Genomic DNA, 278999 nt, shown 5'->3' on the forward strand with positions numbered 1-278999 from the left:
AATCACTCCATTCCAGGGAGGGCAGGTGATGAATCTTTCTCTACAGAGGGTAATCGTCATCATCATCATCATCCTTAATAACAACAGCCCTTTTCAATTCGGTCAGGGGTTCCTTTAGAGACTTTTTGACCTTTATGAAGAAGGTCTCCCCACACAGATGTAAGGCTACGTCTACACTAGGAGCTAGGGATGGAATTTCCCTGCTCCCGTACACAGATTGTGGGACCTCGATGAAAGCTCGCGTGACCATCCTTCTTCCTTAAACTCTGTCCTTAGACTGAGAGGGACACATTCAAACCTGTGTTCAGGCCCTGTGCTGCACTCCTGTATTTCTCACGGAGGCACAAACACACAGAGGTATTTCCTTACCTTCATACAGGCAGGAGAGGGTGGCTATCCTTCAACAAAAAAACTTCAAAAACAGACTCCAACGAGAGACTGCTGAATTGGAATTAATTTGCAAATTGGATACAATTAATTTAGGCTTGAATAGAGACTGGGAATGGATGAGTCATTACACAAAGTAAAACTATTTCCCCATGTTATTTCTCCCCCCCACCCCACCCCCCACTGTTCCTCTGATATTCTTGTTAACTGCTGGAAATGGCCTACCTTGCTTGTCACCATGAAAGGTTTTCCTCCTCCCCCCCCCCCCTGCTGCTGGTGATGGCTCATCTTAAGTTATCACTCTCCTTACAGTGTGTATGATAAACCCATTGTTTCATGTTCTCTGTGTGTGTGTATATAAATCTCTCCTCTGTTTTTTCCACCAAATGCATCCGATGAAGTGAGCTGTAGCTCACGAAAGCTAATGCTCAAATAAATTTGTTAGTCTCTAAGGTGCCACAAGTACTCTTCATCTTCATTCACTGTTTCAGACAACAAATCGCAGTAATGGCGGATAGTATTTCCTAGACATACAATGAATACAATGGCTCTCATTACTTTTCAAATCCTTTGCTGAAAACTGCTAAAGATGCAGCCATTCCCCCAAGACACCCTAGGGAAATTCAATACATTCCTTACATCTGTTCACAAAGCATATTAGAGAAAGCATCAGATGGCCAGAAGTTACTGAGATACTGATTTCCAAAGGAGATTGAATTCACATCATGCTGATTTCCCTGAGGCCCAGCCAAAGAGTTGTTGTAGGCGGGGGAAGTTGGTGCAGTCGATACAGCTAAGTTGCTCCCTTCATCTTGGAATACATGTTAATTTACACACACACAAACACACTCCGTTTTGGGATTCTGGTGCTGTCGGAGGGAACAGAGCAGCAGTCTAGAAAAGGGCTCTGAAGGAAACCTTTAGAAAAGATCAAGTGAATTTGCTCTGCTTACCAGTGAATAGGGATCCTGAATGTCTTATTGTTGTCTGTGAGCTTTCCAGATACTGTAAGGCCTGGAACAGGAATTTGGGGATGTAGCTCTCGTTGTTCTGCATCTAGAAAGAAAGAAGGAAGACATGCACAATATACAAATGACATGTTCTTCCAACATGTCATTGGCCAGGAAAGCCAAAGCATATAGCCAGGGCATGGCAACCGCCAATGTGAACCCATACACCATAGCAGCACCTCTCTGAAGTTACTATTGTGTTCTCCTGAACCTCAGCTTTCAGTTTAAAAGACAAAAGTTTGGAAGTCTGAGTGTTGTGGAGAAAAATTTCAAAAATGTGAATGGATTGTAACTCCTGCAGAAATGAACCAGCAGAGAGCCTGAAATGGAGTCCTGTAACCCGACCGAAGTGGATGGGGACTCAGGGTGTGGGGTTAGAAAGGTGTCCCTCAAGTCCCCTTCACCACTCTGAAGGCACAAGGAATTCACCTACCAAGCAGTTCCAGACAGACTTTAAGAGCTGTGAGGAGCCATCCCAGGCCATGCTGCGGAACAGCATCTTCAAATGAGCCCACCTGAGAAACACTGCGCAGCGGAAGAGTGTCAGTTTAAATCGCTGCAAGAGAAGGTGAAACCAAGAGGGTTCTCACTGAGAGAGGGATAGTCTGGGGGACATCAAACCTTCCCCGTCCCTTGTTCTCCTGCTTGTGGAGATTCCTGTAATTTGTTCTACACAGGAGTGTGCTGAGGAGAGGAAACGGAGACTTGGCTGGAGAGAGCCAGAGCCGTCCTGTCCTTTGGATGGTTTGGGGCGGTTGCTGAGGGCCCCGTACTTTGGGGGGCCCCACACTTCAGGGGGACGCAGGACCTGGGCCGTGCCGGGGCCAGCAGCAGTACTCCCGGCCCCGCTACGCTATGCCCCACCTCTTTCCCAGAAGAAGGCTTTTCTTCCAAATTGTGCTGTGTGCTGTGAGGATGGATGAGGCACTAGGCTCCAGCATGGAGTGAAGCAGGGAGGACTTTACTTGGCAAGGGGCTCTGGCGATGAATGGAGTGGGGGCCCCAGGGGATTCTGGCTCTTTGCTCTTAAGGAAATAATGACCGTGGCACTTACCAGAGTCATAATCTCATCCTGGTCTTCAAGATGCTGCAGCAGCAGGAGCAAGCAGTTGATGATTTCCTGCTGCACGATGGGCTTGTCGGGGTCCTGCACCCTGCTCACCACGTTGCCAAGCAGTAAAATGGCAGCTGAGCGCACACTGCCCTTCTCCTGGCAATGACACACAGGGCGTGGGGATGCCCGGTTAAAGCTAGGCAGTATCAGAGCATAACGTGACAGAGTCATAATCCACAAGCTGCTCCAGTTCCCTCTGTGTGAACTGACTTGGTTGGCGGGAGCAGGGAGGCCACCAGGCCAGTGCCATAGACATCTTGTGCAGGGCCTGAGACACTGTGCAGGACAGTGCAGCCCCAGGGTGTCCAAGAGGCAGTTTCTGTCTGGAGAGCACAGAATCCTAGAACCTGAAACGATTAGGGGAGAGGGAGGGAAGGCTTCTGGAGACTGGTCTGGGGAAGGGGAGAAGCAGCTGCTGGAGCCTTGCAGGGATGCGCTGCCACAAAACACAGCATTTCTTTTGCTTCGGTGCCCCTGAGAGCTGGGCCATTCCCGACCCACCTCTTTCTTGCTTAGAATCTCCACCACTTGGGGGGCCTGTGTTCTCCAGATAGCTGGTCATCTGCCCAGTGCCAGGCCCCCTCTCCCCCAGGCCAGGCTGCAGCAGGGGCTGGCAACATGGCACTGAGGCTGAGCTTTGGCGAGAAGAGCTCTGACAGGGAGATGGCTCAGCAGGAGAGTCCCCAATCATGGCGGGGGCACTCCTTGGAGGCTCCATGGCAGGCCTGAGGAGTGGGAGGAAGGGGATGGGGAGAGAGAGACGAGGGCATCAGAGACAGGTGGAGGCGGGGAATGTGCTTCTTCTGGGGTTCCAAGCCTTAAGTCATCAATGAAGGGGCGAAGGCTGACTGCAATGTCCTGAGAGATGGAGCCAAGCCCATCTCTTGGAGGAGGTAGATGATGTCTGCAGCTTTATGCATGGCCTCCATGATATGTCCTCCATCCCGGTCACAAAACATGGCCACAATTGCTGGCAGCTGGGCCTGTAACAATTGCACCTGCAGGAATGAAGAAGGCAGCTCATTACTATCCTAGGTGACATCCTGGAGCACATGCTGGACCACTCCCACCTATGCGAAACCATGGATGGCACAGCTGTCCAACGGGGCAGAAAGTCATTCTCCTGTCACTCTGTGCCAGCTGCTCTCTGAAACCTTTATCTTTGCTCACCCTGCCTCCCCGATTGCATCACATCTGTAATCAGGGCTTAGCTCACGGGAGCAGGGAGCACGTCATGCCTTGATTTGCTCAGTAAAGCACCTCCGACATTTGAGTGCTGTGTTTTGAACAACAAGGCTTGTGTGTGGATCTCACTCTCCTTTCTGAGCTATTTGATAGACATCGGCTTCCTCGGTCCCCTGGACAATCCACGGTTCTCACCTTTTCTGGCTGGAAGACAATACTGCCAAGGCCTCGCAGACTGAGCCTCCATATGATGGGATTTGCGCCTTTGGTCCATTCCATAAGCTGTGCCTGGAGGTCTAATTTTGTCAGGATTGTGTCAATGTAAGGACTCTGGAGAAACTGGAAAGAGCCAAATCAACATCAGGTTGAGGTGCAGAGGTCTTACTGTGGGGTCTGTTCCCTGGACAGTCATCTTTACCAAATTGCCACTTATTCCTATACAAAGTCTCTGGTGTGCAGGGAGCCAGTTGCTGCTGTTTCAGTTGGTTCATTCCCCAAAGTTAGACTAATGCACAAGTCACAAATAAGCCCCCAGGGAAAGGGGAATCTCCAGGCCTCATTGAGTGCCATGTAGAGAACCCTGGGGCAGAAAAAAAGCAGAACCCCAGGAAAAAGTGAGGAGAGAAGCATGGCCTTGGGGCACTAGAGAAACATCGCCTCTTGTCCCATAACCCCATCTAGGCACATCCAGCAAGGAGCAATCTCACCCTGTCTCTCCCTCCCTCTCTTTGCCATGCCCCACAACCATCCATGTGTGAAGAGGAGCCAGCTGGCGGTAAGGCTACTAAGCTGCTGACAATGTAACCCAGAGTTGACTGGCCTGAGCTGCTCTCCAGAAAGCCCACTTGTGCCTGCCAACTAATGAATCTCACCTCAGTTCAGAAAGCCATGGCGATATTTCTCTGCTCTTCCTCCTCCTCACTCTGGACAATGGTGATTGCCTCTCTGAAACCTGCAGGGAGCTGAGGGTTCTCAAACTCGATCATGGCTCTGGAACATGGAACAGAAAGTCCCTTGTGATTATCAAGGGGGAGAGAGAGTTCCCCTCTAGTTGCTGGGCTGAGCTGGCAGCCTGGAACAGGGAATATTTCACATGGAATTCCCAAGAGAGACCCAATGAAGAGGAAACTTTGGGCTCCTACCTTGCAATCAGGCCAACACCCTGTGAGTAGTAATATTGGGAGGCTATCATATCCCAACCCCGCTGAAACTGGATGCTGGCAAATTCCTTCCAGTAGCCGGGCATGGAGAAAAGAGTCTTCACAGCCTCCGCTGAGGTGCTAAAGACAAAAAAAAACAACCACAGTGTCAAGTAACGAGATCAGTCCCAAGCATGGCAAATCTGCACAAGTCCTGAGACACACAGCATGGTCAGCAGTAGCTAGCCTCCCCAAGGATAGATCCAGTGTGATACCCTGTCTACACTGCAGTTTCATTGAGTTTGTAACCAGTTCGTGACACTGGAGCGTCTTAAGATGGTTGGTGTCATCACTCACTATGGTTAAATACAGGTTTCAGAGTAGCAGCCGTGTTAGTCTGTATTTGCAAAAAGAAAAGGAGTACTTGTGGCACCTTAGAGACTAACAAATTTAGCTGTATAGAGTGGAAATCTAATGCTCAAATAAATTTGTTAGTCTCTAAGGTGCCACAAGTACTCCTTTTCTTTATAGTTAAATACTTGATACAGCATCTACAACCTATCCTCAAGGACGACCCATCACTCTCACAGATCTTGGGAGACAGGCCAGTCCTTGCTTATAGACAGCCCCCCAACCTGAAGCAAATACTCACTAGCAACGACACACCACACAACAAAAACACTAACCCAGGAACCTATCCTTGCTACAAAGCCAATTGCCAACTGTGTCCATATATCTATTCAGGGGACACTATTATAGGGCCTAATCACATCAGCCACACTATCAGAGGCTTGTTCACCCTCACAGCTACCAATGTGATATATGCCATCATGTGCCAGCAATGCCCCTCTGCCATGTACATTGGCCAAACTGGACAGTCTCTACGTAAAAGAATAAATGGACACAAATCAGCATCAAGAATTATAACAGTCAAAAACCAGTCTAAGAACATTTCAATCTCTCTGGTCACACGATTACAGAACTAAAAGTGGCAATTCTTCAACAAAAAAATTGGAATTAATTTGCAAACTGGACACCATTAACTTAGGTTTGAATAAAGACTGGGAGTGGAAGTGTCATTATGCAAAATAAAACTATTTCCCCATGTTTATTTCCCTCCTCCTTCCCCCCACCACCCCACTGTTCCTCAGACGTTCTTGTCAACTGCTGGAAATGGCCCACGTTGATTATCACTACAAAAGGTTTTTTTTCTCTCCAGCTGGTAATAACTCACCTTACCTGATCACTCTCATTACGGTGTGTATGGTAACACCCATTGTTTCATGTTCACTGTGTATATAAAATGTCCCCACTGTATTTTCCACTGAATGCATCCAATGAAGTGAGCTGTAGCTCATGAAAGCTTATGCTCAAATAAGTTTGTTAGTCTCTAAGGTGCCACAAGTACTCCTTTTCTTTTTGCTGATACTTTACTGTGATAGGTTACAGGACTCAAGCGGGCATGTGGAGCCAGATCCTTAGTCGGTGTAATCGAGCAAAGCTATATCACTTTATGCCACCTGAGGTGTCTTCTGGCGCTCTGTTTTTCTCGTGGAGATGGAAGCCCCTAACTGTGCCCACAGAACCAGATGAACTGGTCCTTCTTCCTCCTGTCTGCCTGTGACACTGACATCCCACGGCCCCTGGTCCCATGTGCTGCCGGTGTGGCTCTGTCCATGTTCGGGGACAGAGGCCCACAGATTTGCTCAGCAGGCACTGATAAAAGCACTGACACTTTAGCGGGTGGCACATGTGGATGGATGCACAAACATGACTGCTGCCTGAGTGTGTGGGGAAAGCAGCTGGCCTGTGGACGGGGTTAGATGAGCAAGTGTGACTCACAAGAACGCACGGCTCTCAACCCTTTTCCCTCAAGAGAGACCTGCGCCGAACTGAGCCTGGGCTAACTACAGCACCCAAACAACTGATGGCCATGAACAGACCCCATGTGTTTAGCAGAACAACTCTGTTCTTCCTTTTCCTTTCAGTCATTACCTTAGGGGGCTGAGGCAGCTGGATCCTTCCTCGGAGCTGGATGTCTGCCTGGCCATGTAGGTTCCTGGCAAGTGCAGATCCATCACATACTGTACTTTCCTGACGCAGAAGATGAGCATCTGGGGATACATTTCCAGGATGGCTTCTCGGTATCCCCATAGGAAAAGGACCTCATAAATGGTCTTCATTGCCTGGAGGGGGGAAAGAATTTCACTCAACTATCCCAATCTGCCACCTGCCCCCATTGCCATTCGCTATTGTCCTTTTGTCATGTGTCATTTCCTCTCCAGCGCATTACAAAACAATATTGGCTTCTGAGAGGGGTGGAGGCATTTGGAGGCTCCTGAACCTTCACCCATTCCTGGAATTGAAGCAGGATGGAAATATCAGAAGAATCTGGATGATGTTATTCCCCACTATTTCTCTTAATGGTGCAGAACCTGTGCTTTGGCTTTCCAGCCGTGACTGGAAGGGCTGAAACCATCCTGAGGAGATCTGTTCTCATAGGCCCAGTGTTTCTGGCCCAGTCAAAAGTACTGAACTTCTCATGATCCCATGCTGGGAAGATTTCTAGCCACAGTTTACAGAGCCAGAAACCTGGACACTTCCAAGAGACACCCGAACTGCACCTGCTCATTAAAGGGCCATCTAGAGCAGAAGACAACTGAGCCAGCATACCAGCAGATAAACCACTTAAGATCTGTAACTTTGACCTGGGGGAAACTTTATTGACACCTCTTTGGTTTGATTGGAAGTGGCCAGGACAAACTAAGGCCTGGTCTACACTACAGAGTTAAGTCAACGCAAGGCCGCTCACCCTGCATCACCCTAACTATGGAATTTCCTTCCCGTTGTCAGAACTGCCCCTTGGTGCCAAATTCATAACTCCATCCCCACAAGCGGCAGAGAGCCAAGGTCAATGCAGTTAGGTCGATGCAGTGTCAGTGTAGACAGAGTGTTGCTTACGTAAACTGGCTTTCAGGAGCCTTCCCACAATGCCCCACTCTGACCATACAATCAAGACAAGCGCTTCTGGTGAGGACATGCACTGCCAACACAAGCAGCAAAGTGCGGACACACACCAGGGCTGGAATTGCTGTGGCGGCTGTCTGCTGAGTTAAGTTAGGTCGGCTACATTGTGTAGTGTAGCCATGGCCTGAAGCTAAGAAGGGGTGAAACTCCCACACACACACAGATGCACCATCATCCCTGTGGTGGTGGGTTCACAAGGTGACATCTCAAATCTCACTTACAGCCAGAGACACATTGCCTCTCTTCTCCTCCTGGCATCTCTGCTGGAGCTTCTCCAGCAGTTGCTGCAGCACCTCCCTGGTGAACTGTGGTTCTTCACCCAAGGCCTTCCACAATTCAATGGCACATCTGCAAATTCCGAAACACAAGTCAGACCTTTCCTGCTTGGCCATCTCTTGCCCTCCCCAGGGAGAGGCTTGGACTATCAGAGGAGACACCCATTGGTGCAGGGAGGCTAAGGCTGGGCAAGTCCCTTCAGAGAACGTTATATTTATTCCTTTCCCCTAATGGGTTATTGTTCCTAAAGCTAACACCACTGTTTCCAAGACACTCAAACACTCAAATAAATATTAAAACCAACACTGTATTCTTCTGGTAACTGAATTGGGTAAGAATTCAATTTCTTTCATGCTGCTCTTCAGTTTGCTCTTCAGTGTGAAACAAATTTGTCTATGGTCAGTGCAGAACTGCATTGCAGAAGGAGGAAAGATGGACTTTTGACCTCTGGCTAGGGTCCAGTTGGGTTTCACGGCCCCTAGGCACATGGGGATTGTGTTACAAACCCCTCAGCTGGCTGACTCTTCAAAGCGATCAGCAATAACCAGCAGGACTGAGACGTAACAATCTATTGAGATGAAAAGGGGCACTCACCCCTCTCAGAGCTGTTCATGGTGGCTCTCTGCTCGCTGCACTGCATTTAGGCTCTGGTCATGGCGGGGATGTTTTTTTGTTTATTTTATTTTGCATCAATAAGGCCTGGAAATTTCTTTCTTAAGAGATTTACCTCTGCCACACAGCTCCATAAGGATGAGTGCATTTTGTCACCAATTGCTCAGCCCTGGAATAACTGGGGGGTCTGACGACAGGTAACAATCCTGCACTGGTCTCCAGGGGATAGACAGATGGACCTCATGGGCCTTTTCCATCTCTGCCTTCTCTCCTGCAGTAAGGAGTAGCCAGACCCCATGAGCCAGGTAGTTGAGTGAGCCCCAAAGTCATGTATTGGCCCTGTCCTGAATCTGAGAAGTGGGGTGACCCATAGAAATCAGGACAATGCTGGAATTCTCCAGAAAAGTGGCAGGTCTCCACCCCGCGGAGGGCAGGAGGAGGGGTTGGTTCCTCAGGGGCTGGGCCTGGCCATCTCCTCTGAGGAAGCATGGACAGCTCTCTGCACAGCAGGGAACTCCCTCCAACTGTGTGAGCCCCATGGACCCTTCCCAGCCTGTGGCCCGTCAGTAGGAGCAGGAAGAGAACGACTGGACTGAGGGGATAACAGAGCAGCTCCCTACCTGTGCGATGAGAGAGTGTGAGCCACACAGGTTAGAACCACATCCTGGGGGTGGGAGCGAGCCAGCAAGGCCATGGCCCTGAGCACTGCTTTTCTGGCTCTGGGATCACAGCTGTTGTCAAGCCAGATTAAGATCCCTCCCATGACATCTCCAACCTGGAAGAATGCCAGAAAGTTGAGGGATGGATTTATCAATGAGGTGCCTCCTCCCAGGGAAGCCCTCCTGGCAGCCCTGCAAGCCGCCTCTGACCTCGGTTGCCCATCTTGGCTCCTCCCTAATCTCAAGAAAGAGGCATTGACAAGTCCAGGAACCCCAGTCTTCCTGAGGTCTGGGTTAGCACTTTCAAGATCAGAAACACACACAAAACCTTAGAGTGGGCACAGCCCAAACTCCCCTGATATCCCAGGGCCTTTCCTGCCATAGCAAACGGCTCTCAGCCCTGCTCTCAAGGGCTTCCCTCCAGAAGCCATTCCTCCATCTCTGCAACTTCCTTTTTGCTCTTTCTTGCACAATCAGTTCGTCCAGACCAGAGGTTCTCAACCTAGTTTCCATTGAGGGGCACATCCAATCCTACCTGTTTGGCCCTGAGAATGTCCCATGGGGCGCAGCTCTGTGCTGATTGGGCCACAGGTTGAGAGCCATGCAGGATCTGACAACACCCACCCTGGAGAGATTTAGAGCTACAGAGGAAGAGCTGAGGACCATTGTATCTCTACACAGAGACAAGATGGAGAGAGTAAGAGACGCTTGCAGTGGGGCAGGGGGATGCTGTGCAGAGAGGGGGATGGGAGAAGTTCCTCTCCTCAGAAACCATTCCTGGGACACTGGCTTGGTATTGGAAGATTGGCTCAGCCCCTTTCCATTCAATCTTGATTTTGATGCTTTGATCGTGAGCTTTGCTCCAGACCCAGACCCAGCTGGTTCTACTGATGTATCCCAGAGCCCATCCCAGAGATGGCAGGCAAGGCTAGTTGGGTGGGGCTAGCCAGCTCCAGGCCCCAGCCCTAAGGAGAACCTCTATACTGTGGGATTTAAAAAGCTGCCGTAACAAATCTTGAAGCCGGCTCTCTAACCTCGGCTTCATGCTATGGCACTAAGAAGAGCAGTGTAGACATGACAGGTTTCAGAGCAGCAGTCGTGTTAGTCTGTATTCGCAAAAAGAAAAGGAGTACTTGTGGCACCTTAGAGACTAACAAATTTATTTGAGCATAAGCTTTCGTGAGCTACAGCTCACTTCATCGGACGCATTTGATGGAAAATTTTTTTTTTCCACCAAATGCATCCGATGAAGTGAGCTGTAGCTCACGAAAGCTTATGCTCAAATAAATTTGTTAGTCTCTAAGGTGCCACAAGTACTCCTTTTCTTAGTGTAGACATGGTTACTTGGGCTGGAGCCCAGGCTCTGAAGCCCCCTTCCTCCCCAGGCTTCAGAGATCAAGTTCCAGCCAAAGCCCAGAAGAGTCTGCATTGCTGTTTTGGCCCCACACTGCCAGCCCTAGGAGCCCAAGTCCATAGGGCCAGGCTTTAAGGCTCCTGCTGCAGAGTTTGCAACACAGGTAGACAGACCCTAAAGGGACAAGCCACCCCCTAGGGCTCTTCCATGAGGAATTGATCATTGCTCTTTCCTCTGTCGAACAAGGAGCAGGAGCTACAATGTGGGTGGCTGGATTCTGTTGACCTGTTCTGCTAGCAGGAGTTAGAGCCCTGCACAAATCAATCTGCTGATTGAGGGGCCATTTGTTAACTTCCCGCTGGGACCTGTTAGAAACAAGGAACTCGGCCAGAGACAGGGATGACCTGCAGGAAACCCTAGGAACAGGCAGGATGGGGACGAAGTTCAGGCTGAGGATTCTGTTCATTGATTAGTCTCACAGTTTCCAGGAAAGCCAAAGCCCAGGAAGGGAATAAGTCTGCACTTATGCGCCACATGCAGGCGGTCTTTGGAGAAGGGCTTGAATGTCACCTATTTCCAGGCCGAGCGATTAAAGGCAATGTTGAAAGGACTGTAGGGAATGTGAACCCTGATTCCTTTCTTGAGAAGCTGCGCAGGCTTGGGCAATTCAAGGAGCTCTCTGGGCTTCAGATTCCCCAGGTGTCAAATGGGTAGAATTCCTATTGCCCAGGAGGTCGGTGGAGCGTCATTAATCAGGTGGAGTAAATGACGCTGAGAGCCTCCTACCCAGGGGATGTAGAAATGAAGTCTTCCAGAAACCTCCCTAGGCCAATCTAATTCACGGGGGAGGCACTCAGATCCAGTGGGGATGGGCAACAGGATCAAAGCTTGGGAGAGAGAGAGAGAGAAAAGTGCCAATCCAAATTCTTCCTGATCCTTCATCTGGAAAAACAAGGCCTTGCGGCATGTCTGAGGAAACCATGCCTGCTCCTGGAGCCTAATGTGGAGGCCCATCGGCAGACTATGTAGGTGCTGCCTTGCCAGGGCTGGGGCTGTCACACACCTTCAGTGCGGCTGGCAGTCCTCAGGGAAGTGTCAGAGCTCCAGCAGGCAGAGAACACTTTAAAAACCTGATGCTGTGGATACCCGCGGCCAAGCAATGAATGGAAAGGGGCTGAGCCAACCTTCAAATACCATGCCAGTGTCCCAGAAATGGTTTCCTTCTCCCATCCCCCTCTCTGTGCAGCATCCCCCTGCCGCACTGCGGGCATCTCTTACTCTCTCCATCTTGTCTCCATAGAGAGATACGATGGCCCTCAGCTCTTCCTCTGCAGCTCTAAGTCTCTCCAGGGTGGGTGTTGTCAGACCCTGCATGGCTGTCATCAGCAGGGCGTGGAGCGGTGCTGTGGAAGGCTGCTCCCCGCGGGTCTGCAATGAACAGGGACAAAGCCTCTTGGGACTGAGGATTTCCCTAGGGCAGCTGCCCTGGAACTGTCTGTCCCCGGGGGAGTCTGGCAGTGCCACAGGAGCCTGGAGACTCCGGCTGAGCCCTTTTCTTAACAAGCCTCCACAGGTGCCAAGGTTTCCTTGGCCTTTCATCGCTCTCTGGCCCCCTCTCCTGAGAAGAGACGGGAGCCTCTTGGGCAGTGCTGGGACCCCAAAGGCCACCCCATTTCCGTCCTCACCAGCCCCTCCTCCCAGGACACCTCAATGTCCTGCAAAGCCCCTTCGAGTTGCTCCTTGAGTGTATCCGAGGGGTCACTGGAGAACCTGCCCCATGTCCCATCCCGCCCCGAGCACCTGAGGAGTTTGGCTCAGCAACTCTGGCAGCCCACAGTGTCTGCGAGGAAAGGAGTGAGAATAGGGCCCAAATGGAAACGCCCTCTTCCTTTCCCATCCCACAGCGTGTGGCACTGCCACAAAACAGGCAGGAATTGCCGGCAGGACAGAAAGTAACGTAGACTGAAGGAGCAAGTTTGCCTGGCTGAGGAGAATCCCAAACCATTGGCCTCTGGGGCCAGACCCTGTGGGTCAGAACTCACTGGGCACAATGTTACTCCAAGGGGGCTGGTTCCAGGGTCACCTAAACCCAGGATGGGGTGCTGGAGGCCTTTGCCCTGGTGTCTCAGGGCACCCCCTGAGTATTACTGCAGCTGGCCTGCATGGCGCTGGATTAGCACCGTCTCTCCTGGATGCCAGCAGCTGAGGACGCAGTAGAGCACACCGGCGTGGCACCCTCACACACATACTCTAGCCCCCCGGCGTGTCAGAAGCTCCCAGAATTGCAGACTTTTGTATGCGCCGCAGGGTGCTCTGTCACTAACAGCCAATGTTACAAAGGTGTCTAGATGCCTTTGTAACTCAGACAGAGCCCAGATGTTGGCAGGCAGGATCGAACCTGGGACCTCTGGAGCTTAGTTCAGGAGCCTCTACTACATGAGCTAAAAGCCAAGAGGCTGTTAGCTAAGGCTATAGAGCAGACTCCTTTTCTCTCTTTCTCAAACTGGTCCTGGTGCCACGAGATGGGACAGAACACCACAGCCAGGAGATATGTGGGTTACCCCTACAAGTGCAGGGTTGGGCCTCATATGATTTTCAGCAGTGCCTGTGTGCCATGGACAGTGCATCAGAATCAGGCTCCTGAGTCAGGCACTTCTGCCAATCCCACAAAACACCTCTGGACTTCTTTAGGTGCCTAAACCCTTTTGTCAAACTAGGCCTCGTTCAAGCAACCCAGAGAAACTCGTAAAGACTGGCTGGAGTTGATCACACTTGACGAGTGTTTCTTTTCAGCCCCCTGAGCAAGGGACAGGTAGTTCTGGAAGGTTTCAGAGTAGCAGCCGTGTTAGTCTGTATTCGCAAAAAGAAAAGGAGTACTTGTGGCACCTTAGAGACTAACAAATTTATTAGTCTAATAAATTTGTTAGTCTCTAAGGTGCCACAAGTACTCCTTTTCTTTTTGTAGTTCTGGAAGAGATACCGGTTCCGGGAGATATTCATACACACAGCATCGGATGATTTCCATGAGCACAGCCACACAGAGTCATTACCATCATCATATGGGAGCTGCTTGTTAATGAGGGGCTGGAAGTGCGCTCTTCTTCCTGCTCTTCTGGGCTCCCCTTTTCCCACTTCCCCTTCGACTCAGATGGCTCCTTCTTTGTCCCTGGAGCAGAAAGAAACATTCTTAACATTTTGCTTTTCCATGTCTTCTCCCTGGTTTACAGAGGATGGAAGTTGGCCACAGAGCCCTGAAGCAAATTGTGCAGTGTCTGACTGAAAGTTGTTGGCAGAGCTCAGCAGAGAACTCCGCTCTCATGACTCTTAGCTGGGGGCTTTTACCACCTGAGGCTTCCTCTTACCTAGGGGACAGTTTCTTTTCGATAGTGTAGTCTACTCTTCCCCTGCACTTGCACACCTTCCCTGTCAGTGATGGGCAACAGGCCTCATTTTGCATTGAACCCCCCAAGAAGTAATGACTGAGCTCTGGTACGGTTCCCAGCTGTGACCTGCTGAGACGTCTGGAGCATTTTACTGATGAAATGGACCCAATCCAGGTGAAAAGAAATGATTTCCTACAACATCGAGCCTCTCTGTTCTCCTTACAACCTGGAGCAATGTTAGTACTCCCCACCCACCGTGCCAGATCCCCAGAGGGGGGTGACCTGACATTGTCAGCTCTCCTCACCTCAGCGATGGACCTCTGCCACCCTCTCCAAGAGGATCGAGCACTAAATGGATTCCAGAGTCTGAGGTACCCATCACTGTCCCAGGAGACGGCCCTGATGTTGAAGGCTTGTAGAGTAACTGGTGTGAGTATTCCTCACATGCTCCTCGTGAACCATGTGGATTGAATCTTCACCTGTAAGATCCACTTCGACTTTGTCTGTAGTCTCCTGCAGCTTCTCCTCCTTTGCCTCCACCTGGGTCTCAGCTGCTTTCTTCTTCAGGGACAAGTGCATCCACCTTCTTGGAGAGGAAGCTGTTTTCTCCTCATTGCTCACTGCCATTGAGTTGTGGGATTGGCAACAGACACAGAGTATTTTCATGCCTGACAGGATGGTCCATGAGCATTTTCTTCTCTGGGGCTTCTCTGGCAAGGCCTGTTCTTGCTCTCTGAGGCCAGAGCATGCCTCAATGGCTGCAGGTTGAATGAGCACTTTGTGCACCTGGATCTCTCTGTGCTCCCTAGAGGTGAGTCTTTTTCTGTCATTCTCTAAAGGAAGGGAATTAGTTTGCCCAGGATGCCCAGATCCAAGAGAGTGGTCTTTTGAAGCCATCTGCTCCTCTAATAGCCAGGACTGGTTCATACAACCAAGAACATAAGCAACACAAGACCGCCCATACTGGGTCAAACCAAAGGTCCATTTAACCCAATATTCTGTCTTCTGACTGTAGCCAGTGCTGAGTATCCCAGAAGGAATGAACAGGGAATCATCAAGTGATCCATTCCTATTGCTCATTCCTGGCACGTGGCAAACAGAGGCTAGGGACACAATCTCTACCCATTCTAGCTAATAGCCATTCATGGACTTCTCCTGCATGAATTTATCTAGCTCATTTTTGAACTCTGTTATAGTCTTGGCCTTCACAACATCCTCCGGCAAAGAGTTCCCCAGGTTAACTGTGCGTTGTGTGGAAAAAATACTCCCTTTGGTTTGATTGAAACCTACTGCTTATTAACAGAGATGTCAAAGGGGGCACTAGGATGTGAACCAAGGACTACAGTCCTAGAACCTGATCTACAGTCAAACACTCTGCTGCTGAGCTCTACCCCCATGATTAGACCTGGCTGAAGGTGAAGACACATGGGACCATGGTGAAAGAGGAATTCTTCTGGGGAAGTTCTAGGGTGTGTATTATGCAGGAGCTCAGACTAGATGGTCAGGGCTGGCCTTAGGGCCTTTGAAACTATGACTTTATGAACCTAAAGCTGGCTTTAACTGCTAGAGTGAAGGTTGCTGCTCCTGTCCAAGAGGAGATGCTTTGTCTGTAGTTTCCTTATGGAGAGGCACCAGGATCCTTGTTCCCCCTTCCTCATAACCTTTCTTGGACAGAGCACATCACAGGTTCTCCCCTTTTGTTCTCCAACAGGAAACCTCCATCCATCGTATCTGTAATTCTTCCCATCCTAGCACAGTGGCTGGCTACATTTCCTAGCCTGACTCTCACCCCATGGATCTCACGCCTCCTCTGCCAATGGACAGACATGGAAACAGCAAAGGTCAATTTCTATGTTCTTTGGTCATTGCCTGGGCCTAGCTGCAAAAATGCTTCATTGTTAACCCCACTCCTTTGTGCACAGAATGTTGGGACTCTGGGAAGAGATAGGGCCAAGCTGAAAACCAATAAACCTCTGTTCCCAGAGAACCCAGGAAAAGGAAGAAAAGATTGTCATCTAGAAGGTTTGAGGGTCTGGAAGGATGAATTAGCAGTTGCAGATATGTTGACTTATTCTCAACTATTTGAAAATCTGGAATGTATTAGCATGGGGAAAATAATCAGTAAACTTTAAATGAAGAATTTCCCATATTATTTAGAACATCCAGTCAGAAGTTAGGCCACCAAAACAATGACAAAGAAATCACACCGAGACCCATGACAAACGTAGACGACAGTTTATTTAAACCCCTTTCCTGGAAAGGAATTGCAGGGGGGAATTGACACATCTATTTTCTATATGCCAAGGGGTAGAGTAGAATTTGTAGAGAGTTGAGAGAGATCTATCTCCATGAGATACTCTCTGAGAGAACTACCAAGATGACAGCCAGGGGATGGGAGTGGAGCTGTATCACTTTCAATATCTTAAGATTAATTTATTCTGCATTATTTGAGCTCATTTATGTGTATTTCAATCATGTAAATTCTGAGATCGATATTGTCTCAATACACATACCTTTGGCAGTTATTACATGAGACAAACGTTTTACATTCACAATTTGAAGGCAAAGAGTGCATTGGGGCAACTCCAAGGGAAATACTATTTATGGAGATATCAATCAAAATTCTACACGAGTTTTGTTATCTTCCCTTTCAGTTATATCCATGGAAATTCACCCCTACTAGTCTGCTGAAAGATAAAATCATCTAAATCTGCCTCCAAAGATCCTGAAAGGTTGAAGCAGAAGGAGAACTGAGAGATGCCCACATTCAAATCAAAACAGAACGTTGAGACCTGACTGTTGCAACACAAGTCCCCACCCGTCCCGAGGAGAAGGAGGCACCAATCTGTCATGTGCGATCTAATGAGCAGGGAAAGAATCTGGGAATTACCTTCTGTAAAAACTCATCCTTTTTCTCCTCGAACACCTGTGGAAATAGCTGATTCAAGAAGTTGTTGACAGACGGATCGTCCGCGTCTCTCAGCAGCTCCTTGGTTCACCAGCCGTTGTCAACCAAGCCAGTTGGCAGACTGAAGGCAGGGCAAGAATGCTGACACCAAACACTCTTTGCTGTTGGCTCCATGACATCACAATCAGCTTATGCATAAACACACCCAGACCCCCACCCAGAGAGACACGCACCCAGAAAAAGTTAGTAACATGAACGACACTGAGAGACTCACCCATATCTCTAGGAATTTTGATTTGGGAGAGGGGATCATAGGTGCCAACTGCATGGGTGCTCCGGGACTGGAGCACCCAGGAGGAAAAATTAGTTGGTGCTTAGCACCCACTGGCAGTCAAGCTCTGCCCTCCCCGCAGTGCGTCTCGCCCGCCGGCAGCCCCACTGAGCACCACCTCCCCCTCCCTCCCAGCACTTCCTGCCACCGCAAAACAGCTGTTTCATGGAATTCAGGATGCTCCAGGAGGGTAGAGGTGGAGTGGGGACATGGCATACTTGGGGAAGGAGATGGGGAAGAGGCGGGATGGGGATTTGGGGGAAGCAGTGGGATATAAGCGGGGCAGGGTGGAGCAGGGGCAGAAAGAGGGGGAGGGTTTAGAGGAAGGGGTTGATTTGGGGGTGGGGCGGGGCAGAGCAGGAGCGGGAAAAGGTGGGGTGGTGCTTGGGGGAAGGGGTGGAGTGGGGGTGGGGCCTGGGGCAGAGTGGGAGTTAAGTACCCACTGGCCAGAGGGGAAGTCGGTGCCTACTGAAGGGATGGACAAAGGACTGATAGGATCATAGAATATCAGGGTTCGAAGAGACCTCAGGAGGCATCTATTCCAACCCCCTGCTCATGGCAGGACCAACACCAACTAAATCATCCCAGCCAGGGCTTCGTCAAGATGGGCCTTAAAAACTTCTAAGGATGGAGATTCCACTGCCTCCCTAGGTAACTCCTTCCAGTGCTTCACCAACCTCTTAGTGAACCTAGATCTCTCCCATTGCAACTTGAGACCATTGCTCCTTGTTCTGTCTTCTGCCACCACTGAGAACAGCCTAACTCCATCCTCTTTGGAATCTCCCTTCAGGTATTTGAAGGCTGCTATCAAATCCCCCCTCACTCTCCTCTTCAGCAGACTAAATAAGCCCAGTTCCCTCAGCCTTTCCTCATACATCATGTGCTCCAGCCCCCTAATCATTTTTGTTGCCCTCTGCTGGACTCTCTCCAATTTGTCCACATCCTTTCTATAGTGGGGGGCCCAAAACGGGAGGCAATACTCCAGATTTGGCCTCACCAGTGCCAAATAGAGGAGAATAATCACTTCCCTCGATCCACTGGCAATGCTCCTACTAATGCAGCCCAAAATTACATTAGCCTTCTTGGCAACAAGGGCACGCTGCTGACTCATATCCAGCTTCTCATCCACTGTAATCCCCAGGTCCCTTTCTGCAGAATTGCCACTTAGCCAGTTAGTCCCCTGCATGGGATTCTTCTGCAGGACTCTCCACTTGTCCTTGTTGAACCTCATCAGATTTCTTTTGGCCCAATCCTCTAATTTGTCTAGTTCACTCTGGACCCTATCCCTACCCTACAGCGTATCTACCTCTGCCCCAGCTTAGTGTCATCTGCGAACTTGCTGAGGGTGCAATCCATCCCATCATCCAGATCATTAATGAAGATGGTGAATAAAACTGGCCCCAGGAGTGACCCATGGGGAAGCGGGGGAGGGGGTGGAGGAGAGGAGGCACACGGTGAGTGGCAGGGACCCCAGAGAGTGGGGGTGCAGTGGAGGAGAGGGGGAACTCAGCCAGGCAGTGGTGAGCGGTGTGGGCTGGGAGAAGGGACGAAGCAGATACAGGAAGAGATGGAGCACAGGTGGGGCACTGGGGCCCAGGCATCCGGGGCCTGGTTGTCATCGGCAGTGCCAGGGAGGCTTAGCTTCCCCGCCTATTATACCCACCGCCTGTGCGTCCACTGAGGGATCTCCAGACTGTCAATGTTGTCCAGAGCTTGCCTTCCCTGACAGGGCTGACCAACCAGCGCTTGTAACTAGACCACTCACAGCCTCCCCGCGGGGAGCATATGGACACAAACAGGCTGGAGACAAGTTATCGCAGAAATCATTGGAGACTCGGGGAGCATCTTCAGCTGATGCAGGTGACACACCCCACAGGAGCTGAATTTCTGACTCGAGTCTAAGTAGTTCAGTGTGGATGCGGCAGCACAGTTGGGAGGCTCTGTTTGCTGTGACGGATCCACCGGGTGTCAATTTAGTGGGGGTCTAGTGAAGACCCACTAAATTGACAGCAGAGCACTCTCCAGTCGACTTTGGGACTATGCCGGGAGCGACAGGAGGAAGGGATATCGACCGAAGAGCGTCTCCTGTGGACCCAGCTCAGTGTAGACACAGCAGTAAGTCGACCTAAGCTACGTCAAATCCAGCGATGTTATTCATGCAGCTGTAGCAGTGTAACTTAGGATGACTTTTGCAGTCGGATAGACCCAGTCTGAGGCCTGAGTTTCCACTGCAGTCTGGATGCTCAAACACCGGCTTGGCAACACCAGTCAGCAAGCCCAGGTCACATTGAGACACACTCAGTGTGCAGTTTGGACAGACCCTCAGACAGCCCCAGTACTATCAAATGAGGAAATCCTTCCTGTGTTTCGACTTGCTTCTAGAAGACATTGGAGCTCACCGAGCTTCATTGACAAACGCAGCACTCCAGCCCCTGAGCTCTCGGGCTCCCTGTTGAAAGAAAAGCTTAATGAATGACAAAGGTCAGAGAGAGGTGCTCGTCTTTGGCCAAGGGCAGGGAGTCCCACCCTCAAAGATAGAATATTTCTCTCTTTGTCTCTCTGTGTTGGGGCAGGAGCGATAATACGCCCTACTGCATTTGCTATTTCAGAGAGTAGTTTCTGACTGTCTTCTCAAACACAGGGTGTGAAACAGGCCTCAAACCTAACTGAGTGGAAACAAGAACTATGCAGCTAGGCTGAGCCAGCTGAGAATTGAGATGTGCCCCTGTGCTAGAGTGATGGAATGACCTTTGAGGGGACTGGGACCTTGACTGACCACTTTTTAACTTGCACTCTATCAGCATCTTTCCTCTGAGTGGTTTCAGAGCAGCAGCCGTGTTAGTCTGTATTTGTACAAAAGAAAAGGAGTACTTGTGGCACCTTAGACACTAACAAATTTATTTGAACATAGGCTTTCGTGAGCTTCAGCTCACTTCATCTGATACATTCCTCTGAGTGCCGTCACTGTAGTTTCAATACTTCAACACCGGACTCCCTGCCAGCTCTGGGCCCGACAAGCTTTCCTTGTGATTGGATTCTGTACAGCAGGGGTGCAGGGAAGCAACAGGTGCATATAATTCCTTGGTGATGTTTTCCTTGCAAGATGTGTGTGTGTGAGTCTTTGTGTGTAGGAAGCAATGAGTGTGGCACTCTCACTGAACCGACAGATGGCAATGGTGATCAGAGTGAGACAGCAGAAGTATAAAGGGGCAACGATGGGCATAATGATTATGATTGTGTTGTGTTTCATTCCTTAGATCTGGTGCCACCATCTTTCTCTTTAGGTTTGTAGTTTACCAAGGGTAAAACTAACCATCTGTTCAGATACAAGGGCGTGTTTCTGTTCATTCCTGCTAGCTACACATGGGTTTGATGTTGCCGCTTTCAATCCTCCGGCTCTGCTGGGATAAGGAACAATTCCGACCATCACTGAACTAAAGGAGGGAGATGATTTTCTGACAGGGAGGAACGCCTCCTCCTAAAGGTGTTTGGCAGGCAGCCCTCCTTCCCAGATCTGTCCCGACAACACCCAGTTGAAAAGGGACCCTCCTCAGCCCTCCTCATCCCGGTGAAAATGAGCAAGTGAGTGAGCGTGGGAGAGAGTGAGCGACAGAGGGGAGGGAGATGGCGTGAGCGGGCCGGGACCTCGGCGAAAGGGCGGCACAAGGGCGTTCAGTTTTGTTGGGTGCGAAAGTTGGCAACCCCAGATCCAGGGGAAAAAACTCCAACCTCCAAAGAGACTGGGTGGGGGCAGGACATCAGCTTGGAGGGGAGGGGTGGGTGGGGCAGTGACATCACAAAGGCCTTTTTCATGACCTCAGCCCATTGGGCAAAGGTGGTGGGGAGGGGGTGACCTCACAGAGAGACCCCGACATCAGCTGGGCAGGGCAGAGGTGCAGGGCCAGGGCAGTCTCTGAGACCCCCCCGGCTTTGCTGCCGCACGTCTCCTTCCAGGTCTTTCCTCGAGGACAGGGAGAGAATTAGGATTCACGTCTGTGAGCGTGAGGAGGAGCCTCTGTGGAGTTTTCTCCTTTCCTACCACTGATTGTGCCAGAAAACGAATTTTCCTTTGACAAGGTAAGAGGCTCAGAGAGGTTTGGAACCTGTTCGGTTTGATCCACCTGCTGCAGGGAGAATTCTCGGCACAGAAAACACTGGCTTAAGGGGACAGAATTTGATTCCCTACCTAGGACTTTGACACTTGGAATCACTGGGGACCTTGGGGTTTATCCTTTTTGGTTTCCCTTTTCCTCTTTCCTCCCTCCTTTCTCCTCTTCCCTTGCTTCTTTTTTCACTTTTCCTGGCTTCCCCTCTGATGGTGACCTGGGGCATCCTTTGAGACATCTGGTGAGACCTCTCAGCCTCCCACCCATCAGCGTCTCAATGCTGATTGGCTGAGCAGGGGGCTATCGACAGCAAGGAGACTCAGGTCCTTTTTTTGTCTCTTTTCAAATCAGGCAAATAAGTCACAACCAATCCAGTGTATGGGATTAATCTTGCTGCTTCTCTCCATTAATTGTCTCTTAGCAGTTCATGATTTCCTCTCACGTTCTAGGTCTTCTAAAATACTTGCTGAATAATTCCTATGAACAACTGTTGGTCTGTTGGTCTGTAGGTCACCTGAGAGCACTTTATTCTGATTGGTCAATGTATGAAATTCAAGATGTGACAGATAGGTTGAAAGTCAGGAGCAGTGTTTCCTCTAATTTGTTATGTCCACGTAGGGAATGGACTTTGTTATGTGCACCAATATGGAGGTGAGGTGTGACCCCTCACCTCTCTGTTGGTGTAGATTCCAAAATTCATTCTGCACAAGGACGGTGTGTGGCAGGGGTGAGGCTGAAGGGTTCAGAGTATGGGAGGGGGCTCAGGGTTAGGGCAGAGGGTTGGGGTGCAAGGGTGTGAGGTGTCTGGCTGGGGGTGGGGGCTCTGGGGTGAGGCTGGGGATGAGGGGTTTAGGGTGCAGGTTGCCCCACGGAGAGAGGACTCCCCCCAGCCCTCTCTCACCACAACAGCTCAGGGGCCAGATTAGAGGCACCTCTCTCCTGGCCGCAGCAACTCCAGTGGGGCTGGGTTGGGACTGGAGGAGGGGACAGGATTTATTTTTCCTAAGTCAAAAGGCGGAAGGGAAGGAGTTATGCTTCATTTTTTACCTCAGAAATTTAGTTCCCATGTAATCTCCAAGATGCTATGGAAATAAGACACCGTGTCATGTGGTGAGCTCACAAGAGCAGAGGGTGTGAGAACTACAGCAAGTGAGAGGGCAAGGGATGTATAGTCAGATTGTTTCAAATGCTGCATTCATTGGGTGACATTGAACAGCAACGCTTAGCTAACATCATGGAGAAATGAATTCTCTGCTAAAGATTCAACATGCCCCTTTGGCCAACTCTAACCCTTCCCTGAAGGGAGTGTGCTCAGAACAACCCCTCCCCACCCCAACACACACAAGCCCACAGCTGAGTGCCCAGCACAAAGCAAGGGAGGGGCTTGCTTGGCTTGTTTTAGATTTTACTTTACAAAAGTTTTTTTCAAAAGCATTTCCTGCCCCTGTTCCCCATGGGAAGGAAGCAGATGGTTGTGGGGAAGGGAACCTCAACGTGGTGGAGCTGGGAATTTGGGGAGAGACAGAGGGAGGGGAATGGGTGAGGGGTTGAAGGGGCAGTTGTGGAGGAGGGAGGCTAAAGGTGGTCAGATGGGGCAGCTGGGTGAGGGGTTCGGCGGGAAGGCTGAAGGAGGGCAATTGGGTGTGTGTGTGGGGGGGAGACTGAAAGGGCAACTGGGGAGGAACCTGGGAGGCAGGGGGAAGGTTGAGGGGGGCGATGAGGGGAGGGGGACCGGGGCAGTTGGGGGAGGCTGAAGGGAGTGATGGGAGGCTGAAGAGGTGATGGGGTGGAGGGGGCCAGGGGCAGAGAGACAGTTGGGGGGGGCTGCTCATCCCCACAGGAGGGGAGGAGGAAGAGGAGCAGCCCTTGTATCAGAAGCTGCTTCTTTATTAGAACTTGCTACTTCACTGTTCCTGAGCAGGGTCCTGGATTAAAGGTTCAACAGGGAACTAGATAGATTCATGGCAGCTGGGTCCATTGATGGCGATTAGGCAGGATGGGCAGGGATGGTGTCCCTAACCTCTGTTTGTCAGAAGCTGGGAATGGGGCGACAAGGGATGGATCACGGCATGATTCCTGACTGTTCATTCCCTCTGGGGCACCTGGCACTGGCCACTGTCAGCAGACGGATACTGGGCTAGATGGACCTTTTGTCTGACCCTGTCTGGCCGTTCTTATGGTCTAATGTTCTTATCACATGGTCAGTGACATCTGCAAGTTGCTTCCCTCACTTGCCACCAGAATCTGCTCCCTGCAACCAAAGGCAGGGAAAATCCCCCTGAAGGGGGGAAATTGGAGGGGAGGGATGGGCAGAGGGACAAAACTGGGACAGGATCAGGGGTTCAGATGAGGGCTGCTCTGTCAGGTAGGTGCAGAAGGGAAAACCCCCAGATTGAGGGAGGCAGAAGGGATAAAAGTTACCACAGATGGGGTGAGCCATCAGCAGCAGTTCCAAAACAGGGTGTGGTGGATGGTAGAAGGACTTATGTTCCTCACTGGATGATCCATCTCAGCACCCCATTCCCAGGGCTGTGGTGTTAAAGGCCCCGTGTGGCCCAATGCCCAGATACCGCAGCTCTTCTCTAGCTGAAATGGTGGACTGAGCTGCCACAGGAAACTTGATTCAGGGAAATAGTTTACACCCTCCCCCAAAACTCCTCATCATAAAGCAAACCGATACTTTTATAAGTGTTGACCCAGTTTCAAAGAATTCCTGGCCAGTTTCTATCTCTATAAATTTGTCATATCTGCTGTTCTGATTGCCTGAATTGGTCTCCCTGTCCTGAAATCCCCTGGATTTCTGTAGTTCCGCATCTTTTCATTATTGATTTTTTAACAATGTTATTTTGAAGACACTGTCCAATAGTTCTGGAATCCACCTGAGAGGTCGGAATTAGGAAACCCTGGTGATCCAATCCCCCTGGCCCAAGCTCCTTCATTATTTAGCCTCAGGGAACCAACTTCAAAAGGAGCACTGGAGAGAGCCCCACCACAGCAGAGTGGTTCACACACTGACCTGAAACACGGGGGACCCTGGTTCAATCCTTTCTCCTTTGCAGACCAGCTCGTGCTCAGGCCTCCCTGAACCATGGATTGAGCACAAAGATTAGAATCATCCCAGACCTGCAACACTATGCGGTCCCACCAGTCTGTGTTTGTTTCTCAAACCCAGAATCGGCGTTCCACCGCATGAACCTGCCCCATTAGCACCATGATGCCCATATTGCCAGAGCCCGTGCTTTGAGAGAAGTCTATGTTCATGTCCTCATCACTCTTGTCACCACGCTGACATTGCCTATTCGCCTGGTTTCGCTTTGCCAGGTTCTGGTGCTGCATATACTGCTGGACAATGTGCGTGGTGTTTAATGTGCTCCTAATTGCCAAGGTGATCTGAGCGGGCTCCATGCTTGCTGTGGTATGGCATCTGCACAGAAAAAAGGCGCGGAACAATTGTCCGCTGTTGACCGGACGGAGGGAGGGGCGACTGACAACATGGCTTACAGGGTAGTCTTACAGGGAATTAAAATCAACAAAGGGGTGGCTTTGTGAGAAACAGAATGGCCCCCTCAAGGATAGAACTCAAAACTGGGTTTAGCAGGCCGTTGATTTCACGGAGGGAGGGAGGAGAAAGTGAATAGAAAACAAATCTGGTCCATTTCTTGTTTTGATCCACTTCATCTATCTTTATACATCTTGCTGGCAGCAGACTGTGCAGTATGACTGCTAGCCATCGTCACCTCCTAGGTGCTCGGCAGAAGTCGATGCAGTATGACTGCTAGCCATCATCTTCTGCTGGCTGCTAATTAGGACTCAATCGCCATGAGACAAAACTTAAAAGGGAAATGATGTGGCTGAGTCACTCCCAAGTTTGCCCAGGCACCCCGACCTCATCGAGGTCAGTTAAAAGAGCACCCTGGACTACGTCGATGACAGCTACCAGTCATACTGCACTGTCTGCTGCTAAAAGGCAATAAACTGCTGCTGTGTAGCAATGCAGTACCACGTCTGCCCGCACCCAGGAGACATACGGTGATGGTTATCTGAGCAGGCTCCATGCTTGCCGTGGTATGGCGTCTGCACAGGTAACTCAAGAAAAAAGGCGCAAAATGATTGTCTGCCCTTGCTTTCATGGACAGAGGGAGGGAAGGGGGGCCTGATGATATGTACCCAGAACCACCCGCGACAATGTTTTAGCCCCATCAGGCATTGGGATTTCTACCCAGAATTCAAATGGGTGGTGGAGACTGCCGGAACTGTGGGATAGCTACTCACAGTGCAATGCTCCAGAAGTCGATGGTTGCCTCGGTACTGTGGACACACTCTGCCGACTGCATGCACTTAGAGCATTTGTGTGGGGACACACACAATCGACTGTATAAAAACGCTTTCTACAAAACTGACTTCTATAAATTCAACCTAATTTCATAGTGTAGACTAAAGTGGGAATTGACAAGTATAAAGCTGGGGAGTTTTGCCATAAGACTCTGGGTTCAGTCCTGCAAAGCCTCGGAGCATCGGATTGCAACTGACGGAGCCCAGCTCCTCGCTTGTGTTCAATCTAACTGGCCATTAGATTGACAAGAGCTACAACAAATTGGTAACTGTAAGACCATCCGCAGGATGGGTGTGTGTGTGTGATTAAATGCATATGCTAACAGTTGTATTTTCAATAAATGTGGCGTATTGCCTTTTCCCCTGAAAATATCCCATGTGCTTCTCATAAGCATAACACGCTCCCCCAAGGTATAGAGTCACAAACACATCCCATGACTCTGCCCCCAACAACTGGAACTAGGACATGAATGTGGAAGAGACAAGAAGAATTGTGTTAATAGTTTATTTACAATAACTGGAAAGCAGGAAAGTAAAAGGAGCTGAGAAGAAGCTTTCATAAGCACAACATATGACAAGGAGACCCACAGATTTTGAGAACAGTTTTCATAATGGCACTAAAGTAACACAAATGGCCAGGAATAAACCCAGGGAATTAGTGAATTACCATCTCACTTGAATAAATCCCTCTGACCCGCTCACTGTCCCGTTCCTTCTCCTTTTTCTTTGTTGTTGGTCCAGGAGTAGCTTTTTTTTCCCTGCTCGAGAGCATGATTGGCTGTCGGTTGCCCCATCCTTTTCTGGGAGCATGTGCAGAGAACTAAAAAAGCTTTCAAAGACTGGGCTCTTTCCGTTTTGATTTTCCTTCCACTTTCTGTCGGCCTGTGTCCTTGCTGCATTTTTGCTGCTGCTTCCAGGTGGTTGGTTGTAGGTACATGGAGTCTGTGGTGTCCTGGTTTGGGTGGATTATTGGAGGAGGGGGAGGACTAGTCTATGGCAACAGCCTGAGATTTGCCTTGCCTGCCTGGCTTGCTCATTTGTCTTCACTTTTGGTTTTAGATTTTTTTTTTCCACTATCATAAGTTCATCACTTCACCACGTAACTGTCCGGAGCCTGGCTCGGAGCTGGAGGCAGGAGAAGAGAGACAAGAGTGAGATTTCAGCATCTTCAGGTAGGGACCATGGCTCCAGGAGGCCCCAACAAATGCTATGGGGTTTTTAATTCATAGCTGTTGGTCAGTCTTGGGAAAACCCTGGTGCACCAGTGGGGGAGGGTGTCTGACGGGGGTTCGTGGGGTGGCAGGGAGGTGGCACAACTGGGAGGTGGAGGGATCTGCGAGCTGTGGGAGGGTAGGGGATGGGCTGGTGCTATGGGAGGAGGAGAGGGGGGTTGTTGGCAGGGGGCGATTGGGTTGTAGGGGTGGGAACCGGGTCTGGGAGGGATGTCGGAGAGGGAGAGGCTATAGGGGACTTGGATCAGGGAATTGGGTCAATGGCATGGCTGTGGCTGTTGGGTTGGGAGGTAGTGAGGGGCAGCACCATGGCCACCCCCAGGGGGACATAGCATGGCTGTGGGGAGTTGTGGGGCAGGGGGTGGCACAGCTGGGTGGGGCAGCTGCACCATAGCTTGGGGTGAGGAGGACAGTCGGTGGCAGATTGTGGAGTGGCATGGCCACATTGGGGCCTGGGGGCTCGTGGGGAGGGGCAGTGGGGTGGCAGCAGGCCATGGCTGTTGGTCGGTCATGGGACATCTCAGGTGGGGTGCACCAGCAGGGGACGGGGGGGATCTGTCACCCACTAGGCGTAAGTTGTGGCATTGACTGATCTAGTGACATTTTGTATCTTGTATATTTTGTATCCGAGTCCCGCCCCCGGCAGAGCCCCCCGGGGAGAGAAGGGGAGACCTGCCCCCCCAGGGAACTGCTCCCGGTGCAGCCTGTGCGGAGCGGGGGGGCCCAGGCTGCTCCCAGCTGGGAGGCTGCGAGTCCCTGCCTTGGGCAGAGGGAAGCTGCTGCAGCTCCCTGGGTTTGGGGGGCAGCGACATGTGGGGACGGGGAGGGACATAAGAGGGGCAGGGGGCTTTGAGCAGTTCTGCCCAGCCCTGAGCTCCTGAGAGCCCTCGGCCCCACCCTGCTCTTCCTCCCCCCCCCACCACAGCCTCAGCTCCCGGCGCCCCTGGCCAATGCTCCAGGCAGCGGGGCTATGAACCCGCCCAGACCCGGGGCTCTGTGCGGCGCAGCCCAGTGGTGCAGCCACCGGTGCTCCAGGCAGCGCGGTAAGCGGGCAGGGAGCGGGGGAGGGGATGGGATCAAGGGCAGGGGAGTTTGGGGGGTGTTCAGAGGCTGGGGGGTGGACAGGGGTCGGGGCAGTCAGAGGACAGGGAGAAGGGGTGGTTGGATAGGGCAGGGATCCTGGGGGGCAGGCAGGAAGGGGAAGGGGTTGGATGGGGCAGCAGGGGGCAGTTAGGGGTGGAGGGGATCTGGGTGCAGTTAGGGGACAGTGAGCAGGGGGCGTGGATGGGGCAATGGTCCCAGGGGGCCCCTCAGGGAACAGAGAGGTTGGATGGGGCAGGAGGCCCAGGGCGGCCATCAGGGGGCGAAAAGTGGGGCGGGGGGTGGGGGTCGAATTGGGGCGGGTGCCGGGCCATGCCTTGCTGTTTGGAGAGGCACAGCCTCCCCTAACCGGCCCTCCATACAATTTCTGAAACCCGATCCGGCCCTCAGGCAAAAAGTTTGCCTGCCCCTGGCTTAGGGCCTGATTTCTGCAAAGACCCATTGGGAGTGTGTGAACATTCCCCCATTTCTGAAACTGGAAACAACCCCCTGAACAGGGCTGGGAAAACAGAGCAGAGCACTGGAGCCTGAACCCCCTAGTCAGAGACTGCAATGAAATCATCTCAGGCATTGGCATCCTGACAGCAGGATTATCTGACTATGCCGACTCTCTCCTCAGGCCCTACACAACCAGCACCCCTAGCCAATGCCTGAGATGATGGGGCATCCAGGATTTCCAGGTTTATGGATCTTGGGTAGCAGATAGAATACCCCTGTTCAGGGTTCTAGGGGTGTGTCTGTGCGGTTTTGTTCTTGTGCTTTTTCAGGGAGTTTCTTGAGCAGATGGTGTAGTTTCTTTTGGTAACCCTGAATGGGTTGAAGTGTGGCCTTAGGGTCAATTCCCTGCCCCCCACAGCATCAGTTTCCTCCGGACTACCAAGGGAAGTGGTGCTTCCTCCATCCCTTGATGAGATGCCTTTCTAGAGTCTGCTTTGGTCCCAAACTCGCTACTGCGCCATACAGGAGGCCTGTGATGTGTAGGGGGGGCCAGATGAGATGATCTAACAGTCTCTTCTGGCCTTCAAGAGTCCAAATCTCTGCAAAACCGAGTGTGGCACATTGAGCAGCCTCTGATAGTTCCATGTGTCGCCTGCTTGAACCCTTGCACTAACACTGAGTGTGTGGGGGTGACCCAGGGGGAGCAGCAGGGCAGGGCTGGGTGTGGCAGTGACATCACAAGGGCCTTTTGCAGCACTCAGCTGATTGGCCAAAGGAGGGGGGGAGGCGGTGACCTCACAGAGAGTCCATGACAAGGCCAGGGAGGGCAGGCTGCAGGGCAGGGGGATCTCAGGGACCCCCGTGGCTTTGCTGCAGGGAGTCTCCTTCTTGAGGTGTCTCCTTGAGGACTGAGAGAGAATTCAGGGTCACGTGTGTGAGCGCAAGGTGGAGCCTCTCTGGAGTTTTCTCCTTTCCCACTGCTAATTGAGCGAGACGACAGACATCCCTGTGGAGAAGGTCAGAGCCCCAGAGAGGTTTGGTACCTAGGCAGCCTGATCCACCTGGTGCTGGCCAAATTCTAGGCACGGAAAACACTAGGTTAAGGTGGGACAATTTCCCCCCACCTAGCCCTTTGTCCCTGAGAGTCATTGGGGTTTGTCTTTTTTGGTTTTCCTTTTCCTCCTTCCCTTCCTCCACTGACGAGGAGGGGGCTGCTCTCTAGCCCTCATGGCGGGAGGCCTCCCAAAGAGATGGGACAGGAAGCGTCCTCAGAGTGATCCTCACTGGTGACCTGAGCCATCCCTGGCCCATCTGGGGAACCCTCAGCCCACCGCCAGGGTCTCAATGGTGATTGGCTGAGCAGGGGGTCTAGTGGTAGGGAGGAGATTCAGGACTTTGTTGTTCTCTTTAAAGGCCCAGCAAATAAGCCAAAACCAATCATCTGCTTGGTGAATCGTTCTTCTTCTTGCTGCTGATTGTCTCTGAGCCGTTCCTGGTTCTCTCTGATGTGTTAGTGCTTCCAAAACACTTGCTGAATAATCACTGTGAATGGTTGTTGGTCTGTAGCTCATTCCAGGTCACTTTATTCTGATCATTCAGTGTATGAAACTCCAGACTGATGGTTAGTTTGAAAGTCAGGACACCTGGGTCCTGTTCCCAACTCTATCCTGACAGGTTGTGTGATGTAAGACAAGGCCCTTCGCCTTTCTCAGCCTTCATTTCTCCCTCTGTCAGTTCGGGAGAACAATCCTCTCATACCAGCCTCCTGATGGGCGGGGGGGCTGGGGAGCAGTGGGGACTTGTTTGAGAGTGTCACTCGTAGCAGTGTATGGTAGGAGGTGTCCTGTCGGCTTGAGTCATTACAGGTTATGATGTAGTGCAGCAGAACCCTGTTTTCCCAACCTGGCATTATGCAGCTTTCCATGTGAACCGAACCAACCATGCACACCGGTCCAGAAGCTGGCGATTTCTCCTTTGGCCGCTAAATTAGCACAATGGTGGTTAGTCTCCCCAAAAAGAACGCCATGGGTTTGGGGTACGCTCATTTATTAGGATTACTCTTCTCCATGGGGGAAGGTGAATTCTGTAATTCTATCAATGTACTGCTTGTGTCACTTGTGTTTTCCTATGGAGCGCTACTCCTTCCTTCTGCAAGTTCCCTCCCAATGGAGCTATCCTGCAGGACCTACGTTTCTCAGGGCTGGGGCCTTCCAGTCCCCAAATATGATGAACATGAACACACACACACACACACATAAACATAGCATGTCTGAGAGGACTGGGGAATCAGCACTCACAAGCTGATCCCTTATGTGTCCCTGGACTCAGTAGGCTGGATTGAACAGCAATTTAAAGTTGTTACCCTCATATGTCCTTGGTCTCAGGGGGCTAGACTAAGCAATACCTTAATCTGCCACCCTCCTATGTCCCCAGGTTCAGCACATCCCTATCCTCACCTTCACACCACAACCATTCTGCTAGTAACCCACTTGATGAGCAAACCCCACAGGATTTTTGGGTGCTGCAGGGATCTTTAGCTTTGGTACAAGAAGCGTTGGTGCAGCGTGAATGGAGAAGCCAAAAACGCCCATGGGGGAGGGTGGGGAGAGCAATCAGCTTAACCATGAAAGTTATTTATTTCCAGGTAGTAACCTTACAAGGGGAGCCAAAAAAACAAAACCATTCCAATATTAAATCTTACTTAAATTTGATTTACAAAAGTTAGGGCTAGCAAACTATAACTGATCACATAAGGCAAGGTCAGGAGGCTATACCTAGAGAGAGACAGAGACACAGAAAGAGACAGATGGAGCTCAGCACTCCTTAAAGCTGGAATCGATCAGGGTTCCCAGGTGGCATTGGTAGCTGAGGGACCAAAGCGCTGGAGCCAGGCAGAGCCCCCAGCACAATCAGTCAGGAAAAGATAATGAGGAGTACTTGTGGCACCTTAGAGCCTAACAAATGTATTTGAGCATAAGTTTTCATGGGCTAAAGTCCACTTCATCAGATGCATGCAGTGGAAAATACTGGAAGATATATATATAGAGAGAGAGAGAACACAAGGAAACGGGGGTTGCCATACCAATTCTTAATGAGACCAATCGAATAGGTGGGCTATTAGTAGCAGGAGAAAAAAAACTTTTGTTGTGATAATCAGGCTAATCTGGGGGGGAGGACTAAAACTGCAGGGCAGAGAGACCAATAAGTGTTAGGGGGTCCCGATCCAGTCTCCCAGCTTCTAGCCACCCCTCCCACCAAGGCTGCCATTGCTGGGAGCCCCCTCCATCTGCAACTTGAACTAGTAACAATTGTAAATAAAACTTGTACAGCTGTGTGCCTTAGTGGAAAAAGTTACACACAGGCACATCAAATACATTATGAAAGAAAACGTGCAAAAGAAAACACAGTGGATAAAACCAGCTAACAAAAGCCTGAGCAGCCAAAACACCAGCCAGCTGTTGCTCCCACTAAGAGGGAACTGTTACAATATCTCATCCTTCACATTTCTTATAGGAACTACCAGGGCCTGATGAAATTGGGGCAGATTTAAAACTGTTAAAACATTTTAAAAAAAAACATCCACGACATTATTACTTTTTATTTACAGCATCATTATTCATACTAGCCTGGCTTGACCTTCTCTGCCAGAAGAGAGGCAGACAGACTAGGATCAGGACCACCAGCTGTGCCCCCAAAAGACTGGGCTCTGGGCCAAACCTCCAAATATATGAGACCCACATCCTTCCCCAGAACAACCCCCCAAACTGGACCAGACCCTCATCCCTCCCCAGAATGACCATCCATGACCTGGACAGCGCACCCAGCTCAGCCAGGAGGGAGAACTCTTGAAACTTTCTTTGGGTTTTCATCTACCTGTTCTTCTACTTAATTGTTGGGGGCTCAAAATATCTCACCATGGGAAGTGAAGACGCAGGCACTGGATTCTACCTCTCAGCAGCCAACATCACACACCCAGACTGTTGCCTATGGTATTGTGGCATGCTAGAAGTGCCATTTCCAAGTGGTTCAAATTTACAGCTAGATTTGGCTGTTGGTTTCTGGCCCAAAATTCTGAGGCCTGACAATTTCAGCAATGGCCAAATGTGGCTTGTTGCTGTAAGGGTCCAATTCTCACTTCGGGTGCCAGAGGGCCTGGCTGTAGCTCCCAGACAAGCCCTCCCTCAGGGTGTGTTTGCTGCTGTACCTTCTCATTTCCAGGCTCCTTCTGCTTCGGTGTGTGGCTGGTCATTTGTCTTTGGAAACTCCTGTGGAATGCGGCTTTCCTTAGAGTTCCCAAAGGATTTGTTGGACTTGGGCGTGTGTCTCCTTTAGGATGCAAGAGATCCCGCCTTCAAATTTTGACCAAGTCCTTGCTAAGGCTCCGTTTGCAGCTGACTTTGGAGGTTTTTTTCACCTGTGTTTTTCTCCAACATCCTGCAGAGGAAGAGCTGCATTAGGGTCTGAATGTGGTTTGTTGGTCCAAGTGTAGGATTCTCACTCTGGGCGGGAGAGAGTGTGGAGAAGACCTTGGAAAGGTGAAGTCAGGGGCAGTACTTTTTCAGGTGCCTGTTTTTGTGGGAGTTTGTTTAATTTTGTTTTTTGCTGAAATTGAGAGAAATGTTGTTCGCTTTTCAGCCTGAACGCTTGTTCTGTCCAGCAGCCCAAAGTGCAAGCCTTGTTTCACCTGTTTAATGTTGGACAGTGACAGAGTCACATTAGCACCTTTGACTCTTTTGGAGCCCCTTGATTCTATTTAAATTACCACAAAAGTTCCCACCCCCCTGTGTGAGTAGCATGTGGCACTGAGCATCTTTTTTCCTTTCTCCCCTCTAGGATGTCAGAAGCACCATAGACAGGTGCATGGCTCCTTCCCCTTCACATGTCATTATTCTGGGTACAGGCTGAGACAAAACAACTATCCCAGGGCACAACTGCAAAGTGGTGAAGGTGACTCATGGGGTCAGAATCTCCTTTGGTTTATTACAAACCTGGGGTTCCTACATTTCCTACAAAATGAAAACTATTTTCTAAATCGCTTCTCTGCTAAGGCTGCATCAACACTCCCCCTTGTGTCGGTAGAACGTGTGTCGCTTAGGGGTGTGAATAAGCCACCCCCCCCGAGTGACACAAGTTACAGCGACCTAAGTGCCGGTGTGGACAGTGCTATGTCGCTGGGAGAGTTTCTCCTGCCAACCTGGCTACGGCTGCTCACTGCGGGTAGAGAGCTCCCTCCCGTCGGCTTCCAGCAGCTACACTAGAGAGCTTCCAGCGGGACAAATGCATTGGTGCTGCGGTGCCACTGTAAGCTCCCCAGTGCAGCCACAGCCTTAGGGCAGGGACGATGCCCCGGTTCTCTGGGGATACAGTACAGGCCTGTCACCTCCAGGGCACTGGGGTTCTCTTCTGCCCAGGGCAGGAGGGAACAGAAGTCAGTATGACGTGATGACCATTCAGAGACTGGTAAGGAATGAGCTGGTTTGAGGGAAGTTGATCTTAATCCAGTTGCAAGTGGGCAGATGTCCACAGAACAAAGACCAGCAGGAACCTTGGAATCTATTGGTCAAAGCATGGAGGCCGAGGAGTGAATTGCCCACAGGGACTGAACTCCTATCTGGTCCCCAGAGCTGGTCTCAGGAAATCAGGGCTGAAGCACATTGATGGGACACCTCAGGGAAGCTTTCCCAGCCATTGCTGGAGCTGGAACTATTCTGTGGCTGGATACACAGAAATTCATTCTCCCGACCCCTCAATTCAGCATTACTCACTGGGAAGAAATTCAGAGTAAAATACAACAATAAAGTAGGTTTCAGAGTAGCAGCCGTGTTAGTCTGTATTCGCAAAAAGAAAAGGAGGACTTGTGGCACCTTAGAGACTAACAAATTTATTAGAGCATAAGCTTTCGTGAGCTACAGCTCACTTCATCGGATGCATTTGGTGGAAAAAACAGAGGAGAGATTTATATACACACACACAGAGAACATGAAACAATGGGTTTATCATACACACTGTAAGTAAATAATGATACAATAAAGTAAATAATGATCAATGGGAAAAAAACTGTTTCTTTCTAGATGTGAAAAAGGGAAGTTCTAGCAACTGGAGGACACGTCTGCTGACCTGGAAATCAGACTTGGTTATTGGTGCCAACAAACCAGTGCTCTAAAGGAGACTCTGAGGAAAATCAAAGGCACCGAGAAGGGAGCTAGGTGGGGAAACTGAGACCTGCATCTGGGACTTTCAGAAGTGACAGGTTCTGACCAACTAGTTGCAATAGATGCTAACATAAAATTGAAACAAATGAGAGTGAACCAATAAATCATCAATCCTGACTCAGGGGAAGAGGCTGGGGGATTTTCCAAGGCAACAACAACAAACGGTTCATAATCTGTAGTCATTTGAATGTGGTTCATTTTACCACTAACAAATTTCTCTGAAGTGAGGAGAAATCCAGGATCCAGGTGAAGGGAGCTGGGTCCCATTCTCCAGTCTGATAGTCCAGTCATGGCTTAGTCATGTTTCTAAGTAGAGAAAAGAGTCCAATAATAAAAACAGTTTAATAAAAGCAAGAAAGTCCGAACATTGGTGGCTAGAGCAGGGAGCAGGGAGCTAGTGGATTCTAACTCATTGCGTGACCTTGGCCAGTTTAATTCTATCTCCATGTCCCTATCTTTACAGTGCGGAGAGCAATAATTACAGAACCCACAGGAGGGGATTGATTTGATGCTTAACCACATGGCTAAGCAACGAGACACACAAATTCCCCCAGGTTTGCTGTTTGAATTCTGTCTTTCAGATGACTTCAGGCCTGGGCATTGAGATTGGTTCCCAGTTTCTCTGGCCTTGGGGCATTGCTGGGCTCACAGCTATGATGGGCGAGTGGTTCTGGTGTTGGGCTAGAAATCCCATAGGGTTTCCCTGCACAGGTTCAAATCCTGCTCACAGCGACGCCTGTGTTCTAGCCACACTTGCTAACCAGGGCAATACATCTCTACAGACCCTGAGATGCTCTCAATATACTCTCCACCCCAAGTAAACCCTGTTCTGCTCCTTGCATAGAGGTGCCTGGGGTGGTGCCTCATGCCGTGTCCCTGAGGTGCGAGGCAAACTCTCAGCTCCCGAAGCCTCTGCCTCTCACCTAGTGCCCCATGGCTCAGTCCCATCCCTGGGAGCTGCTCCTCTCTAGAGTGTGGAAGGAGCTGAGCACGGGCAGCTTGTATAAGAGGCCAGGGGAGGCTGAGGTGCTGGGGGTGTGGTGCGGGTCACCCCTCTGGAGGCACGTGGGCCCATTGTCACCTTTCAAGCGCTGGAAGCGAAGCCTCACAGATGTGGGGGCACCACCTATACTCTGCCTCTTCCCATTCCCCACTGCACCTCTTCCTGCCCTGTCTCCTTCCCCAGGACCTGTTGCCCCCTGCTCACCTAAGGCAGAAAAAAGGGATGGGGGCCTGGCCCCGTGGCCCCCCTGGCATCCCCCCCTTATGGGAATGGGGCAGAGAGGAGCAAGCAGGGGGTGAGTGGAGTCTTGGGGGAAGAGAGAGAGAGGAGTGGGGGACAGGTAGGAGGGGGAGGGGGCGGAGAGGAGTGAAGAGTTGGGGGGGCCTCGGGGGATTGGTCAGTAAGAACCAGAGTGAGGGAGGGGCCTCAGGGGAAGACAATGACATGGGGCGGGGTCTTGGTGGCAGGGCCATGATCTAAGCACTGGGGGACCCCCAACTTCTAGAGAGCTTCTGGCACCTGTGTGTGAACCTCCCCAAACAGAGTCACATGTGCCCCCTGTGCCGCCGAGTATATTAAATGCTTCCAGAGCCCTGGATGGAACAAGCCCTGGGCACCTAATTGTCAGAAGTGCTGGAGGCCAGCAGCTCCCACGGACTGCAGTTAGAGCTGTGGGTGCTCAGAGCCTTTGGAAAACAGACCCTGGGTGTGCGGAGGGGTCACTAGACACCAGGATGGGTCTGATTCTTGTTTGCACTAAGACGACATAAACCTTTACCTTCACGGTAGTGTAAAGGGGCTGGAGAGGGGCATAAAGCCCTCTAGACACGGCCAGAGACAGGGAAAGCGTCATCAGTGCAGAAGAGAATCAGGCCCAGAGTAATACAAGGTGTGCAGAGAATATTCTGGATTCTGTTAATTACACTTCGTCCTTGCTAGAAATTCTTCCTGTATTTTCTCCATTTCACTCCCTGACTCTTTTCAGAGTAGCAGCCGTGTTAGTCTGTATTCGCAAAAAGAAAAGGAGTACTTGTGGCACCTTAGAGACTAACAAATTTATTAGAGCATAAGCTTTCGTCAGCTACAGCTCACTTCATCGGATGCATCCGATGAAGTGAGCTGTAGCTCACGAAAGCTTATGCTCTAATAAATTTGTTAGTCTCTAAGGTGCCACAAGTACTCCTTTTCTTTTTACCCTGACTCTGTATCTCTGCCCCTTTCCCACTGTTTGTTCCTCAGAATTAGCAGGATCTGTTAATTAATAGCAGCACAGGAGCCTGAAACCTCAGCTCTCTCTCCCCCTCTCCTTGCGCTAGACTTGCTGCCAGCTGAACTGGAGAAAGAACGGGAAACGTCTCTGGTAGAGGGTGTGACAAAGACACACGGAAAGGGTGAGTTTTCACAGGGATTTCCTCAAGTGAGGAGAAACTTGGGGTCCCAATTTGAACTCAGAAAACCCTTCAGGGATCAAACAAACCAGAGGCCCAGTTCACCCAGATCTTGGCTCCACGTAGGAGTGAGCAGGGGGCTGCTGTGACACACCCGACTGACTGGCCCTGCCCAGGGGAGCCTGTGCTGGGTACACGCGGACTGTAGCTGAGGAGGGGGCAGACAGGCGCCCCCCACGACTGACACTGAGGGAGGAGGGGGCAGCTGGACAGACCTGCAGTAACCACCCGGATTGTGAGGTTTGCTCCACTCCTGTCTCCAGTGATGCTGTTACTCCCTGAGCCTGCTGAGCCCTGTGACCCTTCCCAGCCACACCTGTGGGAGCAGAAAACACCGAGAGACAAGGTGGGGGAGGTCATATCGTTTACTGGACCAACTTCTGCTGGGGAGAGAGACAAGGGCCTGAGGACGAGCTCTGTGGAGCTTGAAGGCTTGTCTCTCTCCAGCAGAAGTTGGCCCCCACCTTCTCTCTCTAATCTCCTGGGACCGACCCTGCAAACAGAAAACACGGAGCCAGTTCAGTGCTTCCCAGCTGCGCTGCTCTTCTGATTAAGGCACCAAGAGCCTCTATGTAACACGGACATTGCATTTATCCAAACAGTGCCTAGCACAGCCGGGGGGAAGGGCTTTAAGCTGCTGCCAGCTGCAGCCCCTTCTGTGCAGGGTTGCCAGAAAACTGCCCAACGCAAAGACAATTGTGTCTGCAGGCCAGACCCCTCCATCCCAGAATGGAGGTGCCCTTTGGTCTCTCAGCCCAGTGCTCTCACAGCAGCTCCAGTCACCAGGTCCCCTCTTGGCACAGGGAGGGTGGGACAGAAGTTCCTAACCAGTAACACTCCCTGCCCTGGTCCCTGTGCACTTGGGTGGAAGCCTGGTAGCCAGTGGCCCCACCTGATGCGACTCAGAGTCTAGGCTGTAGTCTATAGGGCTAACCTGCTTTCTTGCCTATATATCTTTTCTTATGGATTTCTTATTGCCTTATGGTCTGATTATTTGTTTTATTATAATAGGTTATAAGAGGTTTATATTAAAGTCATTTGATTGTAACTCCACAAGGGACTTACAGGCCATATGCTGTATGTTGAGCTAAGTCAGCATACATATGTCTGGACCTTTCACCCAGATAGATGGTGATGAGCTAAAGCATAAGGTCCACATCTGATGTGTTAAAGCAGGCTGGCAGAGGAGCTTTCCTAAGTTCATACCCTTTTAAACTTAACAGGTACACCACAACTTGGAAAAACCCGCAATAACCGGTTCGGACAGAAATAACAAATGTGACACCTAACCACAAAACGGCCAAGGTGACGAATTGACGTATATGATAATAAGCTGAGATCAATAATATACTAACCTATAGGGAAAAGGCACTCCAACATTAGTAAAGTGAGGAAATGCAAATAAGGAAAAGGGGAAAAATCCCCTACCAAATATGCATCAAACATAATGGCGTCAGCATAACACATTATAAAAGTGGCATCCCAGCCTAGGGGCAGCGGGAGAAGGAGATGTAGTCTTTGGGAGGGGCCAGAATGATGCCACTGGTGATGATGGGGAAGGTGATGGTGATGAGGAAGATGATGGTTAACACTTCAGATTGTTCTACAAGGGATGGTGGGAGCATATGGAAGTGCAGATGTACATTCTCTATCTATCTTGTTAAATTGGGGTGTTTGTGACTGTGCTAAATGTATTAATAAACTATATTAAATATAAAAGAGTTCCTATAGTGTGAGTGTTATAACTGTGCACATCAGGGTTCCCAACTATAGAATAAGTTAAATAATACAGGGTCTGATTTTGGGAGAAGAACCTGTCAATCCTTGAAGTGATAACTGGGGATTCTTAAGTAATCTATATAATTAATACACAATGCAAAGATCAGGCAACAACAGGCAGGAAAGTCCCATTCTAGGCCAATAGTGGCTCAGAAAGTCAAGGGGGGAGAGATTGCACACTAGAGACAGCAGAGGAGAGGCGGTTCGGAGAGGGGAAGCAGCTGGAGAGCACCTGTGAGTGCAGAGTGCCAGCCTGCCAGATGCAGCTCATAGGTGCCCAAACAGCCCAATGCAACCTGGTCCCCTGGTCAAACAGTCAGGACTCTGAACCCTGCAGTCTGAGTTCAAATCTCCATGGATTTCTTGGAATTATAGAAGCCTGTGACAAAGCCCTTGAGCTCAATATGCCCAGCTCCCCTGTCTCCAGTTCTACAAGCATGAGTCTTTTAATAGATTCATAGATATTAAGGACAGAAGGGACAGTTATGATCATCTAGTCTGACCTCCTGCACAATGCAAGTCACCGAAACTCACCCACCCACTCTTGCAATAAATCTCTCACCTATGTCTGAGCTATTGAAGTCCTCAAATCATGGTTTAAAGACTTCAAGGTGCAGAGAATCCTCCAGCAAGTGACCTGTGCCCCATGCTGCAGAGGAAGGTGAAAAACCCCCAGGACCTCTTCCAATCTGCCCTGGAGGAAAATTCCTTTCTGACCCCAAATATGGCGATCAGCTGAACCCTGAGCACATAGGCAAGATTCACCAGCCAGATACCCATGAAAGAATTCTCTGTAGTAACTCAGTTCCCACCCTATTTAACATCCCATCACAGGCCATTGGGCCTATTTACCATGAATAGTTAAAGATCAATTAATTGCCAAAATCATGTTATCCCATCATACCTTCTCCTCCATAAACTTATCGAGTTTAATCTTGAAGCCAGATAGGTCTTTTGCCCCCACTGCTTCCCTTGGAAGGCTGTTCCAGAACTTCACTCCTCTGATGGTTAGAAACCTTCATCTAATTTCAAGTCTAAACTTCCTGATGGCCAGTTTATATCCATTTGGTCTTGTGTCCACATTGGTACTGAGCATAAATAATTCCTCTCCCTCCCTGGTATTTATCCCTCCGATATATTTAGAGAAAGCAATCATATCTCCCCTCAGCCTTCTTTTGGTTAGGCTAAACAAGCCAAGCTCCTTGAGTCTCCTTTCATAAGACAGGTTTTCCATTCCTCGGATCATCCTAGTAGCCCTTCTCTGTACCTGCTCCAGTTTGAATTCATTCTTCTTAAACATGGGATACCAGAACGGCACACAGTATTCCCAAGACCGAATTAGTTTTTTCATGGCCATATCACATTGGCGGCTCATAGTCATCCTGTGATCAACTAATACTCCGAGGTCCTTCTCCTCCTCCGTTACTTCTAATTGATAACTAAAATTCTTATAACTAAAATTCTTGTTATTAATCCCTAAATGCATGACCTTACACTTCTCACTATTAAATTTCATCCTATTACTCCAGTTTACAAGGTCATCCAGATCCTTCTGTATGATATCCCAGTCCTTCTCTAAGTTGGCAATATCTTCCACCTTTGTATCATCCGCAAACTTTATTAGCACACTCCCGCTTTTTGTGCTGAGGTCAGTAATAAAAAGATTAAATAAGACTAGTCCCAAAACCGATTCCTGAGGAACTCCACTGGTAACATCCTTCCAGCCTGACAGTTCACCTTTCAGTATGACCTGCTGTAGTCTCCCTTTTAACCAATTTCTTATCCACCTTTCAATTTTCGTATTGATCCCCATCTTTTCCAATTTAAATAATAATTCCCAATGTGGCACCATATCAAACGCCTTACTGAAATCTAGGTAAATTAGATCCACTGCGTTTCCTTTGTCTAAAAAATCTGTTACTTTCTCAAAGGAGATCAGGTTGGTTTGGCACAATCTACCTTTTGTACCATGTTGTATTTTGTCCAATTTACCATTGACCTCAATGTCCTTAACTACTTTCTCTTCAAAATTTTTTCCAAGATCTTGCATACTACAGATGTCAAACTAACAGGCCTGTAGATACCTGGATCACTTTTTTTCCCTGTCTTAAAATTAGGCACTATGTTAGCAATTCTCCAGTCATATGGTACAACCCCTGAGTTTACAGATTCATTAAAAATTCTTGCTAATGGGCTTGCAATTTCATGTGCTAATTCCTTTAATATTCTTGGGTGAATATTATCTGGGCCCCCCGATTTAGTCTCATTAAGCTGTTCGAGTTTCGCCTCTACCTCAGATATGGTAATATCTACCTCCATATCCTCATTCCCATTTGTCATGCTACCATTATCCCTAAGATCCTCATTAGCCTCATTAAAGACTGAGGCAAAGTATTGGTTTAAATATTGGGCCATGCCTAGATTATCCTTAAACTTCTCTCCATCCTCAGTGTTTAGCGGCCCCACTTCTTCTTTCTCTGTTTTCTTATTATTTATATGGCTATCGAACCTTTTACTATTGGTTTTAATTCCCTTTGCAAGGTCTTTACTTGACTTTACTTGACTTTTAGCCTTTCTCACTTTATCCCTACATGTTCTGACCTCAATAAGTTTCAGAGTAGCAGCTGTGGTAGTCTGTATCTGCAAAAAGAAGAGGAGGACTTGTGGCACCTTAGAGATTAACAAATTTATTTGAGCATAGGCTTTCGTGAGCTACAGCTCACTTCATCAGATGCATTCAGTGGAAAATACAGTGGGGAGATTTATATACACAGAGAACATGAAACAATGGGTGTTACCATACACATTGTAATGAGAGTGATCAGGTAAGGTGAGCTATTACCAGCAGGAGAGCCGGGGGGAAAAAACCTTTTGTAGTGATAATCAAGATTGGCCATTTCCAGCAGTTGACAAGAACGTGTGAGGAACAGTGGGGGGAGAGGGGGAGGAGGAAGAGAGGAAGAAACATGGGGAAATAGTTTTACTTTGTGTAATAACCCATCCACTCCCAGTCTTTATTCAAGCCTAAGTTAATTGTATCCAGTTTACAAATTAATTCCAATTCAGCCGTCTCTCATTGGAGTCTGTTTTTGAAGTTTTTTTGTTGAAAAATTGCCACTTTTAGGTCTGTAATCAAGAGACCAGAGAGATTGAAGTGTTCTCCGACTGGTTTTTGAATGTTATAATTCTTGACGTCTGATTTGTATCCATTTATTCTTTTACGTAGAGACTGTCCAGTTTGGCCAATGTACATGACAGAGGGGCATTGCTGGCACATATGGCATATATCACGTTGGTAGATGTGCAGGTGAACGAGCCTCTGATAGAGTGGCTGATGTGATTAGGCCCTATGATGGTGTCCCCTGAATAGATATGTGGACAAAGTTGGCAACGGGCTTTGTTGCAAGAATAGGTTCCTGGATTAGTGTTTTTATTGTGTGGTGTGTGGTTGCTGGTGAGTATTTGTTTCAGGTTGGGGGGCTGTCTGTAAGCAAGGACTGGCCTGTCTCCCAAGATCTGTGAGAGTGTTGGGTCATCTTTCAAGATAGGTTGCAGATCCTTGATGATGCGTTGGAGAGGTTTTAGTTGAGGGCTGAAGGTGATGGGTAGTGGTTTTCTGTTATTGTCTTTGTTGGGCCTGTCCTGTAGTAGGTAACTTCTGGGTACTCTTCTGGCTCTCTCAATCTGTTTCTTCACTTCAGCAGGTGGGTATTGTAGTTGTAAGAACGCTTGATAGAGATCTTGTAGGTGTTTGTCTCTGTCTGAGGGGTTGGAGCAAATGTGGTTATATCGTAGAGCTTGGCTGTAAACAATGGATCGTGTGGTGTGGTCTGGGTGAAAGCTGGAGGCATGTATGTAGGCATAGTGGTCAGTAGGTTTCCGGGATAGGGTGGTGTTTATGTTACCATCGCTTATTAGCACCGTAGTGTCCAGGAAGTGGATCTCTTGTGTGGATTAGTCGAGGCTGAGGTTGATGGTGAGATGGAAATTGTTGAAATCATGGTGGAATTTCTCAAGGGCTTCTTTTCCATGGGTCCAGATGATGAAGATGTCATCAATGTAGCGCAAGTAGAGTAGGGGCATTAGGAGACGAGAGCTGAGGAAGCGTTGTTCTAAGTCAGCCATAAAAATGTTGGCATATTGTGGGTCCATGCGTGTACCCATAGCAGTGCCGCTGATTTGAAGGTATACATTGTCCCCAAATGTGAAACAGTTATGGGTGAGAACAAAGTCACAAAGTTCAGCCACCAGGTTTGCCCTGACATTATTGGGGATACTGTTCCTGACGGCTTGTAGTCCATCTTTGTGTGGAATGTTGGTGTAGAGGCTTCTACATCCATACTGGCTAGGATGGTGATTTCAGGAAGATCACCGATGGATTGTAGTTTCCTCCGGAAGTCAGTGGTGTCTCGAAGATAGCTGGGAGTGCTGGTAGCATAGGGCCTGAGGAGGGAGTCTACATAGCCAGACAATCCTGCTGTCAGGGTGCCAATGCCTGAGATGATGGGGCATCCAGGATTTCCAGGTTTATGGATCTTGGGTAGCAGATAGAATACCCCTGGTCGAGGTTCCAGGGGTGTGTCTGTGCGGTTTTGTTCTTGTGCTTTTTCAGGGAGTTTCTTGAGCAAATGGTGTAGTTTCTTTTGGTAACCCTCACTGGGATCAGAAGGTAATGACTTGTAGAAAGTGGTGTTGGAGAGCTGCCTAGCAGCCTCTTGTTCATTTTCAGACCTATTCATGATGACGACAGCACCTCCTTTGTCAGCCTTTTTGATTATGATGTCAGAGTTGTTTCTGAGGCTGTGGATGGCACTGTGTTCTGCATGGCTGAGGTTATGGGGCAAGTGATGCCGCTTTTCCACAACTTCAGCTCGTTCACGTCAGCGGAAGCACTCTATCTAGAAGTCCAATCTGTTGTTTTGACCTTCAGGAGAAGTCCACCCAGAATCCTTCTTTTTGTAGTGTTGGTAGGAAGGTCTCTGTGGGTGAGTATATTGTTCAGAGGTGTGCTGGAAATATTCCTTGAGTCAGAGATGTTGAAAATAGGATTCTAGGTCATCACAGAACTGTATCTTGTTCGTGGGGGTGGAGGGGCAGAAGGAGAGGCCCTGAGATAGGACAGATTCTTCTGCTGGGCTAAGAGTATAGTTGGATAGATTAACAATATTGCTGGGTGGGTTAAGGGAACCACTGTTATGGCCCCTTGTGGCATGTAGTACTTTAGATAGTTTAGTGTCCTTTTTCTTTTGTAGAGAAGCAAAGTGTGTGTTGTAAATGGCTTGTCTAGTTTTTGTAAAGTCCAGCCACAAGGAAGTTTATGTGGAAGGTTGTTTTTTTATGAGAGGATCCAGTTTTGAGATCTCATTCTTAATCTTTCCATGTTTGCTGTAGAGGATGTTGATCAGGTGGTTCCACAGATTCTTTGAGAGCATGTGGCACAAGCTGTCAGCATAGTCTGTGTGGTATGTAGATTGTAATGGACTTTTTACCTTCAGTCCTGTTAATAGTCATAATCTTGTCAGACCTGTGTTGCCCTTCTCTAGGAACAGGAAGAATCCCACTGAAGATCACCTGAGCCTCGATTTCCTTAAGCGTCTTCCCCAGCCTGGCACAGTGTCCCTTGATACGTTCCAGTGAGAATCTACCAGTATCATTTTTTCCCACACAAAGAATGATCAGGGGATTCTTTCCCGCTCCCTTTAGGATCCTCTTCAACCTCAGGTCCACTTCCCGTATCTTAGCACCCGGAAGACAGCACACCCTTCTATTCTCTGGATCAGCTCTGGTTACCGGCCTGTCCATTCTTCTCAGTAAGGAGTCCCCAATCATGTAGACCTGCCTTTTCCTGGTAATGGTGCGATTCTCCAGTCTATCCCCTGTTCCCTCTGGCTGCAAGTTCTTTCCATTCCTATTCTCCCTTGTAATCCTCTTCAACCCATCCTGTATCCTCCTGGGGCTCATATTTGGTGTAGTCTCCATTGACTCTTCCCCTTTTCCTATAGAACTAGCCACTCTTCTCTTCTTCCTTGCCCTTCCACCTTCAGTGACCACCTGCTGTGCCCCTTCTTCATTTTCCAACTCTGCAAACCTGTTCTTGAGCTCTACTTCTCCTTCACTAGCCCGTCTTTTCCTCTGCCTGCTTCTTTTAGTCACATGCTTCCACTGACCACTTTCCTCACCCAGCAATCTCCCCTCAGAGTTCTTCGATCTTGCTTCCATCTGCAAGTCTGAGCTTTTCCCTTCAGCTGCCTCAGGTCTTTGCTTCACAATCTGCTCGAACCCCCTTCTAAACTCAACCAGACTTTCCACCTGCATCTCCAATCCGCGGATCTTTTCTTCCATCAGCTCTATCAGGCGACATTTCATGCAGACGAAACTCTTTCCAGGTCCCCCCTCCAGGATCATGTACATACCACAGCTTCCACATCCCGTCATCCTCATTGTGTCTTCCACTACTTGGGTCACTCCCACTGCTGCCTCTGTATCTGTCATCGCCTTCCCACCTAAATCCTGTTAATCTGGGAAACACAAACCACACCAAAACACCACCACCCGCAGTAAGAATAAACCCCCAACGAGCCCCGCAATACAAACTCCCCTTTCAAACTCCCCTGTTTACAGCTCTGTTTGCTGGCTTCTGTGCCGCTGCCTGGCTGGCTGCCTCCCTCTCTTTATAGGACCCCAGTCAGAGAAGCCCCGCCCCCAACCAGGGCTCAGCTTCTCTCCCAGCACACTGCCCCTACCAGCCTCTACACATACACATAATACAAATACAAAACCAAATACAAATACCTTCTCCTCCAACAGAACTCCCCCTCCAGGGGAGGAAGCATGGGGGACTGGGGTGCAGCGGACTGTAGAGGTGCAGAGATTTAGGGGCAGAGGAGGAAGAATCCTGCGGATAGGCAGTGGCTGTGGAGAAAAAGACGAAGGGTTGGTGGGACTTTTTTTTTTTGCCTCTCTTTAGCCTGCCTGCTTGCTTGCTCTTGTGGGAGAAGGGTAGATGCTTTCAACTAGCTCAGTTGGTAGAGCATCAGGCTCTTAATCTGAGGGTCCAGGATTCAAGCCCCTGATGGGCTCTCAGCTTTCCAGTTGCCTTGTGCATGCAGAGCCAAAAGATTCCTGACGGTGTCTAGAGCAGCATAGATTCCCAGAAGCAGTAGCAATTTCCTGGAGAAGCCCCTTTCTCCTGTGGAGTCCTTAGGGATCAGGAAAGAGGCTCCCATCCACAGGAGCAGGCCCAGAAAACAGAGTCTTCAGCTGCAAGGAAGCCCTGGGGGCCAGGTGCCGAGACAGTCAAGGGGAGCAGAGACAACAAAAGAGAGGGAGGGAGCAGCTGCAGAGAAGCAAAGAGGGCGAGAGGTCCTGATATTGTGGCACATTTTCCTGGCTTATACACGACCCCGGTGGAATGGGCTAGCAATAGGATGGGAGTCCTCACTCCCACTCCCTTTACCCAGGGGCCTGCCTGACCTCAAGGACTCTCCTTCTACTCTTGTGTGTGGCAAAGTCCTCATAACCCTGGTAAGGCTGGGCTCAGGATGTCTGGGGGGCTCGACCTCCAATCTTCTTGTGGTCACTTAGAACAGGGACTAGGGTGTCCTCACTCTGGGGCTCTCTCTGCTCTGGCCGCTTCCCTACCCAATGGAGCAGCTGCATTTGCACCTGGATCTAACCCTCTAACCAGGATCCTAGATGATTTCAGCTACTACTGGTTGCGATGGGAATCAAGACAGCACTAGTCAAAGGTGAGGGGCTGAGAGCATCTCCAGACGGTTCTCTGCATTTCACAAGCAGGGACAGATTAAGGTCGTGAGAGGGTCTAAGGCTAATTGGAGAGAAGGATCTAAGTATGAATTATATGTAGCAGGAAAAATTATGTAGTCATCAAATGGAGTGCAGTTCAGTTGAGGGCGAGTCCCTCAATCAGGCTATACCAAGCACGGTTCTGCTGCCCTTGACTAATAAAACCAGGATAACAACTCTGCCCTGCACCCCAATAACAAAGTGACTTGTGATCCAACCCCAGCCAAAAGTGACCATTTAGGCAAAGCAGCCCCATTGTGCTGAGCACCGAGGCAGGGTGGGTGTGTCCATGCAAATAAGGTCAGCTCCTGGAGTCCTGTTTCCCAGCTCACACTAGGGGTGTCAAGGGAGAGCTCCTTCGCATCCTGCTTGCATTAAGAATGCCCTAGTTCAGTTGAGGGTCTAAACAGCACCAGGGAGGTATGAGTCCCGGCTCAGGTCAGGCCTGCCGACAGGGGGGTGGGGCAAAGGGGGCAATTGCCCAGGGGCCTGGGCCATTTCAAAGGGCCCTGAGGGGGGGCACCCTGCCTCACAGGAGAGAGTCACATGCCTCCTAGCTGCAGAGGCAGCCGGTGCCCCTCCCCACAAGGTTGCTCTGTCCTGCTGCTCCTGGCTGGGCCTCTCCTGCTAGGTGTGCAGAGCAGGGGGTGGGGGGACCAGAGAGCAAGTGTGAAATTTCAGGACAGAGGGTGGGGAGTAATAGGCATCTATATAAGAAAAAGCCCCAAATATCAGGACTGTCCCTATAACGTTGAGACATCTGGTCACCCTACTGGGGGGTGCTGATATCAGGGTGTCCCCCTGCCCCTGGACCCATCTCCGCAGAGCAGAGGAGAGGGGACACAGCCTGGCACCGGAGAACTCAGTGGCGGAGCTGCTCCATTCTCCTCTGAATGGAGTATGTGTGACTGGGTGCCTTTCTTAAAGAGACAGTGCACTGTTTCTGAGATTGCCCCAGCAGCCAGCTCACAGTCTCTCTCTCTCTCTCTCACACACACACACACACACTCTTTCCTGTCTCTATGTCACACATGCACACACACACACACACACTGTCCTCTCTCTCTCTGTGTCAGTCACACTCTCTCACACAAACACTGTCCTGTCTGGTTTCAGAGTAGCAGCTGTGTTAGTCTGTATTCACAAAAAGAAAAGGAGGACTTGTGGTACCTTAGAGACTAACAAATTTATTTGAGCATAAGCTTTCATGAGCTACAGCTCACTTCATCGGATGCATCCTGTCTGTCACACTCTCTCTCTCACCCACACACTGTCCTGCTACTCTATCTCTCTCTCTCTCTCTCTCTCACACACACACACAAACACACTGTCCTGTCTCTGTGTCACATTCACCTCCCAACACATACTGGTATTATTGTTGTTGTTACTTCTTGGTACTACCTGCAATGTGCATATAGTCTCTGTAATTTTATTCTTTCAAAGGTTTGAAATTTTAATTTTACTGTTTTGACTGGTTGACGCATTTCATAATTTTTTTCTCTTACACTTAAATTTACTTCTTTGAGTAATGAGTGCTAAAATGCCCAACCTGTCCTGGCTGGAGTAATTAGCCCTATGGTAACTTGTTGAATATATATATGACATCGAGGTTTTTGGTTTTACTGGGGTGCACATCTGCACATTTCTCGGGGCACAGAACACGCCTTGCACACATGGATGAAAAAAGTACGAGGGAACATGCCAGCAGCACGGGCGCAATGCGGCCCAAATGTCAGGTGGATCCACTTCGTAGGGGGCCCATTGTCTATTCTGCCCTGGGGCCCACAATTGCTGTCCCGGGCCTGGCTTGGGTACATGTCCTCACGCTGACACCGCTGAAGCCAGCACACTACCAATAGCAATGAGGCCGCAGCAGTGAGGGGGCAGCTTGGACTAGCTGCTGGAGGGGAAGCAGCCCCAGTGCCCCATGGAAGGGGAATCCAAGCAGTGCAGAGGGGCTGCAGCCAGCTCTCCAGTGCACAGGCTGGGGGAGGGGCTGACTTTAGGGTGGACAGGCCATGGTGTGCTGGAGCCCTATGTCCTGGCCCCCGGGGGGGGGGGTGTCACCTCCCCACCCCCCTGCACTTCACCTGCAGAGAACCCGGTTACTGGGGTGCAGTGAATGGTGCTGGCGGCGACTGACGGAGTCACTGGGGGGGTTAGATCCAAAGGCCTTTTAAGTGGCTGCGAATCTTTCCACTGATTTCAGGGAGCATCAGATCAGCTCGTGGGACCTTCCCGTGCCTTGGGGTCCAGCCTGCCAAAGAAGTTTGTTAACACTCAGGTTGTCGGTGTCTCTGGGGAACTGGCTGGTGAAGGTTTCTCAGTCATTTTAACATACAAATGACTAAGATCTATTGGAGTTTTAATGATCATTAAACCCCCAGAGACCAGCCAATCCTCATCTTCACTGAAACGAGCGGTGAGTATCTAAGGGACACAGCTCTGAGTCCCTGTCCCTTTGCGTCGGCTCATAGTAACCAGGCTGGGAAACAGGGAAATTCTTAGGGCCCAATCCTGGCAGCTGCTGAGCACCCCCAGTTCAGAATGAAGTCAGGGCTCAGCCCTGCTCTGGCCATTCTGGGAATTGTCTCCCTGGAATCAGTAGCTACAAATGCCACAGACCGAGGCCATCCTGTGCCTGGCCATTCCCCACTGCCCTTCGCTTCCAGCTGCCTGGCGTTTCTCCCCAGGTCTCAGTCTTTGACAGAGCTGCTGCTTTGCAATCGTAACCAGGATCCACATTTTCCTAAACACCCCAGGCACGGCCAGGGGTTTCCTCAGGAAACGGGGGACAAAACATCTTTTTGCTTCTTATATTTCCAGAAAGAAAAGCAGTACTTGTGGCACATTAGAGACTAACAAATTTAATAGAGCATAAGCTTTCGTGAGCTACAGCTCACTTCATCGGATGCATTTGGTGGAAAAAACAGAGGAGAGATTTATATACACACACAGAGAACATGAAACAATAGGTTTATCATACACACTGTAAGGAGAGTGATCACTTAAGATAAGCCATCACCAGCAGCAGAGGGGGGGAAAGGAGGAAAACCTTTCATGGTGATAAGCAAGGTAGGCTAATTCCAGCAGTTAACAAGAATATCGGAGGAACAGGGAGGGGTGGGGTGGGGGGGGACTGTAGCTCACGAAAGTTTATGCTCTAATAAATTTGTTAGTCTCTAAGGTGCCACAAGTACTCCTTTTCTTTTTGCGAATACAGACTAACACGGCTGCTACTCTGAAACATGGGGAAATAGTTTTACTTTGTGTAATGACTCATCCATTCCCAGTCTCCACTGGATACAATTAACTTAGGCTTGAACAGAGACTGGGAATGGATGAGTCATTACACAAAGTAAAACTATTTCCCCATGTTTCAGAGTAGCAGCCGTGTTAGTCTGTATTCGCAAAAAGAAAAGGAGTACTTGTGGCACCTTAGAGACTAACAAATTTATTAGAGCATAAGCTTTCGTGAGCTACAGCTCACTTCATCGGATGCATTTGGTGGAAAAAACAGAGGAGAGATTTATATACACACACACAGAGAACATGAAACAATGGGTTTATCATACACACTGTAAGGAGAGTGATCACTTTATTCAGGGGATACCATCATAGGGCCTAATCACATCAGCCACACTATCAGAGGCTCGTTCACCTGCGCATCTACCAATGTGATATATGCCATCATGTGCCAGCAATGCCCCTCTGCCATGTACATTGGCCAAACTGGACAGTCTCTACGTAAAAGAATGAATGGACACAAATCAGACGTCAAGAATTATAACATTCAAAAACCAGTTGGAGAACACTTCAATCTCTCTGGTCACTCGATCACAGACCTAAGAGTGGCTATCCTTCAACAAAAAAGCTTCAAAACCAGACTCCAACGAGAGACTGCTGAATTGGAATTAATTTGCAAACTGGATACAATTAACTTAGGCTTGAATAGAGACTGGGAATGGATGAGTCAATACACAAAGTAAAACTATTTCCCCATGGTATTTCTCCCCCCCACCCCACCCCCCACTGTTCCTCTGATATTCTTGTTAACTGCTGGAATTAGCCTACCTTGCTTGTCACCATGGAAGGTTTTCCTCCTTCCCCCCCCTGCTGTTGGTGATGGCTTATCTTAAGTGATCACTCTCCTTACAGTGTGTATGATAAACCCATTGTTTCATGTTCTCTGTGTGTGTGTATATAAATCTCTCCTCTGTTTTTTCCACCAAATGCATCCGATGAAGGGAGCTGTAGCTCACGAAAGCTTATGCTCTAATAAATGTGTTAGTCTCTAAGGTGCCACAAGTACTCCTTTTCTTTTTATTAATTTTTAGGGACCTTGTGGATTCCCACCTTCTGCACTTGAAGTGTCAGAGTGGGGAATCAGCCTTGACAGCATCCCAGATGGGGAAGTTTTCCATTAGCCTGGCTCCCCAGACCAGGAGAGACCGGCCCAGGGCAGTATCCAAAGCCCAGTGATATGAACACCCACAAAAAGAAAAGGAGTACTTGTGGCATCTTAGAGACTAACAAATTTATTTGAGCATAAGCTTTCGGAAGCTACAGCTCACTTCATTGGATGTATGCAGTAGATCCCATGAAGTGAGCTGTAACTCACAAAAGCTTATGCTCAAATAAATTTGTTAGTCTCTAAGGTGCCACAAGTACTCCTTTTCTTTTTGTGGATACAGATTAACAGGGCTGCTACTCTGAAACCTGTCTAAGGCCCACAGTGAGTGCACTGCAGCAAGGGGCAAACTTCACAGGCCCTAGAGCTTTGGTACCTCCTCTCCCCGCAAGAGGAGGAGACTAACCAAAAATAGTTCCCAGAAATGATGTAAACAGCTGAGTGACTTGCAAGAGCAAAGAAAATAAAGCGGTTAGGTCATCGTCTGCCTGTGCGTAGATCAGGGGGCTGGAGCCAGGACTCCTGGGTTCTCTGCCTTGCTCCGGGAGAGAAGTGGGCTCTAGTGGGTAGATCGGGGGCTGGAGCCAGGACTCCTGGGTTCTCTGCCTTGCTCCGGGAGAGAAGTGGGCTCTAGTGGGTAGATCGGGGGCTGGAGCCAGGACTCCTGGGTTCTCTGCCTTGCTCCGGGAGAGAAGTGGGGTCTAGTGGGTAGATCGGGGGCTGGAGCCAGGACTCCTGGGTTCTCTGCCTTGCTCCGGGAGAGAAGTGGGGTCTAGTGGGTAGATCGGGGGCTGGAGCCAGGACTCCTGGGTTCTCTCCCTTGCTCCGGGAGAGAAGTGGGGTCTAGTGGGTAGATCGGGGGCTGGAGCCAGGACTCCTGGGTTCTCTGCCTTGCTCCGGGAGAGAAGTGGGCTCTAGTGGGTAGATCGGGGGCTGGAGCCAGGACTCCTGGGTTCTCTGCCTTGCTCCGGGAGAGAAGTGGGCTCTAGTGGGTAGATCGGGGGCTGGAGCCAGGACTCCTGGGTTCTCTGCCTTGCTCCGGGAGAGAAGTGGGCTCTAGTGGGTAGATCGGGGGGTTCTCTCCCTATATTTGCGGCTTCCATGGCAAGTCACTGGCCTCTCTTGGGGCTCTCTCCCCGGCCGCAGACGGGGCAGGGGCGCTGTGGCGGGGCCGGGGTTACTGGGGTCACTGCCCGCCCAGGGAGCGCGGCGGAGGGTTTAATTCATTCCATCCACACAGGGGTTCAAGTCCCGGGTCCGGCCCCGGAAGGCGCCGCGGGGGAGTCTTCGGCCGGGGGCTGCGGGGGTCGGACGAGAGGAGCTCACGGTGGCGGGGGCGGCGGGGACAATGGGGGGCTGGGAGCGCCCGGCCCGGCCCGAGCTGTGACCCCCCCTCACGCCGACCGCCCCAGCTCCAGCCCCGGGCGGGGACCGGCAGCCTCAGCGCACAGGGACCCGCGGGCTCCGTGAAGGCGGGGCCGGGCCGGGCCGGGCGGAGCGAATCGCTGCCCCAGGCGCTGCAGCCCCGGCCGCGCCCCCGCTCAGACTGTCCTGCCCCGCCGCGTTCTGCCCAGCGACCGGTGACGGAGAGCGGGCCTGTGCGTCGCTATTGGCGGGATGTTCCCTCCCTCCAGCCAATCCCTGCCGCGGGGCCGAGCCCTGCGGCGCTGCTGGCGATGGCCCTGGCGCTGCGCCTGCTGCTGCTGGGGGCTGCGGCTCTGCACGGGGGCTGCTCCCGTGAGTGTCGGGGGGAGACCCCCGGGCCGGCCGGGCGCTGCGGGGGGGGAGGTGGGTGTCGGGGGGGGGGCAGCCGGGCGGGGGGCGTACGGGGAGCTGGGTGTCGGGGGGGGGGGCAGCCGGGCGGGGGGGGGGTACGGGGAGCTGGGTGTCGGGGGGGGCAGCCGGGCCGGGGGGGTACGGTGAGCTGGGTGTCGGGGGGGGGAAGCCGGGCGGGGGGGGTACGGGGAGCTGGGTGTCGGGGGGGGGCAGCCGGGCGGGGGGGTACGGGGTGCTGGGTGTCGGGGGGGGAAGCCGGGCGGGGGGGGTACGGGGAGCTGGGTGTCGGGGGGGGAAGCCGGGCGGGGGGCGTACGGGGAGCTGGGTGTCGGGGGGGGGGGCAGCCGGGCGGGGGGGGTACGGGGAGCTGGGTGTCGGGGGGGGCAGCCGGGCCGGGGGGGGTACGGGGAGCTGGGTGTCGGGGGGGGAAGCCGGGCGGGGGGGGTACGGGGAGCTGGGTGTCGGGGGGGGGAAGCCGGGCGGGGGGGTACGGGGAGCTGGGTGTCGGGGGGGGGAAGCCGGGCGGGGGGGGTACGGGGAGCTGGGTGTCGGGGGGGGGCAGCCGGGCGGGGGGGGGGTACGGGGAGCTGGGTGTCGGGGGGGGCAGCCGGGGGGGGGGTACGGGGAGCTGGGTGTCGGGGGGGGCAGCCGGGCGGGGGGGGGTACGGGGAGCTGGGTGTCGGGGGGGGCAGCCGGGCCGGGGGGGTACGGTGAGCTGGGTGTCGGGGGGGGAAGCGGGGGGGGGGGTACGTGGAGCTGGGTGTCGGGGGGGGCAGCCGGGCGGGGGGGTACGGGGTGCTGGGTGTCGGGGGGGGAAGCCGGGCGGGGGGGTACGGGGAGCTGGGTGTCGGGGGGGGGAAGCCGGGCGGGGGGCGTACGGGGAGCTGGGTGTCGGGGGGGGGGCGCCGGGGGGGGGGGTACGGGGAGCTGGGTGTGGGGGGGAAGCCGGGCGGGGGGGGTACGGGGAGCTGGGGTCGGGGGGGAAGCGGGCGGGGGGGGTACGGGGAGCTGGGTGTCGGGGGGGGAAGCGGGCGGGGGGGTACGGGGAGCTGGGTGTCGGGGGGGGAAGCCGGGCGGGGGGGTACGGGGAGCTGGGTGTCGGGGGGGGAAGCCGGGCGGGGGGGTACGGGGAGCTGGGTGTCGGGGGGGGAAGCCGGGCGGGGGGGTACGGGGAGCTGGGTGTCGGGGGGGGAAGGGGGGGGGCGTACGGGGAGCTGGGTGTCGGGGGGGGGCAGCCGGGGGGGGGGTACGGGGAGCTGGGTGTCGGGGGGGGAAGCCGGGCGGGGGGTACGGGGAGCTGGGTGTCGGGGGGGAAGCCGGGCGGGGGGCGTACGGGGAGCTGGGTGTCGGGGGGGGGCAGCCGGGCGGGGGGGGTACGGGGAGCTGGGTGTCGGGGGGGGCAGCCGGGCCGGGGGGGGTACGGCGAGCTGGGTGTCGGGGGGGGAAGCCGGGCGGGGGGGGTACGGGGAGCTGGGTGTCGGGGGGGGCAGCCGGGCGGGGGGGGGCGGTGTGGGGGGGGGGGGGGGGGTACGGGAGCTGGGTGTCGGGGGGGGAAGCCGGGCGGGGGGGGTACGGGGAGCTGGGTGTCGGGGGGGGGGCGGCCAGGCCGGGCGGTGCGGGGGGGGGGAGCTGGGTGTCGGGGGGGCAGCTGGGCCGGGGGGGGTACGGGGAGCTGGGTGTGGGGGGGGAAGCGGGCGGGGGGGGTACGGGGAACTGGGTGTCGGGGGGGGGAAGCCGGGCGGGGGGGAGCTGGGTGTCGGGGGGGCGGCAGCTGGGCCGGGGGGGGTACGGGGAGCTGGGTGTCGGGGGGGGGGAAGCCGGGCGGGGGGGGGTACGGGGAGCTGGGTGTCGGGGGGTGGCAGCCGGGCCGGGGGGGGTACGGGGACCTGGGGGTCGGGGGGGGGAAGCCGGGGGGGGGGAGCTGGGTGTCGGGGGGCGGCAGAGGGCCGGGGGGGGTACGGCGAGCTGGGTGTCGGGGGGCGGCAGCCGGGCCGGGGGGGGTACGGGGAGCTGGGGGGCAGCCAGGCCGGGAGGTGCCGGGGGGGGCAGTTCTGGGCTCTGCGTTCAGAGGTGTCGGGAGACACCCCCGTCCCCGCCCGCGCTCTCCTGCCGGCACTGAGCGGTCACTGACACCAACAGTGACGTTGCTATAGTGACCGGGGGGGTCCTGGCCCCCTTGTGCCAGGCGCTGCCTGGGGGCCGTGGGGACAATGTGCAGTGGGGGGCTGAGAGCCCCGACCCGAACTGTGACCCCGGCATCTAACACCAACCGCCCCGAGCCAGGGGGTGCGGCACCGCTAGGACCAGCACCCATAGGTGCTGCACACGCTGACAAGCCCGTCGCAGCCCTGTGAGGCTCCCAGGCTGCAGGGAATCCCCGGTGCCAGGCTCTGCCCAGGCTGGGTCATTGCCAGCGTTTCCAGGCAGGGTGGGGGTTTCAGACACGATTCCTATGTGCAGAGATCAGGCTCAGGGTTAGTGGAGGGAGTAAATTAGCCCCCCAGATAGACCAGGGTGAAATGAAGGAAAAAGGCTTCTTGGATCTCTCTGACCTTTAATGGCTCCCAGACCGTTCTTCACGCTGGGTTTAACCCCAGTGCCTGAAACTCCTGAGTATGGCTTGTCCTTGACTAACTTGTGTCAGCACCAGTCTAGTCACACCCACAGTCAGCAATGGCAATGGGTCATATCTGTAGTGGAAGCACATTAGCCGTCTGCGGCCGGGGAGAGAGGCCCCAAGAGAGGCCAGTGACTTGCCATGGAAGCCGCAAATATAGGGAGAGAACCCAGGAGTCCTGGCTCCAGCCCCCGATCTACCCACTAGACCCCACTTCTCTCCCGGAGCAAGGGAAAGAACCCAGGAGTCCTGGCTCCAGCCCCCTGATCTACGCACAGGCAGACGATGACCTAACTGCTTTATTTTCTCTGCTCTTGCAAGTCACTCAGCTGTTTACATCATTTCTGGGAACTATTTTTGGTTAGTCTCCTCCTCTTGCGGGGAGAGGAGGTACCAAAGCTCTAGGGCCTGTGAAGTTTGCCCCTTGCTGCAGTGCACTCACTGTGGGCCTTAGACAGGTTTCAGAGTAGCAGCCCTGTTAATCTGTATCCACAAAAAGAAAAGGAGTACTTGTGGCACCTTAGAGACTAACAAATTTATTTGAGCATAAGCTTTTGTGAGTTACAGCCCACTTCATGGGATCTACTGCATGCATCCAATGAAGTGAGCTGTAGCTTCCGAAAGCTTATGCTCAAATAAATTTGTTAGTCTCTAAGATGCCACAAGTACTCCTTTTCTTTTTGTGGGTGTTCATATCACTGGGCTTTGGATACTGCCCTGGGCCGGTCTCTCCTGGTCTGGGGAGCCAGGCTAATGGAAAACTTCCCCATCTGGGATGCTGTCAAGGCTGATTCCCCACTCTGACACTTCAAGTGCAGAAGGTGGGAATCCACAAGGTCCCTAAAAATTAATAAAAAGAAAAGGAGTACTTGTGGCACCTTAGAGACTAACACATTTATTAGAGCATAAGCTTTCGTGAGCTACAGCTCACTTCATCGGATGCATTTGGTGGAAAAAACAGAGGAGAGATTTATATACACACACACAGAGAACATGAAACAATGGGTTTATCATACACACTGTAAGGAGAGTGATCACTTAAGATAAGCCATCACCAGCAGCAGGGGGGGGAAAGGAGGAAAACCTTTCATGGTGACAAGCAAGGTAGGCTAATTCCAGCAGTTAACAAGAATATCAGAGGAACAGTGGGGGGTGGGGTGGGGGGGAGAAATACCAGGGGGAAATAGTTTTACTTTGTGTAATGACTCATCCATTCCCAGTCTCTATTCAAGCCTAAGTTAATTGTATCCAGTTTGCAAATTAATTCCAATTCAGCAGTCTCTCGTTGGAGTCTGGTTTTGAAGCTTTTTTGTTGAAGGATAGCCACTCTTAGGTCTGTGATCGAGTGACCAGAGAGGTTGAAGTGTTCTCCAACTGGTTTTTGAATGTTATAATTCTTGACGTCTGATTTGTGTCCATTTATTCTTTTACGTAGAGACTGTCCAGTTTGGCCAATGTACATGGCAGAGGGGCATTGCTGGCACATGATGGCATATATCACATTGGTAGATGCGCAGGTGAACGAGCCTCTGATAGTGTGGCTGATGTGATTAGGCCCTATGATGGTGTCCCCTGAATAGATATGTGGACAGAGTTGGCAACAGGCTTTGTTGCAAGGATAGGTTCCTGGGTTAGTGGTTCTGTTGTGTGGTGTGTGGTTGCTGGTGAGTATTTGTTTCAGATTGGGGGGCTGTCTGTAAGCAAGGACTGGCCTGTCTCCCAAGATCTGAGAGAGCGATGGCTCGTCCTTCAGGATAGGTTGTAGGTTCTTGATGATGCGTTGGAGAGGTTTTAGTTGGGGGCTGAAGGTGATGGCTAGTGGCGTTCTGTTGTTTTCTTTGTTGGGCCTGTCCTGTAGGAGGTGACTTCTGGGTACTCTTCTGGCTCTGTCAATCTGTTTCTTCACTTCAGCATGTGGGTATTGTAGTTGTAAGAATGCATGATAGAGATCTTGTAGGTGTTTTGTCTCTGTCTGAGGGGTTGGAGCAAATGCATTTATATCATAGAGCTTGGCTGTAGATAATGTCATCCTAAGGAGTAGATGTTAACCCCCCTCTATCTCTTGCTATGTCTTGGCACCTCAGGGCGGGTTGAGAGTTTGGAGCCCCTGGAAATGTGAATTAATCGGGTCTTAGTTTGGGCATGAGTTCCCTTTGCAGAGCAGAAAACAGCTGCTGCATATGTGCTGTTAGGATCTCCTGTAACTGCTTGATAAAAAGTTTCCGGATCCCAATAGGGTGGGGTCAGGAGAGGGGAAGTCACATCCTGCTTTTCCAGGCATGGATTTGAATCTTGTTTCCCATGAGGCAGCAGCTCAGACCCTGGGGAGCTCAGCAGCCCGTATTGAGTTGGGTGAGGCTGCGGGGTGGGGTTAGGGTATGTTTGAAGTGGTTTAAGGTGCATTGGTGCCCTTGTGTCACCTCAGTAACAGGCTTGGTTTGACCTAAACAGGGTTAGACCCCAGAGCAGCCTGGCCCTACAGGGTCGAGTCATGTTAGGAGCCAGGAACGAAAGCAGAGAAGTGGGGGTTGTATGTATCGGGTTATCCCTGAAACAACAAGACAGGAGGCTGTCATGTCAGGAGGTCACCCCACAACTGGTTTAACTCCAGTGGTGCAGAGCTTTGGCCTGGAGCCTGCAGGGCTGGGTGTGTGTCCGTGGGCAGAGGAGGACGTTGATGAGGATCAGAGAGGGTCTGGGCCAAGCTCACATTGTCACTGGCTGGTTTGGCTTTTTTAATGTGTTACATCCAGCACCAGCTCCCATGGATGCCTGGCTGGGCCTTAGTTGAAAGAAAAATCCTCTGTTCCCATTACATAACAGGTGCCCTGACAAGGGGGAAATAGGGTGTCCATTTCTGTTGCTTCCTAAGGGATAGCAAAGACCCGAAAAAAAACGCTCCTTGTTTTATTCTAAGTATCACCTGCCCTGTTTTGCTGGAGGTCTGCTTGGAGCAGCAGAGACCTGGGGTAGGAATTCTGAGTCCTCAAATGAAGAGCCACGGGGTGTACAATATTTACCAAGGACAGCTTTTCTTTCTTCTGATCAACAGGTGTTTGGTTAGGTAGGGCCTTTTCTACCCTTCAAACTTGCTCTGGTTTAATTAAACTAGTGTAGATAAATCAGTGCAAACCTCTTTGTGGATCCTCTTATTTTGGCATTACCATGGTCTTTTTTAGTTTAGCTTAAACTGATTCCCAGCAACTGAACCTGAACTGAAAAAAGCTTTTATTACATCAGAATGAGTGTCCACGTGGGGCTTTGTACCAGTTTAACTGAATCAGTTATGTTTAGTTATGCTGGTGCAACTCTCCGTCTGGACAAGGGCTAACTGACTTAAGGTAAACAGAAAAAAAGTCATTCTTTGAGCTGTCTAGTGTAGACTTAGTCGAAGTGCTGTCTTGGGAGCAGTCCCGCAGCTGCACTTTGATCTGACAGTGTGGTCACCCACGAGCGCTGTGGAGAGAGCTCTCCTAGCGCTCCTGGTAAACCAGGTTGACAAGGGGAATAGCTCCGAGCGCTGGGAGCCTGTCTACAGTGGCGCTTTACAGTGCTCTAACTTGCTGCGCTCCGGGGTTTGTGTGTGATTTTTCACATCCTTGAGCCAGCAAGTTAGAGTGCTGTGAATTGCCAGTGTAGACAAGCCCTTAAACTGGAAAAGGAGTGTCCACAGAGCCTTTTTCACTGGTTTAACTAAATGGGTTTAACTCGCACCTTAACTTAAACTGGTGTGAATTTGTGGGTAGAGAAGGCCAAGATGTTAACAATGAAGTTTAAACAGTTGGAATAAACTTTTTAGGGCTGGTTTACAAGCAGTGTTTATACCATTTTTACACCATTGGAAACCAGCATAGCTAAACCAGTTCAGCCACTTAGGCTGTGTCTGCAGTGCTATCCTTACAGCGGCACAGCTGTGCTGCGTAGGGCACTCAGGGCCTGGCTACGCTTGCAGATGTAGAGCGCTGGGAGTTAAACCTGCCCTTGGAGAGTGCAGCAGGGGAAACACTGCCGTGTGTTTGCACTGGTGTGGCCACATTCGCAGCTCTTGTAGTGCCACAAAGAGCAGTGCATTGTGGTAGCTATCCCAATGTGCAAGTGGCTGCAACGTGCTTTTCAAATGGGGGAGTGGTGGTGGGGTGACAGGAAGTGTGTGGTGTGTAGGTGTTTTGGGGGGCTGAGAGCATGTCAGTAAGTTCAGACAGAAGCAGATCACCCCCCCCCCCCACCTCTCTCTCACCCACTCACAACAGCAGCATTCCACAGTAATGGTTGCTTTGTCCGGGGCAGATAAGCAGCTGGCTGTCGAGAAAGGGAGCCTTGAAAGGGGATATCCACATGCCTGCAGCTGATTTAAAACAATGACAAGAGAGACCACTTGACTTCACAGGTTTCAGAGTAGCAGCCGTGTTAGTCTGTATTCTCAAAAAGAAAAGGAGTACTTGTGGCACCTTAGAGACTAACAAATTTATTAGAGCATAAGCTTTCGTGAGCTACAGCTCACTTCATCGGATGCATCCGATGAAGTGAGCTGTAGCTCACGAAAGCTTATGCTCTAATAAATTTGTTAGTCTCTAAGGTGCCACAAGTACTCCTTTCCACTTGACTTCAGGGGTTTATGGGACATTTCTGGAGGCAAATCACAGTACAGTAATGCAGCACCTCATTCACACTGATGTCTGGGCTTTTCAACCAGGGTGCAGCAAGCGTTATGCTTCTCTTGGAGGTGGATTACCAGGAGAGCTCTAGCTGCAGAGTCCTGGCACTCTACCTGCCTTGCCAGTGTGGACACATTAGGAGTTAGTGCGCCCGTGGCAGCTTTAAAGCGCTCTAACTCGCAAGTGTAGCCAAGCCCTAGGTGTAGCCACTCTTTGTTGGCAGGAAAGAGCTCTCCCGCTGACAAAATAAAACCACCCCCAATGAGGGGCAGTAGCTTTGTTGTTGAGAGAGCGTCTCCCTCCTACAAAGCGCTGTCCATACCAGTGCTTTTCATCGGTAAAACTTTTGTTGGTTGGGGTGTGGTTTTTGGTTTTTTTTTTCCCCACACCCTGAGCAACAAACGTTTTACTGACAAAAGTGCAGTGTAGACATAGCCTTAGTGTGGACACAGTTGTACTCAAGGCTTAAATTGTCATAGGAGTATTTCCCGGAGCCCCCCAGGCCTCTCCCACATTAAACAGCATCAGGCTGGAGTCAAGGTTTGAAAATATTTACCGGAGCTCCGCTCCTGCTGAATGTAAGCACTGGTTATACGGATACAGATTATTCCTCTGCATTTACTATTGTAAAGCATGGCTGTACCGATAGCACTGCATTTGCCGTAGGGATTTTAATTATTTTGATGAACTAAAACTCTTTTGGTATGGAACTGCTTTAACTATTTGGGTGAAAAGAAACAAACAACCAAATTCAGTAGTTAAAGCAGAAGAAAAACTGTGTTGAGCTGGCCTCGGCGTAGGGTTGCCAACCCTCCAGGATTGTCCTGGTGTCTCCAGGAATTAAAGGTTAATCTGCAATTAAAGATAGTGTCCCGTGATGAAACCTTCAGGAATGTGTCCAACCAGAACTGACCATTACGATGAGTGTAATGTGTTCGGGGCAGGGACTGTCCCTTGCTCTGTCTGCACAGCCCCAGCATGGTTAAAATTGGACTGTTCTACCATGACATGAAATAATAATTCCTTCCCCTCATGTTCTCGGGTTACATGCCCGCCCCTCAAGTTCTCCAGCTCATTGTCGAGTCTTTCACGAAAAACAGGACCAGCAAGATGGGCATTTCTAGTGGGAAAAGCAAGCCAAATTAAAAAGTAAAGCTCCCTGCTATCCTTGTCCTCAGCATTATTTATTATTGTTTTATGGCGACACCCAAGTCCTGGACCCTGCCTTGCCAGGTGCTGTATAGATACAAAACAAAATATGGTTCCATCGGAGTATAAGGCAGATGGGGGATTATGAGGAGACCGCACTGGCCAGAGTCACAGGCTGTGGTTTCAGAGCACCAGTGGTCTAATGGTTATCCAGGTTTTTAAGCATCCTGCCCAAGGAGAGTGTTGAGGTGGGTGTGGAGGATAATGAGCTAGTTTTGCAGACATTTACCAGGAGCTCCTCTGAGGCATGAGGGGTAGCATGGGACATAGCACAAAGGGGCTTGTGTGAAAGTTTAATAAGTGGGTGATGGAGGCAGGGATCATGTGGCGTTGAGAGCCGACATTTTGGTAGCAAATGAGAGATGACAGGTCGGGTGGGGATAGGCTGCAAAGGGCCTCACAGCTGAAAATAGGCAGCTTCTATTTGATGAGAAGGAGGAGCCAGTGGAGGGTGGCAAACAGAGAAGTGACATGGTCAGATCAACGAACTAGGAAATGATCTTTTCAGCATCTTCTGAAGGGATCTGAGTGGGCTAAGTCTGCATTTGTCAAGGCCAGAGAAAAGGATGCTGTAGCAGTCGAGACACGAGATGCTGAGAGCCGGGGCGAGAGCTTTAGCTGTGGGGGTGGATAGGAAAGGCAGTGTCTTAGAGATGCTCTGCAGAAAGAGTCAGCAAGATTTAAACATAACCTGGAAGTGAGGACCTAGAGAGAGCTCCAAGTCAAAGACGACACCCAGGTTACAGTCCTGAGTGGCAGGCGGGATGGTGGCGTTGTCCACAGTGACTGACAAAGGAGGTAGAAGGGAGGTCTTGGGGGGAGATTGGGAATTCTGTTTTAACCACATTGAGCTTGAGCTGATAACGAGACAGCCACAAGGGGATAGCTCAGTGGCTTGAGCATTGGCCTGCTAAACACAGGGTTGTGAGTTCAATCCTTGAGGGGGCCATTTAGGGATCCAGGGCAAAAATTGGGGATTGGTCCTGCTTTGAGCAGGGGGTTGGACTAGATACCTCCTGAGGTCCCTTCCCACCCTGATATTCTATGAATATCTAGATGTCAGAGAGAGAGGCCTAGATTGTAGTTTGGGCAGAAAGAGATGGATCTGGAGTGTATAGGTAGATCTGTGTCATCAGCATGGAGATGGTAGTTGAATTTGTGTTTGCAGATGACTTTGCCCAGAGATAAGATATAGAGGGAGAAGAGAAGGGGACCAAGGACAGAGCCCTGGGGGAACAGAACCCCCTAGAAAGCTGGAGGGGGGGGATGAGGAAGATCCTCTGACTGACATGGTGAAGGAGTGATTGGAGAGGTCAGAGGAGACCCAGGAGAAGACAGAGATAAAGAAGCCAAGGGGAACAAGATATCAAGAGGAGTGTGGTGAATGGTGTCAGAGGCAGTTGACAAGCCAAAGAGGGTGAGGTTGGAGCACTGATTTTGAGTCTTAGCTAGGAAGAGTCATTAGAGACTTTGGCAGGAGCGATTTCCCTGGAGTGCAAGGGGTGGAATCCAGGGTAGGGAGGGTCTAGGAGGGAATGGAGGACAGGAACTCCAGACAGTGATTGCAGAGGCACATTCAGTGAGCTGAGAGATGAAAGGGAGAAGGGGCTGTAGCTGGAGAGGCAAACAGAGTCAAGGATCTTTACGATGGAAGATGCTGAAGTGTGTTCCTATTGTGAGGGGGAAAGAGCCAGAGGAGAGTGAGAGGTTAAAGAGAAGAGTAAGGAAGGGAGGAGAGTGGGTGTGAGGGAGATCAGGAGATGGGATGGGGTCTGTGTGGTGAGTGGAGGGGTTAGGAGGAGAGCAGATGAAAAATGCCTGCATCTGCGAGGGAGAGGGAGGTAGGAATTGAAGGAAGGGAAGGAGAGGGGAGGAGGACTGTCATGTTTCATTGTCATGGATCCACATGACCGGTGCTGTCAAACATAAGAACAGCCACACTGGGTCAAACCAAAGGTCAGTCTAGCCCAGTATCCTGTCTTCCGACGGTAGCCAATGCCAGGTGCCCCAGAGAGAATGAACAGAGCATGTAATCATCAAATGATCCATCCCCTGTCGCCCATAGGGACACCATTTCTGCCCATCCTGGCTAATAGCCATCAATGGACCTATCCTCCATGAATTTATCTAGTTCTCTTTTCAACCCTTTAAACCCTGTTTAAACCCTTTGCCTTCACGACATCTTCTGCCAAAGAGTTCCACAGGTTAACTGTGCGTTGTGTGAAGAAATACTTCCTTTTGTTTGTTTTAAATCTAATGCCTATTAATTTCATTTGATGACCCGTAGTTCCTATGTTATGAGAACTAAGTGTTATTTACTCCTTATTTACTTTCTCCACGCCAATCATGATTTTATAGACCTCTGTCATATCCTCCCTTAGTGATCTCTTTTCCAAGCTGAAAAGTTCCAGTCTTATTAATCTCTCCTCATACAGAAGCTGTTCCATGCCCCTTGTTAGTTTTGTTGCCCTTTTCCAATTCCAATATATCTTTTTTGAGATGGGGTCACCACATCTGCATGCAGTATTCAAGATGAGGGCATCCCGTGGATTTATATAGAAGCAATATGATATTTTCCATCCTCTTATCTATCCCTTTCTTAATGATTTGGTTTTCTGACTGTTGCTGCACATTGAGTGGATGTTTTCAGAGAACTATCCACAATAACTCCCAAGATCTTTCTTGAGTGGTAACAGGTAATTTAGACCCTATCATTTCATATGTATAGTTGGGATTATATTTTCCAATGTGCATTACTTTGCAATTCTCAACATTGAATTTGATCTGCCATTTTGTTGTCCAGTCACCCAGTTTTGAGAGATCCTTTTGTTGCTCTTCACAGTCTGCCTTGGACTTAACTTTCTTGCGTAGTTTTGTATCATCTGAAAATTTTGCCACCTCACTGTTTACCTCTTTTTCCAGATCATTTATGAATACGTTGAATTGGACTGGTCCCACTACAGATCCCTGGCGGACACCACTATTTCCCTCTCTCCATTCTGAAAACTGGCCATTTATTTCTGCCCTTTGTTTCCTATCTTTTAAGCAGTTATCGGTCGGTGAGAGAGGACCTTCCCTCTTATCCCATGACAGCTTACTTTGCTTAAGAACCTTTGCTGAGGGACCTTGTCAAAGGCTTTCTAAAAATCCAAGTACACTATATCCACTGGATCCCCCTTGTCCACATGCTTGTTGACCCCCTCAATGAATTCTAGTAGATTGGTGAGGCATGATTTTCCCTTACAAAAATCATGCTGACTCTTCCCCCAACAAATTATGTTCATCTATGCGTTTGACAATTTTGTTCTTTACTGTAGTTTCAACCAATTTGCCTGGTACTGAAGTCAAGTTTACTGGCCTGTAATTACTGTGATCACCTCTGGAGCCCTTTTTTAAAATTGGTGTCATGTTAGCTATTCTCCAGTCATCTGGTACATAAGCTGATTTAAATGATAGGTTACAGACTACAGTTAGTAGTTCTGCAATTTCACATTTGAGTTCTTTCAGAACTCTTGGGTGAATACCATCTGGTCCTGGTGATTTATTGCTGTTTAGTTTATCAGTTTGTTCCAAAACCATCTGTAATGATACCTCAATCTGGGACAGTTCCTCAGATCTGTCACCTAAAAAGAATGGCTCAAGTTTGGGAATCTCTCTCTCATCCTCAGCCATGACGACTGATGGAAAGAATTCATTTAGTTTCTCCGCAATGGCCTTATCGTCATTGAGTGCTCCTTTAGCATCTCGATCGTCCAGTGGCCCCACTGGTTGATTAGCTGGCTTCCTGCTTCTGATGTACTAAAAAAATTTTTTTTTTGCTATTACTTTTGGAGTCTTTGGCAAGCTGTTCTTCAAATTCTTTTTTAGCCGCCTTAATTATATTTTTACACTTTAATTTGCCAGAGTTTATGGTCCTTTCTATTTTCCTCACTAGGATTTAACTTTCACTTTTTAAAGGATGCCTTTTTGCCTCTCATTTCTTCTTTTTCTATGTTTAGTCATGGCGGCACTATTTGGTTCTCTTGCTATGTTTTTTAATTAATTTTGAGTATACATTTAAATTGAGCCTCTATTATGGTGTCTTTAAAAAGTTTCTGTGCAGCTTGCAGGGATTTCACTTTTGGCGCTGTCTCTTTTAATTTTTGTTTAACTAACACAGCTTTGGAACAGTTCCTGGGGTGACCCGTTCAGTGTGTCAATCCCCTTAGGGTCACACACTCTCACTGGGGTAAGCTGCTTGGCTTCATCGCCTCCTGGAACTGAACTTTGGAGCCTTCAGCACCCTGCTTCATGCCATGAGCTCCCCTCAGGGAGAGCACCTGAACTGGACACCTGGGGAAGGTTCCCTCCAACTTCCTGACTCTGGAGTGACTCTCAGCCAGTGCTGTAAAAACAGGAGAGTTTATTAGGTGACTAGAGCACAGTGTAGAACATCCTTAGTTAACATAGAGAACAGAAAGTGACAGCAAAGTCCATCTGGGTCTGTCCAGGACCAAGAGCTCTCTTTAGTTCCAATCCAGAACTTCTCCTCCCTCCAAAAGCCCACACTTAGCCCTGAGGGGCCCCCTCCTTAGTCCTTTGTCCTTGTTCCTGGCAAACATTGTCACCTGGCCTCAGTCCTCAGCCTTTTGTTTTCCAGCTGACCCTGGAAATGGGGAGCAGAGGGTCAGATAAGCCATCACCTTAGAAGCTGAAGTTACCGAGGAGGAGTGTGGGAGGCTGGAAGGGAGAGCCGTGGTTGGGACCAGAGAGGGCTGCCAAGGGGAGGAGCTGGGTGGATGGCAGATGACAGCAGCCTGGAGGGGAGAGCAGAGAAATTAGGTGCAGGGCTGGGCAAAAGCAGAGATGGAGAGGGAGGGGCTGGAAGCAGCAGGAACAGGAGAGAAGCCTCTGTCCCACCATGGTCTGATCCCAGGCGAGTGGGAGGGGAGAGGCCACTGCAGGGCAGTTTCAGAGGGAGGGAGCCCAGCCTCTGAGAGGCAGGAGCGGGATCAGACTCTGCTCCATGCTGTCCCTGTTGCTCCCGGGCTAGATCCATAAAGGGGCTAAGGTGCCTAAATCCTGGAATCAGACCACTGGGATTCACAGAATCCCCCCTCAGCTGCTGCGGAGCCCGGTAGGTCCCTGAACTCACTTGGCACCTACATTTGTGCATTAACAGTTCCCTCAGGATCTGTGTTCCTGCGCCCTGCAGCCTCCTGCTAGGCGCTTGGATGCCTGAGCCCCAGAGTGATGCATGGGCCTAGAGATGACGGGTGTCCTCTGCTCTCGTCTGGGGGCCCGATGCAGTGGGTGTGCTCAGGCTGCTTGCTGGATCGAACCCACACATGAGCTCACACAACAGTGTGGGAGGAGCCCAGTGGTTTGGACAGGTTTCAGAGTAGCAGCCGTGTTAGTCTGTATTCGCAAAAAGAAAAGGAGTACCCGTGGCAACTTAGAGACTAACAAATTTATTAGAGCATAAGCTTTCGTGAGCTACAGCTCACTTCATCGGATGCATTTGGTGGAAAAAACAGAGGAGAGATTTATATACACACACACAGAGAACATGAAACAATGGGTTTATCATACACACTGTAAGGAGAGTGATCACTTAAGATAAGCCATCACCAGCAGCAGGGGGGGGAAAGGAGGAAAACCTTCCATGGTGACAAGCAGGTAGGCTAATTCCAGCAGTTAACAAGAATATCAGCCTAGGGTGTGGGAAACTCCTGGTTCCAGGCCCCCTCTGCCTGCTGGGGAGACTGGATTTGAGCAGTCCTCTTACTAACATTCAGTGGGGGAATTTTCGTTGCTAGCTCCCAGTACCAAAAGGGGGAGGGTCGATGGGGAATCAGGACCCTGAGACTGACAGTCCCCAGGGGCAATGGGGAGAGGCCAATGCTCCAGGTCAGCCTAATTGACAGGGCGGGCAGGCTAATCAAGGAGTCAGGAGGCCGGGGTCCCGTCCTCCCTGTGAGCTGGAATTGCCTGGGTCAGATGGAGTGGGGCCGAGCAAAGGAGAGAGCAGGGGCCCAAGCTGAGCTGGGGAACAGAGCCAGCCAGAGGGGCAGAAAAGCAGGTCAGAGCTGGGAGTAGAGTCACAGAAACAGCCCCCAGAGCAGACCTGTCCTGGGGGGAGAGCTGCAGCCACAGAGCCAGAGACACAGCCCAGGGAGAGCAGATCCTGTGCTGGGAGCAGGGCTGCAGCCACAGAGCCAGAGGGGCCAAAGAAGCAGCCCAGGGGGCTGGAGGCAGAGCAGCAGCATCAGTGCTGAGGCAGAGTGGAGCTGGAGCTAGAACAGTGGGGCTGGGGCTGGAGCTGGAACCACATATGGTGAGCAACTGGGGCCAGCCAACGGGGGACCCTGGGCAAAGGGGCCCAGCACAGAAAGGCACCCCCAGCCAAGGATAGTTGCAGGCCAGAGGGGGAGGGGGATCTTAACCCGACAGGGGGCTGATGCTGGGAAGAAGGGTCCCACCACCCAAAGTCCGGAGATGTGTGGCCACCACCAGAGTAAGTGTCCAACCTGCAGCATCCCTGCAGCACAGCCAGGGCCTGAGAAGGAGACCTGGGACTTACAAGGAACAGACTGTGAGGTTCCCTGATGTTCCAGAGGCACTGTGATATTCCCTGCCACAGAGCAGGGTGGTGTTTTTCTTTAACCTTTCCCATTTTTCCTTAGTCTTTTTTAAATTAATTGTTGATTAAACAACTTATATTTGCTTTAAATTGTATGTAATGATCAGTGGGTCAGAGAAGTGCCCAGTGCAGAGAGAGTACCCCAGAGTGGGGACACCCTAACCCCTGTCCTAGGTGACCACAGAAGGGTTGGGGGGTCAAGCCCCCCAGGAATCCTGGGCCCAGCCTTGTTGGGGTTACGAGGGCTCTGCCAGACAGGAGAGTGGAAGGGGAGTCCTCAAGGGCAGGGAGGCTTCTGGGTAAAGGAAGTGGGAGCGAGGACTCGGATCCTTTTGCTAGCCCACTTCACTGGGGTAGTGCAGAAGCCAGGAAAGTTCCCCTCAATAGCGGGACCATTCCCCCGCTTACAATTACTCTGGTGAGTGAGGGCTCCAGAGGGGCTGTGTGAGTGAGTGAGGGTCCGCTGAGAGTCTGCCAGGTCTGAGACTAAATAACCCCTGAGACACTGAGAAACTGACAGGACCAAACAAGCCACCAGCCTGCATCAGCCTGATTCCCCAGGTCCCAAACCCCAGACATGTGTAGCTCCCCTGAGCTGTGTCTGATGTCAGTGGGATGCTCACTGGAGTGAAGGGATCGGGTTCAGTGGCTGCAGCCCCTCCCCACCCCCTGCTTTGGCCCTGATCCTATCTGTGGGGTGAACCCGACTGTAGGGACAGGTGATCAGTCTGTGAGCTCCATGGGGTAGTGCCCATGCAGTGACTGGCACAACAGGGGGCCAGGTCCCAACAGGGGCCTAGGGTGCAGCCACAGCGTTAATAAGTTAAGTCCAAAGCAGACTGCAAAGAGTTACAAATGGATCTCGCAAAACTGGGTGACTGGTCAACAAAATCGCAGATGAAATTCAGTGTGGATAAATGCAAAGTAATACACACTGGAAAACATAGTCCCAGCTACACATCAAATGATGAGATCTAAATTAGTTGTTACCATTCAAGAAAGAGATCTCGGAGTCATAGGGGATAGTTCTCTGAAAACATCCACTCAACGTGCAGCGGCAGTCAAAAAAGTGAACAGAATGTTGGGAATCATTAGGAAAGGGATAGATAATAAGACAGAAAATATCATATTGCCTATCTATAAATCCATGGTACGCCCACACCTTGAATACTGCATGCAGATGTGGTTGCCCTGTTACCCGGGGTTCTTTCAACCCAAAGCTCTTGGTAACTTTTACTCTGTGCGAGGTGGTGTCAGGAAATAAATCACGGGAGACACAGCCGTCCAACTAATAGATGGCTGGTACAAACAGGACAACACAAGAGTGCTTTCGCTTAAAGCTAAACGTTACTTAGTCTCAAGCACTTACACACATCTGTAACAGGTTAGTAAAACACCCCCAACCCTGGATAATTACCGAAGCTGAGTGTGGCTCTTGAGTGGCATAGCGGCAGCCCATCTGTTAGTGGGGAACACAAGATGCATCCAGAGGGAGAGTCCAGTCCTGAAGAGTCCCACCACCTCAAACTTTTCCCCCTTATTTATACATTAGTAATAGAATGACATGTCCCTTAAAGAAAACTTTTTAAGCAAGCAGTTCCAATGGCAAGCAAGAGGCTCCTTCTGATTATCGATTAACCAGGTGTGGGTTTTTCCAGATTTGCAGCCTTGAGGCCCATTCCTGGGGCACATCCTGCTCTTCTAAGTTGCATGTATCAGCAACTTGAACACAACTCTTATCAGGAAGCTGCCCTCTCTGTGGCACCCAAAAAACCCCCTCCCCTCCTCCTTGGTTAAGCTAAGCCTGCTGACTTGGCTAATTTACAGCCTATTGACTTGGCTGCTTTTAGCAATAAGCCATAGTGGTTTCAGGCACTTTACTGGTTTGCCAAAGTCTCCCTATGCAGCTGCATCTCAAAAAAGATGTATTGGAATTGGAAATGGTTCAGAAAAGGGCAACAAAAATGATTAGGGGTAAGGAACGGCTGCCGTATGGGGAGAGGTTAATAAAACTAACTTTTCAGCTTAGAAAAGAGACAACTAATGGGGGGATATGATAAAGGTATATAAAATCATGACTAAAGCTATGTTTTTTTCACAGAGGCTACAGAAGTCATGGAATTCATGACTTCCAGCAAATCTCCGTGACTGCAGACCGCAATGGCCAGGAGCTGCGAGCTCTTAGCCAGGATGGGCAGGGATGGTGTCCCTAATCTGTGTTTGCCAGAGGCTGGGAATGGGTGACAGGGTGTTCATTTGATGTTCATTCCCTCTGAAGCACCTGGCACTGACCACTGTTGGAAGGCAGGATGCTGGGCTAGGCAGACCTTTGATCTGATTCAGTATGGCCATTCTTATGTTCTTAATAAATTATAGTAAATTGTGTAAACAGCCGGGGCCCTGGCTCCCACCTGCAGCTTGGATACTTCCCCCTGCCCCCCAACCCCTCCAGCTTCAGCTTCTGCCCCCCAGTCCTTCTCCTACTCCACACTCCCCCATAACATCCCCCTCCTGCTCCTCACCCCATCCCTCTAGCCCTGCCCTTTCTCCTGGGTCCCCTTTGCTGCTTCTCACTCCCCTTCAGCCCCCATACCCCCAATACACTTTCCCCATCTGCTCCCCTACTCCTCACACACGCTCCAGCCCCCTGTACTTCCCTTGCCCCTCTCCAGCCCTGACTGCCCCCCCTTCACCTCTTACCCCGACCCCTCTTTCTTCCTGGACAGGCTGTTGTGTGGGCCCTTCCCCAGGTCTCCCTCCCATAGGAGCATTCCTGAGGCCTGGTGCTACTTCTCTCATATTGTCAGGAGCTTCGTGGCAAGGTTGGGTCAGATCTGACCTCCCGCCCAAATCTTCCCCTCCCTTAGGCCTGCACTCCACGCGCATATACAACACAGTGGTGTCGGAGCCTGGCCCAGGGCTCCCCTGGTACAGCGCTGTCGGCTATGTGGATGATCAGCTCTTCGTGGACTACACCAGCGAGAAGCGGAGGGTGGAGCCCCACACAGCGTGGATGGCGCGTAATGTGGACCCACAGCACTGGGATGAGCAGACTTGGCGTGCACGGCGCTGGCAAGCCTGGTTCAATGCGAGTCTGAACACCCTGCGTGAGCTCTACAACCACAACAAGGGTGAGTGCATGGCAAGGCCTGGCCCACGGACACAGAGAGGGGCGTGTTGATGTAAGCAGATGGAAGGGACACAAGGATCCACATCGGGGATGGTGGTGTCAGTGTGAACGGGGGGAGGGGATGGAAGGGCCCAGAGGGGCATTTTCTCACAGGAGTCAGTGTGAACATGGGAGCGGGGGGCTGCAGGATGCAGGTTTTCACGTGAAAGACTTTTTTGACACCCTCCAGAAGGAGACTGTCATGCTGTTCCCTCCCCAAATGCAGCTGTTTCGGAGGACCCCCCACCCTTCATGTGTGGTCATTTCCCAGGCAGAGCAACAGAGGTGCAAAGGCCAGAAGGTCCCATCAGACACTAGTCTGGCCTTCTGATCACCCAGGCCAGAGAATCGTACCCAGCGATTCCTGCACGGAGGGGTTTGTTCCTCCCGGCTACGATAGTGACGATGTCAGACCCTAGAGCTAGAACAGGGCTCTGAGATGTCTTGGCTCAATGCCCAGACACCGCGTAATGGGGAATCCCAATATCGACAGCCCCAAGTGTTTAAACATCACAAGTCAGGCCCATAAAATGCTGAGTTTGGCTTATCTTAAGTGTCATGAGTATTTTGGGAATAATATTGGAGATTCTGCTGCAAATCCTACTTCGACGCCTCAGCGTGGCACAGCGGCAACCCTGGCTGTTCGACAGCAATGGTAGTGGAGTGCATTCTCCGGCAGGTCTAACCATGCTGTCAAGGTGTCGGACTGTCGGCCCAGCGAGGGGGTTGCTTCCTCTGTGGAGGGACGTATAATCCCTCTTTCTGAGGCTGTAAACTAGCTAAATAGGAAAGGTTAATGCGCCACTGACAACCCAGCCAGCGGGTGGCTGAAAACAATGGCTAAATCAACATGGAAAACCAAGTCTCAGTTCTCTGCACATTCCTCGATCCCCACTCCGGAGGCAGTGAGGCATTTGAACAATGAGAGGCTGCAAAGAATCTCAGATGCTAGGTCATCAAAGGGAAACTGGATTTCCTAACAAGGAGATATGGACTAGCATGGCAAGGGATGGCCAGAGCGAGAGAAGATTGGAAGAAGTGTTGTGATCGGCTCAGTCTGAACTGATGAAGGACTGACAGTCTACCAGTCTATGCACTGGAGATTATTTTTATTTGCTTTCTGGTTTGAACCTTTATGGGACAAATTTTCAGGGTTTTCACTGCTGTTCTTATTACTTTAAAAAAAGAGCTAAGACTCCCCTAATCCCAGGAGCTCGGGCTTTAACAAAACCACCCGCTATCATGAGACACACAGTAAAGTCATACGAGCAGGCAGAGCTGCATTCACCCAGCCCTGGGGAGAAGCTGCTCACTGCTGAGCCTCCTTCATTGTTCATTTTGTCTTTTTTCCAGAGCGAGTTTAGCTAAGGTCAGATTCCTCTTCACTCCTCAGGAGGAGGGTCTGACATTGACTTGGGCTGGAGAGTTAGAGAATCAGCCCCTGTAACGTGCAGAAACTCCAGGGCTGCCTTACTCCTGGCAGCAGAAATCGCAGCACATGTCATAGACGATGAGGGTTGGAAGAGATCTCATGAGATCATCTAGTCCAACCCCCTGCTCATGGCAGGACCAGCACCCACTAAATCATTCTGGCCAGGGCTTCATCAAGCCGGGCCTTCAGTACCTCTAAGTATGGAGATTCCACCACCTCCCTAGGTAACCCATTCCAGTGCTTCAACACCCTCCTAGTGAAATAGTTTTTCCTAATTGTTAGGGGGCTTATTCCTTCACCCACTTACTTCTTTGGTCCTTCTCGCATGAACAGAGAGCAACAATACCCGAAGTCCAAAGGTGCAAACAATTTGATGTTTATTGGGGTGAACTTCCAGCAAGCATGATTCCAGTTTCCTTCCTTAGTGTCCCCCTTCCCAGCTCTGACACCACAGAGCCTTACACCTGTGTCCCTGTTCCCATTCCTGCCCTTAACCACATGATTCCAATCCCCCCCCATTCCCTGTTCCCATTTTCCTCTTTTGTAAAACATGATTCCAATTTCCCCACCCCCATTCCCGTTCCCATTTCCCCCACCCACTCACTCACTCCCTGATTGACTGAAGACTATATAGTAAAACTTGAGTTCTGCTTAGCTATACCTTAACTAATCATTTTCCTGAAATTTAACTAACCAATCCTAACATATCGTAACATGATTATTTAACTAAATTATATCCCACCACCTTAATTAGTTTACACTCAGCAAAATTAATTATACAGCAGACAGAAACAATCACAGAACCAGACAGAGATTATACAGACAAACAATGGGGAAATGGGGACAACAGTGATAGAATAAACACAGAAATGAGGATTTCACATCCCAGCTATTGATACGCGAGTTCTTGCCAGATAGGAAGCTACCAAACTAAGTTTCCTTTTACATCTTCTAGGCTCTTCCCTTTCTCTGGAGGTGATAGGATACAATCCTGTCCTGATAATGCCTAACAGTCCCATAGCACCTTATTTCAATGTGACTAGGTTGGAATGGGAGGAGGTGACCGGTCACTTCCCAGCTTATGGCTGCCTCTGCTGCTTAGCCAAAGGCCTCAGCCTAAGCACAGGGCCTCAGACTGTCGCGGGGAGAGGAGGCCCTTACACCGGCAGACAGTGATTTTGATTCTCTCTTTTATACTTCTAACGAACCAAGCGACAAGAATAGACCTAAATTCTTAGAGAATAGGCCTTTACAGACAGGCCTGAATATCTATATCCTAACACTAATATCCAACCTAGACCACCTCCACTGCATCTTGAGACCATTGCTCCCAGTTGGAGTGCCCAGAGTCAGGCAGGTTCTCCTGCACACTCTCGATATGTGTAAAGAGCTGTTCTTCCTGCTCAGTCCCCGATGTGGGGGGCTGTAGCCACCTGGCCAGGCCCCTGATTCTGCTGTCTCAGTTAGCATGGTGATGATCCATAAGCGTTCAGTGCCTGGCACTGCTGAACTGTCCCTGGCTTGTGGGGGTCTCTCTGATGGACTTCCTGCCCCCAGCCCTGCTCTGCCCTTCCTGACAGGATTTTCACTCACCAGTCCCCTGATTCCCCTGTGTCAATGGTACTAGCCTGTGACTGGTCCTCACCCAGGAGTGTCCCCAGCCCCTCCTAGTACCCTCCCCCCAATATCTCCTGGCTCCCAGCACTGAGACAGCAGCAATGAGAACTAATTCCCATCCTGCCCTGGACACCTGGGTTCCTGGGGGCCCTGCCCCAAGACTAAGCAATAGGGTGGAGGGTTGCCAAGTGTCTCCCCCCCAGCCTGCCCCCTCTGTAGCTAGTTTAACCCTCTCCTGACTAGTCTTACCCATTGGTACCCTGCTGCTGAGCTTGTCCAGCCTGACCTGGTCACACGGACACTGGCCTCCCTAGTGCTAGAGAGGGGCTCCACTCACCTGCCCCTAACCCTGTGCTGGTGAGCTGCTGTTCTGTCCCCCCGCCCTCTCCCCAATCACTGTCCCGACTGCCCTCCTCCCCTCATTTACCCCCTCCCCCTCACAGTCCCAGGGCTGTTGGCTCTTGGGACACCGGTCTCGAGTCGTGCATCTTGGCAGAGTTAATGTCGACTCCTGACGATTCAGGGCTTCTGAGTGCGCTGGAGCTGCTGCTGATCAGGCTTCCCCCACCAATGGGGTGCAGCTGGGCCCCCTGCAGGATCCCTGCTGTCTGTGTGGAGGATGCTGGGGCAGATGGAGCAGTCCTCACAGTCATCAGGCTCCTTCTCCTCCCCAAGCCCAAAGGAAAAGCAGAGCAGCTCCGGGGAGTTAAGCCCTGGCACAGGATCCTTCAGCATGGTCTGGGTCAGAGTCTGCTGCTGCCGATTCTTCAGGGAGGGGCAGCTCTGAGAGAAGGAAGCACGAATCCAGGTCTGGCAGGTGCAGGAGCCCTCAGTGTCCCCTGGGAGGAGGGACAGCTCTCTGATTCCAGCTGGGATCCTTCGAATCCACGTGAAGAGGGCAGTTCCGGGATTAGAGCGACCGCCCAAGGAAACATCTAAGACAGACAAAGAGGAGCCAGATCAGAATAGCAGTGACCCCGCTCAGCATAGAATCATAGAAGATAAGGGTTGGAAGAGACCTCAGGAGGGCATCTAGTCCAACCCCCTGCTCAAAGCAGGACCAACACCAACTTTGTCAAGCCAGGCCTTAAAATGATGGAGACTTCACCACCTCCCTAGGTAACCCATTCCAGCGCTTTACCACCCTTCTAGTGAAACAGTGTTTCCTAAAATCCAACCTAAACCTCCCCCACTGCAACTGAAAACCATTGCTCTTTGTTCTGTAATCTGCAACCACTGAGAACAACCTAACTCCATCCTCTTTGGGTAGTTGAAGGCTGCTATCAAATCCCCCATCACTCTTTTCTGCAGACTAAATAAGCCCAGTTCCCTCAGCCTCTCCTTGTAAGTCATGTGCTCCAGCCCCCTAATCATTTTCATTGCCCTCCACTGGACTCTCTTCAATTTGTCCACATCCTTTCTGTAGTGGCGGGACAAAAACTGGACGCAATACTCCAGACGTGGCCTCACCAGTGCCGAATAGAGGGGAATAATCACATCCCTCGATCTGCTGGCAATGCTCCTACTAATGCAGCCCAATATGCCGTTGGCCTTCTGGGCAACAAGGGCACACTGCTGACTCATATCCAGCTTCTCATCCAATATAATCACCAGGTCCCTTTCTGCTGAATTGCAACTTAACCAGTTGGTCCCCAGCCTGTAGCGTTGCATGGGATTCTTCCTTCCTAAGTGCAGGACTCTGCACTTGTCCTTGTTGAACCTCATCAGATTTCTTTTGGCCCAATCCTCTAATTTGTCTAGGTCACTCTGGACCCTATCTCTACTCTCCAGCATATATACCTCTCCCCCCATTTTAGTATCATCTGAGAACTTGCTAAGGGTGCAATCCACCCCATCGTCCAGATCATTAATAAAGATGTTGAACTAAATCAACCCCAGGACCGACCCCTGGGGCACTCTGCTTGATACTGGCTGCCAACTAGACATCGAGCCGTTGATCACTACTCATTGAGCCCAACAATCTAGCCAGCTTTCTATCCACCTCATGGTCCATTCATCCAGCCCATACCTCTTTAACTTGCTGGAAAGTATACTATGGAAGATCGTATGAAAAGCTTTGCTAAAGTCAACATGTATCACGTCCACCACTTTCCCCATATCCACAGAGCCAGTTATCTCATCATAGAAGGCAATCAGGTTGGTAAGGCATGACTTGCCCTTGGTGAATCCATGTTGACTGTTCCTGATCACCTTCCTCTCCTCCAAGTACTTCAGAATGGATTCCTTGAGGACCTGCTCCTTGATTTTGCCAGGGACTGAAGTGAGGCTGTAGTTTCCTGGGTTCTCCTCCTTCCCTTTTTAAAATATGGGCACTATATTTACCATTTTCCAATCATCCGGGACCTCCCCTGATCATCACGATTTTTCAAAGATAATGGCAAATGACTCTGCAATCACATCAGCCAATTCCCTCAGAACCCATGGATGCATTAGATTTGGACCCATGGACTTGTGCATGTCCAGCTTTTCTAAATAGTCCTAACTTGTTCTCTCACTACAGACAGCTGCTCAGCTCCTCCCCATACTGTGTTGCCCAGGATAGCAGTCTGGGAGCTGACCGTATCTGTGAAGACCGAGGCAAAAAAAGCATTGAGTATTTCAACTTTTTCCACGTCATCTGTCACTAGGTTGCCTCCCCCATTCAGTAAGGGTCCCACACTTTCCCTGACCACCTTCTTGTTGCTAACATACCTGTAAAAACCCATCTTGTTACCCTTCACATCCCTTGCTAGCTGCAACTCCAATTGTGTTTTGGCCTTCCTGATTATACCCCTGCATGCCCGAGCAATATATTTATACTCCTCCTTAGTGATCTGTCCAAGTTTCCCCTTCTTGTAAGCTTCCTTTTTGTGTTTAAACTCACTGAAGATTTCTCTAAGCCAAGCTACTCGCCTGCCATATTTGCTATTGTTTTTGTACATCAGGATGGTTTGTTCCTGTGCCCTCAATGAGGCTTCTTTAAAATTCAGCCAGCTCTCCTGGCCTCCTTTCCCCCTCATATTAGCCTCCCGGGGATCCTGCCCATCAGTTCCCTGAGGGAGTCAAAATCTGCTTTTCTCAAGTCCAGGGTACATAATTTGCTATTCTCCTTTCTTCCTTTAGTGAGGATCCTGAACTCAACCATCTCATGGTCACTGCTGCCTAGGTTGCCACCCACTTCTACTCCCCCTACCAATTCTTCCCTGTTTGTGAGCAGCAGGTCAAGAGGAGCACAGCCCTTAATCAGTTCCTCCAGGACTTGTTCCAGGAAGTTGTCCCCAACACTCTCCAAAAACTTCCTGGATTGTCTGTGCACTGCTGAATTGCTCTCCCAACAGATGTCAGGGTGATTGAAGTCCCCCATTAGAACCAGGGCCTGTGATCTGGAAACTTCAGTTAGTTGTCCGAAGAAAGCCTCGTTTACCTCATCCTTCCATTACATTATCCTTGTTGCTCTCACCTCTAAACTTAACCCAAAGACTCTCAACAGGCTTTTCTCCAGTTTCATACTGGAGCTCTGAGCAATCATACCGCTCTCTTACATACAATGCAGCTCCTCCACCTTTCCTCCCATGCCTGTCTTTCCTGAACAGTTTATACCCATCCGTGACAGTGCTCCAGTCATGTGAACTTCCCCACCAAGTTTCTGTTATTCCAATCATGTCATAGTTCCTAGACTGTGCCACGACTTCCAATTCTTCCTGCTCGTTTCCCAGGTTTCTTGCTAGTAAGATAACTAGCCGATTGCCCCACTTTCTCAGTATGTATCCGGAGGCTTCCCCTCTTGCACCCTTCTCCTTGTGTTTCCTCCCAGTATCCCACTTCCTTTGGGCTTAGGTCACCGTCCCCCGGCAAACCTAGTTGAAAACCCTCCTCACTAGGTTAGCAAGCCTTCCTGTGAAGATGCTCTTCCCTTTCTTCGTTATGTGGATCCCATCTCTTCCTAGCAATCCTTCTTCCCGGCACAACATCCCATGGTCGAAGAATCTAAAGCCCTCTCTCCAACACCATCTGTGTAACCACGCATTCACCTCCACAATTTGACGATCCCTACCTGGGCCTTTTCCTTCAACAGGGAGGATGGACGAGAACCTGATTTGAACCTCAAACTCATTTATCCTTCTTCCTAGAGCCATGTAGTCTGCAGTAACCCACTCAAGGACATTCTTGGCGGTATCATTGGTGCCCACGTGGAGAAGTAGGAAGGGGTAGCAGTCCGAGGTCTTGATCAGTCTCAGCAGACACTCCATCATATCCTGAATTCTAGCTCCAGGCAAGCAGCACACTTCTCGAGTCTCCCGGTCTGGTCAGCAGATGGATGACTCCGTCCCCCTTAGGAGGGAGTCCCCGACCTCCATCTCCCATCTCCACCTGTTGGGAGTGGTGGTCATGGAACCCCATCCCTAGGACAATGCATCTCATGCCTTCCAGTTGATGGGTTCTCCTTCTGATGGGGGCTCTTCCACATCCCTCTCTGCAGTAGTACCTGTGCAGAGAGACTGAAATCGTTTTCTTACCTCTGTTTGCATTGGGGGGGTACATAAGTTCTCCTCTTTCTTCTTCTGCAGCCACCCTCCTACCCCTCTGTTGGAGTTGCCAGCAAGAAGGAATGGAGAAGGTGCGGGGTCAACCAGTCTCGTTATACCGCGACATGAGCGCGCCACACTAGAGGGCGTTAGAGCCAGCCTGAGGGGTATCACCGAGGGAAAAATTTCTGGTGACTGTGTGCAGAGCACGCACACCTAGCATGGAATGGATATGTGCAACACATCTCTGAGAACAATCGTTGCAGGCGTTTGTCCAGCTCTGGGGCATAGTTCAGGGACACAGCTTAGTTGGCTTGGCTCTCACCTACGACTGTGACACCAAATTGTATTTTAATCCCTTGACCTACATTTTTCCAGAAGTGATTAGTGATTTTTGGGTGTCTGAGATTGAGGCTGGGTGCTCCCACTTTCTGATCAGGCCCCTTTAAAAGGGCTCAGGTGGGCACCCAAAATCACTAGTCACTGCTAAAAATCTAGGTATTTATCTCGATGTATGTAATGCAGGGTGAGGGAGGGGTGAAAATATTTGGGACCCTGTGTCAGTGTTCCCTCCCCACTCTGAACTCTAGGATACAGATGTGGGGACCTGCATGAAAGACCCCCTAAGCTTATTTTTACCAGCTTAGGTTAAAAACTTTCCCAAGGCACAAATTCCGCCTTGTCCTTGAATGGTATGCTGCCATCACCAAGTGATTTAGACAAGAACAGGGAAAGGACCACTTGGAGTCCTATTCCCCCAAGCCCTACACCGCCTTTCCTGGGGAAGGCTTGATGATGATATCCTCACGAATTGTTACAGGTGAACACAGACCCAAACCCTTGGATCTTAAGAACAATGAAAAATCAATCAGATTCTTAAAAGAAGAATTTTAATTAAAGAAAAAGTAAAAGAATCACCTCTGTAAAATCAGGATGGTAAATACCTTACAGGATAATTAGATTCAAAACATAGAGAATCCGTCTAGGCAAAACCTTAAGTTACAAAAAGATACAAAAGCAGGACTATACATTCCATTCAGCACAGCTATTTTACCAGCCATTAAACAAAAGAAAATCCTACGCATTTCTAGCTAGATTGCTTACTAACTCTATAGGAGTTGAATTGCTTGTTTCCTTGATCGGTCCCCAGGCAGAGGTATCACGCAGACAGACAAAGCCTCTCACCCCTCCCAATTTGAAAGGATCTTGTCCCCCATTGGTCATTTCTTGGTCAGGTGCCAGCCAGGTTACCCGAGTTTCTGACCCTTTACAGATAAGAGGATTTTATAGTACTGTATCAGAACTTCTTAACTCCTTCCCTTTATATTTATGACGCCATGTGTGGGTTATTTTTGTGCCCCCACATTCTGCCCTGTTTGCCAAGCGAGGGGGTCTGATCCGTTCCCCATACCTTTCAGTCTTCCTCGTAATTCCCACAGTGATCTCTGTTCACCATAGCCTCCCTCCCTCCCTCTCCCCTAAATTCTCCTTCCTGTCCCCATCCCACCCTCAGTCTCCCTGCCTGCCTCCTGTCAGCCCAGGGGTAGCTGTATTAACTGAGTCTGCTCTTGGTTGTGTGCAAGATGGCGGCCGTTGTTGTAAAGATTAGCCTGGCCGTAGGAAAATGGTGGCCAGCTGAACTAAGAGCCGTCAGTGGCCTGATCCTTACAGGAAATCACCTAGAGACAGTAGCCTTGTGAAAAAGAGGCCAAGCATCCAAAGTTGGTGCTTTGCTGATCCTAGATTGAGCTGGGGGTGCAGGGAAGATGGGGCAGGGAAACAGAGGGACCCTGGGGATTCTGTGAGTTCCTTAAACCAGAGCAGAGGTTAGTGTCAGGGACAGACCTCCTGTACGCACTCCCCACAGAGACATGGGGGTACTATGAATGGAGGAGGTGGGGGACCAAGCGACCCTGAGGACCCTGCAAAATTAATAAAACCAGAGCAGAAGAGAGTGGGGTACAGACCCTCTGCGCACTCTCTCTTTCCTAAAATGACCCTCCCTACCAGAACTGGGGGGATGCTCAGAGAGATGGAGGGGATAGATCCATGCAAAATCCGGAGTACTCTCTTTGGGGTTGTGCCACACTGCACCACTGCAGGGAACATACAAGAACAAGCAGCAGTGAGGTACTCCTTGAAGGTTGTGAGCTCTCTGCAGTGTGTGGGCAGGGGGGAGCACCCATGGCGGGTTTGGGTTCCCTCCTGAAAGAAGCTGGGAGGGTGTAGGACCCAACGGCATAAGTGGGAACCCCATTTCTCAGGGGAGGGAAGCCCCAATAGGAAGGGGAGGACCCACTGGGCTGCCTACAATGGGGTCTTGGTGAGATTTTCAGAGAGACGCTGCTGCTGACCCTCAGCTGTGTTTCAGGGTTTCACGTTATCCAGACGATATACGGCTGTGATCTCTCGGAAGACAACGTCATTCAGGGGTTTTACCAGGATTCATATGACGGACGAGACTTCCTTACCTTCGATAAGGAGACCATGACTTGGGTAGCAGCGGATATTGGGGCTCAGATCACCAAGAAGAGATGGGATATTGAAATAGGTGACAACCAGCGGTGGAAACGCTATCTGGAGGAGGAATGTATTCCCTGGCTAAGGAGTTCTCTAGAATATGGGAAGGAAACTCTGCAGAGGAAAGGTAAGATGGGGGACAAGTCCCACCCAGGAGGTCACTACTGGTTACATCTCCATTCCTCAGTCCCAGTTCCAAAATGGAGCAGGGGGTGGGGGGCAGTTGAGCTAACTTGGTCCCAGGGATTGGTGGGGAAATAACCCTTCCCCTTCCCCCCCCAGCTCTGCTGGAAAAAAAGATAAGAAATTGAAAATGTTAAAAGCAGCTCACTGTAGAGAAGCTGACCAAATGAGCCAAAATTTACAGGACAAACTCTACCTCTTCCCCGGGTGTGACACAGTCGTTATCAAGGCAATCTGTCTGTGTGTGCATTTTAGAGCACTTTGATTAATTATGGAAAAGCCACCACTTCTATGTACACCAGCTTCATTCACCATGCAGTTCTTCCTCATTCACTGTCTATACCATCATATTTATGTTACTCTCAACCGCTGTGTTCCACCAATGACGGTAGCTTTGTTCTTGTTGCCTCTTTGTCCAAACTTCTCCCACAGTCATCTGTGTGCTTTCTTCTATGCCATCCCCTACATGTGGAATTGCCCTCCCCATACTAACCTCGAAGAAGAGTCCCTTTGTCCTTAAAGTTTTCTCCCTCAAGACCTACCTTTGCTGCAACACTTCCATACTTATTACTTGTTCTTTTATTACTCGTTAATTTTATGCTAATTAGTTAGCATCATTACACACCCTAATCTTTCCCTTCCCAAAGAGTTTGCATTTGCTGTTCAAGGTAACTTGAAATTTGTACCCAGTTTTTTTACAACATACTAGTTTCTTATTTCTCTCGCAAACCTCAGCAGAACATTATCTTGTCCTTTGCCATCTTTACAAATGCCAAGAGGTAAAAGCCATACACAGCAGTGTAATGTATATTTCAGTGCCAAGGGGCTGGGAAACTGATTGTTCAACATAAGGGTAAATCCTTTTGAAATCCATAATATTGGGGTAAACAGATTTGGTAACAAACTACAAGAAATTAGCCAATTAATACTAACTAGTTTGAGGGGCAATTTAGCACTGTGTGTCACTTTTTGTTAAATGGGCCCTTTCCATCTCTAATTGGTCAGTTTATCCAGCCCATTTTTTTGCTCCCTGGCTAGGGCAAGATTCTTCTCTCTTTCAAATCCAGGGACTGAGAGGAGATGGGCACGAACCTAGCACATGATTGACATCTGTATCTGGAGCTTAGTGAAGCCTTTCAAGGTACTTGTGTCACTGTGGTTGGGAGCAGAAGCCAGGTCAGGGCCCTGGATTCAGGATTCACCGTTGCTGATGCTGTGAATTCGGCACAGGAATCCACTAACATGGTGGTTTCTCTCTCATCAGAGGGATTCCGTCTCATGGACTCTCATCCTCTCCCACTGCTGGGGTCTCAGAATTTCATGCTGTAAAGCTCCAGCAAAAGCTGCCTGGTTTAGAGCTTGAAAACAACTACAGTAACTTCAATTTTGTCTTTTTCTCAGTGCGCCCAACAGCTAGAGTGAGTGACAGGTCATCTCACGATGGCCTCACCACCCTCTCCTGTACAGTCAGAGGGTTCTACCCCCAGGACATCACTGTGACCTGGCTGAAAAATGGGGAGAGCAGACAGCAGGAGACCTACTCTGAAGGCATCCTACCCAGTGGGGACGGGACCTACCAGACCTGGGTGACAATGGAGATTGATCCCAAGATCAAAGCCCATTATTCATGTCACGTGGAGCATGAAAGCCTGTTAGAGCCACTCTCTGTCTCCTGGGGTAAGGAGTTTGTTTGTTTTCCGAGTGGGAAAGGAGGAATCCATTACTCTCAAACTCTGAAAAATTCTCATTCGAATTTATAGGCTGAAGCTGGAATTTCCTCAGGGTCTGTGAGGCCCTGTCCTCTTTGGCCCTGTCCCTCTGCAGTCAAGTTTTTGTGCTAGAGTTGGGACCCACAGTGCCTGGGGCTCATGTCTTGCTCTCCAGTTTGCTGCCTCTGGGTCTGTTTGATACATCTCAGCAATACACTGTCTCTGAAGAGAGAAAATTAACAAGTGGACATTAATGCCTGAAGGGACCATTCTAATCATCTGATCTGAGCTCCTGCATAGCCCAGGGAAGCGGGAAATCACACAGGGACCCTAGCATCCAGTTTGGCCATCTGTGGGCAAACAAGATCTAATCCTTCAGAAAGAGATTGCCTATTCCAGATGTAAAGTCTCCAAGGGATGGAGAATTTACCACATCCTAGGGGAAGCTCAAATTGCCCCTTATTTCCAGACAGAATTGGTCTTGCTTTAGCTTGCAGCCTGGGCTCAGCTTCAGGCACTCATGGTCCTGCCATGAGTGCAGGGGACTGGACTAGATGATCTCTCAAGGTCCCTTCCAGTCCTATGATTCAGCAGGTTCTCAGAAACATAGCTCTACGGGCCCTTCGTTCTTGCCCATGTGACCAGAGTTTAATGTTGGGAGCAGCTTGTTTCTGTGTGCAGTGATGCTGGAAGAGAGGGTATGTGTGGCCTTGGAATGGAGCGAGGAGGCAGATTAGAGCCCTGCATCAGTGGGGAAGAGTCTTCTATGTCCCTAGCACAAGAAAGTCGAGGAAGAATTTTTTACACATGGAGCTGCCTTCTAGCCATCTTTTTGCTTGGTTAATCGGGATGTGGAAAAATGCAGTATTTGGAAGTGCAAACAATTTTTGAGAGGGCAGCCTGCACCAGGACTTTAGTCAGCAGGTGGTTTCACATCACAATCCTGCTACCATGTCCCCTGCCAATTTTTGTGTCATAAACCACATTTCCTTATTCTCTTAGAAATATTTTTCTTATTGCTTTATTATTATGTGGCTCTTTCAGACAACAGGAGAAGCTGATTAGTGAAACCAAAAGTGTATAAAGAACTTGGGGTTTAAAAGGTTTATATAAACCAAGAACAGTATTAAAATATCTCTGTCATCCCCTCTTCACTTCCTGCCCCCTCAAAAAACACGCATTGTGTCTGTAACTCCATTCATGGCAGGGAAATCCAGAGCTTTGAGGTCAGTTTCCAGTTTGTCACCAGACTCCCACAATGGGACTGTTCCATTAGTCATGAAAGTCAGCATCATCAAGGGGAGTTGGCGGCTGGGAACCAGGACGCCTGGGTTCTGTCCTTGGCTCTGGGAGGTAAGTGGAGGCTAGTGGGTTAGAGCAGGAGGTCTGGGAGCCAGGACTTCTGGGTTCTGTCTCTGGAAGGGGAGTTGAAGCTAGTGGGTTAGAGCAGGAGGGGCTGGGAGCCAGAATTCCTGGGGTCTATTCCTGGCTCTTGCACTGCCTCACTGTGTGATCTTCAGCAAGTCTTCCCCCTTTCCTGTTTAGGAACGATACTGACATCCATGCTCTCCCACAGTTAGGTTTATGAGGATTGGTTAATGTTATAAAAGTCTTCAAATCATAATAAATATTTAGCACTTAAACTAGAAGTGGTAGAGGCTGTGTTCGGGACTTTGTATGGTGGAGTATAATGCATGGTAGGTGCATGGTGGCTGCGTGGAGCTCACTGGAATAGGTGGAGAGTTGCAGGACTTAGCCCTAACCTGGGGAGCTGACTGACGGATCCCTGCAGTGGGATGAAAGGGGGGTTTTAGTGGGGGCATTTCCCCATTGATCATTCTCTCCATTCCATTTCAGAACCAAATAACAATCTGATTCCCGTTGTGGCTGGAGTTATCACTGCAGTTGTCCTGATTGGTGTTATAATCGGAATAGTCGTCTGGAAAAAGAAACACCCAGGTAAAGAGCCTGGGATGGGGGGATTCCCTGGACTTGCTGGACACACCTGCCTAAGGGCAACAGCAATACAGCAGTCAGTGTCGGTACGGTATAACTGCCCCACTGCGGGACTGACCTAATTACTCCCAAAGGGAGCTGCCAGACCCAGAAACTGGGTGCAGGTTACAGTTTATATTGGGTTAGGTTTTCTGAAGAGCTCAGCACCCAGTGCGCCAAGGTCTTTGGAAACTGTCTCATTGTGTCTTTCTCACCTGCCCATCATGAGCGCCTGGGACCTTGAGTCCATTACTGAGCGCCAGGGGGCTGTGCTTTGCCAGGGACTCGCTGTAGACACTGATTGCAGTCGATTCCTGCCTTGGGAGCTGCATTCACTGAAATTTGCCTTCTCTCTGCAGGGAAGAAGGGAGATGGCTACGCTGTAGCTCCAGGTAAGTGACAAGAGACCCATCGCCTCTTTTCAAGTGGCCATCCCTGAACAGCCATCAGTATTTGCTTGTGGATTTTAGCCTAAAGGCTCTGACAGGAGATCCTCGCTCCCACTCATAGGCCTTGTCTACAATGAGGATTTTAGGGAAATCTCCAACTATTGCTCTAGTACCATAGAATCATAGGACTGGAAGGGACCTCGAGAGGACACCTAGTCCGGTTCCCTGCACTCATGGCAGGACTAGATATTATCTAGACCATCCCTGACTAACCTGCTCTTAAAAACCTCCAATTAGGGAGATTTCACAACCTCTCTAGGCAATTTATTCCAGTGCTTAACCACCCTGACAGGATTTTTTTCCTAATGTCCAACCTAAACTTCCCTTGCTGCAATTTAAGCCCATTGCTGCTTCTCCTGTCCTCAGAAGTTGAAGAAAACAGTTTTTTCCCTCCTCCTTGTAACAATAGTTTTCAAGTACATAAAAGGTTATCAGATCTCCCCCTCAGTCTTCTCTTCTGCAGACTAAACAAACCCAATTCTTTCAGTCTTCCCTCATAGGTCATGTTTTCTAGATCTTTAATCATTCTGTTGCTCTCCTGTGGACTTTCTCCAATTTGTCCACATCCTTCCTGGACACAATACTCCAGTTAAGGCTGTATCAGCACAGAGTAGAGAGGAAGAATTACTTCTCGTGTCTTGCTTACAACACTCCAGCTAATACATCCCAGAATGATGTTTGCTTTTTTTGCAACAGTGTCACACTGCTGACTCGTATTTAGCTTTTGATCCACAATGACCCCTAGATCCCTCTCTGCAGTACTCCTTCCTAAGCAGTCATTTCCCAATTCTTTATGTGTGCAACTTCCAAAATAGGGTAATTTACATTTTTCCTTATTGAATTTCATCCTATTTACTTCAGACCATTTCTCCAGTTTGTCCAGATCATTTTGAATTTTCATCCTAGCCTCCAAAGCACTTGCGACCCCTCCCAGCTTGGTATCGTCTACAGACTTTGTAAATGTACTCTCTATGCCATTATCTAAACCATTGATGAAGACATTGAACAGAACTGATCCCTGAGGGACCCCACTTGTTATTCCCTTCCAACATGATTGTGAACTCTTGGATAACTACTCTCTGTTAATGGTTTTCCAACCAGTTCTGCACCCACCTTTTAGTAGCACCATCTAGGTTATATTTCCCTAGTTTGTTAATGAGGCGGTCCTGTGAGACAGTATCAAAAGCCTTACTAAAGTCAAGATATACCACATCTACTATTTCCCCCATATACACAAGGTTTGTTACCCTGTCAAAGAAAGCTACCAGGTTGGCTTGACACAATTTGTTCTTGACAAATCCATGCTGACTGTTACTTATCACCTTATTATCTTCTAAGTGTTTGCAAATTGATTGCTTCATTATTTGCCTCATTATCTTTCTGGGTACTCAGAGTAGCAGCCGTGTTAGTCTGTATTCGCAAAAAGAAAAGGAGTACCCGTGGCAACTTAGAGACTAACAAATTTGTTAGTCTCTAAGGTGCCACGGGTACTCCTTTTCTTTCTGGGTACTGAAGTTAAACTGACAGGTCTGTAATTCCTCGGGTTGTCCCTAATCCCCTTTTTATTGATTGGCACTATATTTCCCCTCTTCCAGTCCTCTTTCCCATCTTCCATGACTTTTCAGAGATATTGGCTCAGATATCGCTTCAGTCAGCTCCTTGAGTATTCTAGGATGCTTTTCATCAGGCCTTGGTGACTTGAAGACATCTAACTTGTCTAAATAATTTTTAACTTGTTCCTTCCCTATTTTAGCCTCAGAGTCTACCTCAATTTCACTGGTGTTCACTATGTTAGACTTCCAATCACTATGAAACGTTTGAGTGAAAACTGAAACAAAAAAGTCATTTAGCCCTTTTCCCATTTTCACATGTTCTGTTATTGACTTTTCTTCACCATTGACTAATGGGCCTACCCTGTCCTTGGTCTTCCTCTTGCTTCTAATGTATTTTTAGAATGTTTCTTTGTTATACTTTCTCAAGCTAGTTTAATCTCGTTTTGAGCATTGGTCTTTCTAATTTTTTCCCTACATACTTGTGTTATTTGTTTACAGTTATCTTTGGAATTTGACCATGTCATAAATATAAAGGGAAGGGTAACCACCTTTCTATATACAGAACTATAAAATCCCTCCTGGCCAGAGGCAAAACCCTTTTACCTGTAAAGGGTTAAGAAGCTAAGATAACCTCGCTGGCACCTGACCAAAATGACCAATGAGGAGACAAGATACTTTCAAAGCTGAGGGAGGCGGGGAGGGGGGAACAAAGGCTGTCTGTCTGTCTGTGTGATGCTTTTGCCAGGAACAGATCAGGAATGCTCTTCAGAACTCCTGTAAAAAAATTAGTAAGCAATCTAGCTAGAAATGCGTAGGATTTTCTTTTGTTTAATGGCTGGTAAAATAGCTGTGCTGAATGGAATGTATAGTCCTGCTTTGTGTCTTTTTGTAACTTAAGGTTTTGCCTAGAGGGATTCTCTATGTTTTGAATCTAATTATCCTGTAAGGTATTTACCATCCTGATTTTACAGAGGTGATTCTTTTACTTTTTCTTTAATTAAAATTCTTCTTTTAAGAACCTGATTGATTTTTCATTGTTCTTAAGATCCAAGGGTTTGGGTCTGTGTTCACCTATGCAGATTGGTGAGGATTTTTATCAAGCCTTCCCCAGGAAAGGGGGTGTAGCGCTTGGGTGGATATTTTGGGGGGAAGATGTCTCCAAATGGGCTCTTTCCCTGTTCTTTGTTTTTAATACGCTTGGTGGTGGTAGCATAGGGTTCAAGGACAAGGCAAAGTTTGTACTTTGAGGAAGTTTTTAACCTAAGCTGGTAAGAATAAGCTTAGGGGGTCTTTCATGCAGGTCCCCACATCTGTACCGTAGAGTTCAGAGTGGGGAAGGAATCTTGACAGACCTAGTTTCCATTTTGTGTAGGACTTTTTTATTTTATTTTTAGATCATTAAAGATCTCCTGGTTAAGCCAGCATGGTCTCTTGCCATCCTTCATTTCTTTCCTGTGCAGTGGGATAGTTTGTACTTGTGGTCTTGATAATGTCTCCTTGAGAACTTTCAAACTCTCCTGAACTGTGTTTTCCCTTAGACTTTGCTTCCCATGGGGTCTTACCTACCAACTCCCTGAATTTTCTAAAGTCTGCCTTCTTGAAATCCATTATTTTATTCTGTTGTTTTCCTTCCTACCATTCCTTAGAATCATGAACTCTATCATTTCTTGATCACTTTCACCCAAGCTGCGTTCCACTTTCAAATTCTCAACCAGTTCCTCCCTATTTGTCAAAGTCAAATCTAATGAGTCAAATGCAGAGCCATTCGCCATTATCTTTGAAAACTCATGGCAATCGGGGGAGGTCCCAGATGACTGGAAAAAGACTAATGTCGTGCCCATCTGTAAAAAAGAGGAGGAGGAAGGTCTGGGGAACTACAAGCCAGTCAGCCTCACCTCAGTGCCTGGACAAATCATGGAGCAGGTCCTCAAGGAATCGGGCTCAATGGGTAGTAATCAATGGCTCCATGTCTAGTTGGCAGCTGGTATCAGGCAGAGTGCCCCAAGGGTCAGTCTAAGGCTGGTTTTGTTCAGTATCTTCTTTAATGATCTGGAGGATGGCATGGATTGCACCCTCAGCAAGTTTGTAGATGACACTAAACTGGGAGGAGAGGTAGATATGCTGGAGGATACGGGTAGGAGACAGAGGGACCTAGACAAATTAGAGGATTGGGCCAAAAGAAATCTGCTGAGGTTCAACAAGGACAAGAGCAGAGTCCTGAATTTAGGATGGAAGAATCCCATGCACTGCTATAGACTAGGGACAGAGTGGCTAGGCAGCAGTTCTGCAGAAAAGGACCTGGGGATTACAGTGGACGAGAAGCTGGATATGAGTCAGCAGTGTGCCCTTGTTGCCAAGAAGGCCAACGGCATGTTGGGCTGCATTAGTAGGAGCATTGCCAGCAGATCGAGGGATGTGATCGTTCCCCTCTATTCGACATTGGTGAGGCCTCATCTGGAGTTCTGTGTCCAGTTTTGGGCCCCACACTACAAGATGGATGTGGAAAAATTAGAAAGAGGCCAGCGGAGGGCAACAAAAATGATTAGGGGGCTGGAGCACATGAGTAATGAGGAAAGGCTGAGGGAACTGGGATTGTTTAGTCTGTGGAAGAGAAGAATGGGGGGGGGGGGATTTGATAGCTGCTTTCACTTACTTGAAAGGGGGTTCCAAAGAGGATGGATCTAGACTGTTCTCAGTGGTGGCAGATGACAGAACAAGGAGTAATGGTCTCAAGTTCAGTGGAGGAGATTTAGATTGGATATTAGGAAAAAACTTTTTCACAAGGAGGGTGGTGAAACACTGGAATGGGTTACCTAGGGAGGTGGTGGAATCTCCTTCCTTAGAGGTTTTTAAGGTCAGGCTTGACAAAGTCCTGGCTGGGATGATTAGTTGGAGATTGGTCCTGCTTTGAGCAGGAGGTTGGAGTAGATGACCTTCTGAGGTCCCTTCCAACCGTGATATTCTATGATTCTAGAACAGCCTCTCCCCTAGTAGCATTCTCCACCTGCTGAAAGAAAAATTGTCTCCAATACATTCCAAGAACTTGTTGGATAACCTGTGCCCTGCTCTGTTATTTTCTCAAGAGAGGTCTTCTTCAGTAGTGTAGAGTGGCTATAGACACATGTTCTCTAACATTGCTCAGAGGAAGTCTAGATGATACAAGGGTTAAAAACACCTGAACCCCATCTCCTCAATAGCTCCATCTTTGCTCTCTCTGGTGGAATTGCATTGCTTTTGGGTATGGGTCCAAGTTTTGCTTGTGTAGACAAGGTGATAGTCAGGAATGTATACGGTGGTGTTAGGCTGAATTATTATCCCCCTAGAGCTGTGCTGTGTGTGGCTGAGTGTGACCCCAAAGGTGTCTGACCTGCTTTTAATGTTACATTTCTTTTGACTTACCTGAAAGTTGGGTTTCAGTGCTCGTGAAATCTGCGCCTGATCCAAAGCCTGTGAAGCCAATGGGAGTCTTTCCATTGACTTCAGATCAGCACCATTCTGTCGCCTCATTGACCACAAGTTCAAATCCCCTCCTCAGTTGTCTCTTGTAATTAGCTTTAGCAATAGGACAAAGACTAAAACTGTGGGAAATATTTACATAAATTATCGACTGTCTCGGAGGCCATCTAATGCCTGGCACCAAGAGCTGGTATAAAATGCACAGATCTGCCTTGCCCTGCTAGGGTGTAGTCCTCCAGCTCTCTCTTTATCCTCTCAGGGGTACCTCCGCGGGTAACGGAGGGGGTTTGAGCAGTGCCAACAAAACCTCCTCAGAGCATCACCCTTCCTCCTACAGCTGGCCCTCAGTTGTGCCTCCCTTCCTCCTCCTCGTTACTCCAGAACAACGGAAATTCACGTGCAAGAACTTTGTTAATGGGGAGTTAAGGTTGTAGATGCTCAGCCCTGCCGTGGGCTCCCTTTGTCCTGTCAGAATGGGTGTGTGTAAGCGTGTAGCCGGGTGTGGCTCTCCCTTGGTGTCCGTCTCTGAGGGAGGCCACACCCCTTTACTGACACGCTCCTGGAACAACAGTCTAAGCAAGGGGGCAGTTGGCAGTCTAAGGCGCCAACCCTCTGGCAGGGTAGAGCAGGGAACAGCCTAGGGCTCAGGCAGGGGCTATCGACTTGCTCAGGCCTCCTGGCCTAAGGTGGGGAGGCTGCCAACCCCGGGGTTAGGGTGGCAGGGGAACATGAGCCCACCCGACTCCACCATGTCCCAGTCCAGGGCTGTAACAATGGCATAGCGGTCTGCCACTGGCTCAGCGGGGATCCAGCCGCAGCACACTGAGCTAGTGACAGCCAGCAACGTAGCTGGACAGTAGTAAGCTGCCCCTGGGCTACTTCCTCCCTTCCTCTTCCCTTTCCTCCTGCTGGTGTGTAGCTGAACCCCGGGTGGTCCTCCATCTCCCCACAGTGCACACTGCCAGTGGCAATCCCAGCAGCTCCTCAGCGTCGGACTTCTAGCAGTTCTGCTGTCCCAAGGACGCACCCAAGATACCAGGAGTCTTCCAAGGCCTCCAGCAGCAGGCTGGAAGCGTGTGACTTCCTAAGCAACTCCTGCTCAACTGAGCTGCAGGGCTCGCCTCTTATATGTCCAGTTCCCATCCTGCCCTTCTGCTTCCTGCATGGCAGCCGAGGTCTGGCCCTCCCTTGCTCTGAGCCTCTGAGGGAGGCCACGCCCCTTTCCTAGAGTGTGTTTAATTCCCAGAAGTCAAAGGTTGGCAAACCAGGATATGCAGAGGTAGAATGATGCTTCCCACACAACTCGAACTCTGCCCCAGTGGGTCTGGGAATAGGAACAGGAAGTAGAACAGCACCATGCCAAACCAACTTGTCCTTGTCTGTGTGCCCAGCACCACCCCAAATCAGCATGCCTCTTCATGCCATCCACACTGTTCGTTGTAGCGCCACTGATTAAGGCAGGAATTGCTGTTCATTGGCAGGGGAGAGGGTGACGTCTGTGGTCTGCTTGAGGGACCCCTCTGGGCACAGACCGAAGGGAGCAGAGTTGAGGTTGTTTGGCCTGAGTATCCTTAGCCCAGCATCTCCTGCTTTACCAGCCGTTGAATGTTGCGTATTCCGGGCTCCCATTCTGACGAGGCATGAAGAGCACATAGCAGTGCTGAACCCCTGCAGTGGTGACAGTTTTTGCATGTGAATAATGGAAATCCAGGGCAGCTGCCCTGTAGACTGGTCTGTACACCAACCAGCTCACTGCTAGGGAAGAGTGAGGTGATGACTGTTCCCTTTGGATAGCAGTCCCCGTATCTACTAACTACGTTGATACCCTGCCCTGTGAGACACACTAATATCCTCTCTCTTCTCCTCCTCCTCTGCACAGCAAATGACCCAGGATCTAGTGGCTCTGACCTATCTGTCAAGGGTAAGTGATGGAGGCTGTAGCCTAGGGTTCACTGCTCTCACTGAGGCCTCTGGAGAGAGAGAGACCTAGTCCAAGTCATTGGACCCTCTAGCAAACCAGCCCCAAGGAGCGGGACGGGGGTTCTGGATCTCTTCTTTCCCTTCTATTCACACTGGGGGTGCAGGAACAGATTTGCAGCCAAATCCCCTTGTTTTCTCTGAGATTAATTTAGGTGTGAAAAACTGTAGTGAGAGGGATTTCTCTGTGGCTGCTGGTACAGTGTGGGCTGAGCTCAGCTTTTGTAAAGATAACTCCAGCTGCTTCAGAGAACAGTCTCCAGTGAACTGCAGGGAGGAAGCAGCAGGGACAGAGCCCAGCACTTGGGACTCCAGGAACATGGGTCTCTGACACTGGAGCTACAAGCTTTGTCAGCGGGGTTAGAGATTTTGTCCACTGAACACTGCAGCCACAAGGGTGATCGTCCCACAGCAGTGTGCACTGTCATTGCAAAACATTATGGCAGGTTCCCTTTAATAGACGTTGCCTGTGTTTAACTTCTGCAGCTTAACTGAGCCTGTTGGAGTCTGTGCCACAACCTGAGGGGACCCCAGAGAGGAAGATGGATGAGCTCTGCTCTGCTCTGTCTCCCTACAAGAACCAATCAACCTCTCCCTAGCTTTTCTCTGGCACTTGGAGTGTCCTGTGTGGGATTTGTGGCCTCATCTATCTGCTCACTGAACCACTTTTTGCTTTTCAGATGTAATAGTTTTCTGTAATGTTTTATTTGCACAAAATAATTTCCAAAATTTGCTTTTAGTAAGAGTTTTTAGTATTTGCTAGCGTTTAGTGTGTGCACTCAGTGCTTTGGCTGTGCAGTGCTGTCTGCACACCCTGTACAGTATGCTAGATCTGTGAGCAGTAACTGCTAGTGTGTCTGTGGTGGGGGATGTCTTTCTTTTCTGTAGAATTTCATGATTATAACATGGTAAATGGCCTGGTCTACTTGCAGCTGGTAGTGCTGTTGCCATCATCAGCTGAGGAAGTCTGTTGGACAGGAATAAGTGTCTGCGTTTAGTTTATAAGTGCCTCAAATGTCCTTTTCACCATTCATAGAGCCATAGAAATGCTGGGCTAGTAGGGCTGTCAAGAGGTCGTCAAGTCAAGCCTCTGATCTCAGGCAGCACCAAGTAAACCTAAACCATCCCTGACAGGTGTTTGTCCAACCTGTTGTTAAAAACTTCCAATGACAGGGGGTTCTACATCCTCTCTAGGCAACCTGTGTGATGAAGTGGGATATTTTCCTAACATTGCATACATAAACCGTGCCTCTGTTTCCCCAATGTGCTGCATGTCTAACCCAGGTGGGAGGGGAGGTGTCTATTGTTACAGAGGACCAGGTGTGACCCAGTCTAGCAGACTGAACCGCAGACCATGGCCTGGACACTTTGCAACTTAGCGACTGATGACTCGAAGGCCCATCCGAACTTGGAGCCAGCCAGTTATGGGCAGCAGAGAGAACAAAGAGCCGAAGAGAGAGTCACTTGGAGATCTGTTTGCCTGTGAAAGAAGACAAAGATGGAGGCGGGGCCTTGGAGGTGATATAGGGTGGGCTGCAGAAAGGAAGTCACTTCTGGGCTGGGAACAAAGAGCGGTCTAAGACTACCTGGATGGGGGAGACCCAGATGGACACCTCTGAGAACATCTTGTGCTCTGTTCCAGACATACAATAAACCCTTCTGCGTTGCGCTGGCTGAAAATCACTGCAGGCTAGAGAGAGACATGCATGCTGGAGGCTCAGACGTGTGGTACTGGGAGGCGGAGGAGAAGCCTACAACTTAAACCTTGAGCAAAGCATGACCTTATGTAGGGTCAATACTCTAAAGGCCGGTTCCTCCCAGGGCCATATGGAGCCAAGAGAGCACTGGCCTGCGAGTCTGTGACAACCTGTTCCACAGTGAACTGTCCTTATAGCTAGAAAGTTTTTCCTAGTGTGTAACCTAAATTCCCCCTTCTCCTACTATCAGTGCACCTGGAGAACAATTGATCACTGTCCTCTTCAGAGCATCCCTTAATGCAGGGGTAGTTAGTTTATTTTTTGTCAAGGTCCAAATTTCTTGGTCAAGATATAGTCACAGTCCAGACTAAAGAGAAACATTTTTCACATCACAAGTGCCCCTGTTCAACAAACAGATACAATGCTGTGAAATATACCCAGGGCCTATATTGTTTATATCTTTAGTGTATTAAATGAAAAAAAAATCAAACCACTGTATAGCCTAAAAATAAACTCCAGGAAAGATAGAGGAGTCACGTGGCACCTTAAAGACTAACCGATTTAATTGGGCATAAGCTTTCATGGGCCCACGAAAGCTTATGCCCAAATAAATGTTAGTCTTTAAGGTGCCACCGGACTCCTCGTTGTTTTTGTGGATACAGACTAACACAGCTAACCCTCTGATACTTGTCTCCAATTTATCTGAAACTTTGAGAAAGTATTTAGAAAAATGTCAAATAGATGCAAATATAAGCATTAAAAATACTTTCAGACAACAGTTAAGTTGTGTATGAGTTTTGTCAAATATGGTTATTGTAGGCATATGTTCATCTATCTATATGCAGATATTCAAAACTTTTTCAGACTTTTGTGGTTTATTTACCATAATTATCAGAGTTTGAAAGAAACACTTAGTACACCTGAACTCTTCATCTTTTATGATTCAAGCCTTTCCACTAACAAATACCCACCCACCACCATTCCCAGATCCTTCTCAGCAGTGCTGCTGCCGAGCCAGTTTGCCTCATTCTGTATTTGTGCATTTGGTTTTCCTTCCCTACGTGGTTCACCCACATTTCTTTGTTGAATTTCATTTTGTTGTCTATTGCCCAGTTCTCTAATTTATCAAGAGCCCTCTGAATTTTAGCTCTGTCCTCCAAAGTTTTGGCAACCTCTTCCCCCACCCCGCCCTGCAACTTTGTGTCAGCTGCAGCATTGATCAGTATGGTCTCTGTACCTACATCCAGGTCATTAATAACAATGTTAAACACTGGACCCAGAACAGATCCCTGTGGAAGCCCACTTAAGACCTCCTCTTTTGCCCTCACAATTTACAGCTCTCTCCTCCCCCTCGGGCTGCAATGACCCTCTACGAGTTAACAGGACCTTTTTCCAGTGAAAGAGCCTTTATCACACAGTGAATATTCTTAAACATGTACATGTATTTATTAGCAATCAACAACTGATCAGCAGAATACTAATGCTCACCACTTCCAATAAAGCAGACAGACATCTCCTAATGGCCAGTCAGCGTTGTGTCATCTGGGGCTCTGGCTTCTCCACAGTCTGGTCATGCAAGGGTTAAAAATCCTAGTAGTTCTGGTCTTGAGCCGTACCCGAGTTACATTCCAATCAGCTTGTTATCTCACCCTCATTATATAGTTAAAATGAGAGTTCTTATAATACCTTCGCCAATTGTTTTACTCAAAGCATGACTATACCCTACATCTAACCAATCAGAACCCCTAATACGCTATAACAATTTCTCTAGCAACAACGAAACCTTATAATTTCCACTTAGTGGAAAGCAGCTTTTAACTAAAACTCACACGGGCGCCCTGTAAGAACCTTGCAGATACTCCAGGTTAGCGTGTCCATACTCCCTTTTGTTCCAGTGAAGCTGATTGTACTGTATCTGTCCCTGTTAGTAATGCTGCAGCTGCACCTGGCACTAGTTGTCCAGTGAGCTCAGGAGAACAGCAGGGGAGCTGCCTCATTCCTTCCCCCATAGTGGGGCTGCATGGACCCACTACAGGCTGGTAAGGGCTGCAGGTGAGAGACAGAGATGGCCTGGAGACCCCTCTCTTACCAGCTTCCACAGACTGGGCCAATCCCCTGTGCCTGTCCCATGGAGCCTGCAGAGCTTGCTGGGGTTAATGCTAACCTGGGTGACTGTATCACACCACAGTGTAACCGGGCCATGCTGGTGGCTCCTCCCTTGGGAATTTGGGTGCTTGGTGCCCAGGGTTCATCTCTCCTAGTGGTAGAAAGTACTGGAGCAGCCAGTGTGAAGGAACAAAATGAACACAGTGTAGAATCAAGCACGTGGGTTTATTACGCACAGTGCTGGCGGAGTGTCACTTTGCTTATTAGGCTCAGAGACACTGCCAAACGGTTGATTACTGTGATGTATATGGATTTTCCATGGGCGGAGGGAAATGATGGGGTAGGTGGTCCCAAGCCCCTGGATAGGTCTAGCAGCAAGACAAGATAAGCACAGTAGCCAATAGTCAAAGATTACATAATGTCTCCGCCCATGGTTTCAGGTTAACAACATACAATTAGTACACAGCTGTTTTTCTTTAAACAATGTATACAATATATATCTGTTGAATTCTGATTTGGGGTCCATAGGAATGAAGTAGTTTCTCTGATTGTCCAGTCTGCTGGTGTAGGGTATGTCCACACTAGACAACAGGTGTTTCTCACAGTGTGTCAGGGAACATGGGCTAAAATCCTAGTATAGACAAGGCCATGTGTAATTTCCTTGACCTGCTGACTCATGTTAAACTGACACCTACCTCATCTTCACACAGATGTTAGCTCCTGTTAGTCACTGTGTTTTGTGTAACACATGGCAAGAAAACAGCTCTTCTCCTGGTAAAGACAAGGCCCTAGGGAGGCAGGCTCAGCACCGTGGGAGGGGGCACTGGGACACAGGGGTCCATGGACTGTGATATGGGGAGAAGGGGGAGCTGTCTGAGGCCAGTGAGAGGAACCCGTGAACTGGATGGTTTACTGGCAGGGAAGCTGTGGGAACCTCTCCCCATGTAGGTTTCCATACACTCCCCTTCCCCCACTCATCGGGGGAGGGGAAGTCATGCAGCTTATGCTGTGTGGGTGCAGCAGTGAACAGCTCTGCACCTCCCCTTGGCTCCCCCGGACAGGGAACTAGCTATAGCTCTCCAGGGGTTCCCCCAGCACAGGGCACTTGAGGATCTGATGGCAGGTTGCAGGAAGGGGAACATGAATGAGGGCATGGATGGATGAGGGGGCTGATATGCTCGTCTGTCACAGATTGAGAGGGTCTGTGCTCTGCTCTACCTTTAAACAGGCTTCTGGGAGTGACCAGGCTCCAAGGGTCACACTGACCCACAAGGGCAGGCTGTGCAGCCTGAATGACTCTGGGACTGGGCCTTTGGCCTCCAGCACCTCCTGCTTCCCACCATTTACACCTACAGCGAATCCACCTTTGTTTACCTTCTTGTGCAGACTTTACCACCCAGATCCTCAGTGATGTTTCAGCTCCCAGCTCCTGTTCATTTCAATGGGAATGAGGCACCTAAATCCCTTTGAGGTTCTGGACCCACTTTCTTAGGAATCCAGTCAGTATTTTGCAAAGCAGCTTTGGAGAACAAAGGAGCATTTATTCATCCCCTGGAATCCAGCGGAGAAGGTTTGTTTGTTAGTGTGGCAAAGGGAAGCTTAAGGCAGAGTCCATATGGGTAGGAGCAATGGCCCCAAGATACCAGGCAGTTCTCAGTTCTATCTTCACTCTCTTTGTGTGTCTAGAGCAGCCGCATTAAGACTTGTCTCCTCACACCTGACCTTCCCTTTAGCTCCAGGTGCAGCCTTTTCACTTTGCTTCTCTGCAGAGTTGGGGGAAGTCACCTGCTCTGAGGCCTTGTCTACACCTAAAATTTAGATCAACCTAAGCTTCTGAAGCATTCATGGCCTGTGTGACAGACAGGCTGACCGAACCCCCACTGAAGGCACTTAGGTCGATGAAAGAACAACCCCTGTAAACCTGTAGCTGCTAATGGTGGAGACATGCCCTTAGTCCCAGTAGCTCTTAAAAACAATCATACCCTGGGCTGCTCCCCTTGCCCAGACATTGCCCAGCTGTCTCCCAGCAGTGACTCGAGTTTCTTTGAAGAGGCAGAGGCCCATGATATGCTCCAAGACTGTGCTGATGACTCAAAGATCTACCTCTGCTCGTGACCTGTCTCCTTCTCTCCAGATGAAAATCTCGGCCTATGTCTCTGTCGCCTTCTAGATGTCTCACCATCAGCTCAAGATAAATGTGGCTGAAACAGAGCTCCTAATCTACCCCCACCTCCCGCCCCAGGTTCTCCTTGGTACCGCCTTTCTCAATCACTGTGGATACCACCAGCCTCTTACCTTTCACTCAGGCCCATAACATGGGTGTCATTTTGGTCTCAGACCTCTCTGTAGGTTCTCACATTGATGCTCTGTCGAAATCTTGCTGAGTCTTTAAGAATTCTCAGCTCACCCCCACAGCTGTAACTCCCACCCCCCATGCTGCCCCGCACACTTGGCAGAAGCCCCCTATCAACACCCACACGGCTACCTTCATAGAATCATAGAATCATAGAATATCAGGGTTGGAAGGGACCCCAGAAGGTCATCTAGTCCAACCCCCTGCTCAAAGCAGGACCAAGTCCCAGTTAAATCATCCCAGCCAGGGCTTTGTCAAGCCTGACCTTAAAAACCTCTAAGGAAGGAGATTCTACCACCTCCCTAGGTAACGCATTCCAGTGTTTCACCACCCTCTTAGTGAAAAAGTTTTTCCTAATATCCAATCTAAACCTCCCCCATTGCAACTTGAGACCATTACTCCTCGTTCTGTCATCTGCTACCATTGAGAACAGTCTAGAGCCATCCTCTTTGAAACCCCCTTTCAGGTAGTTGAAAGCAGCTATCAAATCCCCCCTCATTCTTCTCTTCTACCTTATTAGCCTCCTTCAAATACCTCCAAGGTGTCTGCAAAAAACCTGACTCTGGTGAGGTTGCTGGTGTCCTATTATCACAACTGATCGTGCTGACCAGTGTTGTCCCATTGCTTCTTTGTGCTCCTCTGTCTGTCTCCATCTATTGTTTCTTGAATTAGGGTCGCGCCCCTTCTCCACCCGGTTACCTTCTTTAATGCCAATCTGTGAACAGGTTTTGATGGACAGGTCTGGGTTCTTCTGGATCCCACCACCCACCCAGCAGGGTGTATCTTCTTTATGTTTCCCTATGAATTTATTTGGCAGTGCCTCCACCACCCTCACTCCTTCCTGGCAGGGTCCCCAGGGTAGCTTGGGAGGAAAATTCCAACCACAGGGTAACCCCCACTTACTTGCCAGAAAGTTGAAGACTTCCAAGAAATAACACAAATACATAGAATATATTCAACACAGTAATTATATTAAACAGGAGACAAATATAACACAACGGGGTAAAACACTATTCTTAGTGCCCACGCTGACAATACCCGTGACTTTCCCCAGTCACGTGACCTGATGTAGCAAATGTAAGATTAGTGTCCCATTGGTACGCGTACTTTGTTGGGGCCCTTGATGACCTATGACCACGATATCTTGTCTGCAGTTTTTAGCAGGGTGGCTTACTGGGTTCAGTACAGCCCAAAGGACTCACAAGTGGGAGAAGGTGGTAAGTCCCTCCACAGGTTTAATATGCAGCCGGTGATAAAATCCCCAAACCCATACTGCCTGGCTTGAGGACACAGTTCAGGGAGTAGGGGGTCCCCAAAACAAATTCCCGGACTGACTAACTAAAAGATGGTGCACTCACAAACTCCATGAATGATCCTCAGGTTCAGAGATGATTCTGGACTCCTCGGACACGGCAGAGGGGCTGATCTCTGCTGGCAGGGAGCCACTTCAGGCAGGAGTCAGGCGGCTTTGTCCCAGGATTTCCCCTCACCACACGGGGTGCAGGGCTCAAGGTGCAGATTACAGAACTGGACTAAACTCCAAACTGTCATCTCCCAGCCCAGCATCCAGAGACACTTCCCGCAGGCCAGCCCTGGACTGGAAGCCAGAGCAGAGCTGGCCATGTGGTGACTGGTCTCCGTTAGGGAGCTGGGGGGCGAACTCAGCCTGGCTGGGGAAGTTTCCCAGCAAAACTCTACAAACTGGGAGTCATCAGTGGAGAGGGAAGAGCTCAGCAGAAGGATCTGCTGTCAGGTTCCTAGAAGCCAGTTGTCGGGGGAACCCTGCATGCTGGCCTGGGACTCCCCAGCTCCCCACACAGCCAGGCCTGCCTAATATGCTGTTGGTCTTCTTGACAACAAGGGCACACTGTTGACTCATATCCAGCTTCTCGTCCAGTGTAATCCCCAGTTTTCTGCAGAACTGCTGCTTAGCCTGTCGGTCTCCAGCCTGTAGCCGTGCATGGGATTCTTCCGTCCTAAGTGCAAGACTCTGCACTTGTCCTTGTCCTCTGATGAATCTCATCAGATTTTTTTGCACCCAATCCTCCAATGCGCCTAGGTCACTTTGGACCCTATCTGTACCCTCCAGCGTATCTTCCTCTCCCCCCAGTTCAATGTCATCCACAAACTTGCTGAGGGTGCAGTGCAACCCAGCATACAGATCATTAATGAAAATGTTGTACAAAACCAGCCCCAGGACCGACCCCTGGGGCATTCCACTTGATACCGGCTGCCAACTAGACATGGAGCCATTGATCACTACCCGTTGAGCCCGACAATCTAGCCAGCTTTCTATCCACCTTATAGTCCATTCATCCAACCCATACTTCTTTAACTTGTTGGCAAGAATACTGTGGGAGATCGTATCAAAAGCTTTGCAAAAGTCAAGATATATCATATTCACCGCTTTCCCCATATCCACAGAGCCAGTTATCTCAACATAGAAAGCAATCAGGTTGGTCAGGCATGATTTGCTCTTGCTGAATCCATGTTGACTATTCCTGATCAGCTTCCTCTCCTCCAAATGCTTCAAAATGGAGTCCTTAAGGACCTGCTCCATGATTTTTCCAGGAACTGAGGTGAGGCTGACCAGTCTGTAGTTCCCCAGATTCACCTTCTTCCCTTTTAAAAAGAGGGCACTATATTTGCTTTTTTCCAGTCGTCCAGGACCTCCCCTGATCGCCATGAGTTTTCAAAGATAATGGCCAATGACTCTGCAATCACATCAACCAACTCTTTTAGCACTCTCGGCTGCATTGCATCTGGCCCCATGGACTTGTGCATGTCCAGGTTTTCTAAATAGTCCTTAACCTGTTCTTTCTCCACTGAGGGCTGCTCACCTCCTCCCCACACTGTGCTGCCCAGTGCAGCATTCTGGGAGCTGACCTTGTCTGTGAAGACCAAGGCAAAAAAAGCATTGAGTGCTTTAGCTTTTTCCACATCATCTCTCACTACGTTGCCTCCCCATTCAGTTAGGGTCCTACACTTTCCCTGACCTTCTTCTTGTTGCTAACATACCTGTAGAAGCCCTTCTTCACATCCCTTGCTAGTTGCAACTCCAATTGTGCTTTGGCCTTCCTGTTAAGTCAATCTGGTTGCCTGACATATTTGCTATTCTTTCTGCACATTGGGATGAGAATTCACACAGGCAAGAAATCCTAAAAGTGCCCTTACTAGGGATTCACCAAGTGAATATCATCTTTGCCATTTCCCATGAATGTCAGAGCATCAGGCCAGGCTGGAGTGGCCATGTAATGCGGATACGCAATGGCTATAAAGCAGAGAATAAATCACATTCCTGGAACAGTCGTGTAGGGCAAGAGGCTGAGATAAGATTCCCACATTGTGATGGGATTTGTTTATGATTTTTCAAGAAGCTCTGAATGTCCTCTGATCAACTCCTCCATCAACACAATTTGTCAGTTCAGACCATAGTCGAGGAGCCATTGCTAACACTAATCCCTGACATAGCAGCATCCACAAATAATGGTCTCTATCATCTACCCTTGGCTAGGAGATGCTGTTCCTTCCTGGTAGACAAAAATCTGGCCTCAGTTACTGACAGCTTTGTCACCCCTCAGCAGGGCTGCAGCAATGTGACCTGCCTGGCCATGAAACCATCAGTGCCAGGGGACCTTCAGCTAGTACAGAATGCTGCAGTGCATCTTCTCTGCAACACAAGCCCTGTGAGCATATCACACCTGTCCTCCACTCCCTGCATGGCCTGCCCACCAAATATCAAATTGTGTTCAAGATCTTGGGCCTTGTCTTCTGGGTGCTCCGTGGCCTCAGCCAAGGTTATATAAAAACTTCCTATAGCCCTGTGATGAAGACCACAGACAGCAACTTTCATTGCAACTCAAGCACAATGAAACAGGCCACAATAACTGTAATGTTTATTTGTGCGGGAGAGAGAACTGTCTTTGTGGCTGGTCTCAGGTGGTGGAATGAACTCCCCCAGGAACTAAGGATCGTCACCAACCTGACCATCATTTACTCCAAGTGCTTTGACTTTGATTTCTCTAATATAAATACATATCAACATGTTCACTTATTGCAACAAGCATAGCAGAACTCTTCCAATGCACACACTTCCCCCCAGAAAGGATGAAAGAACAAAAAACATATGACAGAAGGTTGCTTATCACACTACTGAAAGGTGCTCAGACACTGTGGGGAGGAACATGGTATGAGCACCAATAGAGAATAAGAAGAGACTTTTGCTGCCATGCAACTACAACCTTATTATCTGTGACTTTTCATATATACTTGACAGTAAATTATTTAATAAAATGGATGCATTCATGAGCAATAATGGTCTCCACTGGGTTTGAAATGCAATGTCCTGACCTAGGCTTGGTGGGGATGATAGTTTATTTGTGATTTTCTTGCTTTGCACGAGGAGGAATAACATGGGTCTGAGTTTCTCAGAATCATTCATCTGCAGAGGAGAAGAATGCAAAAGTGGGCCTTCATGGGGTGAGACGGGACCTTCAGTAAAGTCTCTTGACATGTTTCTTTTAAATTACAGAGTCTAGGAGGGCTCTGCTGTTTATTCCCTACAGGTACCATGCATTCCTAAATCTAGATGGGTTATCTAGATGACTGAGTTGCTGATTGTTACCCTTAGAATTACACACTACCAGTGTCATGGGTCTGTAGTTCTCCTTCATGATACATGTCTCCTCTACAAAGCCCTGGACTAAGAATGTGAAATCCATGACCACATTTCTTGTACATACTCCACAGGGTTGGGGGATTAATCTGCAGAGATTTAGAATCCAGATGCATTAACTACAATATGTTTCTTTTCTGATTAGCTTTCTACTTCATTTTTTTATACAGACACATCAGAAAAAATATCAAAATGTTCACTTCAGAGTCATGGCAGAGAAAAGATATTGAATCTAATTCCCTGGTATCTCAAAATACCTGATCAACCTAGAATGAAATAAAAATTATAATTAGACATTCTGTTATACATTTAACTGGCTGCTTTTATGAACTCGTGGTAATGTCGAGTGAAAGGAACTTCACAGTGTACTTACAGTCCCTGGGCTACGAAGGGAATCCAGGTGGTTTCATCTAAAGGGGAATAGGAAAGAAACTCTAATCTTAGGCCTTGTCTGCATAGGACAGGTTTTCCTGTCTATGTTTTTCTACCACACCTGTGTGACTCCAGAGACAGGGCACAAGCACAACAACTTTCCTTCTGAACCAGTGCGTCTGTTGTTGTGATGTAGTTAAATTACTTTGCCGCATTCTGAGCAGGTATCCCATGATGCAATGTTCTACCCACCCCCCTGCACCTGGACCACCCCGCCAAGTTTCCCCAGTGCCCAGATCCCTCCACTGAGTCCCCCGTACCTAGACACGCCTGCCAAGCCCCAATCATCTTCCCCGGACCTCTGCAGAGTCCCATTCCCCCTGCACCCAGATGCCCCCCACACCCACACTGAGGCAAGTGCACTCACATTGCCCCACACAGAACCTTCTCCCTGCACAGCTGCATCACCCCATATTAAGCCCTTCCCCATTTGGATCCTGTCAGACTGAGCCTGCCTGCCCACACCTGGATTTGGGGGCAGGGCTGGGCATGTGTGCGAGACTCTGTCCCTCTCATTTGCTATCTCGGTGCACCCAGCACAGAGGGGCAGGCAGGGTCCGAAGGTGTTTCTGGGGCAGGCCTGGCCCTTGTGCTGTTTCACTGCTGTGCAGATTTCTGGATTGGGACTGGAGCCCGGGCTCTAGAACCTTGCAGGGTGCGAGGGTCTCAGAGCTCTAACTCTAGTCTGAGCCCAGAAGTCTGCACAGCAATGAAATAGCCCCATAGCCCAAGCCCCAGAAGCCTAAGTCAACTCAGCTGGCATGGGCTGTTGTATCAACCAGGCAAGGTACGAACAAGCTTCAACAGGACTTTATTTTCAAAATGGAAACCTCTTTACCAAGTAGCTGCTGCACCCTCTGTAGCTTTCTCCCAGCCTCTCAACTCCTCCTCTCTCCTTCCTGTTTCTGGTCCTTTCAGACTCCCAACAGCCAGTGCTCCCAATTCTAATAATTACAAGCAGTATCTAAACACCACATTCCCTTCTCTCTTAAGAAACTCTCCCAATTAAAATAAACATTATTTTCTAACCACAGGAACAAATATGAAACAAGACACTATACTGTTGGCAGAAATATTACACTGAAAACACTGTAGATACTACATAACATAGTCTCTAGTCCAGATAGGTGGTCGTCTGGGTCTGACAGGCTGTCTCTCAAGCCCTGGTTCCAGTGCAATGTCTTGTTGTGTTGGTACTACAGTGAAGACATCCCATGCAGACTGGGTGTTGGCATAATCTCCTCTTGGTGCATAGGCAGGTGCAAGATAAGAAACATTCCATACCCGCCCATCAGGAAGTTGATAGGTGTAAGGTCCCTTCTTCTCTATGATTTTAAGAGGAGCTGTGAATTTATGGTCCCCTGTGCATAAAATTCCAGGTTTTCGTATTCTAACAAAGGAACCACACTCAAATTTTGGTTCCTTAGCACCCCACCACTTGTCTGTGAAAGCCTTAGACTTAGTTTGGTTCTGTTCAACTGTTTTTCTCACATCATCCTCGTTTGGGGCATCAGGTCGTGCCTTTAACAATCCGGCAATGTTCAGTTTAGTATTCATCTATTTCCCATGCAGTAACTCTGTGGGTGATCTTTGCGTTGTGGCATGTCGTGTAGCCTGGTATGCTTGCAAGAAAATCAATAGTGAAGGGTATCCACAATCGCCCTTCTAGTTTAGCCGTTTGCAAACTCTCTTTCAAACTTCTGTTAAACCGTTTGATTTCCCCATTGGCTTGAGGGTAACATAGGGATGACCTTCTGTGTAAAATGTTCCTCTGTGCTAGAAAAGTTTCAAACTCCAGGGAAGTAAATTGATTATCATTATCTGAAAACAGTTCTTTGGGGTTACCGTCCCTGCTAAAAACTGAAGAGAGGAACTTAATTACTGTAGCAGAAGAGATTTGGGATATAAACGCTACCTCAGGCCATTTACTGAAATAGTCTATTAAGGTGATGGCATAACAGCAGTCAATTGGAGCAGTATCAAAGAGACCTACAATGTCAATTGCCACTTTTTCCGATGCAGATTCAGGAAGAGGAACAGGTGTAATAGAGGGGTACATGTCACTGCTGTCTTATCATGCATTTGGCAAGTGACACAGGATTTTATGAGTGCTTCAGTTTGAGAGTCCATCCCTGGCCACCAATACAGATCCCATAGTCGTTGTTTGATTCGGACAATTGCTTGATGAGTATTGTGTGCCAGGTGTATGAGTTTTGACTGTAATTCTTCTGGCACAAGGAGCCGGTGTGTACCTCGTAGCACACAGCCATCAAACAAAGGAAGTTCATCCCGAACTCTAAAATATGGCAGCAAAACTGGGTCAAGGTTTTTAGGGTGACTGGGCCATCTCTTTGTAAGAAATTCCCATAGTTTTTGTTGAATTGGACACACTGAACAAGCAGCTTGAAATTGTTCTCTTGTAACTGCAGTGAGAGTGCTTGTAATAAGCGCAACCACTACAACCTCATCCTCTGGTGGACCATCTGGTGAAGGCAAAGGTAGGTGAAAAAAGCAATCAGTGACCACATTTTGCTTTCCAGGCTTACATTCCAGTTCATAATTGAAAGAGAGTAGTCTTGCAGACCATCGAGCAATATGGTATCCTGCTCTTCCCAGTCCTTTCGTGGTGAGTAACATTGTCAAAGGGCTGTGGTCTGTGTGCAACTTGAACGTGCGGCCCCACAGGTAAGCTTTCCATTTTTCAGTAGCCCAGACACAAGCAAGTGCTTCTTTTTCAATTGTAGAATATTTTCTTTCAGCATTACTTAGTGTCCCTGAAGCAAATGCAACAGTCCTTTCTGTGTTGTCCACATGCAGTTGTGTGAGAACAGCCCCAAGTCCATAATCAGAAGCATCAGTAGTTACAATTGTGGGCAATGCAGGACTGAATAGTGCAAGTACTGGACTATGTACAATCAAGTCTTTCACCGTTTCGAAACTAGCTTGTGCATCAGTTGTCCACACTAAGGTTGAACTTCTCCGTAGTAATTCCCGTAACAGTTCAATGACAGAAGCATAATTGGGAATGAATTTTGCATATCAGGAGGTAAGACCCAAGAAGGAATGTAAGGTTTGCAAATCTGTGGGAGGAGGAGCATTTGAAATTGCCAGGATATGATCTGGATCAGGTTTTAGTCCAGCCTGTGAAATTGTTTGCCCCAGAAAGGAGAGTTCAGTTTGTCTAAATTTGCATTTGGACCTATTGAGCTGGAGGCCTGCTTTGCCGATACAGTTTAGTACAGACTGCAGGTTATTGTCATGCTCCTCAGAAGTATTTCCAAACACGATAATATCATCCAGATAGCACTGAAATGCATGTTGATTCTTCAGAATCAATGACATCGTTTTTTGAAAGGCACTTGGGGCAGATGAGAGACTGTATGGAACAAGTTTAAAACGAAATAGTCCCTCATGTGTAATAAATGCTGTGAGGTCTCTGCTATCTCATGCAAAATAACCTGGTGGTTTGCGCTCCGCAAATCAAGAGTAGAAAACATCTTTGCTCCACGGAGTTCTGCAAATACTTCTTCTATGTGAGGAAGAGGATGGCTGTCAATCACAACAGCTTTATTTGGCTCCCTTAAGTCCACAAAAGGGCAAATGCCTCCACCCTTCTGCGTCACTACTATAGGTGAAACCCATTCCAAGGAGTCAATCTCTTCAATAATGTCCTTTTGAACAAGTTTTCTAAGTTCCTCTGAAACTGCTTCCCTGACTGAAAACGGTAAGTGCCGTAACTTCTGTCATACAGGCATCACATTATTCCGCATTTTAACTTTATGCAGAAACCCATAAGCACAGCCGAGTTTTTCCTCAATCTGGTACTGGGTCCCAGCTGAAACTGGTGTGTGTACCGCAAGAGTGCACACTCTTGATACTACAGAAAATTCTTTCCTGGGTAACTCAGATCCCATGGATCTGATGGAATCAGGTAGTATAGATACTGCTGAGCCAGTGTCCAACATTAGCTGAATAGAGCGTGGTTTGCCTGAGGATATGGCAGAAATGTTTACAGTGCACTTTATCTGTTCTGGAATATGTGCAGTAGTGATTTTGTCCATGCTCAGCACAGTAACAACTGGTACTGTAACTGCATGCACCTGTTGACTGAACTGGCTAGTGCGACATACTTTAGCAAAATGTCCAATCTTTTTGCAATGATTGCACTGAGCTACTTTTGCCAGATATCCTGTGTAGCTTGCAAGGTGTTATGGGGATCCACAGTGAAAACATGCTTTTACGGTATTTTGAATTTGCTGATTTGATGTTTTTTCATTAGTTTTCCTCTTGCAATTATGTGTCTGCAGTGGTAGTGAACTTTTCTGCAAAGGAGTCACAGCCTGGACTGTGCCTCCGGTATCCATGCTCATTATTTTGGCTTCAGCTGTAGCTGACTCAATCTGAGTAGCAATGGTTATTGCTTTTTCTAGTGTAAGTTGTGGTTCTAGAAGTACGTGTTCTCTTACATGAAGTATGGTTGTTTTCTCAATGAGCTGGTCTCTAATCATCTCATCTGCCATATTCCCAAAGTCACAAAATACAATCAAGACTCCTCAGGAAAGCAATATGCTGCATTATAGTTTCCCTTGGTTTCTGTTCACGCTGGCGAAATCTGTAGTGATTAGCTACTACATTCACTTTTGGCACAAAAAAATTCTTTAATGTAGTGAGTGCAGTCTCAGATTTATCATCTGCAAGGGGAAAAGGGTAAAATATATGCTGCCCTTCTGCTCCAAGGCAGTGGATTAGCAGAGCAAGTTTTCTTACTTCAGAAATCTCTGTAGCACTGATTGCAAGCAGGTAAGTCTCAAACATATGGATCCAGGTAGTAAAAGCAATTGGAGGCTCACCTGGGCTTTGCAGAAAGGGTGCAGGTGGGTTCAGAGGCAGAAGATCCATCCTAATCGCCAAAATGTTTTATCAACCAGGCAAAGTACGAATAAGCTTCAACAGGACTTAATTTTCAAAGTGGAAACCTCTTTACCAAGTTGCTGCTGCTCAGGGGTAGCATATGTATGTTAACACTATGCTATATTCTACAAATGGTAATGATATGTTAGTAAGTTTTGGGTTTTGTTATGTAGCACATGCTTTACTCTTCTATTACTTCATTCTAGTGTTCTTCATTCTGACAATGTTAGTTCTGCTTGTTCTGCAAAATCAATAAAATTTTATAAAAATTAAAGATTTCATTACTCCTTTGCATTGATCTCAGAAAATACAATTATTTTGCTATCTCACAGGTTTTTCAAACATGTGTCTATAATTAATCTGTGATGGGTTGGACCCCCCGCCCCATGTACTGGGGGTTTCACTAAGTGCCTCCTGTTCCACCAGCCTAGATTCCGTCTCCCTGTTTTGCTGAATTAGGCTCTCCGGTCTCTTGCAGCACACACACACAGGTAGGGCCACACCCCACTGCAGCCACAGACTGAAGTCAGCTCTGTGTGAGAGGATTCACCTAACACTCACCTGCCCACATCTGCTGGGGGATAAACCCAAAATAATATTTTCTCGCACTGTATAGAAATATCTGTACTGCACAAGCTCATAAAATGTCGCACTCTTCCTCAATGTGAAGAGAGATGTGGACAATTTCTTGCCCCCCCCTCGCAGTTAGAAATTACATAAACTGGGTTTAATAATAAACAAAATAAATTGCATTAACTATAAAAGGCAGAATTTTGGTGGCTAAAGAGATAGCAAACAGAACAAAGCAGATTACTAAGCAAATAAAACAAAACACACTAACTAAGCTTGATTCACTAAAGAAACTGGCTACAAATAATTTCTCACCCTAAATATTGTCACAGGCAGATTACAGAAAGTCTTGAACGTCAGCGGCATCTGTCTGCAGCCTGAGATTTCAGGTATTATTGCTCACAAGCTAGATGCCCTTCCAGCTTGGCCTCAACCCTTCTCCCCCAGTTCAGTTCTTGCTTCCAGGTGCTTTTCAGTGTCTCTTTGGGTGGGGAGGCAGAGGAAAACCATGAGGATATCACTCCCCTGCCTTATATAGCTCTTGTGTATGGTGGGAACCTTTTGTCTTCCAGTGGAAAAACACTGGCATTCGCAAGTGGGGGAGGGTCCAGTACCAGATGACTCGGACCCAGGTCTCTGCAGGGCTGTGGCAGCCGTTATTCTCAAGCTGTCTGGAGCGTCCACAGGAAGACGAAGCCCTTTCACAGTCCATGTCTTTGCTAATGGGCCATCACCCTGTCTGGCTTGTCACCGTTGTACCTGCAGGTCTAGTTGTGAGTGACACACAAAGTAACCCATTGGAAATACAGATACGTGGTTTCTAACTTCAGATACAGAAATGATACAGTCACATAAACTGGATAATCACATTGAACAAATTGTAACCTTTTCAATGACATCTTCCATGAGCCATCCTGCATAAGATACATCTCAGTTCTGTCATATCCATATCATAAGCATATTTCCATAAAAAATATGGAGTGTAACATTACACAATCAATCTGGTTTACATTAGCACATATCCCCAGTATGGAACACTGGCTGTTGGCATTTATTCTGTGATATTGATCATTTATATGATTTGGAGGATAGGATGAAAATTTAAAATGATCTGGACAAACTGGAGAAATGGTCTTAGGTAAATAGGATGAAATTCAATAAGGACAAATGCAAAGTACTCCATGTAGGAAGGAACAATCAGCCACACACATACAGATTGGGAAATGATTGCCTAGGAAGGAATGCTGTGGAAAGGGATCTAGGAATCATAATGGACCACAAGCTAAATATGAGTCAGCAGAGTGACACTGTTGCAAAAAAAGCAAACATCGTTCTGGGATGTATTAGCTGGAATGTCGTATGCAAGACACGGGAAGTAATTCTTCCGCTCTACTCTGTGCGGATTAGGCCTCACCTGGAGCATTGTGTCCAGTTCTGGGCACCACATTTCAGGAAAGATGTGGACAAATTGGAAATGGTCCAGAGAACAGTGACAAAAATGATTAAAGGTCTAGAAAACATGAGCTATGAGGGAAGATTGAAAGAACTGGGTTTGTTTAGTCTGAAAAAGAGAAGACTGAGAGGGGACATGATAATAGTTTTCAAGTATCTAAAAGGTTGTTACAAGGAGGAGGGAGAAAAATTATTCTCCTTAACCTCTGATGATAGGACAAGAAGCAATGGGCTTACATTGCAGCAAGGGAGGTTTAGGTTGGACATTAGGAAAAACTCCCTGTCAGGGTTGTTAAGCACTGGAATAAATTGCCTAGGGAAGTTGTGGAATCTCCATCATTGGAGATTTTTAAGAGCAGGTTAGACAAACACCTTTCAGGGATCTTATAGATGGTGCTGGTCCTGCCATGAGTGCAGGGGACTGGACTTGATGACCTCTTGAGGTCCCTTCCAGTGCTATGATTTTATATATTAATGATATAATATTAGATATATAATATAAATAATAACTTTACTTCCTGGAAAAACAACGAGGATTGTTGTGGCACCTTAAAGATTAACACATTTATTACAGCATAAGCTTTCATGGGCTTCAGCCCACTTCTTTGGATGCAGAAGTGCAAGCTGGAGTTTGGCGGGTGAATAAATATATGCTTACAGAGATGGGTGTGAAGCATTACTATGCAGAGGACCAGTGCTAACGAGGTCAATACAATCAGGGGGGATGTGGCCCATTACTAACTGTTGATTAGAAGCTGTGAATACCAGAAGAGGGAGAAAATCTTTTGCAGTGAGCGAGCCATTCTCAGTCTTTATTCAAGCCGAGTGCGATACAATCAAACTTGCCAATGTATTCCAGCTCAACAGTTTCACACAGAAGTCTGGTTTTGAAGGGTTTTTTTAAGTATGGCAACTTTCAAGTTTGTCACTGAGTGTCCAGGGAGGTTGAAGTGCTCTTCCACTGGTTTGTGAATGTTCCCATTCTTGATGTCAGATTTGTCCCCATTTATTCATTTGCATAGAGACTGTCCGGTCTGGCCAATGTACATGGCAGAGGGACATTGCTGGCACATGATGGCATATATGACATTAGTGGATGTGCAGGTGAATGAGCCCCTGATGGTGTGGCTGATGTGGTTAGGTCCTGTGATGACGTCACTTGAGTAGATATGTGGACAGAGTTGGCAACGGGGTTTGTTGCAGGGAATGGTTCCTGGGTTAGTGTTTCTGTGGTGTGTGGTTGCTGGTGAGTATTTGCCTCAGGTTGGGGGGCTGTCTGTAAGCGAGGACTGGCCTGTCTCCCAAAGTTTTTGAGAGTGAGGGATCATCTTCCAGGATAGGTTGTAGATCCTTGATGATGCACTGGAGAGGTTTTAGCTGGGGGGTATAGGTGATGGCCAGTGGCATTCTCTTATTTTCCTTGATGGGCCTGTCCTGTAGTAGGTGACTTCTGCGTACCTGTCTGGCTCTGTCAATCTGTTTCTTCACTTCCCAGGTGGGTATTGTAGTTTTAAGAATGCTTGAAAGAGATCCTGAAGGTGTCTGTCCCTGTCTGAGGGATTGGAGCAAATGTGGTTGTATCTTAGAGTTTGGTTTTAGACAATCGATTGTGTGGTGTGTTCTGGATGAAAGCTGGAGGCATGTAGGTAAGTATAGCGGTCAGTAGGTTTCTGGTGAAGAGTGGTGTTTATGTGTCCATCACTTATTTGCATGGTAGTGTCCAGGAAGTGGATCTCTTGTGTGGACTGGTCCAGGCTGAGGTTAATGGTGGGATGGAAATTGTTGAAGTCCAGGTGGAATTCTTCAAGGGCCTCCTTCCCCTGGGTCCCTATGATGATGTCATTAATGTAGCACAAGTAGAGGAGAGCACTTGGGTACAAGAGATGAGGAAATGTTGTTCTAAGTCAGCCATAAAAATGTTGGTATACTGTGGGGCCATGCGGATATCCATAGCAGTGCTGCTGACTTGAAGGTATAAGTCATCCCCAAATCTGAAATGGTTATGAGTGAGGACAAAGTTACAAAGCTCAGCCACCAGGTTTGCCGTGACATTATCGGGGATACTGTTCCTGACGGCTTGTAGTCCATCTTTGTGTGGAATGTAGGTGTAGAGGCTTCTACATCCATAGTGGCCAGGATGGTGTTTTCAAGAAGATCATCAATGGATTGTAGTTTCCTCAGAAAGTCAGTGGTGTCTCGAAGATAGCTGGGAGTGTTGGTAGCGTAGGGCCTGAGGAGGGAGTCTACATAGCCAGATAATCCTGCTGTCAGGGTGACAATGCCTGAGATGATGGGGCATCCAGGATTTCCAGGTTTATGGACCTTGGGAAGCAGATAGACTACCCCTGGTCGGAGCTTTAGGGGTGTGTCTGTGCGGATTTTTTCCTGTGTATCTTTAGGGAGTTTCTTGAGCAGATGGTGTAGTTTCTTTTGGTAGTGGATCAGAGGATAGTGGCCTGTAAAATGTGTTGTTGGAGAGTTGTCTAGTGGCCTCCTGTTCATAATCTGATCTGTTCATGGTGACGACATCACCTCCTTTGTTACTTCCTGGCTCTCCCATAACCCCACAGCTCCCCAACTCAGGGCCATCCCTCCCACATCCTCTCTCCTTCATCTTGTCATGCTGCAGATATCCTGGGTTCCCCACATCCCTGATTAAAAATCTGGAGCAGCAGTTCCTCTCCTGTCCAGGAAGGATGGTTTGGGTAAGAGCCTGGGAGAGTCGGGGGGGCAGCAGCTTTGGGAATGGCAGACCCCTGACGGGGAGCAGAGCTGAGGTGAGGAGGGGCCATTGGTGCAGAGTCACTTTCCTGCCCAGCCCCAGCTCTTTCCCAAACGTCTCTCCCCTCACCTGGAGTCTGCAGCTCAGGAGTTGGTGTTGGCAGAGCCTGGGGCTGCCCAAGGGGCTGGTTCCAGCCCCCACATGGAGAACATCCCCCCCGGCCAGGCACAGAGGGGAGCTGGGGAAGGGCGCTCCCCGCACACACCCCACTGGGGAGCAGCAGCGACTCAGCCCGGTTCCTGGATCTCAAGTTCTCAACCTGCAGCCCGTGGGCTGCTTGTGGCCCAGTCTACACATGACTGCGACCCATGTGACATCCCCAGGGCCATACAGATAATACTGTATACAGCCCACAATGGCAAATAGATTGAAAACCAGGGCAATAAAGGCAGCAGTGGTGGCATCAGACCCAGAAAGTTCAATCTCTGATCTGCTGAGCAGCACTAGGGATGGGCTCCTACGAGGCTCATCCCCAAGACTGCTCCCTGGCACAATTTGCTGCCAGTAGCAGATACTGGTACCTAGATAATCCTTTTTGCTATGCTGTCAGAATTTCCTACATCCCACTCACCTTTCCCCAGATAGCAGATAGCAAATTCTCACAGAGCGGGGTCTGCCTGTCACAAGTTGCTGCCCTTCACCTTTGTCCATCTCCTGGCCCTCATAATGTGGTGCTGGGGGCTGGCAATAGCCACTGGGTGCCATAATACGCAGACACACGGCGGGACTAAGAGACAGTGCCATTGTTAGTTTGGTGGGGTACCATAGATTTCAAGTCCACATGCATCTGCAGGGCCTCCAGCTGCCATTAACTGTGTTCAGTGTCGCTGGACTGAATGGAGGAATTAGCTGGATCAGCTTGGCAAAGAAGGGATTTGGACACAGATCTGCCGTCTCCCATGAACAACAGACCTCCTTCCGCTGGGCAAGGGGGAAGCATTTTGCGGGTTAAACATCCAACACATGGCATAGCTGGCATGTTTATTGTAACAGCAGATAGGGAAAGAGGAAAAGCAACAGAGAAAGTCCTTTGGCTCACAGGGTGATCTGTGCCCTGAGCCTTTAGCTCCCTTTTACAGCTTCAAGCAATCACTCTAATGGGACGTTTCAGAATAGCAGCCGTGTTAGTCTTCATTTTTCCACTGAATGCATCCGATGAAGTGAGCTGTAGCTCACAAAAGCTTATGCTCCAATAAATTTGTTAGTCTCTAAGGTGCCACAAGACCTCGTTTTCATTTTTTTAATGGGAGGTAACTAGCCCAAAGGAGGACAGAGTCATTTCATGATGCATAGCGATAACCTCTTGGGTTCAGACCAAATATTGCAAAAGTCCATTAATTTTGCAGTGCTGTTTGTGCTTCAGGTGTTAAATTCTCTTCTCTAAGGGGCAGACAATACTCTATTTTGGCACGACACACACTGCAACAGCTGGCAGGATGGGGGTGTTTTCCTGCCACTCCTGAACCAGCTGTGGGGGCACCATCTTACTAAATAGCAGCACTACAAATCTTCCTGGTTCACCCATTGCCTTTTTGAACAAGACCCTTCCCTGCCTCTCTGGAACACTCCTCAAGGTAAAATCCTCCAATATGAGAACACCTAAACTCCCTCCCAGATACTGTACCCCAAACCTCCTGCTGCACCTCAACCCCTGTCCTGTCCCTGGCCCCACCCCGGAGTCCATCCCACTAGCTGGAGCTGCAACCCCACCCACAGCCCAGTCCCCTGTCCTGGCCCTGAGCCCACTCTTGTACTCCAAGCCCACAGGAGCCCCACAAAATCTAATAACCCACAGGAGAGTTAATCTGGCTCTTTCTGCACTATGTTATTTGTTAACTTTTTTAATCAATTGGTGTTATTTATTTTTTTAAGTGTCCAACTCTACTAAAAAAAGTCAGGTTTCAGAGTAGCAGCCGTGTTAGTCTGTATTCGCAAAAAGAAAAGGAGTACTTGTGGCACCTTAGAGACTAACAAATTTATTAGAGCATAAGCTTTCGTGAGCTACCGATGAAAGGAGCTGTAGCTCACGAAAGCTTATGCTCAAATAAATTTGTTAGTCTCTAAGGTGCCACAAGTACTTCTTTTCTTATTCTTGACTAGGGTTACTGGTTGGTCAAGACCAGTGTTGAAGATAAAGATTCTATAGAATAATTAACATATATATATAAATGAATCAAATATATAGAAAGAACTAAAGGTATTACTATTTACTAACAGGTACTAATAGCTGAAATTGTGGTTTCCTCCCAGCAGATGGCCCTGTAGGCAGAAGTGTGGAGAAGAGGTTTCCAGAAATGATGTGAAAGTCTCATAAGTGAACAGAAAGAGATGGAAAGAGAGCGCCTGGCCTGGGAAAGTGAGATGATGCATCTGGTGCAGATGCAAACAGCTGTGAGGGAGAACATTCTGTTGCCAAAATCATGACTAGCTGCCCAATCGAGCCATGTCCTGCACCCAGGGGAGAACACAGGATAGTGCAGTCTCCATTGACACCACCCCCTCCCAAGTAGCAGGGCTTTGCCCCCACTATTCCACCCCCAGGAAAAGCAAAGGGTGAGCGGATGGTCCCTTCTGGCCTTAAGCTCAGCCAGAGCTACTAGCACCCAGCTTTCATGAGGGTGGGAGCCCATCGGCACAAACAGAGGTTCATTCAGCACTTTGACTATGTTCAACCTCTGCTCCATTGGCCCTACATTTGCACTCAGGGCTGGATTAATGCAGAGGGTTTAGGGGCTGCAGCCCAGGGCCTGGGGCCCACTGCTTCTTTTCATCCAGCCCGCCAGTGTGCCCCTGCAGCCTCTAGGCGAGGGGCATTCAGGAATATCTGCATGCTGGCCCCATCCCCAGCGCTGGCTCCGCAGCTCCCGTTAGCTGGCCACGTCATGGTGCAGAAAAGCACGGAGTCAGGGCAGGCAGGGATCCTGTCTTAGCCCTGCTGTGCTGCTGACCAGGAGCTGTAAGCGCCTCCCAGCCAGAGCTTGCACCCCACCCCCCCATCCTGCACCCCAACCCCCAGCCCAGCTCAGAGCCCCCTCTTGCACCCAAACTCTCTCCCAGATACCGCACCCCAAATCTCCTGCTGCACCTGAACCCCCTGGCCCCACCCCACCAGCTGGAGCTGCACCCCCTCCCACACCCCAGTCCCCTGCCCTGGCCCTGAGCCCACTCTTGTACTCCAAGCCCCCAGGAGCCCCACAAAATCTAATAGCCCACAGGAGAGTTAATCTGGCTCTTTCTGCACTATGTTATTTGTTAACTTTTTTAATCAATTGGTGTTATTTATTTTTTTAAATGTCCAACTCTACTAAATACAAGTCAGTCTGGAATATTTCCATCAATATGTAACATTCCCCAAGCATCAATTCCTAATAAAATCAAAGGTTTCAGAGTAGCAGCCGTGTTAGTCTGTATTCGCAAAAAGAAAAGGAGTACTTGTGGCACCTTAGAGACTAACAAATTTATTAGAGCATAAGCTTTCGTGAGCTACGAAAACTACTAAACTACTATATGCCACAAGGGGCCACAACAATGGTTCCCGTAACCCACCCAGCAATATTGTTAATCTATCCAACTATACTCTTAGCCCAGCGGAAGAATCTGTCCTATCTCGGGGCCTCTCCTTTTGCCCCTCCACCCCCACGAACATGATACAGTTCTGTGGTGACCTAGAATCCTATTTTCGACGTCTCAGACTCAAGGAATATTTCCAACACACCTCTGACAAACATATTAACCCACAGAGACCTTCCTGCCAACACTACAAAAAGAAGGATTCTAGGTGGACTCCTCCTGAAGGTCGAAACAGCAGCCTGGATTTCTACATAGGCTGCTTCCGCCGATGTGCACGAGCTGAAATTGTGGAAAAGCAGCATCGCTTACCCCATAACCTCAGCCATGCAGAACACAGTGCCATCCACAGCCTCAGAAACAACTCTGACATCATAATCAAAAAGGCTGACAAAGGAGGTGCTGTCGTCATCATGAATAGGTCAGAGTATGAACAAGAGGCTACTAGGCAGCTCTCCAACACCACTTTCTACAAGCCATTACCCTCTGATCCCACTGAGAGTTACCAAAAGAAACTACAGCATTTGCTCAAGAAACTCCCTGAAAAAGCACAAGAACAAATCCGCACAGACACACCCCTGGAGCCAGGACCTGGGGTATTCTATCTGCTACCCAAGATCCATAAACCTGGAAATCCTGGACGCCCCATCATCTCAGGCATTGGCACCCTGACAGCAGGATTGTCTGGCTATGTACACTACCTCCTCAGGCCCTTCGTTACCAGCACTCCCAGCTATCTTCGAGACACCACCGATTTCCTGAGGAAACTACAGTCCATTGGTGATCTTCCTAAAAACACCATCCTAGCCACTATGGATGTAGAAGCCTCTACACCAACATTCCACACAAAGATGGACTACAAGCCGTCAGGAACAGTATCCCCGATACTGTCACGGCTAACCTGGTGGCTGAACTTTGTGACTTTGTCCTGACCCATAACTATTTCACATTTGGTGACAATGTATACCTTCAAATCAGCGGCACTGCGATGGGTACCCGCATGGCCCCACAGTATGCCAACATTTTTATGGCTGACTTAGAACAACGCTTCCTCAGCTCTCGTTCCCTAATGCCCCTACTCTACTTGCGCTACATTGATGACATCTTCATCATCTGGACCCATGGAAAAGAAGCTCTTGAGGAATTCCACCATGATTTCAACAATTTCCATCCCACCATCAACCTCAGCCTGGACCAGTCCACACAAGAGATCCACTTCCTGGACACTACGGTGCTAATAAGCGATGGTCACATAAACACCACCCTATATCGGAAACCTACTGACCGCTATTCCTACCTACATGCCTCTAGCTTTCATCCAGATCATACCACTCGATCCATTGTCTACAGCCAAGCGCTACGATATAACCGTATTTGCTCCAACCCCTCAGATAGAGACAAACGCCTACAAGATCTCTATCATGCATTCCTACAACTACAGTACCCACCTGCTGAAGTGAAGAAACAGATTGACAGAGCCAGAAGAGTACCCAGAAGTCACCTACTACAGGACAGGCCCAACAAAGAAAACAACAGAACGCCACTAGCCATCACCTTCAGCCCCCAACTAAAACCTCTCCAACGCATCATCAAGGATCTACAACCTATCCTGAAGGACGAGCCATCGCTCTCTCAGATCTTGGGAGACAGACCAGTCCTTGCTTACAGACAGCCCCCCAATCTGAAGCAAATACTCACCAGCAACCACACACCACACAACAGAACCACTAACCCAGGAACCTATCCTTGCAACAAAGCCCGTTGCCAACTCTGTCCACATATCTATTCGGGGGATACCATCATAGGGCCTAATCACATCAGCCACACTATCAGAGGCTCGTTCACCTGCGCATCTACCAATGTGATATATGCCATCATGTGCCAGCAATGCCCCTCTGCCATGTACATTGGCCAAACTGGACAGTCTCTACGTAAAAGAATGAATGGACACAAATCAGACGTCAAGAATTATAACATTCAAAAACCAGTTGGAGAACACTTCAATCTCTCTGGTCACTCGATCACAGACCTAAGAGTGGCTATACTTCAACAAAAAAGCTTCAAAAACAGACTCCAACGAGAGACTGCTGAATTGGAATTAATTTGCAAACTGGATACAATTAACTTAGGCTTGAATAGAGACTGGGAATGGATGAGTCATTACACAAAGAAAAACTATTTCCCCATGGTATTTCTCCCTCCCACCCCACCCCCCACTGTTCCTCTGATATTCTTGTTAACTGCTGGAATTAGCCTACCTTGCTTGTCACCATGAAAGGTTTTCCTCCTTCCCCCCCCTGCTGCTGGTGATGGCTTATCTTAAGTGATCACTCTCCTTACAGTGTGTATGATAAACCCATTGTTTAATGTTCTCTGTGTGTGTGTATATAAATCTCTCCTCTGTTTTTTCCACCAAATGCATCCGATGAAGTGAGCTGTAGCTCACGAAAGCTTATGCTCTAATAAATTTGTTAGTCTCTAAGGTGCCACAAGTACTCCTTTTCTTTTTAATAAAATCAAAACTGCAACATATTTCATCATTTCTTTGCTTACAGCACATTCATTTCCCGCCCTTCCACCTTGGTAGATTCACTGTACCTTCACGCCCCTATTTCCTTTACTGTTTTGGGGTGTTACACGGTGGCATCTTCTCTGCCTGTTCCACATGTTCCAGAAAATCTCTCCCCATCCACCACCCACCCATCAGCGCAGATCTCCCCAAAGCACCTGGCACAGAGCTGTCAATCTGCAGCTACCCAATGTATAGTCCAAAGCTGCTGTCTCCTCTCCAGTGAAAGGTTCCTACGCCAGGGAAGCAGAGGGTAAGGTGGGTCTCTCAGAACCACAGGAGGAACCACAAACACCTGAGTGTCCACACTCGCCTTGGGAGCAAAGGTTCCCATTTTCATTGCAGAAATCAAAGCAGAAGCACCTGTCACCACCGACCTGTCCAGCCCAGCCCACATGAATACTGGTGACCTTGCCAGGGCGACCAACTAGGCCTTGCTGCACCATGAAGAAATAGCCCAGGCCTTTGATAAGCTGTAAGACCTGGTGCAGGGGGAAAGGATTAGGCACGAGTCCCACAGTTCCACTCAGGAACATCAAACATGCAAAGCCATCAGGAACTTCCTGTGCATGGCCAAGCTTCACACCCCAGCCCAGCAGCACCCCCTCTAGAGCAGCACACGTGTCCCCAGCCATTGAGCCAGCTGCACTACACTGGGTAGCTACACGCCTGTGCCTGTCGAATGTGGGGAGCTCCTGGATGGCGATGGCCACAGGCAGGGCCATCCTTAGGGAAAACACCATCCTGGGCAAACCTGTATTTTGGCACCCCCATCGCAGATGCATTCCAAGGCTCCCCTCCTCCCCCCCAGCCCACACTGCCTCTACCCCCACCCATTGCCCCCAACTCCCTTCCATGACCTCGCACTCCAGGCCCACCCTGCTTCTTGCCTCTTAACCACATCACCCACCCAGAGGGCCGGTCTTGCCCCGCAGTGACCACGTCTGGATGCCATGGTGATGGGCGCCATAAGAAATCCCAGAGCAGTCACTTTGACTCCCCCAGCCAGTGCCAAAGGGACCCCTCATCTGGTCACTGAACAGGACAACCAAGACGATGGAGCAGGCGGTCTGCCGTGCTTTGACAGGGTAAGCGGGCTCTGGGGCAGGGGTCCCTCTCCTGCACCTCCCAACCTCTCCCACTCAGCCCAGCATCCAGCTCCTCTGCCAGAGCCCAGAGGATCGGCAGCCCAAGGGGAGGCACGGTGACAGGAGGGCTCCAGAGGGCTGTGGTGGCAGGGGTGCACGGTGACCTGAGAGCTCCAGAAAGCGGGGGAAGGAACCAGACATGGCTGGATAGACTCACACTGGTGTGTGGACACTGGAAGGGGGCAGTGCCATGCGGGCTCCAGAAGGGCAGATTTCTCCCACCCCAATACTGAGCCTCTCCAATGTTCAAGTGCCCCTTCCCAGGCCCAGAGCAGGGGGTTATTGAGGGAGGGGGAAGTTAAAATGCTCCAGTGCAGTGGAGGTAGCTAGGGTGGGTGGTGATGGTGGAAGATTGGCTCCCGAAATATCCCCAATCCCCTGCACTAGCACATCCCTTTGGACTGAGTAAGAAAAAGGGGGAGCCCCTGAGAGCTGGGGAGAATGGCAGCAGGGGACTGAGAACTGGGAGGCTTGGGGACCTTTAGAGTCAGAGTGTGGGGAGCCTCCTGGGAGCTGTGTTGACATGAAGGGGGGCTAGGAGCTCTGGGCATAGGGAGGGCTCCTGGAAGGTGCGTGAACTGGGAGCACAGGGAAAGAGTCCCCTGGGAGCTGGGGGGGGGGTTGGGGTTGGCGGCTAGATGCTGGGGGACTGGATTGGGATCCCCTAACACTTCCTTGGCTCTCTGCCCTGCAGTTTTAATTCCCAGTCCCTTCCCTTCCCCCCGCACCCTGGAAGAGTCTGGCAACTTCCAGCTCCCATTGGCTGGCCACATTCATCTTCCATTAGGTCCATGGAACAGCAGGGCTGGGACAATCTGGGGTGGTGGCAGGAGGGGAAGGGGAGTGTGGTGGGTTCACTTGTAGAGCCCCCCTTGGGATTGTCACTTGATGTGCTGAGATACCATGGAGCCTAACCCTTCTGCCAGAATGGGCAACCCTTAACTCTGCCTTGCTGATCCAGATCCTGCAGTCCTCCTCCAGCACAGACCCACAGATAGGGCCACACCCTCTGCAGAATACAAACACTGGGATTCACTGAGCCCTGGGGCAGCTCAGTTAATGGGGTCTTGCCCCAGCACCCAGTGCACAGCCTTCCTGGGCGCCTGAACCCCAGATAAACTCGTCTCACCCTGTATAAGTTGTACGCAATGTGAGTTCATATTATTCGCCGTCTTTCTCCTTGTAAAGAGAAATATGCACAGACTGTTCTCCCCCCAGGGAACAATTACTTACAGTGGGTTTATTAATGAACAAAAGTGATTGTATTAAGTACAAAAGGTAGGATTTCAGTGATTGTAAGAGATAACAGAACAAAGTAAGTTACTAAGTAAAATAAAACATACGCAAGGCTAAGCTTAATACACTAAGAAACTGGTTACATGTCATATCTCACCCTCAAAGATGTTCCAATAAGTTTTTTTCCCCACAGACTAGACTCATTTCTAGTCCAGGCCCAATCCTTCCCCCTGTTTAGTTTATGTTAGTTCCAGCAGACATCCTGGATGGTGAGCAGGGGCTTTCTCCTGACTGGTCACAGCTTCTCTCCTGTTTCACCCCCTTATATAGATCTGGCAAAAGGCGGGAATCCTTTATTTCAGCTTGACCCTCCCAGCTCCTTATGGAAAAGTACCTGGTTTAAGATGTTTCAGAGTAGCAGCCGTGTTAGTCTGTATTCTCAAAAAGAAAAGGAGTACTTGTGGCACCTTAGAGACTAACAAATTTATTAGAGCATAAGCTTTCGTGAGCTACAGCTCACTTCATCGGATGTGAAGTGAGCTGTAGCTCACGAAAGCTTATGCTCTAATAAATTTGTTAGTCTCTAAGGTGCCACAAGTACTCCTTTTCTTTTTGGTTTAAGATGGATTCCAGTATCAGGTGACATGGTCATATGTCCCTGTGAGACCCCAGTCTCCATACTTTATGGGCTAGCCCACACATCCGCAGGAAGACTTACAGGAAAACAAAACCATTCACAACTAGTTCTAGTTAAATGGAGCCATCCAGATCCTGAAATACCATTAATGGCCCTCCCTTCTTATGACTACATTAGTAATACAAGTTTATACCTCATATTTCTAACTTCAGACATAGAAATGACACATACATACAAAAAGGATGAACACATTCAGTTGATAACTTTTTCAACTATATGTTACAAGAGGCAGTTTGCATAGAGCATATTCCAATTATGTCATACTCATATTCAAAAGCATATTTCCATAAAGAACATGGAGTGCAACATCACAGGGAGACCCGGCTCGCAGTGGCAGAGTGGAGGGGCAGAACTTGGAGCCAGGCTGGGAAAGACACCCTGTGTGATGGGGAACAGGGGGCTCTGCTCAGGAGCAGGGAAGTAGACGCTCTTGCCACGCCAGGCTGCACCCCGCAGGCAGCCTCTGCACCACCGTGCCCCCTGGCTATAGCACTCTAGGCAGGGGCCCACATTGCCCTGCCCTAAGACTGGCCCTGGCCCCATGCTTCTTGGTGCCGAGGGGAACTCTCATGTCAGGACTCCACCCCTGCAGCTCTGGGGTGAGCGCTGCACAGGTCTCTAGGAACCTACGCTTCAACCTCCCCACGTTCTGTTCCCACTGCCGTTCCTCCCAGCTCTGCAGCACTCTCCTGCCCCACCAGCCCATGCGAGTTGGCCAAGGCCAGACATGGCACTCCACCCAGGGAAGCCACTCCAGGAAAATGTCATGCAGAGGTAACTGCCAAATTTCCTCCTCCTCCAGCCATACATGCAGGGCATCACTGCGGGTGTCTCCCAACCCGTCCAAAGCTGTCTGGCTATGTGACGGCCATGACATGTGGAGCATCCTGTTTGTATCAATGACTGTGGGGATCACACCACTCAGTGGTGTTTCCTTCATAGTGCCTGGCAGCAACCTAAGTTCCCTCTAAGGCATGCGGCTGTGCAGCAGGCTATCAAGGCTGTGCAGGTGGGGAAAGGTGCCTCTCCCTTGGCGCCGTGCTGCTGAACGAGAGGGCTGGAGGAACTCCTCACTCCCCACTGCAGCCTGTACCCCCTCATCCCTGGCCCCACCCCAGAGCCTGCATCCCTAGGAGGAGCCCTCGCTCCCCGCACCCCAACCCTCTGCCCCAATCCTGAGGCCCCTCCTGCACACAAACCCCTCATCCCTGACCCCACCCCAGAGCCTACATCCCAGCAGGAGCCCTTGATCCCCGCACCCCAACCCTCTGCCCCAATCCTGAGGCCCCTCCTGCACCCCAAACTCCTCAGCCCTGACCTCACCCCAGAGAACGCACCCCCAGCTGGAGCTCTCACCCCCAACATTCCAACCCTCTGCCCCAGCCCTGAGCTCCCTCCCATACTCTGAACACCTCGGCCCCACCCCTACCACACATCACCTCCTTATTGGTGCACATAACAAAATTTATTCCGCATATGGATATAAAAAATTAAAGGGAACATTGCATCTAGCTAAATCATCTAGCTAAACTGGTGGTTCTCAACCTATTTACCGTTGTGGGCCGCAATGCAGCTTTCTCTGTGTTATGTGGGCTGCATCTACACAACATCTATACTACCTGAATGTCCCTGAGGATGCCACATGAGCCACAGCTGTGTGCTGATTGGGCTGTAAGTGGCCCACGGGTTCAGAACCACTGAGCTAAACCTTCTCGATCTGTGAATTCATGGTACCTACAGGGAATAAACAGCAAAGCCCTGCTAGACTCTGTAATTTAAAAGACACACGTCAAGAGACTTTCCTGAATTCCCATCTCACCCCATGAGGGCCCATTCTGACATTCTTCTCTTTTGCAGCTGAATGAATCTGAGAATCTCAGACCCATGTTATTCCTCCTCCTTCACAGCAGGAAAGTCACAAATAAACCATCATCCCAAGGACACTGCATTTCAAGCCTCATGGAGACCATTACTGCTCTTGAATGTATCCATTTTATTAAATAACGTAGTAGAAATGAAGTAGAAATGAAAAGTTGGACCCTCTCCCTATGGTGGAAGATAGGGATAGGGTCCAGAGTGACCTAGACAAATTGGAGGATTTGGTCAAAAGAAAGCTGATGAGGTTCAACAAGTGCAGAATCCTGTACTTAGGATGGAAGAATCCCATGCACTGCTACAGGCTGGGGGCCAATTGGCTAAGCAGCAGTTCTGCACAAAGGGACCTGGGGATTACAGTGAACGAGAAACTGGAATTGAGTCAACAATGTGCCCTTGTTGCCACGAAGGCTACCAGCATATTGGGCTGCATTAGTAAAAGCATTGCCAGCAGGTCAAGGGAAGTGATTATACCTTTCTATTCGGCACTGGTGAGGCCACACCTGGAGTACTGTGTCCAGTTTTGGTCCGTCCCCTCCCCCTCACTATAGAAAGGATTTGGACAAATTGGAGAGAGTCCAACGGAGGGCAATGAAAATTATTAGGGGGCTGGGGCACATGATTTATGAAGAGAGGATGAGGGATCTGGGCTTATTTAGTCTGCAGAGGAGAAGAATGAGGGAGGATTTGATAGCTGCCTTCAACTACCTGAAGAGGATGTGAAGTGAGGTGGTGAAGCACTGGAGTGGGTTCCCTAGGGAGGTGGTGGAATCTCCATCCTTGGAGGTGTTTAAGGCCTGGCTTGACAAAGCCCTGGCTGGGATGATTTAGTTGGGCTTGGCCTGCTTCGAGCAGGGGGTTGGAGTCTAAGTTCCCTTCAGCCACGTGCTCGCACACCAGCTATAAAGGGCCATGCAGCAGGGACCTGGAAAGAGGTAGGTGGGAGGGGAGCCAGTTGGGGATGAAGGGCTGCCCCAGGCCTCTCTCCTGGCCCCAGAACTTGCTGCTGCCAGCGGGGAGAGAGAGGCCCCCTCCACCAGAGCTCCCTCTTGCCAGCGCCCAGCAGGAGAGAGAGGCCCCTTCCCCCCAGAGCATCATGCTGCAGGTGGGGAGAGGGCTTAGGGGAGTCCTCTGGCCTGAGCCCCAACACAGCCTGTCTGCACCCAGGGCCAGATTAACTCTTCTGGGGTCCCAGAGTTATTAGATTTTGTGGGCCCCCTAGGCTCCAGGGTATGATGAAAAATACAGGGTTCAGAGTGCAGGAGGGGGCAGCAGATGGTGAGGGTGCTGACTGGGGGTGCGGGCTCTGGGATACGGCTGGCGATGAGGGGTTTTGAATGCAGGAGGGGGTTCAGGGCAGGAGGTTGGGGTGGGGTTATTAACACTTAGGAAACTAAAAAACCGAACAAGTAGAAAACATCCACTTTGACAATTTAAGACCATAAAATGGAAGAGAAGAACTAGCAATATGTAAATAAGAAATTTGATTTAATTTTTAAAAAAAAACCCTAAATTTAAATGTCATAATTTAAATAAAAATTTTAAAGTTGTGATTTTTATCCACCCTAAGAAGAGGAGCTCCCAAAGGGTGCTGATGAAAATGTGGACAGGTAGGAGAAACACCAAAACAAAACCAAGAACTGTTCTTTTCCTTGCGTTTTCAAACGAGAAAGCGACATCACTTAAGACAACCGAATTAAGAGAAAATTACTCTTCCCTTTTGTTGAAAGCAACCTGAGCGGAAAGAGTGGGTGAAAGACAGACTGCAAGGGATAGAGAAGTTGGGAAAGTGAATGGTAAAGGCCAACTGGTCCCAATACAACAGTCTCTTTGATCCTATATAAAACGTATAAATTTTCAGTTCACGTACACTTGTGCTTTAATGCAATTTCTATACAAATAGGGTCTGAAAGCAAGACAATTTAACTCATATTCTGAAACTGGGGCTGAATAGTTTATAGTTTGTGGTAAATCTCATCTGGCTGGTGTAGTTATATAATTTTTGTTACAGCCAGAGCCTTCACCTCACACCAACCCTCTGCCCCAGCCCTGAGCCCCCCTCCTGCACCCTAAATCCCTCATCCCCAGCCCTATCCCAGAGCCCTGACTCCCAGCCAGAGCCCTCACCCCCACACTCCAACCCTCTGTCCTAGCCTGGAGTCCCCTCCCACACACCAAATAAACCCCTCAGCCCCACCCCATTAATTTTGAAAAGTGCACCCATAGGTGCCGTCTCCATGGGCGCTCCGGGGCTGGAGCACCAACGGGGAAAAATTGGTGGGTGTGGAGCACCCACCGGCAGCTCCCCAACCTTTCCCACCACAGCTCACCTCCGCCTCCTCCCCTGAGAGGGCCGCCGCATCCTGCTTCTCCCCACACCCTCCCAACGCTTGCGCCGGGAAACAGCTGTTTCGCGACGCAAGTGCTGGGAGGGAGGAGGAGGAATGCGGTGCGCTTGGGGAAGAGGCAGGGCCAGGCAGGGATTTGGGGAGGGATCCAATGGGGCAGGGAGGGGGCGGAGCGCGTGAGCACCCACCGGTGCCAGCGAAAGTTGGCGCCTGTATGTGCACCCATATGGAGGTGATCTGTCACACATCACCTCCATGTTGGTGTCACAAAACAAGATTCATTCCGCACATGAGTGAGGAAAATTAGAGGGAACACTGGAACTTGGACTAGATACCTCCTAAGGTCTCTTCAGCCCTAATCCTCGATGAGTCTGTGATGCTAAATTACAGAGAATAAGACTGTAGCTGCATGGCAGCAGAATTCTGTTCTGTGTGGATGCTTACACCAGGCTCATCCCTACAGCATGTGAGCACCTTTCAGTAGTGCAGTAAGCAACCTTCTGTCATATGTTCATTCTCTCATCATTTCCTGGGGGAGAAGTTGTGCAGTGAAGAGTTCTGTTATGGTAGCTTTTGTTTGTGGCAGTAAGTATATGTGCGGATATATATTTATACTACAGAAGGCAAAGTCAAAGAAATGTGGCTTACATCGGGAGCAGAAAGTGGTCAGGTTGGTGATGGTCTTTAGCTCCTGGGGGAGTTCATTCCACTTTCCGAGTCTTTCCATCAAGGCAGTTTTGTCTCTGCACAAATAAACTTTACCTTTATTTTGGACAGTTTCAATGTCTTAGAGTTGCAAAGTTGCCATCTACGGTCTTCTTCACAGAGCTTTAGGAAGCGTTTTAAATAACCCGAGCCCAGGCCATGGAGCACCTGGAAGATAAGGACCAAGATCTTGCACACAATTTGATATTTGGTGGGCAGGCCATGCAGGGAGTGGAGGACAGGCGTGATATGCTCACAGGAGTTTGTGTTGCAGAGAAGATGCACTGCAGCATTCTGTACTAGCTCCCCCGGCACCGATGGTTTCATAGCCAGGCAGATCACATTGCTGCAGCCCTGCTGAGGAGTGACAAAGCTGTAAGTAACTGGATTTTTATCTGCCAGGAAGGAACAGCATCTTCTAGCCAAGGGGAGATGATAGAGACCATTACTTGCAGATCCTGCTATATGAGAGCTTAGTGTCAATGAGAAATCCAACCTGCTCCTAGACTATGGCCTGAACTGACAAATTGTGAGGAATTAACTTAAATGCAGGAGTTGATCAGAGGATATTCAAAGCGTCTTGAAAAATCATAATCAAATCCCATCACAATGTGGGAACTTTATCCCAGCCTCTTGCTCTATCCAACTCTGTTCCAGGAGTGTGATTTTATTCTCTGCTTTATCACCATTGCATATCCCCATTACATAGCCACTCCAGCCTCGCCCGACGCTCCGAGGTTCACGAGAATTGGCAAAGACGTTATTCACTTGGCCCTTCTCTAGTCAGGGCACTTCAAAGGTTTCTTGCCTGTATGGATTCTCTGATGTTTAGAAAGGTGTGAGCTACACCGGTATGTTTTCTCACATGTCAGGCATTTATAGGGTTTCTCACCTGTGTGTGTTCTCTGATGTATATTAAGGTCTGGGCACCTTCTGAAGCTTTTCCCACAATCACAGCATTTGAAGGGTTTCTCTCCTGTGTGTATCTTCCGATGCCCATTAAAGGTCGTGATGTTACTGAAGCTTTTCCCGCACTCAGGACATTTATAAGGTTTCTCTCCAGTGTGTTTTCTCTGATGTGTGGTAAAAGCTGAACCGTATCGGAAGCTTTTCCCACAGGTCAGACATGTATAGGGTTTTTCTCCTGTATGGATTCTCTGGTGTTGATTTAAAAGTGATCTATCACTGAAGCTTTTCCCACAGGTCAGGCATTTATAGGGCTTTTCTCCTGTGTGGATTCTCAGGTGTCTAACAAGTTGTGAGGGCTGAACAAAGCTGATCCCACACTTGGGGCATGTATACGGCTTCTCTCCTGTGTGGATTCTCTGATGGATAACGAGTCCAGCAGTGTCAGAGAAGTGTTTCCCACACTCAGGGCATCCATAGGGTCTCTCTCCCGTGTGCATTCTCTGATGTGAAACAAGGTGGTACCCCTCTCTGAAGCTTTTCCCACACTCAGTGCATTTGAAGGGCTTCTCTCCTGTATGCGTCTTCCGATGCCTGTAAAAGTTTCCATTGCCACTGAATGTTTTTTGACAATCAGGACATTTATAAGGTTTCTCTCCAGTGTGTTTTCTCTGATGTGTAGCAAGGACTGAACTGTATCGGAAGCTTTTCCCACAGATCAGACACGTATAGGGTGTTTCTCCAGTGTGGATTCTCTGATGGTTAATGAGCGTAGTACTCTGAGAGAAGCTTTTCCCGCACTCAGCACATCTATAGGGTTTTTTCCCCATGAGGATTGTCTGTGGAGTAATATGGGCTGAACTCTCAGGGAAGCTTTTCCCAGAGTCACCAAACATATTGGGTCTCTCTCCAGTGGGGATTGTCAACTGAGAAGTTTCTTTGATTTTTCCAACCCCTCTGCTCCGGTGAGCTGGTTCACCCTGTCTCGGCCCTGGCTCTTTTCCCTGTTGCCTGGACTGAGTCTTACAAGTTTTTTCCATCCCTGGTCACTGGGAAACATTCACCTTGGATCTTCCCAATCCGTCCTGTGTGGTTCCACCTGCTCAGGACTCCCAGCTGAGGGTTCTCTTCCTCGGTCTCCCTCACCATCCCATCACCTGCTGGGACAGAGAGAGAATCCGGTTTGGAGTCACCCACTGAGATGCAGAAAAAAGGGGACATCACAAAGGGAAGTAGGGAAGGAGAAACAAACCAAACAACTGCCCCCAAATCCTTTCCCAGAGGAGAGAAAGAAGGGAACCAATTCTGCCACCTCATTCCCATCTGAATATGGAGGAGAGTGTTTGTTTCTACATAAGTTTCAGAGTAGCAGCCATGTCAGTCTGTATTCGCATTAAAAAAAAAAAGAGCACTTGTGGCACCTTAGAGACTAACATTTATTTGAGCATAAGCTTTCGTGAGCTACAGCTCACTTCATCGGATGCATTTTCCACTGAATGCATCCGATAAAGTGAGCTGTAGCTCACAAAAGCTTATGCTCAAATAAATTTGTTAGTCTCTAAGGTGCCACAAGTACTCTTTTTTTTTGTTTCTACATAGGCACACAGGACTGGTGAAAACTAAGGAGTGGCATTTGTCATGAGAATGTAAAATGGTTTCTGAGCCACTTTTGCCAATTCCTTACTTCTGTGGGCATCTGTCAGTATCTCTGTTTCCTCCTCTCCCTGGAGATTGGAGACCAACAGCTCCTCCCTTCACTCCAGCCAGGAGATCACGGTCAGGTCTGGAAATTGAACTCCTACTTGGGGTCAAGCAAACAAATGAGCAATATCAAGTTAGGGCCCAACATTCAGTTATCTCAATAAGTGGCGTGAGTTTCAAAAATGCTGAGCCTGCAACAATGGGGTTTGGTTCCAAGTGTCCAGAGCTATCAATAACCAGGCCACTTATTCCGCTGCCTCAATATGGATTTAGGAATGTACTTTTAGAGTCCTGTAATTAAAGTTCCAGGCCTTAGTCATTTGATTATAGAACAGACTCTGCCCCTGTCACCAGGAATAAATCTGAGAGACATTTTTGAACTGGCCAGAAACAGTGATTTAATAAAGTCAATGAAACCGCTCAGATGGCTAAAGAAAGGAAGTGTGGAAGTGTTTGGCAAAATCAGATCCTAAGTCAACAAACAAAACTTATCAAATGGAAGAAGAAATCAGTGTGTGCGCAGAATGGAATTATTCAACCCTCAGAAAACACACACATCACAGGTCATTTTTAACCAGAGCTGAGAGGCAAGCATGTCTGACCTAGGAATTCTCTCTGCGTCAAATGTGAAGTTACCAGCCTAAATCCTTCTGCTACCGAATTAGTTCAAAAGTTGATAACACTTTTTCACTCTGGACAGAGACTTTCTACCCTGTAGATGAACATAGGCACTGCCAGGCTGGCTCAGATGCAAGGTCAGTCTGGTAATTTCAGCACTTTATAAAGAACTGAAAAGAATGAAATTGTGCAGCCAAAGAACAGAATCAAAGGAGCCACTTTGGGGGACCCCCCCCAGCCCTGTCCCCAGGGCAGCGCATCCCTCCAGCAGCACGGGCACCAGGCAGAGACAGGAACTGGCTTTTCCTCTCCCTGCCCCTCCTCTTCTCCCCACAAGGGCCACTGCCCCAGGGTGGAGGTTGCAGGAATGGGGCTGGGCAAGGCTGGGAACCGGGAACCCCCACCACCACCCCTAATTGCTCCTGCTGCCCCTGGCTCCCTCCTGCCCCTTCTGGCTGGGAGACTCGGGCCCTGGCCCAGCCTGGGGTAGTGGCTCTCCCGGGGCTGGCTTGGCTCCTGCAGGTGCTGGGGGGCAGAGCCCAGGGCTGGCTCTAGGATTTTTGCTGCCCCAAGCAAAAAAAATTGTTGGCCACCCCTGCTTTTTTTTCATGCCCCCCTGCCCCCCCTCCACCTCAACTCCACCCCTTCCCAACCCCTTCCCCAAATCCCCAGCCCTGCCTCCTCCTCCGGGGGTGCCGCATTCCACGCCCCATTGCTTCCTGCGGCTCCTCCCACCACAACCCCCCACCCTAGCTCACCTCCGCACTGCCTGCTCCCCTGAACACGCCACCGCTCCGCTTCTCCCTGCTCCCTTTCAGGCGAGGGAGCGCGGGGGGGGGGAGCGCAGGAAGTAATGGGGGGTCGTGCAGAGGAACTGCTTCCCGCCCCAACTCACCTCCACTCCACCACCACTGCCTCCCCTGAGCGCGTCGCTGCTCGGCTTCTCCTCCCTCCCTCCCAGGCTTAACAGCTGTTTGGCGCAAGCCTGGAAGGGAGGTGGGAGAAGCAGAGTGGCAGCAGCGCGCTCAGGGGAGCAGGCGGAGGCACATTTCGAGGGGTGGCATGGCCGGCGCCAAAATGCCGCCCCTAGAAATGTGCCGCCCCAAGCACCTGCTTGTTTTGCTGGTGCCTAGACCTGGCCCTGCTTGCTGGTGTAGACGTAGATGACCTGATCGTCTACGTACCCAACAGGGCTGTACCAGGGCAGCCCCGGGCCAGGCTCCAACAGCATCATGTGGAATGCGCGCCTAGAGTGCAGGTCTGGCGGGAAAGATTGGGGGCAGGGAGGTCAGACCCAACCAGACCCTGCCAGGGAGCCCCTGGCAATACACACAAGGTGGCACCAGCCCTCAGGAGCACTCTTGTGGGAGGGAGACCTGGGAAAGGGCTCACAGATCAGCCTGACCAGGGAGAAAGAGGGGATGGGGTAGGAGGAGAAGGGGGGCAAGGTTGGAGGGGGGGCATGAGGGAGAGAGGGGAGGGGGGGCTGGAGCTTGTGAGGAGTAGGGGAGCAGACAGGGAGAGTGTACTGTGGGCACAGGGGGGCTGAAGGGCAGTGTGAAGAAGGAAAGGGGGCCCAGAAGGAGGGGCAGGGCTGGAGGGGGGTATGAGGAGCAGGAGAGGGAGGGTGGAGCAGGAGAAGGGCTGGGGCTGTAGGAGATGCAGGAGCTGAAGCAGGGGATACAAGGGGAGGGCAGGGAGTGTGTGTCCAAGCTGCAGGTGGGAGCCAGGGCCTGCGCCGTGCAATTTATGATAATTTATTAAGAACATAAGAACGGCTATAGTGGATCAGACCAAAGGTCCATCTAGCCCAGTCTCCTGTCTTCCAATATTGGCCTATGCCAGGTGCCCCAGAAGGAATGAACAGAACAGGCAATCATCAAGTGATCATCCCGTCATCCACTCCCAACTTCTGGCAAACAGAGGCTAGGGACACCATCCCTGCCCATCCTCACTAATAGCCATTGATTGACCTGTCCTCCATGAACTTATCTAGTTCTTTTTTGACCCCTGGGATACTCTTGGCCTTCACAACATCCTCTGACAAGGAGTTCCACAGATTGACTGTGTATTGTGTGAAGAAATACTTCCTTTTATTTGTTTTAAACCTGGTGCCTATTAATTTCATTGGGTGACCCCTAGTTCTTGTGTTATGTTAAGGGGGTAAATAACACTTCCTTATTCACTTTCTCCACAACCATCATGACTTTATAGACCTCAATCAGAGCCCCCTTAGTCGTCTCTCTTCCAAGCTTAAAAGTTCCAGTCTTATTAATCTCTCCTCCTATGGAAGCTGTTCTATACCCCGTATCAGGTTTCAGAGTAGCAGCCGTGTTAGTCTGTATTCGCAAAAAGAAAAGCAGTACTTGTGGCACCTTAGAGACTAACAAATTTATTAGAGCATCAGATGCATCCGATGAAGTGAGCTGTAGCTCACGAAAGCTTATGCTCTAATAAATTTGTTAGTCTCTAAGGTGCCACAAGTACTGCTTTTCTTTATACCCCATATCATGTTTGATGCTCTTTTCAGTACCTTTTCCAGTTTCAATAGATATTTTTCTGATGGGGTGATCACATCTGCACAGTGTATCCACGATGTGGGCATCCCATGGATTTATACAGAGGCAATATGATATTTTCTTATTATCTATCCCTTTCCTAATGATTCCCAACATTCTGTTTGCTTTTGTGACTGCCGCTGCACATTTAATGGATGTTTTTAGAGAACTATCCACAATGATTCCAAGATCTCTTTCTTGAGTGGTACCAGCTAATTTATATCCCATCATTTGATATGTATAGTTGGAATTATGTTTTCCAATGTGCATTACTTTGCATTTATCCATACTGATTTTCACCTGCCATTTTGTTGCTCAGTCACCAAGTTTTGTGAGATCCCTTTGTAACCCTTTGCAGTCTGCTTTGGACTTAGGTGCAGCCGCAGCATGAATAAGTTATGTGCCCTGTATGGACCAGGCCCCCTCTTGTGCCAGTCACTGCACTGGCCCTTCCTCCACGGAGCTCACAAGCTGATCACCCATCCCTACAGTCGGGTTCACCCCACAGATCCACAGGCAGAATCAGGGCCAAAGCAGGGGGTGGGGAAGGTCAATAACTCCCAGAAAAATGGCCTGGTGCTGCAGTGACTGAACCCCTGATCCCTTCACTTCAATGAGCGTCCCACTGACGTCAGACACTGCTCAGGGGAATTATACTCTGCCTCTCTGATCCCCACAACTGGCTCTCCCTTCCAGCCTCACACACTCATCCTTGGTAACTTCAGCTTCCAAGGCGATGGCCTATCTCCTCACCCTCCCCTTTGCATTCACCCAGCAGCCCTGGGTCAGCTCTCCCACTCTCCAAAAGGGCCATACACTGGACTTGGGTTCACCGGGCCCTGCTCTCTGAGCTCTCCAGTGCTGATTCCCCTTCTCCAGCTATCACCAAGTCTCTCTCAGCATCACTCATCAGCCACATCTCCCCATATTTTATAATGAATATTGTGTGTGCCTCAGTTTCCCCTAGAGCTGCATGGTTAACAGGGTGGGGGAAAGGATTAATTGCTCGGCAAAGATCCAGGTGTGACTGATGCCTCATTATGTGGGGTGTGGGTCCAATTCTGATGGGGAGTCCCAGAAGACAACTGCCCAGACATTTGGCACCTAGCAACTAATGACCATGGATGACCCATCCTCTGCAGGAAGCCAGCCAGCTGTGACCAGCTGGAAAACAAAGAGCTGAGGACGAGGCCAGATGACAATGTTTGGCAGGAAAAAGAACAAAAGACTACAGAGGGGCCCCTGGGGGCTAAGTGTGGGCTGTTGGAGGGAGAAGAAGCTTCTGGATTGGGACAAAAGAGAAAGTTTGGGTTCTGGAGGGATCCAGATAGACTTTGCTGTAACTTTCCATTCTCTAATGGAAAGCCTGTTGAGAGTCTTTACGTTAAGTTTAGAGGAGAGAGCAACAAGGGCGATGTCGTGGTGGGCGTGTGCTATAGACCAGTGGTTCTCAAAGCCGGTCCGCCACTTGTTCAGAGAAAGCCCCTGGCAGGCCGGGCTGGACCAGTTTGTTTACCTGCCGTGTCCGCAGATTCGGCCAATCGCAGCTCCCACTGGCCGCAGTTCATTGCTCCAGGCCAATGGGGGCTGCGGGAAGCGGCGCGGGCAGAGGGATGCGCTGGCCGCCCTTCCCGCAGCCCTGGAGGATGAGGTAGACAACTAACAAGTTTCCAGATCACAGGCCCTGGTTCTAATGGGGGACTTCAATCACCCTGACATCTGCTGGGAGAGCAATACAGCGGTGCACAGACAATCCAGGAAGTTTCTGGAGAGTGTTGATGACAACTTCCTGGTGCAAGTGCTGGAGGAACCAACTAGGGGCCGTTCTCCTCTTGACCTGCTCACAAACTGGGAAGAATTGGTAGGGGAAGTAGAAGTGGGTGGCAACCTGGGCATGAAATGGTTGAGTTCAGGAACCTGACAAAAGAAAGAAAGGAAAGCAGCAAAATACGGACCCTGGACTTGAGAAAAGCAGAATTTGACGTCCTCAGGAAACTGATGGGCAGGATCCCCTGAGAGGCTAATATGAGGGGGAAAGGAGTCCAAGAGAGCTAGCTGGCCGTTTGTTCTTATTGAGGGCACAAGAACAAACCATCCTGATGTACAAAAACAATAGCAAATATGGCAGGTGACCAGCTTGGCTTAAGAGTGAAAATCTTTGGTGAGTTTAAATACAAAAAGGAAGCTTACAAGAAGTGGAAACTTGGACAGATCACTAGAGAGGAGTATAACAATACTTTCAAGCATGCAGGGATGTAATCAGGAAGGCCAAAGTACAATTGGAGTTGCAGCTAGCAGGGGATATGAAGGGTAACAAGAAGGGTTTCTTCAGGTATGTTAGCAACAAGAAGGTGGTCAGGGACTGTGTGGGACCCTTACTGAATGGGGAAGGCAACCTAGTGTCAGATGATGAGGAAAAAGCTGGAGTACTCAATGCTTTTTCTGCCTCGGTCTTCACAGACAAGGTCAGCTCCCAGACTGCTGCACTGGGCAGTACAGTATGGGGAAGAGGTGGGCAGCAGTCAGTGGTGAAAGAACAGGTTAAGGACTATTTAGAAAAGCTGGACATGCTCAAGTCCATGAGGCGAATCGAATGCATCCGAGGGTGCTGAGAGAGTTGGCTGATTATCTTTGAAAACTCATGGCGATCGGGGGAGATGCCAGACGATTGGAAAAAGGTAAATATAGTGCCCATCTTTAAAAAAGCGAAGAAAAAGCATATGGGGAACTACAGACCGGTCAGCCTCACTTCAGTCCCAGCAAAATCATGGAGCAAGTCCTCAAGGACTCCAGTTTGAAGCACTTGGAGAAGAGGAAGGTGATCAGGAACAGACAACATGGATTGATCAAGGGCAAGTCATGCCTGACCAACCTGATTGCCTTCTATGATGAGATAGATGGCTCTGTGGATATGGGGAAAGCGGTGGATGTGATCTGTCTTGACTTTAGCAAAGCTTTTGATATGGTCTCCCACGGTATTCTTGCCAGCAAGTTTAAAAAGTATGGATTGGAAGAATGGGCTATAAGGTGCGTAGAAAGCTGGCTAGATTGTCGGGCTCAATGGGTAGTGATCAACTGCTCAATGTCTAGCTGGCAGCTGGTATTAAGCAGAGTGCCCCAGGGGTCAGTTTTATTCAACATCTTTATCAACAATCTGGATGATGGGATGACCTGTACCCTCAGAAAGTTCGCGGACGACACTAAGCTAGGGAGAGGTAGATATGCTGGAGGGTAGGGATAGGGTCCAGAGTGACCTAGGCACATTGGAGGATTGGGCCAAAAGAAATCTGATGAGGTTCAACAAGGACAAGTGCAGAGTCCTGCACTTAGGAAGGAAGAATCCCATGCACCACTAGAAGCTGGGGATCGACTGGCTAAGCAGCAGTTCTGCAGAAGAGGACCTGGGGATTACAGTGGACGAGACGCTGGATATAAGTCAACAGTGTGCCCCTGTTGCCAAGAAGGCTACCAGCATATTGGGTTGCATTAGTAGGAGCACTGCCAGTAGATCGAGGGAAGAGATTATTCCCCTCTATTCGGCACTGGTAAGACTACATCTGGAGTATTGTGGCCAGTTTCCCTCCCCCCCCCCACTGCAGAAAGGATGTGGACAAACTGCAAAGAGTCCAGTGGAGAGCAATGAAAATGATTAGGGGGCTCGGGCACATGACTTATGAGGAGAGGCCAAGAGAATTGGGCTTATTTAGTGTGCAGAGGAGAAGAGTAAGGGAGGATTTGATAGCGGCTTTCAAATACTGGAAGGGGTGTTCCAAAAAGGATGGAGCTCAGCTGTTCTCAGTGGTGGCAGATGAAAGAACAAGGAGCAATGGTCTCAAGTTGCAGTGGTGGGAGGTCTAGACTGGATATTAGGAAACACTATTTAACTAGGAGGGTGGTGAGGCACTGAAACGGGTCACCTAGGGAGGTGGTGGAATCTACATCCTTAGAGGTTTTTAACGCCCGGCTTGACAAAGCCCTGGCTGGGATGATTTAGTTGGGGTTGGTCCTGCTTTGAGTAGAGGGTTGGATTAGATGACCTCCTGAGGTCTCTTCCAACTCTAATCTTCTATGATTCTGTGACTCCATAGGGTCAGACTGCACTGGGGCCTAACCCTGTTTAGGTCAAACCAAGCCTATTACTGAGGTGACACAAGGGCACCAATGACAGGTTTCAGAGTAGCAGCCGTGTTAGTCTGTATTTGCAAAAAGAAAAGGAGTACTTGTGGCACCTTAGAGACTAACAAATTTATTAGAGCATAAGCTTTCGTGAGCTACAGCTCACTTCATCGGATGCATTTGGTGGAAAATACAGTGGGGAGATTTATATACACACACAGAGAACATGAAACAATGGGTTTATCATACACACTGTAAGGAGAGTGATCACTTAAGATGAGCCATCACCAGCAGCGGGGGGGGGGGGGGGGGGGGGGGAGGAAAACCTTTCATGGTGACAAGCAGGTAGGCCATTTCCAGCAGTTAACAAGAACATCAGAGGAACAGTGGGGGGTGGGGTGGGGGGGAGAAATACCATGGGGAAATAGTTTTACTTTGTGTAATGACTCATCCATTCCCAGTCTCTATTCAAGCCTAAATTAATTGTATCCAGTTTGCAAATTAATTCCAATTCAGCAGTCTCTCGTTGGAGTCTGTTTTTGAAGTTTTTTTGTTGAAGGATAGCCACTCTCAGGTCTGTAATCGAGTGACCGGAGAGATTGAAGTGTTCTCCGACTGGTTTTTGAATGTTATAATTCTTGACGTCTGATTTGTGTCCATTTATTCTTTTATGTAGAGACTGTCCAGTTTGGCCAATGTACATGGCAGAGGGACATTGCTGGCACATGATGGCATATATCACATTGGTAGATGTGCAGTGAACGAGCCTCTGATAGTGTGGCTGATGTGATTAGGCCCTATGATGGTGTCCCCTGAATAGATATGTGGACAGAGTTGGCAACGGGCTTTGTTGCAAGGATAGGATCCTGGGTTAGTGGTTCTGTTGTGTGGTGTGTGGTTGCTGGTGAGTATTTGCTTCAGGTTGGGGGGCTGTCTGTAAGCAAGGACTGACCTGTCTCCCAAGATCTGTGAGAGTGATGGGTCTTCCTTCAGGATAGGTTGTAGATCCTTGATGATGCGTTGGGGAGGTTTTAGTTGGGGGCTGAAGGTGATGGCTAGTGGCGTTCTGTTATTTTCTTTGTTGGGCCTGTCCTGTAGTAGGTGACTTCTGGGTACTCTTCTGGCTCTCTCAATCTATTTCTTCACTTCAGCAGGTGGGTATTGTAGTTGTAGGAATGCATGATACAGATCTTGTAGGTGTTTGTCTCTGTCTGAGGGGTTGGAGCAAATGCGGTTATATCGTAGAGCTTGGCTGTAGACAATGGATCGTGTGGTGTGATCTGGATGAAAGCTAGAGGCATGTAGGTAGGAACAGCGGTCAGTAGATTTCTGATATAGGGTGGTGTTTATGTGACCATCGCGTATTAGCACCGTAGTGTCCAGGAAGTGGATCTCTTGTGTGGACTGGTCCAGGCTGAGGTTGATGGTGGGATGGAAATAGTTGAAATCATGGTGGAATTCCTCAAGGGCTTCTTTTCTGTGGGTCCAGATGATGAAGATGTCATCAATGTAGAGCAAGTAGAGTAGGGGCATTAGGGGACGAGAGCTGAGGAAGCGTTGTTCTAAGTCAGCCATAAAAATGTTGGCATACTGTGGAGCCATGCGGTACCCATCGCAGTGCCGCTGATTTGAAGGTATACATTGTCCCCAAATGTGAAATAGTTATGGGTGAGGAAAAAGTCACAAAATTCAGCCATCAGGTTAGCCGTGACATTATCAGGGATACTGTTCCTGACGGCTTATAGTCCATCTTTGTGTGGAGTGTTGGTGTAGAGGCTTCTACATCCATAGTGGCTAGGATGGTGTTTTTAGGAAGATCACCAATGGACTGTAGTTTCCTCAGGAAGTCAGTGGTGTCTCGAAGATAGCTGGGAGTGCTGGTAACGTAGGGCCTGAGGAGGGAGTCTACATAGCCAGACAATCCTGCTGTCAGGGTGCCAATGCCTGAAATGATGGGGCGTCCAGGATTTCCAGGTTTATGGATCTTGGGTAGCAGATAGAATACCCCAGGTCGAGGTTCCAGGGGTGCGTCTGTGCAGATTTGTTCTTGTGCTTTTTCAGGGAGTTTCTTGAGCAAATGCTGTAGTTTCTTTTGGTAACCCTCAGTGGGATCAGAGGGTAATGGCTTGTAGAAAGTGGTGGTGGAGAGCTGCCTAGTATCCTCTTGTTCATATTCGGACCTATTCATGATGACGACAGCACCTCCTTTGTCAGCCTTTTTGATTATGATGTCAGAGTTGTTTGTGAGGCTGTGGATGGCATTGTGTTCTGCATGGCTGAGGTTATGGGGCAAGGGTCTGAGCTGCTGCTTCATAGGGAACAAGGAAGATTCAAGTCCATGCCTGGAAAAGAAGGATGTGCCTTCTCCTCTCCTCACGCCACCCCACCCTGTTGGGATCCAGAAACTTTTTATACGGCAGCTACAGGACATCCTAACAGCACAAACGCAGCAGCTGTTCTGTGCTCTGCAACAGGACCTCAGACCTGATTAATGCACAGATCCAGGGACTCCAAACTCTCCCCGCCTTGCGGCGCCAACACACAGCCAGAGACAGAGCGGGGGTTAACATCTCCTCCCTAGGATAACACCTCTGAAGATTTATTTGAGCATAAGCTTTCGTGAGCTACAGCTCACTTAATTGGATGCTATAGCTCATGAAAGCTTATGCTCAAATAAATTTGTTAGTCTCTAAGGTGCCACAAGTACTCCTTTTCTTTTTGAGGATACAGACTAACATGGCTGCTACTCTGAAACCTCTAAAAATGTGCTTCCACTACAGATATGACCCATTGCCATTGCTGACTGTGGGTGTGACTAGACTGGTGCTCACACAAGTTAGTCAAGGACAAGCCATACTCAGGAGTTTCAGGCACTGGGGTTAAACCCAGCGTGAAGAACGGTCTGGGAGCCATTAAAGGTCAGAGAGATCCAAGAAGCCTTTTTCCTTCATTTCACCCTGGTCTATCTGGGGGGCTAATTTACTCCCTCCACTAACCCTGAGCCTGATCTCTGCACATAGGAATCGTGTCTGAAACCCCCACCCTGCCTGGAAACGCTGGCAATGACCCAGCCTGGGCAGAGCCTGGCACCGGGGATTCCCTGCAGCCTGGGAGCCTCACAGGGCTGCGACGGGCTTGTCAGCGTGTGCAGCACCTATGGGTGCTGGTCCTAGCGGTGCCGCACCCCCTGGCTCGGGGCGGTTGGTGTTAGATGCCGGGGTCACAGTTCGGGTCGGGGCTCTCAGCCCCCCACTGCACATTGTCCCCACGGCCCCCAGGCAGCGCCTGGCACAAGGGGGCCAGGACCCCCCCGGTCACTATAGCAACGTCACTGTTGGTGTCAGTGACCGCTCAGTGCCGGCAGGAGAGCGCGGGCGGGGACGGGGGTGTCTCCCGACACCTCTGAACGCAGAGCCCAGAACTGCCCCCCCCGGCACCTCCCGGCCTGGCTGCCCCCCAGCTCCCCGTACCCCCCCCGGCCCGGCTGCCGCCCCCCGACACCCAGCTCGCCGTACCCCCCCCGGCCCGGCTGCCGCCCCCCGACACCCAGCTCCCCCCCGCCCGGCTTCCCCCCCCCGACACCCAGTTCCCCGTACCCCCCCCGGCCCGGCTGCCACCCCCCGACACCCAGCTCCCCGTACCCCCCCCGGCCCGGCTTCCCCCCCCCGACACCCAGCTCCCCGTACCCCCCCCGGCCCAGCTGCCGCCCCCCGACACCCAGCTCCCCCCCGCCCGGCTTCCCCCCCCCGACACCCAGTTCCCCGTACCCCCCCCGGCCCGGCTTCCCCCCCCCGACACCCAGCTCCCCGTACCCCCCCCCGGCCCAGCTGCCCCCCCGACACCCAGCTCCCCCCTCCCCGCACCGCCCGGCCTGGCCGCCCCCCCCCGACACCCAGCTCCCCGTACCCCCCCCGCCCGGCTTCCCCCCCCCGACACCCAGCTCCCCGTACCCCCCCCGGCCCGGCTGCCCCCCCCCGACACCCAGCTCCCCGTACCCCCCCCGCCCGGCTGCCCCCCCCCGACACCCAGCTCCCCGTACCCCCCCCCGCCCGGCTGCCCCCCCCCCGACACCCAGCTCCCCGTACGCCCCCCGCCCGGCTTCCCCCCCCGACACCCAGCTCCCCGTACCCCCCCGCCCGGCTTCCCCCCCCGACACCCAGCACCCCGTACCCCCCCGCCCGGCTGCCCCCCCCGACACCCAGCTCCCCGTACCCCCCCGCCCGGCTTCCCCCCCCGACACCCAGCTCACCGTACCCCCCCGGCCCGGCTGCCCCCCCCGACACCCAGCTCCCCGTACCCCCCCCCGCCCGGCTGCCCCCCCCCCCGACACCCAGCTCCCCGTACGCCCCCCGCCCGGCTGCCCCCCCCCGACACCCACCTCCCCCCCCGCAGCGCCCGGCCGGCCCGGGGGTCTCCCCCCGACACTCACGGGAGCAGCCCCCGTGCAGAGCCGCAGCCCCCAGCAGCAGCAGGCGCAGCGCCAGGGCCATCGCCAGCAGCGCCGCAGGGCTCGGCCCCGCGGCAGGGATTGGCTGGAGGGAGGGAACATCCCGCCAATAGCGACGCACAGGCCCGCTCTCCGTCACCGGTCGCTGGGCAGAACGCGGCGGGGCAGGACAGTCTGAGCGGGGGCGCGGCCGGGGCTGCAGCGCCTGGGGCAGCGATTCGCTCCGCCCGGCCCGGCCCGGCCCGGCCCCGCCTCCACGGAGCCCGCGGGTCCCTGTGCGCTGAGGCTGCCGGTCCCCGCCCGGGGCTGGAGCTGGGGCGGTCGGCGTGAGGGGGGGTCACAGCTCGGGCCGGGCCGGGCGCTCCCAGCCCCCCATTGTCCCCGCCGCCCCCGCCACCGTGAGCTCCTCTCGTCCGACCCCCGCAGCCCCCGGCCGAAGACTCCCCCGCGGCGCCTTCCGGGGCCGGACCCGGGACTTGAACCCCTGTGTGGATGGAATGAATTAAACCCTCCGCCGCGCTCCCTGTGCGGGCAGTGACCCCAGTAACCCCGGCCCCGCCACAGCGCCCCTGCCCCGTCTGCGGCCGGGGAGAGAGCCCCAAGAGAGGCCAGTGACTTGCCATGGAAGCCGCAAATATAGGGAGAGAACCCCCCGATCTACCCACTAGAGCCCACTTCTCTCCCGGAGCAAGGCAGAGAACCCAGGAGTCCTGGCTCCAGCCCCGATCTACCCACTAGTCCCCCACTTCTCTCCCGGAGCAAGGCAGAGAACCCAGGAGTCCTGGCTCCAGCCCCCGATCTACCCACTAGAGCCCACTTCTCTCCCGGAGCAAGGCAGAGAACCCAGGAGTCCTGGCTCCAGCCCCCGATCTACCCACTAGACCCCACTTCTCTCCCGGAGCAAGGCAGAGAACCCAGGAGTCCTGGCTCCAGCCCCCGATCTACCCACTAGACCCCACTTCTCTCCCGGAGCAAGGCAGAGAACCCAGGAGTCCTGGCTCCAGCCCCCGATCTACCCACTAGAGCCCACTTCTCTCCCGGAGCAAGGCAGAGAACCCAGGAGTCCTGGCTCCAGCCCCCCGATCTACCCACTAGAGCCCACTTCTCTCCCGGAGCAAGGCAGAGAACCCAGGAGTCCTGGCTCCAGCCCCCGATCTACCCACTAGACCCCACTTCTCTCCCGGAGCAAGGGAGAGAACCCAGGAGTCCTGGCTCCAGCCCCCGATCTACCCACTAGACCCCACTTCTCTCCCGGAGCAAGGGAGAGAACCCAGGAGTCCTGGCTCCAGCCCCCGATCTACCCACTAGACCCCACTTCTCTCCCGGAGCAAGGCAGAGAACCCAGGAGTCCTGGCTCCAGCCCCCGATCTACCCACTAGACCCCACTTCTCTCCCGGAGCAAGGGAGAGAACCCAGGAGTCCTGGCTCCAGCCCCCGATCTACCCACTAGACCCCACTTCTCTCCCGGAGCAAGGCAGAGAACCCAGGAGTCCTGGCTCCAGCCCCCGATCTACCCACTAGACCCCACTTCTCTCCCGGAGCAAGGGAGAGAACCCAGGAGTCCTGGCTCCAGCCCCCGATCTACCCACTAGAGCCCACTTCTCTCCCGGAGCAAGGCAGAGAACCCAGGAGTCCTGGCTCCAGCCCCCGATCTACCCACTAGACCCCACTTCTCTCCCGGAGCAAGGGAGAGAACCCAGGAGTCCTGGCTCCAGCCCCCAATCTACCCACTAGACCCCACTTCTCTCCCGGAGCAAGGCAGAGAACCCAGGAGTCCTGGCTCCAGCCCCCGATCTACCCACTAGAGCCCACTTCTCTCCCGGAGCAAGGCAGAGAACCCAGGAGTCCTGGCTCCAGCCCCCGATCTACCCACTAGAGCCCACTTCTCTCCCGGAGCAAGGGAGAGAACCCAGGAGTCCTGGCTCCAGCCCCCGATCTACCCACTAGACCCCACTTCTCTCCCGGAGCAAGGCAGAGAACCCAGGAGTCCTGGCTCCAGCCCCCGATCTACCCACTAGAGCCCACTTCTCTCCCGGAGCAAGGCAGAGAACCCAGGAGTCCTGGCTCCAGCCCCCGATCTACCCACTAGAGCCCACTTCTCTCCCGGAGCAAGGCAGAGAACCCAGGAGTCCTGGCTCCAGCCCCCGATCTACCCACTAGACCCCACTTCTCTCCCGGAGCAAGGCAGAGAACCCAGGAGTCCTGGCTCCAGCCCCCGATCTACCCACTAGAGCCCACTTCTCTCCCGGAGCAAGGCAGAGAACCCAGGAGTCCTGGCTCCAGCCCCCGATCTACCCACTAGACCCCACTTCTCTCCCGGAGCAAGGGAGAGAACCCAGGAGTCCTGGCTCCAGCCCCCGATCTACCCACTAGACCCCACTTCTCTCCCGGAGCAAGGCAGAGAACCCAGGAGTCCTGGCTCCAGCCCCCGATCTACCCACTAGAGCCCACTTCTCTCCCGGAGCAAGGCAGAGAACCCAGGAGTCCTGGCTCCAGCCCCCGATCTACCCACTAGAGCCCACTTCTCTCCCGGAGCAAGGCAGAGAACCCAGGAGTCCTGGCTCCAGCCCCCGATCTACCCACTAGACCCCACTTCTCTCCCGGAGCAAGGCAGAGAACCCAGGAGTCCTGGCTCCAGCCCCCGATCTACCCACTAGAGCCCACTTCTCTCCCGGAGCAAGGCAGAGAACCCAGGAGTCCTGGCTCCAGCCCCCGATCTACCCACTAGACCCCACTTCTCTCCCGGAGCAAGGCAGAGAACCCAGGAGTCCTGGCTCCAGCCCCCGATCTACCCACTAGACCCCACTTCTCTCCCGGAGCAAGGCAGAGAACCCAGGAGTCCTGGCTCCAGCCCCCGATCTACCCACTAGAGCCCACTTCTCTCCCGGAGCAAGGGAGAGAACCCAGGAGTCCTGGCTCCAGCCCCCGATCTACCCACTAGAGCCCACTTCTCTCCCGGAGCAAGGCAGAGAACCCAGGAGTCCTGGCTCCAGCCCCCGATCTACCCACTAGACCCCACTTCTCTCCCGGAGCAAGGGAGAGAACCCAGGAGTCCTGGCTCCAGCCCCCGATCTTCCCACTAGAGCCCACTTCTCTCCCGGAGCAAGGCAGAGAACCCAGGAGTCCTGGCTCCAGCCCCCGATCTACCCACTAGAGCCCACTTCTCTCCCGGAGCAAGGGAGAGAACCCAGGAGTCCTGGCTCCAGCCCCCGATCTACCCACTAGAGCCCACTTCTCTCCCGGAGCAAGGCAGAGAACCCAGGAGTCCTGGCTCCAGCCCCCGATCTACCCACTAGACCCCACTTCTCTCCCGGAGCAAGGGAGAGAACCCAGGAGTCCTGGCTCCAGCCCCCGATCTACCCACTAGAGCCCACTTCTCTCCCGGAGCAAGGCAGAGAACCCAGGAGTCCTGGCTCCAGCCCCCGATCTACCCACTAGACCCCACTTCTCTCCCGGAGCAAGGCAGAGAACCCAGGAGTCCTGGCTCCAGCCCCCGATCTACCCACTAGAGCCCACTTCTCTCCCGGAGCAAGGCAGAGAACCCAGGAGTCCTGGCTCCAGCCCCCGATCTACCCACTAGAGCCCACTTCTCTCCCGGAGCAAGGCAGAGAACCCAGGAGTCCTGGCTCCAGCCCCCGATCTACCCACTAGACCCCACTTCTCTCCCGGAGCAAGGGAGAGAACCCAGGAGTCCTGGCTCCAGCCCCCGATCTACCCACTAGACCCCACTTCTCTCCCGGAGCAAGGGAGAGAACCCAGGAGTCCTGGCTCCAGCCCCCGATCTACCCACTAGAGCCCACTTCTCTCCCGGAGCAAGGCAGAGAACCCAGGAGTCCTGGCTCCAGCCCCCGATCTACCCACTAGACCCCACTTCTCTCCCGGAGCAAGGCAGAGAACCCAGGAGTCCTGGCTCCAGCCCCCGATCTACCCACTAGACCCCACTTCTCTCCCGGAGCAAGGCAGAGAACCCAGGAGTCCTGGCTCCAGCCCCCGATCTACCCACTAGAGCCCACTTCTCTCCCGGAGCAAGGCAGAGAACCCAGGAGTCCTGGCTCCAGCCCCCGATCTACCCACTAGACCCCACTTCTCTCCCGGAGCAAGGCAGAGAACCCAGGAGTCCTGGCTCCAGCCCCCGATCTACCCACTAGACCCCACTTCTCTCCCGGAGCAAGGGAGAGAACCCAGGAGTCCTGGCTCCAGCCCCCGATCTACCCACTAGAGCCCACTTCTCTCCCGGAGCAAGGCAGAGAACCCAGGAGTCCTGGCTCCAGCCCCCGATCTACCCACTAGACCCCACTTCTCTCCCGGAGCAAGGGAGAGAACCCAGGAGTCCTGGCTCCAGCCCCCGATCTACCCACTAGACCCCACTTCTCTCCCGGAGCAAGGGAGAGAACCCAGGAGTCCTGGCTCCAGCCCCCGATCTACCCACTAGAGCCCACTTCTCTCCCGGAGCAAGGCAGAGAACCCAGGAGTCCTGGCTCCAGCCCCCGATCTACCCACTAGAGCCCACTTCTCTCCCGGAGCAAGGCAGAGAACCCAGGAGTCCTGGCTCCAGCCCCCGATCTACCCACTAGACCCCACTTCTCTCCCGGAGCAAGGCAGAGAACCCAGGAGTCCTGGCTCCAGCCCCCGATCTACCCACTAGACCCCACTTCTCTCCCGGAGCAAGGCAGAGAACCCAGGAGTCCTGGCTCCAGCCCCCGATCTACCCACTAGAGCCCACTTCTCTCCCGGAGCAAGGGAGAGAACCCAGGAGTCCTGGCTCCAGCCCCCGATCTACCCACTAGAGCCCACTTCTCTCCCGGAGCAAGGGAGAGAACCCAGGTGTCCTGGCTCCAGCCCCCAATCTACCCACTAGAGCCCACTTCTCTCCCGGAGCAAGGCAGAGAACCCAGGAGTCCTGGCTCCAGCCCCCGATCTACCCACTAGACCCCACTTCTCTCCCGGAGCAAGGGAGAGAACCCAGGAGTCCTGGCTCCAGCCCCCGATCTACCCACTAGAGCCCACTTCTCTCCCGGAGCAAGGGAGAGAACCCAGGAGTCCTGGCTCCAGCCCCCGATCTACCCACTAGAGCCCACTTCTCTCCCGGAGCAAGGGAGAGAACCCAGGAGTCCTGGCTCCAGCCCCCGATCTACCCACTAGAGCCCACTTCTCTCCCGGAGCAAGGGAGAGAACCCAGGAGTCCTGGCTCCAGCCCCCGATCTACGCACAGGCAGACGATGACCTAACCGCTTTATTTTCTTTGCTCTTGCAAGTCACTCAGCTGCTTACATCATTTCTGGGAACTATTTTTGGTTAGTCTCCTCCTCTTGCGGGGAGAGGAGGTACCAAAGCTCTGGGGCCTGTGAAGTTTGCCCCATGCTGCAGTGCACTCACTGTGGGTGTTAGTATCACTGGGCTTTGGATACTGCCCTGCGCCGGTCTCTCCTGGTCTGGGGAGCCAGGCTAATGGGAAACTTCCCCATCTGGGATGCTTCCAAGGCTGATTCCCCACTCTGACACTTCAAGTGCAGAAGGTGGGGATCCACAAGGTCTCTAAAATTTAATACTGGCCACTCCAGGCTTGTATTAAGCTCCCATGGTTACAGATCCCCCTGGCCTTGGGTTGGTAAATTCTGCCACCACCCAAGTGCAGAACCCCTTTGAGATCCCAGGAAAGCGCACTTGGCAATTCCTTCCTCTGGGGTACCCCCAAGCTCTTTCACCCCTGCCTCTGGGAAGAGCTGAGAAAAGGAAAAGGAAAAAAAATCAGCTGTTGCCACCAACTAACTGAAAAACATGTGCAAAGACCTCTTAAGACACAGAAATCCAAGCATGTTCTTAAAAAAGATAAATTTTATTAAGAAAGAAAGAAAGAACACGTGGAAAATCAGGCTGTTGCTAGATATTAAATGAGCAACTGCAAGGATTAAGCACCAAGAATGGTGTTCTTGGGGTCCAGCTTAAAGGTTACAAAAACACCCGTGGTTAGCACACAGGAATCCACAAGCCCAAAATAAAGAGATAAACCTGATCACAACTAAACTAAACATTTCCTGTTCTACTTGCATATCTGTGGTTCCAAATGACTGATTTCTAGGTATGATGCTGATGATTTTTCATACCTGGTCCAAGCTTTACAGCATACCCTGCTGCTCTCTGTGTCTCTCCAGGTGAGAGAACAACAACAACACAGACAAAAAGAACAAGAGTACTTGTGGCACCTTAGAGACTAACACATTTATTTGAGCATAAGCTTTCGTGGGCTACAGCCCATTTCATCCGATGCATGCAGTGGAAAATACAGTAGGACAATTTTATATACACAGAGAATATGAAACAATGGGTGTTGCCATACACACTATAACGAGAGTGATCAGGTAAGGTGAGCTATTACCAGCAGGAGAGAAGGGGGAAAAAAAACCAAAACCCTTTTCTAGTGATAATCAAGGTGGGCCATTTCCAGCAGTTGACAAGAACCTGTGAGGAACAGTAGGGGGGAAAAATAAGCATAGGGAAACAGTTTTACTTTGTGTAATGACTCAACCACTCCCAGTCTTTATTCAAGCCTAATTTAATGGTATCCAGTTTGCAAATTAATTCCAATTCAGCAGTCTCTCATTGGAGTCTGTTCTTGAAGTTTTTTGTTTTAATATTGCAACTTTTAGGTCTGTAATCAAGTGAGCAGAGAGATTGAAGTGTTCTCCGACTGGTTTTTGAATGTTATAATTCTTGACATCTTAATTGTGTCCATTTATTCTTTTACATAGACAGTTTGTCCAATGTACATGGCAGAGGGGCATTGCTGTCACATGATGGTTTATATCATCTTCAGGTTGGGGAGCTGTATGTAAGCAAGGACTGGCCTGTCTCCCAAGATCTGTGAGAGTGATGGGTCGTCCTTCAGGATAGGTTGTAGATCCTTGATGATGCGCTGGAGAGGTTTTAGCTGGGGGCTGGAGGTGACAGCTTGTGGCGTTGTGTTACTTTTTTTGTTGGGCCTGTCCTGTAGTAGGTGTCTTCTGCGTACTCTTCTGGCTCTGTCAATCTTTTTCTTCCCTTCAGCAGGTGGGTATTGTAGTTGTAAGAACGCTTGATAGAGATCTTGTAGGTGTTTGTCTCTGTCTGAGGATTTGGAGCAAATGCGGTTATATCGTAGAGCTTGGCTGTAGACAATGGATTGTGTGGTGTGGTGTGGTCTGGATGAAACTGGAGCATGTAGGTAAGTCAGTAGGTCAGTAGGTTTCTGATATAGGGTGGTGTTTATGTGACCATCACTTATTAGCCTTGTAATGTCCAGGAAGTGGATCTTTTGTGTGGACTGGTCCAGACTGAGGTTGATGATGGGATGGAAATTGTTGAAATCATGGTGGAATTCATCAAGGGCTTCTTTTCCGTGGGTCCAGATGATGAAGATGTCAAGTAGAGTAGGGGCGTTAGGGGACGAGAGCTGAGGAAGTGTTGGTCTAAGTCAGCCATAAAAATGTTGGCATACTGTGGGGCCATGCGGTTACCCATAGCAGTGCCACTGATTTGAAGGTATACATTGTCCCCAAATATGAAATAGCTATGGGTGAGGACAAAGTCACAAAGTTCATCCACCAGGTTTGCAATGACATTATCAGGGATACTGTTCCTGATGGCTTGTAGTCCATCTTTGTGTGGAATGTTGTTCTACATCCATAGTGGCTAGGATGGTGTTTTCAGGAAGATCACCGATGGATTGTAGTTTCCTCAGGAAGTCAGTGGTGTCTTGAAGATAGCGAGGAGTGCTGGTTGCATAGGGCCTGAGGAGGGAGTCTACATAGCCAGACAATCCTGCTGTCAGGGTGACAATGTCTGAGATGATGGGGCGTCCAGGATTTCCAGGTTTATGGATCTTGGGTAGCAGATAGAATACCCCTAGTCAGGGCTCTAGGGGTGTGCCTGTGTGGATTTGCTTTTGTGCTTTTTCAAGGAGTTTCTTGAGTAGATGGTGTAGTTTCTTTTGGTAACCCTCACTGGGCTCAGAGGGTAATGGCTTGTAGAAAGTGGTGTTGGAGAGCTGCCTAGCAGCCTCTTGTTCATACTCCGACCAATTCATGATGATGACAGCACCTCCTTTGCAGGCTTTTTGATTATGATGTCAGAGTTGTTTCCGAGGCTGTGGATGGCATTGTGTTCTGCACGGCTGAGGTTATGGGACAAGTGATGCTACTTTTCCACAATTTCAGCCCGTGCACATCGGTGGAAACACTGAATTTCGGTCTGGGAATGTCCCACAACAGCATTTCTAATGGGAAGCTGGCTGCAGAACAATTAACTACAGAGAGCTCCTACGGAGGCGGGGTGGGAATTCAAGTCTCTGTATTCTGTCAGTGTAGCTAGAGTGTCAAGGTTCCTTCCCCACTCTGAACTCTAGGGTACAGATGTGGGGACCTGCATGAAAGACGCCTTTTACCAGCTTAGGTTAAAAACTTCCCCAAGGTACAAACTTTGCCTTTTCCTTAAACTGTATTCTGCCACCACCAAACGTGTTAAACAAAGAACAGGGAAAGAGCCCACTTGGAGATGTCTTCCCCCAAAATATCCCCCCAAGCCCGACACCCACTTTCGTAGGGGAAGGCTTGATAAAAATCGTCACCAATTTGTACAGATGAACACAGACCCAAACGCTTGGATCTAAAGAACAATGAAAAAACAATCAGATTCTTAAAAGAATAATTTTAATTAAAGAAAAGGTAAAAGAATCACCTCTGTAAAATCAGGATGGTAAATACCTTACAGGGTAATCAGATTGAAAACATAGAGAATCCCTCTAGGCAAAACCTTAAGTTACAAAAAGACACAAAAACAAGAATATACATTCCATTCAGCACAGGCTATTTTCCAGCCATGAAACAAAAGGAAATCTAACGCATTTCTAGCTAGATTACTTACTAACTTTTTACAGGAGTTCTGAGCTGCATTCCTGATCTGTTCTCTGCAAAAGCATCACACAGACAGACAGACCCTTTCTTCCCCCCTCTCCAGCTTTGAAAGTATCTTGTCTCTTCATTGGTCATTTTGGTCAGGTGCCAGCGAGGTTATCTTAGTTTCTTACTCTTTACAGGTGAAAGGGTTTTGCCTCTGGCCAGGAGGGATTTTATAGCACTGTATTTAGAAAGGTGGTTACCCTTCCCTTTATATTAATGACATAGTGTAATGGGAAATCCCCTCCAGTCACTGTAGCGACTTTCTACTCCAAAGTGCTATAGGAGCTTTTTAAGTGTAGACGGCCTAAGTGTGAGACCAGATCTATCTCCAGTTGGCACCATGGATGCTCAGGCACTAAGACTACAGCAATGACAACAGTTCAATGTTTCCATAGGTGCCAGGATTCAAACCTAGATGGGAAGGCCCCAAGGGGTTTCTAGTCCATCCCCTTAACCACTCAGCCACAAGTACCTGATGGACATTTGCCTCACTACACTATGATTCTCTTCTCACTGAATTATCACTTCAAATTGTTTGCTCAGACCAGCCTCCCCAGCACACTCACTGCTGTGCGGGGCAGTAAGTGTGTCCATTGCTGGACAGCAGGAATTCCTGTCCATTTCCCTTCCGTCTGGAGCATGATTAGAGTGTGTTTGTGTTAATGACATTACTGTAGATCATTGTTCATTCCCCACCTTGACAATTCAGACAGTCCCTTTCCCATTCAGATCTCCAGCATATCATTCCAATAGCAGGGGTCAGGTTTTCTCTGGGGCACTGACATTTTTCAGGGGGTTGGTGAGTGAACTCAGCCTTGCATTCCATCCTTGATCTTTCATGGACTAACAACAGCAGCATAAAGAAAGAGCCGAGCCGATATCTCAGTGTTAGGGCTGAAAGTGGCCAGGTCCCCTGTTTGACCTTTGCTATTGCAGGAGAGAAGGCGTCAAAGGAATTGAATGCCCTGGCTCAGACAAGAGACACAGGGAGGATTTGCTGCTCCTGGATCATCCGTGCAAAGGAAATTGTGTCTCTGTGTGAAATTGAGGAGGGAAATGAAACATCCCCATGGTAGCACAACGCCCAAAGGCATATGGGTGAAGGCCCAGGCTGAGAAATGATTTAACAGGGGTTTGTATCAATGTATTGCCATTTAAAAACTATGGCTAAAAGGCAGCCATTGTTGTTAGTACTTGAACGTATGTAGGGACACCCCAGTGGGTATCAACTCCATTGCATTAACCAGGGGCAGGCGATTATTTTCATCAAGATCCATATTTCTTGGTCAAGGTATAGTCAAGGTCTGGACTCCAGAGAAAAGAATGCACTAATGGTAATGAGATGTGTATAGAAAGATGTTGCAATCACAATGGGCATAATGATTATGATTTTGTTGTGTTCATTCCTTAGATCTTAGATCCTTAGACCGCCTTGCCCTTTAGGCTTGCAGTTTACCAAGGGTAAAACTAAACATCTGTTCAGATACAAGGGCATGTTTCTGTTCATTCCTGCTAGCTACACAGGGGTTTGATGTTGCTGCTTTCAATCCCCCGGCTCTGCCAGGATAAGGAGCAATTCGGGCCATCACTGAACTAAAGGAGGGAGATGATTTTCTGACAGGGAGGGATGCCTCCTCTTAAAGGTGTTTGGTAGGCAGCCCTCCTTCCCAGGTCTGTCCCGACAACAAGCAGTTGAAAAGGGACCCTTCCCAGCCCTCCTCATCCTGGTGAAAATGAGCGAGTGAGTGAGTATGGGGGAGAGTGAGCGACGGAGGGGAGGGAGATGGTGTGAGCGGGCCGGGATCTCAGCGAAGGGACGGGGCAAGGGTGTTCAGTTTTGTTGGGTCAGTAAGTTGGCAACCCTAGATCCAGGGGAAACAACTCCAACCTCCAAAGAGGCTGGGCGGGGGCAGGACATCAGCTTGGAGGGGAGGGGTGGGTGGGGCAGCGACATCACAAAGGCCTTTTGCAGGACCTCAGCCCATTGGGCAAAGGTGGTGGGGAGGGGGTGACCTCACAGAGAGACCCCGACATCAGCCGGGCAGGACAGAGGTGCAGGGCCAGGGCAGTCTCTGAGACCCCCTCGGCTTTGCTGCCACACGTCTCGTTCTCGAGGTCTCTCCTCGAGGACAGGGAGAGAATTAGGATTCACGTCTGTGAGCATGAGGAGGAGCCTCTGTGGAGTTTTCTCCTTTCCTACCACTGATTGTGCCAGAAAACGAACTTCCCTTTGACAAGGTAAGAGGCTCAGAGAGGTTTGGAACCTGTTCGGTCTGATCCACCTGGTGCAGGCATTATTCTCGGACCTTGGGGTTTATCCTTTTTGGTTTCCCTTTTCCTCTTTCCTCCCTCCTTTCTCTTCTTCTCTTGCTTCTTTTTTCCCTTTTCCCAGCTTCCCTCTCTCTATCAAGGAGGGGTGTGTGTGGAGTGTGGGCGAGGGGGGGGGCTTGCTCTCATTGCGGGAGGTCCTCACAAAGAAGTGGGTCTGGATCTGAGAGTGATTCCCTCTGGGGATGGTCATGGGGCAGAGGGTTGGGGTGTGGGGTGGGGTTGAGGATGAGGGGCTCAGGGCTGGAGTGGAGGGTTGGGGTACAGGAGGGGTGAAGGTTCTGACTGGGGGTGTGGAGTTTAGGGTGGGGTTGGAGATGAGGGCTTTGGGGTGCAGGTTGCCCCAGGGAGAGAGGACCCCCCACACCCTCTCTCACCACAGCAGCTCAGGGCCACGTGAGAGGCACCTCTCTCCTGGCCACAGCACCTCCTGTGGGGCTGGGTTGGGACTGGGGGAGGGGACAGGATTTATTTTTCCTAAGTCAAAAGGGGGAAGGGAAGTTAGTTATGCTTCATTTTTAACTTTATAAACTTAGGTCCAGTCTAATCTACAAGACACTATGGTAATAAAAAAGAAAAGGAGTACTTTGTGGCACCTTAGAGACTAACAAATTTATTTGAGCATAAGCTTTTGTGAGCTACAGCAGCCGATGAAGTGAGCTGTAGCTCACGAAAGCTTATGCTCAAGTAAATTTGTTAGTCTCTAAGGTGCCACAAGTACTCCTTTTCTTTTTTGTGAATACAGACTAACACGGCTGCTACTCTGAAACCTATGGTAATAAGACACCACATCATGTGGTGAGCTCACAAGAGCAGAGGGTGTGAGAACTACAGCAAGTGAGAGGGCAAGGGATGTATAGTCAGATTGTTTCAAATGCTGCATTCATTGGGTGACATTTAACAGCAACGCTTAGCTAACATCATGGAGAAAGGAATTCTCTGCTAAAGATTCAACATGCCCCTTTGGCCAACTCCACCCGTTCCCTGAACGGGGTGTGCTCAGAACAACCCCTCCCCACCTGCGACACACACACACACACACACACAAGCCCACAGCTGGGTGCCCAACACAAAGCAAGGGAGGGGCTTGTTTGGTTTGTTTTACTTTTTACTTTGCAAAAGGTTTTTTCAAAAGCATTTCCTGCCCCTGTTCCCCATGGGAAGGAAGCAGATGGTTGTGGGGAAGGGAATCTGAGAGTGGTGGAGCCAGGAACTTGGGGAGAGGCCAAGGGAGGGGAGTGGCTGAGGGGGTGAAGGGGTAGCTGATGGGGAGGGAGGCTAAAGGGGGACAGGTGGGGCAGCTGGGTCAGGAGTTTGGGCGGAAGGCTGAAGGAGGGCAGTGTGGTGTTTGGGGGGAGACTGAAAGGGCATCTGGGGAGGAGCATGGGGGGCAGGGGAAGGTTGAGGGGGGCGATGAGGGGAAGGGGACATATGGGGGAGACTGAAGGGGCAATGGGGTGAAGGGAGTTAGGGGTATTGGGGGGAAGTGGGAGGAGGCTGAAGGGGCAATGGGGGGAGGTTGGGGGAGGCTGAGGAGGGTAATGGGGGGATGAAGGTTATCGGGGTGGTGTGAGGAAGGGAACAGTTGGGGGAGGCTGAAGGGGTGGGGGAAGTTGGGGGAGGATGAAGGGGGCAAAAGGGGAAGGGGACATTTGGGGGGAGGCTGAAGGGGCGATGAGGTGAAGGGAGCCAGGGGCAGAGCCGCAGGAGGGGAGGAGGAAGAGCAGCTCCCCTGGTATCAGAAGCTGCTTCCTGTTAGAACTTGCTACTTCACTTTTCCTGAGCAGGGTCCTGTGATCAAAAGGTTCAACAGAACTAGATAGATTCATGGCGGCTAGGTCCATCAATGGCCAATAGTTGGAGAACACTTCAATCTCTCTAGTCACTCGATTACACTCCTAACAGTCACAATATTATAACAAAAAAACTTCAAAAACAGGCTCCAACGAGAGACTGCAGAATTGGAATTAATTTGTAAACTGGACACCATTAACTTAGGCTTGAATAAAGACTGGGAGTGGATGTGTCATTACACAAAGTAAAATTATTTCCCCATGTTTATTTTTCCTCCCTACTGTTCCTCACAAGTTCTTGTCAACTGCTGGAAATGGCCCACCTTAATTATCACTACAAAAGGTTTTGGTTTTTTTTCCTCTCCTGCTGGTAATAGCTCACCTTACCTGATCACTCTCCTCACAGTGTGTCTGGTAACACCCATTGTTTCGTGTTCTCTGTGTATATAAATCTCCCCACTGTGTTTTCCACTGAATGCATCCAATGAAGTGAGCTGTAGCTCAGGAAAGCTTATGCTCAAATAAATTTGTTAGTCTCTAAGGTGCCTCGTTTTTCTTTAGGCGTAAGTTGTGGCATTGACTGATCTAGTGACATTTTGTATTTTCATTTTTATTTAAAAATACAGATCGAGCCCTTCCGCCCAGGGCCTTGGAAATCACTGGGCCCCTGGGCAATGGACCCCTTGGCCCCACATCCCTGCTGGAGGTCAGGGAGTGAGGTTACAAAACATGAAATAAGAGACAGATCCCCCCCCGACCAGACCCAGGGAGCCCAGCACACTCGGACCCCCGAGGAGCCAGGTGGAGCGAGCCCGGGGCCCAGCTGGGCAGCAGGAGGGAATTGCATTCGCTGACTCACCAGCCCCCCGGGCCTTGTCTGCTGCCGCTGGGGCCCCCCGAGCCCTGGCTGCGGGAGCGGGAGGGACATTCCTGCTGCCCTCAGCCCCTGAGAGACTCTTCCCGTGCAGAGACCCCACCCAGTCCAGCCCCCCAACTAGGACCCCAAGTCCTGCTCCCGGCAGTGCCCCATGTGGAGAAAAGGGGAGACCTGCCCCTCCAGGGAGCTGTTCCCGGTGCAGCCTGTGTGGGGCAGGGAGGCCCAGGCTGCTCCCAGCGGGGGGGCTGCGAGTCCCGACCTCAGGCAGAGGGAAGCTGCTGCAGCTTCCTGGGTTTGCAGGGGGTTGGGGGGGCAGCGACATGTCGGGGCGGGAGCTGGAATGGGGCTGAAGAGGGGTAGGGGGCTCTGAGCCAGAGAGCATTGGGGGGGGACCAGGGATGTGGGAGGGGACAGGAGGGAGGTGACTAGGGATGTGGGAAGGGGCAGGAATTGAGGAACAGGAATGCAGGGGATGGGGGGGGACCAGGGATGTGGAGGGGGCGGGGGGGACTGTGGGGATGTGGGAGGCGGCAGGAGGGGGAACAGGGATGTGGAGGGGGAATGCAGGGGGTGGGAGGGGGCCACGGGGATCATAGAATCATAGAATATCAGGGTTGGAAGGGACCTTAGGAGGTCATCTAGTCCAACCCCCTGCTCAAAGCAGGACCAATCCCCAACTAAATCATCCCAGACAGGGCTTTGTCAAGCCTGACCTTAAAAATTTCTAAGGAAGGAGATTCCACCACCTCCCTAGGTAACCCATTCCAGTGCTTCACCACCCTCCTAGTGAAAATTTTTTTCCTAATATCCAACCTAAACCTCCCCCACTGCAACTTGAGACCATTATTCCTCGTTCTGCCATCCTCTTTGGAACCCCCTTTCAGGTAGTTGAAAGCAGCTATCAAATTCCCCCTCATCCTTCTTTTCTGCAGACTAAACAATCCCAGTTCCTTCAGTCTCTCCTCATAAGTCATGTGTTCCAGTCCCCTAATCATTTTTGTTGCCTTCCACTGGACTTTTTCTGATTTTTCCACATCCTTCTTGTGGTGTGGGGCCCAAAACTGGACACAGTACTCCAGGTGAGGCCTAACCAATGTCGAATAGAGGGGAACGATCACATCCCTCGATCTGTTGTCAATGCCCCTACTTATACATCCCAAAATGCCATTGGCCTTCTTGGCAACAAGGGCACACTGTTGACTCATATCCAGCTTCTCGTCCACTGTAACTCCTAGGACCTTTTCTGCAGAACTCGTGCCTAGCCATTCGGTCCCTAGTCTGTAGCAGTGCATGGGATTCTTCCGTCCCAAGTGCAGGATTCTGCCCTTGTCCTTGTTGAACCTCATCAGATTTCTTTTGGCCCTATCCTCTAATTTATCTAGGTCCCTCTGTATCCTATCCCTACCCTCCAGCATATCTATCTCTCCTCCCAGTTTAGTGTCATCTGCAAACTTGCTGAGGGTGCAATCAACATCATCCTCCAGATCATTAATGAAGGTATTGAACAAAACCAGCCTGAGGACCGACCCTTGGGGCACTCCACTTGATACTGGCTGCCAACTAGACATGGAGCCATTGATCACTACCTGTTGAGCCTGACCTTCTAGCCAGCTTTCTATCCACCTTATCATCCATTCATCCAGCCCATACTTTTTTAACTTGCTGGCAAGAATACTGTGGGAGACTGTGTCAAAGGGTTTGCTAAAGTCAAGGAACAACATGTCCACTGCTTTCCCCTCATCCACAGAGCCAGTTATCTTGTCATAGAAGGCAATTAGATTAGTCAGGCATGAGTCGCCCTTGGTGAATCCATGCTGACTGTTTCTGATCACTTTCCTCTCCTCTAAATGCTTCAGAATTGATTCCTTGAGGACCTGCTCCATCACTTTTCCAGGAACTGAAGTGAGGCTGACTGGCCTGTAGTTCTCAGGATCCTCCTCCTTCCCTTTTTTAAAGATGGGCACTACATTAGCCTTTTTCTAGTCGTCCGGGACCTCCCCCAATCGCCATGAGTTTTCAAAGATAATGGCCAATGGCTCTGCAAACACATCTGCCAGCTCCTTTAGCACTCTCGGATGCAACACATCTGGTCCCATGGACTTGTGCTCATCCAGGTTTTCTAAATAGTCCTGAACCACTTCTTTCTCCACAGAGGGCTGGTCACTTCCTCCCCATGCTGTGCTGCCCAGTGCAGTAGTCTGGGACCTGACCTTGTTCGTGAAGATAGAGGCAAAAAAAGCATTGAGTACATTAGCTTTTTCCACATTCTCTGTCACTAGGTTGCCTCCCTCATTCAGTAAGGGGACCACACTTTCCTTGACTTTCTTCTTGTTGCTAACATACCTGAAGAAACCCTTCTTGTTACTCTTAACATCTCTTGCTAGCTGCAACTCCAAGTGTGATTTGGCCTTCCTGATTTCACTCCTGCATGCCCGAGCTATATTTTTATACTCTTCCCTGGTCATTTGTCCAATTTTCCACTTCTTGTAAGCTTCTTTTTTGTGTTTAAGATCAGCAAGGATTTCGCTGTTAAACCAAGCTGGTCGCCTGCCATATTTACTATTCTTTCTACACATCAGGATGGTTTGTCCCTGTAACCTCAATAAGGATTCTTTAAAATACAGCCAGCTCTCCTGGACTCCTTTCCCACTCATATTAGCCTCCCGGGGATCCTGCCCATCTGTTCCCTGAGGGAATTAGTCTGCTTTTCTCAAGTCCAGGGTACATAATTTGCTATTCTCCTTTCTTCCTTTAGTGAGGATCCTGAACTCAACCATCTCATGGTCACTGCTGCCTAGGTTGCCACCCACTTCTACTCCCCCTACCAATTCTTCCCTGTTTGTGAGCAGCAGGTCAAGAAGAGCTCTGCCCCTAGTTGGTTCCTCCAGCACTTGCACCAGGAAATTGTCCCCTACACTTCCAAAAACTTCCTGGATTGTCTGTGCACCGCTGTATTGCTCTCCCAGCAGATACCAGGGTGATTGAAGTCTCCCATGAGAACCAGGGCCAGCGATCTAGTAACTTCCGTTAGTTGCCGGAAGAAAGCCTTGTCCACCTCATCCCCCTGGTCCGGTGGTCTATAGCAGACTCCCACCACGACATCACCCTTGTTGCTCACGCTTCTAATCTTAATCCAGAGACTCTCAGGTTTTTCTGCAGTTTCATACCAGAGCTCTGAGCAGTCATACTGCTCTCTTACATACAGTGCAACTCCCCCACCTTTTCTGCCCTGCCTGTCATTCCTGAACAGTTTATATCCATCCATGACAGTACTCCAGTCATGTGAGTTACCCCACCAAAGTCTCTGTTATTCCAATCACATCATAATTCCTTGACTTTGCCAGGACTACCAGTTCTCCCTGCTTGTTTCCCAGGCTTCTTGCATTTGTGTATAGGCACTTGAGATAACTTGCTGTTTGTCCTGCTTTCTTAGGATGAGGCAGGAGCCCTCCCCTCTCGCGCTCTCCTGCTCATGCTTCCTCCCAGTATCCCACGTCCCCACTTACCTCAGGTCTTTGGTCTCCTTCCCCCGTTGAACCTAGTGTAAAGCCCTCCTCACTAGGTTAGCCAGCCTGCTTGCGAAGATGCTCTTCCCTCTCTTCATTAGGTGGAGCCCGTCTCTGCCTAGCACTCCTCCTTCTTGAAACACCATCCCATGGTGAAAGAATCCAAAACCTTCTCTCTGACACCATCTTTGTAGCCATTCATTGACTTCCACGATTCGACAGTCTCTACCAAGGCCTTTTCCTTCCACGGGGAGGATGGACGAGAACACCACTTGCACCTCAAACTCCTTTATCCTTCTTCCCAGAGCCACGTAGTCTGCAGTGATCCACTCAAGGTCATTCTTGGCAGTATCATTGGTGCCCACATGGAGAAGCAGGAAGGGGTAGTGATCTGAGGGCTTGATGAGTCTCGGCAGTCTCTCCGTCACATCGTGAATCCTAGCTCCTGGCAAGCAGCAGACTTCTTGGTTTTCCCGGTCGGGGTGGCAGATAGATGACTCAGTCCCCCTGAGGAGAGAGTCCCTGACCACCACCACCCTCCTCCTTCTCTTGGGAGCAATGGTTGTGGAACCCTCAACCCTAGGACAGTGCATCTCATGCCTTCCAGTTGGTGAAGTCTCCTTCTGTTCCCTTCCCTCAGATGTATCTAGTCCAATCTCTGCATTAGTACCTGTGGAGAGAACATGAAAACAGTTGCTTACCTATATCTGCGTTGCTGGTACATGGACGCTCCCCTTTCTTCTTCTGGAGGTCACATGCTGCAAAATTTCTTCACCGTCCTTCTGTCCCCGCTGCGCAGCCTGCTCTGAATCTTCAGAACGTTGTGTCCGTAGAAGCCTATCCTGACATCTGTCCAGGAAATCTTCAGCTTCTTTTATGCAACGCAGGGTCAATACTTGTTTCTCCAGACCTTGAACCTTCTCTTCCAATATGGAGACCAGCTTGCACTTTTTACAGACAAAGTCGCTTCTGTCCTGTGGAAGAAAGACAAACATGGCAGATCCAGTGCAGGTCACAACAGCTGAACACTCCCCATCCATATTATCTTCCTTCTACGAGCTTCCTCAGGAGTTGTAGTAACTACTCCAAACAGCTGGCAAGATGTAAGCCTGAGTGGGCTCTCCCCAAGCAAACTCCCTCTGTTAGCTTCTCTGCTGTTTGCGGCTCAGCTGGTTTGCAGCTGACTGGCTTTTTGTAAAGTCAGGCGCACTCAAGGCTCACCTGGAACAAAGCACTCCCAATTCACACAATGTGGGATGTGGGGCCGCTGCAGGGAGGCTGGGGGGACACACAGGTATCGGGCAGGGGGAGAATTCGCGGGCTCAGGGGGAGCAGAGCTGGTCTAGAGAAAACTCCGAGTGTCTGATAAAGGGAAAGAAAGGGGGCTGTGGGGTGGCTGGAGGCAGAATATGGAGCAAGCGGAGACTGGCTGGGGAGGGCAGAGCCAGAGGGCAGAAGAAGGGAGGGGGATGGGCAGAGATACAATGGCAGCTCTCCCAGCCCAAGGGGTAGGAGCAGCAGAGGGGGCTGCCCCACCCAATCACTTCCCCTAGAAATGGTCAAACAAGCATTGGGGTGCTGACTGTGTACCCCAGAGCTTACTGGCCTGAGCTGTTCTCCAGAAAGCCCACTTGTGCCTGCCAACTAATGAATCTCACCTCAGTGCAGAAAGCCATGGCGATATTTCTCTGTTCCTCCTCCTTCTCACTCTGGATGATGGTGATTGCCTCTCTGAAAACTGCAGGGAGCTGAGGGTTCTCAAACTCGATCATGGCTCTGGAACATGGAACAGAAAGTCCCATGTGATTATCAAGGGGGAGAGAGAGTTTCTCTCTAGTTGCTGGGCTGACCTGGCAACCTGGAACAGAGGAATATTTCACACGGAAATCCCATTCCCAAGAGAGACCCAATGAAGAGGAAACTTTGGGCTCCCACCTTGCAATCAGGCCAACACCCTGTGAGTAGTAATATCTGGAGGCTATCATGTTCCAACCCCGCTGAAACTGGATGCTGGCAAATTCCTTCCAGTATCCGGGCATGGAGAAAAGAGTCTTCACAGCTTCCACGGAGGGGCTAAAGACAAAAAAAAAAAACAACCTAGTGTCAAGCAATGAGATCATCCCCAAGCATGGCAAATCTGCACAAGTCCTGGGACACACAGCATGGTCAGCAGTAGCTAGCCTCCCCAAGGATAGATCCAGTGTGATACCCTGTCTACACTGCAGTTTCAGTGAGTTTGTAACCAGTTAGTGACACTGCAGCTTCTTAAGATGGTTGATGTCATCATTCACTATGTTGAATACTTGATACAGGATCTACAACCTATCCTAAAGGACGACCCATCACTCTCACAGATCTTGGGAGACAGGCCAGTCCTTGCTTACAGATAGCCCCCCAACCTGAAGCAAATACTCACCAGCAACCACACATCACTCAACAAAACACTAACCCAGGAACCTATCCTTGCAAGAAACCCCGTTGCCAACTCTGTCCACATATCTATTCAGGGGACACCATCATAGGGCCTAATCACATCAGCCACACTATCAGAGGCTCGTTCACCTGCACATCTACCAATGTGATATATGCCATCATGTGCCAGCAATGCCCCTCTGCCATGTACATTGGCCAAACTGCACAGTCTCTTCGTAAAAGAATGAATGGACACAAATCAGACGTCAAGAATTATAACATTCAAAAACCAGTTGGAGAACACTTCAATCTCTCTGGTCACTCGATCACAGACCTAAGAGTGGCTATCCTTCAACAAAAAAGCTTCAAAAACAGACTCCAATGAGAGACTGCTGAATTGGAATTAATTTGCAAACTGGATACAATTAACTTAGGCTTGAATAGAGACTGGGAATGGATGAGTCATTACACAAAGTAAAACTATTTCCCCATATTTATTCCACCCCCCCCCCCACCACTTTTCCTCACACGTTCTTGTCAACTGCTGGAAATGGCCCACCTTGATTATCACTACAAAAGGTTTTTTTTCTCTCCTGCTGGTAATAGCTCACCTTACCTGATCACTCTCTTTACAGTGTGTATGGTAACACCCATTGTTTCATGTTCTCTGTGTATATAAAATCTCCCCACTGTATTTTCCATTGAATGCATCTGATGAAGTGAGCTGTAGCTCACAAAACCTTATGCTTAAATAAATTTGTTAGTCGCTAAGGTGCCACAAGTACTCCTTTTCTTTTTGCTGATACTTTACTGTGATAGGTTACAGGACTCAAGTGGGCATGTGGGGCCAGATCCTTAGTTGGTGTAATTGAGCAAAGCTATATCAGTTTACGCCACCTGAGTTGTCTTCTGGCGCTCTGTTTTTCCCGTGTAGATGGAAGCCCCTAACTGTGCCCACAGAACCAGATGAACTGGTCCCTCTTCCTCCTGTCTGCCTGTGACGCTGACGTCCCACGGCGCCTGGCCCCATGTTCTGCCGGTGTGGCTCTGTCCGCGTTCGGGGACAGAGGCCCACAGATTTGCTCAGCAGGCACTGATAAAAGCACTGACACTTTGGCGGGTGGCACATGTGGATGGATGCACAAACATGACTGCTGCCTGAATGTGTAGAGAAAGCAGCTGGCCTGTGGACGGAGTTAGATAAGCGAGTGTGACTCACAAGAATGCACGGCTCTCAACCCTTTTCCCTCAAGAGAGACCTGCACCGAACTGAGCCTGGGCTAACTACAGCACCCGAACAACTGATGGCCATGAACAGACCCCATGTGTTTAGCAGAACAACTCTGTTCTTCCTTTTCCTTTCAGTCATTACCTTAGGGGGCTGAGGCAGCTGGATACCTCCTTGGGGCTGGATGTCTGCCTGCCATGTAGGTCCCTGGCAAGTGCAGATCCATCACATACTGCACTTGCCTGACGCAGAGGATGAGCATCTGGGGATACATTTCCAGGATGGCTTCTCGGTATCCCCATAGGAAAAGGACCTCGTAAATGGTCTTCATTGCCTGGAGGGGGGAAAGAATTTCACTCAACTATCCCAATCTGCCACCTGCCCCCATTGCCATTTGCTATTGTCCTTTTGTCATGTGTCATTTCCTCTCCAGCGTATTACAAAACAGTATTGGCTCCTGAGAGGGGTGGAGACATTTGGAGGCTCCTGAACCTTCACCCATTCCTGGAATGGAAGCAGGATGGAAAGATCAGAAGAATCTGGATGACGTTATTCCCCATTATTTCTCTTAATGGTGCAGACCCTGTGCTTTGGCTTTCCAGCCGTAACTAGAAGGGCTGGAACTATCCTGAGGAGATCCATTCTCATAGGCCCAGTGTTTCTGGCCCAGTCAAAAGTACTGGATTTCTCATGATCCCATGCTGGGAAGATTTCTAGCCACAGTTTACAGAGCCAGAAACCTGGACACTTCCAAGAGACACCCAAACTGCAGCTGCTCACTACAGGGCCATCTAGAGCAGAAGACAACTGAGCCAGCGTACCAGCAGATAAACCACTTAAGATCTGTAACTTTGACTTGTGGGAAACTTTATTGACACCTCTTTGTTTGATTGGAAGTGGCTAGGACAAACTAAGGCCTGGTCTACACTACAGAGTTAGGTCAACGCAAGGCCGCTCACCTTGCATCACCATAACTATGGAATTTCCTTCCCATCATCAGAACTGCCCCTTGCCTGATGTCATTGGAGTTACTATGGCTATTTGGGGGTGTAACTGAGACCCTGCGTTTGGTCAAGTTTCTCTTAGCAGCTCAATTCTACTGCAGTGTGGTTGACAGGGTCAGACAGTGAGTCAGAACATGCCCTGATCTGAGAAGATTCAGGAGCTTGGAAGAGGAGATTGTACAGCCCAATGTGACAGAGATGGAAGGGAAGTAGGATTGAAATCCCCCTCCTCCAGTCTTGCGGATCTAAGTCCTGCTGCTCCCCGCAGGCATCGGCAGGGGAAGACTGCAGATGGATCCAAAAGACTTCCAGTCATTTGATTTCCAGGTTTGATGAGGAAGGTTGGACGTGGTGGTCAAGCCCTAGGGACATTGAGAACTAGGTTGGACAAATCAAGAGCAAATGGCCTGGAAGCAAGATCTTCAGGAAGCTTGACTGAAATTTTGTGCCAACGTTACTGAGTTTCTATAGCTTCTGAGCATAGACCCTGGAAAGCATTGTGGCTGTTCCAAGAAATTCAGACCTGAAAGGTTTACAAATCAAACACTCAAATAAATATTAAAACCAACACTGTATTCCTCTGGGAACTGAATTGGGTAAGAAGTTCAATTTCTTTCATGCTGCTCTTCAATTTGCTCTCCAATGTGACACAAATTTGTCTATGGTCAGTGCACAATTGCATTGCAGAAGATGCCGAGGAAAGATGGACTTTTGACCTCTGGCTAGGGTCCAGTTGGGTTTTATGGCCCTTAGGCACATGGGGATTGTATTACAAACACCTCAGCTGGCTGACTCTTCAAAGTGATCAGCAATAACCCGCAAGACTCAGAGTTAACAATCTATTGAGATGAAAAGAGGCACTCACACCTCTCAGAGCTATTAATGCTGGCTGTCTGCTCACTGCACTGCATTTATGCTTTGGTCATGTGTGGATGATTTTTTTATTTTATTTTATTTTATTTTTTTTGCATCAATAAGGGCTGGAAATTTCTGTATTAAGAGATTTACCTCTGCCGCACAGTTCCATAAGGATGAGTGCATTTTGTCACCAATTCCTCAGCCATGGAATAACTGGGGATCTGACAACAGGTAACAATCCTGCACTGGTCTCCAGGGGATAGACAGATGGACCTCATGGGCCTTTTCCATCTCTGCCTTCTCTCCTGCAGTAAGGAGCAGCCAGACCTCATGAGTCAGGTATATTGGGTGAGCCCCAAAGTCATGTTTTGGCCCTGTCCTGGATCTGAGAGGAAGTGGGGTGACCCATAGAAATCAGGACAATGCTGGAATTCTCCAGAAAAGTGGCAGGTCTCCATCCCGTGGAGGGCAGGAGGAGGGGTTGGCTCCTCAGGGGCTGGGCCTGGCCATCTCCTCTGAGGAAGCATGGACAGCTCTCTGCACAGCAGGGAACTCCCTCCAACTGTGTGAGCCCCATGGACCCTTCCCAGCCTGTGGCCTGTCAGTAGGAGCAGGAAGAGAATGACTGGACTGAGGGGATAGCAGAGCAGCTCCCTACCTGTGCAATGAGAGAGTGTGAGCCACACAGGTTAGAACCACGTCCTGGGGGTGGGAGTGAGCCAACAAGCCCATGGCCCTGAGCGCTGCTTTTCTGGCTCTGGGATCACAGCTGTTGTCTAGCCAGATTAAGATGCCTCCCACGACGTCTCCAACCTGGAAGAATGCCAGAAAGTTGAGGGATGGATTTATCAATGAGTGGCCTCCTCCCAGGGAAGCCCTCCTGGCAGCCCTGCAAGCCGCCTCTGACCTCGGTTGCCCATTTTGGCTCCTCCCGAATCTCAAGAAAGAGGCATTGACAAGTCCAGGAACCCCAGTCTTCCTGAGGTCTGGGTTAGCACCTTCAAGCTCAAAAACACACACAAAACCTTAGAGTGGGCACAGCCCAAACTCCCCTGATGTCCCAGGGCCTTTCCTGCCATAGCAAATGGCTCTCAGCCCTGCTCTCAAGGGCTTCTCTCCAGGAGCCATTCCTCCATCTCTGCAACTTCCTTTTAGCTCTTTCTTGCACAATCAGTTCATCCAGACCAGTGGTTCTCAACCTAGTTTCCATTGTGGGGCACATCCAATCCTACCTGTTTGGCCCTGAGGATGTCCCAAGGGGCGCAGCACTGTGCTGACTGGGCCACAGGTTGAGAAGCATTGCTCCAGAACCAGCTGGTTCTACTGATGTATCCCAGAGCCCATCCCAGAGATGGCAGGCAGGACTAGTTGGGTGGGGATAGCCAGCTCCAGGCCCCAACCCAAAGGAGAACCTCTATACTGTGGGATTTTAAAATCTGCCGTAACAAATCTTGAAGCCGGCTCTCTAACCTTGGGTTCATGCTATGGCACTAAGAAGAGCAGTGTAGACATGGTGACTTGGGCTGGAGCCCAGGCTCTGAAGTCCCCCTCCTCCCCAGGCTTCAGAGATCAAATTCCAGCCCAAGCCCAGAAGAGTCTGCATTGCTGTTTTGGCCCCACACTGCCAGCCCTAGGAGCCCAAGTCCATAGGGCCAGGCTTTAAGGCTCCTGCTGCAGAGTTTGCAACACAGGTAGACAGACCCTAAAGGGACAAGCCACCCCCTAGGGCTCTTCCATGAGGAATTGATCATTGCTCTTTCCTCTGTCGAACAAGGAGCAGGAGCTACAATGCGGGTGGCTGGATTCTGTTGACCTGTTCTGCTAGCAGGAGTTAGAGCCCTGCACAAATCAATCTGCTGATTGAGGGGCCATTTGTTAACTTCCCGCTGGGACCTGTTAGAAACAAGGAACTCGGCCAGAGACAGGGATGACCTGCAGGAAACCCTAGGAACAGGCAGGATGGGGACGAAGTTCAGGCTGAGGATTCTGTTCATTGATTAGTCTCACAGTTTCCAGGAAAGCCAAAGCCCAGGAAGGGAATAAGTCTGCACTTATGCGCCACATGCAGGCGGTCTTTGGAGAAGGGCTTGAATGTCACCTATTTCCAGGCCGAGCGATTAAAGGCAATGTTGAAAGGACTGTAGGGAATGTGAACCCTGATTCCTTTCTTGAGAAGCTGCGCAGGCTTGGGCAATTCAAGGAGCTCTCTGGGCTTCAGATTCCCCAGGTGTCAAATGGGTAGAATTCCTATTGCCCAGGAGGTCGGTGGAGCGTCATTAATCAGGTGGAGTAAATGACGCTGAGAGCCTCCTACCCAGGGGATGTAGAAATGAAGTCTTCCAGAAACCTCCCTAGGCCAATCTAATTCACGGGGGAGGCACTCAGATCCAGTGGGGATGGGCAACAGGATCAAAGCTTGGGAGAGAGAGAGAGAGAAAAGTGCCAATCCAAATTCTTCCTGATCCTTCATCTGGAAAAACAAGGCCTTGCGGCATGTCTGAGGAAACCATGCCTGCTCCTGGAGCCTAATGTGGAGGCCCATCGGCAGACTATGTAGGTGCTGCCTTGCCAGGGCTGGGGCTGTCACACACCTTCAGTGCGGCTGGCAGTCCTCAGGGAAGTGTCAGAGCTCCAGCAGGCAGAGAACACTTTAAAAACCTGATGCTGTGGATACCCGCGGCCAAGCAATGAATGGAAAGGGGCTGAGCCAACCTTCAAATACCATGCCAGTGTCCCAGAAATGGTTTCCTTCTCCCATCCCCCTCTCTGTGCAGCATCCCCCTGCCGCACTGCGGGCATCTCTTACTCTCTCCATCTTGTCTCCATAGAGAGATACGATGGCCCTCAGCTCTTCCTCTGCAGCTCTAAGTCTCTCCAGGGTGGGTGTTGTCAGACCCTGCATGGCTGTCATCAGCAGGGCGTGGAGCGGTGCTGTGGAAGGCTGCTCCCCGCGGGTCTGCAATGAACAGGGACAAAGCCTCTTGGGACTGAGGATTTCCCTAGGGCAGCTGCCCTGGAACTGTCTGTCCCCGGGGGAGTCTGGCAGCGCCACAGGAGCCTGGAGACTCCGGCTGAGCCCTTTTCTTAACAAGCCTCCACAGGTGCTGCCAAGGTTTCCTCGGCCTTTCATCGCTCTCTGGGCCCCTCTCCTGAGAAGAGACGGGAGCCTCTTGGGCAATGCTGGGACCCCAAAGGCCACCCCATTTCCATCCTCACCAGCCCCTCCTCCCAGGACACCTCAATGTCCTGCAAAGCCCCTTCGAGTTGCTCCTTGAGTGTATCCGAGGGGTCACTGGAGAACCTGCCCCATGTCCCATCCCGCCCCGAGCACCTGAGGAGTTTGGCTCAGCAACTCTGGCAGCCCACAGTGTCTGCGAGGAAAGGAGTGAGAATAGGGCCCAAATGGAAACGCCCTCTTCCTTTCCCATCCCACAGCGTGTGGCACTGCCACAAAACAGGCAGGAATTGCCGGCAGGACAGAAAGTAACGTAGACTGAAGGAGCAAGTTTGCCTGGCTGAGGAGAATCCCAAACCATTGGCCTCTGGGGCCAGACCCTGTGGGTCAGAACTCACTGGGCACAATGTTACTCCAAGGGGGCTGGTTCCAGGGTCACCTAAACCCAGGATGGGGTGCTGGAGGCCTTTGCCCTGGTGTCTCAGGGCACCCCCTGAGTATTACTGCAGCTGGCCTGCATGGCGCTGGATTAGCACCGTCTCTCCTGGATGCCAGCAGCTGAGGACGCAGTAGAGCACACCGGCGTGGCACCCTCACACACATACTCTAGCCCCCCGGCGTGTCAGAAGCTCCCAGAATTGCAGACTTTTGTATGCGCCGCAGGGTGCTCTGTCACTAACAGCAAGTGTTACAAAGGTGTCTAGATGCCTTTGTAACTCAGACAGAGCCCAGATGTTGGCAGGCAGGATCGAACCTGGGACCTCTGGAGCTTAGTTCAGGAGCCTCTACTACATGAGCTAAAAGCCAAGAGGCTGTTAGCTAAGGCTATAGAGCAGACTCCTTTTCTCTCTTTCTCAAACTGGTCCTGGTGCCACGAGATGGGACAGAACACCACAGCCAGGAGATATGTGGGTTACCCCTACAAGTGCAGGGTTGGGCCTCATATGATTTTCAGCAGTGCCTGTGTGCCATGGACAGTGCATCAGAATCAGGCTCCTGAGTCAGGCACTTCTGCCAATCCCACAAAGCACCTCTGGACTTCTTTAGGTGCCTAAACCCTTTTGTCAAACTGGGCCTCGTTCAAGCAACCCAGAGAAACTCGTAAAGACTGGCTGGAGTTGATCACGCTTGACGAGTGTTTCTTTTCAGCCCCCTGAGCAAGGGACAGGTAGATCTGGAAGAGATACCAGCTCCAGGAGATATTCATACACACAGCAGGGGATGCTTTCCATTAGCACAGTCACACAGCATCATTATCATCGTCGTATGGGATCTGCTTGTTAATGAGGGGCTGGAAGTGCGCTCTTCTTCCTGCTCTTCTGGGCTCCCTTTTTCCCACTTCCCCTTTGACTGAGATGGCTCCTTCTTTGTCCCTGGAGCAGAAAGAAACATTCTTAACATTTTGCTTTTCCATGTCTTCTCCCTGGTTTACAGAGGATGGAAGTTGGCCACCGAGCCCTGAAGCAAATTGCCCAGGGTCAGACTGAAGGTTCTTGGCAGAGCTAAGAAGAGAACTCCGCTCTCATGACTCTTAGCTGGGGGCTTTTACCACACGAGGCTTCCTCTTACCTAGGGGCAGTTTCTTTACAATGGTGTAGTCTACTCTTCCTCTCCCCTTACACCCCTTTTCTGTCAGTGATGGGCACCAGGCCTCCTTTTGCATTGAACCCCTCAAGAAGGAATGACTGAGCTCTGGTATGGTTCCCAGCTGTGACCTGATGAGACTTCTGGAGCATTTTACTGATGAAATGGACCCAATCCAGGAGAAAAGAAATGATTTCCTACAACGTCCAGCCTCTCTGTTCTCCTTACAGCCTGGAGCAATGTTAGTACTCCCCACCCACCGTGCCAGATCCCCAGAGGGGGGTGACCTGACATTGTCAGCTCTCCCCACCTCAGCGATGGACCTCTGCCACCCTCTCGAAGAGGATTGAGCACTAAATGGATTCCAGAGTCTTAGGTACCCATCACTGTCCCAGGAGACGGCCCTGATGTTGAAGGCTTGTAGAGTAACTGGTGTGAGTATTCCTCACATGCTCCTCGTGAACCATGTGGATTGAATCTTCACCTGTAAGATCCACTTCGACTTTGTCTGTAGTCTCCTGCAGCTTCACCTCCTCTGCCTCCACCTGGGTCTCAGCTGCTTTCTTCTTCAGGGACAAGTGCATCCACCTTCTTGGAGAGGAAGCTGTTCTCTCCTCATTGCTCTCTGCCATTGAGTTGTCTGATTGGCAACAGACACAGAGTCTTTTCATGCCTGACAGGATGGTCCATGAACATTTTCTTCTCTGGGGCTTCTCTGGCAAGGCCTGTTCTTGCTGTCTGAGGCCAGAGCATACCTCAATGGCTGCAGGTTGGACGAGCACTTTGTGCACATGGATCTCTCTGTGCTCCCTAGAGGCGAGTCTTTGGAAAAAAGAACGAAGCCTGGAATAGAAAGAAGGGGGAAATGGGTTTTTCTGTCATTCTCTAAAGGAAGGGAATTAGTTTGCCCAGGAGTCTCAGATCCAAGAGAGTGGTCTTTTGAAGCCATCTCTTCCTCAAATAGCCAGGACTGGTTCATACAACCAAGAACATAAACAACACAAGACCGCCCATATTGGGTCAAACCAAAGGTCTATTTAACCCAGTATCCTGTCTTCTGACAGTAGCCAGTGCTGAGTGCCCCAGAAGGAATGAACAGGGAATCATCAAGTGATCCATTCCTGTTGCTCACTCCTGGCACCTGGCAAAAAGAGGCTAGGGACACAATCTCTACCCATTCTGGCTAATAGCCATTCATGGACCTCTTCTGCATGAATTTATCTAGCTCATTTTTGAACTCTGTTATAGTCTTGGCCTTCACAACATCCTCCGGCAAAGAGTTCCACAGGTAAACTATGCATTGTGTGAAAAAATACTCCCTTTGGTTTGTTTGAAACCTGCTGCTTATTAAGAAAGACTTCAGAGGGAGTACTAGGATCTGAACCAAGGACCACTTGATCTGCAGTCAAACACTCTACCGCAGAGCTCTATACCCATGATTAGACCCGGCTGAAGGTGAAGACACATGGGACCATGGTGAAAGAGGAATTCTTCTGGGGAAATTCTAGGGTGTGTGTTATGCAGGAGCTCAGACTAGATGATCAGGGCTGGCCTTAGGGCCTTTGAAACTATGACTTTATGAACCTAAAGTTGGCTTTAACTGCTAGTGTGAAGGTTGCTGCTCCTGTCCAAGAGGAGATGCTTTGTCTGCGGTTTCCTTGTGGAGAGTTATCAGGATCCCTGTTCCCCCTTTCTTATAACCTTTCTTGGACAGAGCACATCATAGAGTCTCCCCTTTTGTTCTCTAACAGGAAACCTCCATCCACCATATCTGTAATTTCTCCCATCCTAGCACAGTGGCTGGCTACATTTCCTAGCCTGACTCTCACCCCATGGATCTCACGCCTCCTCTGCCAATGGACAGACATGGAAACAGCAAAGGTCAATTTCTATGTTCTTTGGTCATTGCCTGGGCCTAGCTGCAAAAATGCTTCATTGTTAACCCCACTCCTTTGTGCACAGAATGTTGGGACTCTGGGAAGAGATAGGGCCAAGCTGAAAACCAATAAACCCCTGTTCCCAGAGAACCCAGGAAAAGGAAGAAAAGATTGTCATCTAGAAGGTTTGAGGGTCTGGAAGGATGAATTAGCAGCTGCAGATATGTTGACTTATTCTCAACTATTTGAAAATCTGGAATGTATTAGCATGGGGAAAATAATCAGTAAACTTTAAATGAAGAATTTCCCATATTATTTAGAACATCCAGTCAGAAGTTAGGCCACCAAAACAATGACAAAGAAATCACACCGAGACCAATGACAAATGTAAGCGACAGTTTATTTAAACCCCTTTCCTGGAAAGGAATTGCAGGGGGGAATTGACACATCTATTTTCTATAGCCCAAGGGGGTATAGTAGAATTTTTAGAGAGTTTTGAGATCTGTCACCATGAGATTATTTCTGAGAGAACTACCAAGATGACAGCCAGGGGATGGGAGTGGAGCTGTATCACTTTCAATATCTTAAGATTCATTTCTTCTGCATTATTTGAGCTCATTTATGTGTATTTCAATCATGTAAATTCTGAGATTGATATTGTCTCAATACACATACCTTCAGCTGTCATTACATGAGACAAACGGTTTATATTGACAACTTGAAGGCAAAGAGTGCATTGGGACAACTCCAAGGGAAATACTATTTATGGAGATATCAATCAAAATTCTACACGAGTTTTGTTATCTTCCCTTTCAGTTATATCCATGGAAATTCACCCCTACTAGTCTGCTGAAAGATAAAATCATCTAAATCTGCCTCCAAAGAACCTGAAAGGCTGAAGCAGAAGGAGAACTGAGAGATGCCCACATTCAAATCAAAACAGAACGTTGAGACCTGACTGTTGCAACACAAGTCCCCACCCGTCCCGAGGAGAAGGAGGCACCAATCTGTCATGTGCGATCTAATGAGCAGGGAAAGAATCTGGGAATTACCTTCTGTAAAAACTCATCCTTTTTTTCCTCGAACACCTATGGAAATAGCTGATTCAAGAAGTTGTTGACAGACGGATCGTCCACGTCTCTCAGCAGCTCCTTGGTTCATCAGCCGTTGTCAACCAAGCCAGTTGGCAGACTGAAGGCAGGGCAAGAATGCTGACACCAAACACTCTTTGCTATTGGCTTCCATGACATCACAATCAGCTTGTGCATAAACACACACAGACCTCCACCCAGAGAGACACGCACCCAGAAAAGTTAGTAACATGAACAACACTGGTTTCAAAGTAGCAGCCGTGTTAGTCTGTATTCGCAAAAAGAAAAGGAGTACTTGTGGCACCTTAGAGACTAACAAATTTATTAGAGCATAAGCTTTCGTGAGCTACAGCTCACTTCATCGGATGCATTTGGTGGAAAAAACAGAGGAGAGATTTATATACACACACACAGAGAACATGAAACAATGGGTTTATCATACACACTGTAAGGAGAGTGATCACTTAAGATAAGCCATCACCAACAGCAGGGGGGGGAAGGAGGAAAACCTTTCATGGTGACAAGCAGGTAGGCTAATTCCAGCAGTTAACAAGAATATCAGAGGAACAGTGGGGGGTGGGGTGGGAGGGAGAAATACCATGGGGAAATAGTTTTACTTTGTGTAATGACTCATCCATTCCCAGTCTCTATTCAAGCCTAAGTTAATTGTATCCAGTTTGCAAATTAATTCCAATTCAGCAGTCTCTCCTTGGAGTCTGTTTTTGAAGCTTTTTTGTTGAAGTATAGCCACTCTTAGGTCTGTGATCGAGTGACCAGAGAGATTGAAGTGTTCTCCAACTGGTTTTTGAATGTTATAATTCTTGACGTCTGATTTGTGTCCATTCATTCTTTTACGTAGAGACTGTCCAGTTTGGCCAATGTACATGGCAGAGGGGCATTGCTGGCACATGATGGCATATATCACATTGGTAGATGCGCAGGTGAACGAGCCTCTGATAGTGTGGCTGATGTGATTAGGCCCTATGATGGTATCCCCTGAATAGATATGTGGACAGAGTTGGCAACGGGCTTTGTTGCAAGGATAGGTTCCTGGGTTAGTGGTTCTGTTGTGTGGTGTGTGGTTGCTGGTGAGTATTTGCTTCAGATTGGGGGGCTGTCTGTAAGCAAGGACTGGTCTGTCTCCCAAGATCTGAGAGAGCGATGGCTCGTCCTTCAGGATAGGTTGTAGATCCTTGATGATGCGTTGGAGGGGTTTTAGTTGGGGGCTGAAGGTGATGGCTAGTGGCGTTCTGTTGTTTTCTTTGTTGGGCCTGTCCTGTAGTAGGTGACTTCTGGGTACTCTTCTGGCTCTGTCAATCTGTTTCTTCACTTCAGCAGGTGGGTACTGTAGTTGTAGGAATGCATGATAGAGATCTTGTAGGTGTTTGTCTCTGTCTGAGGGGTTGGAGCAAATGCGGTTATATCGTAGCGCTTGGCTGTAGACAATGGATCGAGTGGTATGATCTGGATGAAAGCTAGAGGCATGTAGGTAGGAATAGCGGTCAGTAGGTTTCCGATATAGGGTGGTGTTTATGTGACCATCGCTTATTAGCACCGTAGTGTCCAGGAAGTGGATCTCTTGTGTGGACTGGTCCAGGCTGAGGTTGATGGTGGGATGGAAATTGTTGAAATCATGGTGGAATTCCTCAAGAGCTTCTTTTCCATGGGTCCAGATGATGAAGATGTCATCAATGTAGCGCAAGTAGAGTAGGGGCATTAGGGAACAAGAGCTGAGGAAGCGTTGTTCTAAGTCAGCCATAAAAATGTTGGCATACTGTGGGGCCATGCGGGTACCCATCGCAGTGCCGCTGATTTGAAGGTATACATTGTCACCAAATGTGAAATAGTTATGGGTCAGGACAAAGTCACAAAGTTCTGCCACCAGGTTAGCCGTGACAGTATCGGGGATACTGTTCCTGATGGCTTGTAGTCCATCTTTGTGTGGAATGTTGGTGTAGAGGCTTCTACATCCATAGTGGCTAGGATGGTGTTTTTAGGAAGATCACCAATGGACTGTAGTTTCCTCAGGAAATCGGTGGTGTCTCGAAGATAGCTGGGAGTGCTGGTAACGAAGGGCCTGAGGAGGGAGTCTACATAGCCAGACAATCCTGCTGTCAGGGTGCCAATGCCTGAGATGATGGGGCATCCAGGATTTCCAGGTTTATGGATCTTGGGTAGCAGATAGAATACCCCAGGTCCTGGCTCCAGGGGTGTGTCTGTGCGGATTTGTTCTTGTGCTTTTTCAGGGAGTTTCTTGAGCAAATGCTGTAGTTTCTTTTGGTAACTCTCAGTGGGATCAGAGGGTAATGGCTTGTAGAAAGTGGTGTTGGAGAGCTGCCTAGTAGCCTCTTGTTCATACTCTGACCTATTCATGATGACGACAGCACCTCCTTTGTCAGCCTTTTTGATTATGATGTCAGAGTTGTTTCTGAGGCTGTGGATGGCACTGTGTTCTGCATGGCTGAGGTTATGGGGTAAGCGATGCTGCTTTTCCACAATTTCAGCTCGTGCACGTCGGCGGAAGCAGTCTATGTAGAAATCCAGGCTGCTGTTTCGACCTTCAGGAGGAGTCCACCTAGAATCCTTCTTTTTGTAGTGTTGGTAGGAAGGTCTCTGTGGGTTAATATGTTGGTCAGAGGTGTGTTGGAAATATTCCTTGAGTCTGAGACGTCGAAAATAGGATTCTAGGTCACCACAGAACTGTATCATGTTCGTGGGGGTGGAGGGGCAAAAGGAGAGGCCCCGAGATAGGACAGATTCTTCCGCTGGGCTAAGAGTATAGTTGGATAGATTAACAATATTGCTGGGTGGGTTACGGGAACCATTGTTGTGGCCCCTTGTGGCATATAGTAGTTTAGATAGCTTAGTGTCCTTTTTCTTTTGTAGAGAATCAAAATGTGTTTTGTAAATGGCTTGTCTAGTTTTTGTAAAGTCCAGCCACGAGGAAGTTTGTGTGGAAGGTTGGTTCTTTATGAGAGTATCCAGTTTTGAGAGCTCATTCTTAATCTTTCCCTGTTTGCTGTAGAGGATGTTGATCAGGTGGTTCCGCAGTTTCCTTGAGAGTGTGTGGCACAAGCTGTCAGCATAGTCTGTGTGGTATGTAGATTGTAGTGGATTTTTTACCTTCAGTCCTTTCGGTCTGATGTCCATCTGTTTGCATTTGGAGAGGAAGATGATGTCTGTCTGTATCTGTGCGAGTTTTTTCATGAAGTTGACAGATTTCCACTCTATACGGCTAAATTCAGTGCCTTGCATAATCACAGGTTTCAGAGTAGCAGCCGTGTTAGTCTGTATTCGCAAAAAGAAAAGGAGTACTTGTGGCACCTTAGAGACTAACAAATTTATTAGAGCATAAGCTTTCGTGAGCTACAGCTCACTTCATCGGATGCATTTGGTGGAAAAGCAGAGGAGAGATTTATATACACACACACAGAGAACATGAAACAATGGGTTTATCATACACACTGTAAGGAGAGTGATCACTTAAGATAAGCCATCACCAACAGCAGGGGGGGGAAGGAGGAAAACCTTTCATGGTGACAAGCAGGTAGGCTAATTCCAGCACTTAACAAGAATATCAGAGGAACAGTGGGGGGTGGGGTGGGAGGGAGAAATACCATGGGGAAATAGTTTTACTTTGTGTAATGACTCATCCATTCCCAGTCTCTATTCAAGCCTAAGTTAATTGTATCCAGTTTGCAAATTAATTCCAATTCAGCAGTCTCTCCTTGGAGTCTGTTTTTGAAGCTTTTTTGTTGAAGGATAGCCACTCTTAGGTCTGTGATCGAGTGACCAGAGAGATTGAAGTGTTCTCCAACTGGTTTTTGAATGTTATAATTCTTGACGTCTGAACAACACTGAGAGACTCACCCAAATTTCTAGGAATTTTGATTTGGGGGAGGGGGTTCATAGGCGCTGACTGCATGGGTGCTCTGGGCCTGGAGCACCCACGAGGAAAAATTAGTGGATGCTTAGCACCCACTGGCAGCCAAGCTCTGCCCTCCCCGCAGTGCGTCTCGCCCACTGGCAGCCCCACTGAGCACCACCTCCCCCTCCCTCCCAGCACTTCCTGCCCACCGCAAAACAGCTGTTTCATGGAATTCAGGATGCTCCAGGAGGGTCGGGGAGGAGCGGGGACATGGCATACTTGGGGGAGGAGATGGGGAAGAGGTGGGGGGTGGGGGTTTGGGGGAAGGGGTGGGATTGAAGCAGGGCAGGGTGGAGCAGGGGCAGGAAGAGAGGGGGAGGGTTTAGAGGAAGGGATTGAAATACTATTTGGGGGTGGGGTAGGGGCAGAGCACCCACTGGCCAGAGCGGAAGTTGGTGCCTACTGAGGGGATGGACAAAGGACTGATAGAATCATAGAAGATGAGGATTGGAGAGACCTCAGGAGGGCATCTAGTCCAACCCCCTGCCCATGGCAGGATCAGCACCAACTAAGTCATCCCAGCCAGGGCTTCGTCAAGCCAGGCCTAAAAACCTCTAAGGATGGAGATTCCACCACCTTCCTAGGTAATCCATTCAAGTGCTTCACCACCCTCCTAGTGAACCCAGATCTTCCCCATTGCAACTTGAGGCCATTGCTCCTTGTTCTGCCTTCTTCCACCACTGAGAACAGCCTAACTCCATCCTCTTTTCAGAGTAGCAGCCGTGTTAGTCTGTATTCGCAAAAAGAAAAGGAGTACCCGTGGCACCTTAGAGACTAACAAATTTATTAGAGCATAAGCTTTCGTGCATCCGATGAAGTGAGCTGTAGCTCACGAAAGCTTATGCTCTAATAAATTTGTTAGTCTCTAAGGTGCCACGGGTACTCCTTTCCATCCTCTTTGTAACCCCCCTTCAGGTAGTTGAAGGCTGCTATGAAATCCCCTCCACCCCCAACTCTTCTCTTCTGCAGACTAAACAAGCCGAGTTCCTCAGGCTCTCCTCATATATCATGTGCCCCAGTCCCCTAATCATTTTTGTTGCCTTCCGCTGGACTCTCTCCAATTTGTCCACGTCCTTTCTGTAGTGGGGGGCCCAAAATAGAACTCAATACTCCAGATGTGGCCTCTCCAATGCCAAATAGAGGGGAATAATCACTTCCCTCTATCTGCTGGCAATGCTCCTACTAAAGCAGCCCAATATGCCATTAGCCTTCTTGGCAACAAGGGCACACTGCTGACTCATATCCAGCTTCTCATCCACTGTAATCCTCAGGTCCCTTTCTGCAGAACTGTCGCTTAGCCAGTCAGTCCCCAGCCTCTGGCAGTGCATGGGATTCTTCTCTCCTAAGTGCAGGACTCTGCACTTGTCCTTGTTGAACCTCATCAGATTTCTTTTGGCCCAGTCCTCTAATTTGTCTAGGTCACTCTAGACCCTATCCCTACCCTCCAGTGTATCTACCTCTCCCCCCAGCTTAATGTCATCTGCCAACTTGCTGAGGGTGCAATGCACACCATCCTCCAGATCATTAATGAAGATGTTGACTAAAACCAGCCCCAGGAGTGACCATGGGGAAGTGGGGGAGGGGGTGGAGGAGAGGAGGCACACGGTGAGTGGCAGGGACCCCACAGAAGGGGGTTGCAGTGGAGGAGAGGGGGAACTCAGCCAGGCAGCTGTGAGCGGTGTGAGCTAGGAGAACAGGCAAAGCAGATACAGGAAGAGATGGAGCAATGGCGGGGTACTGGGGCCCAGGCATCCGGTGTCTGGACATTGTTGGCAGTGCCAGGGAGGCTTAGCTTCCCTGCCTGTTATACCCACCACCTGCATGTCCACTGAGGGATCTCCAGACTGTCAATGTTGTCTGGAGCTTCCCTTCCCTGACAGGGCTGACCAACCAGCGCTTGTAACTAGACGACTCAAAGCCTCCCCGAGGGGAGCGTATGGACACAAACAGGCTGAAGACAAGTTATCGCAGAAATCACTGGAGACTCAGGGACCATCTTCAGCTGATGAGGGGGACACACCCCACAGGAGCTAAATTTCTGACTCGGGTCTAAGTAGCACAGTGTGGATGCGGCAGCACGGTTGGGAGGCTCTGTTTGCTGCCATCGATCCACTGGGGATCGATTTAGTGGGGGGTCTAGTGAAGACCCACTAAATTGACAGCAGAGCGCTCTCTGGTGGACTTTGGGACTACGCCGGGAACGACAGGAGTAAGGGAAGTCGATCGAAGAGCGTCTCCTGTCAACCCAGCTCAGTGTAGACACAGTAGTAAGTCGACCTAAGCTACGTCAAATCCAGCGATGTTATTCAGTGATGTTATTCATGTTATGGAGCAGTGTAACTTAGGATGACTTAGTGTGGTCGGATAGACACAGCCTGAGGCCTGAGTTTCCACTGCAGTCTGGATGCTCAAAAACTGGTTTGGCAACACAAGTCAGCAAGCCCAGGCCACATAGATACAGGCTCAGTGTGCAGTGTGGACAGACCCTCAGACAGCCCCAGTACTGTCAAATGAGGAAATCCTTCCTGTGTTTTGACTTGCTGGTAGAAGAGCCAAGTCACATTGGAGCTCACCGACCTTCATTGACAAATGCAGCGCTCCAGCACCTCTAGGAATCCCTGATGAAAGAAAACCTTAATGAGTGACAAAGGTCAAAGGGAGGTGCTCATCTTTGGCCAAGTGCAGGTAGTCCCACCCTCAAATATAGAACATTTCTCTCTTTGTCTCTCTGTGTTGGGGCAGGAGCGATAATATGCCCTACTGCATTTGCTATTTCAGAGAGTAGTTTACACAAGGTGCGAAACAGGCCTCAATCCTGATTGAGTGTAAACAAGAACTATGCAGCTAGACTGCACCAGCTGAGAATTGAGATGTACCCCTTTCCTAGAGTGATGGAATGACCTGTGAGGGGACTGGAAACCTGACCGACCAATTTTTAACTTGCACTCTATCAGCATCTTTCCTCTGAGTGCCGTCACTGTAATTTCAATACTCTAGCACCGGACTCCCTGCCAGCTCTGGGCCCGACAAGCTTTCCTTGTGATTTGATTCTGTACAGCAGGGGTGCAGGGAACCAACAGATGCATCTGATTCCTTGGTGAGGTTTTCCTTGCAAGGTATGTTTATGAGTCCTTGTGTGTAGGAAGCAATGAGTGTGGCACTCTCACTGAACCGACAGAGGGCGACAGTGGTCAGAGAGAGACAGCAGAAGAATAAAGGGGCAACATGAATGGCAACAGATTAGCAGACCTTTGCTTTAATTACTAGGCCAACTTGAGTGATGTCCTTGCTGTCATTTCACTGTTTCTAAGGTCTCTGAGTCCTGTAATGTTTCCCCAAGTTCATTTCCTGGCTTGACATGGGAGGTCTGTACTACTGAAAAAGATTAAGTGACAGGGACAAAATACTCAAATCCCTCCTGGTAGGAGGAGCCAGGTTTGCTCTTCAAATTCTCTCGTTCGTAAACGTCCTGGTCTGGGAATTTCCCACAACAACATTTCTAATGGGAAGCTGTCTGCAGAACAATTCAACTGCAGAAAGCTCCTATGGAGGCAGGGTGGGAATTCAGTCTCTGTATTCTGTCAGTGTAGCTAGAGCAATGGGAAATCCCCACCAGTCACTGTAGCAACTCTCTACTCCAAAGTGCTATAGGAGCTTTTTAAGTGTAGCAAACCTAAGAGTGAGACCAGATCTATCTCCAGTTGGCACCATGGATGCTCAGTTACTAAGACTACAGCAATGACAACAGTTCAATGTTTCCATAGGTGCCAGGATTCAAACCTAGATGGGAAGGCCCCAAGGGGTTTCTAGTCCATCCCCTTAACCACTCAGCCACAAGTACCTGATGGACATTTGCCTCACTACACTATGATTCTCTTCTCACTGAATTATCACTTCAAATTGTTTGCTCAGACCAGCCTCCCCAGCACACTCACTGCTGTGCGGGGCAGTAAGTGTGTCCATTGCTGGACAGCAGGAATTCCTGTCCATTTCCCTTCCGTCTGGAGCATGATTAGAGTGTGTTTGTGTTAATGACATTACTGTAGATCATTGTTCATTCCCCACCTTGACAATTCAGACAGTCCCTTTCCCATTCAGATCTCCAGCATATCATTCCAATAGCAGGGATCAGGTTTTCTCTGGGGCACTGACATTTTTCAGGGGGTTGGTGAGTGAACTCAGCCTTGCATTCCATCCTTGATCTTTCATGGACTAACAACAGCAGCATAAAGAAAGAGCCGAGCCAAATCTCAGTGTCATGGCTGAAGGTGGCCATGTCCCCCACTTGACATTTGCTATTGCAGGAGAAAAGGAGTACTTGTGGCACCTTAGAGACTAACAAATTTATTAGAGCATAAGCTTTCGTGAGCTACAGCTCACTTCATCGGATGCATTTGGTGGAGAAAACAGAGGAGAGATTTATATACACACACACAGAGAACATGAAACAATGGGTTTATCATACACACTGTAAGGAGAGTGATCACTTAAGATAAGCCATCACCAACAGCAGGGGGGGGAAGGAGGAAAACCTTTCATGGTGACAAGCAGGTAGGCTAATTCCAGCAGTTAACAAGAATATCAGAGGAACAGTGGGGGGTGGGGTGGGAGGGAGAAATACCATGGGGAAATAGTTTTACTTTGTGTAATGACTCATCCATTCCCAGTCTCTATTCAAGCCTAAGTTAATTGTATCCAGTTTGCAAATTAATTCCAATTCAGCAGTCTCTCGTTGGAGTCTGTTTTTGAAGCTTTTTGTTGAAGTATAGCCACTCTTAGGTCTGTGATCGAGTGACTAGAGAGATTGAAGTGTTCTCCAACTGGTTTTTGAATGTTATAATTCTTGACGTCTGATTTGTGTCCATTCATTCTTTTACGTAGAGACTGTCCAGTTTGGCCAATGTACATGGCAGAGGGGCATTGCTGGCACATGATGGCATATATCACATTGGTAGATGCGCAGGTGAACGAGCCTCTGATAGTGTGGCTGATGTGATTAGGCCCTATGATGGTATCCCCTGAATAGATATGTGGACAGAGTTGGCAACGGGCTTTGTTGCAAGGATAGGTTCCTGGGTTAGTGGTTCTGTTGTGTGGTGTGTGGTTGCTGGTGAGTATTTGCTTCAGATTGGGGGGCTGTCTGTAAGCAAGGACTGGTCTGTCTCCCAAGATCTGAGAGAGCGATGGCTCGTCCTTCAGGATAGGTTGTAGATGCTTGATGATGCGTTGGAGAGGTTTTAGTTGGGGGCTGAAGGTGATGGCTAGTGGCGTTCTGTTGTTTTCTTTGTTGGGCCTGTCCTGTATTAGGTGACTTCTGGGTACTCTTCTGGCTCTGTCAATCTGTTTCTTCACTTCAGCAGGTGGGTATTGTAGTTGTAGGAATGCATGATAGAGATCTTGTAGGTGTTTGTTTCTGTCTGAGGGGTTGGAGCAAATGCGGTTATATCGTAGCGCTTGGCTGCAGACAATGGATCGAGTGGTATGATCTGGATGAAAGCTAGAGGCATGTAGGTAGGAATAGCGGTCAGTAGGTTTCCGATATAGGGTGGTGTTTATGTGACCATCGCTTATTAGCACCGTAGTGTCCAGGAAGTGGATCTCTTGTGTGGACTGGTCCAGGCTGAGGTTGATGGTGGGATGGAAATTGTTGAAATCATGGTGGAATTCCTCAAGAGCCTCTTTTCCATGGGTCCAGATGATGAAGATGTCATCAATGTAGCGCAAGTAGAGTAGGGGCATTAGGGGACGAGAGCTGAGGAAGCGTTGTTCTAAGTCAGCCATAAAAATGTTGGCATACTGTGGGGCCATCCACACACAATGCCATCCACAGCCTCACAAACAACTCTGACATCATAATCAAAAAGGCTGACAAAGGAGGTGCTGTCGTCATCATGAATAGGTCCGAATATGAACAAGAGGCTACTAGGCAGCTCTCCAACACCACTTTCTGCAAGCCATTATCCTCTGATCCCACTGAGAGTTACCAAAAGAAACTACAGCATTTGCTCAAGAAACTCCCTGAAAAAGCACAAGAACAAATCCGCACAGACACACCCCTGGAGCCCCAACCTGGGGTATTCTATCTGCTACCCAAGATCCATAAACCTGGAAATCCTGGACGCCCCATCATCTCAGGCATTGGCACCCTGACAGCAGGATTGTCTGGCTATGTAGACTCCCTCCTCAGGCCCTTTGTTACCAGCACTCCCAGCTATCTTCGAGACACCACCGATTTCCTGAGGAAACTACAGTCCATTGGTGATCTTCCTAAAAACACCATCCTGGCCACTATGGATGTAGAAGCCTCTACACCAACATTCCACACAAAGATGGACTACAAGCCGTCATAAACAGTATCCCCGATACTGTCACGGCTAACCTGGTGGCAGAACTTTGTGACTTTGTCCTGACCCATAACTATTTCACATTTGGTGACAATGTATACCTTCAAATCAGCGGCACTGCGATGGGTACCCGCATGGCCCCACAGTATGCCAACATTTTTATGGCTGACTTAGAACAACGCTTCCTCAGCTCTCGTCCCCTAATGCCCCTACTCTACTTGCGCTACATTGATGACATCTTCATCATCTGGACCCATGGAAAAGAAGCTCTTGAGGAATTCCACCATGATTTCAACAATTTCCATCCCACCATCAACCTCAGCCTGGACCAGTCCACACAAGAGATCCACTTCCTGGACACTACGGTGCTAATAAGTGATGGTCACATAAACACCACCCTATATCGGAAACCTACTGACCGCTATTCCTACCTACATGCCTCTAGCTTTCATCCAGATCATACCACTCGATCCATTGTCTACAGCCAAGCGCTACGATATAACCGCATTTGCTCCAACCCCTCAGACAGAGACAAACACCTACAAGATCTCTATCATGCATTCCTACAACTACAATACCCACCTGCTGAAGTGAAGAAACAGATTGACAGAGCCAGAAGAGTACCCAGAAGTCATCTACTACAGGACAGGCCCAACAAAGAAAACAACAGAACGCCACTAGCCATCACCTTCAGCCCCCAACTAAAACCTCTCCAACGCATCATCAAGGATCTACAAACTATCCTGAAGGACGAGCCATCGCTCTCTCAGATCTTGGGAGACAGACCAGTCCTTGCTTACAGACAGCCCCCCAATCTGAAGCAAATACTCACCAGCAACCACACACCACACAACAGAACCACTAACCCAGGAACCTATCCTTGCAACAAAGCCCGTTGCCAACTCTGTCCACATATCTATTCAGGGGACACCATCATAGGGCCTAATCACATCAGCCACACTATCAGAGGCTCGTTCACCTGCGCATCTACCAATGTGATATATGCCATCATGTGCCAGCAATGCCCCTCTGCCATGTACATTGGCCAAACTGGACAGTCTCTACGTAAAAGAATGAATGGACACAAATCAGACGTCAAGAATTATAACATTCAAAAACCAGTTGGAGAACACTTCAATCTCTCTAGTCACTCGATCACAGACCTAAGAGTGGCTATCCTTCAACAAAAAAGCTTCAAAAACAGACTCCAACGAGAGACTGCTGAATTGGAATTAATTTGCAAACTGGATACAATTAACTTAGGCTTGAATAGAGACTGGGAATGGATGAGTCATTACACAAAGTAAAACTATTTCCCCATGAAAGGTTTTCCTCCTTTTCCCCCCCTCTGCTGCTGGTGATGGCTTATCTTAAGTGATCACTCTCCTTACAGTGTGTATGATAAACCCATTGTTTCATTTTCTCTGTGTGTGTGTGTATATAAATCTCTCCTCTGTTTTTTCCACCAAATGCATCCGATGAAGTGAGCTGTAGCTCACGAAAGCTTATGCTCTAATAAATTTGTTAGTCTCTAAGGTGCCACACGTACTCCTTTTCTTTTTGCGAATACAGACTAACACGGCTGCTACTCTGAAATATTGCAGGAGAGAAAGTGTCAATGGAATTGAATGCCCTGGCTCAGATAAGAGACACAGGAAGGTTTTGCTGTTCATGGATCATCCGTGCAAAGGAAACTGTGTCTCTGTGTGAAATTGAGGAGGGAAATGAAACATCCCCATGGTAGCACAATGCACGAAGGCATGTGGGTGAAGGCCTCATGCTGAGAAATGATTTAACCGGGGTTTGTATCAATGTAGTGCCCTGATTAAAAACTATGGTTAAAAGGCTGCCATTGTTGTTAGTACTTGAACCTATGTAGGGACACCCCAGTGGGTGTCAACTCCATTGCATTAACCAGGGGCAGTCGATTATTTTCATCAAGATCCAAATTTCTTGGTCAAGGTATAGTCAAGGTCTGGACTCCAGAGAAAAGAATGCACTAATGATAATGAGACGTGTATAAAAAGATGTTGCAGTCATGATGGGCATAATGATTATGATTGTGTTCTGTTTATTCCTTAGATCTGGTGCCACCGCCTTCCCCTTTAGGCTTGTAGTTTACCAAGGGTAAAAGTAACCGTCTGTTCAGATACAAGGGTGTATTTGTGTTCATTCCTGCTAGCTACACAGGGGTTTGATGTTGCTGCTTTCAATCTCCCGGCTCTGCTTGGATAAGGAACAATTCGGGCTGTCACTGAACTAAAGGAGGGAGATGATTTTCTGACAGGGAAGGATGCCTCCTCCTAAAGGCGTTTGGCAGGCAGGCCTCCTTCCCAGGTCTGTCCCGACAACAAGCAATTGAAAAGGGACCCTCTCTGGCCCTCCTCATCCCGGTGAAAATGAGCATGGGAAAGAGTGAGCGACAGAGGGAGAGGGAGATGGCGTGAGCGGGCCGGGACCTCAGCGAAATGGCGGGGCAAGGGGGTTCAGTTTTGTTGGGTCAGAAAGTTGGCAACCCCAGATCCAGGGGAAACAATTCCAACCTCCAAAGAGGCTGGGCGGGGGCAGGACATCAGCTTGGAGGGGAGGGGTGTGTGGGGCAGTGACATCACAAAGGCCTTTTGCAGGACCTCAGCCCATTGGGCAAAGGTGGTGGGGAGGGGGTGACCTCACAGAGAGACCCCGACATCAGCTGGGCAGGGCAGAGGTGCAGGGTCAGGGCAGTCTCTGAGACCCCCACGGCTTTGCTGCCGCACGTCTCCTTCTCAAGGTCTCTTCTCAAGGACAGGGAGAGAATTAGGATTCATAGCTGTGAGCATGAGGAGGAGCCTCTGTGGAGTTTTCTCCTTTCCTACCACTGATTGTGCCAGAAAACAAACTTCTCTTTGACAAGGTAAGAGGCTTAGAGAGATTTGGAACCTGTTTGGTGTGATCCACCTGGTGCAAGCAGAATTCTTGGCACAGAAAACACTGGCTTAAGGTGGCAGAATTTGATTTCCTACCTAGGACTTTGACACTTGGAATCACTGGGGACCTTAGAGTTTATCCTTTTTGGTTTCCCTTTTCCTCTTTCCTCCCTCCTTTCTCCTCTTCTCTTGCTTCTTTTTTCCCTTTTCCCAGCTTCCCTCCCTCTACCAAGGAGGGATGGGTGTGGAGTGTGGGCAAGGTGGGACGGTTGCTCTCATTGCGGGAGGTCCTCACAAAGACGTGGGTCCGGAACTGAGAGTGATCCCTTCTGATGGTGACCTGGGCCGTCCTTTGGGACATCTGATGAGACATCTCAGCCTCCCATCCCTCAGCATCTCAATGCTGATTGGCCGAGCAGGGGGCTATCGACAGCGAAGAGACTCAAATCCTTTTGGTCTCCTTTCAAATCAGGCAAATAAATCACAACCAATCCAATGTATGGGATTAATCTTGCTGCTTCTCTCCATTAATTGTCTCTGAGCAGTTCATGATTTCCTCTCATGTTCTAGGTCTTCCAAAATACTTGCTGAATAATTCCTATGAACAACTGTTGGTCTGTAGGTCACCTGAGAGCACTTTATTCTGATTGGTCAATGTATGAAATTCAAGATGTGACAGATAGGTTGAAAGTCAGGAGCAGTGTTTCCTCTAATTTTTTTATGTCCATGTGCAGAATGAATTTTGTTATGTGCACCAATATGGAGGTGAGGTGTGATACCTCACCTGTCTATTGGTGTAGATTCCAAAATTCATTCTGCACAAGGACGGTGTGTGGCAGGGGTGAGGCTGAAGGGTTCGGAGTGTGGGAGGGGGCTCAGGTAGGGCAGAGGGTTGGGGTGTGGGCTCTGGGGTGGGGCTGGGGATGAGGGGTTTAGGGTGCAGTTTGCCCAGGGAGGGAAGACTCCCCCCAAGCCTTCTCTCACCACAACAGCTCAGGGCCAGATGAGAGGCACCTCTCTCCTGACCACAGCAGCTCCGGTGGGGCTGGGTTGGGGCTGGGGGAGGGGACAGGATTTATTTTTCCTAAGTCAAAAGAGGGAAGGGAAGGAGTTATGCTTCATTTTTTTACCTCAGAAACTTAGGTCCAGTCTAATCTACAAGATGTGATGGTAATAAAACACCATGTCATGTGATGAGCTCACAAGAGCAGAGGGTGTGAGAGGACAAGGGATTTATAGTCAGATTGTTTCAGATGCTGCATTGGTCGGGTGACATTTAACAGCAATGCTTAGCGAACATAATGGAGAAAGGAATTCTCTGCTAAAGATTCAACATGCCCCTTTGGCCAACTCTAACCCTTCCCTGAAGGGAGTGTGCTCAGAACAACCCCACCACATCCCAACACACACAAGCCCACAGCTGGGTGCCCAGCACAAAGCAAGGGAGGAGTTTGCTTGGCTTGTTTTAGATTTTACCTTACAAAAGTTTTTTTCAAAAGCATTTCTTGCCTCTGTTCCCCATGGGAAGGAAGCAGATGGTTGTGGGGAAGGGAACCTCAACATGGTGGAGCTGGGAATTTGGGGAGAGGCAGAGGGAGGGGAGTGGGTGAGGGGGTGAAAGGGCAGATGCGGGGGAGTGAAGCTAAAGGGGGTCAGATGGGGCAGCTGGGTGAGAGGTTCAGGGGGAAGGCTGAAGGAGGGCAGTTGGGTGTAGGGGAGGGAAGACTGAAAGGGCAGCCGGTGAGGAGCTTGGGAGGCAGGGGGAAGGTTGAGGGGGGTGATGAGGGGAGGGGGACCGGGGCAGTTGGGGGAAGCTGAAGGGAGTGATTGGAGGCTGAAGAGGTGATGGGGAGGAAGAGGACACTTGGAGGGAGGCTGAAGGGGTGATGAGGTCAAGGGGCCCAGGAGCAGAGAGAAAATTTGGGGGGGCTGCTTATCCCCATGGGTGGGGAGGAGGAAGAGGAGCTGCCCTTGTATCAGAAGCTGCTTCTTTATTAGAACTTGCTACTTCACTGTTCCTGAGCAGGGTCCGAGGATCAAAAGGTTCAACAGGGAACTAGATAGATTCATGGCGGCTCGGCCCATCGATGGCTATTAGGCAGGATGGGCAGGGATGGTGTCCCTAACCTCTGTTTGTCAGAAGCTGGGAATGGGGCGACAAGGGATGGATCACTGGATGATTCCTGACTGTTCATTCCCTCTGGGGCATCTGGCACTGGCCACTATCGGCGGACGGATACTTTGGTCTGACCCAGTCTGGCTGTTCTTATGTTCTAATGTTCTTATCACATGCTGAGTAACATCTGCAAGTTGCTGCCCTCACTCACCACCAGAATCTGCTCCCTGCAGCCAAAGGCAGGGAAAATCCCCCTGAAGGGGGGAAATTGGACGGGAGGGATGGGCAGAGGGAAAAACTGGGATAGGATCAGGGGTTCAGATGTGGGGTGTCATAAATATAAAGGGAAGGGTAACCATCTTTCTGTATACAGTGCTATAAAATCCCTCCTGGCCAGAGGCAAAACCCTTTCACCTGTAAAGGGTTAAGAAGCTAAGGTAACCTAGCTGGCACCTGACCCAAAATGACCACTGAGAGGACAAGATACTTTCAAATCTAGAAGAGGGGGTGACCAAAGGGTCTGTCTGTCCGTGTGATGCTTTTGCAGGGAAAAGATCAGGAATGCAGCCTTACAACTCCTGTTAGTTAGTAAGTAATCTAGCTAGAAATGCACTAGATTTCCTTTTGTTTCATGGCTGGTAAAATAAGCTGTGGTGGATAGAATGTATATTCCTGTTTTTGTGTCTTTTTGTAACTTAAGGATTTGCCTAGAGCGATTCTTTATGTTTTGAATCTGACTACCCTGTAAGGTATTTACCATCCTGATTTTACAGAGGTGATTCTTTTACCTTTTCTTTAATTAAAATTATCCTTTTAAGAACAGGAGTACTTGTGGCACCTTAGAGACTAACAAATTTATTAGAGCATAAGCTTTCGTGAGCTACAGCTTACTTCATCGGATGCTCACGAAAGCTTATGCTCTAATAAATTTGTTAGTCTCTAAGGTGCCACAAGTACTCCTTTTCTTTTTGCGAATACAGACTAACACGGCTGCTACTCTGAAACCTTTTAAGAACCTGATTGATTTTTCATTGTTCTTAAGATCCAAGCGTTTGGGTCTGTGTTCACCTCTACAAATTGGTGAGGATTCTTATCAAGCCCTCCCCAGGAAAGGGGATGTAGGGTTTGGAGGGATATTTGGGGGGAAGACATCTCCAAGTGGGCTCTTTCCCTGTTGTTTGTTTAAAATGCTTGGTGGTGGCAGCATATGGTTCAAGGACAAGGCAAAGTTTGTACCTTGGGAAGTTTTAACCTAAGCTGCTAAAAATAAGCTGGGGGGGGGTCTTTCATGCAGGTCCCCACATCTATACTCTAGAGTTCAGAGTGGGGAAGGAACCTTGATGGGGGGATGCCCTGCCAGGTAGGTGCAGAAGGGAAAACCCCCAGATAGAGGGTGGCAGAGGGGATAAAAGTTACCACAGATGGGGTGAGCCATCAGCAACAGTTCCAAAACAGGGTGTGGTGGATGGTAGAAGGACTTGTGTTCCTCACTGGATGGTCCATCTCAGCACCCCCTCCCAGGGCTGTGGTGTTAAAGGCCCTGGGTGGCCCAATGCCCAGGTATCGCAGCTCTTCTCTAGCTGAAATGGTAGACTGAGCTGCCACAGGAAATTTGATTCAGGGAAATAGCTTACACCCCAACCCCCCTCATCATAAAGCAAAGGGATACTTTTATAAGCGTTTACCCAGTTTCAAAGAATTCCTGGCCAGTTTCCGTCCCCACACACATGTCTGCTTGGAGCCTTATAGTAGCTCAAAATTTGTCATATCTGCTGTTCTGATTGCCTGAATTGGTCTCCCTGTCCTGAAACCCCCCTGGATTTCAGTAGTTCTGCATCTTTTCATTATTGATTTTTAACAATGTTATTTTGAAGACACTATCCAGTAGTTCTGGAACCCACCTGAGAGGTCGGAATTAGGAAACCCCCATGATCCAATCCCCCCGGCCCCAGCTCTTTCATTATTTAGCCTCAGGGAACCAACTTCAAAAGGAGCACTGGAGAGAGCCCCATCACAGCAGAGTGGTTCACACACTGACCTGAAACATGGGGGACCCTGGTTCAATCCTTTCTCCCTTGCAGACAGTGCGGGGTGATGCTGGCAGCACCAGCTCGTGCTCAGGCCTCCCTGAACCATGGATCGAGCACAAAGGCAGGCTTGCCTCGGTGGCAGGACAGAGCAGAGTACCCAAGGGGACTGTCTGTGACGCCCGTTCAGGCTGTTACCGTGCCTGGGGAGTGCCTTGGTGGGTGAAATCAAAATGTAGAGCTCCCAGTCCCCATGGGGTTTGTGCCCTTGTGTGTAACAGTCTGCCCTGAGGTTGGTACTCACACCCCTGAGCTACTCTCGGCAGCTGGACACATCCCAGGTGAGTGCTGTGAGAGAAGGGTCGGGCTAGGACACCTCCCCCTTGTCAGTCTCTCCCATTCGCGGGTTTGGCTGGCTCCCTGCCTAGTGAGCTGGCTTTTGCGGGTTGTAGTGTAAGGTGCCTTTGTCGCCCAAGCATTGTACGAGGAGTTCAGGCACCTAACTCCGCTTTGTGGATCAGTGTTGTTCCTGTGATTTTCTAGCTGTCTAAAACCATGGCCTGTGACGCTCAGCATTGCCACATCTCAGTCCCGTCCTGGGCTGCACCCTGTGTAACCAGTCAGCTCTCTGCAGAGCACAGCTGAGCAATTCCTGATTGACATGCGTGTGTCCAGGATAAGAGACAGAGCACAGACTGGAAAGGGACACATCACAGCAAAGCCCAAACGCTCCTCCTAGAGGCACGCTATTCCCTGTGGGTGCTGGAGGGGGACACTGTGATGGGATCCCCCTGCGGTGCAGCCTGGGACCAAGGGACCGCTGTGCCCCCTGAACCCTCTCCAGCCTGGGCTGTCTCTCACAATGCCCTGCTAGTGACCAGCAGCAACCCCTCCAGGCGCAGTTATCACTCAGCACAACTGCATGTGGAGACCCCACACCCAGCTTGATTGCCTAAATGCTCCCAGAGCCACTCATGAATCACACAGGGAGGCACCAGCCACATCCCCCCAGCTCCCAGCACTGTATCTCAGGAATATGCTGCCTGTATTATTAATTGCTTCATGACTTCATCAGTGGAAAGTGGCTATACACCAGCCTTTGATAACTGATAATTTACCATCCACTTCAGGGAAACTCACTCGTAAAGTTAAACAGGTCAACAAGGTTATTGGCTACAAAATGGAGATTTTCAGTAATATTAACTGATAGGCAAAACATCCGAGTTAGTTACCAAACAAAATAAACACCTAAGCTCGCAATCTGAACTCTCAACCCTCATAGACTGGGCAACAACGAGATGAAGCAGTTTTTCTCCCCCTCCTGGATTTTGCAGTCCATAGCATCCCGATTTCTCCCTTGAAATCTGGGCCAGTCCCCTCAGTTGGAGTCTCAAGTCTTCAGTGTCCTCCTTGCTTGCAGTGTAGGTGGGTGAAGGAGAAAGGCCAAGCATGAGCCCCTGTGTTTGGGTTTGGTTTTTATACCTTCAGTCCATGTGCTTGGGAAGCACCAGTCCAGGCATGTCTGGGGGGCGGGAGGGGGGGCACACAAGGGGGTGGCATTGCTCAATCTCCCAGCAAGGTTGAGAAATTCCCTTGCTGTGGTCTCATGCAGGTGAATCAATGAATGGGAGCTTCCTTGCTGGACAATGGCTATTGATGGGTTGTTTCACACCCCACCCAGGGATTGCTGACCTTCCTTGCTGTTACCTCTGGGAAGCTAAGTTTTGGCTGGTTCCACAATTTACAGCATGTTTCAGTGAAAACTTACAATTCTTGTAATTTCATATGTATTGAGGAGACACATATCTAGACAGAGAGAACTAACAGATTTTAGTTAGAGACTAACAAATTTATTTGAGCATAAGCTTTCGTGAGCTACAGCTCAAGGCTCTTTTGTAACCTCTTTAGTAACCATATCACCCTTTCTAAAATGTTATCCTGTCTGAAAGTCTCAAATTGTTTGGTGTGAGTGAGAAATGTGTGCATAGTTAAAAATAAGTGTGAAAAGCCATCACAAATGTCCAGATGGTCAAGAAGAAGTGAGAGACTTGGAAACACCAGGAGACAATCAGAAAACATCCATTGTATCCGATGCTAAACATGTTTGCAGCATTGATGACCTTAGAGGCGAGGCAGGCACCTTGAATGCAAGACAACAAATAAGAGCTAACAATGGGAAGCCAACAAAACCACCAAATGATAACAGCCGAAAACCCGGAGATTAACCCCACTTGAGGACTAACGATTACAGAATGACATTGCAAAATCCATAGACTAAAGTGGGAATTGACAAGTATAAAGCTGGGGTGTTTTGCCATAAGACTCTGGGTTCAGTCCTGCAAAGCCTCGGACCATCGGATCGTGACCGACGGAGCCCAGCTCCTCGCTTGTGTTCAATCTAACTGGCCATTAGATTGACAAGAGCTGGTCACTGTAACTGGTAACTGTAAGACCATCTGCAGGACATGTGTGTGTGTGTGTTATTAAATGCATATGCTAACAGTTGTATTTTCAATAAATGCAGCATATTGCCTTTCCCCTGAAAAGATCCTGTGTGCTTCTTATAATCATAACACGCTACCCCAAGGTATAGAGTGTCACAAACACATCCCATGACTCTGCCCCAAACAACTGGAACTAGGACATGAATGTGGAAGAAACAAGAAGAATTGTGTTAATGGTTTATTTACAGTAACTGGAAAGCAGGAAAGTAAAAGGAGCTGAGAAGGAGCTTTCATAACCACAACATATGACAAGGAGAGCCACAGATTTTGAGAACAGTTTTCTTAATGGCACGAAAGTAACACAAATGGCCAGGAAGTAACACAGGGAATTAATGAATTACCATCTCACTTGAATAAATCTCTCTGTCCCACTCACTGTCCCGTTCCTTCTCCTTTTTCTTTGTTGTTGGTCCATGAGTAGCTTTTTTTTCCCTGCTCGAGAGCATGATTGGCTGTCGGTTGCCCCATCCTCTTCTGGGAGCATGTGCAGAGAACTAAAAAAGCTTTCAAAGACTGGGCTCTTTCCGTTTTCATTTTCCTTCCACTTTCTGTCGGCCTGTGTCCTTGTTGCCTTTTTGCTGCTGCTTCCAGGTGGTTGGTTGTAGGTACATGGAGTCTGTGGTATCCCGTTTTGGGTGGGTTATTGGAGGAGGGGGAGAACTAGTCTATGGCAACAGCCTGCGATTTGCCTTGCCTGCTCCGCTTGCACTTTTGGCTTCACTTTTGGTTTTTGATTTTTTTCTTCCACTATCATTACGTAACTATATGGTGCCTGACTTGGAGCTGGAGGCAGGAGGAGAGAGACAAGAGTGAGATTTCAGCATCTCCAGTAGGGACCACGGCTCCAGGAGGCCCCAACAAACACTGTGGGATTTTTAATTCATAGCTGTTGGTTGGTCTTGGGAAAACCCTGGTACACCAATGGGGAAGGGTGTCTGACGGGGGTTGGTGGGGTGGCGGTGGGGGGAAGTGGCACAGCTGGGAGGTGGAGGGGTCTGTGTGGTGCAAGCTGTGGGAGGGTAGGGGATGGATTGGTGCTGTGGGAGGAGGAGAGGGGGGTTGTGGACAGGGGGCGATGGTTGTAGGGATGGGGACTGGGTCTGGGAGGGATCTGGGGGAGTGAGAGGCTATAGAGGACTTGGATCGGGGACTTGGGTCAATGGCATGGCTGTGGGTTGGGAAGTAGTGAGGGGCAGCACCATGGCTGCCCCCAGGGGGACACAGCATGGCTGTGGGGTGGGGTGGCACAGATGGGTGGGGCAGTTGCACCCTGGCTTGGGGTGAGGAGGACAGTCAGTGGGGGATTGTGGAGTGGCACGGCCACACTGGGGCCTGGGGGCTTGTGGAGAGGCAGCCCCACGGGGCTGTGGGGAGGGGTAGTGGGGTGGCACCAGGCCATGGCTGTTGGTTGGTCTTGGGGCATCTCTGGTGGGGTGCACCAGCGTGGGATGGGGGGGGTCTGTCACCCACTAGGTGTAAGTTGTGGCATTGACTGATCTAGTGATATTTTGTATCTTCATTTTTATTTAAAAATATAGATCGATCCCCTCTGTCCGGGGCTTTGAAATCACTGGGCCCCTGGGCAATGGACTCCTTGGCCCCACATCCCTGCTGGAGGGCCAGGGGGGTGAGGCTACAATACATGAAATAGGAGACAGACCCCCCCCACAGCCAGACCCAGGGAGCCCAGCACGCTCGGACCCCCGAGGCGCCGGGCAGAGCGAGCCCGGGGCCCAGCCGGGCAGTGGGAGGGAATTGCAGTCACTGCCTCGCCAGCCCCCCAGGCCTCGTCTGCTGCTGCTGGGGCCCCCCGAGCCCTGGCTGCGGGCAGGAGAGGGACATTCCCAGTGCAGCCCCTACCCCCCAAGAGACTCTCCCCATGCAGGGAACCTGGCCCGGCCCCCCCCCGACAGGGACCCTGAGCCCCGCCTCCCGGCAGTGCCCTCAGGGAGAGAAAGGGACACCTGCCCCCCCAGGGAGCTGCTCCCGGTGCAGCCTATGCGGGGCGGGGAGCCAAGGCTGCTCCCAGAAGGGGGCCTGTGAGTCCCGGCCTCGGGCAGAGGGAAGCTGCTGCAGCTCCCCGGGTTTGGGGTCAGCGACATGGGGGGACCGTGGGGCAGAAGAGAGGCAGGGGGCTCTGAGCCATTCTGCCCGGCCTTGAGCTCCTGAGCGCCCCTGGCCCAACCCTGCTTCCCCCCCCTTCCCCGCAGCCTCAGCTCCCAGCGCCGCCAGCCAATGCTCCAGGCAGTGGGGCTGCAAGCCCGGCTGGACCCGGGGCTCTGTGTGGCGCAGCCTAGCGGCCTGTTCTGGTGCAGCTGCCCCTCAGCCACCGGTGCTCCAGGCAGCATGGTAAAGGGGCAGGAAGTGGAGGAGGAGGGTGAGGTAGAAGGCTGGGGAGTTCAGGGGGTGGTCAGGGGTTGGGGGTGGATAGGGTTGGGGTAGTCAGAGGGCAGGGACCAGGGGGGTTGAATGGGGGCAGGAGTTCCCAGGGCAGTCAGGAAAGAGAGGGGGGGTTGGATGGGGTAGTGGAAGGCAGTTAGGGCAGGGGTCAGTTAGGGATGGAGAGTCTGGGGGCAGTCAGGGAGAAGAGGTGGTTTCATAGGGCAGAGGTCCTGGGGGGCACTCAGGATGGAGAGGGGGTGTTGGATGGGGCAGCAGGGGGCAGTTAGGGACAGGGGGATCCGGGGGCAGTTAGGGGACAGAGAGCAGGGGGGATGGATGGGGCAAGGGTCCTGGGGGACCCCTTAGGGAACAGAGGGGTTGTATGGGGCAGGAGTCCAGGGGTGGCCATCAGGGGGTGAGAAGCAGGTGGGGGGTCGGATGGGGGCAGGGGCCGGGCCATGCCTTGCTGTTTGGGGAGGCACAGCCTCCCCTTACTGGCTTTACATACAATTTTTGAAACCCAATCTGATCCCAGGCCAAAAAGTTTGCCTGCCCCTGGCTTAGGGCCTGGTTTATGCAAAGACCCATTGGGAGTGTGTGAACATTCCCCCATTTTTGAAACTGGAAACAACCCCCTGGACAGGCCTGGGAAAACAGAGCAGAGCACTGGAGCCTGAACCCCCCTAGTCAGAGACTGCAATGAAATCATCTCACGAATTGGCATCCTGACAGCAAGATTATCTGGCTATGTCGACTCTCTCCTCAGGCCCTACGTGACCAGCACCCCAGCGAATGCCTGAGATGATGGGGCGTCCAGGATTTCCAGGTTTATGGATCCTGGGTAGCAGATAGAATACCCCAGGTCGGTGCTCTAGGGGTGTGTCTGTGCAGATTTGTTCTTGTGCTTTTTCAGGGAGTTTCTTGAGCAGATGGTGTTGTTTCTTTTGGTAACCCTCAGTGGGATCAGAGGGTAATGGCCTGCAGAAAGTGGTGTTGGAGAGCTGCCTAGCAGCCTCTTGTTCATATTCGGACCTATTCATGATGACGACAGCACCTCCTTTGTCAGCCTTTTTTGATTATGATGTCAGAGTTGTTTCTGAGGCTGTGGATGGTGTTGTGTTCTGAACTGCTGAGGTTATGAGGCAAATGATGCTGCTTTTGTACAATTTCAGCCCGTGCTCATTGGCAGAAACACTCTATGTAGAAGTCCAGTCTGTTTTTTCGACCTTCAGGAGGAGTCCACGCAGAATCCTTCTTTTTGTAGTGTTGGTAGGAAGGTCTCTGTGGATTAGTGTGTTGTTCAGTGAGGTGTGTTGAAAATATTCCTTGAGTCGGAGATGTCGAAAGTAAGATCCCAGGTCACCGCAGAACTGTATCATGTTCGTGGGGGTGGAGGGGCAGAAGGAGAGGCCACACAAGAGACCCACTTCCTGGACACTACAGTGCTAATAAGCGATGGTCACATAAACACCACCCTATACCGGACTGTTATACTTACCTACATGCCTCCAGCTTTCATCGAAACCACATCACACAATCCATTGTCTACAGCCAAGCTCTAAAATACAACCGCATTTGCTCCAATCCCTCAGACAGAGACAAACACCTACAGGATCTCTATCAAGTGCTCTTAAAACTACAATACCCACCTGCTGAAGAGAAGAAACAGATTGACAGAGCCAGAAGAATACCCAGAAGTAACCTACTCCAGGACAGGCCCAACAAAGAAAGTAACAGAACGCCACCAGCCCTCACCTTCAGTCCCCAACTAAAACCTCTCCAGCGCATCATCAAGGATCTAAACCTATTCTGAAGGATGATCCCTCACTTTCACAGATCTTGGGAGACAGGCCAGTCCTTGCTTACAGACAGTCCCCCAACCTGAAGCAAATACTCGCCAGCAACCACACAACAAAAACACTAACCCAGGAACATATCCTTCCAACAAAGCCAATTGCCAACTCTATTCTAGCTCCACGTATCTATTCTAGCGACACCATCATAGGACATAATCATATCAGCCACACCATCATGGGCTCATTCTCCTGAACATCTACCAATGTGATATATGCCATCGTGTGCCAGCAATGCCTCTCTGCCATGTACATTGGCCAAACTGGACAGTCTCTACGCAAAAGAATAAATGGATACAAATCAGACGTCAAGATTTATAACATTCAAAAACCAGTCGGAGACCACTTCAACCTCCCTGGGCACTCAATTTCAGAACTAAAAGTCACAATTCTCCAACAAAAAAACTTCAAAACCAGACTCCAACGAGAAACTGCAGAATTGGAATTAAGTTGCAAACTGGACACTATTAAATTAGGCTCGAGTAAAGACTGGGAGTGGATGGGTTATTACACAAAGTAAAAAATATTTGCCCATGCTAATTTCCCCCATACTGTTACTCACACCTTTCTGTCAACTGTTTGAAATGGGCCATCCTGATTATCACTACAAAAGGTGTTTTTTCTTCCTGCTGATAATAGCTCACCTTAATTGATTAGTCTTTTAGAGTTGGTATGGCAACACCCATTTTTTCATGTTCTCTATGTATATATATCTTCCTACTCTATTTTCCACTGGCTGCGTCCGATGAAGTGGGTTTTAGCCCATGAAAGCTTATGCCCAAATACATTTGTTAGTCTCTAAGGTGCCACAAGTACTCCTCGGGTTTTTTTGCTGATACAGACTAACACGGCTACCACTGTGAAATAAATTAGTGCATCTCTCCCCAAAATAGATCTATAAGCCCAAAGAACACCATGGAAACCAGGCCTTTAAACGTTAGGAAACATCAGAGTTAAGGTGACATGTACAAACTTCGCGCAGTGCTGTTGTGCATGTGTGTTATGATACAGACTCACAAGTTTCAGAGTAGCAGCCGTGTTAGTCTGTATTCGCAAAAAGAAAAGGAGTACTTGTGGCACCTTAGAGACTAATAAATTTATTAGAGCATAAGCTTTCGTGAGCTACAGCTCACTTCATCGGATGCATTTGGTGGAAAAAACTCACCTTAGGGGCAATTCGATGAAGTGAGCTGTAGCTCACGAAAGCTTATGCTCAAATAAATTTGTTAGTCTCTAAAGTGCCACAAGTACTCCTTTTCTTTTAGCACTAACACTGAGTGTATGGGGGTGACCCAAGTGGAGCAGCTCAAACATGCATAGGAGCTGGCTCGGGGTAGGACATGAGCCCTGCAGGGCAGGGCTGGGTGTGGCAGTGACATCACAAGGGCCTTTTGCAGCACTCAGCTGATTGGCCAAAGGAGGGGGGGAGGCGGTGACCTCACAGAGAGTCCATGACAAGGCCAGGGAGGGCAGGCTGCAGGGCAGGGGGATCTCAGGGACCCCCGTGGCTTTGCTGCAGGGAGTCTCCTTCTTGAGGTGTCTCCTTGAGGACTGAGAGAGAATTCAGGGTCACGTGTGTGAGCGCAAGGTGGAGCCTCTCTGGAGTTTTCTCCTTTCCCACTGCTAATTGAGTGAGACGACAGACATCCCTGTGGAGAAGGTCAGAGCCCCAGAGAGGTTTGGTACCTAGGCAGCCTGATCCACCTGGTGCTGGCCAAATTCTAGGCACGGAAAACACTAGGTTAAGGTGGGCCCCCACCTAGCCCTTTGTCCCTGAGAGTCATTTGGGTTTGTCTTTTTTGGTTTTCCTTTTCCTGCTTCCCTTCTCCACTGACGAGGAGGGGGCTGCTCTCTAGCCCTTATGGTGGGAGGCCTCCCAAAGAGATGGGACAGGAAGCGTCCTCAGAGTGATCCTCACTGGTGACCTGAGCCATCCCTGGGCCATCTGGGGAACCCTCAGCCCACCGCCAGGGTCTCAATGGTGATTGGCTGAGCAGGGGGTCTAGTGGCAGGGAGGAGATTCAGGACTTTATTTTTCTCTTTTAAGGCCCAGCAAATAAGCCAATAATAGGATGACTATGAGCTGCCAATGTGATATGGCTGTGAAAAAAGCTAATGCGGTTTTGGGATGCATCAGGAGAGGCATTTCCAGTAGGGATAAGGAGGTTTTAGTACCATTATACAAGGCACTGGTGAGACCTCACCTAGAATACTGTGTGCAGTTCTGGTCTCCCATGTTTAAAAAGGATGAATTCAAACTGGAGCAGGTACAGAGAAGGGCTACGAGGATGATCCGAGGAATGGAAAACATGTCTTATAAAAGGAGACTTAAGGAGCTTGGCTTGTTTAGCCTAACTAAAGGAAGGTTGAGGGGAGATATGATTGCTCTTTATAAATATATCAGAGGGATAAATAAAGGAGAGGAAGAGGAATTATTTAAGCTCAGCACCAATGTGGACACAAGAACAAATGGGTATAAACTGGCCACCAGGAAGTTTAGACTTGAAATGAGACGAAGGTTTCTAACCATCAGAGGAGTGAAGTTTTGGAATAGCCTTCCAAGGGAAGCAGTGGGGGCAAAAGATCTATCTGGTTTTAAGATTCTACTCGATAAGTTTATGGAGGAGATGGTATGATGGGATAATGTGATTTTGGTAAGTAATTGATCTTTAAATATTCAGGGTAAATAGGACTAATCCCCTGAGATGGGATATTAGATGGATGGGATCTGAGTTACCCAGGAAAGAATTTTCTGTAGTATGTGGCTGGTGAATCTTGCCCATATGCTCAGGGTTTAGCTGATCACCATATTTGGGGTTGGGAAGGAATTTTCCTCCAGGGCAGATTGGAGAGGCCCTGGAGGTTTTTTGCCTTCCTCTGTAGCATGGGGCACGAGTCACTTGAGGGAGGCTTCTCTGCTCCTTGAAGTCTTTAAACCACGATTTGAGGACTTCAATAGCTCAGACATAGGTGAGGTTTTTCATAGGAGTGGGTGGGTGAGATTCTGTGGCCTGCGCTGTGCAGGAGGTCGGACTAGATGATCAGAATGGTCCCTTCTGACCTTAGTATCTATGAATCTATAAGCCAGAACCAATCATCTGCTTGGTGAATTGTTCTTCTTCTCGCTGCTGATTGTCTCTGAGCTGTTCCTGGTTCTCTCTGATGTGTTAGTGCTTCTAAAATACTTGCTGAATAATCACTGTGAATGGTTGTTGGTCTGTAGCTCATTCCAGGTCACTTTATTCTGATCATTCAGTGTGTGAAACTCCAGACTGATGGTTAGTTTGAAAGTCGGGACACCCAGGTCCTGTTCCCAACTCTATCCCGATAGGTTGTGTGATGTAAGACAAGGCCCTTCGCCTTTCTGAGCCTTCATTTCTCCCTCTGTCAGTTAGGGAGAACAATCCTCTCACATTTTTCCACCAAATGCATCCGATGAAGTGAGCTGTAGCTCACGAAAGCTTATGCTCAAATAAATTTGTTAGTCTCTAAGGTGCCACAAGTACTCCTTTTTATGATGTAGTGCAGCAGAACCTCGTTTTCCCAACCTTACACAGTTTTCCATGTTAAGCGAACCAACAGTACACATAGGTCCAGAAGCCGGCGATTTCTCCTTTAGCCGCTAGATGGCGCTGCAGCCTCGCACTTTCCTGTTCTCCTGGTTATCGCAAAGGTGGTTAGTCTCTCCAAAAAGAACAGGTTTCAGAGTAGCAGCCGTGTTAGTCTGTATCCGCAAAAAGAAAAGGAGGACTTGTGGCACCTTAGAGACTAACAAATTTATTTGAGCATAAGCTTTCGTGAGCTACAGCTCACTTCATCGGATGCATCAGAAGTTCACGAAAGCTTATGCTCAAATAAATTTGTTAGTCTCTAAGGGGAGCCAAACAAACAAAACCATTCCAATATGAAATCTAACTTAAATTTCATTACAAAAGTTAGGGCTAGCAGACTATAACTGATCACATAAGGCAGGGTCAGGAGGCTATACCTAGAGTGAGACAGAGAAAGAGACAGATGGATCTCAGCACTCTTTAAAGCTGGAATCGATCGGGGTTCCCAGGTGGCATTGGTAGCTGAGGGACCAGAGTGCTAGAGCCAGGTAGAACCCCCAGCACAATCAGTCAAGAAAAGATAATGAGGAGAACTTGTGGCACCTTAGAGACTAACAAATTTATTTGAGCATAAGCTTTCATGGGCTAAAGCCCACTTCATCAGATGCATGCAGTGGAAAATACAGTAGGAAGATTGTGTATATATACACACACACACACACACACACACACACAACACAAGAAAATGAGGGCTGCCATACCAACTCTTAACGAGACCAATCAATTAGGTGGGCTATTAACAGCAGGAAAAAAAAACTTTTGTTGTGATAATCAGGCTAATCTGGCAGGGAGGACTAAAACTGCAGGGCAGAGAGACCAGTAAGTGGTAGGGGGTCCCGATCCAGTCCCCCAGCTTCTAGCCACCCCCCTACCCCCCCGCCAAGGCTGCCATTGCTGGGAGCCCCCTCCATCTGCAACTTAAACTTGTAACGATTGTAAATAAAACCTGTACAGCTGTGTGTCTTAGGTCAAAAAGTTACACACACTTACATCAAATACATTATGAAAGAAAACATGCAAAAGAAAACACAGTGGGTAAAACCAGCTAACAAAAGCCTGAGCAGCCAAAACACCAGCCAGCTGTTGCTCCCACTAAGAGGGAACTGTTACAATATCTCATCCTTCACATTTCTCATAGGAACTACCAGGGCCTGATGAAATTGGGGCAGATTTAAAACTGTTAAAACATTTTTAAAAAGAAAAAACATCTACAGCTTTATTACATGTTATTTACAGCATCATTATTCATACTAGCCTGGCTTGGCCTTCTCTGCCAGAAGAGAGGCAGATAGACTAGGATCAGGACCACCAGCTGTGGCCCCAAAAGACTGGGCTCTGGGCCAAACCTCCAAATATATGAGACCCACATCCTTCCCCAGAACAACCCCCCAAAACTGGACCAGACCCACATCCCTCCCCAGAATGACCATCCGTGATCTGGACAGCGCACCCAGCTCAGCCAGGAGGGAGAACTCTTGAAACTTTCTTTGGGTTTTCATCTACCTGTTCTTCCCCTAATTGTTGGGGGCTCAAAATATCTCGCTGTGGGAAGCGAAGATGCAGGCTGGATTCTACCTCTCAGGAGCCAACAGCACACACACAGACTGTTGTCTATGGTATTGTGGCATGCTAGAAGTGCCATTTCCAAATGGTTCAATTTTACAGCTAGATTTGGCTGTTGGTTTCTGGCCCAAAATTCTGAGGCCTAACAATTTCAGCAAATGGCTTGTTGCTGTAAGGGTCTGATTCTCACTTCGGGTGCCAGAGGGCCATGCTGCAGCTCCTGGACAAGCCCTCCCTCAGGTGTGTTTGCTGCTGTACCTTCCCATTTCCAGGCTCCTTCTGTCTGGGTGTGTGGCTGGTCGTTTGTCTTTGGAAACTCCTGTGGAATGTGGCTTTCCTTAGAGTTTCCAAAGGATTTGTTGGACTAGGGCATGAGTCTCCTTTACGATGCAAGAGATCCCGGCTTCAAATTTTGACCAAATCCTTGCCAAGGCTACTTTTGCAGCTGACCTTGGAGGTTTTTTTCACCTGTGTTTTTCTCCAACATCCTGCAGAGGGAGAGCTGCATTAGGATCTGAATGTGGTTTGTTGGTCCAAGTGTAGGATTCTCACTTGGGGCAGGAGAGAGTGTGGAGAAGACCTTGGAAAGGTGAAGTCAGGGGCAGTACTTTTTCAGGTGCCTGTTTTTGTGGGGGTTTGTTTAATTTTGTTTTTTGCTGAAATTGAGAGAAATGATGTTCACTTTTCAGCCTGAATGCTTATTCTGTACAGCAGTCGAAACTGCAAGCCTTGTTTCACCTGTTTAATGTTGGACAGTGACAGGGTCACGTTAACACCTTTAACTTTAAATCTATCAACTTCATGAAAAAACTCGTACAGATACAGACAGACATCAACTTCCTTTCCAAATGCAAACAGATGGACATCATACCAAAAGGACAGAAGGTAAAAAATCCATTACAATCTACATACCACACAGACTATGCTGACAGCTTGTGCCACACTCTCTCAAAGAAACTGCGGAACTACCTGATCGACATCCTCTACAGCAAACAGGGAAAGATTAAGAATGAGCTCTCAAAACTGGATACTCTCATAAAAAACCAACCTTCCACTCAAACTTCCTCGTGGCTGGACTGTACAAAAACTAGACAAGCCATTTACAACACACACTTTGCTTCTCCACAAAAGAAAAAGGACACTAAACTATCTAAACTACTACATGCCAAAAGGGGACACAACAGTGGTTCCTTTAACCCACCCAGCAATATTGTTAATCTATCCAACTATACTCTTAGCCCAGCAGAAGAATCTGTCCTATCTCGGGGCCTCTCCTTTTGCCCCTCCACTCCCACGAACATGATACAGTTCTGTGGTGACCTAGAATCCTATTTTCGACGTCTCCGACTCAAGGAATATTTCCAACACACCTCTGAACAACATACTAACCCACAGAGACCTTCCTACCAACACTACAAAAAGAAGGATTCTGGGTGGACTCCTCCTGAAGGTCGAAACAGCAGCCTGGACTTCTACATAGAGTGCTTCTGCCGAAGTGCACGGGCTGAAATTGTGGAAAAGCAGCATCACTTGCCCCATAACCTCAGCCGTGCAGAACACAGTGCCATCCACAGCCTCAGAAACAACTCTGACATCATAATCAAAAAGGCTGACAAAGGAGATGCTGTCGTCATCATGAATAGGTCCGAATATGAACAAGAGGCTACTAGGCAGCTCTCCACCACCACTTTCTACAAGCCATTACCCTCTGATCCCACTGAGGGTTACCAAAAGAAACTACAGCATTTGCTCAAGAAACTCCCTGAAAAAGCACAAGAACAAATCTGCACAGACGCACCCCTGGAACCTCGACCAGGGGTATTCTATCTGCTACCCAAGATCCATAGACCTGGAAATCCTGGATGCCCCATCATCTCAGGCATTGTCAGCAGGATTGTCTGGCTACGTAGACTCCCTCCTCAGGCCCTATGTTACCAGCACTCCCAGCTATCTTCGAGACACCACTGACTACCTGAGGAAACTACAGTCCATTGGTGATCTTCCTAAAAGCACCATCCTGGCCACTATGGATGTAGAAGCCTCTACACCGACATTCCACACAAAGATGGACTATAAGCCGTCAGGAACAGTATCCCCGATAATGTCACTGCTAACCTAGTGGCTGAACTTTGTGACTTTGTCCTCACCCATAACTATGTCACATTTGGGGACAATGTATACCTTCAAATCAGCAGCACTGCAATGGGTACCCGCATGGCCCCACAGTATGCCAACATTTTTATGGCTGACTTAGAACAACGCTTCCTCAGCTCTCATCCCCTCATGCCCCTACTCTACTTGCGCTACATTGATGACATCTTCATCATCTGGGCCCATGGAAAAGAAGCCCTTCAGGAATTCCACCATGATTTCAACAATTTCCATCCCACCATCAACCTCAGCCTGGACTAGTCCACACAAGAGATCTACTTCCTGGACACTATGGTGCTAATAAGCGATGGTCACATAAACACCACCCTATACTGGAAATCTACTGACCGCTATTCCTACCTACATGCCTCCAGCTTTCACCCAGATCATACCACACGATCCATTGTCTACAGCCAAGCTCTACGATACAACCGCATTTGCTCCAACCCCTCAGACAGAGACAAACACCTACAAGATCTCTATCAAGCATTCTTACAACTACAATACCCACCTGCTGAAGTGAAGAAACAGATTGACAGAGCCAGAAGAGTACCCAGAAGTCACCTACTACAGGACAGGCCCAACAAAGAAAATAACAGAACGCCACTAGCCATCACCTTCAGCCCCCAACTAAAACCTCTCCAATGCATCATCAAGGATCTACAACCTATACTGAAGGACAACCCATCACTCTCACAGATCTTGGGAGATAGGCCAGTCCTTGCTTACAGACAGCCCCCCAACCTGAAGCAAATACTCACCAGCAACCACACACCACACAACAGAACCACTAACCCAGGAACCTATCCTTGCAACAAAGCCCGTTGCCAACTCTGTCCACATATCTATTCAGGGGACACCATCATAGGGCCTAATCACATCAGCCACACTATCAGAGGCTCATTCACCTGCGCATCTACCAATGTGATATATGCCATCATGTGCCAGCAATGCCCCTCTGCCATGTACATTGGTCAAACTGGACAGTCTCTACGTAAAAGAATAAATGGACACAAATCAGACATCAAGAATTATAACATTCAAAAACCAGTCGGAGAACACTTCAGTCTCTCTGGTCACTCGATTACAGACCTGAGAGTAAAAAGAAAAGGAGTACTTGTGGCACCTTAGAGACGAACAAATTTATTTGAACATAAGCTTTCGTGAGCTACAGCTCACTTCATCAGTGAATAAATTGCATCCGATGAAGTGAGCTGTAGCTCACGAAAGCTTATGCTCAAATAAATTTGTTCGTCTCTAAGGTGCCACAAGTACTCCTTTTCTTTTTGCGAATACAGACTAACACGGCTGCCTCTCTGAAACTCATCTTAAGTGATCACTCTCCTTACAGTGTGTATGGTAATACCCATTGTTTCATGTTCTCTGTGTGTGTATATAAATCTCCCCACTGTATTTTCCACTGAATGCATCTGATGAAGTGAGCTGTAGCTAAATTTTTTACTCTCTAAGGTGCCACAAGTACTCCTTTTCTTTTTGTTAACACCTTTGACTCTTTTGGAGCCCCTTGATTCTATTTAAATTACCGAAAAAGTTCCCACCCGCTGTGTGAGTAGCATGTGGAACTGAGCACCTTTTTCCTTTCTCCCCTCTAGGATGTCAGAAGCAGCATAGACAGGTGCGTGGCTCCTTCCCCTTCACATGTCATTATTCTGGGCACAGGCTGAGACAAAACAATTATCCCAGGGCACAACTGCAATGTTGTGAAGGTGACTCTTGGGGGTCGGAATCTCTTTTGGTTTATTACAAACCCGGGGTTCCTGCATTTCCTACAAAATGAAAACTGTTTTCTAAATCGCTTCTCTGCTAAGGCTGCATCTACACTCCCCCTTATGTCGGTAGAACGTAAGAAGCCACCCCCCAAGTGACACAAGTTACACCAACCTAAGCGCTGGTGTGGTCAGTGCTATGTCGCTGGGAGAGTTTCTCCTGCCAACCTGGCTACGGCTGCTCACTGGGGGTGGAGACCTCCCTCCCGTCGGCTTCCAGCGGCTACACTAGAGAGCTTCCAGCGGGGCAGCTGCATCAGTGCAGCAATTCTGCCCAGGGCAGGAGGGAACAGAAGTCTGTATGACATGATGACCATTCAGAGACTGGTATGGAATGAGCTGGTTTGAGAGAAGTTGATCTCAGTCCAGTTGCAAATGGGCAGATGTCCACAGAACAAAGACCAGCAGGAACCTTGGAATCTATTGGTCAAAGCATGGAGGCTGAGGAGTGAATTGCCCACAGGGACTGAACTCCCGTCCGGTCCCCAGAGCTGGTCTCAGGAAATCAGGGCTGAAGCACATTGACGGGACACCTCGGGGAAGCTTGCACAACCATTGCTGGAGCTGGAGCTATTCTGTGGCTGGATACACAGAGATTCATTCTCCCGGCCCCTCAATTCAGCGTTTCTCACTGGGAAGAAATACAGAGTAAAATACAACAATAAAATAAATAATGATCAATGGGAAACAAAAACTTTCTTTCTAGATGTGAAAAAGGGAAGTTCTAGCAACTGGAGGGCACGTCTGTTGACTTGGAAATCAGACTTGGTTATTGGTGCCAACAAACCAGTGCTCTGAAGGAGACTCTGAGGAAAATCAAAGGTACCGAGAAGGGAGCTAGGTGGGGAAACTGAGACACGCATCTGGGACTTTCAGAAGTGACAGGTTCTGACCAATTAGTTGCAATAGATGCTAACATAACACTGAAACAAATGACAGTGAACCAGTAAATCATCATTCCTGACTCAGGGGAAAAGGCTGGGGGGGGGGGGGATTTTCCAAGGCAACAACAACAAACTGTTCATAATCTGTTATCATTTGAATGTGGTTCATTTTACCATGAACAAGTTTCTCTGAAGTAAGGAGAAATCCAGGGTCCAGGTGAAGGGAGCCATGTCACATTCTCCAGTCTGACAGTCCAGTCATGGCTCTTTCTAAAAGAGAAAAGAATCCAATAATAAAAACAGTTTAATAAAAGCAAAAAAGTCCGAACACTGGTGGCTAGAGCAGGGAGCTGGTGGATTCTAACTCACTGTGCGACCTTGGGCAGTTTTAATTCTATCTCCATGTCCCTATCTTTACAGTGGGGAAAGCGATAATTACAGACCCCACAGGAGGGGGTTGGTTTGATGCTTAACCACATGGGTAAGCAACGAGACCCACAAATTCCCCGTGTGCTTTGGGAGCCAGGTTTGTTGTTTGAATTCTGCATTTCAGATAACTTCAGGCCTGGGCATTGTGATTGTTTCCCACTTTCTCTGGCCCTGGGGCATTGCTGGGCTCAAAGCTGTGATGGCCGAGTGGTTAAGGTGTTGGATTAGAAATCCCATTGGGTTTCCCTGCACAGGTTCAAATCCTGCTCACAGCGACGCCTGTGTTCTAGCCACACTTGCTAAGCAGGGCAATACATCTCTACAGACCCTGAGATGCTCTCAATACACTCCCCACCCCAAGTAAACCCTGTTCTGCTCCTTGCATAGAGATGCCTGGGAGGGTGCCCAATGCTGTGTCCCTGAGGTGCGAGGCAAACTCTCAGCTCCCAGAGGCTCTGCCACTCACCTAGTGCCCCATGGCTCAGTCCTACCCCTGGGAGCTGCTCCTCTCTAGAGTGTGGAAGGAGCTGAGCACGGCCAGCTTGTATAAGAGGCCAGGGGAAGCTGAGGTGCTGGGGGTGTGGTGCAGGTCACCCCCTGGAGGCATGTGGGCCCACTGTCAGCTTTCAAGTGCTGGAAGCGAAGCTCCAGAGAAGTGGGGGCACCACTTATGCTCTGCCTCTTCCAATTCCCCACTGCATCTCTTCCTGCCCTATTGCCCCCTGCTCACCTAAGGCAGAAAAAAAGTGATGGGGGCCTGGTGCCATGGCCTCCTTGGTAGCCCCCCTTTACAGGAAAGGGGCAGAGAGGAGCAAGCAGGGGGTGAGTGGAGTGTTGGAGGCAGAGAGAGAGAGGAGCAGGGGACAGGTAGGAGGGTGTTGGGGGAGGGGGCGGAGAGGAGTGAACAGTGGGTGGGCAGGGCCTCTGGCACTTACTGCCCAATCCCCTGAGTGAGGGAGGGGCCTCGGGGAAGACAATGACATGGGGCGGGGTCTTGGTGGCAGGGCCATGATCTAAGCACTGGTGGACCCCCAACTTCTAGAGAGCTTCTGGCACCTGTGTGTGAACCTCCCCAAACAGAGCCACATGTGCCCCCTGTGCCGCCGAGTATATTAAATGCTTCCAGAGCCCTGGATGGAACAAGCCCTGGGCACCTGATTGTCAGAAGTGCTGGAGGCCAGCAGCTCCCACGGACTGCAGTTAGAGCTGTGGGTGCTCAGAGCCGTTGGAAAACAGACCCTGGGTGTGCGGAGGGGTCACTGGACACCAGGATGGGTCTGATTCTTGTTTGCACTAAGACGACACAACACCTTTATCTTCACGGTAGTGTAAAGGGGCTGGAGAGGGGCATAAAGCCCTCTAGACACGGCCAGAGACAGGAAAAGCGTCGTCAGTGCAGAAGAGAATCAGGCCCAGAGTAATACAAGGTGTGCAGGGAATATTCTGGATTCTGTTAATTACACTTTGCCCTTGCTAGAAATTCTTCCCATATTTTCTCCATTTCACTCCCTGACTCTGTATCTCTGCCCCTTTCCCCGTTTGTTACTCAGAATTAGCAGATTCTGTCAATTAATAGCAGCAATCCTTCCATAACACAGCAGCCTGAAACCTCAGCTCTCTCTCCCCCTCTCCTCGCGCTAGACTTGAAAGAATGGGGAACGTCTCTGGCAGAGGGTTTGAAAAAGACACACGGAAAGGGTGAGTTTTCACAGGGATTTCCTCAAGTGAGGAGAAACTTGGAGTCCCACTTTGAACTCAGAAAACCCTTCAGGGATCAAACAAACCAAAGGCCCAGTTCACCCAGATCTGGGCTCCACGTGGGAATGAGCAGGGGGCTGCTGTGACACACCCCAGGGGACCCCTGCCCAGGGGAGCCTGTGCTTGGCACATGCGGACTGTAGCTGAGGAGGGGGCAGACAGGCCCCCCCCTCCACGACTGACACTGAGGCAAGAGGGGGCAGCTGGACAGACCTGCAGTAACCACACGGATTGTGAGGTTTGCTCCACTCCTGTCTCCAGTGATGCTGTTACTCCCTGAGCCTGCTGAGCCCTCTGACCCTTCCCAGCCACACCTGTGGTAGCAGAAAACACCGAGACACAAGGCAGGGGACCAACTTCTGTTGGGGAAGAGACACAAGGGCCTGAGGACGAGCTCTGTGGAGCTTGAAGACTTGTCTCTCTCCAGCAGAAGTTGGCCCCCACCTTCTCTCTCTAATCTCCTGGGACCGACCCTACAAACAGAAAACATGGAGCCAGTTCAGTGCTTCCCAGCCGCGCTGCTCTTCTGATCGAGGCCCCAATTGCCTCTATGAAACACGGACATTGCATTTATCAAAACAGTGCCTAGCACAGCGGGAGGGAAGGGCTTTAAGCTGCTGCCAGCTGCAGTTCCTTCTGTGCAGGTTTGCCAGAAAACTGCCCAACACAAAGGCAATTGTGCCTGCAGGCCAGACCCCTCTATCCCAGAATGAAGGTGCCCTTTGGTCTCTCATCCCAGCGCTCTCACACAACCACAGCAGCTCCAGTTATCAGGTCCCCTCTTGGCACAGGGAGGGTGGGACAGAAGTAACATTAAAATCAGTAACACTCCTTGCCCTGGGCCCCATGCACTTGGGTGGAAGCCAGGTAGCCAGTGGCCCCACCTGATGCGACTCAGAGGCTAGGCTGTAGCCTATAGGGCTAACCTGCTTGCTTGCCTATATAACTTTTCTTATGGATTTCTTATTGCCTTATGGTCTGATTATTTGTTTTATTATAATAAGTTATAAGAGGTTTATATTAAAGTCATTTGATTGTAACTCCACAAAGGACTTACAGGCCACATCCTGTATGTTGAGCTAAGGCAAAGTCAGCATACATATGTCTGGGACCTTTCACCCAGATAGATGGTGATGAGCTAAAGCATAAGGTCCACATATGATGTGTTAAAGCAGGCTGGCAAAGGAGCTTTCCTACCCTTTTAAACTTAACAGGTACACCACAACTTGGAAAAATTGGCAATAACCGGTTAAGACAGAAATAACAAATGTGACACCTAATCACAAAATGGCCAGGGTGACGAATTGACGTATATGATAATAAGTTGAGATCAATAATATACTAACCTATAGGGAAAAGACACTTCAACATTAGTGAAGTGAGGAAATGCTAATAAGGAAAAGGGGAAAAATCCCCTACTGAATATGCATCAAACATAACGGCGTCAGCGTAACACATTATAAAAGTGGCATCCCAGCGTAGGGACAGCGGGAGAAGGAGATGTAGTCCTTGGGAGGGGCCAGAATGATGGCACTGGTGATGATGGGGAAGGTGATGGTGATGAAGAAGATGATGGTTAACACTTCAGATTGTTCTACAAGGGATGGTGGGAGCATATGGAAGTGCAGATGTACATTCTCTATCTGTCTTGTTAAATTGGGGTGTTTGTGACTATACTAAATGTATTAATAAACTATATTAAATATAAAAGAGTTCCTATGGTGTGAGTGTTGTAACTGTGCACATCAGGGTTCCCAACTATAGAATAAGTTAAATAGTACAGGGTCTGATTTTGGGAGAAGAAGTGATAACTGGGGATTCTTAAGCAATCTATATAATTAATACACAATCCAAAGATCGGGCAACAACAGGCAGGAAAGTCACATTCTAAGGCAACAGGGGCTCAGAAAGCCAAGCGGGGAGAGATTGCACACTAGAAACAGCAGAGGAGAGACGGTTCGGAGAGGGGAAGCAGCTGGAGAGCACCTGTGAGTGCAGAGTGCCAGCCTGCCAGGTGCAGCTCATAGGTGTCCAAACAGCCCAATGCAATCTGGTCCCTGGTCAAACAATCAGGACTCTGAACCCTGCAGTCTCAGTTCAAATCTCCATGGATTTCTTGGAGTTATAATAGTCTGCGACAAAGCCCTGAGCTCAATATACCCAGCTCCCCTGTCTCCAGTTGTGCAAGTGTGAGTCTTCCCTCCAGGGGAGGAAGCATGGGGGACTGGGGTGCAGCGGACTGTAGAGGTGCAGAGATTTAGTGGCAGAGGAGGAAGAATACTGCAGATAGGCAGTGGCTGTAGAGAAAAAGATGAAGGGTTGGTGGGACTTTTTTTTTTTGCCTCTCTTTAGCCTGCCTGCTTGCTTGCTCTTGTGGGAGAAGGGTAGATGCTTTCAACTAGCTCAGTTGGTAGAGCATCAGGCTCTTAATCTGAGGGTCCAGGATTCAAGCCCCTGATGGGCTCTCAGCTTTCCAGTTGCCTTGTGCATGCAGAACCAAAAGATTCCTGACGGTGTCTAGAGCAGCATAGATTCCCAGAAGCAGTGGCAATTTCCTGGAGAAGCCCCTTTCTCCTGTGGAGTCCTTAGGAATCAGGAAAGAGGCTCCCATCCACAGGAGCAGGCCCAGAAAACAGAGTCTCCAGCTGCAAGGAAGCCCTGGGGGCCAGGTGCCGACAGTCAAGGGGAGCAGAGACAGCAAAGGAGAGGGAGGGAGCAGCTGCAGAGAAGCAAAGAGGGCGAGAGGTCCTGATATTGTGGCACATTTTCCTGGCTTATACACGACCCCGGTGGAATGGGCTAGCAATAGGATGGGAGTCCTCACTCCCACTCCCTTTACCCAGGGGCCTGCCTGACCTCAAGGACTCTCCTTCGGGAAAACTGGGGGTCAGATCTCCTTCTGACCTGATCTACAGGAGAGGGGTCTGCCATTTTAAATGCAGATTTTTACACCCTCCTCCTGGGAAAGATCCTCCCTGCAAAAGGTAGACGGACTCTCTGGCCCTCCCTCACCTTCCATCTGGGCTTCCCTCTGGGTCAGACACTCTTGTGTCCCCCAGAAGAGAAGGTGACCCTGGTCCAGCTGTTGGCTCACAGCTGCCAGCTATGACAGACCCTTCACTGGCCAGCAAAATTCCCCCCTTTTCACTCAGGTTGGGTTTGCTTCCTGCCACAGAGTCCTTGGAGTTCTGTTCCCACCACAGTTGTCACCAGGACCCCAACCCCCACCTTCGGGACACATGCCTCTGTGCATCCCAGGGCAGGCCCTTCCCCCTGCTGACCTGCAACTTCCAGGCAGTCAGCAGCTGGGTTGCTCCCCATCCTACAAGGTGGTATATCCCCCTCCTAAGAGACACCCTCCTATTCCCCCAGCAGTTCCTGTGGCTTCACCCCACCTCACCCCCCAGGGCTGTTATCACAAGACTCCTGCTCACTGCTAACCAACCCTGGGACAGATTCTGCCACATTAAAGAAATCATTCCCCAGTAGAAATGGTGCAAAATTGTGTGCCACTGTGGCAGTCAGCCAGCTCAGCCTGCAAATTTTTAGTTTGCATGTGAACTTTAGTTAAAGGTGCAAGGACTTTGTAGCCCCTCCCACCAGTTCCAGTTCTGCCACTTTGCCTGGCAACAAATCCTCCTCCTGGATCAGGTCCATCCTGACCACAGAAATCTCAGCACCTGTATCTTGCAATCCAGTGATTAATCTCCCATTCAGTTTAATAGCATGCATATGCTCGCTGCTTGGTTCTGTAGAAGCAAGCTTCACAAATTCTGTGTGGAAAGAGGCAGCAGCCTGACTCTGAGAAGCAGCAGCAGCGTCATGTGTTACTTGTTGCCTGTTTCCACTCAATAAGGGACACTTATTCCTCAGGTGCCCAGTGGACTCACAACGAGAGCACCTCTTGGGCTCCTTTGCATGTACAGGAGATTTGGTAACAGGGGAATGGAGAGGTGAACGCCCCACCTTCTTTTCCCCCAGGAGTAAAACAGTGATTCTGCTTTCCCCTCATCCCTGTACCCCTCTGCCAGTGGTTTATGTTTAATTGCAGCTTGTGCTTGTGCATAAGAGTCTGCAAACCCAGCTAATTCACCCACTGTATTTACCTTTTTGTTCCACAAATACTGTTTCACATCATCACTGTACACATTCAGGAACTACTCCTGAGTAACCAAATCACACGTTCTTTCAAAGCTTGTAATGCCATTACCCCTCAATCACTTATCTACCAAATTTTTCATTTCATTTGCATAAACCACATTACTCAATCCAGATCTCCTTTTAAGACTCCTGAATTTAACCCTGTAGGTTTCGGGTGTAACCGGATACTGTTTCAAAACCAGTTCCTTAAATTTACCATAGTTTGAAGCATCATCAATAGGCATCTTACTGAATATGTCCAGAGTTCTGCCAGTCAATTTTGCTATCAATGTGGTCATCTTTTGATCTTCAGGGACTGTGTGTACCCTCCATGCAGTCTCTCAAAGGTGATGAAATATTCGGCAATATCGCTGGTTTCATCATACTGGGGGCTTAGTTGCTCCCATCTGTGGATTTTTGGGGAAGTGGAGCCAGCATCTGGAGGGGTTTGTCTCCTCAACTCCACAACAGCCAGTTCATGCTTCTATGCCTCCATCTCTCTCTTGAGGGCAGCCTCCTCTTTGGCTCTTTCTGCCTCCATAGCTGTCTTGTGGGCATCTTCTTCTTTGTCTGCTGCTGTATTAATTTCTAATTTTTTAAAATTTGATAAGTTTCTTATGTTCGTTTTCTTTCTCTTCTGCTTCCAGTCTAGCCAGCTCTAGTTTAATAGCTGCTTCACTGGTAGTCATTTCTATGCTTTCTTGTACTGGGCCACACCCCCTCTGTAGTTCACTGCAACTGGGATGCAGTCAGCTCAGGGGCTTCTTAGTTAACAGAGACTTTTGCAGCGCCCAGTGTTCAGCGTTTCTGGGTAATTTGCAACCTGTGCAGTTCTAGCTTGTTCTGATCCTCACTCTTACTTAAAGGAGTACTTGTGGCACCTTAGAGATTAACAAATTTATTTGAACATAAGCTTTCATGAGCTACAGCTCACTTCATCGGATGCATTTGGTGGAAAATACAGTGGGGAGATTTATATACACACACACAGAGAACGTAAAACAATGGGTTTATCATACACACTGTAAGGAGAGTGATCACTTAAGATAAGCCATCACCAGCAGCAGGGGGGGGAAAGGAGGAAAACCTTTCATGGTGACAAGCAAGGTAGGCTAATTCCAGCAGTTAACAAGAATATCAGAGGAACAGTGGGGGGTGGGGTGGGGTGGGGGGGAGAAATACCATGGGGAAATAGTTTTACTTTGTGTAATGACTCATCCATTCCCAGTCTCTATTCAAGCCTAAATTAATTGTATCCAGTTTGCAAATTAATTCCAATTCAGCAAAATAATTCCAATTATAACATTCAAAAACCAGTTGGAGAACACTTCAATCTCTCTGGTCACTCGATCACAGACCTAAGAGTGGCTATACTTCAACAAAAAGCTTCAAAAACAGACTCCAAGGAGAGACTGCTGAATTGGAATTAATTTGCAAACTGGATACAATTAACTTAGGCTTGAATAGAGACTGGGAATGGATGAGTCATTACACAAAGTAAAACTATTTCCCCATGGTATTTCTCCCTCCCACCCCACCCCCCACTGTTCCTCAGATGTTCTTGTTAACTGCTGGAAATAGCCTACCTTGCTTGTCACCATGAAAGGTTTTCCTCCTTTCCCCCCCTTGCTCCTGGTGATGGCTCATCTTAAGTGATCACTCTCCTTATAGTGTGTATGATAAATCCCATTGTTTCATGTTCTCTGTGTGTGTATATAAATCTCCCCACTGTATTTTCCACCAAATGCATCCAATGAAGTGAGCTGTAGCTCACGAAAGCTTATGCTCAAATAAATTTGTTAGTCTCTAAGGTGCCACAGGTACTCCTTTTCTTTTTGCGAATACAGACTAACAGGGCTGCTACTCTGAAAGGAGTCACAAAATGGAGATTTGGAATCACATGGGCAAGTCACATGCACATACATGACTCAGGACTTCCAGGTAGCAGCCATTACCCAGGTGCTACCTTGAACATCCTCAAAAAATAAAAGGAGTACTTGTGGCACCTTAGAGACTAACAAATTTATTTGAGCATAAGCTTTCGTGAGCTACAGCTTACTTCATCGGATCCTCAGGTAGACTTCTTATGTGGATTGGAGCCTTCCAAGCTCTTTTGTCTGTTAAGTGCTTCCTGATTGAGCACTTAACTTGCACATTCCTTTCCCAAGAAGTGACTAAATATTCTAACTAAGGCTACTTAGAAATCAAGTAAGTATACAGTCAATGTTCATAACTCTGAACACACAAATGGTACATGCATACAACTAGGGTGAACATAACCAGTAGATCATAACCTTTACATAGATATGTTACATGGCATATATAGAAAAAACATATTCCAGTCATACTATACATACATTTATAAGCACCCCATAAGGCTATACTGTCACATAACCTTTTATTCTTTCTTTTCTTTTTACACACAAAACTTGTCCAGAGGAAACTTAATGGCATACAATTTTTCCTTTCAGCTTAACCTAGAGATGTGCAAAAAAGTGGGAATACAACAGAGCTTGACCAGCCCATACTATCCACAAACCAAGGGACTAGCTGAAAACACAAACAAATCCATCAAAAGGTAATTTTAGGACACTGAACATTACAGTATTAATTAGGGTGACCAGAGAGCAAGTGTGAAAAATCAGGACAGAGGGTGGGAGGGGTAATAGGAGCCTTTATAAGAAAAAGACCCAAAAATCAGGACTGTTCCTATAAAATGGAGACATCTGGTCACCACCCTAGTATTAATAGAAAGGAGAATGCACTACGACAGCAGCTACAAATTGCTTCACATTTTTAGGTTTCAGAGTAGCAGCCGTGTTAGTCTGTATTCGCAAAAAGAAAAGGAGTACTTGTGGCACCTTAGAGACTAACAAATTTATTAGAGCATAAGCTTTCGTGAGCTACAGCTCACTTCATCCGATGCATTTGGTGGAAAAAACAGAGGAGAGATTTATATACACACACACAGAGAACATGAAACAATGGGTTTATCATACACACTATAAGGAGAGTGATCACTTAAGATAAGCCATCACCAGCAGCAGGTGGGGGAAAGGAGGAAAACCTTCCATGGTGACAAGCAAGGTAGGCTAATTCCAGCAGTTAACAAGAATATCAGAGGAACAGGGTGGGGTGGGGTGGGAGGGAGAAATACCATGGGGAAATAGTTTTACTTTGTGTAATGACTCATCCATTCCCAGTCTCTATTCAAGCCTAAGTTAATTGTATCCAGTTTGCAAATTAATTCCAATTCAGCAGTCTCTCGTTGGAGTCTGTTTTTGAAGCTTTTTTGTTGAAGTATAGCCACTCTTAGGTCTGTGATCGAGTGACTAGAGAGATTGAAGTGTTCTCCAACTGGTTTTTGAATGTTATAATTCTTGACGTCTGATTTGTGTCCATTCATTCTTTTACGTAGAGACTGTCCAGTTTGGCCAATGTACATGGCAGAGGGGCATTGCTGGCACATGATGGCATATATCACATTGGTAGATGCGCAGGTGAACGAGCCTCTGATAGTGTGGCTGATGTGATTAGGCCCTATGATGGTATCCCCTGAATAGATATGTGGACAGAGTTGGCAACGGGCTTTGTTGCAAGGATAGGTTCCTGGGTTAGGCACCTTAGAGACTAACAAATTTATTAGAGCATAAGCTTTCGTGAGCTACAGCTCACTTCATCGGAAAGCCCCCAATCTGAAGCAAATACTCACCAGCAACCACACACCACACAACAGAACCACTAACCCAGGAACCTATCCTTGCAACAAAGCCCATTGCCAACTCTGTCCACATATCTATTCAGGGGACACCATCATAGGGCCTAATCACATCAGCCACACTATCAGAGGCTCGTTCACCTGCGCATCTACCAATGTGATATATGCCATCATGTGCCAGCAATGCCTCTCTGCCATGTACATTGGCCAAACTGGACAGTCTCTACGTAAAAGAATGAATGGACACAAATCAGACGTCAAGAATTATAACATTCAAAAACCAGTTGGAGAACACTTCAATCTCTCTGGTCACTCGATCACAGACCTAAGAGTGGCTATACTTCAACAAAAAAGCTTCAAAAACAGACTCCAACGAGAGACTGCTGAATTGGAATTAATTTGCAAACTGGATACAATTAACTTAGGCTTGAATAGAGACTGGAATGGATGAGTCATTACACAAAGTAAAACTATTTCCCCATGGTATTTCTCCCTCCCACCCCACCCCCCACTGTTCCTCTGATATTCTTGTTAACTGCTGGAATTAGCCTACCTGCTTGTCACCATGAAAGGTTTTCCTCCTTCCCCCCCCTGCTGTTGGTGATGGCTTATCTTAAGTGATCACTCTCCTTACAGTGTGTATGATAAACCCATTGTTTCATGTTCTCTGTGTGTGTGTATATAAATCTCTCCTCTGTTTTTTCCACCAAATGCATCCGATGAAGTGAGCTGTAGCTCACGAAAGCTTATGCTCTAATAAATTTGTTAGTCTCTAAGGTGCCACAAGTACTCCTTTTCTTTTTGAGAATACAGACTAACACGGCTGCTACTCTGAAACCTGTCATTAAAGAGGAAGAGTGTGTAGTGTCAGGAGTTTCAAGCAGTCATCCAGGTGGTTTTGATGACATGGTTATGGAGGATGATGAAGCGCCTGGGCATAAAATCCACTATTCTTAATGGGGGTAGGAGGCAGCAATCATTAAATTAAAAAATCTTCAGGGAAGTAGCTGCAAGTGATCACCAAAAATTTATTTGTGTTTACATCTGTACAGGAATGAGGCATAAAGCAGAAATGGGGGGAGAGGCTCTGAATTAAAATCAGGTTTAGAGAGAAATATGTTCAAACACAGTGAGACTCGATGTGTGGAAGAAATAAAATGTGATCCCCAGCTTCTTCCCCCAAGCATTAGGGGGGGATTAGCTGCCATCAGCTGCTGGTCTGAGGGGAGCAGTATAAGCTGCCTACCTGTGGATGCAGCCCACCAGTTGGTTCACCTGGGGCAGAAGGTGAGTGGCTGGGCAGGGTTGGGGTCTGACCCGCTGGGGTCTGGAATATGAACAGGGGTCTAAGGAACTGGCCTCCAGTGGAGGTTGAGGACGCTGAGGCAGTGGAGTCTCAGCATCACAGTCATCAAGAGTCAAAGCTGCTTGGCAGTGAACAAGGGGGGCAATGGCCCTAGTGGATTTTTTTTGTGCATCCCTTTCACTACATGCCCACAACAACCTGGCAGCCCCCAGCTTTCTGCACTACAGTTGTGTGCTCTGGGGGTCTCTAGGAATTGGTATTTCCAGCTGCATTCAAGTCCTAAAGGAGAAAGAAAATGTAATGCCTTTGAAAAGTGTTGGGGGGGGGGGGCTGGATGGGAGGGTGTCTAGGAATCACTCTGCTCTAGTCTCTTTTCTCTGATTTCCTTTAGAACATCAGAAGCAGGGCAGCAAAAACATTTGCTCTGTCTGAAGCTTGAACTCAGGACTGTCAGATGATGAGACTGATGCGCTGCCAACTGCACTAAGAAGGCTTGGAAAGGCTTTAGGCTCAGTGCATACAGGACCCTCCTGCAGCAGTGACTGGGGCAGGGAGGAAGCCTGGCATGCGCTGGAAGAATCGGGGAGATCTGGTCCCAAAGACCTGTTCTGGCAGCTTCCTCAGCAAGAAATGAATCAATCCTCCCTGCCAGTGAACAATCCACCCAGAGCTAATGGTGGCACGGGGCGGGGGGGGAGTCCCAAGCTATGCACCAACCTTCACATTTTAGAACTTACTCTCATTACTCTGGTATGGCACTTTCCATGTGAATAAGGCAAAGCAAGTTGGGGAAAGGTACATGGAAAACAGAAACCAGTGCTCCAGCTAAGGCCTGAACTCCTAAACCCAGCAATATTCCCCTTTGCACTAACCAGTTTGCACCCTGCAGGTGCGTCTTAGATAATGTTGGGAAGCAGGCAGTTATCAGGCTCTGTGGTTCTCACCTTTGCCAGGTAATTGAAAGGCTGCTGGTTCAAACCTAACTCAAGATGTGGCTTTTCAGTGATGAGACTCCAGTACCTTTTAACCGGAAGAAAATATCCTCTAGTGTGGTCTCCCCGGACCACAACTGCTGCCCCTGCGCACCACTCCCAGAGTGTCCCCCCAGTCCTGCCTGCCACCCCCAGGCAATTTAAAAGAACTGGGGGACCCCCGCCGCCACCACCGGCAGCACAATGGGGCTAAGGTGGCTTCCTGCCCACCCTCACTCCGCATGGCGTGCTGCTCCCGGAGGTGGCTGTCATGTCTCTGTGGGCCCTGGGGCCAGGGGGGGTCTCCAAGCGCTGCCCCTGCCTCGAGTGCCAACCCTGCCAACTGTGGCAATGGAAGCTGCGGGGCTGGTGTCTGCGAGCAGAGGTGCACAAAGACTCCCCCAGTTCTTCCACTTAGAAGCTGCTGCCAGAAGGGATGCAGGTCGCTTTTGGGAGACGCCTGAGGTAGGCACTGCACCCCTCCCAACCCCCTGCCCCATCCCCAAGCCCACACCCAACTCCCTCCCAAATCCTGCCCCCTCACCCCTCCTGTACCCCAAACCCCCTGCCCCATCCCAGACCCTGCACCCAAATTTCCTTCCAGAGCCTGCACCCCACACCCCCAACCCCTGCCCCAGCCCATAGCCCACACCCAACTCCCTCCCCGAGCCCACCCCTGCACTCCCTCCTGCATCCCAATCTCCTGCCCCAGCCCAGAGCCCACATTCAAACTCCCTCCCAGAGCCTGACCCTCTCCCTCTCACACCCAAACTCCCTCCCAGAGCCTTGGGGTGTGTGTGGGTGTTTGTAGGACTTGGTCCCATTGTGGACACCACCAACAATTATACAAACCTGCCACCCCTGTCCAGCCCAACCTTCTGCTGACACACCTCAGCCCCCACCCGTGCAAGGTTTGTTGCTTTCATTACTTAAATTCCAGGATGTTGAGGCATTTCAGCTCCCCTTTGTCAAGAGGGAACCTTCACCCCACTCCCAACCAGAGTCTTGTCCCTGGGATCACTGTAGGGAGGCTGGGTCCCTCTTTGTCTTTTCTCTCTCTAGGACAGGACAGAGTGCCTATAACTGGGGCATCTGAGCTCCTAGGACCTTCTGTGGAGCTGCCATTTCCCTTCCCCTTCTATGGTCTCCTTTGTCATTGATTCCAGCCTTTTTTCTATCCATCTTCAGCACCATCACAAGCCAGCTGCACTCACCTCAAAAAGACAAAAAAGAAAAGGAGTACTTGTGGCATCTTAGAGACTAACAAATTTATTTGAGCATAAGCTTTGGTGCTTAAGAAAGCTTATGCTCAAATAAATTTGTTAGTCTCTAAGGTGCCACAAGTACTCCTTTTCTTTTTGCGAATACAGACTAACACGGCTGCTACTCTGAAACCTCAAAAAGACAGTGCCCCCTGGTGGGTGTAAATCACTGACCTCTCTCCTCTCTGAGCACTGACTGCCCCTCAGTTTTTCCTTGCCTCGGTCTGTGCAGATGGGACCCTTCCCCCCAGGGTGGGAGGATTCTCCCTTCTCCTCTGGGGGGAGAGATAGCTCAGTGGTTTGAGCATTGGCCTGCTAAACCCTGGTTTAGAGTCCAATCCTTGTGGGGGCCATTTAGGGATCTGGGGCAAATATTGGGGATTGGTCCTGTTTTGAGCAGTGGGTTGAACTAGATGACCTCCTGAGGTCCCTTCCAACCCTGATATTCTATGATCTACCATTGTCCCTAGCAGCATCACAGGTGGGAATCTTGGAAGTACCAAGGTGACTTAGGAGGAGAAACCCTCACAGACCTATGCAATTGGCACTTGCCCCTAACTGAATAGGATTGAAACTCATGCAGGGAGACTGCATGGGCCACATCCCCTTTGGGTGTGAGCAAAGGAGCAGGCCCTCCTGTTTCCAAAGCATTCAGTGGCCTAAGAGCAGCATGGGGGACACACTCCCAGCTCTGAGAGCCAATCCTGCTGTCCTGGAGGTTGCTGGTTCATAGGGGTCACTTTGCAGCAGGGTCAGATTCTGTGTGTGGGAGAGAGAATGTGTGCACTGGACTCGGTGTAGAGAGACAATTGAGTGGATGGTTCTGCCACCCCCAGCTGGAAGGTAATGGTGGTGGGGGATGCTGTGAGTAGCTCAACACCTCACAGAAGTGGTGTGGGGAGCTCCAGATGTTTTTAGGATCTGCTATGAAAAGCAGGACCTGCCTGAAAAGTCCAGCTTTCCCCAGCACATTCACTGCGGGGCAACTGAGTTACTGTTTCTTTGGCTGAACAGCAAAGAATTGCTCCCGGTTTCCCTTCTATCTGCAGCATGATTAGCCTCTGTCGGTGGTTAATGAGGTGGATCTAGTTGTAGATTGTTATTCATTTCCCACCTTGACAATTCACACAGTCCCTTTCCCATGCACATCCCCAACATCACAGTTTTCTGGTAGCCGGGGTTGGGTTTTCCCTGATTTTCAGGGTCCTTATTTCCCCTCCACCTGGAGTGAAATCAGCTTTTTCCCCATCCCAGACATTCCATGAAATAGCAGCAGCAGCGCTAAGGAAAAGGGGAGGGAACATTTCCCTGCCAGGGCTGGATGTGACCAGGGCCCCATTTGTCCATGGTTTCCATTGCAGAAGCGAAAGGTTCCGTGGAATTTGACACCCTTCTTTGCACAAGGGACAGAGAAAGATCTTGCTGTTCCTGTGTCTGTGCAAAGAAAATTGTGCTTCTGTGTGAAAAAGTGGTAAATGGCTCCATGGTGGGACAATATCCTCAGGATTAAGAGCAAAGTACTCAGGCTGAGAACTGATTTAACTCCACTTATCTGGGATTTAACAAATTGTCTTCCATGGAGACACTGGAAACTTGTGACATTAAACCAGACTCTGGGGATTTGGGCTGCTTTAACTCATAGTAAAAATACGAACTGGAGTCCAAGATGGGGGAAGAGGAGAACCCTTAGCTGAGTTTAGTCCCAGGCTGGGGTCTCCTGGATGGGTGGAAACTTCCTTTGCGGCTGCCAGGGGACAGCGGCTACTGGAGACATACTAGGGCAGGGATGAAAGTGGAATGTTGCATGGACTTTATGCGCACAGGGCCCCACTAACTCTAAATCCTCCACAGTAGCAGGAGATTAGAAAGTCACACCTTGGACAATGGTAGGACAAGGGTTTTGAAAAGAAATTCTTTTTTCCTTCCCTTCAAGAGAAGGAAAGTAAGAGCTGGCCACTCAGGTGAAGAATTCCACTTTTTCCTTTGGCTGCGGAGCTGGAAACCAGGCACAGACGACTGGAGTCTCCTGAAAGGGGGAGGGGGGGCATAATTTCAAGGTTCAGCCACGCCCCTTATAATCAACAGCCCCTCCCACATGTGAACAATGTAGGGAGAGGAAGCAGCAAAGGCAGACCCTCCCCACTTACCCCTCCAGCAGCTGTTATGAGGGGGGGGAGTCTGGCAGCACCACATGATGTAGCAGGGATAGCTAACCCCGGTAGGGCACATGACCCCACATACTGCCCTCTGCAAGTTTTGCCTCTGAAATTAGGAAAATTCATGAGTTCAAGGCACAGCTGCAAACCCAGAAGAAAGCCTAGCACTACATGCCCAGGGTGAAGGGGTGTGCTAAAGCCTGGAACCAGGCCAGAAACCTTCAAATCATCAATCTAATGCAGTCCCAACTGAGCTACTTTGGCAATGACCAGGCTAACCAGGTAGGCTTAATGCACGATCCACAGCACATGCTAGGAAGATTTAAATCTTGTTGTCACAAGGCAGGAGATAAGCAGTGGACTTAGGCTAGGGTTTCCTATATTGCATTCACTCAAGTCAGCACCTGCCCCACCACAAGCTGTCACCAGCGCCCCCAGGTTGGCAAGAAAGGAGCAGCAGTTCTCACTGGAACAAGTCCACACACAGCTTTCAGGTTCCTCCCAAACCTAAATCAGAAAACTATCTTGCCAGAAAGGAGCCCACTAGGACTCACCATTGCTACTTTTCCTTCCACCCAGAACCCCGCTTCTTCTCCTGGGCTGCAAGCAGCCATCCCTGGGATGCCAGAGGCAGGCACAGGATTCTACCTCCAAGCAGCCAACCGCACCTTCCCAGGCTTTGGCAGAATGAATGGTGGCATTCTACTAACTCCACTGAGATTAGCTTAGCTTAGCTTCTGCCCTGCCTTCTTCAGCATTACCTTCCTCTTTTACCCCATTCCCACCTCACTTTCTCCTTTGGCAAGTCATGCAAGTGAGACCAGCAGGAAGAGCCGGTCTCTGTAGGCCAACCTCCAAGGGCAGAGGAGGCCAAGCTACAAGGCTCCAAGAGGTGACTGGCCTAGAGCAAAGAACTGGAGCTGGCTCCCAGGAAGTCAATCTTATGATTCATTTGTGATTCCAGATTGAAGGAGAGCTTCTTTTTCTTCCCCTTCCTGGGAAAGAGCAAGAGAAGAAAGAAAGAAAGGTGAGGTAAGCCAAGCAGATGCGGAAGCCCACCATGTCTTTTCCTACAGCAGCACCTGAAATGAGTGCCTCGGGTCAGGTAAAGAAACTGCTGTGCTTCCAGAAAACAGCTCACCCCTGCACAAAGAGGGATGAAAGCATGCCAAAGCCTGGGATTGAACCAGAGACCTCTAGATCTTCGGTCTAACACTCACCCAACTGAGCTACTTTGGCACCTGCACAATTTTTTTTTTATTTGGCCAGCTGCTTCTCACCCTGAAGCTTAGTCTCAACAAAACATCTCCGATCGCCGATGGCCAATGAGAGACTGACATCGTTTGCTATTTCATCACTTGAAAAGGAGATAGGCCAGTGCTTCAATCTCTGTAATGCTGCACTTCAGTTCATGAGGGGAAAGGTGAGAAAAGCGATCTTTGAACTAAAGGACTAGGGTTACCATTCTAACTCTGTCTCTTACTGTAACACTATTTAATAGTGCTCCACCCTGTGTTGGTGACAGTTCAATTTCTAGATATTAATGCATTTCAGTTACTGTTAAAATTAAAAAGTTTTTATATGCTCAAAGGAAATGAATTTTTTATTTGCTTATATATGGCATGAATAAATACAGATCGTAGCATGCAAATTTATTGTCTTATGACACAGAATATCATGCATCCAAATTGTACATTGAAATCATGAAATGAGCTACAAATGCAATAAAAAATAAGGTATTCAAAGGTTTAAACATATTGGGGATGGGGGCGCACCAAAGATGCTTCTTGGCTAGGATGCCATTTGGTCTAGGGGAAGCCATGACAGAGAGAGCATGAGTTAGTTTCAATTGCCTATTTTCAGGCTGTAGGCTGTGGGCACCCTGTTTTGTGGGAGGGACCCTGGTAGCTCAGACTCAGGGCTGGAACAGGCCCGATTTAGGAGGTAGCTGCATGGTTTATAGCGCTCTGATGTCTCAGACAATCTCTCTCTCCCAAAGCCTCAGATCTGTGTCCCAGAAGGCTCCTGCACTGCCTCTGCTCCTTTCATATTCTGTAGAAAGCAGCATCAAGGGTTAGGGGTGATCCATAGAGACTACGTGGGTAAAGATACTTCAGGAGTAAGCCCAGCACCCAAAGCAGAGGGAGAATATAGGGCTTATTCTCTTTACTTAGCCACGTGCTATAGCTCAGAGAGCTCCTTTAGATGTCTCCCCTCCCACAGCCTGGAAAAGGGGAAGGATTCTCATATTCTGGCCTGATTTGAATGAGGATCACTGGATCCTAGAACCATTCACTGCCCTTTCCTAGAGAAACCTGTGATACACAGAACAGGGTTGAGATCAATGCGTACTGGAGTCAAGAATTGCTCCCCTGGAATAGCAGCAGTATTGGGCAGCTGAAAATCTCACAGAAGGAGCTGAAGCATTGGTGGTTCAGCAATCAAAGTCCTAGACAGTGCACGGGAGGTTTAGGTTTGTTTCTGGACAATAGCAGTGCGAGTTTTATTGCCTCAAAATTTCAGTAGAAAAATTCAGACCCAAACTATGTGTGGTGGGGAGATTGATAGCAGTTTCTCTGGTTTTGATTTAGTTTGTTCTCTTATTCTCATTTTAAAAACTCTGGATCATTTTGATGGGGAAAATGTTTGTACAAAGCTGTTCTAGGAGCTGGACAAGTTGTTCCCCTAGGTCCCTATGCAGTTGTCGGTTCTGACCTCATGAATATAGTGGTGACTATCCTGACCTGTCACGTGGGGGACTAGGGCTTGATTTCCTGATGAGAAAGCTGGGATTTTGATACCAAGTGTATGTCTAGAGTACAATTAAAAACCCAGAGCTGGCCCAGGCCAGCTGACTCAGGCTTGCCGGGCTCTCGCTCCAGGAGCTTGCTTAGGCTGGAGCCCAACCAAAGGGATCCTCCCTGCCTCGCTAGGTTCAATGGCCTATAAACTGAAGATGAGTTCATAAATGGGAAGTGTGCACTGGGTGTTGCCACTGGACAGACTCTTCCTAGGGGAAGACCTACCCAGTTAACGTGATATATTCCAAAAATATTTGATGAAAGAAAGGCATCCTGGGGCTCAGTGTCTCCAGATTCAACTTGTTCAGGTTAGAAAGATAGATTTGGGGGCGGGGCGGGGGGGGGGGGAATTGTGAGCCTGGAAATAGCCTCCTGTGTGAAAGTCAGAGCTGGATTATTTTGAGCTCATGCACCCTTGTTACTAATGAAGGAGTAAAGGAATGAACAAATCAATGAAGCCTTAACATGTCATATGCATCCTCAACCTTTATCCCTGTGGCAGAATCTCAAGGACAGACAGAAATGTTACTCAGGGTCAGGAGGAGAGAGGAAAGCACTTTCCCTTGTGTATTTCCACAGTCTAGTGGGCAAGGAAGCAGAGGGGCTTTAGGGCATTTTCTGTCACTGATTTTTTTCATGTTGGTGTGGGAGGAAAGACTTAGACCTGCCAGCTCTGGGAACCTGTGAATGTGAAGTGACCAAATGATGAGTTAACAATGATGCTGTTGCACAGGATTTGATTGGAACTAGAAAACAAAAAGGCCTTAAAGTTGAACTCTTGGGTGAATAGAATGATCTGATTGATATTCAACCTTGGAAGGCAATAGATTGTTACATCACTCAGAACAGCCTGGCTTGGTTGGTTGGTGGGTTGGTTTTCCCTGATAAATTGCAGAGGGCTCAGAGAAGAGCCACAGGAATGATTAAAGGCCTGAGCAGGGAGAGAAGTTTAAAAACAAATCCAACCTTTCCTGCTCCTGCCAGTTATGACTGCTGAGGACATTTTCCTTCTCTGCTCCAGGGTCTCTCTTCTGCCAGATTCTCAGCAAGTCAGGCCACCCTGCAGACTATGGCAGAGTAGTTTAGTAATAGGCTACAGGACCCACCATGTAAGAGTGCAGCTGTTGTAGCACCTTGGTTGATCATGGACCAAATCCTGCAGCCCTGGCAGCCCAGGATAACCTCCCACTGATGGCAATGGGAATTTAGCCTTTGTAATTAGCTGCCGGTACCTGAGCTATGAACTAAACTGGTAGCAGACAGCTTCATTCAAATAAGTGAAGGATGTAAGTCAAAGAGCAAATCTGGCCATCTGGAGACGTCCTGCAATCCCATAACCACAGCTGGAAGGGAGAAGGGGAAAAACTCCCTAAAGTGCTGGGAGTAGCACCAAGGAAGTTTTTCAGTGAGATCAGTAGCAATAAATATGAAATGATGGAGTGCTTTATCCTCTGCGATGACGTTTGAATTGTGTTACTTTACTATGAGATAAAGCTTTAAAATATCCTGCTCTAATTTCAGGATGGGTCGGTAACCATAACTGGTCTCTGAGGGAAGTGGGACTTTCAAAATTTCCACGGAATTTAAGGGGTGGCATTCCCGGTTGGTCACTGAGGGCAGTGCAGTAGAGTTCAAACCGATAACCAGAGAGATGAGAACAGAGATTGTGGGACACCTACCCGAGACTAGTTGCAGAGCTGTAATGGAACAGGGTGTCTACACTGGCACTGGCACAGAAAGCTGTACGCCTCTCATCAGGGTGGCTTTTTTTTTTTTTTTTTTTAACAGCGCTGCTACTGAGCAGTTTCTGCAAACTAAGTAGCTTGGCAGTGTGCACACCTCAGAAGTTACACCGCAGAAATCTGGTTTACTATGCAGAAACTTGCCAGTGTAGACAAGGCTGTAGAGGGTTTACATAAGAACGCAACACTGGTCATGCTGGGTCAGAGCAATGGTCCATCTAACCCCGTGTGGTGCCTGAGAGTGACCAGTGCCAGATGTGTCAGAGGGAATGAACAGAACAGGCTTTTTGACCTGCAAAGTGAGGGTCTTTCACCCTGATCTTTAACTTCATTGTTGTAGATTCCTACTTATCCTATTTTACCACCCTTCCCCTGAGGTCTCTGGGAAAATCAGGTGTGAACCACTCCCTTGATATAGATATGTCCCAATCCAGCTGAACTGAAGTAGACTTTAGGCCAATGTCAGTTTGGAAAAGGCCCACTTAACCCAGCAGGTTTCTCAAAGTATCTATTGCTGTGAACCCCATGTAGCATGGATGTGTGAACCCCGAAGATATCACACATGAAAGAAACGCAAGGCCATTTCTGAGGAGGTTTCCAGAGCCAGGCCTGAGAGTTAAAGTGTTGTACTTAAAAGGAAAAGGGGCCTCAGCATCTATAAAAATAACTGGTTGCAAAAACAAAACAAAAATTAAATGAAAAAAAAAAACAAACCACAAAAAGAACAACTCAGAAAAGCTACCATCACACATCCATCACCAGTTTAGATTTTGACATGTCCTGCCGTATGTGACATCTTTGCTTTGAAAACAAGAGACCTGGGCAACTCTGTGGCTATTACCCTCTAACTGGGTAAAAGGTTACACATCTTGTCTCAAGTAATTTTCCTCCTAACAGATGATTTATTTAAAAATGTATCAAAATAAATTCGATTTTAAATAGAAATAATGACAGTCTATACTAGGTCTCTATTTTCATACATGCTATTTCTCTCACATATTCCTCCACTCTAATTCCCTTGGAGTGAGGTTTTAATTTCAGGATTAGCAACAATTTCCTATATAGTAGGAGGGGGCAGGGAGAGAACTAGAAGAAAACCTGAATTATATTGGAACACTGAAAGTTATCACATAATCAGCCTCTGGCGGGTCTGGCACCACAGCACCCCTTTGTGGCAGGGGTGGGATGGGGTGTCAAACCCTCGCCACTCTCAAGTCTCCCATGCCCATCTCTCTGTGGGCGGCCCAATGTGGCCCAATGGCCTGTTTCTGTGCAATCACTCCTTTGATCGGGGTTGTGGGTCCTAATGACCAGAGTCCATATAAATCTCTCCCAATGTCAGAGCAGTGTGGCCCAACAGCCAGAGTCCATATACCTTCCCCCTCACAGGCAGGGTAGTGCGGCCTAGTGGCCAGAGTCCAGGTAACTCACCCGAAGTATCAGGGCGGTGTGGCCCAATGGCCAGAGTCAAAATACCTTCCTCCTCACAGGCGGGGTGGTGTGGCCTAGAGGCCGGAGTCCATGCAGCTCATCCACACATGCCAGGGAAGTGTGGACCAATGGCCACGTCCCCCTCTTAGGCGGGGTAATGCAGCCTAGTGGCCGGAGTCCATGCAGCTCACCCCAAGTGTCAGGGCAGTAGGGGGACCTGGGCCCGCCCTCTCCACCAGGTCCCGACCCAGGACTCTGCTAGTGGTGGGGTTCCCCTTGGCCTTAGCTTGATGGGGATCCGCCTGCAACATGCAGAGTGTCGTTGCGGCACTCACGCACTTTGTCTTTAAAGTTCCCCTGGGTCACTCCCTACCATAAACACAGTGTACTCCACTTTGGGGCATCCTCCATCTGGGCCTCGGCTTGGCTGGCCTCTGGATCCTGGAGTGCAGGCTTTCCCTCCTCAGGAGCTGGCGGCGTGTCTCCTTCCCCTCCGGCAGTCAGCCCAGACTGAGAAACTCTGCAGGCTTTTATACGTGTTCTCCAGTTGGAGCATGCCCAGCAGAGCTTCTGGGGTGTGGCTTCCTCTGCTAGGAAGGAAGGGTTAACTAATTAACTTCAAGTTTAATTTAAATTGTCGCTGGTAACAATTCATTTAAAGATTACAAAATATAAACCTATAGGGCAGTTTTCTCTCAATTCCCATTTCCACCCAGTCAGCCTTGTGTGAAGTCACGTTCTACAATTATCTAGGAGCCTTCTATTTCTGTGAGTTCATTTCTCCCTGGATCTTCTCCCATAAGTGTGGGTGGAAGGGGTCTCACACTATGTGAGAAGGTTGCATTATGAGAAAAAGCACCTGTGCTCTATTTTCACACTTTCTAATCTTTCAACGTAGCAGCAGGTGGAGAAGCGATACAAATGCATGACTTAATAGCAAAGCTACAAGACCAAACCACAGATTCTGGACTCAGCATTCATGTATTCTGCAGTCTGAACTTGGAATCTGGTACATTTCCTCATTGGCAGCATGGAAGTGCTTCTTGTCCTGCAAATCAGCCAGATTGGGACCTATAGGCATGGAATGGCTCTGAAGGAATCAGCTGTTTCTCTCTGTGCTTCATGAAACTTTGGCTCCAAATGGTAAAAGACAGTTGTTCCCAATTTAATCATGGCATCCTTTAGGACCATGATCAGTGCCACTTAACTAGGGAGCAGTGTTCTAAAAATAGTATACCTAGACCACAGATCACCACAGCTTCCATCTCTAGGTGAAAATCAACCACTCATACCTGCAGTTTCTAGCCGAGTTCTTGTCAAATCTTTGACCTTACTTGGAGTAATTTTACACTTCTCTGCCATAGAATTCTTCACCAACCACACAATATATCAGTAGTGAAAGTGAGGTATAACTCCCACAAATATGCCCTTTTATTTCCTTAATCTGGTGGCACAGATTGAAATTAGGGATTAAATTCAGGAGTGGCTTAGAATCCCTGTAAGACACCACATATCAGGTATCTATTAAAAATAGGTATCTTTTTGCAGCTATATCACATTCAACACAGATTTCATTTTCTACACATTTGCAGCATCTGACAGTGGTGAGCTGAATAGAGCTTCCATTTTTCCCATTCCTATCTAGATAGGGATTGCATTTCCCAAATAGTAAGCAACATGATTCCTAACAGTTTAGGAAGGAGATTTCCTCAGGAGCCATCTCCTGAAGGACCTGAGCCACAACTTCTTTGGGAGCCAAATGCATGGGTATTTTGCTTAGTTACAAGTCATTGCTCGGGAATACTCTTCCCAGCCCTTTAGAAAAAATATTGACCTAACCAGTTTAACAGGGGGATTGGTTTGGTAAAGTGGAAATAAGGGAATCCCTCTGACTTACCCTATCTTCTTCCGTTGCTACAGAGGGTATTTTTCCCTATCCGTGCCCTGTTCCTGTTCTCTTTTATAGTTCAATATATTTTAAGTGAGGAAAATGGTAGTAAAAATATCTGGTCTCCAGCACAACCTGAAGCAACATCAGAGCAACTGGGAATGAAAAAAATGGTTCCCAAAGGGGGAACCTGATAACTAACAATTGCTTTGAAATGGGGGGGACAGTATAACCGTGATGCTCAAGGTTTGTTTAGACTAGGAAAAGTGATGGAGTTTAGGTCAGGTCAAGGGGAAAGCTAATGCCAACAGCAGCACCTAGGCTACATCTGCACTACAACTATAATTGTCTTTTTACACCAAGGTCACTAACTTGAGCAGCCAACACCACGTACAGTCCTAGTGGATGTAAGGTCCAGGCAGTTTTTGCCTCAGGGTAGCTTTTTGGACGACATCTCTCTCCCCTACCTTGAACTGATGAACATTCCTGGCTGGAGGGACACACACTCCTACAACTCAAAAGGAGAAGAGGATAGAAAAAAAATCCCAGGACTGACCCCAAAGAACAGGGAGTTGCAAAAGGCAGAAGCAGGCAACTCATCTAGGGGAGCTGAAAGACCACGTGAACATGGTGCAAAGGTCGCTATGTGGGAATTGGCAATTGTGATTTTTTAAAAAACAATCTTTGGCCAGCCAGGATCAAGGCATTTATTACAGTTCTCTCATATGTGGATTTTCTGATGTCTAATAAGGCCTGAGCTCTGACTGAAGCTTTTCCCACACTCAGAGCACATGTAGGACGTCTCTCCGCCGTGAATTCTCTGATGTTTCGTAAGGGCTGAGCTATAACTGAAGCATTCCCCACACTCAGAGCACGTGTAGGGCATCTCTCCTGTGTGGATTCTCTGATGTGAGATGAGGGCAGAGCTCTGCTTAAAACTTTTCCCACACTCAGCACATGTGTAGGGCGTCTCTCCTATGTGGACTGCCCGATGTCTGATAAGGTGTGAGCGCTGATTGAAGCTTTTCCCACACTCAGAGCACATGTAGGGTCTCTCTCCTGTGTGGATTCTCTGATGTGTGATGAGAGCTGAACTATCCATGAAGCGTTTCCCACACTCAGAACATCCATAGGGTTTGTCACCCGTGTGACTTCTCTGATGTATGGTAAGGGCTGATCTATAACTGAAGTATTTCCCGCACTCAGGGCACGTGTAGGGTGTCCACCCAGTATGGATTTTCTGATGTCTAATAAGGCTTGAGCTCTGATTGAAGCTTTTCCCACACACAGAGCACATGTAGGGTGTCTCGCCTGTGTGGATTCTCTGATGTGAGATGAGGACTGAGTTATAACTGAAGCGTTTCCCACACTCAGAGCACGTGTAGGGTTTTTCTCCTGTGTGGATTCTCTGATGTCTAATAAGGCTTGAGCTCCGATTGAAGCTTTTCCTGCACTCAGCGCACGTGTAGGGTGTCTCTCCTGTGTGGATGCTCCTATGTCTGTTGAGGTGTGAGCTCCGATTGAAGCTTTTCCCACACTCAGAACACGTGTAGGGTTTCTCTCCCCTGTGGATTCTCTGATGTGTGAGAAGGTCAGAGTTCCCACTGAAGCTTTTCCCACACTCATGGCATATGTAGCATGTCTCTTCCAAGCTGATGGTCTCGCATGTAATAAGGTCTGAGTGGCTACTGAAGTTTTCCTCTGGCCTGTGCTGAATCTCACAGGCTTTTGCTTTTTCTGGGAGTGCACAACTCCCAGAAACATTCCCTTTGGATATTCCGGATAACATCCCATGTGGTTCTACTTGCTCAGCATCTTCCTGCTGGGGTGTCTCCTCGTTCTCACTCACCATCCCGTCACCTGATGGGAGACAGACAGAATCCAGACATAGGTCACTCCCTGCACCAGAGAGAGGAATGGAAAAAGGTGTGAACAAACCAAAATACGTGTGGGAGAGATCAAACCTATCAGGAGCTGATTTTCCCCAAACGAGAGAGAGGAAGGTATCAGTTCGGGGCATGCATCTCACCAGAACTCTCAAGGGAAAGTGAGACTGGGGAGGGAGCTGCTGCCAACTGTCAGTCAGGATAGGTGGGAAGCCATGAATGACATCTGCCTAATGATTCCACATCTGCAGGGAACAATCCTGAACTTGGAGAGCTTATAACTTGGAGAGTCTTTGTAGGGCATCCCAAATGTTTCCTGTATTCACGGACAGTTTTTGAGATGGTTTACCCAATTCCTCACCTGTGCAGACAGTCTCGGGAGCACTTTTTTTCAGAGCCATAGAGGTCTGAGACCCACAGCTGTTCCCCTCAGTCCTGCTGCAAGATCACATCAGGTTTGGAAATTGGAAACCCTGGGAAGGAAAAGAAAACAAGGTCGGTCCATGGAATTTGTGGGATACTTGTCACAAGGAATATTCCATGGTTTTAACCCCAGCTCATTTTTAAGAAGTAACATCCCAGGGCTAGCTTCCTTGGCTCAAAGTGGCAGGAGAGTTATTATTATAAATCATATTCATTACCTTAGTGCCCAAGAGCCAACTAACCATGGGCCCCTGTTGTGCTAGGCACAGTACAAACCCAGAACACTAGATGGCCCATGCCCTGAAGAATTTACAATCTAAATAGACAAGAAAGACACAGAATGGGGGATGAGGTAGAGCCCACCAGCAGAGTGAACTATATGAAGGCAGAGTGACAGATCTGATGAACACAGGTATACATCTTGAGACTCTTACATTTAATGTTATGACTAGGGCCAGTGTTTTCCGGAAATTGCTGTTATTACTGCATTTTTTCCTGAAATTACTCTTCATTTCTGAAATCACCCTTCATATCCAGAATAGGTGAACAGAGGGTGCGTGGGGATGCAGGGTCACAAACCCCAGATTTCTGCCTGGAGACACCTGACTCCTCCCCAGGGCAAAGGGCAAAGGCTGGGGGCTGGCTGCTTTTGAGACTTGCTACCAATTTCTTCCCTCCTCATATAAGTCTGGGCTCAGAAAAAACTGTGGAGCTTCTCCTTGAGAGGCGGGGCACTTGGCAATGGGACACCAGGCACCCTCATCATGCTGCAGAGCAGACTGCGCTCGCACCTGCTCTTGACTGTGTCAACAGCACCTCTCCCCGGATCATCTCCCCTGCACGCAGCTGGTTCATGTCCCGTCTCCCCAGCACACAGACGGCCCTAGGCTCTCAATGCCCAGTGTCTGGGCCCCACCTCCTCCACACAGCTGGCTCCTGTCCTCTCCCGCAGTGCACTTTCAGGCTGTAAAGGATTATATATTGTTCATGTTTGTCAACTACTCTCTTTTTGTTGCCAACAAATACTGGCCCTATTTATGACTGTTATCCGTATCTTTGAGACAGCCCTTCAAAGCATGAATACTTCACAGACTATGATGCTGAGATGGGCCAGATGATACCGAGTAGGGCTGAGGGATAGGTTTCCTGTGCAATCTGGTATCACTAAGGCTGGATCTCAAGGCTGGTTATACAGAACTCCATCTTTTGAAGCTTTGCCCCATACAGAAAGGGGCAGTAACTGATTTTACCTCTTTCAGGAGACTGAAGAAGACAGACAGACTTTTTGGGGAGACACAGCTGAGTTTGAGCTGACTGAGGGGGGTCTTTTTGGGCTGCAAACTGACATGACCTGATAACCAAGACGTAAGGTTTTAATACATTTTGGAAATGATTGGGGATTCCCAAGAAGACTGTTGGTAAATATGCATTTTGATGCTTTTCTTGCTTTATATCTTTTTCCCATAAGGCACATTGACACTGTCATGGATCCACAGGATCTGTGAAATGCCCTGGCTTTTAAACCGCCCTTGGGAGGTGCACCTTGAGTGCACTAGACACCCAATGGGTTCCACTCTTCCACAAGGATAGGCCAATGTAGTTTCAACACCTACAACTGAGCCTCTGGCTTCAACCCTATTTCAAGCTGTGAGCTCTGCCAACAGGTCCAACTGAATGACACTCCTGTTCAGAGACTGTTCCTCATTCAATGCACAGTGCAAGTTTGTGCTGTGACACTGGGCAGACTTTTAAAACATAGCAGGGTTTATTAGTCAATCGAAACGCAGCATTGAAAGTCTTTAGATTAGGGCACAGAAGCAAAGAAGACAATATAGTCCATACTGGCCAATGCCCTTGAGTCATGCTGCCCTAGAAAACAGTTTGGTTTCCATTCACTGTACCTGTCCATTTGCCTTCTCTCCAATAGAGTTCCCTGCATCTGCAAGAACAGTTCTTCCTGCTCCCAAAAACATAAGTCCATAAATGCTTCACTCAGCCAAGGGGAGATCCTCCCGTGGACAGGTGACAATTATTCCCTTGTTTCTGTCGGGTATTCCATTGATGTGGATTGGTTCCAACCAGTCCTTAATGACCCATTCATATCACCCCATAACAACTATGTGACAAAACACCTCATGTCTCCTGCTCTTTCTAATCACAGCAATACCAATCAGAGAGGGAAACTGAGGTGTGTATTGGCATCATAGAAGTATCACCAAAGTTCCCAACTCTATCACATACACAGTGTTTACAGCCCTTGGAGAAAAAGCAAAGCACAGGAACTGGAGGTTAGTCCAGTGAGCACAGTGTAGGAGAAGCTGCAATCCTCAAACCTGGTCAAAAAGGAGAGGCATGTGGGTTCCTACCCATACAGAGGGGCTGGCTAGAGGCCTGATACCTGAGCAGGCATTCCTTGAGCAGACCACGGAGGCAGGTCAGAGGCTTAGCTGTCCCAGAACTGTGATATTTCAAAAGCACATTGTGGGGAATTAGGAAATCTAGTGATTCAGGTATAATGGGAGGAAGAATTAAACTCCCCCAGTGTGTGGAGAAGGCTGGGGAATTAAACACTGAAATTCAGGAGCAACAGCCTCCAATTCTTCCGATGAAGTGAGCTGTAGTTCACGAAAGCTTATGCTCTAATAAATTTGTTACTCTCCAAGGTGCCACAAGTACTCCTTTTCTTTTTACAGATACAGACTAACACGGCTGCTACTCTGAATCCAGAAAAGGAGAATGTAAGAAAGAAGACCTGGGTCATGCAATGTCAGAAGGGACAGGCTCCAAGATCCAAGGAGCCTGGAAGGAAGGCAGCTTGTGGCTGCTGCAGATGGAGAGAGCGGGGCCCAAGAGTCTCTACAAAAGAAAAAGGACACTAAGCTATCTAAACTACTATATGCCACAAGGGGCCACAACAATGGTTCCCGTAACCCACCCAGCAATATTGTTAATCTATCCAACTATACTCTTAGCCCAGCGGAAGAATCTGTCCTATCTCGGGGCCTCTCCTTTTGCCCCTCCACCCCCACGAACATGATACAGTTCTGTGGTGACCTAGAATCCTATTTTCGACGTCTCAGACTCAAGGAATATTTCCAACACACCTCTGACCAACATATTAACCCACAGAGACCTTCCTACCAACACTACAAAAAGAAGGATTCTAGGTGGACTCCTCCTGAAGGTCGAAACAGCAGCCTGGATTTCTACATAGACTGCTTCCGCCGACGTGCACGAGCTGAAATTGTGGAAAAGCAGCATCGCTTACCCCATAACCTCAGCCATGCAGAACACAGTGCCATCCACAGCCTCAGAAACAACTCTGACATCATAATCAAAAAGGCTGACAAAGGAGGTGCTGTCGTCATCATGAATAGGTCAGAGTATGAACAAGAGGCTACTAGGCAGCTCTCCAACACCACTTTCTACAAGCCATTACCCTCTGATCCCACTGAGAGTTACCAAAAGAAACTACAGCATTTGCTCAAGAAACTCCCTGAAAAAGCACAAGAACAAATCCGCACAGACACACCCCTGGAGCCAGGACCTGGGGTATTCTATCTGCTACCCAAGATCCATAAACCTGGAAATCCTGGACGCCCCATCATCTCAGGCATTGGCACCCTGACAGCAGGATTGTCTGGCTATGTAGACTCCCTCCTCAGGCCCTTCGTTACCAGCACTCCCAGCTATCTTCGAGACACCACCGATTTCCTGAGGAAACTACAGTCCATTGGTGATCTTCCTAAAAACACCATCCTAGCCACTATGGATGTAGAAGCCCTCTACACCAACATTCCACACAAAGATGGACTACAAGCCGTCAGGAACAGTATCCCCGATACTGTCACGGCTAACCTGGTCGCAGAACTTTGTGACTTTGTCCTGACCCATAACTATTTCACATTTGGTGACAATGTATACCTTCAAATCAGCGGCACTGCGATGGGTACCCGCATGGCCCCACAGTATGCCAACATTTTTATGGCTGACTTAGAACAACGCTTCCTCAGCTCTCGTTCCCTAATGCCCCTACTCTACTTGCGCTACATTGATGACATCTTCATCATCTGGACCCATGGAAAAGAAGCTCTTGAGGAATTCCACCATGATTTCAACAATTTCCATCCCACCATCAACCTCAGCCTGGACCAGTCCACACAAGAGATCCACTTCCTGGACACTACGGTGCTAATAAGCGATGGTCACATAAACACCACCCTATATCGGAAACCTACTGACCGCTATTCCTACCTACATGCCTCTAGCTTTCATCCAGATCATACCACTCGATCCATTGTCTACAGCCAAGCGCTACGATATAACCGCATTTGCTCCAACCCCTCAGACAGAGACAAACACCTACAAGATCTCTATCATGCATTCCTACAACTACAGTACCCACCTGCTGAAGTGAAGAAACAGATTGACAGAGCCAGAAGAGTACCCAGAAGTCACCTACTACAGGACAGGCCCAACAAAGAAAACAACAGAACGCCACTAGCCATCACCTTCAGCCCCCAACTAAAACCCCTCCAACGCATCATCAAGGATCTACAACCTATCCTGAAGGACGAGCCATCGCTCTCTCAGATCTTGGGAGACAGACCAGTCCTTGCTTACAGACAGCCCCCCAATCTGAAGCAAATACTCACCAGCAACCACACACCACACAACAGAACCACTAACCCAGGAACCTATCCTTGCAACAAAGCCCGTTGCCAACTCTGTCCACATATCTATTCAGGGGATACCATCATAGGGCCTAATCACATCAGCCACACAATCAGAGGCTCGTTCACCTGTGCATCTACCAATGTGATATATGCCATCATGTGCCAGCAATGCCCCTCTGCCATGTACATTGGCCAAACTGGACAGTCTCTACGTAAAAGAATGAATGGACACAAATCAGACGTCAAGAATTATAATATTCAAAAACCAGTTGGAGAACACTTCAATCTCTCTGGTCACTCGATCACAGACCTAAGAGTGGCTATACTTCAACAAAAAAGCTTCAAAAACAGACTCCAACGAGAGACTGCTGAATTGGAATTAATTTGCAAACTGGATACAATTAACTTAGGCTTGAATAGAGACTGGGAATGGATGAGTCATTACACAAAGAAAAACTATTTCCCCATGGTATTTCTCCCTCCCACCCCACCCCCCACTGTTCCTCTGATATTCTTGTTAACTGCTGGAATTAGCCTACCTGCTTGTCACCATGAAAGGTTTTCCTCCTTCCCCCCCCTGCTGTTGGTGATGGCTTATCTTAAGTGATCACTCTCCTTACAATGTGTATGATAAACCCATTGTTTCATGTTCTCTGTGTGTGTGTGTATATATAAATCTCTCCTCTGTTTTTTCCACCAAATGCATCCGATGAAGTGAGCTGTAGCTCACGAAAGCTTATGCTCTAATAAATTTGTTAGTCTCTAAGGTGCCACAAGTACTCCTTTTCTTTTTGCGAATACAGACTAACACGGCTGCTACTCTGAAATCTCCAAACTCTCACTCCTGTTCACCCCGACCTGATTTTATGATCTTTGACCTAGTCTCAAGTCTTATGTGCAATTTTATACTTGCTAGAGATAAGATGTCATTATCAGAAAATTGCTTATTAGCTTGCAATATGCATGGAGGGTCAAAGAGGTGAACATAAATAGATGGGCTATTAAGGGCAGGTCTACAGTACAGCCCGGATCCACGCTCTGAGATTGATCCACTGGTGGTCGATTTAGTGCGTCTAGTTAAGACCCGCCAAATCAACTGCAGATTGACTGCAGCTGGCTCTCCAGTCAACCCCTGTACTCTACCGCTGACTCTACCCCGACGCTCTCCCGTCGACCCCCCGCAGCGTACACCCTGCAGTAACTCAACCTAAGGTAAGTTCACTCCAGCTACATTATTCACGTAGCTGGAGTTGCGTAGCATAGGTAAGATATTTTGGGGAGAGATATAAGGAGAGAATCCCAGGTGAGATATTTTGACCCCACATTTTGAAAAAACTAACAAGTAATCACCAACAGGTGCAATACACCACAGGATTCTGAAAGAAGGGGTGGGCTTTAGCAGTTAGGTTGCTATGCAGTATCTCAGCAGTTGGGCCGCATTCATATATTAGAATTATTAATAAATAGTGATGTAAATAAGTGATGTAAATCATGAGTATTAATGCTTGATGCTTAATTATGGACTTCCCAAAGGCCACATATGGGTTGGGGCAGCTATTGACATTACTGTAATCAGAGTAAAGGAGCAGATATAGATATAGCCATCCTATTACCATAAGTGGATAAAATACCTCTCTTAGTTACCATTTTGTCAGGTCACCAAGGCAGTGTAAACTGAAGGAGGGCCTTCCTTCTGATGGACTCCCTTGTCCCTCAATCTTTGTTTCCCTATGTCCATAACTTGGAAGTATGCACAGTGCAAGACTCTCTTTACTATACTTACCTTAGTCTAATCATTATGCATATTGATCCTTGCCTATGATTCCAATTATAACTGCCTGTATTAAATTAAGTTTCTGTGTGTTTCACCAAATTTCATCTTCTCAAATAACTTTGAGCAGCCATGTAAAAGGGCAAGTTGTACCGCAATACAGAGGTGTAAAAATTGTACAGGCTATCCTACCACCCTGACATCATCAACGAAGTGCCCATTTGTGCCTGGGTAGTGGCCCTACTGTGGGATGGAGGAATGCAGCAAGGACTCAGGATCGGTGGATGGGGTTGCTGTGCATAGAGACGGGGAGGTTATATGGGGAGGGGGGTAACGAGTGGGAGAGGGAGGTCAAGAGTTAAAATAATAACGTTTGGGGGAAAATGTATAATGAAGTGAAACTGAACAGAAATAAAACTGGAGTGCAGGCTGTAAAGCAAAAAGGCCTGGGCAGGGATTTGGGGTTAAAGATCTAGGATCCCCCACAGCTCTAGATCCCCAAAACTCTCCTACCTCCCACTGATCCACCCAGCACACCTCCTGGGTGCCTTTCCTCCACACTCCCCTCACTTTCTTCCCATTATTCTCAGCCACCACCACGTCCAGGCACCTTGGGAGCTTCCTATGTTCCCTCCTCGTCTCTCACTACCTCATCCCTCCCTCTTCCTTCTTACCTCTAATCCGGCACACACACTACCCATGTCCTAGCACCCCAGAATTAGTTACTCCCTGCTTCTCCTCCCCTCCCACGGCTCTGTTCTCCCTTCACCCATAGGTCCTGAATGGCAACATTATACACTCTCCTATCAAAAGCTGAACTCATCTGACTGTCACACAAGACATGCATGAGTCATACACCTATTTACTCAATTTAGAATTCTACAGGCAGCATATTTTCCTTTTAAAATGAGGAAAAGGCATGAAAGCTCTAGTTATTAATGTATCCAATAATGATAAATGACTGACAGCACCAAAAAGGCATATGTCCAAAAATTATTCTGGGTGGGAGATAAGGCAAAAAAAGTGTGTGTGTGCAGGGGGGGGGGAGGGGGAGAAGAACTTGTCAAAACTTGCATGACAAATACAGGTATAAAGTTATTACTACTCAAGTTCTTTAGAGACCCCACAGCTTCTTATAACCCAGGGGACAGGACTCCTTACCCAGCCATACCACAGTCTCATAGTTCTCCTGCATTACATCCCTGTAGAGAGCTCTCGGAGTGGGGTCCAGCAGAGCCTCCTCTTCCCTGGTGAAATATACAGCCACCTCCTCGAAAGTCACAGGTCTCTGAAAGAGCAAGAGTCCAACACTCAGTATCTGCTGCCCCAGTCACAACCCCACTATTCACAGAACAGCAGCACCAGGTAAATGGAAGCTTCGGGAGGCACATGTTACCTGAGTCCCACCTCCACCTTGCTTAGAGCAGCCAGGAGGCATCAGAGGGTAGAAAAAGAGAACCATTGTGTCTCCCAGCTGACAGACTAAGGCAGGGTTTTCACATTTATCACATACCTACTAGCCAGAGCCTGAGATAGGAGATGGGGCTGTCTCTGGACCCTGCTGGTGGCTCCCTGGTAGGAATCCCAACACTCTACAAATAAACTATATGGAAGAAAGGGGAAGTCAATAGTAAAGAATATAAGTTAGAAGGTCAGAATTGTAGAAAATTGGTAAGGGAAGCTATCAAAAATCAATGATCAATGAAAATAAGAAGGAAGTTTTTAAAGGTATATAAAGTTCAAAATTAATCCTAACAATGGTAGTGGTAAATTACTAGACGGAAATGAAAAGGAGTACTTGTGGCACCTTAGAGACTAACAAATTTATTAGAGCATAAGCTTTGAAGTGAGCTGTAGCTCACGAAAGCTTATGCTCTAATAAATTTGTTAGTCTCTAAGGTGCCACAAGTACTCCTTTTCTTTTTGCGAATACAGACTAACACGGCTGCTACTCTGAAACCTGTCATTAGACGGAAATGGTGGAATTATCAAAAATAATGCAGAAGAGGTAAAAGCGTTCAATAAATATTTCTCTCCTGGGTTTGGATAAAAGCACATGACGTAGTCATATCATAAGATGTTGACGACAACACTCTTTCCATTCCAACAATAACTCAGCAGCTATTAGAGTTAGACATGTTTAAATCAGCAGATCCAGACAACTGGTATCCAAGAGTTTTAAAATACCTGGTGGAGGAGCGTGGTGGACTGTTGAGGTTGATTTTACTTAGGACTTGGAACATTGGGGAAATTCCAGAAGACTGGAATAAAGCTAATGCTGTGCCAATATTTAAAGAATGTAAGAGAGATGACCCAGCTAATTAAAAGCGTGTCAGTCTGACACTGATACTGGGCAAGATAATGGAGCAGCCGATACTGGATTTCATTAATAAAGAAATAAAGGAAGGTAATATAATTAGTACCCATTAACAAAGGTTTAGAACAAATAGATCCTATCAAACTAATTGGATATCCTTAGTGGATGAAGATCAAAAGTTTGGATGCAGCTAATAGTATTGATGCAATATACCTAGACTTCTGTAAGGCATATGACTTGGTTCAGCACAATATTTTGACTAAAAAAACTAGAATGATACAGTTTTTAATCTATTTAATGTATGCCAGGTTTATTTTGTGATTGTAAATGGGGAACCATGGTTGAGTGGATTTATTTCTGGAGGGTTCCCGCAAGGACTGGTTCTTGACCCTCTGAGGACTGGTTCTTGACCCTCTGCTAGTTAACGTTCTTATCAATGACCTAGAAGAGAATATAAAATCCTCACTGATAAAGTTTGCAGTTGCCACAAAGACTGGGAGTGGTGGTAACTAATGAAGTGTCAGTAGATTCAGGCTCCAGCCCTGGAAGTCTGAGACATTTTCCCAGCCCTGGCTGGAGGGTTATTTCCTGTTCCACAAAGAGGAGAAGTCCATTCCCAACTCCTGTGCCTTGAAATAAGACCCTGCCTGACAGGACACCCCATATTCAGCATAGTGGTATGATTATAATATGATTAGGATAGAATTATAATGCTTTTTGTGCAATATGCATCATGTGTGGTGTCATTGGAAAAGTTATGATGTGCCGAGTATGATTATCCTATTTGTGTGCATGGATCATGTTTGTATCTGAAGTTATGGATACAGACCATGTCTGGAGTGGTGGATATGCTGGAGGGTAAGGATAGGATACAGAGGGACCTAGACAATTTAGTGAATTGGGCCAAAATAAACGTGATAGGGTTCAACAAGGACAAGTACAGAGTCCTGCACTTACGATGGAAGAATCCCATACACTGCTACAGACTAGGGACCGAGTGACTAAGCAGCAGTTCTGCAGAAGAGGAGGCAGGAGTTATAGTGGATGAGCAGCTGGATATAAGTCAGCAGTTTGCCCTTGTTGCCAATAAGGCTAACGGCATTTTGGGCTGTATAAGTAGGAGCACTGCTAGAAGATCAAGAGACGTGATCATTCCCCTCTATTCGGCATCGGTGAGGCCTCATCTGGAGTAGCGTGTCCAGTTTTGGGCCCCACAGTACAAGGAGGATGTGGAAAAACTGGAAAGAGTCCAGTGGAGGGCAACAAAAATGAATATAACAGGGTTTAAGACAGAACTGGATACACTCCTGGAGTTAAGTCCATTAATGGCTATTGGCCAGGATAAGTAAGGAATGGTGTCCCTAGCCTCTGTCAAAGATGGGTGATGGATGGCAGGAGAGAGATCACTTGATCATTACCTGTTAGGTTCACTCACTGTGGGGCACCTGGCATTGGTCACTGTTGGTAGACAGGACACTGAGCTGGATGGACCTTTGGTCTGACCCAGTACAGCCATTCTTATGTTCTTAATAGGGGGCTGGAACACATGACTTATGAGGAGCGGCTGAGGAAACCGGGATTCTTTAGTCTGCAGAAGAGAAGAATGAGGGGGGGGGATTTGATAACTGCTTTCAACTACCTGAAAGGGGGTTTCAAAGAGGATGGATCTAGACTGTTCTCAGTGGTAGCAGATGACAGAACAAGGAGTAATGGTCTCAAGTTGCGGTGGGGGAGGTTTAGGTTAGATATTAAGAAAAACTTTTTCACTAGGAGGGTGGTGAAGCACTGGAATGGGTTACCTAGGGAGGTGGTGGAATCTCTTTCCTTAGGGGTTTTTAAGGTCAAGCTTGACAAAGCCCTGGCTCCGATGATTTAGTTGGGGTTTGGTCCCGCTTTGAGCAGGGGGTTGGACTAGATGGCCTCCTGAGGTCCCTTCCAACCCTGATCTTCTATGAGATTCTAATCTGGGCCACAGTCTTGCGCTCCTTTGCCCGGGGATGGGTGTCCAGATCTCAGTTTTACCTGTCACAACAGGGGTGCAGATCTCACTTGGGATCTTCACAGCACCTGTCACAACAGCGGGGTCTGACCTATGTTGGGGTCTCTGCTGCGCCTGGTGCAACAGGACCCAGATCTCACTTGGGGTCTCTGCAGCTCCAGGAACAACAAGGTCCCTGATTTTGTTTGCCGTCTCTGCAGCACCTGGCACAACTGGAGCCTGATTTCACTTGGTGTTGATGCAGGGCCTAGCAGAAAAGGGGCAAGGAGCTCAGTCAGGGTCACTGTAGCACCTGGTACAGCAAGGTCCCTGCTCTCTGTAAGGGTGGGTGCAGTTCCTGGCACAAAAGGTGCCCCAAACTTGCTTAGGGTTTGTGCAGTGCCCAGCAGACTGGGACACCTGATCTCAGTCAAGGCCTGAGCCACGCTTAGAACGATAACAGCCCTGATCTCATGCAGATACCTGGAGAGAAAAGCAGGAAGATTTTCAAGAATTTGATAAGAGTATTTCAGAACCGAGGAGAAAATGGGCCACCAACTAAGTATCTGCCGATACAAGAGAGAAGCCCAGCATGTGAGGAGATTTTATGTCACCATTTAAGAGTTCAAGAGAAAAGAGGGAAAGTTTGAGGGGAATCAACAAGAGAAGGGGATGGATTCTTGTTGCCTCACATGCACGTGGCCAGCAGGGAGCCCTGGGTGATGTGGCTTTCACAGGGGACAGGAGTGGGGCTGGAGTCAGGTCAGAACGGGAGGGGCTGGGAATGTGACTAGCAGGCAGTGGGTTGGGCAAGGTGGGGGTGGGGGAAGTAGCTGGGACTGGAAACCTGGGGTTGAGCCCTCTCCCTGGGGGATGCTTGCTCCTCCCTCCCATGCCCTGTTGCCAGCAGAGAGTGGCCCCCCCAGCCCAGCGGTATCCGTGTCTCAGGGGCTCTCCCAGCCTCTGCCCATTAACCCTCTTCCCAGTTCAGAAATCACGCCGGGGAAGGATTTCCCACCGAAAAAAGGACAACTCGCTACAGGTAAAAATGGGGCGGAGACGCCAGCAACGTGAGATTTGAACTGGCCATTGGCGAAGTGGGGAGCGAATGGGGTACAATCGGGGGGAGGAGAGACCTTTTCAGGGATGTGGGCGGGGGGTCACCCGCTGTCGCTCGTTGCTCTCTAGAGAGAAAGGGGGCAGGACGGGAGAGGACGGTGGTCCCAGGGCGGAGGGCAGCGGTAAATCCGAGGGGATCTCAGCCCCCCCTTCTCTCCCCACTCCTTGGGGGTCCCCTCCCGGCCACGTCCGGGCTGCACCGACATTTCCCATCCGCCCCTTCCCAGACCCCCCCGCCAGCCTCCCGCCCAGCCACGCGCAGGAACCCCAGGGCAGAGCCTGGCCGGGCCCGGGGGGCGTTGGGCTCCTGCTGGGACAGCAGCTCCGAGCCCCCCAGCCCGCGGGCGCGGCCCCCCCAGGGAGCAGATCCCGCCGCTGCGAGATGCCTGGTCCCCGCCCCCCCGGACACGGGGGCAGAGTCAGCGCCCGGCCCCCGGGCTCGCTCCGGTACCTGGAGGCTGCAGCTCCTCAGCAGGGGGCGGCTGCAGCGGGAGCAGGGCCCGGGCCGGGCCCGGGGGTTAATGAAGGTCTCCCCGGCACAGACCCTCCGCTCCGCTCCGCTCAGCCCAGCCCAGCCCCGCAGCAGCAGCAGCAGCAGCAGCAGGGCAGCTCCGCCTCTGCGCATGCGGTGCTCGCCCCAGCCCCCCGATCTGCGCATGCCCAGAGCCGGGAGACACAAAAACGCTTCGCCGGCTCCTGGAGAGGATCCAACGGCCCCGCGCGAGCCAGGCAAAGCCGCAGCGCCCGCGCGCGTTCACGGCTCGGCTCGGCCCAACGTCACTTCCGCTCCCTGGAGAGTCAGGAACTACATCTCCCATCCTGCCCCGGGGGGCGCGTCTGTCCCCTCTGGCGCCCGTAAGGGAGGGTTTCAGGGGGTGTCGCTGCGCATGCTCTCTTCGAGCCCCGCCTGACCTTCCTTCCGCTGCTGCTCGCGGGGGTTTGCGGTGGGGGCGCCCGTCGTTAACCCCTCCGTGCCATATGTTCAGTGAGCAATAATTTCTGACTATACACTGAAACTCCTCCCTTGTACTCAAGGCATCGTGAACCATACTGTATATAGATGTCTTTGACAGGCATATGCCTTATAATTAATTAATGGCTTTGCAAATAAACGGTCATAGCTTAAGTGCAACATGTTGCCCCTACCCCAGCCCTGGCAGAAGCCGTGGGGCAGCAGGGGAAGCCCCTGCGCCCGACCCAGTCTCCAGCAGAAGTGCCTGGTGGGGCAGGAGAATCCACAGCAACCCGCTCCTGGTCCCCTAAAGAACCACAGCATCCAAACCCCCGCCGCAGCCCTGGGACTGGAGGAGCTCGCTCCCTGGTACAGCCCTGGGCGTATGACATGGGGACAGAGCTTCTCCAGTCCTGGGGCTGTGTGGGAGAGCGGGGCGGGTGGAAAATGGGCAAAGCAGTTGTGGGGTAGGCAACATGGTGGGGAGCTGAGGTGGAACATGGGTGAGATCCTGGGGAAGAGGATGAAAGGGATAGGGCCATTGGTAGTGCAGCCGGCGGACAGGGTGGGTAGGGGCCCAACAATTGCTCTGGCCCAGGGCCCCGAGAAACCTTAATCATCCTCCATGCTCCATCTTCTATGATCTTCTATGACATTGTTCCATTCTGCAAAAGGAAGAAAGGTTGTCATTGTGCATACCATGAAAGGAGCCCGGCAACTCATTGAAAGGTATCATGACAGTCTATTGGGTGGACATCTAGGAATATTCAAAATGAGAAATATGCTGACATCAAAATACTATTGGCCAGGGATGACCAAAGACATTGCCAATTGGGTATGTAAAGTGATTAAACTAAATCCTGAAGAATGCTATTTACAATTGAAATAGAAGTTCAAAATGTATAAAAGAAATATAAAATACATTTGGTATGCAAAGTTGAACTCTGTTCCCTTGCAATACTATTTCCATAACAAAATGTTAATATCATCATATTGTTCCATCAAAAACAGGTAGCACGATGTCTGACTTGCCAGAAAGAGGGAAAGGAATTAAATCTGGACACCACCTTGAAAAACAAAGGTGAATTTTGGAATCAGACACATTATTGTTTATCATTATCCATTATTATTTCTGCAATACAATGACGCTTTGATTTTGAAACGAGTCCAATACATACAAGTGGCAAAGCATAGTGCAGCAATTACCTCTAATGTGCCTTTGCATTGACTGGGGATATTTCTTCTGCTTTACCCTTGTATTGTTACCCATTCCTGTACTTCTCTTTCTTTCTTTCTTTCTTTCTTTCTTTCTTTCTTTCTTTCTTTCTTTCTTTCTTTCTTTTCTATATTTAAAAATGGGCTTTACATTCTCTGCTTATGACTTATGGATTTATTGAGAACATTTAGTAAGAAACACGTGTAGTATGACTGTAACTGGTACCCTTCTATGTAGGTCACTCCGATCTGGGAATTGGTGGGAATGGATTTAATAGGACCATTACCAGTAACAAAGGATGAATACCAGTATATACTGACAGCTATAGATTATCTTTCAAGATGGAAGCCTTTCCACTTAGAAGTAAGTCAGCATCTGAGGTGGCAAAGGGCATATACAAAATGATTGTTTGACAGGGATGCCCACAGCAGATACTGACAGATCTTGGTCCAGAATTCAATAATAAGGTAATCACTGGGTTTTTTCTGGTTATTTGTACTATGTAATCAAACTCACTCTCAGGTCACCCATTGATCTCAAATAATCACCATACTTTTTTTTTTATAAACTGCTGTTGGTCACTGTCAGTGTTGCTATAAAATTATTTTTCGGTGTCTTCATATCTAACAAAGAAACACACAACTACTTGTTTCCAAAACAAATATTAAAAGATGGGCTATTCCTCTTGCTAATTACACATAAAAGCAAATACGCAAAGGAACGTTCCTTAACACAAGTCTATATGTAAGTTTATGGTGTAACTTATTTTCTTTCAGTTTAACCTGTATATTTGTGAAAGATTGAGAATAGAATGTAACTTCACCAACCCGTACCACCCACAAACCAATGGCTTGGTTGAAAACGCTAATAAATCCATAAAAAGGTAAGTGAATGGGTGGGAATATTACAGTACTAATGGCAAGTACAGTGTGCTATGCAAGAAGATGCAACTCACAAAAAAATCTTCAAAAGCAATGTGTTACATGTAAAGTCTTTTTCATTATGTATTACACCTTTTTGATTATGTATGATCTGTTTCAGTCAAGACCGTACGTGTGACTTTCTTTTTTTAAACAAACCAATCAATGAGCATTTGTTACAGAGCATTGCGGAAGATGGTTGATGACAATTGAGTAATTGGGATGAATTACTTGACCCCATTTTGTTTTCTTTGCGAACTAAAGTACACGCAACAACACAAATTTCACCCTTTCGACTAATGTTTTGTGCTGACCCAGTGTTTTCAGAAGAAGTCTCAGAGAATTACACGGTAAGTGTATGTTATTACCATCACCTTTCATGTACACATGGCATTCAGTGTGTCTTCATTTTACAAATACAACCTCTTCTCCATTTGTTTACAAAGATCCCAGATATGAATACATTCGGGAAAGATTTCTGCAAAGAGTACAGCATAAATACGAAATCAAAACGTGATGCTGACATTGCACTGGCCCTAAGTAACATTTCTAAAGCACAAGAAAAACAACAAAGACATTATGCTAAAAGAAAGACTTCTAAATATCGGGAAATAACATTTGATGTTGGGGACTCTGTTCTGTTACTGAACGCTAGAAAGAGAACAAGAAAAGGAGGAGTACTGGAACCTAGGTATCGGGGACCATACAAAATTACGACTGTTGAGGGTAAGAGAGTGAAATTACAAACCATCTCAGGGAAACGGTTAGGAACCATGTACAGTATCGCACACTTAAAACCATGTAAAGAGCCACCCACGTTAGTTGCTGAAAGCACATCAGAGGGAAAAATCGGAACTGAAATTGCAGTTGGTGACACTGAACCAGAAACACCCTCAGAAGATATTAGAAATGTGGATGGCACTGTATCTCACGACAGCACAGTGAAAACCATAGAGGTCACAGCAACAGAAGAAGAGGAGTATATAGGGCAAGGTATTTCAAACAATGATACAAGTGATGCTGATGATAATTTTGATGACATGTTTATGGAGGAGGTGGAAGACAAGCAATGGATTCTGAAAGGTAGTTGGTTACTGCACCTTTCTTAAATAGATTAACATACTTCATAAATGGAACTATGTTAAACGTTTTCATGTACAAAGTGGCGGCATGCACAGTAGTAAAACAGAGAAAAAGGAAACTGTATTACCATGCATGTAATATGTGTTTTTTTCCTAGTCAAATTTGTAATGACCAGCAAACGCACAGAGAGACTGGAGGCCAAAGCGAGAAACATAAAATTGCATGGCTCTTCATTTCATTGCTTGTAACTGAGAAGCTGGATAAGTGATGAGGTACATTTAAGTACCACTAAACATGTATTTGTTAGCGGCATTGATTCATCAAATATTATTGAAATTGTGCCTTTTCTTTCATCATGTATTGTAGGTTATTGATGCATATTTAAGCTGTGTGGTCGAGAAAGCAGATGGAAAGGTAGGCTACTTACTGTGATGGTACATGAAAGTATACAGTGATTCAATATGTAAAAAATCATGTGAATATGTGGCACAACATATTTAACTCCAAATACCCTTGAAATATCAACATAAACCTGAAATTGCAACACTTCAGTGTATTTACTGCTACCAAACATTTACTGAAATGTATTTGGAGGTGCATATCGGACATACAATACTAGACTAACTGAGGGCCACAGTTAGTGGCTGTACAGTTTTGCTGTACAGTTCAGTGGGTCCATTAATTAAACACAAGTAAGCAATCAGCTTAGTAAGTTTTTACATTAAGTAAGTCAGAGCAGATTGATTACAAATCTTTTTGTTTTTACAGGACTCTTACATTTCTGATTTATAACACTAAGGATCCCTTGCATGTTTGTCTATATTAAATTCATTATGTTTTTGATGTGCCAGAATTATTAATGCATTAATAACTTTGTTAACTGTCAACAGGTACAAGCCATCTCATCAGTAGTTTCCACTGTCATTCTCTCAGGCAGAGTTCCACAAATAAAAGTGAAGGTAAATGCTAACACACTTTCATACGTAGCATGAGCAAAGCACAGTTTCATTCAGTGAGTTAAACAGAGTGTGAAACAGTAAATACAATGCTATGTTTGATGTGGAGGAGTACTCTAATAGTAATACATCTAATGAAATTGGGAAATACAGTATAATGTACATTTCATGGTTTGCTTCACTGGAAACTATAATTGCTTTTCTAATTTTTTTGTAATGAATACAGAGTGATGATGATATATAATATATTATATTATATTATATATTATGATATATATGATATATTATTGCTTCCTTAGCACACAACATGGAGTTCTTGCGGTAAGATGTTTTGTATTGTACTTCTGGATTATGGGCAATAAGTGTGGTATTAAATAAGAGATTTGTAACACAACTATGGTAGCACTGATATAATTTCCCGTGTTGCGGATTTTCAGTGAGTTCAGTGCATGCAAAGGAAAGTGGAATGTGAATGTTAAAAATAAAATGCTACTATCAAGTTTCGTTGTTAATGTAACTTGGAAGAATACATTCTGTATTGAATTGATTAATGATTTCACAATATGCTTTTTTCTTGTGAGTTACTGAGACATTACAAACGAGAATATGTTAATTGCATAATGATTTTTGATAAATCAGTATAAAATTTTTGAAATAATCGCATTACCAGTATAATTTGTGAATATATTTACACTTACAGATAGCCTTGATGAAAAAAAATGGCATTGTTAATAATTGACCCCTTTTGTGATGAGATGAGATATGAAAGAACATGCCTGAGGAATTGGAGGTGATTTATTAGGTACTTACTTTTACAGTGGACATGAACTGTTCTGTTGAAATTTTTTTTAAAGGGAATGTAACAATAGTGAGAGTAATATCTTCCTGTTAGCTACAACTAAAAATTGAAACAGCATGTACTTGTACTAAATATGCTTAGTAATGGACTTTGAGTGAACTTGTGTGATTTGACTGTGGGGAACGACTTCACAGAATGTGGACACGAAACAGTAGCATGTTGCATGATTAAGAATGTGTTATTATCTACATGGGGCACAGCAAATCAGGTGATACATTGCGTAAGAGTGAGACAATCATATGAAAGCAAGTGTGTATATATGTGAGCAATAACTCATTTCAATCATTAATTAAAAAGAGATAGAATTGATTTGTATCTATGTCCAGAAACCGGAGGGAAAAAAATAGGAAAGAAAAGCTCATTTATGCAGTCCACTAATGTACTCTCTAAAAATTTCAGAAACTTCATCAAACGATTAACTAGAAAATCCTCATCTGATTGGAATAGTAAAATTGTTCAGCATCCCAGACAAAGTGATGGCCACAACTGCGGACCACTCATCTTAAAGATATTGAATACAAAATTGCCATTATCATTTGTTATATACATGTAATTATTACACATAATTATGTATGTGAAAGTAAATGCCAGAGATTACCAGTGGGCACTGCACCGGCATCCTTGCCAAGGTGTGTGGGGTGGGCTTGTGGCCCCCAGAAGGGATGGGGTCTCCGGCGGAAGGTGCAGTGCTGGGGGGCCAGATTCCACTAGCCAGCCCTTCCTGACAACTGCTGCTACAGTGGCCAGGAGCACCAGGCTCTTGTAAATTGCCAGAACACAGGGCTCCTTTTGCTCCCACCCATCAGCGGCCCTGCCAGTAGCATGCAACAGCGTTGCTGGACCCTAAGGCAGGGCCGCTGATGCGGGGGACGGGGGGGAGGGAATGTGATAAAGTGGACAGCGATGTTAAAGCATAAAGCACTGCCACAGCGGAAGTGTAACGTCAGTCGTGTATGGGCCGGTACCGGTGGCCGGTTCTTATCAGTATGCTGGACCGGCCCACTTTCACCTCTGGTAATTATGATGTTTATTCTAAATATCAGTGTTGTTAGTTTTCAGAAACGTATTTGCAGCACAAAGACATCAGTACGGTAGAAACAACAAAAGAGGCTAATACTGCGTTTAGAAGACATATAGCAATTCTTCTAATGAAGGAGTCAGGTAAGTACTTTCTACCATGTACTGTGGACTCATTAGGTACATGTGAAGATAACAGGAAGAGTGGAATTATGTCACGTAGCAGTATTATCTTAATACCCCTAAAGTGGCATATCTCAAAGGTTTGGTTCTGTAATGGTGACTATGAATCAATAATATCTTTAAGTACACAAAAATTTGAATGGGGTGAATGGTTGCTATTGATCGACCAGTTGAATGAAATTGGTATTCTTATATACAGATGCAATAAAGTAAAAATTTGAGAAAATATGACTCACAAAAAAGAAAAAGATATGTTCAAACCAGTGACTGGATTAAAATTTGATATTAATTAATAAATCAAGATTTGCATTTTCAGTGTTGGTCGTAACGTATTCATCATTTCATAGCACTATATTTATTGATAAGAAAGCATGGAGGACTACTGCATATACTGCAACCTTGTAAACTGTGAAAAGGAAAGTAAGGCTTGCACGATGGTAAGAAACATAGAATTGTATGAGAAATAAATGCCATAAACTGCCTAACGATCATGATTCTTGTAAAAATTCCACATCAGTAAACATTTTCATCATGCTGATAGGCATATGTTAGGTAATGCTGACATGTAGAAGGAATAGCATGAGTGAATGCAAAGTATGTGTAACATTATAACTTCTGTGATTTCATTTTCCTAATTGTTACTTATCAAAGGTCCAGTGTGATTCTTGCAAGAGGTGGGCACATATGCCCTGCATTACAGAAGGAACCTATCAAAACTACCTGACTGATGAGAAGAAAGAGTACAACTGCAAAAAATGTGCATAGTTCCCTTCTTTACCAAAAAAAAAAAAACCAACAACCCATTATGTTTAAATGTCTCTTGTTCAAAACATAATGCAACCAAAAGAAATTTTTTTCTTTATATACCAGATTATAATAATAAATGTTTTTCATTTGAAAAAAAATATTCTCAGTATTTGTGTCCATATGTATAATGCAAATTATAAAAGCAGCAAGGAGGAAGCAAATCATGAGTTTTTTCGACCACAAAACCCCATCCTGATTTGCAACCATCCCAGGACCAGTGGCAAGTGCATGGGCAGCCAAGTCATTGGAAATAAGCAAGGAGGAAGCCAGTGAATAAAATCAAAGGGGCCACTGTGGTATCACCTTGGGCTGATGGGCATGCTCGGCACCCCCAAACCTTACCTCCCTTTTCACGTACTCACATGCAAAATGAAGCAGCACGCCTCAATCATGAAACACATCAATTGCGCACATTAGCTAGGAGGGAGGGAATTGTGACTGTTTTACAGCAAAACCCCGTCCCTCCTGATCTGCAACCCTGGCCAGCCAGTAGCAAGTCCTGAGAAGTAGCCAAGATGGTCACTTTGTGTGGCGGAAACTGCACCTAGTTGCCAAAGGGGAGGGTTGAGATTTGTGTTGGCACACACCCTTATACAAATTCTCTCTAGTTCCGCCCCTTTTCTCTCTCAGTATCTCACCCGTGGCTATAACAGCCGAGGAGATTCCCCATCCTTTTCCCCTCCAATGATCAGCTCTCTCATCTCTCGTGATTCCCCCTGTTCTCTCTCTAATTCTCAAATGTCCATTTAAAATCTCCTCCGATGTGAGCGATTTTCCCACCCATTTTATCTGGAGCGATTTGCCCTTGTTTGGGTGGGAAATTGTTGTCCTGAGTCATTCCCCAAAACATGGCTGCCCCTGGAGTGGGGAAGGGATGAGATGCCAGTTCTCTGCCAAGGCAGGAGGAGGACATGTTCCCCATGGGGACTGCTCAGACCCCGGTTTCCCAATCCCATTTGCTGCCCCCTAACTACAAACACAGTTGCCAGTCACCTGCCCCTCCCACACTGATGCCCCCTTCTTTTGTTCAGGGAGCCTTCCAGCTCAGTCCCCTTCCTTTGCTCTCTTAAATCAGCTCCTCAAAGGGTTCCCTGTTCAGGGACATCCGTAGCTATTCTGGGGTCCTGCGCAGACCCCTCATGGGGGTGGTATTTGGGGCCCCAGGGCTCCATCGTGTGGCTGGGATGATTTAGGGAACGGGGGAACCGCCTTCCAGCAGTCCACCAGTGGTGGAGCTGGGGCCAGTTCGTGGCATTTCCCATTGCTGGGGAGTGCAAACCCTGCCCTGCTGCAGTCCTCAGAGGTGGGAAGAGGCGGGGAAGGGGGGGACAGGGCGGGGGCTTTGGGAAAGGGGCAAATTTCATGGTGCCATAGGCTGTTGTTTCCATGTCTCCAGCCCCTGTTGCTTATGTGAATGGTGGCAGTGGGGGGAACCATCACTCTCTGTTATGTATTGAACAGTCATATAAAATCCAGTAAACAGTCCCCCTTTTCCTAAATTATAGTTATTTAATAGCAATATAAAATCCACTCCGATCTTGGTGTTTTTCTCCCATGTTATCAATTGCGTAGTTTGTGACATGTATTCTTTGCAAATCTCAATGATCAATATAAAATACCCTAAACATTTGCCCCACTTTTTCTCAAGTTGTCTATTTCTCATTGAATATGTCCTGAAATTTTCCCGTCTCTCTAATTATAAAATACTAAGAAAATCTCAGATTTACACCTTTTCTCAGATTCTTGAACATGGATAGAAAATGTTTGCAAATGTTGCCCTTTTTCTCTCTATTCATTTTTGAAATATTGATGTGAATTACACTCAAATTTTACCTCATATCAACAACCGATATAAAATCCCTCTGATTTTCCACTATCCTCTCTACATTTTTAATACACATCAAAGCCAGAGGACGGCCCCTGTTTGGGAGAATCAGTGGTTCTCCAGACAGCCCAGGATGAGGAGGTCACTTGAGTGCAGCATGGGTCCAGAAGTATCCCAAACCCCATGACAAATGGTCTCCGTGAGGGGTTGCTTCCCTCAGTGCTAAGATATAGCCACCTCTGGGGTGGATCCATGGTGGCCATTATTTGCTAGTGACAGGGCAAGAAAATGTCTTACCTATTTTGGGCCCCCATCCCCACGCCTCCCATTCTCCAGTTAAGGAAGCATCCCCCAGGTCTCCCTCTGCCTCTGTGACTGGAGAGCAGGGGGCAGTGATAATTTTCTGTCCACTTATCAAACACTGTGAAGTGAAATCACAGATTTTGCTTTTCTCCCCTTTTGAAAACTGCTGGAAATTCTGGTTCCATTGGTAAAATTCATGTCCTAGATCTGGGGGGTGATGGAAGTGGGAAGGGGGTTAGCACTGCCACACAATGGTCTCTTCCACAGCATTCTGGACTTGTTCTTTCTGAAATCTGGTTTCATTGAGACCACTGTTAATCCAGAGTCACTGCATGGAAAGACAAGGAGTGACTCCAGATGGACAGTGGGGCAAATGAGATTCTCTCTGTGAGGATTTCAGAGTAGCAGCCATGTTAGTCTGTATTCGCAAAAAGAAAAGGAGTACTTGTGGCACCTTAGAGACTAACAAATTTATTAGAGCATAAGCTTTCGTGAGCTACAGCTCACTTCATCGGATGCATTTGGTGGAAAAAACAGAGGAGAGATTTATATACACACACACAGAGAACATGAAACAATGGGTTTATCATACACACTGTAAGGAGAGTGATCACTTAAGTGCATCCGATGAAGTGAGCTGTAGCTCACGCAAGCTTATGTTCTAATAAATTTGTTAGTCTCTAAGGTGCCACGGGTACTCCTTTTCTTTTTGTGATCACTTAAGATAAGCAAAAAGAAAAGGAGTACTTGTGGCACCTTAGAGACTAACAAATTTATTAGAGCATAAGCTTTCGTGAGCTACAGCTCACTTCATCGGATGCATCCGATGAAGTGAGCTGTAGCTCACGAAAGCTTATGCTCTAATAAATTTGTTAGTCTCTAAGGTGCCACAAGTACTCCTTTTCTTTTTGCGAATACAGACTAACACGGCTGCTACTCTGAAATTTAAGATAAGCCATCCCCAGCAGCGGGGGGGGGGGGGGGGGAAGGAGGAAAACCTTTCATGGTGACAGGCAAGGTAGGCTAATTCCAGCAGTTAACAAGAATATCAGAGGAACAGTGTGGGGTGGGGTGGGAGGGAGAAATACCATGGGGAAATAGTTTTACTTTGTGTAATGACTCATCCATTCCCAGTCTCTATTCAAGCCTAAATTAATTGTATCCAGTTTGCAAATTAATTCCAATTCAGCAGTCTCTCGTTGGAGTCTGTTTTTGAAGCTTTTTTGTTGAAGTATAGCCACTCTTAGGTCTGTGATCGAGTGACCAGAGAGATTGAAGTGTTCTCCAACTGGTTTTTGAATGTTATAATTGGAATTATTTTGCTGAATTGGAATTAATTTGCAAACTGGATACAATTAACTTAGGCTTGAATAGAGACTGGGAATGGATGAGTCATTACACAAAGTAAAACTATTTCCCCATGGTATTTCTCCCTCCCATCCCACCCCCCACTGTTCCTCTGATATTCTTGTTAACTGCTGGAATTAGCCTACCTTGCTTGTCACCATGAAAGGTTTTCCTCCTTTCCCCCCCCTGCTGCTGGTGATGGCTTATCTTAAGTGAGCACTCTCCTTACAGTGTGTATGATAAACCCATTGTTTCATGTTCTCTCTGTGTGTGTGTATATAAATCTCTCCTCTGTTTTTTCCACCAAATGCATCCGATGAAGTGAGCTGTAGCTCACGAAAGCTTATGCTCTAATAAATTTGTTAGTCTCTAAGGTGCTACAAGTACTCCTTTTCTCCCTGTAAGGAGATGCTCTCATTAACTGCTCTCCCCAGAGAGCTAAAGGAGGGAAGGCTGCTGAAATGTTCTGTCCCTCTCTGCTAAGGATATTGGGCTTCAGGTTCCTGGGTCAGATGCTGCAGCCTCCCTTGTGATCTGGAAGACCAGGCTTAGCAGCTGCTGCTCCCCCAGCAGGTGTTCTGTGCTGGGAAATGACCGTAATTAAAGCTTCTTCTCTGCCCGGCCCAGGTGATGACTTTCTCTAGCTGGTACGAGCCCCATGGGGCAGCCCTAGGCCCTGTTAATACAAATTCTGAGCTACAGACTCCAGGTAACTGAAAGACCTCAGGGAAAGTGCTGGGACTGGCATGAAAGTGACTCCTCACAAACAGCCCCCCACTTATTTCTCCTCCCATTAGCAATATCCAGGAGAAAATCCAGCCATGGGAGAGCAAAGCACTCACGAATGGGACTTTCGCAGCCAGAGGGGCAAGGAGAGAGGACAGGGGAAGAAGAGACTGAAAGGTGCAGTAGTAGAAATGAGTGGGGAGAGAGATTTCCAGCTCTCTAATCCACACAGACACATATTGCAGCATCCCTGGGCAGAATCTCTTTCCAGTGAACAAGAAAAGGATCAGACAGAAGAAAAGCCAGTTCCTGACTCCATATCCCTCCTGCTGGGGCGTGGCTGCCGTGGGACGGTGTCCGAGGGAATCCCCCACAGTGACTCCTTTGGTCCTGCTCTTTTCTAGCATTGTATTCAGAGACTTTGTTACGGGATGGGGGAGGGAGAAGGGAGGTTAAAAATCTCTGTGGGCTTAGCCTGACAAGAGGGGCCAGGTCTATCTTTAATAAAGAGATGAAGCATTTTTCCAGCATGGCAGAATCTAGGATATCTGTCTGCAGGGAAAGGGCCTGGGGCAATTGTGTTGTGAAATTAACTATAGCCTGTTCTGCGAACCACACAATTACCCTTCTCACCCTCCCAGGCTGCAGAATAACGTCCATGTCTTGCTCCAGCTTTTCCCATCCTCCCATGGCACAGGGTAGAGAAATGGCTGCAGAGGAGCCAGTTCAGGTAGGTATCATCGGGGGGATTCTGCTGGGTTCCTGCAGCATGGAGTGGGGCGACAAATACACCGGAGATGGGAAGGTTTGCACAGTCTGGTTTGGAGGTTGGAGCAGGGCAGGAAATATACAGGGAGAAGCACAGGTTGTGGCAAATCTGCTTGGAGTGATTTAATAAGTGGCCTAGATTCTAGGAACAGACTCATGAGATTAGGAGGTTGAAATGCCCTCATTTGTGGCACAGAATATAACCCACCTACATGGGGCTAGGAAAACTGACCAGACTCCCACTGTTGGAGCCTGACCTGATTAACCAGTGGCTGGTGAGAGATATGAAGGGGGCACCCACCAGTCAGGCTTAGGGGAGATTCCCCTCCCTTCATATCCAGCTCCTCACAATGAGGAGGGTGTTGGGCTTCCTACCAGGCAGATCTCCTTGGACCCTCCTAGGGGCTCCATCTCCTATATCAGTCTGTGGCTGGTAGGTGTGTGATGGATCTGCTGGGAGAGACAAGGGGCTCTCTCTTCGTACCCTCACCCTGCTGCTTCCTGAATGCTCTTAGCAGGGTGGTGGTAGGACTCGGTTGACTGCGAGCCACCCAGAGTGTCCGTTTGGCTCCTCTCCCCAGGAATAGTGGGGCTGTGAGTGGGGCAGCAGGTACTGAGTGGTGGATTCTTGCTCTTTCAGGGGCTGGCAGCATTTGAGGAGGTGGCTGTGTATTTCACCAGGGAAGAGTGGATTCTGCTGGACCCCACTCGGAGAGCTCTCTACAGAGATGTCATGCAGGAGAACTATGAGAATGTGACCTCGCTGGGTAAGAATTGCTGTACCCTCGATTATTAGAAAGGGAAATGAAGAGATAACGTTCATGCCAGACCCACAATGCCACTTCTACTCTGTCCTGTTTCAGCATCACCTCAATATGCCAATGACCCACACACAGCCAGAGACCCTCCCCTCCTGCAGAACACTTTGGGAACAAAGCGCAGGAGCAGTATCGCACAGTGTCAAATAGCTCCTGTTTGCACAAGTGGAACTGGGAGTTGGGTCCAGCATGATGAACAGAAGCTTCCTACCCCTGGCCTTCTCTGAAACACTGAGCCTGCTCCACCCAGACCAGAATGTGCTTGGGGGTGTAACAAGCAGGCTACTGGAGACAGAGCTGCTGCTTAGGGGTTACTTATCACACAGACACTGAGTGTGTCCTTGAATGCTGGCTGGGAGTATCCAGACAAGGGAGCTCCAGCAGCAGAATATTGAAACTCACCCAGGATTACAGAGGACCCAACTCCCCACTGGTCTGGATGGCACCGCAGCGTGTCAAAATGGCCTAGGTTGGTAGTGAAACTTCTTGAGACATTGAGAGTCTTGCTCCCCCTTCACCATGTGTAATAGCCACAATCTCGCTTCTCTGCAGGCTCCTTCGATCCTCTCATTGCCAAAGTCAAATGACACCGATTCTTATTTTTCACATTCAGCTTTTCCAGACTAATTAGAATCTGTTGCTCCTGAATTATAGCTTCTAACTTCCCAGTGTTCTGCACATCCAGGGATTTTCCTACTCCCTCCCATTACATTGGGCTCACTAGATTCCTTAGTACATAAATCCAGCCACAGTGGGTCAGATCAAAGTTCCATCTAGCCCAGTATCCTGTCTTCTGACAGTGACCAATACCAGGTGCCCCAGAGATAATGAACAGAACAGGAAATCAACAAGTGATCCATCTTCTGATGTCCATTCCCAGGCTCTGGCCATCAGGGACTAGGGACATCATCCATGCACATTCTGGCTAATGGCCATTCATGGACCTATCCTCCATGAATTTACCTTGTTCTTTTTTTGAACTCCATTCTAGTCTTGGCCTTCACAGCATCCTCTGGCAAAGAGTTCCACAGGTCTGTGCGTTGTGTGAAGAAATGCTTCCTTTGGTTTGTTTTAAATCTGCTGCCTATTACTTTCATTGGGTGACTCCTAGTTCTTGTGTTAGGAGGAGGAGTAAATAACACTTCCTTATTTACTTTCTTCACAGCAGTCTTGATTTTATAAACTTCTATCATATCTCCCCTTCGTTGTCTCTTTTCCAAGCTGAAAAGTCTCAGCTTTTTAATCTCTCTTCATAAAGAAGCTGTTCCATACCCCTAATCATTTTTGTTGCTCTTTTCTGAACCTTTTCCAATTCAATTGTGGAAGAAAACAAACTCCAATCTCAAGTTGGAAGCAACAAAATCAGAGACAGCTTTATTTGAGCAATTGCAAGGGAAGAAAACAGCTGGCAGAGAGCATCTCTGCCTCAGTTTCTCCAAAATACAAGCAAAATCACACAAGCATTTATACCTCTTTGTGACATGCAGAAATTGAAAACATCTACATTTTATTTAGGCTGTTTACTATCTAATCCAATATTTTCTCACTTTCTCTTCTCAAAACATCGTTATCTCAAGGCTAGGTCACACTGACTATTCTGCTCTTTCCCACTCCTGACATGAGCCCTGCTTCTACAGGTCTCACAATATTAGGCTAAGACTTAACAAAACAGTTGCTCTGTTTCTGACACTTAAATGGCTGCACTTAAACCCTCTCTTTCTTTCCCCTTCTTCCAAACGCCCCGCTTTTGTGCTTCCTTTAGCTCAACTAACATTCTTAAACCTCCAATTGCATCAAGACTGAATTTCTGTTTCTAGCTCAGGAGGATCAGAATCAGCCCTATTAGTCTTAATTGGATATAACGATAACGCCTGATTAGTATGAACAAGAAAGGCATTTTTCTTAGTACATCTCTTACAACAACAGTAACATATTACTATACTAAACAAAAGCAATACAAGCATTAATGTCCCCATTGTAATAATATGCTGGGGTTGTTTCATTGCCTAAGTTACATAGCACATTACATCATAATTAGTACACAAAGTAGCCACTCTATAGACTGTATGAAAAGCACGTTTTTCAATTTGATATATATTCTGAAGCACATGGATTTGACCCTGTAAATCAGAAATTTTCCTAACCTCTGGTAGAAGTGAGTGTAAACTTTGAAACCGGTCAGGTATCAAAGTGGTCCAATTAAAAGAAATCTGATACCCAGTGTCAAATTGTAGGATTTTGTCTGCAGGCCAAGAAATAATGTGATTTCCTGTGATCGTAGTGAGATTAAAATGTAAGTCTTGCAAAGTGGTGGCCTTAACATATACACAACTATCATTAGCTTGGAAAAGTACCTGTCCTGTCAGCATAGTTCCTTGTCCCATACCTTCCCAAAAGAAAGTGTCAAATACTGAGACAACTTCCTCTTGCTTCAATTTCCTTACACATTGAAGCTGTGGGGGTTTATAAGGGCCATAATAGGGTTAGGGTTAGGGTTTAAATTAGGGATAGGGTTAGAGCCAGGGCCAGGGCCAGGGTCAGGGTCAGGGTCAGAGTTAGGGGTTAGGGGTTAGGGGTTAGGATCAGAGACAGGGTCAGGGTTAGGGTTAGGGTGAGGGTGAGGGTTAGAGTTGGGTTTAGGTTAGGGTTTAGGGTGAGGGTTAAGGGTTAGGATTAGTGTTCAGCTCACGGTCAGGGTCAGGGTCTGGGATTTTGGTAAGGGTTAGGGTTTAGGGTTAGGGTTAGGGATTATGGTAAGGATTAGGGTTGGGGTTGGGGTTACGGTAAGGATTCGGCTCACGGTCAGGGGCAGGGGCAGGGGTTTGGGGTTAGGGTTAGGGTTTAGGGTTAGGGTTAGGGATAGGGTTTGGGGTTAGGGTTAGGGTTTAGGGTTAGGGTTTAGGGTTTGGGTTAGGGTTAGGGTTTAGGGTTAGGGTTAGGGGGTTAGGGTTGGGGTTGGGGTTAGGGTTAGGGTCAGGGTCTGGGTCAGGGTCAGGTCTAGGGCTAGGGCTAGGGTTAGGGTTAGGGTTTATGGTTAGGGTTAGGGTTAGCTTAGGGTTAGGGTTTAGGGTTAGGGTTAGGGTTGGTTAGGGTTAGGGGTTAGGGTTAGGGTTAGCTTAGGGTTAGTGTTAGGGTTTAGGGTTAGGGTTACGGTTAGGGTTCGGGTTCGGGTTCGGGTTAGGGTTAGGGTTTAGGGTTAGGGTTAGGGGTTAGGGTTAGGGTTAGGGCTAGGGTTAGGGTTCGGGTTAGGGTTAGGGTTTTGGGTTAGGGTTAGGGTTAAGGAAGGCAAGGCAAGGCCAGAGAAGGCAAGGCAAGGCAAGGCAAGGCTAGCCTAGCCTAGCCTAGGAAGGCAAGAAAAGGCAAGGCAAGGCAAGGTTAGCCTAGCCTAGCCTAGCCAAGCGTAGGAACGCAAGACAAGCCAAGGCAAGGCAAGGCTAGCCTACCCTAACCTAGGAAGCAAGGCAAGGCAAGGCAAGGCAAGGTTAGCCTATCCTAGGAAGGCAAGGCAAGGCAAGTCAAGGCAAGGCAAGGCTAGCCTAGCCTAGGAAGGCCAGGCAAGGCAAGGCTAGCCTTGCCTAGGAAGGCAAGGCAAGGCAAGGCAAGGCAAGGCTAGCCTAACCTAGGAAGGCAAGGCAAGGCAAGGCTAGCCTATCCTAGGAAGGCAAGGCAAGGAAAGGCTTGCCTAGCCTAGGAAGGGAAGGCAAGGCAAGGCAAGGCAAGGCAAGGCTTGCCTAGCCTAGGAAGGCAAGGCAAGGCTAGCCTAGCCTAGCCTAGGAATGCAAGGCAAGGCAAGACAAGGCAAGCCTAGGAAGGCAAGGCTAGGCAAGACAAGACAAGGCTAGCTTAGGAAGGCAAGGCAAGGCAAGGCAAGGCTAGCCTAGGAAGGCAAGGCAAGGCAAGGCTAGCCTAGGAAGGCAAGGCAAGGCAAGGCAAGGCTAGCCTAGCCCAGCCTAGCCTAGGAAGGCAAGGCAAGGCAAGGCAAGGCTAGCCTAGCCTAGGAAGGCAAGGCAAGGCAAGGCAAGGGAAGGCAAGGCTAGCCTAGCCTAGGAAGGCAAGGCAAGGCTAGCCTAGCCTAGCCTAGCCTAGGAAGGCAAGGCAAGGCAAGGCTAGCCTAGGAAGGCAAGGCAAGGCAAGGCAAGGCAAGGGTAGTCTAGGAAGGCAAGGGAAGGCAAGGCAAGGCAAGGCAAGGGAAGGCTAGCCTAGCATAGGAAGGCAAGGCAAGGCAAGGCAAGGTTAACCTACCCTAGGAAGGCAAAGCAAGGCAAGGCAAGGCAAGCCTAGCCTATGCTAGCCTAGCATAGGAAGGCAAGGCAAGGCAAGACAAGGCAAGGCAAGGCTATCCTAGGAAGGCAAAGCAAGGCAAGGCAAGGCAAGGCTAGGCTAGGCTAGGAAGGCAAGGCAAGGCAAGGCAGGGCTAGCCTAGCCGAGGAAGGCAGGGCAAGGCAAGGCAAGGCAAGGCAAGGCAAGGAACGCTAGCCTAGCCTAGCCTAGCCTAGGAAGGCAAGGCAAGGCAAGGCAAGGCTAGCCTAGCCTAGCCTAGGCTAGGAAGGCAAGGCAAGGCAAGGCAAGACAAGGCAAAGCTAGCCTAGGAAGGCAAGGCAAGGCTAGCCTAGCCTAGCATAGGAAGGCAAGGCAAGGCAAGGCAAGGCAAGGCTAGGCTAGGCTAGAAAGGCAAGGCAAGGCAAGGCAAGGCAAGGCTAGCGTAGCCTAGCCTAGGAAGGCAAGGCAAGGCTAGGCAAGGCAAGGCAAGGCTAGCCTAGCCTAGGAAGGCAAGGTAAGGCAAGGAAAGACAAGGATAGGTTAGCCTACGCAAGGCAAGACAAGGCAAGGCAAGGCAAGATAAGGCTAGGCTAGCCTACGCAAGGCAAGGCAAGGCAAGGCAAGGTAAGGCAAGGCTAGGCTAGACTACGCAAGGCAAGGCAAGGCAAGGCTAGGCTAGCCTATGCAAGGCAAGGCAAGGCAAGGCAAGGCAAGGCAAGCCTAGCCTAGGCAAGGGAAGGTAAGGAAAGGCAAGGCAAGGCAAGGCTAGCCTAGCCAAGGCAAGGGAAGGCTAGCCAAGCCTAGCCAAGGTAAGGCAAGGCAAGGCAAGGCAAGGCAAGGCTAGCCTATCCTAGCCAAGGCAAGCCTAGGCAAGGCAAGGCAAGGCAAGGCAAGGCAAGGCAAGCCTAGCCAAGTCAAGTCAAGGCAAGGCAAGGCAAGGCAAGGCAAGGCTAGCCTAGGAAGGCAAGGCAAGGCAAGGCTAGCCTAGGAAGGCAAGGCAAGGCAAGGCAAGGCTAGCCTAGCCCAGCCTAGCCTAGGAAGGCAAGGCAAGGCAAGGCAAGGCAAGGCAAGGCTAGCCTAGCCTAGGAAGGCAAGGCAAGGCAAGGCAAGGGAAGGCAAGGCTAGCCTAGCCTAGGAAGGCAAGGCAAGTCTAGCCTAGCCTAGCCTAGCCTAGGAAGGCAAGGCAAGGCAAGGCTAGCCTAGGAAGGCAAGGCAAGGCAAGGCAAGGCAAGGCTAGCCTAGCCTAGCCTAGCCTAGCATAGGAAGGCAAGGCAAGGCAAGGCTAGCCTAGGAAGGCAAGGCAAGGCAAGGCAAGGCAAGGGTAGTCTAGGAAGGCAAGGGAAGGCAAGGCAAGGCAAGGCAAGGGAAGGCTAGCCTAGCATAGGAAGGCAAGGCAAGGCAAGGCTAGCCAAGCCTAGCCAAGGTAAGGCAAGGCAAGGCAAGGCAAGGCAAGGCTAGCCTATCCTAGCCAAGGCAAGCCTAGCCAAGGCTAGGCTAGGCAAGGCAAGGCAAGGCAAGGCAAGGCAAGCCTAGCCAAGTCAAGTCAAGGCAAGGCAAGGCAAGGCAAGACAAGGCAAGGCAAGCCTAGGCAAGGCAAGGCTAGCCTAGCCAAGGCAAGGCAAGGGAAGGCAAGGCATTGCAAGGCTAGCCTAGCCTAGCCTAGCCAAGGCAAGGCAAGGCAAGGCAAGGCAAGGCAAAGCAAGGCACGGCTAGGCTAGGCAAGGCAAGGCTAGGCGAGCCAAGGCAAGGCAAGGCTAGCCTACGCAAGGCAAGGCAAGGCAAGGCTAGGCTAGCCTACGCAAGGCAAGGCAAGGGAAGGCAAGGATAGGCTAGCCTACGCAAGGCAAGGCAAGGCAAGGCAAGGCTAGGCTAGCCTACGCAAGGCAAGGCAAGGCAAGGCAAGGCAAGGCTAGGCTATCCTACGCAAGGCAAGGCAAGCCAAGGCAAGGCAAGGATAGGTTAGCCTACGCAAGGCAAGGCAAGGCAAGGTAAGGCTAGGCTAGCCTACGAAAGGCAAGGCAAGGCAAGGCAAGGTAAGGCTAGGCTAGCCTACGCAAGGCAAAGCAAGGCAAGGCAAAATAGGCTAGCCTACGCAAGGCAAGGCAAGGCAAGGCAAGGCAAGGCTAGGCTAGGCTAGCCTACGCAAGGCAAGGCAAGGCAAGGCTAGGCTAGCCTACGCAAGGCAAGGCAAGGCAAGGCAAGGCAAGGAAAGGCAAGGCTAGGCTAGCCTACGCAAGGAAAGGCAAGGCAATGCAAGGCAAGACAAGCCTACGCAAGGCAAGGCAAGGCAAGCCTAGGTTAGCCTACGGAAGGGAAGGCAAGGCAAGGCTAGGCTAGCCTACGAAAGGAAAGGCAAGGCTAGGCAAGGCTAGACTAACCTACGCAAGGCAAGGCAAGGCTAGGCTACCCTACTCAAGGCAAGGCAATGCAAGGCAAGGCTAGCCTACGCAAGGGAAGTCAAGGGAAGGCAAGGCAAGCCAAGGCAAGGCTAGGCTAGGCTAGCCTACGCAAGGGAAGGCTAGGCAAGGCAAGGCAAGGCAAGGCAAGGCTTTGCAACGCAAGGCTAGCCTACTCAAGGCAAGGCAAGGCAAGGCAAGGCTAGGCTAGGCTACGCAAGGCAAGGCTAGCCTACGCATGGCAAGGGAAGACAAGGCAAGGCAAGGCAAGGCTAGGCTAGGCTACCCAAGGCAAGGCTAGCCTACGCAAGGAAAGCAAGGCAAGGCAAGGCAAGGCAAGGCTAGCCTACGCAAGGCTAGCCTACGCAAGGCAAGGCAAGGCAAGGGAAGGCTAGCCTACGCAAGGCAAGGCAAGGCTAGGCAAGGCTAGCCTACGCAAGGCAAGGCAAGGCAAGGTTATCCTACACAAGGCTAGGAAAGGCAATGCAAGGCAAGGCAAGGCAAGGCAAGGCTAGGCTAGCCTACGCAAGGCAAGGCAAGGCAAGGCAAGTCTAGGCTAGCCTACGCAAGGAAGGCAAGCCAAGGCAAAGCAACGCAAGGCAAGGCTAGGCCAGCCTATGCAATGCAAGGCAAGGCAAGGCAAGGCAAGGCAAGGCTAGGTTAGACTACGCAAGGCAAGGCAAGGCAAGGCAAGGCTAGACTAACCTTCGCAGGGCAAGGCAAGGCAAGGCAAAGCAAGGCTAGGCAAGGCAAGGCTAGCCTACGCAAGGCAAGGCAAGGCAAGGCAAGGCTAGGCTAGGCTACGCAAGGCAAGGCTAGCCTATGCAAGGCAAGGGAAGGCAAAGCAAGGCAAGGCTAGGCTAGCCTACGCAAGGCAAGGCAAGGCAAGGCAAGGCAAGGCTAGGCTAGCCTACGCAAGGCAAGGCAAGGCAAGGCAAGCCTAGCCTAGCCTGCACAAGGCAAGGCAAGGCAAGGCTAGCCTAGCCTAGCCTACGCAAGGCAAGGCAAGGCAAGGCAATGCAAGCCTCGGCAAGGAAAGGAAGGCAAGGTTAGCCTATCCTAGCCTAGCCTAGGCAAGGCAAGGCAAGGCAAGCCAAGGCAAGGCAAGGCAAGGCTAGCCTAGCCTAGCCTAGGGAAGGCTAGCCTAGCCTAGCCTAGGAAGGCAAGGCAAGGCAAGGCTAGCCTAGCCTAGCCTAGCCTATGCAAGGCAAGGCAAGGCAAGGCAAGGCAAGGCTCGCCTAGCATAGCCTAGCCAAGGCAAGGCAAGGAAAGGCTAGGGAAGGCAAGGCTAGCCTAGGCAAGGCAAGGCAAATCAAGGCAAGGCAATGCAATGCTAGCCTAGCCTAGCCTAGCCTAGCTTAGGCAAGGCAAGGCAAGGCAAGGCAAGGCAAGGCAAACCTAGCCTAGGCTAGGCAAGGCAAGGCTAGGCAAGGCAAGGCAAGGCAAGGCAAGGCTAGCCTATCCTAGCCTAGGCAATGCAAGGCAAGGCAAGGCTAGGGAAGCCTAGCCTAGGCAAGGCAAGGCAAGGCAAGGGAAGGCAAGGCAAGGATAGCCTAGCCAAGGCAAACCTAGCCAAGGCAAGGCAAGGCTAGCCTAGCCTAGCCTAGCCAAGGCAAGGCAAGGCAAGGCAAGGCTAGCCTAGCCTAGCGAAGGCAAGCCTAGCCATCTCAAGGCAAGGCTAGCCTAGCCTAGCCAAGGCAAGCCTAGCCAAGGCAAGGCAAGGCAAGGCAAGGCAAGGCAAGCCTAGCCAAGTCAAGGCAAGGCAAGGTAAGGCAAGGCAAGGCAAGGCAAGCCTAGGCAAGGAATCATAGAATCATAGAATCATAGAATATCAGGGTTGGAAGGGACCCCAGAAGGTCATCTAGTCCAACCCCCTGCTCAAAGCAGGACCAAGTCCCAGTTAAATCATCCCAGCCAGGGCTTTGTCAAGCCTGACCTTAAAAACCTCTAAGGAAGGAGATTCTACCACCTCCCTAGGTAACGCATTTCAGTGTTTCACCACCCTCTTAGTGAAAAGTTTTTCCTAATATCCAATCTAAACCTCCCCCATTGCAACTTGAGACCATTACTCCTCGTTCTGTCATCTGCTACCATTGAGAACAGTCTAGAGCCATCCTCTTTGAAACCCCCTTTCAGGTAGTTGAAAGCAGCTATCAAATCCCCCCTCATTCTTCTCTTCTGCAGACTAAACAATCCCAGCTCCCTCAGCCTCTCCTCATAAGTCATGTCCTCTAGACCCCTAATCATTTTCGTTGCCCTTCGTTGTACTCTTTCCAATTTATCCACATCCTTCCTGTAGTGTGGGGCCCAAAACTGGACACAGTACTCCAGATGAGGCCTCACCAGTGTCGAATAGAGGGGAACGATCACGTCCCTCGATCTGCTCGCTATGCCCCTACTTATACATCCCAAAATGCCATTGGCCTTCTTGGCAACAAGGGCACACTGCTGACTCATATCCAGCTTCTCGTCCACTGTCACCCCTAGGTCCTTTTCCGCAGAACTGCTGCCGAGCCATTCGGTCCCTAGTCTGTAGCGGTGCATTGGATTCTTCCATCCTAAGTGCAGGACCCTGCACTTATCCTTATTGAACCTCATTAGATTTCTTTTGGCCCAATCCTCCAATTTGTCTAGGTCCTTCTGTATCCTATCCCTCCCCTCCAGCGTATCTACCACTCCTCCCAGTTTAGTATCATCCGCAAATTTGCTGAGAGTGCAATCCACACCATCCTCCAGATCATTTATGAAGATATTGAACAAAACGGGCCCCAGGACCGACCCCTGGGGCACTCCACTTGACACCGGCTGCCAACTAGACATGGAGCCATTGATCACTAGGAAAGGGAAGGCTAGACTAGCCTAGACTAGGCAAGGCTAGCCAAGGCAAGGCAAGGCAAGGCTAGCCTAGCGTAGGCAAGGCAAGGCAAGGCAACGCAAGGCTAGCCTAGCCTAGCCTAGGGAAGGCAAGGCAAGGCAAGGAAAGGCAAGGCTAGCCTAGGCAAGGCAAGGCAAGGCAAGGCTAGCCTAGCCAAGGCAAGGGAAGGCAAGGAAAGCCTAGGCAAGGCAAGGCAAGGCAAGGCAAGGCTAGCCTAGGCAAGGCAAGTGAAGGCAAGTCAAGGCAAGGCTAGCCTAGCCTATTCTAGGCAAGGCAAGGCAAGGAAAGGCAAGCCAAGGCTAGCCTAGCCTAGGCAAGGCAAGGCAAGGCAAGGCTAGCCTAGCCTAGCCTAGGCAAGGCAAGGTAAGGCAAGGCAAGGCAATGCAGGGCAAGGCTAGCCTAGGCAAGGCAAGGCAAGGCAAGGCAAGACTAGCCTAGGCAAGGCAAGGCAAGGCAAGGCAAGGCTAGCCTAGGCAAGGCAAGGCAAGGCTAGAATAGCCTAGCCTAGGCAAGGGAAGGCAATGCAAGGCAAGGCAAGGCAAGGCAAGGCAAGGCTAGCCTAGCCTAGGCAAGGCAAGGCAAGGCAAGTCAAGGCAAGGCAAGCCTAGCTTAGCCTAGGCAACGCAAGGCAAGACAAGGTAAGGCTAGAAAAGCCAAAGTAAGGGAAGCCTAGCCTAGGCAAGGCAAGGCAAGGCAAGGCAAGGCAAGGCAAGGCTAGCCTAGGCAAGGCAAGGCAAGGCTAGCCTAGCCTAGGCAAGGCAAGGCTAGCCTAGCCTAGCCTAGGCAAGGCAAGGCAAGGCAAGGCAAGGCAAGGCTAGCGTAGCCTAAGCAAGGCAAGGCTAGCCTAGGCAAGGCTAGGCAAGCCTAGCCTAGCCTAGCTGAGGCAAGGCAAGGCTAGCCTAGGCAAGACTAGCCTAGCCTAGGCAAGGCAAGGCAAGGAAAGCCAAGGCTAGCCTAGCCTAGGCAAGGCAAGGCAAGGCAAGGCTAGAGTAGCCAAGGCAAGGCAAGCCTAGCCTGGGCAAGGCAAGGCAAGGCAAGGCAAGGCAAGGCAAGGCTAGCCTAGCCTAGACTATCCTAGGCAAGGCAAGGCTAGCATAGCCTAGGCAAGGCAAGGCAAGGCAAGGCAAGGCTAGCCTAGCGTAGCCTAGGCAAGGCAAGGCTAGCCTAGCCTAGCCTAGCCTAGGCAAGGCTACCCTAGACTAGGAAAGGGAAGGCTAGACTAGCCTAGACTAGGCAAGGCTAGCCAAGGCAAGGCAAGGCAAGGCTAGCCGAGCGTAGGCAAGGCAAGGCAAGGCAAGGCAAGGCTAGCCTAGCCTAGCCTAGGCAAGGCAAGGCAAGGCAAGGCTAGCCTAGGCAAGGCAAGGCAAGGCAAGGCTAGCCTAGCCAAGGCAAGGCAAGGCAAGGAAAGCCTAGGCAAGGCAAGGCAAGGCAAGGCAAGGCTAGCCTAGGCAAGGCAAGTGAAGGCAAGTCAAGGCAAGGCTAGCCTAGCCTATTCTAGGCAAGACAAGGCAAGGAAAGGCAAGCCAAGGCTAGCCTAGCCTAGGCAAGGCAAGGCAAGGCAAGGCAAGGCTAGCCTAGGCAAGGAAGGCGAGGCTAGCCTAGGCAAGGCAAGGCAAGGCAAGGCAAGGCTAGCCTAGCCTAACCTAGCTTAGGCAAGGCAAGGCAAGGCAAGGCTAGCCTAGGAAAGGCTAGCCTAGCCTAGGCAAGGCAAGGCAAGGCAAGGCAAGGCAAGGGAAGGCAACGCTAGCCTAGCTTAGCCAAGGCAAGGCAAGGCAAGGCAAGGCAAGGCTAGCCTAGCTAAGGCAAGGCAAGACAAGGCAAGGCTAGACTAGCCAAGGCAAGGCAAGGCAAGGCAAGCCTAGCCTGGGCAAGGCAAGGCAAGGCAAGGCAAGGCATGGCAAGGCAAGGCAAGGCAAGGCAAGGCTAGCCTAGCCTAGACTATCCTAGGCAAGGCAAGGCTAGCCTAGCCTAGGCTAGGCAAGGCAAGGCAAGGCAAGGCAAGGCTAGCCTAGCGTATCCTAGGCAAGGCAAGGCTAGCCTAGCCTAGCCTAGCCTAGGCAAGGCTACCCTAGACTGGGAAAGGGAAGGCTAGACTAGCCTAGACTAGGCAAGGCTAGCCAAGGCAAGGCAAGGCAAGGCTAGCCTAGCGTAGGCAAGGCAAGGCAAGGCTAGCCTAGCCTAGCCTAGGCAAGGCAAGGCAAGGCAAGGCAAGGCAAGGCTAGCCTAGGCAAGGCAAGGCAAGGCAAGGCTAGCCTAGCCAAGGCAAGGCAAGGCAAGGAAAGCCTAGGCAAGGCAAGGCAAGGCAAGGCTAGCCTAGGCAAGGCAAGTGAAGGCAAGGCTAGCCTAGCCTATTCTAGGCAAGGCAAGGCAAGGAAAGGCAAGCCAAGGCTAGCCTAGCCTAGGCAAGGCAAGGCAAGGCAAGGCTAGCCTAGCCTAGCCTAGGCAAGGCAAGGCAAGGCAAGGCAAGGTAATGCAGGGCAAGGCTAGCCTAGGCAAGGCAAGGCAAGGGAAGGCAAGACTAGCCTAGGCAAGGCAAGGAAAGGCAAGGGAAGGCAATGCAAGGCAAGGGAAGGCAAGGCAAGGCAAGCCTAGCCTAGCCTAGCCAAGGCAAGGCAAGGGAAGGCAAGGCTAGCCTAGCCTAGCCTAGCCAAAGCAAGCAAGGCAAGGGAAGGCAAGGCAAGGCAAGCCTAGCCTAGCCAAGGCAAGGCAAGGCAAGGCAAGGCAAGGCTAGCCTAGCCTAGCCAAGCCAAGCCAAGACAAGGGAAGGCAAAGCAATGCAAGGCAAGGCAAGGCTAGTCTAGCCTAGCCAAGGCAACACAAGGCAAGGCAAGGCAAGGCTAGCCTAGCCTAGCCTAGCCAAGGCAAGGCAAGGCAAGGGAAGGCAAGGCAAGCCTAGCCTAGCCTAGCGTAGCCTAGCCAAGGCAAGGCAAGGGAAGGCAAGGCAAGGCTAGCCTAGCCTAGCCTAGGCAAGGCAAGGCAAGGCAAGGCTAGCCTAGCCTAGCCAAGGCAAGGCAAGGGAAGGCAAGGCTAGCCTAGCCTAGCCTAGCCTAGCCTAGCCAAGGCAAGGCAAGGCAAGGGAAGGCAAGGCAAGCCTAGCCTAGACAAGGCAAGGCAAGGCAAGGCAAGGCAAGGCAAGGCAATGCTAGCCTAGCCTAGCCTAGCCTAGCTTAGGCAAGGCAAGGCAAGGCAAGGCAAGGCAAAGCTAGCATAGGCTAGGCAAGGCAAGGCAAGGCAAGGCAAGGCAATTCTAGCCTATCCTAGCCTAGGCAAGGCAAGGCAAGGCAAGGTAAGGCAAGGCAAGCCTAGCCTAGGCAAGGCAAGGCAAGGCAAGGCAAGGCTAGCCTAACCTATGCAAGGCAAGGCAAGGCAAGGCAAGGCAAGGCAAGCCTAGCCAAGGCAAGGCAAGGGAAGGCAAGGCTAGCCTAGCCTAGCCAAGGCAAGGAAAGGAAAGGCAAGGCAAGGCAAGGCAAGGCTAGCCTAGCCTAGCCTAGGCAAGGCAAGGCAAGGCAAGTCAAGGCAAGCCTAGCCTAGTCTATCCTAGCCTAGCCTAGCCAAGGCAAGGCAAGGCAAGTCAAGGCAAGGCAAGGCTAGCCTAACCTAGCCTTGCCAAGGAAAGGCAAGGCAAGTCAAGGCAAGGCAATGCTAGCCTAGCCTAGCCTAGGCAAGGCAATGCAAGGCAAGGCAAGGCTAGCGTAGCCTAGCCAAGGGAAGGCAAGGGAAGGCAAGGCTAGCCTAGCCTAGCCTAGCCCAGCATAGCCAAGGCAAGGCAAGGGAAGGCAAGGCAAGCCTAGCCTAGCCAAGGCAAGGAAAGGCAAGGCAAGGCAAGGCTAGCCTAGCCTAGCCAAGCCAAGCCAAGCCAAGCCAAGCCAAGGGAAGGCAAAGCAAGGCAAGGCAAGGCAAGGCAAGGCAAGGCTAGTCTAGCCTAGCCAAGTCAAGTCAAGTCAAGTCAAGACAAGGCTAGCCTAGCCTGGCCTAGGCAAGGCAAGGCAAGGCAAGGCAAGGCAAGCCTAGCCTAGCCTAGCCAAGGGAAGGCAAGGGAAGGCAAGGCTAGCCTAGCATAGCCTAGCCTAGCCTAGCCAAGTCAAGTCATTTCAAGGCAAGGCAAGGCAAGCCTAGCCTAGCCTAGCCAAGGCAAGGCAAGGCAAGGGAAGGGAAGGCAAGCCTAGCCTAGCCTAGCCTAGACAAGGCAAGGCAAGGCAAGGCAAGGCAAGGCAAGCCTAGCCTAGCCTAGCCAAGGCAAGGCAAGGGAAGTCAAGGCTAGCCTAGCCGAGCCAAGGCAAGGCAAGGCAAGGCAAGGCAAGGCTAGCCTAGCCTAGCCTAGCCAATGCAAGGCAAGGCAAGGCAAGGCAAGGCAAGGCTAGCCTAGCCTAGGCAAGGCAAGGCAAGGCAAGGCAAGCCTAGCCTAGCCTAGCCAAAGCAAGGCAAGGCGAGCCTAGGCTAGCCTTGCCAAGGCAAGGCAAGGCAAAGCAAGGCAAGGCAAGGCTAGCCTAGCCTAGCCAAGGCAAGGCAAGGCTAGCCTAGCCTAGCCTAGGCAAGGCAAGGCAAGGCAAGGCAAGGCAAGGCAAGGGAAGGCAAGGCAAGCGTAGCCTAGCCTAGCCTAGCCAAGGCAATGCAAGGCAAGGCAAGGCAAGGCAAGGCTAGCCTAGCCTAACCTAGCTTAGGCAAGGCAAGGCAAGGCAAGGCAAGGCAAGGCTAGCCTAGGCAAGGAAGGCGAGGCTAGCCTAGGCAAGGCAAGGCAAGGCAAGGCAAGGCAAGGCAAGGCTAGCCTAGCCTAACCTAGCTTAGGCAAGGCAAGGCAAGGCAAGGCAAGGCTAGCCTAGGCAAGGCTAGCCTAGCCTAGGCAAGGCAAGGCAAGGTAAGGCAAGGCAAGGCAAGGCAAGGCAAGGAAACGCTAGCCTAGCTTAGCCAAGGCAACACAAGGGAAGGCAATGCAAGGCAAGGCAAGGCAAGGCAAGGCAAGGCAAGCCTAGCTTAGCCTAGGGAACGCAAGGCAAGACAAGGCAAGGCTAGAAAAGCCAAAGTAAGGGAAGCCTAGCCTAGGAAAGGCAAGGCAAGGCAAGGCAAGGCAAGGCAAGGCTAGCCTAGCCTAGCCTAGGCAAGGCTAGCCTAGCCTAGGCAAGGCAAGGCAAGGCAAGGCAAGGCAAGGCAAGGCAAGGCTAGCCTAGCCTAGGCAAGGCAAGGCTAGCCTAGCCTAGCCTAGGCAAGTCAAGGCAAGGCAAGGCTAGCTTAGCCTAGGCAAGGCAAGGCTAGCCTAGCCTAGGCAAGGCTAGCGTAGCCTAAGCAAGGCAAGGCTAGCCTAGGCAAGGCTAGGCAAGCCTAGGCAAGGCTAGGCAAGCCTAGCGTAGGCAAGGCAAGGCAAGGCAAGGCAAGGCAAGGTTAGCCTAGCCTAGCCTAGGCAAGGCAAGGCAAGGCAAGGCTAGCCTAGGCAAGGCAAGGCAAGGCAAGGCTAGCCTAGCCTAGCCTAGCCAAGTCAAGTCAAGGCAAGGCAAGGCAAGGCAAGGCAAGGCAAGGCTAGCCTAGCCTAGCCTAGCCTAGCCAAGGCAAGGCAAGGGAAGGGAAGGCAAGGCTAGCCTAGCCTAGCCTAGCCTAGCCTAGCCAAGGCAAGGCAAGGCAAGGCAAGGCAAGCCTAGCCTAGCCATGCAAGGCAAGGCAAGGCAAGGCAAGGCAAGGCAAGGCAAGGCTAGCCTAGCCTAGGCAAGGCAAGGAAAGGCAAAGCAAGGCAAGGCAAGGCTAGCCTAGCCTAGCCAAGGCAAGGCAAGGCTACCCTAGCCTAGCCTAGGCAAGGGAAGGCAAGGCAAGGCAAGCCAAGGGAAGGCAAGGGAAGGGAAGGCAAGCCTAGCCGAGCCAAGGCAAGGCAAGGCAAGGCAAGGCAAGGCAAGTCTAGCCTAGCCTAGCCTAGCCTAGCCAAGGCAAGACAAGGCAAGGCAAGGCAAGGCAAGGCAAGCGTAGCCTAGCCTAGCCTAGCCAAGGCAATGCAAGGCAAGGCAAGGCAAGGCAAGGCAAGGCTAGCCTAGGCAAGGAAGGCGAGGCTAGCCTAGACAAGGCAAGGCAAGGCAAGGCAAGGCAAGGCTAGCCTAGCCTAACCTAGCTTAGGCAAGGCAAGGCAAGGCAAGGCAAGGCTAGCCTAGGCAAGGCTAGCCTAGCCTAGGCAAGGCAAGGCAAGGCAAGGTAAGGCAAGGCAAGGCAAGGCAAGGCAAGGCAACGCTAGCCTAGCTTAGCCAAGGCAAGGCAAGGCAAGGCAAGGCAAGGCTAGCCTAGCTAAGGAAAGGCAAGAGAAGGCAAGGCTAGACTAGCCAAGGCAAGGCAAGGCAAGGCAAGGCAAGCCTAGCCTGGGCAAGGCAAGGCAAGGCAAGGCAAGGCATGGCAAGGCAAGGCAAGGCTAGCCTAGCCTATACTATCCTAGGCAAGGCAAGGCTAGCCTAGCCTAGGCTAGGCAAGGCAAGGCAAGGCAAGGCAAGGCAAGGCTAGCCTAGCGTAGCCTAGGCAAGGCAAGGCTAGCCTAGCCTAGCCTAGCCTAGGCAAGGCTACCCTAGACTAGGAAAGGGAAGGCTAGACTAGCCTAGACTAGGCAAGGCTAGCCAAGGCAAGGCAAGGCAAGGCAAGGCAAGGCAAGGCTAGCCTAGCCTATGCAAGGCAAGGCAAGGCAAGGAAAGGCAAGGCTAGCCTAGGCAAGGCAAGGCAAGGCAAGGCTAGCCTAGCCAAGGCAAGGCAAGGCTAGCCCAGCCTAGCCTAGGCAAGGCAAGGCAAGGCAAGGCAAGGCAAGGCAAGGCAAGGCTAGCGTAGCCTAAGCAAGGCAAGGCTAGCCTAGGCAAGGCTAGGCAAGCCTAGCCTAGCCTAGCTTAGGCAAGGCAAGGCTAGCCTAGGCAAGGCAAGGCAAGGCAAGGCAAGGCAAGGCTAGAGTAGCCAAGGCAAGGCAAGGCAAGGCAAGGCAAGTCAAGCCTAGCCTGGGCAAGGCAAGGCAAGGCAAGGCAAGGCAAGGCAAGGCATAGCAAGGCTAGCCTAGCCTAGACTATCCTAGGCAAGGCAAGGCTAGCATAGCCTAGGCTAGGCAAGGCAAGGCAAGGCAAGGCAAGGCTAGCCTAGCGTAGCCTAGGCAAGGCAAGGCTAGCCTAGCCTAGCCTAGCCTAGGCAAGGCTACCCTAGACTAGGAAAGGGAAGGCTAGACTAGCCTAGACTAGGCAAGGCTAGCCAAGGCAAGGCAAGGCAAGGCTAGCCTAGCGTAGGCAAGGCAAGGCAAGCAAGGCAAGGCTAGCCTAGCCTAGCCTAGGCAAGGCAAGGCAAGGCAAGGCAAGGCAAGGCTAGCCTAGCCAAGGCAAGGCAAGGCAAGGAAAGCCTAGGCAAGGCAAGGCAAGGCAAGGCAAGGCTAGCCTAGGCAAGGCAAGTGAAGGCAAGTGAAGGCAAGGCTAGCCTAGCCTATTCTAGGCAAGGCAAGGCAAGGAAAGGCAAGCCAAGGCTAGCCTAGCCTAGGCAAGGCAAGGCAAGGCAAGGCTAGCCTAGCCTAGCCTAGGCAAGGCAAGGCAAGGCAAGGCAAGGCAAGGCAAGGCAAGGAAGGCGAGGCTAGCCTAGGCAAGGCAAGGCAAGGCAAGGCAAGGCAAGGCAAGGCTAGCCTAGCCTAACCTAGCTTAGGCAAGGCAAGGCAAGGCAAGGCTAGCCTAGGCAAGGCTAGCCTAGCCTAGGCAAGGCAAGGCAAGGTAAGGCAAGGCAAGGCAAGGCAAGGCAAGGGAAGGCAACGCTAGCCTAGCTTAGCCAAGGCAAGGCAAGGCAAGGCAAGGCAAGGCTAGCCTAGCTAAGGCAAGGCAAGACAAGGCAAGGCTAGACTAGCCAAGGCAAGGCAAGGCAAGGCAAGGCAAGCCTAGCCTGGGCAAGGCAAGGCAAGGCAAGGCAAGGCATGGCAAGGCAAGGCAAGGCAAGGCAAGGCTAGCCTAGCCTAGACTATTCTAGGCAAGGCAAGGCTAGCCTAGCGTGTCCTAGGCAAGGCAAGGCTAGTCTAGCCTAGCCTAGCCTAGGCAAGGCTACCCTAGACTGGGAAAGGGAAGGCTAGACTAGCCTAGACTAGGCAAGGCTAGCCAAGGCAAGGCAAGGCAAGGCTAGCCTAGCGTAGGCAAGGCAAGGCAAGGCAAGGCAAGGCTAGCCTAGCCTAGCCTAGGCAAGGCAAGGCAAGGCAAGGCAAGGCTAGCCTAGGCAAGGCAACGCAAGGCAAGGCAAGGCTAGCCTAGCCAAGGCAAGGCAAGGCAAGGAAAGCCTAGGCAAGGCAAGGCAAGGCAAGGCTAGCCTAGGCAAGGCAAGTGAAGGCAAGTCAAGGCAAGGCTAGCCTTGCCTATTCTAGGCAAGGCAAGGCAAGGAAAGGCAAGCCAAGGCTAGCCTAGCCTAGGCAAGGCAAGGCAAGGCAAGGCTAGCCTAGCCTAGCCTAGGCAAGGCAAGGCAAGGCAAGGCAAGGCAAGGCAATGCAGGGCAAGGCTAGCCTAGGCAAGGCAAGGCAAGGCAAGGCAAGACTAGCCTAGGCAAGGCAAGGAAAGGCAAGGCAAGGCAAGGCTAGCCTAGGCAAGGCAAGGCAAGGCTAGAATAGCCTAGCCTAGGCAAGGGAAGGCAATGCAAGGCAAGGCAAGGCAAGGCAAGGCAAGGCAAGGCTAGCCTAGCCTAGGCAAGGCAAGGCAAGTCAAGGCAAGGCAAGCCTAGCTTAGCCTAGGCAACGCAAGGCAAGACAAGGCAAGGCTAGAAAAGCCAAAGTAAGGGAAGCCTAGCCTAGGCAAGGCAAGGCAAGGCAAGGCAAGGCAAGGCTAGCCTAGGCAAGGCTAGCCTAGCCTAGGCAAGGCAAGGCAAGGGAAGGCAAGGCAAGGCTAGCCTAGCCTAGGCAAGGCAAGGCTAGCCTAGCCTAGCCTAGGCAAGTCAAGGCAAGGCAAGGCTAGCTTAGCCTAGGCAAGGCAAGGCTAGCCTAGCCTAGGCAAGGCTAGCGTAGCCTAAGCAAGGCAAGGCTAGCCTAGGCAAGGCTAGGCAAGCCTAGCCTAGCCTAGCTTAGGCAAGGCAAGGCTAGCCTAGGCAAGACTAGCCGAGCCTAGGCAAGGCAAGGCAAGGAAAGCCAAGGCTAGCCTAGCCTAGGCAAGGCAAGGCAAGGCAAGGCTATCCTACGCAAGGCAAGGAAAGGCAAGGCAAGGCAAGGAAAGGTAAGGCAAGGCTAGCCTAGCTGAGGCAAGGCAAGGCAAGGCAAGGCTTGCCTAGCCTAGGCAAGGCAAAGCAAGGCAAGGCAAGGCAAGGCAAGGCTAGCCCAGCCTAGGCAAGGCATGGCAAGGCAAGGCAAGGCAAGGCTAGCCTAGGCAAGGAAGGCAAGGCAAGGCAAGGCAAGGCAAGGCAGGGAAAGGCTATCCTAGCCTAGGCAAGGCAAGGCAAGGCAAGGCAAGGCAAGGCATGGTTAGCCTAGCCTAGGCAAGGCAAGGCGAGGCAAGGCAAGACAAGGCAAGGCTAGCCTAGGCAAGGCAAGGCAAGGCAAGGCAAGGCAAGGCTATCCTAGCCTAGGCATGTCAAGGCAAGGCAAGGCTAGCCTATTCTAGGCAAGGCTAGCCTAGCCTAGTCTAGGCAAGGCAAGGCAAGGCAAGCCTAGCCTAGCCTAGCCTAGCCAAAGCAAGGCAAGGCAAGGCAAGGCAAGGCAAGGCTAGCCTAGTCTAACCTAGGCAAGGCAAGGCAAGGCAAGCCTAGCCTAGGCAAGGCAAGGCAAGGCTAGCCTATCCTAGCCTAGCCAAGGTAATGTAAGACAAGGATAGCCTAGCCTAGCCAAGGCAAGGCAAGGCAAGGCAAGGCTAGCCTAGCCTAGGCAAGGCAAAGCAAAGCAAGGCAAGGCAAGGCAAGGCAAGGCTAGCCTAGGCAAGGCAAGGCAAGGCAAGGCAAGACTATCCTACGCAAGGCAAGGAAAGGCAAGGCAAGGCAAGGAAAGGTAAGGCAAGGCTAGCCTAGCTGAGGCAAGGCAAGGCAAGGCAAGGCAAGTCAAGGCTAGCCTAGGCAAGGCAAGGCAAGGCAAGGCAAGGCAATGCAAGGCAAGGAAAGGCTATCCGAGCCTAGGCAAGGCAAGGCAAGGCTTGCCTAGCCTAGGCAAGGCAAAGCAAGGCAAGGCTAGCCTAGGCAAGGCAAGGCAAGGCAAGGCAAGGCAAGGCAGGGAAAGGCTATCCTAGCCTAGGCAAGGCAAGGCAAGGCAAGGCAAGGCAAGGCAAGTTTAAAAAAATGTTTAAAAATAGCCAGAGCCTCGCGAACCAGCTGAGCGGCAGCGAACCAGCGGAGCAGCGGGGACAGCAGAGCAGCTCACAGCAGGAGTTTGCCTGGGAGTTCGCCTGGAGTGAGCCCAGTGAGGCTTACATCTTGCCAACGTCTCTGAGGAAGCTCATAGTAGGTAGGTGATATGGAAGGGGGGGGTTCAGCTGTTGTGACCTGCACTGGATGTGCCATGTTTGTCTTTCTTCCACAGGACAGAAGCGACTTTGTCTGTACAAAGTGCAAGCTGGTCTCCATATTGGAAGAGAAGATTGAAGGTCTGGAGCAACAGGTAACGACCCTGCGTTGTATACAAGAGACTGAGGATTTTCTGGACCAAACTCAGGATAGGCTTCTAGGGGCACAAAGCTCCAAAGATATAGAGCAGGTTGCACAGAGGGGCCAAGAGGCCAGTGAAGAAGCTTGGCAACATGTGACCTCCAGAAGAGGTAAGCGGAATGTCCGGGTTCCAGTAACACAGATACAGGTAACTAACCGCTTTCATGTTCTCTCCACAGGTACCATTGCGGAGAGTGGACCAGATGATATGTCTGGGGGGAGAAAGCAGAAGGAGACTCCGCTGGTTGGGAGGCATGAGATGCGATGTCCTGAGGTTGGGGGTTCCACGACCACCACTCCCAAGAGGAGAAGGCGGGTGGTGGTGGTCGGGGACTCTCTCCTCCGGGGGACTGAGTCATCTATCTGCCGCCCTGACCGGGAAAACCGAGAAGTCTGCTGCTTGCCAGGAGCTAAGATTCGTGATGTGACGGA

General features: G+C 49.6%; 4 protein-coding genes, 6 long non-coding RNA genes and 2 other non-coding genes across 33 annotated transcripts; 6 read left to right on the plus strand and 6 right to left on the minus strand.

Moving 5' to 3' along the window:
* Positions 1-873: 873 nt before the first annotated feature.
* Positions 874-1944, minus strand: LOC122460452. Its single transcript, XR_006281760.1, has 3 exons — positions 1831-1944; positions 1341-1443; positions 874-911 (listed from the first exon to the last, which is right to left on the minus strand). It is a non-coding gene; the product is annotated as an uncharacterized LOC122460452 (long non-coding RNA).
* Positions 1945-11131: 9187 nt separating this feature from the next.
* On the minus strand, positions 11132-183760 carry LOC122460470. Its single transcript, XM_043515477.1, has 7 exons — positions 183750-183760; positions 183589-183590; positions 172815-172993; positions 170370-170728; positions 13814-13929; positions 12042-12191; positions 11132-11179 (listed from the first exon to the last, which is right to left on the minus strand). Exons 3-7 carry the CDS (start codon positions 172829-172831, stop codon positions 11132-11134), a joined length of 690 nt encoding a protein of 229 aa, XP_043371412.1. The 5' UTR covers positions 172832-172993; positions 183589-183590; positions 183750-183760.
* LOC122460455 lies at positions 21312-33807 on the plus strand. The gene is made up of 3 exons (XR_006281763.1): positions 21312-21462; positions 26883-26995; positions 32202-33807. It is a non-coding gene; the product is annotated as an uncharacterized LOC122460455 (long non-coding RNA).
* Positions 52903-115311, plus strand: LOC119856428 (class I histocompatibility antigen, F10 alpha chain-like). Of its 4 annotated transcripts, none has more exons than XM_038403931.2 (8): positions 52903-52990; positions 71000-71263; positions 81248-81523; positions 82981-83256; positions 85146-85247; positions 85643-85675; positions 92621-92662; positions 93205-93720. In XM_038403931.2, the coding sequence occupies exons 1-8, from the start codon at positions 52930-52932 to the stop codon at positions 93207-93209; spliced, it is 1059 nt and encodes a 352-aa protein (XP_038259859.1). In that variant the 5' UTR covers positions 52903-52929; the 3' UTR covers positions 93210-93720. The 4 variants fall into 4 exon arrangements, 3 of the variants coding, with proteins under 3 accessions (XP_038259859.1, XP_043371356.1, XP_043371357.1); XR_006281756.1 differs by lacking the exons at positions 92621-92662; positions 93205-93720 and adding exons at positions 114490-114800; positions 114947-115311 and having other exon boundaries at positions 52924-52990; XM_043515421.1 differs by lacking the exon at positions 92621-92662 and having other exon boundaries at positions 52914-52990.
* On the minus strand, positions 97035-99658 carry LOC122460451. The gene is made up of 3 exons (XR_006281759.1): positions 99387-99658; positions 97211-97216; positions 97035-97078 (listed from the first exon to the last, which is right to left on the minus strand). It is a non-coding gene; the product is annotated as an uncharacterized LOC122460451 (long non-coding RNA).
* On the minus strand, positions 126681-142243 carry LOC119856432 (zinc finger protein 239-like). 4 transcript variants are annotated; one of them, XM_043515419.1, is made up of 3 exons: positions 142170-142243; positions 130432-130545; positions 126681-129904 (listed from the first exon to the last, which is right to left on the minus strand). In XM_043515419.1, the coding sequence occupies exon 3, from the start codon at positions 129785-129787 to the stop codon at positions 128621-128623; it is 1167 nt and encodes a 388-aa protein (XP_043371354.1). In that variant the 5' UTR covers positions 129788-129904; positions 130432-130545; positions 142170-142243; the 3' UTR covers positions 126681-128620. The 4 variants fall into 4 exon arrangements, with proteins under 4 accessions (XP_043371354.1, XP_038259875.1, XP_038259876.1 ...); XM_038403947.2 differs by having other exon boundaries at positions 126681-129907; positions 142170-142240; XM_038403948.2 differs by lacking the exon at positions 130432-130545 and having other exon boundaries at positions 142170-142230.
* Positions 183761-189259: 5499 nt separating the features above from the next.
* Positions 189260-211958, plus strand: LOC122460453. The gene is made up of 5 exons (XR_006281761.1): positions 189260-189270; positions 189623-189629; positions 196045-196050; positions 197410-197416; positions 211842-211958. It is a non-coding gene; the product is annotated as an uncharacterized LOC122460453 (long non-coding RNA).
* On the plus strand, positions 207532-207613 carry TRNAS-AGA. The gene has a single exon. It is a non-coding gene; the product is annotated as a tRNA-Ser (tRNA).
* Positions 211959-217802: 5844 nt separating the features above from the next.
* On the minus strand, positions 217803-245485 carry LOC119856431 (zinc finger protein 501-like). 16 transcript variants are annotated; one of them, XM_043515409.1, is made up of 7 exons: positions 245133-245468; positions 240429-240555; positions 232759-232870; positions 230979-232410; positions 228997-229213; positions 219469-219604; positions 217803-219280 (listed from the first exon to the last, which is right to left on the minus strand). In XM_043515409.1, exons 3-4 carry the CDS (start codon positions 232796-232798, stop codon positions 231233-231235), a joined length of 1218 nt encoding a protein of 405 aa, XP_043371344.1. In that variant the 5' UTR covers positions 232799-232870; positions 240429-240555; positions 245133-245468; the 3' UTR covers positions 217803-219280; positions 219469-219604; positions 228997-229213; positions 230979-231232. The 16 variants fall into 16 exon arrangements, with proteins under 16 accessions (XP_043371344.1, XP_043371342.1, XP_043371340.1 ...); XM_043515406.1 differs by lacking the exons at positions 217803-219280; positions 219469-219604 and adding exons at positions 221807-222519; positions 222641-224051; XM_043515408.1 differs by lacking the exons at positions 217803-219280; positions 219469-219604 and adding exons at positions 222154-222755; positions 223930-224051.
* TRNAF-GAA lies at positions 223816-223888 on the minus strand. Its single transcript has one exon. It is a non-coding gene; the product is annotated as a tRNA-Phe (tRNA).
* A 2187-nt stretch (positions 245486-247672) lies between the features above and the next one.
* LOC119855893 lies at positions 247673-251179 on the plus strand. The gene is made up of 6 exons (XR_006281611.1): positions 247673-248119; positions 248216-248852; positions 249009-249124; positions 249219-249266; positions 249743-250598; positions 251067-251179. It is a non-coding gene; the product is annotated as an uncharacterized LOC119855893 (long non-coding RNA).
* Positions 251180-251191: 12 nt separating this feature from the next.
* LOC122460355 lies at positions 251192-252771 on the plus strand. The gene is made up of 2 exons (XR_006281612.1): positions 251192-252304; positions 252519-252771. It is a non-coding gene; the product is annotated as an uncharacterized LOC122460355 (long non-coding RNA).
* Positions 252772-278999: the final 26228 nt, after the last annotated feature.

The sequence above is a fragment of the Dermochelys coriacea genome, chromosome 5 (genome assembly GCF_009764565.3).
Source record: "Dermochelys coriacea isolate rDerCor1 chromosome 5, rDerCor1.pri.v4, whole genome shotgun sequence".
NCBI classification, from domain to species: Eukaryota; Metazoa; Chordata; order Testudines; family Dermochelyidae; genus Dermochelys; species Dermochelys coriacea.

Excerpts from the sequence above, each read along its gene's own strand:
- LOC119856431 (XM_043515409.1), bottom strand. The coding sequence starts at position 232,798 with ATGGCTCTGAAAAAAAGTGCTCCCGAGACTGTCTGCACAG. Across the intron at positions 232,411-232,758 it reads TCCCGAGACTGTCTGCACAG|GGAGTGACCTATGTCTGGAT; the intron begins GTGAGGAATTGG and ends TCTCTGGTGCAG.
- LOC119856432 (XM_043515419.1), bottom strand. The coding sequence starts at position 129,787 with ATGGAAAAAACTTGTAAGACTCAGTCCAGGCAACAGGGAAAAGAGCCA.
- LOC122460470 (XM_043515477.1), bottom strand. Across the intron at positions 13,930-170,369 it reads AGTCGAAGTGGATCTTACAG|GGACAAAGAAGGAGCCATCT; the intron begins GTGAAGATTCAA and ends TTTCTGCTCCAG. Across the intron at positions 12,192-13,813 it reads GCAGCTCCCATATGATGATG|ACCCGCGGGGAGCAGCCTTC; the intron begins GTAATGACTCTG and ends TGTTCATTGCAG.
- LOC119856428 (XM_038403931.2), top strand. The coding sequence starts at position 52,930 with ATGGCCCTGGCGCTGCGCCTGCTGCTGCTGGGGGCTGCGGCTCTGCAC. Across the intron at positions 83,257-85,145 it reads GCCACTCTCTGTCTCCTGGG|AACCAAATAACAATCTGATT; the intron begins GTAAGGAGTTTG and ends ATTCCATTTCAG. Across the intron at positions 85,248-85,642 it reads CTGGAAAAAGAAACACCCAG|GGAAGAAGGGAGATGGCTAC; the intron begins GTAAAGAGCCTG and ends TTCTCTCTGCAG.